This window comes from Carassius carassius, chromosome 9, assembly GCF_963082965.1.
Source record: "Carassius carassius chromosome 9, fCarCar2.1, whole genome shotgun sequence".
NCBI lineage: Eukaryota > Metazoa > Chordata > Actinopteri > Cypriniformes > Cyprinidae > Carassius > Carassius carassius.
The window spans coordinates 19,173,371-19,455,966 of record NC_081763.1 but is presented as its reverse complement, the minus strand read 5'-3'; the positions used below and the strand labels follow the sequence as shown (position 1 = coordinate 19,455,966).

Below are 282,596 nucleotides of genomic sequence, written 5' to 3'. Positions count from 1 at the left end.
CTGTAGTGTGGGTACTGCGACCTCCCGCCATCTTTCACCGGAGCCCACTGCCAAGTTCCCCCACATAAACTTCAACTGAGGACGAGATTTGACACAATCAGGTTCCAATTTTCTCTTGTGTGTATACAGATTTGTGTGTGTCTGTTTGAGAGTCAAAGTGTACCTTGGTCTCAGAGTCCCAGCACACTCTGCCACTGTTCTTCATTTTCCAGTATTTGATGAACTTGGTCCCAGGAGGCAGTCGTGATCCATCAGGCAGGTTTTCATCCAAGAGTAGAGCTGTCATAGCTGGCACAGCAAGTGGGCATGGACGTTTAGGACGACTGCAACCAAGATAGTGTAAATTAAATGGCATCTTATCATCACTAATTACATTTTAAACTCTTGTGATCAGTTCAGCAAAATAATACTTTGGGGAGTTTTTCTTTCCTTTGTGGGGCTGACATAATATTTCTTGTAACATTGTAAATTTCTTTTTGGTCTCTTGTGATTTTTGATCTAATGTGTCGTTATTAATTTCTTTAAAAAAATAAAAATTATAATAATTTTAACAGACGTTTTGTATTAATAATATAACATTTTATTTTAATTATTATACTATATATTAATAAATGATGAAATATAATTAAATATCAGTACAAATAAAAAATACAAAGTTTTTCTGGTGTCAGCCAGGTAATTGACTACATTAACACATGGGGCCCTACATTACACTTTAACATGGCTCAGCCAGTCATGATGGGGTAATAAGAATTAGAATAGATAGCTTTATTCTCAAATGCCAGAAAAACACCTTATGCAGCAGGGGTGTTTGATTCTCGATAATGATAAGTAGACTTGATTTTTCTGGGCATGTTATTGTGCTGGTATTTTGAAAGGTTTAAGACTGGTGTGGATAGCTGAGTCCCAAGGCTTTTGATATTCTTCATGTTCTGTGTGTTGATTAGTTTGCAAGAGTAACAGAAATGCAATTTTCTAATTAGTCTAAATTTATTTGTACCTTTAATGGGCATTTTCACCTTTCTAAGTACTTTTTTTCTAACCTAAATAAATGTATGTATCAACTTCTGTAAAATTGTTTAATTCTTAAAAATTTTAATATAAAGAAATTATTGGGCCATTATTGGGAAATTATTTTGCAATGCAGTGCTGGCACAGAATCTAAAATTGGCATTTAGATGCATTTACACAGACTGTTTACCAATGTAGTACATGAATGCAGTAACCCTCCAGTTATAAATGCATAAATAATGTTTTGATATTTTAAAATCAAAACGTATAATAGTGATATCTGAAATTATTTTTGGGGAGAAAGGGAAAATATACTTTAAATATAAACCTAAAATTGGCAGTAGGTGGCAAATCACTTCATGAGTGGGTCATTGAGTCTTCATTCAACCGATTAGTTCAAACAGCTGATTGATTCATTGTTGTTGTCATTTACCGGCTCAACATGCTTCCTCCTGAGAATAATGTGACCTGTGCTGACAAGAGGAGTCACAATGAGCAAAAAAAAAAAAACTTTCTCCATTAAAAAAGACCTTCAAAATGATTTATGATTTGTTGGAATCTCACAAAAAAATGACTGCGCCACACCCGTTTGAAGTGAAGTCCTCTGTCTTTTCTTATTATTAATTACTATATTAATAATCACACAATACAGCTATTTTTTATTTTATCTTCGCTATTATAAATGAGAACAGATGCAAAAAAAAAACAAATTGCATAAAAAAACAAACATACAAATAATGCATTACCTTTATCAATTTATATCTAAACTTAAGCATTCATGTATGAAAAACAAACAATCAAATGTAAAAATAACTTAAGTGTGTTCATTACAAATTAATTGATTATTAATACTACAAAAGCAGTTCAATGAAGTGCAGCGAGCGAGTTCCTCTTTTCTTTTATTGTTAGATTAACATTATGATACATGATACAGATGTCCTATACTGTAATGCACGGATGTACTATAATGTTACACATCAGATGTTTTCCCCCCAACAGTTCCCAAAGTGTTCACTTAAGACAGAATAGATTATGTTTGTGTGAAAACTGAAATACTGTAATTCTGTAAATGTGTATTTATCGGGAATGTTATATGCATGCACTTCGGATGACAGTCAGCGGTAGAAGCAAGCGGAGAAAAGGTAATCCTCTCAGAAACGTTTTTTTTTTTTTTTTGTCTGTAGATCAAAATAGCCCATACAAATTTACATTAATTAATTTTGCCAGCATGGGTCACAAACCGCGGAGAAGTACCAAATTGTCACAGTTTTGATGATGTACAGAACATAATGCCTCAGTAAATCTGATCTGCCTGTTTACATGGCAGTTGCATTGGCACATATCTGATTTATATCCTATTTATTTCCACTGATTTCGAAATATCTGAAAGCATGCATTTCTAATACGTTTACACTGTCATAGAACAGATCCGATCTGTGTCACATATGAGCAAAAAATCGGAATTGGGTCACATTTAACTGGCAGTGTAAATGAGGCCTAAGTGTATTTTTAATGGACTACATCACACAGTGAATGCGTTAACTCAAAAATGTGCTTACACATTATTCTAACCTACATCTCAGTGTATGCTTGCACTCTTTGGGTGTGTTTTTGCGTAGACTCAACAATGTCAAATCGCATATTGTTTAAACAACAATTACGATATTATTGTAGTCTACGTTTATATATATTGCACACCCCTATTAAGCAGTTGAAATTTTAATATAGGACTAATATGATGGAAGGGGGGAAAGCTGCCAAAAAGGCATCAGGTATTTATTCATGGCATTAATGATTCTTAAAAAAATTACATCATACAAGTTTGGAACAACATGTCGTTGAGTAAATGTCAGAAGTTTCAATTTTGGGGGAACTATCACTTTAATATGCTCTTCCTCAGGTGGTAAAGGGGTGTAAGCTCTTACTCTGGGCTATTTGCCTGTGTGGCACGTGGCTGCAGCAGGACGGGTGAAGAGCTCCCTTCTCCAGCAGTGCTCCACTGCAGCCCCCTCCTCTCCATTCTCAGTTGCTTCCTGATCTCCTTCACCTCCGCCTTGAGCTGGCGCTTCTCAGCTTTAAGACGCTGCTTTTCAGCCTTACGAAAGCTCCGGTCACCCCTTCTGTAGAACCTTCAGTCGTAGAGTAAAATATGTTTAACTATTCTGAACTTTAAAACCAAGACAACCTAAAGCAGAGGACAAATGCCCACCTGCTGTGATCTGGTGCTGGGGAACCGTGCTCAGGAATAGACAGGGGAGTTCTGGCTCTCACAAGGTTGTGGCTTGGATCATGTGAGAAGCTACATGGCTCACACAGAGTGCAGGAGGTACACACACTGTGCAGAAAGAAACAATGAAACATAAAAAAGGAAACAGAAATGAAAGGCACACATTAGACCAGGCATCCAGTTATAAATTATATGTCTCATGCAATCATATGTCTCTCTTTGAAGCAATTATATTAGCATAAGATTCAGATACAGACATCCACATCACAGAGAGCTCTCTAACCTGCATTGGTATCCACCGCCGGTGGTCTGGCCCCGACAGCTACTGCAGGCTGGAGCTGGACTTGGGGCCCCAGGCAGAGTGGATGAGGTGACCTCAGGAACCTGGGGATCTGCTCCCACTGGCTTATGGATGCAGCATTGTCCAGAGAACTCCCTACAAATCTTCTCTACAGCTTCCCTAACCACTTGATCCTTAAACTGTGGAAGTTATCATATTTTGAAGAGAAAAAATTGAGACACAAACATTTCCAATATTAGGATTTGTCTCCACTGCTAAAACTATCAGAATGACACTTGGGATAGTTCACCCTAAAATCAAAATTCTGTCATTGACAGATTTTCTGGTTCCCAATGTCTTCCACAGTATTTTATTTTTCATACTATGGAAGTCAATGGGGACCAGAAACTGTTTGGTTATCCACATTCTTCAAAATATCTTCTTTGATGTTCAAAAGAAAATACATGTACATGTTCCATACATGTTTGGAACAACTTGAGTATGAGCAAATAATGACTGAATTTTAATTTTTGGGTGAACTACCCTAAGTTTAATTTTTTCAGGTGAAGTATCCATTCAAAAACTATGAGACAGTACAACATTTGCCAACTCTTAAAATTGCAGTATAATGGAAGTAGTAACAGATCTTTTCTTTCATATTGAGCTGTACATCCGAGTGAAACGATTATAAACAAATGTGGGGCGGGGATGTGGTTCTATGCATTGGCTGTTTATTGGATGGAGGCAGCTCTGAATACGAGCTTGCAGTCAACTGTAAGTTTAATGCAGACAAAATGATTGAAGACATCCAGATTATAACACCAGACAGAAGTCTACCGTTGCTCTAGAAGATCAAGCTATGACTTATATGTTAATAAAAATTGTGAGGTCGAAGCAAATATTTAAAAATAAAATATCTGCACAATCCTTCAGAAATTTTTCTAGTATGCTGATTTAGTGCTCAAATCTTAATAATGGTTTGTCCACAATAAGATCAATAACATGCTTTAAGAAAACAGATAGGGAGGATTTTAATTTCAAGTTGATTTTCAAGTTTTGTTTCTCCAACCTTTTCCATGTATGAAGTGAACCAGGCTGGAGGGGTCTTATCCTCTGCCTTCCCTCCTTTGACTTCATTAACAATTACCTTTAAAACAAAAGCAGGACATTCAAATAGAATATGTGACACACCAGTAATTAATTTACAATGGTGTAAATTATAATAATCAACAGTCTGGAAACCTTTATCAAATGAATATCAAATTTCATGCAAATAACATTAAAATTGTAATCAGAATTCAATTCCATTATTTGGTTTTACCATCAGAACATTAATGTTTTATCATTAAGATTAATTATAATAGTATAATGCACCATTCCAAATAAATAGCAGCCTATAATTTAATACAACGTTACTGAACAACCGTGGCTACTTCTGTGATTGTGCAAAACCATTGGGTTATAAAATCTTACCAATCCTTCCTCTGGAACTGCAGCCTGAACTTTGCGACTCACCACTTGTGCCAAAGTAGAGCAGTGCTGAGGAGGCCTGAATCCCTTCTTGGGTTCTCCAACAGTACTAGGTTTCACCTGTCCCAAGCCCACCCCTGACCCTGGTGGTGGGCCCGGTCCTGGCACTGTGGCTCTACTGCCCCTTGTCTCATACACATTCATTTGTAGTCTGTTCCCTTGTTGTGCAGCACTCTACAATTACAAACAAAACCACAGTGTATCAATGTAGTGCATTTGCTTTTGAACATTTGTCCATTGCAAAACAAAGGGTTTAATACACGGTAGCCACTCTATCAACTCTAAATGAGTGGTACTCAACCTTTTTAGTCCAATAACCTCCTTAGTCTAATGGAATATTTGAATGGCCTCCTATCTAAGCAGACATGCACCTCTGGTACTTATTTTATAGTCACAAAAAAGAAACGCAAAAATATGATGTCGGTTTAATGTTGTACATCTTTATTTTTAGTGTCTTTCAATGTTTTAATTACATTTGTTTTAATATATTTGAATTTAAATGATTTGAATTCTTATTGGGCTGCTCTCAAAGGTTCTGATGCCCCCTGGTTAAGGACCGCTGCTTTAACTGAGTGATATGCAGTAAACAGTGAGATAGCAACAATTCTTTACCTTCAGGGCTTCTTCATATTCCACTGAAAAAAAGATAGACTCCAATTAATGTTATGACACTCTCTATATGAGTTTAAATATATTTATTTATATATATATATATATATATATATATATATATATATATATATATATATATAGATTGAGACATTTTACTTACATTGGCTGTTGATTGATACCTGAAACAAACAGTTACATACACAATTAGCATGGAATTATTAACTAATAATATAAACAATTTTGTAATTATGTACGTCTCATGCTTTTGTTGGGGGGAAAAAGCAGTTATTAAGAATGCCATGCAACGAACATCACAAATATTTACTTCTTCACCCTCACCTCTTCATTCTCCTCATCGAAATATGTCAGTTGAAAATTACACAGGCCAAAAGACCTTTTCACCTGAAGAAAGGAAGATAAGAAAACTTAACTCAGTAACAACTTTGTGGGAGATGGTCCTCACTCCAGAACACAAGATCCAGGGGTGTGGTTAGATCCAGATCTAACTTCTCCCACCTTACATATCCCTAAACATACCTGTCTCCACCCCCTGATCCCTAAACCCACCCATCTCCACCCCTAAAACCCCCTAGATGTGGATCCAGCCACGCCCCTGGACCTTGTGTTCTGCAGTGAGGGGCTACTGACTTTTGATGAGATTTATACTTGATTCTGATTGGACAATGTCGACAAATATTTTGAAAAATGACAAGGCTAACCGACGACCACTCATCCGGGCAACCTGTGCTGTTTCTCCGCGGTCTCCACAAGTAAGCAAATTAGGTAAATATAAACTTAAATTATTATTTTATAATATTATTGTACGTATTTGATAAGTAGCCTTGTAATAACTGAGATAGTGTACAGTGGTATTCCAAATTAACCCATTCAGGGTTATTTAGACCCTGACTGTCCAGTCGCCAGTCGCCACGTCGAACTGGCTGGCTGTTCATTATTACAAACTGAAACGATGCTTGCAAGTAGACCACAAAATGACACTCGCTTGAAACAGATTTGCAGTCAGTGTTTCAAAACCTATTGAGCTACACATTTGGGTAGCGTTAGCTATACTGTGTAGTAAGGGAGCTTAGTGTGTTTCGAGACAGTCAATAAGTCAACATTAACTAAGAGCTTAGTGCTGAGATCTAACTTACAGACGTGAGGTTTCCTCTGCTCACAGGATGTCAAACCCCTGTGTAACTGTGGTCTAATCGATGAAGGGTCTGCTCACGTCAGATATAATGTATTTTGTTAGATATAAATATGGCTGCTATGTACTGTAATTCGTGCGCTTTGGGATCAAAATGGTCGCTTAACCCAATCTTTCCAAATAATGAAGCTTTTACGCCATTCTGCTCGTAGAAACAGCACACCGAGTAGTGATTGTCACAAGAGATGTCTAGTAATACTACTCTAATCGCATGAAGCAGACATCGGATGACTTCGGGGTGAAAGTGTTTGCGGCATCAAGGTGAGTAATCAGACTGACATCACCTCATCATCTTCTGCTTACCATGGCCTCCATAGACTCCCAGCTCTTCGTCTCCGAGCCAGACAGCAAGAAACTCTTCGCATTCCCTCGGAAATTCACCTTTAGATTGATATAGAAGTCCATGGCGCGAGTACTATTTAAGGCGTTGCATAGGTGAAACCAGAAAAGCTTTGATGAGTTACTGTGCCCTGGCTTCTAGATTTCTCTGATCAAAATGGTCCTTTCTGTTTACATCAGCGACGCAGACACGCCCACCGCGTCAGCTGACAGGAAAATGTCTGACGTCACTCAAAACAAAACAATCTAATGTGCAGTACTGTTTAATTTTAATCGGTAACATCGTGAATGTTAACGTAAAATATTTACTTAGCACAATATTTACAAAACACTGTTATCGTCAATAATTTGATCCATAAATAATAGAGAAATAAAGTTGGTTAGTGTGTGGTACATTTATAAATAACCTAAGTCTATTCACCCAGCAAGTGAACTGAACATATTTACTTTCTAAGGGAAAGTTTTTGAATTTTTTGATTTTTTTTTAAAGTTCCGGTCCTGGCTTCTGATTGGTCATCACAGATTTCCAGGCGTCTACAAGCATAGACATAAAGGGTAAATGTGATCTTACCTGTTTCTCCATACCTCTTTCTTAAAACATCTGTTCACTGTATCAATATCACTTTGTTGATCACTCATCAGTTGAGTGAATTATTCATCTATCTGAACATTTATGTCAATTTAGTATACTATGTGTGTCTATATGTTTATTTTTCTTTTGTTTCTATTTTAAACTTTCCTGAGGTGGGAAAAAAAAAATTCCAAGTAAATTCCACGGCAGTAAATTCTATCACCAGCAGGGGTCACCAATTCCATTGCCTTTCCTGGCCTAATTTTTCTGGTGGCACAAAATTGTGTTTTTGATTAACACATTTATGATGTGAATTTAATATTTGTGCTTTGCATTGGTATTTTTTATTGTGCTTTATTCTGGAACATTATAAAAATCAGAACTGCATTCATAACAACAAATCAAAGCAGAGAACATGACAATATTGCAATAAAAAGAAATATTCTTTGTAGCATTGGCTGCCAAGACCAACTGGGAGGATAGCATTAAGACACAGGGGTCGAGTCTGAACTTTAGGGGAACAGACCAGGTGGGTGTGGTTATTACATTTACTACCAGCATATTGAATTAGGGTTATCTGAGATCCATTCTGCACTCTCACGCTCCGAGAGCGAGCTTTGCCCTAAAACACAAGAGAGGCGTAGTCGCTACAATAATGAATTCTCTGTTGAAATACTTATTGATACTCCTGGGACTTGTCTCAGTAATCATCAACATCGTGTTGATATGCTTAAATTCAAATAGGCTTCCAAAATGTATGTCCCAGCCGCAAGAGTAGCTATCTACAATTCAGGCACTCAGATAAAAGTCTATTTTTTGCGGACCTCACAGCAGAGGAGTACAAGTCTGTTCGCGACTACATGTGGGTCCAAGAAGTCTTAAATATCTCACATTCGTTCATAGCAAAGCCCTCGGAGAATTTCATCTTTTTAATTGATCTCTCGCTGCCGAGAAAGGCAGATGTGCTGCGCTACTTGGACTCCAGCGGACTGAAGCCCCCCCCCGCGAAGCGAGCGTCCTCGTGTTCTGTGGAGAGCGCGATTACCTGAAGGAGTACGTGGTGGGACCGTTATCTGGTCGACAGCAGCATCGTGATGTTACTCAGGAGAAGTACAATACTTCGGAGTTACCCTTCACAGCCCGCACGGTTACAATCCGAGAGTATGTGCAGCTCTTCACGCTCCTTAATCACGTTTTCCAAAAACTTGAAAAAACCTCTGACGGAAAGTTTTGGTTATATCCCAAAAGAAAGGGAGCTGCTGACGTTTGAAAATATGCCGAGAGGCACCAGAAGTGGAGACCGTAATACATGGATCTCTTTTTTCCGCGATTTCAGTGGCATGTACATCCATCCCGTGGGCTTCGAGATGCTGGTCAATCACGAAAGCAGCAACTCGTCGAACTGGACGGTTGACAAGTTGTTGTACAACGGCCAATACTTTGACACCATTAATGAATTTGTGGCGATTTACAAAGCGGGTCGTTTAAAAAAGATACAAAGAAATCCCAAATTACGCTTCGCTGAAGCCAAGGGAAAACCCTTCTGGTTTAGGACCACAGCAGTATTATCTTCAAGGGAGACTTTACAGCGTTAAAAACAACCAGGTGATTTATCTGGACTGGAGCTTCGCGTTTGGCTTGAGCTCTCTGACTGGGATGCGAGTGTTTGATGTTCGGTTTAAAGGAGAAAGGATTGCGTACGAACTCAGTGTGCAGGAGGCGATGTCTGTTATGCCTGGCATGATCCTCACACGAAGTTCCTAGACTCAAGTATAGGAATCGGTCGCTTCGCTCACGAGCTCGTGCGTGGGATCGACTGTCCGCACGCTGCCACCTTTGTAGACACGTACCGCTATATTGACACCAACGTTACGCAGCGTTTCAGAAACTCCATCTGTGTTTTTGAACATGACATTGGGCGACCTTTGCGACGGCATTTCTCCGATTTCTTTCATAATGGGTATGGTGGGATGGCAAACAGCGCCCTGGTGTTCCGTATCACTGCTATAGGGAACTATGATTAGCCTACATATGGGACTTTATTTTCTTTCAAAGCGGATCCGTGGATGCGAGAGTTCACGCCACTGGATACATATCTTCCTCCTTGGTTGATGGAAATTTGCAGTATGGCCACCAGGTTGCAGAGAATGTCCTTGGAAATATCCATACTCATTTTATCAACTTTAAAGTCGACCTGTATATTTTAGGTGAGACCTAAAACAAGCAAGCTCATTTAGCCTACTAAAGTTACAGTAACATATAATCACTTTTATTTACAGTCACAATAATTACATTTTACTCAGTGGAGATATCAGCTCCAACCATTTCCAATAAACAAGTAAAAACTTTTAAATGTTGACATTTTGTGACGACACATGCCATGGGTAACATTGGGAAAACAGCATAATAGACCTTTCATTTGTCAGTATGTTGCTGGACTTGAATTTGACTTTGAGAAATGTCATCCTCACCCTTCATTTGGCTAGCAGTTATTTCAAGATATAAAGATGACTGACTTAAGGATATTAATGTCACTCACCAATATTTGTGAACCTATTGTCAAAGGGATAGGCTAGTTTGCCCAAAATATACATTTAAAGATATAAAGTAATTTTTATGTGCAAATAACAGACATTTTTTAAGAACATCATACAGATGAGGAGTAAATGATGGCAGACTGTTTAATTTTGGGGTGCTCCGATCGCGATCGGCCGATTGTTAATGCGCATCTCGGCAGTAAAGCCGGTTCTCTAATCAGCAGTAAGTTCCCTCAGGTGCGTGATTTCACATAGAGCAGCTGTTACTACACAGAGCCGTTGTTAACTGAGAAGATGCGCAAATAAACGCTGGAAATGAACGTGGATTTGCGCATCTTCTCAGTTAACAACGGCTCTTATGTCGGCTCTTATGATGTCACTTATTTGGCGGGGGGGGGGGGGGGGGGGGGGGCACACAAAATGACTTATTTTCAATATAAAAAGTGATTGTGGACTGGATATTTTTTTTTACCTTTTATCACAGTCTTGGACATATCAAAGATTAGTAACATTGACATTGATGCATTGTTAGTTTTAGTGCAGCATTAGATTTCGATTTATTTCTCCCTCATTTATTGTTCGTGGCTGTTTTTGCCCCATTGACTTCCATTATGATGACATTTTTTGATAGGCAAAGCCATGACACCATATAATCATGCATTCTTGATTGCTGGTGGTTTTCCCTGTTGGGAAGAGGTAAAATGTATTATTTTTTACAGTTGATCACTAGGTGGGACCATTAACCCTTTAGATAGGCCTGTGCAAAAAAAAAGCTTAGTTTCTGGCTTGTATATGGAGTATAATAGCAAATTATAGTGTGTGTGTGTATGTGAGAGAGAGAGAGAGAGAGAGAGAGAGAGAGAGATAGTGTGAGAGAGACCTTTGCGGACTTATCTTGATGTGTCTGAAAAAATCTAAATACACCTCAGCTCTCAGGACTACATGGAGTAAACAAAATCTAAGTAAGTGTATTTATGCACCTGCTGCCTTTTGATGGTGAGAAGTATGGATGGCCTATGTGTGAAATGCTTGTCTTTTCTTGATGAAAAACAGCCACAAACAATAAATGAGGGAGAAAACTTTTAAATCTAATGCTCCACAAAAACTAACAATGCATCAATCCCAATGTTTTAACTAATTTTTGACATGCCCAAGACTGTGATAAAAGGTAAAAAAAAAATATCCAGCCACAATTACTTTTTATATTAAAAATAAGTAATTCTGTTTTTTTTTTGGTAATTAAAGAGTTAATATTTTGGATTTTTTTTAAACATTTGGTAGTTTTGATCAGGACTGATGTTGATTCATAGAAAATTGAAAAAAAAAATATTTATCTGATACATTTTTACAGCAGTTTAATTTAGTGGATATTTTCATCCCGAACATAATGAAAGGGTAGTGAATTTGAACAACTTACAAGGGTTAAAACATTTTCTTTCTTTTTTGAAGGTGTGAAGAATGTATTTCAGACTAAAGACATGGTGTATAAGGAAGTGCCATTGCCATGGATGCCTTCAGAGAAAGCAAAGATAGCACAACTGGTGGAGCAGCAAATTAAGACAGAAAAAGAAGCAGCGATGCTTCATAGCACCAAAACACCCCGTTACCTTCATATAGCCAGTAATCAGACTAATCAGTGGGGCCACCATTGCTCTCACAGGCTTCAGGTGGTGAGATTTGCTGGAGATCACCTCCCTGAAAGTGAGTCCGTAGAGAAGTCAATAATGAGTTACATTATTTTTTAGATGTGTTGTTTATCTCCCAATCACTTTCTTTTTTCTTCTAGGTATAAAGTTGCTATAACCAAGCATAAAGATGAAGAGCAGACGAGTAGCAGTCTGTACAATCAGAATTACATGTGGTCTCCATTTGTTGACTTCAGCAAATATATTGACGATAATGATATGATCGTCAACGAGGTATTAATGGACCACTTCATTAGAATGTTTTTATTCAGCAGATATTTTTATTTAATGCAAATTCTGACTTAAACTACATTATGTCTTCTAAAGGACTTGGTTGCCTGGGTGACCACCGCTTTCCTACACATTCCTCATGCAGAAGACATCCCCAACACAGTTACTGTAGGCAATGGTGGCGGTGTCATCCTTAGGCCACACAAATATTTTAACAAAGATCCGTCCATCAATTCACCTTATGGGGTGTATTTTGGTCCAGGCTCTGAGAGTGACTGTGAGTACAACAAAATGGCGCATCTGGAAAAGGATCACTGCACTTCCACACTGGAGCCATTCACTTACCATGGCTTTGAAGATGTTATGAAGTTTGAGTAAGGATCCTTGTTCAGGTTGTTTCTTAGTATATCCTCCATCCTCACTCTACACTAGTTAGTTATTTTAACAAGCACTTTCCTGCTTTTCTAGCTTTTTATGTAAATATTATAAATATTCTCTAAGTTTGTAGAAAATTATCGTGTGATGTGTTTTAGACTATTAAATTAGCATATTATTTAGGTTATATTCTTCCCTTTTTTTTTTGTGAAGGGTCATTTTAAATTTAAATAGATTGATAGAACACCTCACCAAATGGACTATTATTTTTATGAAAATGTTCATCCATGAAATAAAATGTGAAAAGGTGACTACATATTGTTTGTTTGTTTTTTGTTTGTGTTTTTGTTTTTGGGGACGGGGGGGGTAATATATATCTCTAAATACTTGTATTTTTCTAAGCATTGTATAACATGCTGTTTATTATAAGCATGTTGTCTTCTTATTTAAATGCTCAAGCTCTTTAAAGACAGATGGATTCTGTTTGGCTGACATTGTTTTTATCATTAATCAGCAAGAAAAAATTATTCTAGAATTGATTCCAATTATATTGTTTCTCTGTCGTTATAATTATAGTTGTGGCAACACAACTAAACTGAAGAAATCCATCCCTTGCTCCGCGACACAACAAATGTTACATATGTTTGAAACAAAACGTTTGTTTAAAAAAAACATCAACACAACTGTTCACACTAGAGTAACTTGCATAAACCATTTTCTCACTTATATTCTATATCTGTATTCTGTTATTTTTTTCTGTGGAATACAAAGGAGAATTTTAAAGAATTTTCATGCAGGTGTTTTCCATTCAACAGTTCCAAAAAAGCAATATTAAAACATATGACTAGTCCACATGCACTATATTCCAAGTCTTCTGAATATAATAGCTTTAAAGAACAGACTGAATTTTTTTATTTACTGAAAATATTCACCTCTTGCTGCTTAAGAGCAACTTTCAAATCATGACAAGATAACATCGTCATGCTCTACCAGTTCATCTGCAATCAATTAATAGCGTTTTCTGTCTCCTTGGAGTAATTGTTTGGCCTGTTACACATGTCCTCCATCCTTGTAGGAGACAGTTCAGCTCTACTGAATCAAAACCTCAGATTACTTTTTAGCCATCAGTAGATGCATGCAAAACAAAGCCTGGTTTTACAGCTGAACAGATAAGGAATCCAAACCTATTAAGAGCATGACTTGTCGGAGGGCTATAGATTGTGGAAACTGACATTGGACACTAAACTTCTTCAAGGATTGATGATTGTTTATCTCACAGCTGCCCCTTATTTCAAAGTATATTCATGCAAGTAAAGACTGATATACATATTAAACAAATTTAAACTCATAGATGTACAGCTATTCTGTCAAGATGTCAATGAATTCCAGATGGTATATTTGGAGAGCAGCAGCTGTGTCAGTTAGGGTCGTGTTATCTTAGTTTGTACATACTTTACCCTCCCCTCATTAATGTATGTGAGATGTAATTTTGTGTGATATGTATTGAATGTTAGATACCGTATGGTGAGAGTCCAATTCTTTTTAATCGTCATACTTTTTACTCTTTATTTACTTATTTAACAGTCTGGATCACAAAAATGTATTGACATTTACATTACATTTATTCACTTAGCTGACGCTTTTATCCAAAGCGACTTACAATTGCTATATATGTCAGAGGTCGCACACCTCTGGAGCAACTAGGGGTTAAGTGTCTTGCTCAGGGACACATTGGTGTCTCACAGTGGATTCGAACCCGGGTCTCTCACACCAAAGACATGTGTCTTATCCACTGCGCTAGCACCACCCCTAGCACTTTTAAACCATTATCTTTATGCAACAGCAAAACAACAGCAAAAAATATAGAAAGCAACATATAAAGATATCAAACTATTGATTTGGCTAAGAAATACTCTATTTAATAAATTTCACACATTTAAAACCACATAAAAACTACCTAGACAACTTGCCCCGATCTGTCCAACACAATTTGTGAAATTGGACATTGCGCTCACTGCCTTATATTTTATTTCTCGGAAATGTACACGCAGCTTATTAATATTATTGTAATACTGTGTTAAAATGTGTTTCAACAGAGCACAGAATCAACTTATCAAGCCTTCTTTCTCAGGCTGTAGTTTGACAGGAGGGATGATAAGTGTATCATGTATTGCTGGAATTCCAAGAAATCTCTGAAAGATTACTATCTTCTGGCTTGTGCTTAAAATTCCATTTTTTTTTTAAGTTGCTACAGCTGCTCCTTTAACTTTCTCAGCATTCCCACTGGGAAGTGGGAATACAGATCACGATTTCCAAATGTGGGCTACACGAACTCTCCAACATGATTTGTGCCACTGGACATTTCGCTCGTTACCTTATAATTAGTAAGACAGACATACAGCTCTTGTAACAACCACCCTGCATTACAAATAACCTCATCTCCCCTATAAGGTTAAAGAATTTATCACTGTGCACAGCCCTATATGTGCTGCTATCTCTCAGATTTAAACAATTTGTCTTGCGTGTCATTTCAAACCGTTACAAACAAAACAGCTCTACAGCTGCTTCCTATAATTTCTCAGCATTCCCTGGGAATACAGATCATGATTTCCAGATGTAGACCACACATTCAAACAGTGCAGTTCAGCGGTGAACCAAAGTCAAAGGCTGCGTGTATAAAGAAGACCACAAAATGATGTGAAAATTTACTTAAAACAAACCCAAGTTATCATTATTATAAAACAATATTTTGGATTCATGATTGACGATGATATGCATAAACAAACACACAAGTACACAAACAAAACAGAGTTTAAGTGTATGCATAACTGACAAAATCAAATACAACATTACTGCTTCACTACCTTAACATATCTGCTTACAACATGCTCTAAGACAGAAGATGTTAAATGATTACCTCCTTTCTCACTAGAATATCTTCTTTATTAGCCCAGCATATACATAATGTGCACATACTCAAAATCATACAGTATTTCTTTTCAAAGCTGTAAGCCCGCAGGAACTGACCACTGTTTTTTTTATTTCAGGGGGGAAAGACTTCAGAGATTGGACATGACCAGAGGGCGTGAGATTGCACTGCCCTTAAAGAACTGTGCACTTCCTGCATGTCTTCTTGTGTATGTGAGCTACATTTGGTTCAACAGGACTGTGGAACTACTGTAGACTTAAATGCAAGATTGCATGTTTAACAGCAGAACTCAAAATGCCAAACATGCTAAATTGCATGAAGACAACACAAATGAGCCATCTGACCATGGTAGTAGAATGTCCATCAGTACATACTGTATATATTGCACATGACTAGGCTGATAGGTCTCTGTGGATATGACATCTGTAAACATTGTGGAGCTCTTAACATCCTGCAGGCAGTGTTCTTGTTTACAGTCTGCACTGGGCATGTTCCATCTTTGTTTTTCCACATGGCTGACTCGTTCTAGCGACAGCTCTCAGAAGTTCTGGAAGCCAATGGAAAATGTGCCATCTCACAGTCGTGAGGCTTCGCACGAACAGGCCTCCAAAGGCTGCTGGAAATGAACCGTCATGCGAATTCAAGGTAAACAGTGTCATATGAAGGTCTCGGTCAAACTTTAATAATATCTTGCTAATTCTTCATTTGATGGACACACAGTTGAACTAGGACTGAGCTACGATACACTAATGATGAGAATAACGTTTTATGTAATTATTTTTACTTCAATATTTGTGTCAGTTTCTATGAAAGCACATAATTTCCCTCTAAATTTCAATACACGTTACATGTTACATTTATATACACTACCGCTCAAATGTTTGGGGTCAGTATGTTTTTTTTTTGAGAGAAAAATAATACTTATATTAAGCAAGAATGCATTAAATTGATCAATAGTGACAGTAAAGATATTTATAATGTTTCAAAAGAGTCCTATTTCAAATAAATGCTGTGCTTTTAAACAACTATTTTTGATCAAACATGATAAATGCAGTAAAAGGGACTTATGCTTATGATATATATAGAGAGAGAGAGAGAGAGAGAGAGAGAGAACAGTCAAGAGTCCTATGTGGCCATGCACATGACCTCATTCAACTATTGAGTGTCTTTCTCATAATGGAGAGCTACATTTAGCACCCAAAACCAGCCACTTCACACACATGCACAGCACAGGCCCTCTTTAATGACCAGACTAATGTTTGGAGAGCATTTTCCCTCTATTTACTCCTGAGTCCAAAGCTCAGGTGGTGCCCAGTGACCAGGCAACTGAGTGGATGGATAAAAGGAGCAGCCTGAACTCATGCAAGTCGTCACTGGGATAACAGTCTGGATTCAAGACACTAAAAACAAAATGAAGAGATTAATTTTACAAATAGTGACTTGTGCCTGATAAGACTCACAACGTTACCCAAAGACCGAGAACATGAGTGAGGATCTGTAATATTGTATTGTTTTACAACAGACCGACAGTATTAATGGAAGTCTTGTATGGTTATGGGATCAGCTGTACGGTCTACCTGCAGACACATTATGGACATGCCCAAAGCTGGTTTATCTTTGTGTCTACAGTGGCAGACCTGCGTACAACATTTTTATTCTTTTTTCCCATCTGGTTCCACCTACAATCAGCAATTGGAGTGAAGCTGGTCTGGGTTGCTGTTGTGGGAGACTGGCTCAACTTAGTCCTCAAGTGGTAAGCATTGTTGTTGTTTCTGTAAATATTTGGAACCAGATTGTATTCTGTATTTGGAACCAGATTGAATGGTTAAATAACAGAATAGTCACAAATAAAGCAATCTCTCAATATTGAATGCCTATATTTAATGAATTTATCTTCACTTGTCCTAATCAGGTTTATTTATTAAATCACTAAACAGGCTTATGTTTGGTGAGCGTCCTTATTGGTGGGTTAAAGAAACTGTTTATTATGGCAACTTGACTGTACCACAAATCAATCAGTTCCCCATGACCTGCGAGACTGGTCCTGGTGAGCGTCTCCTTATGTTTCTCATTGTATTTATATAGACCGACCAACACACTAAATCAGAAGCAGATTTCACAGCAGTTTCTGTTCGATCTTCTAGGAAGTCCCTCTGGTCATGCGATGGGAGCTGCAGGGGTTTACTATGCCATGGTCACGTCACTGCTGACGATTTTACAGGGATGTGACCCTCTGAAAAGATGGTGAGTGAATATGTCCTGTTTATATTTTTATATAGTACTCAGATATCATCTTAATTTAGAAGATGATACCAGACTGTTTTATCACCATAACAAGTTGTATATTTTTAAAAATGCTGTTTATTTTTGGGTAGATGATGGGCCAATTACTCAAGTAGATATTAAATGTCATTTAAAAAAATAACTAGGCTGTTCATGTCAATGTTTTGCTGTTTAATATTATTAATAAACATTTTCCTTCTTTTGCATTTGCGCCATATAATAGGTGTTTGCAGGGTCTTCTTTGGGCCCTTTTCTGGGGTGTGCAAGTTTGTGTCAGTCTTTCTCGAGTCTTCATTGCAGCTCATTTCCCACATCAGGTCATTGCGGGAGTTGTCTCGGGTGAGTTGCATTGTATATTTTTCATTATAGTCTGCCATTCAAAATTACATACAATATGAATAAGATCTCTTACAACTTTTACTAAGTAATTGTTCACTTTCATTATACAGGAATCGCTGTAGCCACTTTTTTTAATAGAGTGTCCTGGATCTATTCAGCAAGCTTGAAGAGTTATGTGCACACCATCCTCTGTCTTGTGTTCATAGCGCTGGGACTTTATGCACTGTTGGATGCTTCTTCAATAGACCCCTACTGGAGTTTAGTGAAGGCACAGAAGTGGTGCAATCAGCCTGAATGGGTCCATCTGGGCACCACGCCCTTCGCTGGCCTCGTCCGCAACACCGGGGCCCTGTTCGGCCTAGGGCTGAGTCTCCATTTGCCTATTCAAGGTGATCTGGAAAAAAACAAGAGCTGTGGAAACAGTGCCATTTACAGACTGACCTGTACAGCAGCAACACTGCCACTCCTGAGCCTCTTAGACTCCTCCAGACCTCCCACAAGCACTCATGCGCTCTTCTACGCACTCTCTTTCTGTAAGAGCGCCACTGTGCCTCTAACCACAATAAGTTTTGTACCTTACTGCATAAGCACATTAGCAAATGTATACCACAGAATAAAAGCATATTAAACTCAGAAAACACATTATGGGACTGTATTTTTGGCAATTAAATCTGTATTTACTATTTTCCTCTCATTGTCTGTTTGGAAATATTTCACAATATTATTTATTATTTTGGAAAGCCAAAGATTACTTTATATGTTTTGATTTTTAATTTATGCAAACTGAGACATTCAGAGATATTGTCATGGTAATCCTAAGCATTATATGTATGTATATATATATATATATATATATATATATATATATATATATATATATATATATCGCTGTTATATATTAAACTATTATTTGATATATTAAATAGTTTAACTGTCACAGTGGAAAGAGATCGTTTAGAAAAAATAGTTTGTCAACAATGCAAGTGGACAATAACACAGAGTCATTTTTAAATCAGCTAAAGTCAGTTCATTGATGTTTCAGTGATGACGCTATTGTTTGATATTTTTGTGTTACCTTTCATATTTATGCTGTGATAAATGGTTTGTGTTTTATAATTTTATCACTTTAAATTTAGCTCAAAATCTTATAATAGACTGTTCAATGGCAGGTTTAGCTGTTATAACTTACTCCATATAATGTGACAACATGCCCCTCTATAATTGGCAAATGTTGTTCAATGTGCCTACAGACATGGATTTTCAAAAATAAACCTATGCTGAAAAACATTAATCAAAGGGCTTGTTTATTTATTTATTATTATTTGATTGAGCTTGTACTATTTACATAATAACGGGGAGTATTACACAACTTCAAGTTTTGCAACTAATTATGACAATGTCTAAAACATTGCTGTCTCTCTAGAGTCTAAAAACGATTGTATTGTATAATCTATTGTAATTCATCTAAGGGTTAATCTTTTGTAATTATTTTATGAAATACACAATGTATTTTTTTTTTTTAAATGGATGTCTGAGTCCAGAAACCTTCCGAAAACTCAATGATGAAATGCTTCAAATAGGCCTTGTTAAATGTCAGACAGAGAGACATCTAGCGACAGAACTATTACCACAGGAACTGCACAACACTTGCTCTTATTTGTGTTTTACTACAAAACCATTTGTCATCGGCTAGAAATATGGTAATCATAAATAAATCATCCATGTCTTTTAAAAAGAGTGGTAACTTCCAAGTGTTTATCATTTTCCGTAAGACCTTTACAGTAGAATTTTGTACCGGAAGTAGAGAGTGTAAACAGACGCGCGCCGTCGTTACCCGCGACTGTCAGTGATGAAACAGTGTTTCCTTGTACCAAACTAATGTTTCCCTCACTTCCACAGGGATGCATCACTTAAACGGCCTTCGCTAGGTTTAGTCGATCAGACCGCAGTAATAAATCCAGCAGAAACTGAACCCAGAGACCCGGCTGCAGGAGGGAGAGTCGCGGGGAAGAAGCGCGATGCCGCGGCGGAAGGTATGATCGCATCCTACAGGCCAGTTGCGTACATGACTATATAGCGCTCGCGCTCAGGATCTCGCACCTGCGTGTTCATGTGTAACCAGCCTTCACCTGCTCGTTTCACACAAACTCGAGATCCAGAAGTTGCAGTCATCATAACCAAATAACTAGTTAAAATTGTTAATGTGTGTAATGTGCAGACGCTAGCCAAAACTATAAAGTTAAGGATCGGTGTAATAATGCGTGGTTTCAAGTAAGTAGTAAGCGCATACAAAATTAGTTCATATTTATTTTGCTTTCAATTCGGATATTTGTTTTTGTGATACATATCAATTGTAATGATCTAATATCAAGTCATGTTTTCATATATGCTGATGAAGCAATATTTACTGTCAGGAGATAAAAGGGAGTGAGGGATGATGTCCTGAAATTATCTACAAGGGTGTTAAAAGCATCATTGCCCATGACGTTTTTATTCTAATTCGGTTCATTGTACACCCATATTTATATTAACCTTGGTAAAAATGTTTTGATTCGGTCAAACCGGTGACCACAGTGTAAAAAAAGATTTCTCAGCAACACTTTATTAGTAGTTCCACATTATTGAATAAAAATTATGACATTAAATAATCCAGATCGTAATGCAAATAATGAACCCCTTGCAGCACCTTCTGGGACCCCTGGTTCTGTGTAATTAAAATGTGACCCTGGACCACAAAACCAGTCTTAAGGGTCAATTTTTAGGACATATTTTAAGGACAATATTTGGCAGAGATTGAACTATTTAAGTGAAGTGAAGTGACGTGACATTCAGCCAAGTATGGTGACCCATACTCAGAATTCTTGCTCTGCATTTAACCCATCCGAAGTGCACACACACAGAGCAGTGAACACACACACACACTGTGAACACACACCTGGAGCAGTGGGCAGCCATTTTTGCTGCGGCTCCCGGGGAGCAGCTGGGTGTTCGATGCCTTGCTCAAGGGCACCTAAGTCGTGGTATTGAGGGTGGAGAGAGCACTGTACATGCACTCCCCCCACCCACAATTCCTGCCGTCCCGGGACTCGAACTCACAACCTTTCGATTGCAAACGACTCTCTAACCATTAGGCCACGACTTCCCCTCATTTTTGAAAATCTGGAAAATGAGGGTGCAAAAAAATCTAAATATTGAGAAAAGCGCCTTGGAAGTTTTCCAAATGAAGTTCTCAGCAATGCATATTACTAATCAAAAATTAAGTTTTAAAGGTCCCATGACATGGATTATTTCCTTTTCTTTAAATGCTTTTTAATGTTTCCTTAGGTGTACCTATATTGTTAGTATGATTTTTACATTTAAAATTTAGAAATAAAAAGCATTTTTATATCCTGATATTAGCCCTCTGGCTTGAATGCTCTGTTTGAAGGGGCGTGTCTGCTGTGAGACTCCGAGTAAACGACAACTGTTGTGATTGGCTGACATCTTTGCATTTTAAATGCGTATTACATGTGGAACCCCTCTCAAATATATATATTTATATTTACTATTACAGCTGTCGAGATTAACGAATCGTGGATTTGTTGATTATATAATAATTTTTTTCGATCTTTTCCCATCACATGAAAGGCTGCAGTAATGAGCATTGAGTAGACAGAGTCTGTTTATCGCGTGAATGCAGTCATCTCGTCATTATTGCAACACGTTTTCTCTCACAAAATGCTTTCACCACAACTAACAGCAAACACATGAATACAGTAAGGGCTTTGTTCAGCGTCATTCATTGTAACGGCAGTTTGGGCAAGTGTGCAGATATACTTGCGATGTGTGACAGCTCCGAAAAAAAGGGAGCGTTCTTTGATCGCTCTCTGTAGTTAAATCACAATTTAAATAACAGATTTGTTTCATGCTACTAAGAGAAACAACGTGAAGTTGATCGTTTAGTCATTGGCTTGATTCACTGATGCATAAACAGTATTAAACGATTTAGAAAGAAAGTCTGTGTGAACTTGAATAATTAGCTAACGTTACACATCAGGAATCACTGATCACAGATCAGGCATTAATGAACAGGGTTACTCACTGTTTGTGCCGGTGCTGTCGAATCCATATCATAAAAGTCTGTTTGTAATGCCTGTGCTGACATTGCGACTGAATTATATGTAAATATTTGGGCGGGCAAAGCAGAGAAAGGGGAGGTAACATTTCTCTTTACAACGTCACAAAGAGGAGATTCCAGATCAGCCCGTTTGAGCTTCCATTTTCTCAAAGGCAGAGAAAGATAGTAAAATCTCGATTTACACCGGTTTAAATTTCTAGAAACTTGGGGACCATATACAGGCTAGGGGAACTCATATTAATGTTAAAAAAAACCTCAGAAAGTGACATTTTCATGTCATAGGACCTTTAATATATTTACAGTAGGAAATTTGCAAAATGTCTTCATGGAACATGATCTTTGCTTAATATCCTAATAATTTTTGGCATACAAGAAAAATCAATCATTTTGACCCATACAATGTATTTTTGGCTATTGCTATACCCCAGCGACTTAAGACTGGTTTTGTGCTCCAGGGTCACATATGAGAAACATAAAGAAGGAGTCACCAGGTTCATTTTCACAGGTCAGGCACTATCTGTTCTCTGGAGTGATTTTTCATAAAAACCATCCTTTTAAAAGTACATTTTTCTAATTTGTTTCACTATGTGTATATCAATAAAAAAGATGACGGTAAGAATATACAATAAGGTTCCATTGTTTAACCTTAGATTATACTAGCCAAGATGAACTAAAAGATAGACTAAAAATACTTCTGAAGCATTTATTAAACTTAGTTCCATGTTAATTTCAACATTTACTAATACTTTATTAAAATCAAAAGTTGAATCTGTTCAAATTCAGTCTGAGATAAGATGAACTAACACTGAACAGTTGCATTTGTATTAACAAACATTAACAACGATCAATAGATACTACATGTTATCCGTATTGTTAGTGAATGTTAATAGTTCATGCTTACTAATGGGACCTCATTGTAAAGTGTGAACAAGATAACATTTGTATTTAGAGACCAAACCGGGTTTTGATGTTTTTGACACTTAAGAGAAATGTGGGCAGTAGCTCTGAAGGTACAGAGGATTCAGACTTCTCCGCGGAGCACACAGACAGCTCAGAGAGTGACGCCCACGCAGTGAGAAACACCCGCCTCACTCGCTCCTCACTGCGTCTCAGCCGCAACTCACAAGGTAAGACATGGTACTTTCAATAAAAGTATGATTTACTAATAATGAGAAAGACAATAGCTTTGGAAATTTGGGTTGTAGGAGTAATGAAATTATCATGTGATTTTTGACCCAAAATAAACAATAATTTAAACCTGAGGTGATGGGTTGATAGGTAAGAAGCATGATGGATGAAGAACAATAAACAAAAGAGTGAAAGAACAAACCTGAAAGCTTTGTTTCTAGATTCCAGTCCTGTGGGGAACCCGTCTGCCCCAGTTTCAGAGGAGGTGGTGAACTATTCCACCCGTCGCGTGACTCGCAGTCAACAGCAGGGGGTGTCAGTCTTGCCCAAGAAATACCCCTTGCGACAGAGTCGCTCTTCTGGCTCAGACACGGAGCAGCATGGGGAAATCTCAGAGAGGGGTAGGAGGAGAAAACCGCATGGTTCTTCACTCATGCCTTCCCTCATTTGAGTATCTCCATGCTTTGCTCTGCTCGCATGTGCTTCTCTTCATTAGTCTTGTCTTTATGACAAGTCACAGATTTTCCTCAGTTCATATAGCATGTTAACCATTCCAAAGGTCAGTAAGTATTTTTTACTGTTCTTTCGAAGCAGCGTAACTGTTTTCATCATTGATAATAATAAGAAATGTTTCTTGAACACCAAGCAGAATGATTTCTGAAGGTTCATGTGACACTGAAGACTGAAGTAATGACTGCTGAAAATTCAACTTTGACATCACAGGAATAAAATGCATTTTAAAATATTCAAATAGAAAACAGTTATTTAAAATAATTATAATATTTCACAATATTACTGCTTTTACTGTATTTTTGATCAAATAAATGCAGCCTTGGTGAGCAAGTCTTCTTTCAAAAGCATGTTAAAAAATCTTACTGACCTTTTAAACGGTAGTGTACATCATTTTCATTTTTCTTTGTTGTAAAATTTAATTATTTGAAGTAATGTATTAGACTTTCATAATACTTCATTTCATATTCTGTGGCTTTCGCCTACTTTTGCTGTTGTAGTTTGCTATCATTTGAATGTATAGGTACCACTATCTATTTGTGTGTACATATACACCCTAAAATAGTCAAATCTGTTCAATCCGTTTTTGACAATGTGTTGGCTCAAGCATCAATAAAACAAACTTACGTTCCAGTTCAGAAGCATACAGCTTTTTGTCACGAATTACAGCAACAGTCAACATTTTATAATTATTAAGTGCATCTTTTAACATGAATGATCATCACTGATACCGAAACGTTTTATACTAGCGATTACTGATTGACACTGACATGTGATTGACACTTTAATCTCAACCTTTGAGAGATCTGGTTAGTACAGTATGTGGTTAGCTACACCTTCACTTTAACCTCCACTTGTGTTTATTGTATTTTCTTCCTTTCCTCTGTAGTTACACTATTGCTATTTTCATTTTATTGATGTAATGATATATTCCTTATTCCATTCTTAGATTTTATACAGTCCTGTTTTCTGTTTTGTTGGTCATCCAGACATTAAGGAAAGTGCAGACCATGATGAGTCCCCACCCAGGACGCCCACAGGCAACGCTCCTTCCTCTGAGTCTGACATTGACATGTCCAGCCCAAATGTGTCTCATGATGAGAGTCTGGCAAAGGAGCTGTCTCTGAAAGAATCCAGCCTTGCTCACCGGCCCAAACGCCGACGCTTTCATGAGAGCTACAACTTTAACATGAAATGCCCAACACCTGGTTGTAATTCACTTGGTAATTAGATTCCAGGTCCTTTATTTGATTTTTTAAGAATATCTAAGCTACCGTTCAAAGGTTTGGAGTTGGCCAAGTATGGTGACCCATACTCAGAATTGTTGGCCGATTTTTTTTTATGTTTCTGAAGAAAAAGTTTGTTATGTTCACCAAGGCTGCATTTATTTGATCAAAAACACAGTAAAAAAATTTAAAATGGTGAAATATTACTATGATTTAAAGTAACTGTTTTCTATTTTCACTTATTGCAATTTATTCCTGTGATGCAAAGCTGAATTTTCAGCATGATTACTCCAGTCTTCGGTGTCACATGATCTTTCAGAAATCATTCTGACATGCTGATTTGGTGTATTAGTGTATTAATAGTGGCTTTACTTGTCTTCTGGCAAGACTGTTTTGTGTTCAGGTTTATTGAAATGCTCAAATTTTCTAAACCTTCATTCCTCCTTCAGGACATTTAACCGGGAAACATGAAAGGCACTTTTCAGTATCTGGATGTCCACTGTACCATAACCTTTCAGCAGATGAGTGTAAGGTAATACTTATGTGTGTCATTTGGACTAAACCTTTAGCCAAATTGTATTTTGCTTAAACAACAAGGTTTACCTTCAAATCAAACCTTTTACTCAGGTGAAGGGAAGCTCTCGAGACAAACACGTGGAGGAGCGGACGCTGTCACAGCGGCAGGATGAGAATCGCCATTCAGCTCGGCAACAGGTAAAACAGCACACCAGGTATTTAACATCCTCCCTCTTGGGCCCTAGTAATGACCGCCGATGAATGACATTCTCCAAGAGCTGCTTTCAGATTTTATGTGCAGTAACAATACGTTAATTAAATAGCCTCAACTCCCACTCACATTCTCTGAGCTACCTCACATCTAGGCCCAAGTGGAGCAACAGCTGCGGTATAAAGAAAAGGTGACAGAGATGAGGAGGAAGAGAAACTCTGGTCCACTTAAAGAGCAAAAAGACAAGTATACAGTGAGTCTCCATATGTGCAGAAAGAATGACAGCAACCCTTAGCAAATGAAACTGTTTCTGAGCTCTCATTGTTTGACTCTCTCCAGGAGCACAGACAGACCCATGGCAGCAGTCGTGAGCCTCTGCTGGAGAACATCACAAGTGACTATGACCTAGAGCTATTCAGAAAAGCCCAGGCACGTGCCTTGGATGATCTTGTAAGAGAGGAGACCCATCTCATTTTTTCCCCTCCTTTTCTCCTTTTTTCTCTCTTTCATGATCTGTAAAGATTGTGGTGGGCTGAGCCTTCTCACCACTGCATTCTGGGTTGTGCGATGGGCCTACACCGGACTCTCTTCCACTGTAGCCTCCACACTGCTGCCACTCTCTCATCAGTTGCATATGGGTGTTACTCAGAGTTTTAAGCAACATACTTTAACTGCCCTACCTTAAAGGAACAGCTCCAAAAATCTAAATTCTGACATTTACTAACCCTGATGTTCCAGACCTGGATAGTGTCATCTTTTAGAGCTTGACTGAAAATCAATCGAATGAATAATAACAGAATTGTTATTTTTGGTTGAACTGTTCCAATAATAGAAATAAATAATCATGAGTAGACATTAATTTACCTTCTTATTTTCTCCAGCTCATTTCGATCTTTACTGTTAGTTTAACTTTTAAACTTCTACATTGTCTTCTGTTTATTTATTAGTACAGTCTCTGAAAATGTACACCTCCATTCAAAAGTTTGAGGATCAGTATTATTTTTTTGAAAGTTTTTTAAAGAAGTCACGTATGTTCACCAAGGCTGCATTTAGAACTTACTTTCTTTATTTAAAAAAAAAAAAAAAAAAATCATACTGTCCCCAAACTTGTCAGCAGTAGTGTATCTCTCGATCTCGTCCTCAACCTCCTCATTCATGAATGAATCTTCTGCGGTAGGCTTCAGGATTTTTTTCTTCTAAACTCTGTTGTCGTTCCCTCCAGTCAGACCTGTGTTTCTCCCACCCTTCATTGGTCATTGCAGGAAAAACTCCGGCTGCAGGGTCAGGTAACGGAGGGCGGCAACATGATAAAGACCATTGTGTTCGGCCGCTACGAGTTGGACACCTGGTACCACTCGCCGTACCCTGAAGAGTACGCCCGCCTCGGCCGTCTCTACATGTGCGAGTTCTGCCTCAAATACATGAAGAGTCAGACCATTCTGCGACGTCACATGGTAATTTTTTCAACATGTTCAGTTATTATTACTATTATCACAATTTACATTGAATGATGTTTATACCATTGTTTGATGCAACTGCAGACCATATTTTTGTATGAAAATAAACAAGTTAAAAACACTCTAACTGAAAAACTTTTAGTGCTTTTCTATAGTATTAAGCTTCAAATCTCAACTATACATCAGATTGATTTCTTCTATAAATTATAAAAAAAAAATAAAAAAAAAATATATATATAAATATATATATATATATATATATATATATATATACATATAGTACAGACCAAAAGTCACCTTTATTTATATAGCGCTTTAAACAAAATACATTGCGTCAAAGCAACTGAACAACATTCATTAGGAAAACAGTGTCAATAATGCAAAAATGATAGTTAAAGGCAGTTCATCATTGGATTCAGTTATGTCATCTCTGTTCAGTTAAATAGTGTCTGTGCATTTATTTGCAATCAAGTCAACGATATCGCTGTAGATGAAGTGTCCCCAACTAAGCAAGCCAGAGGCGACAGCAGGCAAGGAACCAAACCTCCATTGGTGACAGAATGGAGAAAAAAACCTTGGGAGAAACCAGGCTCAGTTGGGGGGCCAGTTCTCCTCTGACCAGACGAAACCAGTAGTTCAGTTCCAGGCTGCAGCAAAGTCAGATTGTGCAGAAGAATCATCTGTTTCCTGTGGTCTTGTCCTGGTGCTCCTCTGAGACAAGGTCTTTTCAGGGGATCTGTATCTGAGGCTCTAGTTGTCCTGGTCTTCGCTGTCTTTCAGGGATGTAGAGGTCCTTTCTAGGTGCTGATCCACCATCTGGTCTGGATACGTTCTGGATCCGGGTGACTGCAGTGACCCTCTGATCTGGATACAGACTGGATCTGGTGGCTACGGTGACCTCAGAATAAGAGAGAAACAGACTAATATTAGCGTAGATGCCATTCTTCTAATGATGTAGCAAGTACATAGGGTGTTATGTGAAGTGTTCCCGGTTCCGGTTTACCTAATTAATGCAGCCTAAAAATCCTTTAAAGGATTTGGATAATAAAAGCATATTAGTATGTTATGTGTAAGCCAGGTTAAAGAGATGGGTCTTTAATCTAGATTTAAACTGCAAGAGTGTGTCTGCCTCCCGAACAATGTTAGGTAGGTTATTCCAGAGTTTGGGCGCCAAATAGGAAAAGGATCTGCCGCCTGCAGTTGATTTTGATATTCTAGGTATTATCAAATTGCCTGAGTTTTGAGGACGTAGAGGATTATAAGGTTAAAGGAGCTCATTCAAATAAAATAAAAACAGCTACACGGAGCTACAATTTGCTACAGAAGGCCAACAGGAAGTAGAGAAAACACTGTCCAACAGCGACACCCGCAGGCAAAAGTCTGGAAACATTACTTTTTTTAATGTTTTTGAAAGAAGTTTCTTCTGCTCATCAAGCCTGCATTTATTTGATCAAAAATACAGAAAAAAAAATGTAATATTGTGATATATTATTACAATTTAAATAATTGTTTTTAAATGTATTATACTTTAAATTATCATTTATTTCTGTGATGCAAAGCTGAATTTTAGGATCATTATCACATGATCCTTTAGAAATCATTCTAATATGATGATTCATTATCAAAGTTGGAAACAGTTCTGCTGCTTAATATTTTTTCAGAACTTGTGATACTTTTTTAGGATACTTTGATGAATAAAAAGTAAAAAAAAAAAAAGAATCTATGTTTTTAAAATATAAATATTTTTTTATATTTTTTTATATTTTTAATAACAATGTACACTACTGGTCAGTAATTTGGGGTCAGTAATTTTTTTTCTTCTTTTTAAATAAAATCAATACTTTTATTCAGCAAGGATGTGTTAAATTGATAAAAATTGATAGTAAAGAAAATATATTATTAGAATATATATTATTAGAATTTTTTTTTATTTTGAATAAATGCAGTTCTTTTTAACCTTTTATTCATCAAATATCTTAGACAGCAGAACTGTTTCAAACACTCATAATAAATCAGAATATTAGAATGATTTCTAAATGATCATGTGATAGACTGAATGTTACATGTGACACTGAAGGCTGGAGTAATGATGCTGAAAATTCAGCTTTGCATCAAAGGAATAAATTATTTTTTTTAAAGTATATTCAAATAGAAAAATATTATTTTAAGTTGTAATAATATTTCACTATATTACTGTTTTTTCTGTATTTTTGATCAAATAAATGCAGGCTTGATGAGCAGAAGAAACTTCTTTCAAAAACGTTAAAAATAGTAATGTTTCCAAACTTTTGGTCTGTACTGTATATATAAATATATGAATGGTATTATAATGTTATACTAAAACAGCATAATTGTAATTACGATTAGAAATTCAATTAGGTAATTGTGCAGCCCTACCTCGAATCATAATTTTGATAGGTGAATGTTTTTGCATTCACATGTACATCTCTTTCTTATTTCACTTTCAATCAGGCCAAATGTGTGTGGAAACATCCACCAGGTGATGAGATTTACAGAAAAGGGGCTATATCTGTTTTTGAAGTGGATGGCAAGAAGAACAAGGCAAGAGCAAAGACAATCCAAAAGGGACTCTTGATTTTCTGTGACAACTTTTAATTGGCTTTGATTTAAAAATCTGGAGGTCAGTAATTTGCAATCAGTATCTGATTCTGCTTTGACACTGTCATTCATTGGCCTTTTGTAGATTTATTGTCAAAACCTGTGCCTCCTTGCCAAACTCTTCCTGGACCACAAAACTTTGTACTACGATGTGGAGCCGTTCCTCTTTTATGTGATGACCGAAGCTGACAATACCGGCTGCCATCTTGTCGGATACTTCTCCAAGGTACTCTTGTTAGTCACTCCAGTGCACCTTAAGCTTCAGTTACCTTGCAAGTGATTATTTTGTAGTAATCAAAATACATATCTGGGTTTAGGAAAAGAATTCATTCCTGAACTACAATGTCTCCTGCATCCTGACCATGCCACAGTATATGAGGCAGGGTTATGGCAAGATGCTGATTGATTTCAGTGAGTTCAGTAGATTTAGATCATTTGTCTACTTTTTATAGCTGTTATTTGTCATTACTGTTAAGCTTAAATAAGATTGCAAAAGGTGATGTTAAAGTTACAGTTCTAACTGTAGAATATGTAAATTATGCCATGCCATTTTATATAAAAAAACCTTTAAGAACATGTTAGAATAGCTCTTTTTAAACTGTGGTCATGTGCACTTTTTGATGCGGAAATTAATGGAAGACATGAACATGTTAATGTGTAAATGGCTTGTGTCTGCGCAGGTTATTTGCTGTCCAAAGTAGAGGAGAAGGTTGGCTCCCCTGAACGGCCTCTCTCTGACCTGGGACTCATCAGTTACAGGAGTTACTGGAAAGAAGTGCTCCTGCGCTACTTGCACAAATTTCAGGGCAAAGAGATCTCCATTAAAGGTACTCCGTGTTATGTTCACTTCTTTTAAATGTTACTTCTTTTTTTAAGGTTAGTAAGATTTTTTTATTACGGTAATTATTTAAAATAATTATTATTTTATCCAGCAAAGATGCATTAAATTGATCAAAGGTGCTGTAAAGACATTTATAATTTTACAAAAAATGTATTTTGTATTATTTTCATTCATCAAAGAAAGAAATGTTTCTTGAGCAGCAAATCAACATATTAGAATGATTTCTGACACTGAAGACTGGAATAAATAAATTAGATTTACAATATATTCAAATAGAAAACAGTTTTCAGTTTTTTTAATATTTCACAATATTTACAGTATTTGTGAACAAATAAATATGCATCCTTGGTGAGCATAAGAGACAAAAACATTAAAAACATCTTACAGACCATAAACTTTTGAACAGTGGTTAATGTTCTTTTGTCTTCCTTTTCCCATTTATGATTGTAACATTTAATATTATGAATAACTGTTTTCATTCTTTGTCATATATTGACACTTGGGAGCAGAAATCAGCCAAGAAACAGCGGTCAACCCTGTAGACATTGTCAGCACTTTACAGTCACTCCAGATGCTGAAGTACTGGAAAGGAAAGCATCTGATTCTAAAAAGACAGGTAACTGCTATTGTAATGTAATGTATGTAGTCATTTTAGCAGCATACTAAACATTAACAGTAATTACAGGTTTGTTATTTTGATTTAATTTTGTGTTTTTAATGCATTTAAACGGTTTAATGATTTTTAGGATCTGATTGATGATTGGAAAACCAAAGAGGAAAAACGTGGAAGCAGCAAGACTATTGACCCTACGTCCTTGAAGTGGAGCCCACCCAAAGGAACCTAAGAGATTAATCTGCATGCTCTTCACTGTTTGCTGTAGCTTAGCTGGTCTTGGTCACTACTAGAATAGTTCAACACATAGGAAGGTGTTCTCTTTCATAGGTTCACACAACAATGCATAGCTATGACGCTTTGGGAATGCCCCTTGGGTGTGCAGATTGTCTGAAGCCTGAATGGAATCATGCCAATTCATTTAGCTCTTCAGAAGTGATTTATCTGGCTCATGTTTCGGCTTATATCTTTGAGCTTATATCTCTTTTGCACTTCATTCAGTGAAACCTTGTTTCTCCTCTCAGTGAAGTGTTATGGAGTTTTGTCACTGCCAGTGACCGTGCTCTTGTCTTATCGCGAGCAACAAAATTGCACAGTAAGTTTGATAAATGTATGGGTATGTCTCACGTGTAAGGTGCTTTTACAGCACTTCCAACTGTAATTTTTGTGTGAATCTCAGTCTCAAAACTCTTTGCTAGTTTACATTTTGTACACTGTTGCGTCCGCCTAGGAGGATTTCAGGCCCACTTTAGTTGACGCTCTCCTGCCAAGCGTCTAGGAGGTGCTGCCTTCTGCAGGCCTATACTGAACTAGTGGACGTGTTAGCGCACGCTCCTGAAATGCTTAATATTGAGTGGCTGGACGAACCGCATGAGTCTCAGTCCTCTAAGCTCGACGATCGCTTCATAACTGGACCCAATTCTCATCCCACACAAAGAAAGTTGCAATTTTTCAGTGATCTGCATCACAAAATCTCTAGATCCTGGAATCAAATATTCTCTGCTTGCTTTACTAACATAACTAATGCTGACATCACCAACTTAGTGGGTTCTGTAGATCATGGTTATGCCGCTATTCTCTTGATCAAGGACATGCTGGTCTCTTACCTCTTGCTGTCTTCAGCCCTCTCATTGAAGTCCCACCCTCTCCTCCCAACTTAGCCATGTAGGACCATTTCTACCCTCATCAGAAAGTCCTAAATGGCAGTTGGTCAGACGGGCATGGTGCATCACTCCTTATCTTTCAGCCTTATAAAGGAAGGATATGGATGAGGTAGGGGGGGCCTGACTCCAGAAGCGGTCAAAGATCTCTATAGAGTTACAGACCTGGCACTGCGTGCAACTAAGCCACCCCTGACTAAATCTTGTGGAGAAGGTGAAGGTTTTTCTCCACAACAAAGGTTTTTTTCCCATCTTGCAGTCGGTATTGTTTGGAGAGACAGTTAGCTCGGTGATGGATAAATTCTGCCCTTTAGCTGTTTATGCCCAGGAGGGCACACAACTCTTCCAACCCTGCCTCTGTGCTCAGAGACCACTCCACGCTCAGGAAGAAGCCCGTTAGCAGGAGTGACAATATCCCCCACCTCTTCTGGTTTGGTGAGCTTGGGGCCATCCTTCGACCTGTTAGCACCTGCATAAGTGGATTGAGCTGAAGCTCTCAGATGAACCCATGGCTTCAGCTTCTTCGGGTCGTTCCTGACCTCTGTGTCAGGAAAAGGAGAGCTTCCCTCATTTCATAAATGTAAGGGACAGACCGCCCACTCCTTCTGTCTTCCTCCTTTTGCTTCTGTTGAGGACTAGAGTCTTTGGTTACTCTGCCATGTTCAAGCTTTGAGGCTCTATGTGGACCACTCTAAACAATGGCACAAGTCCTCCCAATTCTTGGTGTGTTTTGGTGCTGCTTCCAGAGGGCTTGCTGCATCAAAACATAGGATATCTCATTGGGTAAGGCATGCTATCTCCCTTCCGTATGAGGTGCGAGGTCTCCTATTACCGCTAAGTATTTGAGCTCATTCTACCAGGAGTGTTGTTTCCTCTCAAGCTCTTTTCAGAGGAGTTCCCCTGGAGGATATCTGTGTGGCAGCAGGATTGTCTTTTTATCAGGTAGATAAATATAGCTCGGATTTAGAAACAGCTCTTGGTTCCCAGATTCTTTATGCTTGAACCAGCCATATGAGGTTATATGGGCAGGTGTATTAAACATAGACATAAATGTAGATTTCTGAAGAGTGTTTTTGAAGCTCAAAGAGGCGGGAGCTGGATGTTGAAACCATGCCCAGCTAGCTCGACGGTGGTGTCAGCAGTGGCAATCCACCTGTCACTCAAGCGAGTGCAGAACTTTAAGGCTTTAATTATGCAGAAATTTAAGGCTTAATATAATTTAAACTAATAAATTATAAAATAAATTCACCCACCTAAGAGTTGTCATGAAGGGCAAAATTAGCAATATAGACCAAAACCACTTTTTGTACCTGGATGTAAACGTTTTTTTTCTGCTGTTATGTTGGGCATTTTAACATGGGAAGTCTAGCGGCCAGTCGAACATTTTGAGTTACCCATGTTCTCTGAATAGGGAACACTATGTTTGCTGCCAAACTCCTCGCACTGCTGACAGGACTTCTTCGGCAGGAAACCTGAGGATTAGATGCTGCGGTCACTAGTATTAGAGTCGATGACATAGTGACATTGAGGTGGCCATTATCCAGTGAATTGGTGTGATCCTATATGGGCTTCAGACAGTCCGCACACCCAAGGGGCGTTCCCATAGCTTCGCAGCATCTCGTTCACTATTCAGAGAACATGGGTAATGCAAGTAACCAGAGACGTTTTCTTTGTTACAGAAAGTTAGAAGTAGGGCTGCAATCCTAACTGTGTCCTGTGTCACATGGCTCAGTTAGAACATTTCGAGTTACCTTAAGCCTGGAATACACTACACAATTTTTGCCCCGATTTTCCACCAATTTAAAGTCTGGAGGAGTTGATGCTGGTTGCTGTAAGTCAGAGCCAGTCTGCAGATTTGAGTGGACAGATTTCATAGAGAATCATGATGTATGATGCTCACAGACACAGTTTTCCTTTGTGACTGTTTACAAAGTCCGTAAGTGTATGATGCCTAGTGTTTGTAAGACCTGGGCCCATATTCATAAAGAATCATAATGCAAAAAGTAGCTCCTAATGACAAAATTCTAAGAAAATTCTTAGAAATGTGGGCGTTTACTCTTAAAATTAAAGAAAAAATCCTAGTAAAGAAAAAAGTAATTCAGAAAGCATCTTAACCCTTAAAAGAGGTCTTAAGGTCAAACTTGTTAGGAGCACAGACGAGGACTTTTAAGAGGCTTAAGAGTTTCTTTAGCAGAGGAGAAAATGGCAGAAAGACGAAGAGGCAGAAGAAATTTGTTGCAGACAATGGATGACAGTGAGTTAATAAGACGCTATAGATTACATCGTGCAGGGATCATGTTTGTGACTGATCTTATTAGAGACGTGCTAACATCTCTGACACAGGGAAATGCCATAGCGCCAGAAATTAAACTTATCACTACATTACAATATTTGGCAACTGGGAAAATGCAACAATGCAGTAGTGATGATTTGGGATTGTCACAACCTTCTGTAAGCAGAGTGATCACACAAACAATTACAGCACTTTCAGAACATCTTATTGTGTCGCAGTTCATTTTGTTTCCACTGGACATTCCCACCTTGCAGGCTCAAAAAACTGCATATATGAATATAGCAGGCTTATAGGTGCACACAAGCAGGGGGAATGAACCGTTATTAGTTTGTGCTATACGCTCCCATGTCTGCTTCTTGTCCCTTGCTGTGACACCCGGCCCGAATTTTCCTTTAAGAATGGCCTTGTGTTCATCCACTAACTGGGCTAACGTAAACACTGTTCCTCTGTCCAGTTTGGCTTTCTCACCCTTCTTGGTTTTGATTCCATGTTTGATAAAACCAACATTCAAACTGCCACTTAAATAGGACAGCAATCACTGTAATTGGAAAGAGTGGAACAATTTTTATCATTCTAAGCCAATCAAATACCTTATAGGAAATTAAAAGCATGGTAAATAAAAAAGGATTTATATACACACATATAGTGTGTGTGTGTGTGTGTGTGAGAGAGAGTGAGAGAGAGAGAGAGAACGGTCAAATAGGAAAAATTACGCATGTAAATTCAAAGTGAGAATTAGAATAGACCCTATACTTAAAAATCACTCTCTTTTTTTTCCTTCTTGGAAAACCAACCAATCACAGTCTTCAATAGATTGTGTCATACATACAGTAGCAACGGGGTCAACCCCGCCTCCTCACTAAGATGAAAGTTTTTGTTTTTTCCTTACTCAGAGTTGCTCTCAGATCGGTCCCGAATCGCTCTTAATCTAAGACTCCTACGTAAAAGTTTTTAAGCTAAATTAAGAGTTTTCTGAGAGGATTCTTAGAATCTTTATGAATACGGGCGATGTTCTTTTAAAAAAAATTTAAAGTTGTGTAGTGTATTTCCAGACTTTAGCTGTCCTGTTAGACTAGAGAACCAGTGTCTGATACTCAAATGGCAATTGTTTTTACTGCTGTTGTTTTTTTGCATCTGCATCTCTTTGTTTTAGAGCAATCACTATTTGACTGTTAAATATTTATGTGGGGGGGGGGGGTATTATAACTAATGGTTTTGTGAACTAAAGAGATTCTTTTTTCCCCCTCTGATCCATATATGTATTCCCAGCCCTATTTGACATTAGCCAAAGTCATTGCACTAAGTGAAAGAGTATTTTATTTGCACAAGTGAGACTAACCCATTGCAGTAAATGTGATCAACCCTTCATCTTCATGCAATGTTTTTTCAAACGCCTATAATCGAAAACTATTAAGTGTAAGCTTCACTTAGTTTATAGCATTTGTGAGCTGCCAGAATATCTTAACCCAGCTCTTAGAATTACCATGATGACCTTGTAAACTCCAAGTAGTGGATTTAACAGACTGTACTATGATCTGTCAGTAGCATGTGTTGCACTAGATACCCTGCACTCTGAAATAAATTCGGTCAGTTTCAAACGATGACGTTCAGTGAGTTAATGGGGTAGAAATAATATACAATGGACTCCAGACTTCCTTAAAGTAAGTTAATCTAAATATGGGAATTATCCCATCATTAAACACCCACACAAAACACAAAAGCAGATACTGTGAATGTTGGTAAAGTTTTTGCATCTGCACGAACTGCTTCCTGTGTATGTAGCAAAATATTCATAGCGGGTTAACGTTACCTGCTTACTCTGTTTCTTTGACTACAACCAATTAACTATAACATATCAGGTTAAGGTTAATCACTTGAAACATATTGTTTCAGTAAAATAAAACTTGGAAGAGGAACGGCCTCAGCCTCATGTCGTTCCAGACCTGCATGTCTTTGTTTCTTATTTAACATTTTTTACTACTAATAATAAATAATTAAAATCTGTTCGAAATGGTTTGAAACGAACATGAGGCTGAGGCTAGTCCACTTCAAGTTGTATAATTGTATTATAAAAATAATATTGTATAAAAAAAAATGTATACGCTTCAAGTGATTAACCATACACAGATTTACTGGTTGTAATAGACATCTATGGTTGTAACCATAGACTATAAAAACAGGGTTGTAAACAGTTCATGCGCAAATGAATATTTGGCAGCGTACACAGGAAGCAGGTCACGCGTAGCAAAGGAAGTAGTACGTCACCAACATGCGTTTCCACAACACGCCCACTAGAAACGTCATGATGACAAGTCAGCCTTGACATTTCCTGAAAGAAAACATTTCCGACTACTTACGGTCCAGCATGAAGATACAAGTATCATGAGAAACCTCTTGTTTTCGGACGTTAGTTCACAGTGTGCTTTGTTGAGATTATAGTTTTATTATATTTTGTCTTTGCGGTTGAGAACAGAGAGGTAGGTGTTATTTTGACATTTTAATTGTGATATAATTATAATGCAATCCCAAATATAAATTTTTATTACAAATAATAATAATAAAAAAAAAACGTAGTGTTGAGTTACCAGCACGCAAAGAGGGGTTTGTTAAAATACACGTCACATTAAGACACGGTTAACCTAAGTTTTTTAGAAATGAAATGTAATAAATGTAGTCACTGTATTATTATATTCATTGTTATGATTAGTGGCAGTCCTGTGCACAACCTCGCATTTCATTAAAGAGAGAGTTCACCCAAAAATGAACATTCTCTCATTATTTACTCACCGACATGTCTTTCCAAACCTCCCTTTCTTCTGTGGAACACATATGCTTCGTTGGTGTTTTGGTGACCTTTGATTTTCAGTGTACGGACAATGGACAAAACAATGACAGATTTCTCAGATTTTTTCTTTTATGAAGAAAGAAAATTAATCAGGTTTGGAACAAAATCAGGTTAACTAAATGGTAACAGAAGCTTGTTTTCTTTTTGAGCAGGTCCCATCAAAATGTCCCAGATGGAGTTCCTCGTCACGAATGTAGCTGAGCTCCTCACTGCTGCTGTACAGGAAGCGTTGCAGCTCATGGGTCAGGCTGTGTTCGAGTATCAGAAAGAGTCTGCCAGAGCGCGCCTGGAGAATCAGAACCTCCAGCAGAAGCTCAAAGAACTCCAGGAGAGGACGACTGGGGATTCCAGTGAGATTATCAAGAACTTATAGTTGTAGAATAAGATGTCTGCTTCCTTATATGTAAACTTTTTCCATCATCTTTTTTTATATTTTTAGATGAAGTTCTGAAAGTCCCTTTTCCCATTGACGAGCCGCATTCAGGGGAGGATCATGCGCAGGAAGATCTCATTTATCATGGAGATTCAACTGTGAGCAAGCAGCCAGAGCAGCCACAATGTCTGAGTGACAGTCCTGTTCATATAAAGCTGGTTTTAGATGAGATTAATGCAGACAACAGACATCATTCTCTGCAAGGACCCTGTGACTATTCTTTAAAGAAGCAAAGACCCCTCTCCAGGGTAAAGAGTAGCCCTCCAAGAAGAATCCCAAAGCCTTTACCTGGAAGCAGAGAGAGTCCAGCAACCAGCAGCGCTCAGTCACCACTGAACTCAAACAGAATCAAAGAGGAATCTAAAACAGAGCCTCTGGCACGTTCTGGTACAGAAGAGACAGACAATGTGACAACACAAGCTCCTGTGTTTCCTGTGCAAGATGTTCCTCAAGCAAATGAACACAACCAGCTGCCTGTTTCATCTTTTTTCAACAACATTGTCCATTATAACCAACCTAGTAATTTACTCAATTCTGCTTCCAAACACATTCTTAGGTCACGGGTAGAGAATATGGTCCAATCGGGGGGCATTCACAACACTCCCAGTGTCAGTGAGAGCAGGGAGATCCTGCACAGCTGCCACATGTGCGGTAAGACGTTTGCAACGCCCTCCAGCCTCGGAGCACACTTTGTGTGTCATTCAAACGAGAGACCTTTTGTGTGCAAGTGCTGCAAGTTCAGGTTCAGTCGTTTAGCAGATCTGAAAAAGCACGAGCGCATTCATACAGGAGAAAGGCCATATAACTGTTCGCTCTGTGGACGGAGATTCAACCGAACAGAGAATCTCAGAAGACACTTGAGGAAGGTTCATTATGGAGCAGTGCTGTGAGCTGATTCACAGCATTTATCTTAGCATGTTGAATTTGGATCCTCCAACAAAATCATTGCTTATTCATATCTCAAAATTAAATAGTTACTTAGTTTATTTAGACTGTTGTCTCCCACTTTTAATGTGTTGCCAGCTGTTTCCAATATCCGTGATGTATTTGAAATCTGAGAAATGCATACTGTTTTATCATAAATATTTCAAATGAAAGTACATGATTTGTGGTTAAATTCTAATTGATCAAAGTGCAGTGTTCTTCTGGATTCTTGTTTTGAATATTGTATTTAAAGCAATGTTTTTTTTTTATTTGTGTGTGTGTGTGTGTGTGTGTAAAAAGTGTATAAATCTGCACACTTTCAGCTGTGCAGCTGAGCTCTTGCAAATCATTTAAAACTGACAGATTTTTCAAAGTGAATACCAGTGGAAACCAAAACATCCATAATCCATTTCTTTCGTAATTCGCTTCAGCTTCTCTTTTTGTTCCATTCCACACACCATTCATTCCAGTCCAACAGTGTCCAGTCTGTTTGCCACTTTGCTTGATCCAGTTCTGACAAACAAAAGAAACGGTTACAAAAAAATGATTTTTTTGTCTTTCAATTAAAAATGTAATTGTATAATATACCTATAACTTTAAGGAATGTCTGGAAAATGTGATCAATCATCTTATGACTCTGTGAAACTAACTCCCATGGGTCTGGAAAATAAAAAAGTGTCAGAGACCCAAGGGTGGTGCCATATTTCATTTTTGACAGAAATGAAAACAAGGCTGTGAGGGACAGAAGTACAGTGCATTTGATGGTTTGTGCTGTTGTTTAAAAACATACTGACAGTTCAGCTGACGAAACTGCTACCCATAAAATCAGTAGACAAAAACTTAATAACAGTTGTGAAAATACAGCCTTGCTTTCATCTTTGTTAATATTAATATGGTCTCTAACCTGACTTAAGGTCTAAAGAAAAGAGGCTACCATCCCCTGATCAGCAAGCGTTACCAGTACAACACATCTAAAGATAAATATGAAATCAAGGTGTTTCTTTTACCATAATTGAACAAGTGCTTACCCTTAGTGCTTGAGAGCTGCTTGAGTGCTTCACTCAGAGAGGACACATCGTGCAGCACAGCACGAAGACACAAGGCCTGACATGCTGCCATGATTTCATCATACACTGAAGCATCGCTTCCCAGAATAACACAGACTGTACCTGGTAAACAATACAGCTCATAAATGTGTCATTGCTGTTCTGAGTAATAGCTAGGCATAAATTCCCCAATATCATTTCAGATCATGTAATTATGTCTAACGTCTGTTTATATAGCAGGATTGGGGAGGTTTTCGAACCATTTTTGATTCCAATGAGATACGGTTTGTTGTTGTTCTTCAACGCCAGCTGCAGATCTCCTGGCCTTTAAGTCAAAAATAAATCATTTTAATAGTCAATACGTTTTGATTTAGTGAATGAACATAAAAGCAGATAATCAGACTCTTGAACAATGTCTCCAAGCTTCACACCCAAATTTATGGGAACTGTCCTTCTTTCTAAGTGCTGCAAAGAGGAATAGAATTTTGCTAATTAGATGAACCAGACAAGCATTTAAAAGTGATCCGGTTTTAAGGTCATACACAAGAACATGGGCTCCTGATTGGCCTGCACTGGACTGAGCAGTTGACCATCAAGTAGGTACTGATGGAGGACTATGGACAAGCGAGCCTCGTTAAGCATTTCCATAACAACAGAACGAACCGCTTTGTAATTGGCAAACAGGTGGAGAACAGTGAACAGGAAGAACGTCAACCTGAATGAAGAACACAAATCAGTACAGTATCTTCTACACATTCGTTTAGAGCGTGGCTTACACGAGGGTGTGACTCACAATGGGTTATCTGTTACAAGCGGGATAAGTGCAAGGCTGACCAGCAGTCCTGCCAGGTTCACCAGGGTTTCCTTGTCAGGACAAAAAAGAAGAGAAATGATACACTGATACATGAAACCACTGACACGCATTTTGACATCAACTTCCCACACTAAGGGAATTTAGCTGGGAAATTCAAGAAAAAACTATTATGAAGCATATGAGAGTAAGTGTAAAAACCTGGCTCCCATCTTTGGCGGAGATATCGGCCATGTTGTTTCTGCGAGCTTGATGGACAGTTAAGGCAGCTCTTGTTGCTCCACCAGCAACTCCTACAATGGACTGGGATGACAGAAATAGAGGAATATGCATAGAGATTTACTGTCAAGCTGATTTCAGATTTAGAGGAAGATGCTGGTGAGACTTTAGCCTAAATATTCCAGCAATGCAGACAATTAAGAGTGGGAAAAAAGGAGGGAAATGAGGGGCTGCAATCTCCATGAACATGGCCACGTCATTAAGAATGTCAGCCAAGAGCCTGAAAAGACAGATAAGACATTATTATGTAAAATATTCATGAAAAGTATTACATTAAAATGTTTAATCAAACTAAAACAAAGTCTATGATCTAAGTCCAGGGCCGGATTAACCATACGGGCAACTGGGCAATTGCCCAGGGGCCCAAGACCTCTAAAGGGCCCAGGGCAGCAAGGGCACGAGCAAAATACTGTATCTGGTAATCTCCCGCTTTACATTAAACAAACTGTCAACACGGGCTTTTGCGCTGCACAGAGAGACGCTGCGCTGCCTATGACTTTGAACGTGAGTTGAGAGCGGTTGAGAGTCAGTCTCATGCGAAATGACCAATGAAGACAGTGCCTCAAGTTAAGACCCTCTCCTCATTGGTCAGTCCGCATGAGGTTGGTCAAATGTTACGCCGAGCGGGTTACGTCAGGCGTTGCTACAACAGAAAAAAATCTGACATGGAGAAGCTAAATGGGAGCGCGAAGCGGAAATTAAAAAAGGAAAAGGACATCAGAAACGCAGAAAATGTAAAGTATATACCTAAAATAGGTAATTTCTTCACTCTTGTTAATGTTGCTGACAGTTCTGTTAAGTCAGCTTCCGTCAACGACGAGGACAACTCAGCTAGCCAGGACTTTTCTACAAGATGCCAAATGAAAGCAAACATGCACTCCCTAATTATTTAGGATTAAAATTGTGTGTTTTGCCAGGTTTTGTAGTATTTATTTTTATCTTGTCTTCTAGAGAGAAATTGTGTCACAGACACGGCTCTGCACTTTCTATTTTAGCTATTGGACATGAACTTGTTAGTGACCTTGATTTTGAAGATGTTATACTGTACACCAGTTTGCACAGTCAAAGTCCAGAAAAAAAGCCATTGTAAGATGTGTTTGCCAAATGAAGCCATTTCAAATTCAAACATGCACTTCCTCATTATTTAGGACTAAAATTGTGTGTTTTGCCAGATTATGTAGCATTTATTTCTGTCTTGTCTTCTTCAGAGAAATTGACAGATTTCTAAATGTTTATGTAGCACTACAATGTTTAACTGGTTAATTGTGCTGTGTTATGTTGTTGTTCTATTTTAAAACAAGTTAAAATGAGTTTAGGATAAAAATGTTTATGAGCAGATAACAGTGATACTGCATTTTATTTATTTATTTTTTCCTTGAGGTGCCAGCTTTATTAAAATGCTGTATATTGTTGTGGAGGGAAAACTGGCAGATTTCAAATTGTTTGTGTTGGACTAATAACTTGATTGCCTTGTTGAATTCTGAGGAAACAGGGTCACCCTGTCAGGGTGATTTCTGCTTAAAATGAGCTGAGGACCAAAATGTTTCTTGATGTGTTGTCTGTGGTCTTCTGTTATAGCTATATCAATTCAATACATTTCTATTGGGAATAAATGTTGTTGAATAAACAATGGTTTGAAAGTGGTTGCTTATTTATTCATTTTTGTGAAAATGGAGGATATTTCCCTCCCTCTCAATGTAGTGGGGTCAATTTTACCAGATTATACAGATGCTGATGTGTTTTGTTTCCATAGCATCATATGTGAGTGAATGTCTTTGATAGGGGACATAGTAGTGCATTTGTAGTTCTATGAGCATTTAAATATTTGTAAATCAAAATACACCTGATGACAGTTAGAATTTGAAGTATTGAGTATATTTACTGTATATTACAGTAATATATTCTGTATATGACCATATTATGGTGATCCTGGGGTCGTGATGATGGGGCCCTTGAATATTGTTGCCCAGGGTACAACAAAGTGTTAATCTGGCCCTGTCTAAGTCTAGTATACAGTCCTTGGATCCTGTTGACACTGCTGTCGGTCGAGTTTGTTTTTCTTCTTCCTCTGTTAAACACAATAATCGACAGGTTCGAGCCCTTTTTCAAAGGGATGTTGTCTCTAGACCTCCTGTTGTAATTTTTTTGGAATAGATGTGTTGATGGTTTGATATGGCATAAAATCTGAAAATTACCTCATAAATATTTCATCACAAATAAAGTAAAAGACATTTCATTCAAGCTAATTTATATATATTACCCCATTAACCTTTTCCTTGTAAACAGATTTAACTGTGATATTGATACACTATGTACATTTTGTGGTTTACATACAGAAAACCTTTTTCATTTATTTTGGAGTTACTCTACTCAACCTTACTCAACCAATTTTTGGTCAGATTTCTGCTCATTTGTAAGGAAATATATTATGCCCAGCTTTCAACTTTGTTTTGAAAATGCTTTATTTGTTTGTTTTATTCACTTACGCCATGTCATACTATTTGATTAATTTATTACTGTTGCTGGCAAAGTTTAGTATTCGTAAATGCAAGTACGGAAATTATAAACCATTGTTTCTTATTTTGAAATCAGAAATTAAGCAATACCTAAAATCAATTTACAATATGATAAACAAGAAAGCTGTTAAATGTATTATGTATGTACAGTCGTGGCCAAAAGTTTTGAGAATTACATAAATATTGGAAATTGGAAAAGTTGCTGCTTAAGTTTTTATAATAGCAATTTGCATATACTCCAGAATGTTATGAAGAGTGATCAGATGAATTGCATAATCTTTCTTTGCCATGAAAATTAACTTAATCCCAAAAAAACCTTTCCAATGCATTTCATTGCTGCCATTAAAGGACCTGCTGAGATCATTTCAGTAATCGTCTTGTTAACTCAGGTGAGAATGTTGACGAGCACAAGGCTGGAGATCATTATGTCAGGCTGATTGGGTTAGAATGGCAGACTTGACATGTTAAAAGGAGGGTGATGCTTGAAATCATTGTTCTTCCATTGTTAACCATGGTGACCTGCAAAAAAAACGTGTGCAGCCATCATTGCGTTGCATAAAAATGGCTTCACAGGCAAGGATATTGTGGCTACTAAGATTGCACCTTAATCAACAATTTATAGGATCATCAAGAACTTCAAGGAAAGAGGTTCAATTCTTCAAAAAAAAACATCAGGGACAGATTGATCTTCTGCAGAAAGTATAGTGAATGGACTGCTGAGGACTGGGGCAAAGTCATATTCTCCGATGAAGCCCCTTTCAGATTGTTTGGGGCATCTGGAAAAAGGCTTGTCCGGAGAAGAAAAGGTGAGCGCTACCATCAGTCCTGTGTCATGCCAACAGTAAAGCATCCTGACACCATTCATGTGTGAGGTTGCTTCTCATCCAAGGGAGTGGGCTCACTCACAATTCTGCCCAAAAACACAGCCATGAATAAAGAATGGTACCAAAACACCCTGCAACAGCAACTTCTTCCAACAATCCAACAACAGTTTGGTGAAGAACAATGCATTTTCCAGAACGATGGAGCACCGTGCCATAAGGCATAAGTGATAACTAAGTGGCTCGGGTACCAGAATGTTGAAATTTTGGGTCCATGGTCTGGAAACTCCCCAGATCTTAATCCCATTGAGAACTTGTGGTCAATCCTCAAGAGGCGGGTGGACAAACAAAAACCCACTATTTCTGACAAACTCCAAGAAGTGATTATGAAAGAATGGGTTGCTATCAGTCAGGATTTGGCCCAGAAGTTGATTGAGAGCATGCCCAGTCGAATTGCAGAGGTCCTAAAAAAAGAAGGGCCAACACTGCAAATACTGACTCTTTGCATAAATGTCATGTAATTGTCGATAAAAGCCTTTGAAACGTATGAAGTGCTTGTAATTATATTTCAGTACATCACAGAAACAACTGAAACAAAGATTTAAAAGCAGTTTAGCAGCAAACCTTTTGAAAACTAATATTTATGTAATTCTCAACTTTTGGCCACGACTGTAAACATTTCCAAAATTTTATGTATTTTTTTTTCCCATTGTGATTTTGTATTTCTTTGTGTTCACCCCCTGGCTACTGTAAAATGTTTAATTTGAGTGATTCAATAAAAAGAAAAGCAAACAGGATATATAGAATTGGTCAATCCTTTTCTTATGGAAATTACTTGTAAGTTATCCCTGTAGTTTTTCTCCTTTTTTGATGCTATAATGAATGTAATTTAGAATAGTTAAAAACACTGTGATCCTCTCTATATAGCCTATGTGTTATATTACTGTTTTTGTTAGTTGTTATTCAATTAAAAAAAGGGGGAAGATTCTCTGCGTATTACTGTCTATAAAGCCTGTGGTAAATCTTAATTTCCTCATTTGCCTGGTTATGTCATACACAACGATTTATTTAAATATTTTTGTAAATATTACATTTTGATTAATTTTGTTTGTAAATGAATATGTTGTTCTTTATAAATGCATGCAGCTGTAATTTTTCTTCTTTCTTTATTTTAATTAAATTAACAAGGAAAACAATTGGGAGAGAATTGATCAGTGTTTGTTTTTTAAGATGTCTGGCCTCTCCTGACCTCAGAGTCTGTCTGGCAGTTAATATCCCAGAATAGGGATTCTTGGGATAAGTGGCAATCATTCTAGCAGAAGGTGAAGTGCTATGAGGCATGTCAAAAGATTGCCACAGCACAAACTCAATTGTACTATGTATTACAGCTGCTTTTATTAGTTCAAAACAATCATATAAAGCAATAGTTCTCAACCAGGGGATATGTTTGCTAGCTTGATCCAGAGGGCCCCAGTAAACTTCTCAAGATGAATTAAAATAATTTTAAATAAAGAATTAAAATAAGCTAAAACAACAAAAATATTATTTTATTACATAATGTAGATATGAAATGGTCTAATTATAAAAAAGCTCTTTTTCTAGACTTGAACAAGTCATGTAAAATGAATAAAATCTTAAAATTCCATGGACATTTAATATATATATATAGTATTTATGCCCAGCTCTTAAAAAAATTATCATGTTCCCCTAGCATGTTTTTTTTTATTCTCATCAAGTAAATCACAAACTGGGCCACTGAATATTGCTGGGGACAATGGGGAAACTTGGAATCAGTAAGGATGAAAACCACTGATGTAAATAAATCTTTTTAATTCTAGAGAGAGAATAAAAAGCATATTCTCCATATTTAGACACACGGGATGAGTTGATGTATCAAGTGATACCTGCACATGGCCTTGAACATGGCAGCTGAATCTAACTCTCTGAAATCTAACTCTCAGATCCTGTCTACTTTTCTTTTCTCAATTTAAAATAATCACCAGGTTTAATGTTTTTTCAAAAGAAAGAAAAATCAGAAACAGTCCTTAATCTGTCAAATGATGTTCATGAAACACGGCAGTCTGTAAATCATGCAGCTGTCCAACACTTATATACAACTAAGACATCTAACAGATGCAATCTCTGTTTCAGAGGTGGGTAGAGTACCCAAAAACTGTACTCAAGTAAAAGTAAAAGTACTTCTAGAAATATTTACTCAAGTAAAAGTAAAAGTACTAGTCTTGAATAGTTACTTGAGTAAGAGTAAAAGAGTATCGGATAAAAAATCTACTCAAGTAGTTAGTTACTAGTTACTTTGGGTCATATATACTGAGCCTATTTTTATTTAGATATATAGATAAAATGTTTGTAATGTATGTGTGTGTGTATAAATGTATATATTTCATCAGCCTTTACTCCAATTTATGTAATTTATTATAAAACCCTGTCTGTTTACTTAAGTAACAGACATAGGTGTCATGCCATAACATATTTTTAATACGACTGACTTTATATTAAATGTGAATTTAACATTGAAAGTTAATGTGATATAAATATTACTACTAATCTTTCATTGTTCAGAAAGAGAGCAAATAACATTTACATTATTAAAGATCATTTTCACTGACAGTCTAGATTTCAATCACTCTCAGAAACTCCCATTAAAATCACTGAAACTGTTAACACTGTGAAATAGATATCTTAATTAAAGATTCGTACACACATCTGCACTTTGTTGTTTCTGACGAGAGAATTCGCCAGAAAGAGGTATTCAGTCAGCGAGCGAGTGAAGGAAGCACCGGCATTTTATCGATGACTCATCTGAACGCCTCTGATTGGCCAATGCTTTAATAAGCTCAAAAGAATCGTGTGTGATTGGTTATAATGCGCAGCGCTGTAAAAATGCATCTATCTCTGGCTAAGCGCCAGCAAACGATCACAGATCTGAATTTAGCCGCTGATGATATGACTTGCTAAACGTACTCGCACCGGTGTGATTGTATAAAATTAATAAAATCTTAATCGGCTATGTTTTGTCTTTTGGAAGCTGCATTCAACTTGACTCCCCTCTGTTATAAGCCACACACGTACAACAAACTAATGTCACAGTGGTATCGTGTACTGTAATCGAATGTAGCCCAAGTTATTACCTGTTAAACAGTAGACAGCACACGCGGTGTTCATCTAATAAGGATCTCCATCGCTAGCAAATAATAACCTTTGCAGATTTCAATTCAGTGCAGTTCCAGCCACGTTTTCAATGCTCTTTCTGTTCTTAAACGTTACAACTCCGAGTGAACCACTTCAGACGCTCAGCGCGTGCGGCAGGGAACTGAACGACTCATTCAAACTGATTCATGAACCAATTCACTCGTTTGCCAATTGGTTTGATCAAGCCTTTGAACAGAATTGACTCAAAAGAATGAATCATTCGCGAATGGGCATCGCTCATTGCCCAGAGAAAAGTAGACGGCGCGTTTGGAATAAACTGAAGCATTATAACATTTATTGCATTAAAATAAAGTAACGAGAGGAGCGTCGCCCACAGTAACGAAGTAAAAGTACAGATTTTTCCCCAAAAATTTACTCAAGTAAGAGTATAAAGTACCCATCTTTAAATATACTCCGAAAAGTATTCGTTACCCCAAAAAATTACTCAAGTAAATGTAACGAAGTAAATGTAACTCGTTACTACCCACCTCTGCTCTGTTTACAGACACAAGCCCTGCAGGGAGCTCGGCTTACTTCTCACGAACTAGGTTTTATTGAGATTGTGATTGCATAAATAAAGAAAGACAGAAACTGTGACGGAGAAAATGAGTAATAGTAACAGTGTCATGAAGTCAAAGCTTCTGTGTTACAAAGTCTGCAAAAGCTATTCATGATTCACAGGGGCACAAGGTGTGGTAAATAGACAGATAAACGTAAGACCTAAAGAATGTGAGTGGATAAGAAAAAAGTGGGAGGCAACATAAAAGAAAGAGTGGAGGCGTGGGGTTTCATTCTGTCAGTGTTGTAAAGCATTTCTTTCTCACTCTGTCTGCCTCCTCAAAGGTCGAAACTGGAGCTGATGAAACTGTACTACATATTTAACAGATAACTGACAGTGAGAGGAAGTTTGGATAGGAAGTTTTCACAAGTCAAGTAGTGACAACGACATGTGACATCTTTGTGAAAGGACACTAGAACTTCTGTCACTACATATCTGAAAGAGTTATTAGCAGAGTACAGTACACTAGACATTTTTTTATTTTTCCCCAAGACAAAACATCAGACGTATTTAGGATTTCTGGTGAACCTGAGGAATTTTGGACCCTTCTTCCCTCAAGATCAAGTCTGGGCAGGTCTGTAAGTACTGAGATCTTTAGTTTCAACTGGCATGTTTTTGATTCGCTGCTTCCTTTAGAAAGATTGTCTTGTTTCTGGAGGCAGTCTTTACGTTGCGGAGATTTCGATTTATAATGATAGTTTAACCAGAACTATCAAGTGAGATCTGTAATCACTGATGCCAGTTACTGTCAGTATAACTCTGTCTCTGTCCATACCTGTTTTTCAAGCCCCGGCACAATAAGAGATAATAGAAACTAACTTCACCTTAAAGGCTTTAAGAGGAGGTTGGAAAACCCCTTTTATATTGTTCTAATATACATTTATTCTTGCACTTTTGGTATATATATATATCTTATTACATTTATTACGATTTATTATTAAAAAAAATCACTGTAAGGAACCAGTTAAACCATCTTGTTTTAAACCACTGCATGGCTCATGAATTCACTGGTAGATGCTTAAAACTTGATTCAGACAGACTTGAACTACACTGTATCCATTGTAGTATAAAGTACACTGCAAATTCATCAAAATACAGTGATGTGCCATTACTTCCATGCTGACTCCCCTATATTTACACTGTTATCTGTTACTTTGAACAGAAATGTGTGAGAACGAACTACAAGAAGTGAGAGTTGAGGATGCTTTACTTGAACAGCCTGAGCCGAGGGCTAATGGGTGCAGTGTCCTCTGTCGGGACTTCTGTACGGACAAAGACCATCGCAAATTAGCCATTTGCAGCATCATATGTGGCCTCTCCTGTCTAGGAATTATGTCCTTTATGTACTCAGTCAAGGTAACTATGATTAATATTACAGTATTATTGAAATGTCAGTGCAGTACAACTGTATTACAGCACTACTATTGTAATAAGTACTTCGCTCTATGTAAAATGAAACTAATTTTTAAACTCAAATAGGAATTATTTTCATTTAGTAACCCACCCATGCAATCAAAGTTCTGAGTGCAGACAAACTCAAGGTGTGAAATGAAAATAAACACTTCCTGAGAACCTTACCTAATTATTAACAGTTTTTGTTTGTTCTTATCTTATATACTTATCCTACATAACTTCAAAAGACTCTCAGCTAAGATCTGTTGCCAGTAAAATAGATACTGTTGGCAAAGACGAGACGCAATGAAACAAAAGCGTACCATGAAACTTAAGAACTGAAGCATGCACTAACATAATCTAAGAATCTAAAAAATTTAAATCTGACACCTTTCCTCATTTGTTTTCCCAGGCCCGAGAGACAAGAAAACGACTTCAAAATGAAGATAGTCCAGAAACACGAGAGATGGTTAAGAAATACTCAAAAAAGGCGTGTAAATGGGGTATTGGGTCCATTGTAGCCTGGGTAATTTTAATTCTCATCTTTCCATTGCTGCTGGGATTTCTGTCCTATGTTTTAACCTTCATAGATTGACACTGAAGAAGCTTTTCTACAGTTAAGTGAGTAATGAACTCTAAGAGAGCGAAACAGACTCTTTCATCGCTCACATTGGAAATCTAGACCATCCAAAAATGTAAACTGATGGCAATAAGTTGTTCAATAATGGTCATTATTTACATTCACTGTGTTTTGAAAGGTGCTGGATCAAAGGTTCACAGCTTCCTACCTAGAATATAATTGGATTAAGCCAATTAAGCCAATGCAGGTAGTTATAAATGGTACAGCAACTTTCAGGAATTTGTTACATGCATGAGATGGAGCCATGCATAAAACCATCAGCACTGTCCAGACAGAAGCTACTTCTACACTTCAGCAAGCTGATTTTATTTATGCTCTTACTGCCAATTGGAAATGAAACACTGAGACACTCAGAGAGCATAACATTCAAATGCTGAGATATGGATGTGGTTACATTATTAACATTCTGTTTTTGTGAATAAGTCATACTGTTTCAATACTATGTGCTTTTGATGTTTTGTACATGCATGTATTTCAGGCTTTGTAATAAAATGTGTAGCAGTCAAAACGCAGCTGCTCATTGTAAACCTCTAACAACTCGACAAAACACTAAAATACAAAATAGTTCAATCCTATTCTATTATGAATACAGAATGCAGACATCTATCAAAGTATACACACTCATCATTCAACATGTTCAAACATCCCAAACAGTATTATAAATCACTACATCAAAGATGAACAAAAGCCTAAATTAAGTGAATGGACTAGATTTAGAGTGCCTGAGTAAAAGCACAGAATGCATTAATCTTCTAGATGAGAACTATAAAGCATAATTTCAAACTGAACAATGCAAACTTTCATCTCTCTGGTAACTCCTGTATTCAGTGCTGTCACTTCAACGCCTTTGTGCAGTCTCCCTTATAATGAAACACACAGGCCATCCTGAGAGTGCATTAATAAGGCATTCATTTAAACCAAAGAAGTGTTTTAAAAGAGGAATATACTGAGAGAGGAATGTTTTAATAGTGACCTGGTGACTCTTACTTTGTGAGGAATTAGAGATATCTTAAACATATGCCACAGATTATTGTAAACAAGTGCTTTCTTTAAATGCTTATAAAAATACAAAACAGAGTTGTTTCTGGTCACATCAGATAAACATAACATAAGTAATCAAAAACATGTTACAACTCTACAAGTCTATTTATTGCGGCTTTGACAAATTTACAGTAAATTTTAACATAATACCTACAAATCCCATTGTTCGGGACAGAACAATTAAGAGCTCTGCCTCATCCCACAACCTGCTGCAGTGCCATCCAGGTGTCCAACTCCTCAAGCTTGGAGCAAAGGAGGGACTCCAGCTGCTGCAGGATGAGGCCATCCCCTGCTCTGGAAGAGACCCCGACCCCTCGTCTGGTTCTACTGAACCCAGCGTTCCTCTGGGCTCCGCCCCCCGCCATTACGCCAACCAGAGGTTTCTTGGGCTTCCTGGCAACACCCAATTCAGGGAATTCGACAAAGCGCTTCACCTTTTTTTGGCCCAGGACAGCCTGAGAGCCATCACGCCGGTTAAGAGGCACCTCAAATATGGTTTCCAAACGTCTGAAAAGAATTTGTAAAAGCCGCTTCATTGATCAGAGTTCAAAAGAGCAAGAATAAAACACCCCACTGAAATCTCCAAACCTAACTGCATGCGATAGTTCACATAAATATTAAAATTCTGTCATCATTTACTCACCTTCCAAACCCATAAGACTTGAAACACAGATGAAGATATTTTTAATGAGACCTGAGAGATTTCTGTCCCTCAATTGAAAGTCCAGGTAACAAAAACAAAATAGATCATAAAGGTGTCAAAATGAATCCATATGAATTGTGCCGTTTAATCCAAGTCTTGTAAAGAGATGCGAACACTATTTGATGAACAGGTTTATTTTAGGATTTATTCACAACACACATACATGGAGCACATCACACATCATATGGTAAACACAGAAACACAATTTGTGAGTGTTACATGCAAGAACGAATGTCATTGGTTCTCGTGTGTCTTTGTGCGTCACGTTTGAGCTTCCTTGTTTACCATATGTAATATGGTCCATATATGTGCATTGATCACTGTTTAGATTGAAAGCCTAAAATCTGTTCACCATATAGAGCCATCAAATCTCTTCACAAGACTTAAGAGTAAATCGTTTGATTCATATGTTTTTTTTTTCAATTGAATGGAGGGACAGAAACTTCTCAAGTTCAAAAATATATATAAAGTCACTGGTGATATGCATATCAAACTGTGATATATAGCATGAAATAAAACTTAAATAATTAGCATAGTTAAACAGAAGAAGATAAAGCCAGAGACAATTTATAAGAGACATGCCACTTCCTCAATGCTCAATACAACTATATAAGGAAAACCTGTAACGGCAAAGATGGAGGTTGGATGCACATGTCCCGCCCCTCCCGCTGGAAAGCCAATCATCTGCATTTAACAGTCAAGCCGGGAAACATTTAAGCCTATCGTCTGGTTCCACTGACGTATGCGCACAGTTGAGGAACCCCTTGCGCATGCGTAGTAAAAGTATAACTATAATTTTGGTGCAAAGTCATCAAACATTTTCAGCGATTTTTATCATATTTTACTGCTGTTTCTATACATGCTGTTTTTATGTCCCGGTGACCAGTGAAAGTGCAGTTCTGACTCTCTACCCATTCATTTAGACAGGAGCCTGGTCTTGTTAGTCTGAAATAGCTGTCCGGAGGCGTTGCCAAGATGGCGGCCGAGTGACACGATTTGCCTAAAAGGACTTTGATAAAGCTTATGCAATACACCACATTTTTACTTAGGCAGCATAAGAACACACTGCTAGCTTTAAAGCTGCATTAAAACTGGGCTATTGGGATATTCTGTCTGCCCCCAATGTCTGTGAGCACTAGAAATCCTGAAGGTTAGGTAAAATAAAGAAAATGATGATAAAATTAATAAATGAAACCAGTCTGAAAGGAGTGCCAAGAACTTCATTTTTATCCTCCATCGTCTGTCAGTTTGATTAATAAATATATTGAGAAACAATAATACTGCTATATGTTGAACGTCACCTGATCAAAGCATGTCTCATCGCTTCCGCTTGTGGGAAAACGTGCTAATACTGTATTAAATTATAGCAATATCTATGGACTTTTAAGATAATCTGTTTAACTAGCTACCTATTTTTATTATTGAGGTTTTATTACATTTTTACATCCAAATATTAGTGAAAAGAATACAATGGAAAAATGTTTAGATATCAGTCCGCATGTGATGGACATTAGATATGATCATCAATGGTATCTACTTTGAAGGCATCTTGACTAAAACTGCTTCAAATTTAACACAGCATATGCAAAATGCTCGAACCGGAAGTGATGAGACCCGGTTAACATAATACAGAAGTGTGGTGCGCATAACCCCTATTAAGATGATAAATGGGTGAGTAACTCAATTCTCCAGAAAATAAATCATTTGGAAAATGTCTCACCCATCAGGAGGCTTGCTGAAGTTTTTATTTGTGTAGATCTCTTCCAAGCTGAAATCCTTCTTCTTTATTCTGTGAAACACAAAACAAGAAATGTATCTTTGCTGTGATGAAGTACAGACACAGAAAGATATGAGCGAGCCTATAACCTTCTCTATGCATACACACCTGATGACCTTAGGAAGGCCCATAGGGGTGAGATTATTCTGAGGCTTTGGAATCTTTTTACGGATACGAATTGAGGACACCTTTCCACTCTGGCCATCCTTGATCTCGGTCTGTTTACAAAGAGGGAAGATGCAATTAGGATTAAGAAAAATTATACATACACAAATCATGATACACAAATCAAATCTAAGAGAAAACTCGCACCTTGATTTCAGAGTCTGATAATGCTGAGAAGGCCGCAGAGAGTTTAAGGTCAAAGTGTGATCTCTCTTCATCTATTGATTCCTCACACTCCATTTGATGCAATCGACTGTCTCCTTCCAAAGAACTTTGTGAAAACACACTTGAAGGAAGAAAAAGTAGGATATTAACTGATGACTTGCATCTTTATAACATCTTCTTATGGGAAAATATCTGCAATCATCCACATGCTAGATTATACAACAACAGGTAATAAAAAGCCAGTATACTCCGATTCGGAGGCTGGGAATTTGATAAATTACCTGCAGATTGATGACACAGAGGTGGAAGGTGTCACAGGGCTGGGAGTGACAGAGGAGGGGCCGTTTAAAGCATGACAGGACGGGAGGGTGGAAGAAAAGGGGGGACTGAAAGAGGACGGTGCTGATGATGATTTGTTAAAACTGGAGGCAGCTGAAACACAGCCAGAGCTGGTGGCACTACTATAACTATGCCCTTGGCTTGAGCTTTTAGACAAGAACGCTAAAGGACTGGACAAAAAACACGAGGCAAGGGCTGTGAGGGAGGTGGAGGGAGAATAAGGGGAAGAGGGGTACACCTCCTTACGGAGACACAAAGGGGCAATTTCACGCTCAATCTCCACACTGCAGACGGTGTGCCGGCGAGTGCGCTTGGACGGAGAGTGAAGGTGGATGGGCAGTGGTGTGGGTGAGCTCTTTCTGCTGGGTGAGGTAGTGCTTATGGCATGCATGTGGGACTGGGGGAAATGACAGTCACTGAATCCTAGGGATGAGATTTCAGGACAGGAGTAGCTGCGCAGGAGGCGCTTGGGACCGCTACCTGACGATGATAGTACTGGAACAGCTTCCATTGTCTTTTCTTGGCTCTCTGCTTCATTGTTACCCCCAACAGCACCTATCCTTTTTGCAATGGAAACTTCTTTTCTTCTTGGTCGGATTAAATTCTTTGTGGGTCTGCTTAGTTTTCGTTCTGAATCCACCTGAGCTGTTGAAACAAGTGGCAAAATCTCCTGTATGTCTTCTTCTGCTTTCAGCTCAGAAATACATGCCTCCTGCTTCTCAGCTGCAACAACAGACCGTTCACTCTGCAGTAGTGTTCTTTTTGAAGGTTTATTTGGCCCTGCTGGATCAACCACTGAAGTCACGCAGTCCTCAAACTTGTGCTTGGGCAAATTAATGTTTCTCCTCTGCAACAAAACACCAGTACTTTTAAGATGCCGTCTTGTTTTTCGAGTTTCAGTGCTCACCTCAGGCTCTAGTGACTGCATATGTTGAGGTTCTGATGGACCATTCATTGTCTTGTCAATCAGGACATTATGTATGCCATTTTGAGAGGATGTAGTTTCAGTGGCATCATCTTCATTGCTAGAGGTCAGCAACGTCCTACATTTTACATTTTTTCTCAAACGACTTATCTTATCCTGTCCCATTTGATCTGAGGTTTTGACAGAATTTCTCATCTCACCATCTGCAGCATTATTAGTACCAACAGACACATTTGAGTCTTGGAGAGGTTGCATTGCAGAAAACCCTCTCCTCTTTTTCCTAACCTGAACAAATATTTCTTCCTCCTGGTTTACTTCCAGAGTGATGCCATTGTTTTTTACCCTTTTATTCCTCACAGGTCTTCTCTCTTTAGCATTCTGTATATCACATTTCCCCCTGGCCTCTAAGTCTTTGTTTGTCTGAAGAGCTTTTCTGCATCTCTTTGGCTTCACTTCCCTGACAGAAGTGGTCTCTGGAGGGTCTGATATTTCAGCCAAGTGCTGTGTCCACTCCGTACTGTTTTCCAATTGTGATTCCTTCATCTCCACTTCCAAAGTCTTTGATCCTTTTGTTTTCACAAAAGAAGCCAGTTCAGTGGAAGAGGGTCCAGCCGACCCTGACAGATGTTTCTTTCTAGGGCTTTTCCTTGTGGCCATACGTGAAAAAGGCCATACGTCTTTATCTATCAAATCAAAATCACAGGATGCTCTAAAAGAGACTCCAGCATCAGGCGTGTTTGCACAAGTTTTGTTTGTGCTACTTTCAGACTCAGGTTTCAAGAGGTTTGATTCCTCTTCTGAAAAGTAGGACTCAAGACTATGTCCACCGGCTGTTTCACTGCTTCGGGTCTGTCTCTCACCTGACAGATGATGCAGAACAATCAGCGGATCCGTTTGAACATTGGCTTGCTTGGACACACAAATGGCACTTACAGAATTCAAAAGTTTCTCTGTGGACAGATTTGGTCTAGTCCTGAGGTAAGGACTCTGTGCTTTACAAGGACTGGCATCACGTGTCCCATCCTGAAGGATGGCTTTTGACTGGGTTGAAGGACGGTCTATCTGAGTTTCTTCATTTGGCGAAATCTCGCCGTGCATTTGAATATGATCCAATACTGGTTCAAGGTTGTCACTTGTTGAAATTGTACAAAAATTCCATCTCTGTGCAACTCTGCTGCGTTTTGGAGCAGTGTTGCATTGCACCTTTTCTGAAGAAGGCCTTTTTGGAAACAATCCATTTCTACATTTATCAGTCTTGCCCTTTTCAACATTTGACTCTATCAACTGTTCATGGCGATCAGGAAGTGTGATCAAGGATAGAGAGTCATTGGGCTTAAAAAGCCGAACAGGGGTCATGACAAGCTCAGTAAAGCTAGCCATCTTGGATTTGAATGACTGTAGAAGTGGGCCAAACTCCCATCTTTTTATTGCTGAAGAGCTCTCTGGGGACTCCCTCTCCATTGGCTTCTGGTCATGGCTTTGCTCCTTTGCGGGGCTGCCATCTCCTAACTGTGAGCTTATACAGGGTGATACCGGCTTGTGGTTTTCACCTCTAAAATAAAGATACAAAAGACATTTAAAGCATTTTTGCTGGCTAAGGTTACAGATCTTAATTTTCTGTCTGACCCAGCATCTCTCACTCTGAATATTGCTCCTCCATCTTAGCCTAGACTCCAGAGCTGGTCTGAAAACAAGAAAAAAAGAGAAGTGGATTAAGACAAAAAGGTTTTGCAAGAATTTTTTTTATTAATAATAAAAAGTAAAATATCAAAGAAAATATTAATTATAGAAAAACTTGAAAACTAATTTTGCAGCAAAAGAGAATAAAAAAAACTGAAAACAATATGAAAGTAAAAAGGTGTATCTAAACGGAGAAACTACTCATCCTGCAAGTATTCTGAACAAAATTACATTTAAAAATGACAGAATAATATAAAACTACAAAAATCTTACAGTTACTGAGAGGTCATAACCCATGCAAAGCTTCACTGGTGTGCAGTTATTGCTGAACAATTCAGGATTATGGCTAGGGTAGTTTTTCACCAGGAATTTAACTATTAAACCTTTTTTAAATAAATTCACAATTAAAAAAATAATAATAATAAGCATACACCTAAAGGTTCATAGCTGATCAATATTAAAAGGCTTATACATTATTGCACAAAGTATTTTTCACATGGAGAAAAAGAATGGTTGTGTTTTTTTTTAACAACAAACTCAAAAGTCAGTAACATCTGATATTAAAGTAAGTGAATTTAATTAACTTTATAGAAAGACTTCTCCCCCATTTCTACTTTTTGCTTTTGTGTGCTTCCAAATAAATTAAGTTGATATTAAACAACATAAATTACTTACAATGTAATAATTACTAGGAAAGTTTGGAGAATGAGAAATGTTCATCCTCCTGTCACCATGTAGAGATCAAGCGTTACTGGAGTCATGTGATCACAGATCCAGAGTGTGTTGATTAGAGAGTGGCAGAACTAAATGATTAGGTGAAACACCCCTTTTGGCTTCACAGCCCACTGTCTACAATCTTCTCCCTTTTTGCATTTTTCTTATTTCTCTGAATGTCTTACAAAGGTGTGCCACAGTTAATCTGTCTTCCCTCCCTGACACCTTCATATTACTCTTATAATAGTAACACCTTAAGTTGTGTTGCAGTTAACAAGGAGAACAGTGAAGGGAGTGCTGAGGGATGACAAAAACAACATGAAATTACCATACTGTTTTCATCTTGTATGAGGAGCTCAAGTGCTGAGGTTGTGGTGACTGAGCCTCATCGCTGAGCCTCTTTTCTAGTTCTGTGATGCAATCCGCTCTTTCTGTTTGACACCTTTATTCCCAAAACATCACAACTGTGGAACAAGCATTAGCATTAGTTAACCACTTCACTTCTTCAATAAACACAAGTTCCAGTCACTAGAATTCACAAAAGGATAGAAAAAATAGGATCAACTAAATTATAGCTTGTAATTTAAATATTGTTGTGCTTTCTCGTGTTGGTTTCCCAGTGTCCGTGGAGGCGTGAAGAGAAGCACACAACAAAGAGAGTACGTTCAGGAACTTTACTTCACTTATTAAGTCACAACTTAAAGGCAACGGGGGTTTTGTGCTCTTGCCCAGCGCTGATGGGTTTATCTACAACCATCCGCACCGGAGCCTACGAGCATCTGATGCTAAACGTAAACAAGCAGTGAACTAACCCCTACATAATGACGTTACCAAATCTGATTGGCTAATAAGAACACATTTTGCATACTAGTAAAATAACTGTAACAAACAATATATTTACTGAACTAACACTGTAACAATATATAAGTTAATTGATATCTACTTTTTATGCAGTAATTGTCACATTAACTGCATATCCCTAGCAGGAACCAGTACAAACACTTGATTATTCAAGACTATTGACTATTGCATACAAAAATACTTCCCATAACACCCCATGTACTTGCTACATCATTAGAAGAATGGCATCTACGCTAATATTTGTCTGTTACTCTCTTATTCCGAGGTCACCGTAGCCACCAGATCCAGTCTGTATCCAGATCAGAGGGTCACTGCAGTCACCCGGATCCAGTACGTATCCAGACCAGATGGTGGATCAGCGCCTAGAAAGGACCTCTACATCCCTGAAAGACAGCGAAGACCAGGACAACTAGAGCCCCAGATACAGATCCCCTGTAAAGACCTTGTCTCAGAGGAGCACCAGGACAAGACCACAGGAAACAGATGATTCTTCTGCACAATCTGACTTTGCTGCAGCCTGGAACTGAACTACTGGTTTCGTCTGGTCAGAGGAGAACTGGCCCCCCAACTGAGCCTGGTTTCTCCCAAGGTTTTTTTCTCCCTTCTGTCACCGATGGAGTTTCGGTTCCTTGCCGCTGTCGCCTCTGGCTTGCTTAGTTGGGGTCACTTCATTCACTACAGCGATATCGTTGACTTGATTGCAAATAAATGCACAGACACTATTTAACTGAACAGAGATGACATCACTGAATTCAATGATGAACTGCAAATTAATTCAATATCATTTTGCATTATTGACAAACTGTTTTCCTAATGAATGTTGTTCAGTTGCTTTGACGCAATGTATTTTGTTTAAAGCGCTATATAAATAAAGGTGACTTGACTTGACAATAATAAATACTGATGGTTGAAACTGAAGTTTGAGGGTAAACAGTGTGCATAGTAAAGACAAGGTATGCATAAGCAAAGCATGTCAAATTATATGATTACTAATCCACATATTAACTTAAAAAGGAAACTTTTATAAATGTCTGTTTGACAATTTATCATCTGCTCTTCAATATTACCTAGTCTACCAAAAACACAAATCTTGATTAATTAGAGGGATAGTGATTAATGAATGAATTATTAAAAGGTACTAAAAAATTTAATGTTGTCATCATTTTACTCTCACTCATATCATTCCAAACCTGTATGACCCCATCTTTCTTCAGTGGAACAACCGAATAACAACGTTAGCCCATCGACTTTCATTGTGTATAAAAAAACACCTTTGTCAAAAGATCTATTTATGAAATAAAAGCTAGGTTTGAAATGCCATGAAGGTAATTATTATTAGACCTATTTTTAAACTACAATCATCCAACCTAAATGTACTGGGTGTATGGCACCCAGTATATTTGTGTTTGATCATTTCTAATGTTGATATTTATATTAATAATGTTCCTGTTTATATTGTGAGGAAGATACTTAAAAATAAAGATACTTTAAAAAATAAAATAAAAATAATTTCAAACTCTGAATTGATTTTTATCTATCAATAGGTATCTATCTATCTATCTATCTCTATCTATATATATATATATATATATATATATATATATATATATAATATCTTATAAAATGTAGTCGTTCACGATCACAGAATGATGTAGTAACAGGTGTAATGCTGTGAATACACCAGAACTGAACAGCGTGTAAGCTTTAATTTCAACTGCTGACTTCTCAATCTCTCACTGAGCAATATGACAGACAAATCAACACAACCGTCTCGTAAAAAAAATACTATAAACAGAATTAGAACCGTTATTCGCATTCAGTAGTAACAACAACAACCAAACCGAAATCGAAACCCTTTCAGTTGTCACACAGTGATGTCGTGTACGGTGAGAATATAATATTGCAGTTCTGTTGTTAGGGCCACACATTTACTGATAGTAACTCGCGAAAATAAATATGAACTTGCAAACTAACGTTTAATCATCACATCGCTGAGCTCACTAACAGTCTAACGTATAACTGTTAGTCTTTCCGAACAGTCAGCACTGCGCTGAAAATCGTTGGAATTTGTTTTCTAGTATTTTGCCTGAAGACCAAACCTAGTGTAGAACACAAGTATTACACGTTTCCTCGTCGTTTTAATGTGTTATAGCTAGCCGTGCATTCAGCTCTGCTGTACCGAGAAGAGATCAAACAGCAGCCTCATATCTCACACACTTCAGCGGAAAAACAAACTATAACCGCAGTCAAACAGATGCCCAGCTAAATTCTCAAAACTCAAAAGACGAAACCATGTTAAATATTGGGGAGTTACAGTTATTAATTATGTTGCTCAGCAGCCGCTTTATTAGAAATATAAGTTTCCAGACACTGGTGTAGTTTTGTGTAACGTTACGTCGTCGACGTAAACAGCGGCTAACTGAGCTACGCTGCTATCTGCGCAAAAACCCGTCAAATACATCGAATTAAAAGGGAATTTTACTATCTTGTACTTCAGACAGATGTAAATGACAAAAACTGCACACTAACCTAAAACCGTTTCAGGGGAAACGTGCGGTGAGGCTGTGAAAGCATCTCCTTTAGCCGTTGTTTCTAAAACAGCGATGTTTGTGTGACATTTCCATGCCTGACGGTGACGGTTCAGACCGATCAATCGGTACAAGCGTGTTCCCGGTCAGTCGAAGAACCAATCAGAACATCGCAAAGTATGAGAATGTCCCGCCCCTCGGGTAGGGTCTAACATTTCAGCCAATTGTAAACGTGCAGCGTCAACGTACTGGCCAATTAGGTTCCAGGAGGGAGAATAGTCGTCTTTGTCCCCCATGTGAACTTCTAAGTTTTCTTGGCATATGTAGCGCCCCGCGGTTTGCGTTTTGAATATGATCTGTAGCAAACTAGAGGCTCTCTTTAAAATCCGTTCACAATAGCTGTAACATTTAGCCAAAACACCAGGTTGGGTCCAGCCATAAAGTCTTTTATTTTAAAACACATCTTGTATCAAACACAGGAACACATTCTAGTGTATGAGTGTACATAAGACAAAGACGATTATTGAGGAGTAAACAATTATTCAGAGAAGCCCTCTAAGATGGGCAGAAGAAATCAAAATCTGGAGCACAATTCATCAACAGATCATGTATAGAGTTCAAAGTCTATTCTCTTTGAGTTGTAGAAGGGGGCGTGTTCTTGGCCAATCTTCCTACAGTAGACTCCATCCTTAAAGTAGCCCTCGTCAACCCAGTCCTGGAATAAAAGATACAGCCATTTTAGTCAATGCCTATGTCAGACCACTCCAAACAAAAGAGCATTACTGAATCTGTCAGTGATTACATTTTTAAAACCATTTGAATATAAAAATTTAAAAAATGTGTGTGTGTGTGTGTATATATATATATATATATATATATATATATATATATATATATATATATATATGACACACACACACACAGAAACACCTTTGAGTAATAAAAAAAAACAATCATTAATTTACTTGTGCAAATTGAAGTTTGGTATTAAAACACCGATAATGTCTTACCTGCATCTGTTGGCTGCTGAAGGGCCCATAGAGCTCAGAGTTTTCCTCATTGTCCCATTTGTATTCCCACATGACCTCATCAATCACTAGAAAGAAACAGAAAATATATGACTTATTTCTAAGGGGTCAGCCATGAATCAAATAATCAGGAAAGTAAAATTTTCCAGACTAATTATTTATGACAGTGACAAAAGATGGCTACACAACTACAAATAAGAGTTCATATTTAAATTGCACCTAATCGTGCTACCTTTAAAAAAAACATCGTTGTCCTATCACTTACCCCTGGTGTTGTCTTTATCCTCATCTTTGTCTGCACCATGCTGCTCATCAAAGTCCTCGCCGAACATGTCTAGCTCATCTTTTTCCTCCTCTAGTGTTTTGGCTGCCTTTCCTCGAGTCAACCCCTTCAGCTTGTAGGCCAGTTTTTCATAAGTCTGCTGATAAATTTCAAATTCTCCAATCCCCACTAGTCTATCTGCTAATGCGGTCAGTTTGTCTAGTTTATCAGAATCTCTATTTATAGTCTCTTTTTTCTCCTCTTCTCCTTCTCTCAGTCTCCCTTTCTTCTTGCGTCCTCCAAGACCGCCAAGTCTTCTCAGAGCAGCAGCCACTGTTTCTCCCGGCAGCATCAGCTCAATGACGGCTTCTGTGAGTTGATGATGGCTGTATGCAGCCAGAGGGTCTTCTGCAGGTCCTTTCTCCTCTTCCTCCTCATCTTCTTCACTGTCTTTCCGCTGCTCCTCCCGCTTTATCTCCTCTTCTGCTTCGTCTTCATCACCAATTCTTCTCTTCCGCTTAGCGGCAAGGCCTTTCTTCTTTTTCACAGGCTGCTCTTTTATCTTCACCTGTGTGAAGAGATAGTATTATTGAGGAAAACATTTCTCAAATATGTAAACTTATCAACTATTTCTCAAAATTTGTGCAATAAATTGTACCCAGTCGATATTGTCCAGCCAGTTGTCTCTGATATCTTTCTCTTTGTTGACAAAATAGTTTCCCTCTGAATCAAAGTGTCCCTCCTGCATTTCCTCGGTGAGATTAAATGGGGTGATGCGTACACCCTCATCATAGTCAATGGTTGCCATTTCCTGGCCTGTAATCACAAAGAATGTGTAAGACAAATATTATTTTATCTACTGTAAAACATACATATAATACAAGCAATCTAGCTTTTCAGAATCCAGTGGCATTTCTCAGCCTTTTAAACAATCTAACAGAGAGACACTTAAGAGGTCAAGAGGAAGAGTGCATATAACATTTATTCAATAATCTGCCTGAGGCCAAATTATTATTCACACACCATCCACATCGTCACTGGCAAGGATGTCATATTTGCTGCTATTTTCTCCAACATCTCCTTCATCTTCCTCATCACTGTCCAAAGAGTGTTTCTCCTTAAATCTGGATCCTGGGCCACTCACACCATCGACAATCTGTAAAAAGACATCGGGATAAAGCAGAACAGAGCATGAGGGAATTCACAGTACTGCAAAATCTGTTTCATCAGAATAACAATATGCATGATAATAACAGGACACTTTGACAAAATCTATTAAAATATAAATGGTTATAAGAAGCCGACCTTCTTCTTTGGAGCATCTTCCAAAGTGATCTCCCCATCTCCATCCTCAAACGTCACTTTCCTTTTCGACATGCTAAAAGAGGCATAAGATGTGTGCACGGTGTACTGTCGAATGTTAATGCTCTTAACATAATGATGATACTCCATAACACATTAAATTTTTGAAACCTGTACATATGGAGTCGTTCTGACAGTTAGAGAGACTTCACAGGAGACTACAGTGTACATAACCGTGTGCCCACATAGTAAACTCCATCTAAAATTTTATATTAAAGCATTAGGCCTATACTTAACGCACATTTTACAAAACCTCAACCATATATAATAACTGAATACAAACTAAATTTGGTATCACATTCAAAAGTATTTACACCACTGCTGCGCAATTCGCCAAGCTAATTGCTGCGCGCGTCCGTGCGGTGCGTGTGCCAGCTAACGTTAGCTAACGCATGAGTCATCTAAAATAAACTTCAGCTCGACCGAGACAGACGCTTAACAGACAGGTCAACTATAAACCAACAGCAATAAGGTAGAAACACGTGGTAAAATATTTAGTTACCTGGATGTTATTCTCCCCGCTGCGCCATTCAAGCAAACTACAAAAAAAAAAAACGGAACAGCGTCATTGGTAAGCTTCTGTCCGAGTCTCTATCGCCCCCCGGAGCCGAGGCGGTTCAATGACGCCCACTTCAGCGACCTCACGTCCATCACTTGACCTGCTTGGACATTTTACAAAAACCTCCTGTTTTAAGCTTCCAAATTATTGTTCTGTTATTATTATTTATGTTACAGTTAACACCGGCGTGTATGCTTCCCGGGAACATCTCACTCATTGGCTAGAGAAAAAACTCTTTATTGTAAGCATAATGCGTCTCTATGAAAGCTCAATACAAAAAGGTGCACTTGAGAAGCAGAACAGTAGGAACTGTGAAAAAAATCAACTAAGCAAACGCACTGTCCTGATATAGTTTCTATATTCGAATGACAGCCTGAATTAAAACATGACTCGGTAATATGCAGAGTATCTGTTTTTACTTGTAAGTGTATACTTTCCTATTTTTTGTCCATGCATAAATTCATTAATCGGGGCTGTGTGAACGCGCATGTTGCTGCTATTTCATCATGAAGTCTAAAGAGAATAGGGCATCGGCTTTTGTTACCAGGAAGTGGCTCGCGTAATTTATATTTAAACACTTGCGAGTCCGGAGTGAGGGTGCGCGCTGGTAATACGAAACTTCTGATATCATTCTGTTCTTTATGCGATTTGCCGGGATTGGGGAGCGTGCCCTGAAGTGATGTTTTGCCACTAAGGTTGTATGCGATCAACGATAAATCAACGGAAAGACATTGGCAAAAGTAAGTTGTTGCACCTGTCTGTCGGTACGTCACTGTTCCCGTCACAAACGTTTGTTTATCCTTTTACAAAGCGCAAATTGCTGCTTCAAGAATGACACCGTGTTTACGTGGCAATATATTTGTGGCTGACTAGCAACAATACTAACAGATACTGCGAGAACCGGATAGACAAGTTATTCACGTATGATTTCATACTTCCTGAGAAATACATGTAAGCTTTTAAAAACAATTCTACAAATAATAAATCAAAATTGAATAAAAAAGAATTACAATGGCAAATATTATTTATCCATGGGTTTTAATTATTTCTGTTGCTGTAAAGCTCGCTCGCTCTGTGCTCGCGCCAGGACACGGCTGCACGCCAGGTGGCGTTGTGATGAAGATCCATGAAAAGATTCTAACCCACTACCTGTCCTGCCCTTCACCTGTAGATAAAGAGGGATACCTCTACAAAAAGGTAGGTAGCTGGATTTGTCAATTTACCCGCATAATATTAAATTAATCTAGAATGCTTGTTTGGAAAAGCTGAAGCATTCTAAGCAGTTTCGAGAGTGTTGTGAGTGTCCGATTTGTTTACGATGTCTGTCCGATTTGTTTACGGTGCAAGTGCTTAGGAAAGTGAAGTACATTATACCTGAGACATCTTATCTTCTTCATGATGCATTACAGACTTCACCTTAAGGATCCTTGTATAGATCCCTTCACGTAAAAACAAATAGATTAATATTTTCTCTTTTGTTTCGATTTACCTGTTCAATTCAAATAGGAAAATGTACATTTTTAGGTTACTGTACAATTTCAAATATAATGCTAAAAGTAAAGATAATAGTGGCTAGCAGGACTATATGATATGTTAATAAAATGGTTATTTTAATGATCTCTAATAATAATCTGTTCAATTACCAATATTACAGAATAAACAAAAAATATATCACCCTCATATCTGTAAATTTGACCACAATTCTGAAACATGGGCGTTACACTTATTTGATAGACACTTATTAAAATAATTTCTTCATTAGTGACATTAATTCAGGTTCAGAATATCTCAGTCTGCTGTGCATTACAAAAGATGTTTTCACCATTCATCATCTCCAGTGTTTCTCTGTCCTGCACATTCTAGATAATGTTCTCCATCTTTAAACAAGTCGTAATTGCAATGACTTCCTTATTCTGCAGAGAGAGAGGAACACCACATACCTGCGCCGCTGGTTTGTGTTGAAGGGGAATCTGCTGTTTTATCAGGAGCGTCCAGGCGATCGTAACCTGTTGGGAGTGATTGTTCTGGAGGGTTGCCTGGTGCAGGCGTGTGAGACAGATGGTCAGTTCTGTTTCTCTTTGGTGTTCAATGGACCAGGCCTCCGCACGTATAGACTAGCCGCTGATGACCATCTCAGCCAGGAGAGCTGGATCGGTGCACTGTTCTGCGCCAGTCACATCTACCTTTCCATGATCGTCAGAGACCTGGAGAGACGCTACGAAGGTGCGTTTATGTAAATGTGCTTTCTGTGTCTACTAGCTTGAACACAATTAACATGTCTGATTGTATTTTTTCATGCTCTTAACAAAACAGAAGCTAGAAGAGACAAACGTCTTTGTGATTCCATCCAGACCTCTGAAGTGACTTCTACACCCAATAATATAATGGCTGCCTGGAACCCAGGACAACCCTATTTCATACATGGGACTTCCATAGTGCCCAGAGATGGGCGGAGCTACAGCACCAGTTCTGTACCACCTCCGTCTATGCCAAACATTCCCACCAGCTCTAGTCTTCATGCCCCTCCTATTCAATTCAAGACTACCAGTAAGCGATCTCCAAAGCTCTGGCCCAAGAGAAATGCTCATGTCACACCCTTAAATGGTCCGGCACCATCTTATGGGGAGTGGCCTGTTGTGGGCTTTGATCCTTTGGAGGAGTTTAGTAAACTGCATGAGCACTATGGAAATGAGATTAAGCAACTAAGAGCTGATTGGCTGAAGAAGAAGCGTGAGGAAGTGGGATACGTTGAGGAAGACCTCATTGACCTTGGCTAGAGTAGTATCTTTACCTATCGCATATATGCATTAGTTCATATTGTCGTCTTAATAGTAAATCTTGTCCTAAAACAGCAGACTGGTGAATGTATTAAGGATGCAGTAAATGTAATACTGCAGTAGTAGAATCCTGCTGTCTTTTTATTTTATGAAGGTATGCAGATTAGCACTGTCTGACACTGATCTTGTGCATTTCTCATTTCCTCTCTGTGGTCTCTCAGCCTAGTTCCTTCTAGCTTGAACTGTTATAAAAGAGACCCAAACCACCAGTAGCTTCACCTCCATCTTTTAATCTATGTGCAGACATTTACAATAGCAAAATGTCTTATTGGATCCAAAGTATTTCATATACCTTCAAATTAAATTTGATTATAGAGATTACATATTAGTTGTAGAGCTGTGAATGCTCAATAATAATTCATTTTTAATTTATTGTTAGGTACTGAGGGAGCCTAATCACTAATGTGATTTTGTGAAAAGGGCAACACAAGTGGCTGTTTAGATCTGCCTTACAGAACTTAATTCACACAGTTCCGGAGACGACTTCTTTCTACTCTTCCTCTTTCTCAACGTCTCAATTCTTTGGGGATGTAGATGTGCCTTTTTTCTTTTAGTTTCTAGTTCACTCAACATATTTGGAACATTTAACACGTCATTTAAAAAGCAACCATTTTATATTGCAGTCATATCAGTAAACATAAAAATAAACTATAAAGTTTGTATGCAGTAAGCATTTCAGAAATGCAGCTCTATACTGTAGTTGTATGATGATTCATAAAGCCACGTTATGAAGTTTAATGTGGATTCTGTGACATACATCAAAGCTTTGACAACAAAAAAACTACAGACACCTTAAGTGTAGGATGCAACATGAAGCTCCTCATTTCAACCATAACCTCTGCACACTGCAGACTTCCGGTATGTCAAACCCCTACAGCGACGATGTGGCCTTTTTCACCTCATCCGGATTCCAGTCATCTCTGCCATGATAAACAGCTTTGAAGATACATGTCAGAGAAGATCACGTTACATGTAACATGTCCTGTACGTATAGACATGTTCACTTTGACAGTCCATAAACAAAACAAAGATGACTGACACAGTGACCTACACTATGAAGATGCTAAATCACAGATGTATACACAACCTGATCGGTCAGCAGTCAGACATACTTGAAAAGTGTCTACAATTAACTTAAGAAAATCATTCTGACATGAAATATCTCATATCAAGGCCTACACTTCCTCTGACCCAGGCTTTCCTTCCCTGCCTGTTGATCTCTCATACACTCTTTGAATGCTGTTCCACCATATATAGTTAGAGGAGGGGTGTATCAATAGGCTATACCATATCTAATTTGAGAACCAGTCTAATCGTTCAGCTGCTTTTCCAATGACTGGAAGAATTATCAGTGTATGGAAATACAAGAAAATTAAATTATTTATATGTATGCATTTCCTTTTCAAGTTTATTATTACCTTAAGCTTATCAATTACTACAGATTGCTTAAATTGAACAATGAAAGATCCAGGCAAGATCTAGAAAGGGGAACAAAACATGTAAAGGACAGACTCAAAAGGTGTCAAATGAGCCTAAATGAGGAAAAGAATGCAAAACAAACTCTTGGAGTGCTAAAAGTGTACAAGGAAGTGACTGATGGATTAAACAGAGAAGAAAAGGAGAGCGCAAGGAGCAGACAAGTTTGTTTTGCTATTTTGGTCACTTCCAGCTGTCCATTGCCCCTGCCTTTCCAAAAGAGCCTGTATTAAGCCTCAGATTTCCCCTCATGCGTGTCCCATACCAAACCCTCTGTGGGCTGCACTGTGCTGCTGATCATCTCAAACTGAAAGAAAAGACAATAATTAAGTGCCCATACACAGAGCAGCCTCCTTTGTCACAAACTGCGTCTTACAGTGACTACAGAGTGACCGAGCGAGGTCAAAGAGCTCCAAGAAGAGAGTGCTGAATTTGGGCATGGCCATGTGGCGGGTGACGTGGGTGAGGGGACTTGGACACAAATCTTATGGTATCACTATATTAGGAAAGGCATTAAAACCTATTTTTGATTAGCACTGATTTGGAAAGAGGTGACAAGACAGCAAGGGTTAAGACACCACAACAATCTCTTATATATCAGATGGGGGCATGTACACATAAACGAACAAGATAATTAATGGCTCAAAAAATCTCAGGATTTACATCAATCAGTATCTATTAATGCAACCTCCCCCCATCCCAACCCCAGGATTCAGGTGTAAAACTGAAAACCAAATATTGATCCTCCACTAATCTAAATGGGGTGGGAGTCCAGTTCAGATTGCTTGAGTTATGTGATTGTGCGAAGTTCAAACAGTCCCTTACGTCTCCATGTCCTTATTAGTCTACGTGAGATACGCAGACCGCTGCCATCAGTATCAGATTCATCCAGTTCCAAGACTCCAATAGCTATTTCTGAGCACTGTAAGACGATAGTGCATCCCACCCTGTGTTCCTTCATCACTTTACCCCTACCTCATCTCTCTCCCCTTGCATAGTTTTCCCTGTCCCTATTTCTTCCTTCTGTCTTTTTCCCAAGCCACACTTAAGGATGGATCTATATTTAGCAAGGGGCCTTCGGCAGTATATAAGCCGCACAGGAACAAGTCAATACGCGGCTTCAGTCTTCACTTCTTGAGCTTCTTAGACTTCACACATACCGTCTCAGCATGGTGAGTAGCCTGAAGCTTAGATGTTACCTGGCCACACCATCTAGGTGGACACATATGAGCCAAGGACATAATGCCTCACTCTAAGCAGGGTTGAATGGAAGTGAGCTTGCATTTTGAATCAGCGCCTGATTCTTGGATAATTGAACTGTGGACTTCAACAGGATTTGATAAGCTGGGCATTTTTTCTGAAGCCATTCTTTCTGAACCTGTGCTGTTGGAACCAGGACCAGCAGTTATAAACCATTAATCTGAGTGGTTTTGTTTTCTCTTGCCATGAAATATGGAATTAATTTATTTTTCCAGTAATTTTATGTGAGATGTAAAATTAAGAAAATATAGAATATTGCAAGTTTCACCAGAAAGCATAATATGATAAAGCTAATGAATATGATTTTGTTAATCAGTGAGGAATGACCTTTGCACAGGTCATTATTTGGATGTATATCACATGTAAAAAATGTGTGTTTTATTACAATGTGGCTTAACAGGGTTTTAATAACAATAAATATGTAAAAATGTCTTATGAATAAGAGTCGTGTGTCTATAAGCTATATGTGGCACTGCAATGTGAGTGTCTGATCTTCAGTTTTTCAAATTATGCACATAATACACACTTTTCTACTGTACTTAATGTTAAAAATGATTTCTCTTTCTTTCTAGGCACCCAAGAAGGCCAAGAGGAGGGCAGGAGGAGGAGAGGGTTCCTCCAACGTCTTCTCCATGTTTGAGCAGAGCCAGATTCAGGAGTACAAAGAGGTAAAAAAAAAACAGATCAGATCTTATCATGTTCACCTGTACTTACACTTTCATTACAGGATTGGTTTAATCTTTAACATAATACAACAAGCATACCAATTTACCTGTGTCAGATACATTGGTACTGAATAGACATATTTTTAAGTAATTTATATTATATAAAATAAAAAAAATAAAAAAAAAATTATATATATATATATAGATTATGTTTAAAGGTAGTTGCAGGAAAAGAACATTAAATGTGTATTAGATTTCTGAGTGGACCTTGAAATGACAAATAATGCACAAAAGACCAGAAAAAATGTACAAGTTGACCATACTTTCGGTTTTTGCACATTGTGATTACTCTAAATTAATATCATTATCTCAGACACTAAGTAAAAAAGTATGTACGCACATGCTAAATGGGTGAGGTGACTGGAATTAGCGTCAGGCTAGTGTGTGACTGAGCTATGTAAGGATGTGAAGTGGTTTGAATGGTTTATTAATAAATGATGCAGCCTTCTCAAGTGACTCTTCAGGAATGTCTGACATTACAGTTGGGATCGACTTGACACGTCTCCCAGATGGAAAGAAGGATCAGCAAGGGTCTCTGTGGGGGCCAGGTGGGAGTTAGCAGCTGCTGCTCTTCAAGCCCCTTCTTGAGTTTCATGTTACTGATAAGAGATTTTACCAGTACTGTCAGGGAAGAGAAAAAAGCTACAAGCGGAAGATTTCTTGTTAAATAGACTCTTTAGTCATTTGTTTACAACTAAGAGCAGGCTCGTTTTCCTTCACCACAAACTCTTGTAAAAATGTGCATGTCTTTTTTTTTTCTGTCCTGCACGCTTAGGCTTTCACAATCATTGACCAGAACAGAGACGGTATCATCAGCAAAGACGACCTTAGGGACGTGTTGGCCTCAATGGGTGAGTTTATGTCTTGTGTAATCTTGTGTCCTTTGTAAATATATCCATGCATGTGTGCTGACCATCCTTGTCTCTCTGCAGGCCAGCTGAACGTGAAGAATGAGGAGCTGGAGGCCATGATCAAGGAAGCCAGCGGCCCAATCAACTTCACCGTTTTCCTCACCATGTTCGGAGAGAAGCTGAAGGGTATGCAAAAGTCCCTTTCTCTGGCTGTTTTCCCTTCAGTTTACCAATCATTGTTGTATTCAGTCAGTGTAACTTGCTTCCATTGTCTCTAAAAAGGTGCTGACCCCGAAGACGTCATTGTGACTGCCTTCAAGGTGCTGGACCCAGAGGGCACCGGCTTCATCAAGAAGCAATTGTAAGCATATATTAACTCACTTTTTATTTCTATGTGCAAAATGTTTCCATGTCTGACTGCTATTCGTTATCTCTCTTTCCAGCCTTGAGGAGCTTCTGACCACTCAGTGCGATAGGTTCTCTGCAGAGGAGGTGAGATCACATGATGCTTTTCATAGTTTTAAATCAGCATGAAATGGCGATTCATCTATTTTCTAAATGCATGTTATTAATCCTTCCAATAAGTTCAATAAATTCAAGTCCCTGCCTACAATTATTTCTTCTTCAATTAATCTTTTCCCGTGGATGTATGTCACAATGCATAAAAGACCTGTCACTATTTCTGTTTCACTGCAACTTTAATACATTTTTCTGGATTAGATTAAGTCTCTAAAATGAGAACTGGTTAATATTTATATAATCTAAATTCTTTTAGATGAAGAATCTGTGGGCCGCCTTCCCCCCAGATGTTGCTGGCAATGTTGACTACAAGAACATCTGCTACGTCATCACACACGGAGAGGAGAAGGAGGAGTAAACGCTCGTGGAGACAAGACAGAAAATTAAGAGATGAACGTGCATCCCTCACTGTTTCACTCTCCCAGTCTGTTCTCTGTCCTCCTTCTCTTACTTTGTGTTTCTTCCTCCCTTTCTTCCTTTCCATCATCTTTGTTACTCTCAAGCACTTACTCTCTCCATCTCTCCAAAGACTTGTCTCACTGAGGCTGAATTGGGAGGGCGGAGAGGCTCATGACCACAGTGTCTGTCAAGTGGGGATATGGGATTGTTTTCAATAAAATGAACATCAATACTGTATCTCTCACATGCTCTCTCTTTCTCTCTTTTTCTCACACATTACCCACGACCACCTCTCATGCATGAAAGTTGCAGCACCTTCTGCTGTTTGAGGGTTGAAGACTTCTATAGCTTGTGGCTGAAATCTCTCTCTAGATAAATGTGGAAGAGAGCTCATTCTGAGGGAATAGAGGCAAGATTGAGTGATCTCACTCTACAATAGAGGAACCAGTCATCGTTTTTGTTTCTTTCGCTTGACAGTTGACTAAAAAGAAAGACAAAATGAGGGTTTTGTACCAAGAGAGAGCTTTGGCTCCTAAAAGTGAGGCCAAGCTCATCACAGAGAGAGTGAGAGAGACAGACCGTCAAAAGAGAGGAGAATGGGGACTGCAGAGGAAAGAAAACATATCCTCTTCACTCCCTCTCTCCCCTCCTCTTCGCTATTTCTCTGTCCTTGTTTTTTTTTTTTATCTACCCTTTTGCTTTCTGCATCTGGGCCTGCTTTGCTCTGTCAGAAACTCTTCTGTAACCAATAAAAAGACACAAACTGTGAATAAAACATCTTTTTGTAATGCTGTGTCTGCTGGCTATGTGTGATAGGTGGGATAAAACAGAGAATAGAGATGGTAATATAAGTTATGGAAGATTACATAAGACTGCAGGTCTATGATGCAGTAAATCACAAGGGTGACCAGCAGTAGTAGAACATACTGAGAGCATGATAAAGCTATCTGCTGGACAATGACAGTACTACAACGGCAATAATAGCACAGCTACGCTGCTCCGTCACATCCTACCAAGAGGTTTTTAATATTTTCAGCATTAACTGCTCGTTTTCTAATTATTGATAGAGAAAAATGTTCCAATTTGACCAGGAAAAGCATTTGTTTAAAACTGTTAAATTCTGATTGAACATTTAAACCATTACAATTAGTTTTATACCTTTATTAATTAAAAACTAAGAGGCCAAACTACAAGTTGATGTAGATATTAAAGGTCTTAAATCAAAAACTGATTTGTTTTATTACATTATCAAGCATATTTATTTATTGGTTAAGGCTTGATATGCACAATCAATCAGACAATGCAGCAAAAAAACAAAAAAAACAATGTTATACAAGACCACCTTGTCAGGGTTATCGCTTAACGTTACTTTCACTTGGAGTAAGTGTCCTACGAGCAATTTCTGCATTAGGCACATTTCCACATAAGCTTAACACTCATAAGGGGAAAAACCCTTTAGATATATATCCAAGCACATGACGCATGAATCATGTAACCCGGACGTGACACAAAACCTCAGTTTCGTCGTGAGGTGATGAATTCACTGTATCAAAATAGTTCCATGTCACTTAAAATAACTCATTACATTAACAGAAAGAAACACACTCTTGAGGGAGATTTTAATACATTACGATTTATTGTTCTTCATAACTGTAATTATTAAATACACTGTGAACTTCCTCTGCAGTTTTAGAACAACTGTCTTCATCTATGAATTCATTTCATTCTCAACTGTAAATGGTTTCATGTAAACATAAAAACAAGCATGAGACATACAAAGGACAGGATGAGAGTACTAACCTAAATACATTAAAATGAAAATGATTTCAAATGAATTTTACAACAATCCTACGACATACATTGGGTCATATTCACCAATGCATAAATCCATAAGACAAGGCAAACTACTTTACACCCAGACCCAGCTGTCTCAAGAGTGTTAGTAAAGCAACACTGGATGGCCTTGCATTAATTATTGGTGAGCACAGCGTCCAAACCATTTCAAGTCCACCTGTTGCACTCTTGGTTGGCAATAGAGACCAGATGGTGTTAGTGAAGGTGGCCTGACAGGCACAAAAACTAGGTTTATGCTAGTGCTTGGAACTTAAAACAAGACATCCCACTTCACTTTTCCTTTAACATATCCAGTGCTGCTGTCAACAGTGAAGGTAGCCTGAGCCACCTGCTGGCCACAACATAAATGTCAACACCTACACTGTGCCATAGTTAGGAACATAACATTTGCATAGACATCATTTGCTTGTTTTCCATTTGAATAGTGGTGCCTTTAGAGGAAGCAAAGACCACTGAGGTCAGGAAGGGTATCCCTGAAACCCTGTGTGGCCGTGGTTTGACCCCCTGCAATCGAGACTGAACAAGTTCAGTAAACACAGGAGACACCATTAAAACATTGACATGAGTATTTGGCTACCATATGCAACCTAGAAACCACTTCAGGTCTCTTCTGTCTTGACAGAAAATACTTTATATCAAGTAGGAGTTTAGTAAGTATGGTCCAGTCACCTGGTGAATGTATCACAATAATTAAAAATACTGAGGGGTCAGTGGATTACGTTGGAGTTTAATTCACCAGTGTTCACTTCACATCAACAGTAACACTGTTCGGGTGAAACTTTTGTTAAGGGTTGTATTTTACATGTTTAATTAACACAACAATGCCTAGAATACATTTTTTGATGCATTCCTTTTCTCTCCCAACTCTTTGGGATCACTTCCCCCTTCAATGGGGCATAATAATAATAATAAAAGATCAGAATGAAATAATAATCAGTATGAAGTCGCCATCTCCCATAACACAAATACTGCAGTAATATTAGGCAAGCTAGTGATTATAACATGTCTAAAATAAATAACTGCTTGTTTTTGTTGTCCAAGATGTTGGCAGAAAAATGTGCAAAAATAATTTTCAGCGCTTAACAATAAAATACAAATAAATCCTGTGATTAAATGCATCGCTCTCCTAAAACCAAGCTCACTGCCGTTCCAGTCTACCAGGCCTCTGCATACTTGCATAGAAAAATAAAAAATCTAATTCAAACCAAGACTAATAGAAGCTATAATATAGTATATGATTTCATTCAATTCAATTAATAGTTTAAACATCACAATATTACAGCCTGAAGCCAAGAGCTTCAAAGGTCAAAGGTTAATGCTACGGTGCTGCACCAAACCGTTCCCATCCAACAAGGCGCAGACTTCAAGAGTTGTGTGAGCTGGATTAGCGACTGCCCTACATTAATGAACCGATCAAGGTTGGTGGTGAAAATCAACAGGTCTCAGTGCATAAATTTATTAAAATCCTAGTCTAAACTCTACATCCATATCAACATCAAGATAATTAACATAAAAAAACACAGATATCTGGAGTGACTGACACGCTTTGCAGAATTTAACGTTTACTACAGTTTATGTGATGCAATTTATTTGAAAAAGAAGATAGAAAAACAACAAATAAGCTCGACGTCAAAAGGAATTTTTTGGGTGAGGCCGTGTCTTTGAGCGGAGATAGACAGGTTCACTAATCATGAACAGTTTGAATTTCTTTTTAATAATTATGTTAACTTAAATATTCAAATTTCTTTCTTTAAATGGAGAGTTAAAAGTGGCTCTTTTCACTGTTTTAAAGGAAAACGTACCTCCCCGTCAGTTCAACTTATCTCCTCCACTCCCCAATATTTATTAATTCCTCTTACAAGTGTGCGACTTTAAGGATGAGCTCCCTTGAGAGACTGAAAAGAGAAAAGAAAGACGAGACCTTCATTACACTGCCAAGGCACAGACATACAAGAACAAACAAACACACACTAACAATCAACAGTACAATGAATAAATAGGTCCTCCAGAACACTCAGAGATAAGTTATTACCAGTGACCGCCATGCTTTTCTCGCCAGAGAACAGTTTTATTCAGGTATTCTGGTTGAGAAAGCTCTCAGGTGATGTACAGAGGGGGATTGTGGGGCTGGACTGGCACAGATGGTGCTAGGGGTCTATGTACACCATGGCACACAGTACAACAGAATTGACTACTAATTATATAGCTGATCTAATCAATCAGATATCCACCTCCCAAAAAAAAAAAAAAAAAAAGGCTAAGTAATAAATGCTTCCTGTTTCATCATTGGGTGAAAGCACAGTGCAGACGAGATGATGAGAGACGTGGGGCAGATGCCGTGATCCGGTTATCCTTGTGAAATCAGTACTAGAGATGAAATGGACATTCCAGGCGATTCGCTCTCACTCTCTCACTCTCTGTACCAGTCTGCAGCCGTTTTGATTCCTTGTCCTCTTTTTTTTTTTTTCTCACTCTCATGCTTTTCCTCTTGCCGAGTGCCGAGGAATTAGGCCAAATCTTTTGCTGCTGCGGCTCCGTTCTTTTCCTCAGGCTCTGCTCCTCCCCCTTTGTCTTTTTTCTTACCCCCCTTCTCCTTCTTCTTCTCTTTCTCTGGTTTCTCCTTCTTCATCTTTTCTTTCTCTGTTTTCTCCTTCTCTTTCTTCTCCCGTAATTTTTGCCTCTCTTCCTCTTTCTCTCGCTTCTTGTCCTCCTTGGTTTTCTTTTTCTTTTTCCCATCTTCCTCCACTGCTGCTTTTGTGGTTTCTGGGCAAGGTGGTAATGGGGCGTTGTTTGCGGTGGGTGATGGGATTGTGGGCGTGATGTGTTCAGAGACCACTTTAGGTGACGGCTGGAGCATCTGCGTGCTGGACGCGTGTGCGGTTGGAGCCAGTGGCGTGGTAGTAGATGATGCTGTAGCTAGTGGACTGGGCCCATGTGGCACTGGTGGCCGCCCACTGGCTCCAGCGTTAGAGGCAGGTGGCACAGGAGGTTTTGAGGCCACTGCATTGGTGTCGTCCCCGAGAGGCTGCAGTGGGACGAAATCCTGGCCAAATCTGCCAGAAGTAGAGCCCTTTTTGTTTTGTGAGTGGAATGGCATCTTAGACTTTCTAAGACCAGCAAGCGACAGGAGGCTTGATGATGCACGTAAGGGTCCAGGGGGAGGGATGTGACTCGCCAGGAAGGACAGGCTGCCGCCAGAGCTGATCGCAGCAGCTCGCTGTTTCTGCTCGAAGATGGCCCGTGTTCCGTGCAAACGGCGGCCCGGTTGGTGAGTCAACTCTCCACGAGATACCCGCCACTTGCGCACCTGAACACGGCACTCACTCTCAATGAGGGCCTCCGTCACAGACAGAGAGATCACCTGAAAACAGAGTAGAGAGAGAGTATGAGGAAGGATTCGGCATGTTCTACTGCTACTTCTCTATAGCGTGTTCTCTCGTAAGAGCGCGCACCTCTTGCACCAGAACTTCCTCTCTGATAGATTCAGGAGGGATGTTCCTCAGTCGCTCCATGGTCTCGTACATGCCCTGCAGCTCACGGAGCTTATCCACAGACCCCAACATCTGCTTGAGTAGCACCAGACCCACCCTGAACACAATCTTCACTCCTGACAAACAACACACACACGTTTCTTTACATGCAAGTATGTATCAGAGTTTAAAAGTTCATTTATTATGTCACAGAAGATTTCTATCTCAAATAAATGCTGTTCTGAACTTGATTTCAATTTCTATTTCTTTTCATAGAATCCTGAAAGAAAAATGCATCACGGTTTGCATAAAAATATTTATAATAAGAAGTTTTTCTTAAGCATCAAATCAACATATTAGAGTGAATGAAAGATCATGGGACACCGAAGACAGGAGTAATTGCTGCCGAAAATTCAGCTGTCATCACAGGGATAAACAAGACAAAAATAAATGGTTGTTTTAAATTGTAATAATATTTCACAATATTTAAGCTCAAATAAATGCAGCCTTAGTAGGCATAAAAGATCTCTTTCAAAACCTTTAAAAAAAACATTACCATTATATTATATTATTTCAAATTTGAAATCATATTCAATATAAACATAGATAAGTAATTTGCACAAACATAACGATTTTTAACTCCATACTTATCGCAGATGCTTTAATCCTCTAATGTGTCTGACTGACCTTCACAGAAGAACATGTCCCAGACATGTAGGACACAAGACCAAGGCAGCGTTCGGGAGAAAATGCACATAAACCACTCTGTCATGTACAAGATGGGGTCGATCTTAAATTTCTTCAGATGCCGGTAAGCCATGGGACAAACTCTCCTCAAAAGAGAGAAAAAAATCTCTCCGTCCAGCTGAATAGCTTCCTGAGGGACAGGAGAAGAGAAGAAAGAGGAGTTAAAAAAAAATACACTCTTCTCTGATCCAGAAAAGAGTCGCTCTGAGTACTCACCAACCCAGCACTGTAGTAGCCAGGCAAGTATTTCTCACAGATTTGCACCAGACACCAGAAGGCTTGCTAGAAGAAAATGACAGTGAAGATGGTGACAGTTTTATATCCTGTGATATTCCAGTAAGTCATAATTTCTTTGCCTGCTGTTGTTTTTAAAGAAAAACAGCCTAGCAGAGCGAAATAGACAGCTTTGTTAAAGCCTGTCTTACCTCAGCAGGCATGTGCATGAGCAGCACGGCTGCCACTGGTGCCTGGGCCTGACAGTAACCCTCATCTGGTCGATAGACTGTGTAGGCCTTCAGTATACGGTACAGGTCCTGCTGCCTGAGAACACAGACACACACACACACACACACAGACAGACAGACAGACAGACACACACACACACACACACACACAGACAGACAGACAGACAGACAGACACACACACACACACACACAGACACACACACACACACACAGACAGACAGACAGACAGACAGACACACACACACACACAGAGACAGACAGACAGACAGACACACACACACACACACACACACACACACAGACACACAGACAGACAGACAGACACACACACACACACACACACACACACACACACACACACACACACAGACACACACACACACACACACACACACACACACACACACACACACAGACACAGACAGACACACACAGACACACACAGACAGACACACAGACACAGACAGACATACAGACAGACACACACAGACAGACACAGACACACACAGACAGACACACAGACAGACAGACAGACAGACACACACACAGACAGACAGACAGACAGACAGACAGACAGACACACAGACAGACACACAGACAGACACACAGACAGACACACAGACAGACACACAGACAGACACACAGACACAGACACAGACAGACACACACAGACATTAGGTAAAATGAACTGATTAATGGAAGTCTGGACAATAAAAACTGCCGATATTTATTTCTGTGGTATACATGTAAAAAAAATAATACTATTATTATTACTATTAATTAGTATACTGTTTGAATTGGGCAACACATAATTTGCTTAGATATTAGGCATAGATATATCCCCAAATATATGAAAGAAAAAATGAGAAGCAGAGGTGAAGTAAAAGTGTGGTGAAGTATGAAACAAAGGCTATCTGGTATCAATATGCACACTATGCAGTGAATGCAGACTAATAGACTAAAAAACAAAGAGGGAAAAAATCCCTTCCTTCAGTTTCAGATTGTGCAATGTTCTAAATAAAAGCCTTAGATCGCCCTTTCCCTTGATAAAACCCTCATCTGTATTTACCCATGTCCTCCCCGAGCAGCAAACATCTCGTGGAATGGGAACTGCCTATGCAAGTCCTTCTCTATGATGTCCAACCACTTCGGATCTCCCTGCTCTTGCTCCAACTCCTGAGAGACAAAAAAAGTGAAACAAATATAAGAAAGTGTATAAAAATAAAAAAAAAAGGAAAAGAAGAATGTGCTGAGCAGATAAACTGAGATTTACATGACATGCTAAGTACGTACAAGAAGATTTAAAAGGTGAGACAGAGTTCCAGATTTAGGGATGGGACGATAACCGGTTTTATTGATAACCGTGATAAAATGTGCTGAAGGTTAGTAATATCGTTTAAAAATGAATTATCATTAAAACCGTGTTTGATTATCGCGGTTTTAATAACTCACTATTAAATCATGTCCAGCCAGCAACAGTCTGACGCAAGCGCAGCGCACAATGTTTTTTTTCGAGAAGGAATGGCGAAAGTCAGTGACTTTTCTATGCTTTTCTATGCTTCTACACTTTTCATTGTAAGGAAGGAAATGCCACAGAATTTAATCTTTCTTTAAATTAAGTGCATAGAGTTGCTTGTTTTATTAGTTGTTTGTTGATTATTAAATATAAAACTTGCTGAAATGTTTTCAGTGTGAGCATCAACTATTTTTGAACACTTTCATCTCGTTTCAACAAAACCGTGATAATATTGATAATCGTGATAATTTTAGTCACTATAATCGTGATATTAAATTTTCATACCGTCCCATCCCTATCCAGATTGTTTGACTATTCTTCTTGACAGTGTAACAAAGTGCAGCAGCATATGAACTTGGGAGAAGTTGATTTAGCACCACGACTGTTTTCACAGAAGATGTATCAAACCTGAGCGTACATCAAACTTTCCAAGATTGGAATCGAGGAGCTCCTGGCTGTTGGAAAGCAGCTGCCAGGCTTTAGATCGGAGTGAAGAGGGGATTCCTTTCCTGCAGCGCATTTTCACCTGCAGCAGAAAGAAAACATAACTCAACATGTATAAACCTTCATAGGCACAGCATTTCCTATTCCTAGTCAGTAATGCCTTCCGTGACACTTTGAGTGAGAAACAGACCTTTTGAAAACGTCGTGATACCCATTTGTCCCAGTTTCTGAACATGTCCAACCATTTCATCTCTCTCTGCCTCGCCACGGCCACAGCGATCTCCGCCTCACTACAACACAGAGAGAGATTCACAAACACATACACATACTATTGAATCTAAGAGAACAGACAGCTGTAAAACTAATCAGAAACCCCTGAAATCGTCTGTTATTGGTGAATTAATAATGCCAAAGAGGTTTGTAGCTTTGTTGAGAATTTATGTCTTCCAAATTAATAAATATAACACTGCACCGTAGTAACACCAGAGATAGAAACTCCAATCTGAGGCTTGGATTTGAGTGCTACTCAAAGGCACTATAAATATAATATATATAGCAAATATGTAGCAAATGTGAGACTTTTAGTAAACAGTCTTTGAGATTTGTTTAGCTATGTCTGATTGATACAATGGCTTACAAAATAATACTAATAATAATATATAGCAGAAAACGAATTCTGATAAACAGTGCACAGACCAAATGAGAAAGTCTAATTTAAGGCTAACCCTCACCGACCAATTTTAAATAGCTGGAAAAACATGTGGTGGTTAATAAGTTAATGCTGAACAAGAATAAAAAAAGGAAATGTTCAAATGTAAACGACAGTGTTCATGCCCATTTTAGCAGAATTAGTCAGTACTAGAGATAAAGCGGAGACTGTCAGGGGAAGAGGGAGACAAAAAGTGAGACAGTCAGTGCACTCTGACTCAGATGAGCCCTCTTAGCACGATCTGAGTCACTCACAACAAACACATGAAGGACACGGAGAGCGAGCAAGAGAGGAGGGTACAGGAAGAATGCACCAAATGCTCATCCTGCTCTCGGTTGTAGACATTAATTATTAATATCCCAGCAGCATTCACATCAGGTGCTGCCAATTACCCTCTCATTCACATCTATTATACATGCTTACTCTGATTCATCAAACCAAGTAATGAACTAGAGCCATGCACAAGAATGTGAATAATGAAAATTACAAAATATGTCACTTTCAATTTTATGCACACATATAAATGACAGTATAAAATAAATATCAAAATTTACCTACTTTATTTTACTAATGCATTAAATCAATAATATTTTTAACATCTTAAAAAAAACTGGAAACTAGATTTCTTGGAATACTTGCAGTGATGATGAAAAGAGTCATAGTTTTAATTTGATTCTTTGCAACATCTAAAAATGAGTCAAATTTACAAACACTTAAGGCCAGTTCAAAAACAAGGAAGAACTGTAACTATAATGTTAAATAATCTAATAATAGCTTAATTTCATGAGAAGGGAAGTCAACCTCACCAACTCAATGATAACGGCACACTGGTTAGAGCACTTTCAGAACTACATTTTCCAGCTGATGAGCAATAAAAAAAACATTGACCAATCAGATTCAAGCTGATGTTAAAGAGCATGGGCATTTATAATGGCAGAGAACATAACCGCAGCATACACTTATAATAAACATAAAGTTGTTGTGCATTATTGCGGATGCTAATATAGTTATTTTTATAGTTGTTACTAAAGTTACTGTTCTTGGTGCAAACAGGCGTTAAAACTATTCTTGCTACTGAAGTTTAAACTAGAAATACAAGTTGTAAGACAGGGTTAGATCACAAAACTAGTCTGGTTTTTAGGAAGCTTAATGGTCAAATACAGTAAAACAGCATTGCTATAATCAGATGAGTATCCTGAATCACTTGAAAACACATCAGATTATGAAAGAAAAATGGTTTATGAAGTGTTTCATGTCAATTTGAGTGACATTAACTTTATTCATTTTAAATAACATTATTTATTATATAAAAAATATTATTATATTAATCTCAGAATTATTTAAGTTGACTATTCTGTATAGTCGAAACTCCAATGCTGAAAATATCGATATGTTTACAGGAAAGGTATACATTTTTACAGTGGAAAATACACAAATATTCACATGCTGAAACATGTAAAATGCTCTTATAAACTGAAGCGGTATCTCTTTGCTCGAAGTGCTAATAAGGAAACCATAAAAATAGCATGTGAGAATGTGGTTTTGAGTCATTCAGTTCACACACACACCCACCTGCTCTCACTATACTGTGTTCCTCCCAGGAAGCCATATTTATCAGTACGCTTCACTGGACCGTTGACCTCTGAGTCTGATCCAAAAGAGCTGCCATCATCGCCGAGCCCCGACAGAGACTCCAGCGTGCCGGACATTAGGCTGGCTGACTCCAGGTAGCTGAGCGTGTCCGGGGCTGGTCGCGAGTAAGAGGAGGGCAGAACCCAGGACCCACTAGACTCCTGCACCAGTACAGCTGGGGGCTCAGCCTTGGAGGGTGTGCAAGGGGGCTCAGGGGTCATCCTGGCAGTGCTGGGAGAGTTAGGTTCGGGGTTCTGGGCGGACTCGGGCTGGGGGACTGTTTGTGCTTCTGTTTGTCTGGAGTCTTGTGAAGAGGGGGCCGGATTGGAGATGGGAACAGGAGGTGTAAACTGTGGAGGAATGTCCACAGGGGGAACAGGACTGGAAGTCTGGCTGATTTGAACGTTGGGATAGAGATTAGGACTGGGATTAAGTTCAGGCGATGATGGCATCTGTTGCTCCTGTGCTTCACTGTGTCGCTCCGTTTGGTCGATTAAATCATTTTTCCCGTTTCTCTCTCCATCTGGAGCAGCTAGTACCTCTGCAGGAGGCCCAGCAGCACTCACTGATGCTGCTGAATCGAGAGCGCCACTGTTTTTGACTGGTGTGCTCTCCCTATAAGAAGAGATTTTTCCGCTTGCCTGTAATGTTGGGTTTCCCATCACGGCTCGGTCCCCATAGAGAGATGATTTTGGGATGGGAGTTTCAGAGGGAAGAGGCTGTGGGCTGGAGGGAGCAGGGACTGGAGGGTCACCCATACTGGGAGGAGAGGGAGTGAGGGCGGTGATTTCAGCCATAGCTGCTCCTCACCGATACAACTGATCAAAAGAGAAACAAGAATGATTTAGTCAGTAATTATTCCTTAGAAGAGAAGAATAAGAACAAACACTGTGATATCATTAAAAAGCATGAACCCATCTCGTAAATGGTTTGCAATGACGCAGGTGTTTAGATGTGACAGTTTGCAGGAAATTCCACTAATGTGCAATTTTTTCTAAAATAAATCCTCTGTGAAATTCCACAAGCATGTCTCACATCATAGCTCTCCAAAGAAACAATTTTCTCAATTGTTTTACGCCAAAATAATAACATAACACGCCTAAAAGGCATTCAACTAAAGAGGTGCTGCCTAAAACGATCTGTGAGCACTCTGATTCAGGGGCGTAGCCAGCAGACCGGCCTGACGGCATAGGCCCGCCCACTAAGATGAACAGGCTCATGATTAGAGATCAGAATGATATCATAGTATATTTGCATCTACTATGATTATGCAAATATAATATTTGTTAAATATTTGTTTAATCTATTTTAACACATTAAAATTATTATAACATCTTAAATATTAAAATAAATAAAATGTGGTTATGCATAATTCTTAATGAGTTCGATTGACAGCTGTGTTAGGCAATTTGGTGTTATCCAGGCTGTGTTAGGCATGTGAATTTGTGTGTTCACCCATACAGTTAGCCTATAATTTGCAGTTGTATGTATATATATATATATATATATATATAAGTAAAAAATTACTTTTAAATATCATAAGCCTGCAAGAAACTGTAAGTCTTTTCAGCTCAAAGCACTGACTCAGTTCACTCTGTAAAGCTGGGAACACACCCCTGTCAGGCCGATTATGAATTTAATTTGGTCTCAGTCTGTGTTTTCAGTCATTGTTTGAAGTCGTTCAGTGTGTGGTGTCTAAAGAATTTAAGACAAGCTGCTATCCTCACAAAGACTATTTTATCATATTTGCAACTGACACAGGTGACTATCTGCATGTTTTCAAATACATAGGCCTATTAATGTAAATAATGAATTAACAAATTAAAAAAATCTGAAACATGTAATTTCTGAATAAAATAATTTATACAGTTTTAATATATCTAATATTTCTGAGGAAATATGATGAGGAAATACAGTGCCTTGAATAAGCTATCTTTGTACATTTTCTGTAGACTGATGAAATAAAAATTTAAATATACAGATAACCGACTTCTGTTTTGGAATAAATAATTTTCGTTCTAACTGCTACTCAGGTTTTATGTGGACAGCTTGCAGCTACAGTTTGTCGATGTTCTGTGACTTAAAGGCCATCTTTCAATATAATTTTATAACTTAATTTATACAGAATATTGTATGAAAATGTAAATTTAAAAAGACGTACATAAGAATACATATGTTTTACAACACCCACGGGCAGAAATTAAGGGAAAAAAGTGCCTATTCTAAGCTACGCGCCAAAAAACCGGCTTTTCCCAGAGAACGCGTCATATGACGTAACGACAGGCAAACATAGGCGCTGCAGCCCTGGTTCTCAGTGTGGGTTTACGTAGTCTGAGAGGTGGAAACAGAAAATAGAGATTGTCGTTATCGTTATTATAGTTATAGTAGGTTTGAGTTGTCACAATGGTGAATTCTTGTGTTTGTTTTGGATGCAACAACTCCAACTTGTCTGGCCATCGGGTCCACCGATTTCCAAACAAGAAACACAAAGATTTCCGTGCTTGGATACGTTTCGTCCAGGCAAAGAGAAGCAATTTCGCTGCCTCCTCGTTGACTAGACACACGGTGGTATGTGAAAAACACTTCACACCGGACAGCTACAACCAAGGAGATCTTATGGAATTTCGCATGGGATTTCGACGAAAATAGTGGGTTAGGCTGGCAAATGGAGCTGTGCCATCGGTGCATGCAAGTCCACCTGCAAAATCTGGCGGGAGTGAAGAGTCTAACGTTAATGTTAGCACTAGCAGAGAATCTGCGCGTCGAAAACGGGAGCTTTGCACAGTAAGTCTTATAATACCATATACAAATTGTTGCATCGAAATGTAGCTCTGCATGTAATCTCTGCAAATTTATTTTTCTTGACGTTATAATGGATTAGTCTTGGCATGGCACGAAAGCCCGCCTAGCTGCCGTCAGCTTGCTCTTGTTACACCCCGTGAGGCTGCACATGAGCCTCCTGCCACTTATTTTATTGAGCTATTAAGACAGGGTTCCAGAAAATTTAATTTTTTTTAATTACAATTTTATGTGGTCGCATTCGCATATTACTACTCGGTTAAATTCACGCATGAATTTTCCTGCATTTAACTTGTTTTAGCGCCCGCCAAATTGATTTTTTTGTCCCGCCAAAGTCTTATTTGATCGGTAAGTAATGTAGATGAAACGCTGCCCTTGTGACAGGGCGCATGTTTGACTGAAAGAAAGAGCGCGCACTTTTCACCGTCTCCAAAACGCATCCAAGTAATTCTTTACAATATTAGTTTTCTTAGTTAAATCGGATTTGCCTTGGTTTTCTTTGACTAATCGAAGCTGGTATCAGCAAGGCACATGCAAGGGAATGCAGCTCGGGACTAACGTACTTTAAAAAGATTTTGAAAAGATTAACAGTCTTTTAAATAATGCATGAATGGGGGATTTTCATGAAAGGACTACATTTTTTAGAGTTCAAAGTTGTGATCTCGGTCTGTTTTCAGATTATGGGAGAGAGTGCTGCCAGCAAAGACGGGGCGGGTGCAACTGCCACTTCAGATCCTGATGGAGATGGAGACATCTCTACAATGGACCCTGAGCCAGAACTGGTCCATCGTGGATCACAGTGCAACATAAGATGTTTACATCGTTCATTAGGTAGTTAGCTTATATATCTAGCATTCAACATACATGCCATAAACAATCACAAATAAGGATTACGTCAAAAAATTTCATGATCTCCATGGTTACTATTTTGTCATTTCCACTTTTCAGACAGTAAACATTAAAAATTAAGAACTTCATAATGTTAGAAAAATACATTTTTACTGGGTTGCATTAGATAGTGCATGTGTTGTTACCAATGAATGTACAATTGGTGAACAATTATTAAGATGAATTTCTTTCATCTAAGGTGTTCAGGTAAAGCCTCAGATGGTGGATGTGGGGACTCAAACCGAAAGGTTTGAGCATCGCAGATCAACTCCACTGGCCAGTCCTGAACAAAGTGATGATGAATGGTCATTTTCTGATATTGTCAACCATTCTGGTGATATGTCATGGAGTCCAGGGGAGGAGATGTTGAGAGAGTCCTCTGAGGAGGAACCAGAAGAGCTGGAATCTCTCAGTGACCCAAAGTAAAAACCTTTTTATTAATGGAAACTGTTTCTGATGTCATAGTCAGAATTAATGAGTGTTTTCCTTTTCTTGTTTTCAGTGCTGTTGACAAGTTCATTGTTTGCCAGAGGCAGTTGCTGTCCTTGTTCACAGTTTGCCCTGCATGCTGTGGGGAAACCCAGGGATGCATAATGCACCCGGAAGGAACTTTCATAAAAGTCAAGCAGGTAATGTCTTAATTGTCAACTGTCTATGAGGAGCTGAATTATAGTCTGTGAATGTACAGTATGTATATTCATTATTTGTGTCTTAACTATACAGGTTTTTTACTGGCTCATCTTAAAGCTGCTTGAGTATTGAATCTTCTATCATCTTTCAGGCCTGCGGAACTTGTGGCTATGAGCGTTACTGGCAAAACCAAGAGAAGGTGCATCGAAACATGCCTGCCTGCAACCTTTTACTCAGCGGTGCCATCCACTTCTCAGGTTGCATGGCTACTCAGACAATCAGGATGCTGAAGCTGTTTGGACTGCAGTGCATAAGTCCCGGCACTTTTTTCCGCCATCAGCGCTATTACACTATCCCTACCATCGTGCAGGCCTGGAGGAATGAGCAGAGTGGGATCATCAGGGAGTTGAAGGAGACTGGGGGTGGATTGATCCTGTCTGGTGACTGCAGGTAGAATGGTCCAGCTCACGTCACTGATGTAGAACAGGTCAATGTGTTTTTGCATTAACCTATAAATGTAACTGTTTTTGACGTTCTTAGATCAGATTCTCCTGGACACTGTGCCAAGTATGGTAGCTACTCCTTGATTGAGGATCGAATTAACAAAGTTTTGGATGTTCAGCTTGTCCAAGTAAGTTGATGTCACACAGAAATCTTGTGTCTGATTTAGTTACTGATATTACAGTTACTGTTCAGTAATAATCAGTTGGTTTTACAGAGCTCAGAAGTCCCAAGCAGCTCTTGGTGTGAGCTAGAGGGTCTAAAGCGGAGTATGCAGTTCCTGATGGACCAAGACATGCAAGTGTCTGCTCTGATAACAGACAGAAATCGGCAGGTAATGATGCTAGGAGAGATCTAAAGCTGAACAGCATTGACAGGCACAGTATCACTCAAAATAAATTCTATAAAATCAATTTGTGTTTTAGGTGGCCAAGTGGGTACGTGAGAAAATGTTATCAGAAGGAACAAAGCATTTCTTTGACGTCTGGCATATTGGGAAAAGTATGTATTGTGATGCTGGTAGTTCTATATAACAGACTTGTTTTTGTAGTTAAATTCACTTTCCTAATAATTAATTTGCTCTGCTCTGTTTGTCTGCTCTGGAACAGGTGTACAGAAAGCACTGGATGCTGCTGCAAAAGAGAGGGACTGTGAGGATCTGAAGCTGTGGAGGCCTGCCATTATCAACCATCTCTATTGGACCGCAGCTTCCACCCCTACAGGAGATCCAGATGAGATGCAGGCAAAATGGCAGAGTATGATAAATCATGTACAGGACATACATGAACACAGCTCTCCAGCATTTACCAGCTGTGCACATCCACCGTTGGAAGGAGAGGCAAGAAACAAGGAGTGGCTGGAACCAGGTACAACATAATAGCCTATGTTAAAAGATGTCAAATGTTTTGAGGCTAAACTTTTTTCAGTGCTTGTAAATTTTAGTTTGGTTTTATCAATACGTAACCCCATGTGTACTAATAATTACTTGTGTTATGAAATGCGAGAGATTATATGACAGAATACGTTTTATTCAGGATCACCAGCAGCCACTAAACTGGAGAGTGTAGCTGCCAGGAAAGCACTGGTAAAGGATATTCGACAATTGTCACCTCAGCATCAGACATTCTCCCTGGAGGCCTACCATTCCCTTATTCTGCACTTTGCTCCCAAACACACTGGCTTTTCTTTTCTTGGGATGTACAGCAGGTAGTGTTATCACTTAAAAGTATCGATACTAATAAAATTAGTTTTTTTTTTTTTTTTTCAATTTCAGGAAATTATGACAGAATGAATATGGCTAAAAACTAATGCAGTCTTGTATAGCAGACCAAAATGTTATAGATTGATAACAGCATTACATATTGTTTGCAAAAAAATAATTGCAAAGATGAGTCATTGTCTTATACCCATTTGAACTGAAAACATTAATGTCATATTTCTGTTGCATTTCACTGCATTGGGTTAGCTTTGGAGACCTAATGTTTTATCTACTTATCTCGTACAGACTTCTCTTGGCAGCCCTACATTTCAATAGTAATGGCAACAGAGATGTAGCGCGTACTAGTGAGGGTGAGGTACGCTACGCTGTTCGCTACCCGCGGTTTCGGAAAGGTGGCTGGGTAGTCCACCCCATCAAGGAGAAACCATCTTACGGTTAGTAGTTTCACTTAGTTTATCAATATCTTTTTTGTGTGAATCTATCTTTATGCAAGTCATCCATGTTACTAAATGTTTTCTAAACATTTCTCTCCTCAAGGATACGCAACAAATCTTATGGTCTCTCTGGTAGAGGAATACTGCAAGTCACCACAGGCCCTACAAGAAAGCAGTGCCGTCTTGTCCTCTGCTGCACCGCCCCCCCCTCACCTCTTCCGTCCAGAAGGTTGCCAAAGATGAGGCAGTCAGCCTCCATCTCGCACGACACTCACGTTTTAACATGTAATAAAAGATCAATTGTACCAGTACAGTTTGTTTCACTATGTATTTATTAATCGTCTTCCAAGCGGGGCCACTGGAAAGCTTTGTATGTTTGTCCCTCCTCTGCAAACTGCCTCCTTATTGCTGACACAACACATGAAGGTATGGCTTTCCTAATGTTCCTGCCTATTATTCCGTACGCCCAGCGGACAACCTGCCTGTATGCTGTGTAACGGAACTGCCTGTGGTGTAGATTGGGACATAATTACATTTTGATCATACCATGTTTTCATAGTAAACCATTCCAATGGTAAATATTGCATGTCCTGTTGGCTGATATTCTACTGTACTACACAACACCAAAGTTGTTTTTATAGGAAGTATATGGAAACCACTGAGTTTAAAAACCTGCTTAACAGGATTTACTATTTTGGTGTAGAAAAGCTGTTTCTTTGAATTGCAGTGTGAAATAATTTTTGCTCAAAACCTACTCTGGTCTGCTGGCTTGAAGAGGGCCATGCTCCTGTCTGAAGTTCATGTATGCTATCTGCAGCACAAAAGGATTCAGACAGGATGCTTCAAACCCTGGATGGAGTGTGAGGCAGGTAATGTCTTCTGGGGGATCTAGGTTTTGGACAAGGGACCAATAGGCGTCGACCTCCCTACAGCACACACTCTCCACTGCTGATGGCATAGCCTCACATCTACCACACAAGCACCTGTTAAACAAATGTGCTAAGATAAACTCACTCTCCTTCCCTCCTTGTAGCTCTAATGGTTGGTGTAAGACCTTGTAAGAAACGACATGTAGACTACTTACTTCCTAAAACTTGGGTAAATATGCACTGTAAAAAGACACACCCCCTGTACAGTATAGGCTGTCAATTAGATGCATTTATCTGCATGCCTTACAACCAGTATCCCTTCACATGACAATAAAAGATCCTTGTTACAATGACTGTATTTACATGAACAGCATATTCCCGTCCTAGCCGGAAGACTAACCGCTTTCATACACGTACTCCACAGTACATGTGAGCTCATTTACATAATGTCCGTCGGAAATACTAAGGTGAGTAGTATAACAGCCGACTAAGTTCGGAATTCCAGCTGTCCGGTTATGTTGTTTAGATATACGGCCCAAACGCCTGACATCTGCAGAAGCAGAACATGCGGACACCTAGGTCTAAAAGCAGTTACTGATTAAAAATCAGTTAGCAATTTCTACAAAATTTCACATTAAACTGTGTTGAATAGAAATGCACAGAATTTCTATCCCTATCCAGACTAGCTGACCGTCACATATGTAAGCTATAGCCTACATCCTACAACATTCATTTAAAATCTGGGATCTAAATTAATTATTTTAAGACACATGTTGCTGGCATAAATGGTGACAATCTACATGGATGCTTGAAAAACAACAAAGTCGACAGCAATATTGCTAAATATGATTTATTAAAAATACTGCAATGTGTTAAACATGGAGACGTTAGCCACAATTGGCTTTAGCCTGTGGTCACTCACCAAGACACCTGCCCAATTCTCAACCGATTCTCCTCACACCACAACTCTATCTCTCTCCTCTGTCCATTTACCCTTCCCCTTAACTCTGCCTGACCCCTCTCTCGCCTAGGCGGCTCGTAATTATACGGCAATGGCCCATCGTAAGAGTTGACATTTATCCCTACTGCAACCTCTTCACTGTCTGACTCCATTACGAAGAGACGATGTTTACCGGCCGTTGCGTCACTTCCGATCAGAGCGTTTTCACAACGGAAGTAATTTTACTCACAATTTCTTTTAAAAAACTGTTTTAATGCACATTTATGATTAATTTCTTCACGCAAGTCGAATTCCTACACTATTTATCTACACGTTCATTCACAGGGATCTTCAACTTGAAAGATAGGCTTTAAGCGACAGCTGATACAAGTTCACGTCTGTGTTTTATATTCGTATTAGTTGAGCAGACGTGCATTAGCGATTCTTTCTACATAGCTTCTAACTTTATAGTTCGAGCAGCGGGTTGTAATCTGCAACAGTATTTCGGGTCTGGGGCTATTGTGAATGACATTCGTGACGGTGATGGAGACCTGGTAGTTTCACTATGCATGTCTTCTACTGTGTTCTACAGTTTATTTTTCAATAGGATGAAAAAAAGAAGATTGAGATGGCCTGGATATTAAGACAGACTCCTAGGGATGGGTACCAAACCCGGCATTAAACTGGCCTCGGGGCTAAATTATGAAAGACCGTAGTGTCAGTAAGGTCTGACGCTATCGGTTCTGCTTTCGGTAGCTACTGGAGGGAAAAAAATATGTACTATGTATTTTTGTTTAATAATGTTATCGTGCACATTTTATCTTACCAAACATTTCGAATTTGCGATATTATTAAGACGTTTGTCTGTGAGATCTCTCACGCGCACCGCGGAGGCTGTCTGTCAGTCACACACACACAACACGAACGAGCGCGGCGCACGCACACGCATAACAGTACGAAAACTCCCGCTTAATTCAAAGAGTGACGATGGCGGAGAGAGCAAAACGTGAGCAAAACGTTCCAAATTGTGGTTATACTTAACTAGAGTTGATGCAGACAACGCTCGTTGTCATAAGTGCAACAAAATTTTTGCATGTAAGGGCGGAAACACAAGCAATCTGTCAAAGCATCTTTTAAAAGTGCATTATGTGCAGACAAATGCAATGTTTTCGACTGCCTAGCTAGCTCGTCTCTGGTTGTCGCCCCATCTACGTCAGGTATGTATGCTGAAATCATGTTGAATCAACGTTGTTCACGTCATTTAAAATAAATGTAAAATCTCCCTGGTTTGCTAACCTTACGTAGAAATTCTGTTGATTTCTTTTGGGAGAAATGAGAGAATGAAATCAACATATTTTCTACTTGTTTTTAGAATTCCAAATAAAGAAAAATCAGTATGTATCTTTCATCAAAAGAATGGCTAGAGTCCTTTTGCAGCCTACCTACATGCCCCACCCGTGTTGCTTTGTACCACTGTATGTTCTTTAGCAGAAAAATATAGTTTATTTCATTTGTTTTACATTCATTAGTTTTTTGTATAATAGCTATTTGTTCAAACATGGCTGTTTCTTGCACTACAAATAATAGTTTTATTAATTTTACATTAAAAAATAAATGTTAATTCTGTTCTCAACTTGTTCTTTAAAAAAAAACACATACACAACACAAAATACCGACAAGAATACCGTTAAAGTACCGGACCGTTAAGCAGTATCTGTAAGAGTAGTAATACCGTTAAAACCTAAACGATACCCATCCCTACTGAGACTCCATCCATTAGTGCCTGCTCACTTTTGCCCAGGCCTGACCAAAACTTCTGCCTCCGCCACATCTCTTTTTCACAATAACCATAAGTCCGCCTTTATACTCTCCAGAAGTATGGCAATCCTGTGTGAGAAGAGCTGCATGTGGTGGGAGACTGTACATTTATCTAATCTCAAGTAAAACCACAAAAGAAATGCAGTTTGGAGAGCAGCTCTCATCCAAATCAAAGACTAAATTCATTTGTGATTTGCAAGGTACAGTGAAGATTGCGTGGAACACAGTAGATTCTATATTTGTTTTACCATTTATTATGTATATTAAAGGTAAGATGAAAAAAAAATTTTTTAGAAATATATTTCAAATTGTAAAGAAATGCACTTACAGTGGACTTTTGTAACATTATTATTATTAAGCAACTTTTTCATTTCCAATGCTCCTTGCTGAGTAAGTATTAAATTAGTCTTAACCAGTTTAACTGAATTAATAAATATAAAATAAATATTACATTAAAATAAAAATCTGACTGACCCCAAACTAATGATTAGTAGTCTACCTTTAAACAGTCACTTTGACAACCACATTAAAAGTTATGTTTTTATAGATTCTCCGTTCAATTAAATAAAATGTTCAATATGTAATAAAAATTACAATACAGCAGATGATGAATAGGAAACAACCTGCCATTTATGCAAAAGTTATACCACATAAACAATCTGTCTATACTTAAATTAAGAATTCAAATAAATGAAAGGTAACAACATGTGACATGACGCATTGTATTTAACCATATCCTCAAGAGTAAGAAACATTCAGAGGACCTTTGTATTGTTCAGTAAAGACAATGGTGAACTGTTTCACAAAGAGTCTCATTTACAGTTTCAAGGTTACTTTATTTGTATAGAACATCTAAAACAACCACAAGACTGACCGAAGTGCTTCACAAAAGAAGCAGCATCATAAAATTATTAAGAACACACAAAACAGACTAAAGCAAAGAAACAGAACCAAATAAAACACAAATAGAAAATATAAGAGGCAGGAATATAAAACCTAATAGGCCAATGAAAACAGACGGGTAATTAAAAGAAAGTTCTGGTCACCAGATCTTAGGCTTCTCGAGGGGATGTACTGATGCAGCCATTCAGATAGTTTTAGTGAATTATGAAGACGCAGACAAACTACAGTGATTTGATTACAGTGTAAGGCTGCACTAGTAAAACAGGTCCAGTTCAGATGTATAGGAACAGGGTACCACTATTTCCTCTTACACTAAGATCTGCCTCTTAGACTTCCGCATGATCTATATATAAATGTGTCTGAGTACAGCTGCTGACAGGAGATGAAAAGGAAGTGGTTCCTTGACAGAAACACAGTGGCTGAACATTCAAACACGCCTGTGAAGCCCAAACGCCTTCTAGGCAGACAGCTCAGTTGGTCTGGATTCACAGCCCATGTGTGAAGGTAAAAAAAAAAAAGCTGATAGAAAATTCACATTCACAGAAAGTAGTGTGTTATAAAGCATTATCTCATAACCAGCTATTAATAAACCTCAATGCAAAACTCATCAGGAGTTGTTGTTTTTTCTTTATTTTTGTGGTAGAGATATAAAACCTTACTAATTCTCACAAATATTTATTTATTTTATTTAATTTTTAAACGGGTGCAAAAACATATCATTTGACACAGTGTAATGAATCATGCTCCTATAGAGTCAGCTCAAAAAGACCAAGTTAATTTGGTAACTAAATATAAATTATAATTTTCCTGGGCCAATACTTATTTACATTCTGGCTGAAAAACGTTTTGTTTGTAATGTGATGATAAACCTGTCATACATTTGTAACACTTAAGCTGCTGTTTGATTCTTAATGTATTTTTTTCTTCCCTTAACAGTCAAATCCTCCAAACACTCTTGAAGTCAGTCTGTCCAGTCAGTAAGCTGTTGACTCGCGAACAGCTCGGACCGATTAAAAAGCCCAAATCGAGAATGACTCATTCGTATCGGTTCAATCGATTCACTAAAAAGATTATATTCAAAAGAAGGAATCGTTCATGAATTGGACAATGCTTACTTTGTGGGACTCCACCCATACACGGCAACTGTGTTCGTTCCGGGTCTCCAAGCCTAATAATATCTAAAGTGTGAGGACGAATGAGTTGTAAACAAACCACACGTGTGCTTTCAGTGCCAGGTTTTAAAAAGGCAATGATGTAAAAGTATGAACTGACCGCTGTGATGTATTTAACCACATGTGAGGTGAATGGACAATAATTCGCTACCGGACACCGTGAAACCTCCATTTAAAAAGGCCAACATATACACAAAATGCATAATGAGTTTAAACGCAAGACCACAGTCATAAAACACACAAGGTCATGAAGTGAGCATATAGCACCTGACACTGGATATGTGACTGCCAAGTTTATCCTAAAGCTGCTGTCCGATCTGTCACGCAACATCCTCTCAACGCAACATCCTCTCAACACACGTGCCCTTATTGTGCTGAGAATCTCGATTCACTCTATGGCCCATAACATGTTTATACAATTTAAAAGTTGTATTATTTATTGTAACTTAATGTAATATATTTAGCTGTTGAATGTGGCCTGCTAACTTGCTAGCTCGAGTCTACAGTAGCCTATCAGCTCAACTTCCCGGTTTACGGCGGAGGGAAACAGTGCTGGCTATTAACGGTGTTTATCTGTTTTGTCACATCTGTTCCCTATGAGAAGAGATAAAAGAGACAAGTGTGCTCATTATCATCCTCATCCTCATTATTAAGACTCACCCGCTGCTGTGGGATCTGTCCGTCCGTCCCGGGGGGGCTCCTGTCTGCTCCGGTTACCGTGACCGCCCCCCCCACCCCGCCGCTGAACGGATGTAAGGGCGCGAGCGAGGTAAGCCGCTGGGCCGGCAGAAAAGTTCTAATGATAAAGCCTAAAGTACGGTTGGGGGTCTGAGTTTGGAGGGCGGTGTGCTGCTGGGCTAACGGTGCTAGCTAAACACTGCCGCTCCGTTCGTGCTTCCCACTCATCCGCGCGCAAACAAATCCGTATTACTGTTGGCATTGAGTTCACTTGTGCGTTGCGTTTTTTTAAAAAAAGTCAGGAAACCATCTGAAATGTCAAACGGGTATCATCCTTGGCTGGAAGAGATAAACACGGCCCTGCTGACATCTCGCCGTGTCCGCATTTCCTACAACCAACCAACTCTGAGTGACAGCGACGTGCGCGCACCCGGGACGCAAGGCGTGAACGCGGTGTTATGGAATGACGCAACGACGCCCAGCCAGGTCAATACAAAGCACTCGCGTTGAAATTGAATGAAATGCTTTAACAAGTTAAATTATTTATTTATTTTTTATTCTTATTTTTTATTTTACGACTTGTAATTCTCAAAACGCGTGAGTATTTTTAATTTACATCACTGTATTTAATTCCTATTGTGTCTATTCTCTCTGTTTTATTTTACTTCTCATTGTTATTGTCTGTATAATGTTTTGAGCATTAATTAAAAAAAAAAAAAAAAAAAAACACTAATAATGGATCTTCTTCATCCCTGAAAGCAATTTTATCTTTTAATAAGCTATATAGCCTAGGAAAATTAAGATAAGGGAAACATTATTCACAATAACAAATAAATATAACAACTGTAGAGTGTATAAACTAATTTAATAATAATTGTTCTTTTGGTTACAATTTATTTTAAGGTGGCCTTGTTACAGAGTAATAACACAAATAAGTACTAGGTAATATTAATAATAGGCTTCTTGGGGTTAGGATTTACAGGTATTGGTAAGTAGGCTACATGCAGAGGTGGGTAGAGTACCCAAAAACTGTACTCAAGTAAAAGTAAAAGTACTTCTAGAAATATTTACTCAAGTAAAAGTAAAAGTACTAGTCTTGAATAGTTACTTGAGTAAGAGTAAAAGAGTATCGGATAAAAAATCTACTCAAGTAGTTAGTTACTTTGGGTCATATATACTGAGCCTATTTTTATTTAGATATATAGATAAAATGTATGTAATGTATGTGTGCGTGTATAAATGTATATATTTCATCAGCCTTTACTCCAATTTATGTAATTTATTATAAAACCCTGTCTGTTTACTTAAGTAACAGATATAGGTGTCATGCCATAACATATTTTTAATACGACTGACTTTATATTAAATGTGAATTTAACATTGAAAGTTAATGTGATATAAATATTGCTACTAATCTTTCATTGTTCAGAAAGAGAGCAAATAACATTTACATTATCAAATATCATTTTCACTGACAGTCTAGATTTCAATCACTCTCAGAAACTCCCATTAAAATCACTGAAACTGTTAACACTGTGAAATCAATATCTTAATTAAAGATTCGTACACACATCTGCACTTTGTTGTTTCTGATGAGAGAATTCGCCAGAAAGAGGTCTCCAGTCAGCGAGCGAGTGAAGGAAGCACCGGCATTTTAGCGATGACTCATCTTGATTGATTGGCCAATGCTTTAATAAGCTCAAAAGAATCATGTGTGATTGGTTATAATGCGCAGTGCTGTAAAAACACATCTATCTCTGGCTCAGCGCCAGCAAGCAGTCACAGATCAGAATTTAGCAGCTGATGACATGACTTGCTGAACATACTCGCACCGGTGTGATTGTATTAAAATTAAAAAATCTTAATCGGCTTTTTTTTTGTCTTTTGGAAGCTGCATTCAACTTGACTCCCCTCTGTTATAAGCCACACACGTACAACAAACTAATGTCACAGTGGTATCGTGTACTGTAATCGAATGTAGCCCAAGTTATTACCTGTTAAACAGTAGACAGCACACGCGGTGTTCATCTAATAAGGATCTCCATCGCTAGCAAATAATAGCCTTTGCAGATTTGCTTTCAATTCAGTGCAGTTCCAGCCACGTTTTCAACGCTGCTGATTTTAAACGTTACAACTCTGAGTGAACCACTTCAGACGCTCAGCGCGTGCAGCAGGGAACTGGACGACGACAAGGGGAAGTCGTGGCCTAATGGTTAGAGAGTCGGACTCCCAATCGAAAGGTTGTGAGTTCGAGTCCCGGGTCGGCAGGAATTGTGGGTGGGGGCAGTGCATGTACAGTTCTCTCTCCACCTTCAATACCACGACTTAGGTGCCCTTGAGCAAGGCATCGAACCCCCAACTGCTCCCCGGGCGCCGCAGCATAAATGGCTGCCCACTGCTCCGGGTGTGTGCTCACAGTGTGTGTGTGTGTTCACTGCTCTGTGTGTGTGCACTTTGGATGGGTTAAATGCAGAGCACAAATTCTGAGTATGGGTCACACATACTTGGCTGAATGTCACTTCACTCATTCAAACTGATTCATGAACCAATTCACTCGTTTGCCAATTGGTTTGATCAAGCCTTTGAACAGAATTGACTCAAAAGAATGAATCATTCGCGAATGGGCATCGCTCATTGTCCAGAGAAAAGTAGACGGCGCGTTTGGAATAAACTGAAGCATTTATAACATTTATTGCATTAAGATAAAGTAACGAGAGGAGCGTCGCCCACAGTAACGAAGTAAAAGTACAGATTTTCCCCCAAAAATTTACTCAAGTAAGAGAATAAAGTACCCAACTTTAAATATACTCCGAAAAGTATTAGTTACCCCAAAAAATTACTCAAGTAAATGTAACGAAGTAAATGTAACTCGTTACTACCCACCTCTGGCTACATGTTACGTGTAACAAAGGCACACAAAAAAAAGTCTTGGGCTTTTTTTTTTTTTGATTAAAGCCATAATAATAATAATAAATTCATACATACAGATGCTGGTCATATAATTATAATATCATCAAAAAGTTGATTTCACTAATCCCATTCAAAAAGTGAAACTTGTATACTATATTCATTCTTTACACACATTTGATATTTTTCAAATGTTTATTTTAATTTTGATGAGGAACTAAGGAAAATCCTAACTTCAGTATCTCAAAAGATTAGAATATTACTTAAGACCAACACAAAGAAAGGATTTTTAGAAATCATGGCCAACTGAAAAGTATGAACAAAAGTATGATTCGGTCCTTAGTTGGGGCTCCTTTTGCCTGAATTACTGCATCAATGCGGCGTGGCATGGAGTCGATCAGTCTGTGGCACTGCTCAGGTGTTATGACAGCCCAGGTTGCTCTGATAGTGGCCTTCAGCTCTTCTTGATTGTTGGGTCTGGCATATCGCATCTTCCTTTTCACAATACCCCATAGATTTTCATGGTCTAACGAAGGTCAGGCGAGTTTGCAGGCCAATTAAGAACAGGGATACCGTGGTCCTTAAACCAGGTACTGCTAGCTTTGGCACTGTGTGCTGGGGCCAAGTCCTGTTGGAAAATTAAATCTGCATCTGCATAAAGTTGGTCAGCAGCAGGAAGCATGAAGTGCTCTAAAATGTCCTGGTACACGGCTGTGTTGACCTTGGACCTCCAAAAACACAGTGGACCAACACCAGCAGATTACATGGCACCCCAAACCATCCCTGACTGTGGAAACTTTACACTGGACCTCAAGCAGCGAGGATTGTGTGCCTCTCCTCTCTTCCTCCAGACTCTGGGACCCTGATTTCCAAAAAGAAATGCAAAATTTACTTTGATCAGAGAACATAACTTTGGACCCCTCAGCAGCATTCCAGTCCTTTTTGTCTTTAGACATTTCTGACGCTGTCTGTTGTTCAAGAGTGGCTTGACACAAAGAATGTGACAGCTGAAACCCATGTGTTGCATACGTCTGTGCGTTGCAGGTGTTTTTAGATAATTAGCTGATTGGTGTCTTCAATATTGAACCTTTTCACAATATTATATCTTCTGAGATACTGAATTTGGGATTTTCCTTAGTTGTCAGTTATAATCATCAAAATTAAAAGAAATAAACATTTGGAATATATCAGTCTGTGCTTTTACTGAGCAAAACTATGTTTACAGATCAGGTGTAAGGAAAAGGAAACAAGTTGGAATCAGATATAAAGGTAATTTAGAGTCATTGTATTAGCGAAAGAGAGAGAGAGACGTCTGGTCTTCACATTCTGATTGAATGTTTTAAATCTTGTGGGTGTGGGGAAACTGAGCGAAATGTTGCCTCGTTTATGAAATTCATAAAACAGTGCGAATAACTCGGATAGTTAGTTTGTCAAAGTAACCACTAGATGTCGCAGTGGACATACATTCATTTACTACCCCTCATGTCATTCCAAACCTGTATGAGTTGCTTTCTTATGTTGAACATGAAAGAAGATATTTGGAGATTGCTGGTAATCAAACAGTTGGTTCCCACTGACTTCCATAGTATTTTATTTTCCTACTGTGGAAGTCAATGGCAACCACCAACTGTTTGATTATATCGTTATATGATATCTTCGTTTATGTTCAACATAAGAAAGTAAATTAATTTTCAAATATAACGAGTAAAGTATTTCACTCGAGGTTAAACTTAGTTTTAGTTAAAGTTAGTGTTGTTGTGTTAAACTGAAATTCTTCTTATCCATTACATAAGAATAAATACTGTCACTATGGAGGCTCTGTTATGAGGAACTCCCATAGTCATACTAAAGCTCATTTGAAGGGAATTCCCCTGAACTGAAGCCAGCTGGGAACACCCTTGTTTTTTCTGATCTTTCAAGGTTTCTACTTTTCTCTGCCCCTGTAAAGTTTCTATATACACTCAAAGAAGTAGTCCACACAAAAATGAAAATACAGTCATCTTTTATTTCTCCCTCATGTCACAGAAAACCTGGATGAGCTTCTTTCGTCTGTGGAACACACACAGAAAAAACAATATTTTCCAACTTAAGCATAAGATGCATTTTCTTGTGTATTATGAATTTCACACTTTAATCTTTAGAGTGTAAACCGATAGAATCTTTCATATGCAAAAGGATTGCTATGATACCTCTTGTTTATAACAATAGAAGCTAATGTGGAAAATCTGGCATCGCGGTGAGCTCTTGTCCGGGCAGAGATGGAAGATCTGAGTTTTCAGTAGAATGAGAGTGGTTTTTGTTAGTCACTGTAATAAATTCTTAATAATGTGGTTTGGAGCTCAAAGGGGGGGGGGGGGGTTACTGCAATTACGTTGTTTCCAAATGTGCTAGGATACAAAACAGGTCTAATATTAGTATAAAATGTAAATAAATGGAAAATTAACAAATAAATTAAATGAATGAAATTAGCCTCAAGTTTTCCTTCTGCTTAAAAACTAGTTAGAAATCATGAGATTAATCACAATTATTTTATTCTATTGACAGCCATAGTTTTTATTCTTCTCAATCATTGAAGTTATCAAACTGAAAGATCCAATGTATTGAAATCTAAATATTTTCCCTGGACTCTGTGCGCATTAAAAAAAAAAGTTTAGAAAGCTTAGAACTTGTATAGAATATTTTCATTTATTTTGAACTCTATTAACAGAAAAAATATGTTTCTTACAAACAATTAAATATTTTTAAGACAAAATAATTACTTTAAAAGCATGTGCTCATTAGCACAGAATTGTCTGAAGAAGTTAAACACAAAATGTTTCTGTGAAATCATTTGAAAAAGAAATGAATAAATATACACATATGTGGTGGATTATATAACACTTAACTGATCAAGTACATTCAGCTCAAACACTTGTGCTTCGACTACTAGATCAAGAGAATACAATATGGTTTGCATCGCTAGATTACTATCAAAATAGCCTCACTTGTGCATTTTGCATGAAAGTGCTTGTATTTAATGTAATGATTATGTTCCCAGCTGTTAATATAACATCAATGATTAAAATATTATTTATTCATGTAATAGATAGCTCAGATATGACAGATGACAACTGTGATTATATGATTAAGTCTACTTATGTAAAAACACACTGAATACTGCAATACAGCGTTCAAATATTCATCATCAGTTGAAAAGTCATGACACAGAGTCATAAAACCTCCCATCTTTCATATTTGGCCACAGATGTGTTTATAAACAGTGTCCTCATGACACTGAAGCAGCTGTTAGGTGTCCTTCGTGCTGGTTTCTAAAGGGAACGTGTTGACCCAGCCCTGTGTGCGGTCCAGGCACTCCTCCCAGCTGTACAGCGGCTGGTACTGAAAGTGACGAAACGCCTTGTCTGTGCTGACAGTGAAGGATGTGCGGGCCACAGCGAGTGTGTATCCATTGAGAAGTGGTGTGTAGTTGTAGAACGGCTTCAGGAGCCAGCGTATCAGGTCGTTCATCCATGCTATGAACCACAGCAAACACACTGGAAGACGCAATGAGCGAAAGTTGAAGGCCGACAAGAACTGCATGTTGAAGTCATCGTAGCTCTTATATGGCGAGTCGTCATAGCAGAAATAATATTCCCCACCCAGTCTATTGGGATGTTCTTGTAGAGCACGTGCTGCTAGCAAATGCATCCATGCCACATTCCCTGCATGCACAAAAACACATTCAAGTTATTCAAGAGACAGGGCAGAGACTCAGACAACTTATCGTAATTATAGCAATTAAAGCCATTACATAAATATATAAACAGCACAGATAAATTCACGTTTTAGGTACTGCTATTTTTCTTTTAATAAATCCAAGAGTACTAGAGGGACTAAAGAAAGAATTAAGCCAAAAAAATATATATTTAAATTAATAATAATAGGATTATTATTATTATATCAAAAATAAAAAATGCAAAATTCTCTCTCAAGACCAGACAAAAAAAAAGATTAAATCACAATTAACTGATTCTATTCTATATCATGCTTTGTTTTATTTATGTTTTAAAAGTAATCTTATGGTTATAAAAAGATACACAGAAATTTTCCAGACAATGTTTTACACTTGTTTATAATTTACTTTTTTTTTCACAAAAATATGTGCTTTCCTTTTTATGAAGGCCCTTGCATGGAGATTATTATAACTGGGGCTCTGTGGCAATAAAATGAAATATTTAAAAACCTCTGTCTTCGACTAAGACCTGTCCTGTGACACAGTTTTTTTCAGATTCAGAGATAATAATAATAATAATAATAATAATAATAATAATAATAATAATGCACCATGTGTCCACTACACCTATGCATACTTGGTTTGCAGTTCCATTGGTTACTATATGTTAAAATAAATCATATGTAGAAATTTATGTCTGATCGAGCTTTCTCTGCATGAATGTATTGTTCTCTTCTGGTGATGTGCTGTAGCTCAACCTTGGAGGGAAGAGATATTGCCTGTTTTATCTAATTGTGATTGCAGGGGTTGAGTTATTGAGAGGCATATCCTCCAGCAGACTTTTACAGCAGCCCAGATGAGACCCACCTACTGTATGACCCTTACCAAAGTTGAATATTCATAATTTACTTATAAAGATAATGTACTTAAACTTGTGTCAGGGACAGAGCACCATGTTAGTTAGTTAATAACTTGATCCATCCACTTGGGGAAATTTTGTTTCAGTGACTTCAATATGCGGTTCTCACAAAGACAATACAACATCAATGTTTACAGTAGAACAATACAATTTCACAGCAATTGATCAAGAAATACTAATACTGAAGGAGACCTGCTCACAAAAATCATCTTCTTCCTATCTTTCATTTAAGAACTTCACTTCCTATTATATAAAAGATCTTCTACCTGAAGGCAAAATCTCAAATCATACAGCGGGTGCCTATTATCAGATATTATTTTCATAGCTTTACCAAGACATCTAGTTTGATAAATTTGTTGTAAACCCATCAAAGGAATACCATGTAATTTACTTGCAGTATAAATCTTCTTGAACAAACACACACTTTGGTTTCACCGAAACACTCCTGAACCAACAAATAATACAAAAGGTCAGTACAGTTTCGATAAGTGTTATAAAACTTAGAGGGCTTACACTAAATGACACCATCTTTGCTGGCCACCTCAATTTGTGATCTAAAACAACTCCAAGGTATTTATACTCTTCTACCCTCTGAATCTGCAATTGCTGAGGACTGTTTTCTAAGTATCAGTATTGAAACAAATCAACTAAAACATTTAACTTGACATTTGATACAAAACTACCAAGAAACAAATTCATTTAAAAAGGGTTCATGACTGTCCTCATCCCCTTCAAAGAGAGTAACTAGTGCACTATCATCTGCAAATTTGATTAAATATCTCACTGGACAAGTACTCCTACAATTGTTTGTGTACATAATAGATTCAAGATTCAATTCAAGATTTTATTTGTCACGTACAAGTTATATGACATGCAACGAGCAGTGACAGTGAGGTCTGGCATACTTTTTTTTAGTCTGTGCAAAAAAAAATAAATACAAATAATGAATTATACAGAAAAATAATTATAAAAAAATAATTCAAACAAATAATGAAATGTACACAATATATTACAATACACAGATGATATGTAGAGATGCTCCAAAGAAACTGCTACACAGATGTGCAGAGATGTAAACAATGTGCAGTGAGGATGAGTTGCATAGTTGTTATCTTAAAAAAGTGCAGTGTGCAGAGTTATTAGGGAACCCTACACTACCAGAGTCTCTAAAGTGCAGTGTGTTTAATGTGCAGAGAGGGGAGAGATGTTCTGGAGATGCGCTCAGCTGAGGTCACTACTCTTTGCAGGGCTTTACGATCCTGCGCTGAGCTTTTTCCATATTTCTGCGCTGAGCTTTTTCCATATTTTTCCATTTTTCCACAATGAGTCAAAATTTTCTATAGCCCAGATATAGAAAGTTTTCAGGATTCCAGGGGAAACCTTTACATTTCTCAAGAGTCTCAGATGGTACAGTCGTTGTCTGGCTTTTTTAACTTGAGCTTGAATGTGGTTAGTCCAGGTCAAGTCCTCAGAAATGTGTACACCAAGGTATTTGAAGCTGCTCACTCTCTCCACTGGGGTTCCGTTAATGATGAGTGGGGTGTAGATCCGCTGCGGCCTCCTCCTCCTCCTTTTGCTGACATTCAGAAAGAGACAGTTTGTTTGGCACCATGATGTCAGACTTTCTACCTCATCAAGGTAGGGAGCCTCATTGTTGTTGGAGATGAGGCCCATCACCACTGTATCATCCGCAAACCTGATGACAGACGTGGAGGTGTGAGTGGACACAGTCATTTCTGTAGAGCGAGTAGAGCAGCGGGCTCAAAACACATCCTTGTGGGGCTCCTGTACTCAGGGTGATGATGTTGGAGGTGGTCTGACCCACCCTCACTACCTGAGATCTGCACGATAGAAAATCAAGAACCCAGTTACAGAGGGGGGCATTCAGTCCGAGTTTTCTGAGCTTGAAAACCAGATTTTGGGGGACTATAGTGTTGAAGGCTGAGCTATAATCTATAAACAGCAGCCTCATATAATTCCCTTTATTGCTGTCAGTGTGGGTGAGAGTGGCGTGTAGGAGATGGGAGACAGCATCCTCAGTTAACCTATTAGGGCGATAGGCGAACTGGAGTGGGTCAATGTTGTTAGGGATAGAGGAGCAGATAGTGTTCTTGATAAGCCTCTCAAAAACCTTCATAATTAGTGATGTGAATGCCACTGGTCGGCAGTCATTTAGGCAAGATGGATTGTTGTTTTTCAGTAAGAGTGACAGGACAAAACCTTGTGGGGAACCAATATCTGTGATTTGTTTTTCAGTCAGTGAGGTACCCACACACACTCATGGAACTCTATTACTTAAAAAAAAAAAAAAAAAAAAAAACACAAAATCACTCCTCCATCTACCAAATATCTTTCGACCAGAACAGATGGAACAATATTATTAAAGGCAGAAGAGTAATTAGCAATAATAATTTTCAGATGATTTTCAGGATTCTCAAGATGCGAGTAAACAATATGTAACAATGTTAAATTAACATAATCTACTCCATTGTTTGACTGACAATCAAATTCTGTAAAAAAAAAAAAAAAATCTGTAAATTTTCCACTATGTACATTTTAACAAGCCTTTCACAACATTTAAACACAAGAGAGGTTAATCCAATTTGTTGAGACCAAGCTCTAATGGTTTGTTAATTTTAGGAACAGGTACTATAGTTAAAGTCTTCCATATAATTGGCACTGCATGCTGGTCAAGTGACTTTTGAAACAACAAAGTGAAAACCGTAGATAATTGCTCAGCACGTGATTTTAACACCTGATCACTTATATTCTCTTATATTATCATATATCATCAGTAATGGTCATCATAGAAGACAATTTGTTCATTCAAAAGTGTTTTTAAGAGTGACTGGTAAAGAAAAAGGAAATGTCTGTGTGGTGAATTGATTACGTCATGATTATGTCTCAGGAAGTGTATCAGATGTGCAGTGTAGTCAACACTGAACGGCAGAAAAGTGAAACAAAGCGCTCGTTCTAAAAGATTAAGAGCACGATTAGTCTCCGGTGGCACAATGTCTGCTCTGCAGAAAGGATTGCATGACTAAAGAGTCGCGAGTAGATGAGGATGCTAACCAGATGCACATCAGTGATTAGTGAACTTGGGACACTGTTGGTAGGATAAAACTATTTAAACAAGTTTAATACTGAATTATATTTATATTATATTCTATAATCTTGTGTGTTATTTGAATCATTAAAGACATTTTGCCAACTTATATTGTGTATGATAATGTTGCATTGGTTCATAGGTAGGACTACTATTAAGTGTACTTGAAAGTGTGCATATTGTGCATACATGTTAATGCATAGGAGGTCAAATGTTTGATTATATTTAGGTATTTATTTTGGTTTTATTTATTTATTTATTTTACTATTGAAAACATCTGAAACGTCTGAACATCTGAACTGATGCTATCTTACTCAGTCACTGACTGTAATGCATGACTGTAGCTTTTGGTCAGGAGATGATGTCATCAGGTGGCGTCCAACTTTCACAGGGTGTTTCGACCCTGAACCACAACACCCTCCAGTTGGCGGCTCGGCAGTGGTGGCCAGTCACTGCCCTTCTCCTCCTGGCCCCCAGCTCAACTCCTCCCTCCTACTCCAGACCGAAAAAAACGCTCTTTCTGCTGCCTCACCCAACCTACGGACAGCTGCCTTCCTTTCCCTACCTGTTATACCCAAAGCAGTGAGTGTCTTCCACACAGACTTTGCCGGGAAACCCCTACACTCGACCTCAACCGGGAATAGCCAGGTCTGCCACCCTTTGGCCCTGCACTGCTCAACGAGGTCCTGATACTTTGTGGCTTTCCGCTCATGGGCTTCCTCGCACCCGTCTTCCCACGGGACCATCAGTTCAATCAAGATTATCTTCCTTGCCTCTTCGGACCATAAGACCATGTCCGGCCTCAGCAGTGTTTGCACAACCTGGGGTAAGACTAGTTTCTTTCCCAGGTCCACCCCCATCTCCCAGGATTGTGCTGCTTGCAAGAGGCTCTTTTTGATCTTCTTGGGGGCTGCTGGTTTCTCCCCTTCTCTGATGAACTGAATGCATGTCCTCGGCCTTCTACTGGTCTGGTGCTTTTTCTGCCTCTCCCGCTCCAAGATGTCAGCCAGTGCACAGAGAACCTTGTCATGGCGCCACCTGTATCTTCCTTGGCTAAGGGCTGTTTTGCATCCTGCCAGTATGTGCGCCATTGTTCCCCTCCCTCCACATAGCCTACACGATGGGTCCTCCCTCATACCCCATCTGTGGAGGTTTGTTGGTGATGGAAGGGTGTCATACACTGAACGGAGCAGGAAGTAGATCCGAAAGGGCTCCAGTCTCCAGTTCTCAGGCCACGTGATCTTCCTCTTTGGCAGGTCCCACTTCGTCCAGGCACCTTGTACTCCAAGTTCGACGGCCCTAGACCTGCGCCTTTTCTTCCTCCAGGTGTCGGACCTCGGCTTGAATCATGTCCCTCCTCTGCCTTGGGTCTGCTTTTCCCCACTGCTGGAAGTGGGTGGATCCGAATCCTTGCCTCCCTACACATGGGTTCCCGATGATGTCTTTCAGCTTCAATGCACTTTCGGCATGCACTACTGATGTGTAAGCCACCCACTTGCGTCCTGATCTCGTAGTGACACCTGCTCTTCTGACTTTTTCATCAGTGGAGTCTTGGTACATCATCATAATCACATCACAATCTCCACCACTGATGATAGGGGCAGCTGTACCTGACCAGACCTGCTGCATAGCCCTACTGAATTGAAGCTTGGTGGGATTCCGAGCCACTTGCGAAGGTATTTGCTATGAAGGCTGTCATAGGTACTTCGTAGATTGTCAATAGCTACATAAGCCATGGTAGCAGGCCGTGCTGGAAGAGCCAGGCCTTGAACTTTCCTGGTAATCCTGACCCCTCAATCTTACTCAGCCATGCATCTGCCTGTTTCTCTGTCTTGGAAAAAACATTGCATCTGTCGGTCAGGGATGCATCGTACCATTTCCCTAGGCACTTAATTTGATGGTATAGTCTCCCCCTGTACTTGCAGCTGGAACTTGCTGGTCACTTTTACCATTTCTAATCACCATACTTCTTGATTTCTTTGGTTTGAATTTCATACAAGCCCAAGTTGCTCCATCTTCAAGAGCCTTCAAGATCCATCTTGCTTGCACATAGGTTGAAGTTGTTATAGTATGGTCATCCATAAAACTTCTTATTGGAGGTTGGCTGGATGTTCCAAGCACCCAGAGAAAACTGGAATGCCACCCTTCTGGACTGATGTATCAACATATTTATTGTTCACCATGTAGGTAGTCATCCTTTTTGCCAGGACAGAAAAGAATACCTTGCATTCGACACTTAGGAGAGAGATGGTTTGGAACTGACTGATGTCGGAAGAGTCCATTTCCTTGGGTACAATACCCCTCTGCTCTTTTCCATGATGCTGGAATGATACCTTTCGTCTATATCCTTCGCAACAGTTTCCATAACCTGTGGAGGAGCATCAGGCATCTCTTGTATACTTTATAATGTATACTGCTTGGTCCTGGGGCAGATGCTGAATGGGCTTTCTGCACAATGTCCTGGACTTCTCTCCATGTTGGTTCACTGGTATCAAGCTCTTCCTCAGGAGTTTCAGCAGTTCTGCTGATCTTTGGGTGTGCACCACAGGCCTGGTTCCTGAGGGCGTCACTGTGGCTCTTCTTCAGGAACTCCTCTACAACTTCCTTAGGGCTGGTCAATCTTCCAGATCTTGCTTCCCCCAGCAGGGTTTTGGTAAACCTGTATGGGTCTTTAATGAACTAAGCCCACTTTACCTCCTTCTCTTTCCTCAGTTTCAGAGACCTTTCTGCCCTTCTCAGTCTGCAGAGTTGCCCTCGAAGTCCACTAGTTAGCTCTTGTATGCCCTTCCTTTCTTCATCACCTGCTATTCTGAACTGCTTATTGAGGGTCTTGATCTCTCTCCTCAATTGCCAGATCTCTCGTCCACCTGTTTGGCCAGTTTACCTGAGTTTCGCTGCTACCCATTCTCTCTTCTGTGCCAAAGCATTCTCTGGCCATGTTGAAGATGATTGTTGTCATACTGTCGATTTTCTTCTCGGCTGTTCCTGCTAAAGTGGCCTCAAGTACTCTGTCTAGGTCCACATCTAGTTGGTTCCATGCAGTGTTGTTGTTTGCTTGGGGCCATCTCACTTTCTCTTTCATAGGTTGGGTGTCTGAGGTAGTGTTAGGAGAGTCCCTCCTGTGACTTTGGGATGGAGCAGGTGCTGAGAGGTCTCCTGTGCTGTGGGGTGCTTCCTGACTGGAGTCCTCCTGCGTCTCACTTAGTGTCTCCACTATGCGTTGCATCTGCTTCTTCCCTTCTCCACATTGGGTTTCTCTCAACCACCGCCCCCCCCCCCTCTCAGGAGACCCTGGGGGTATTGCTCATTTCTTTTAAATGCTAACAACCTAATCTGAATCTATTTGAAATGGCAAACTATTGTTTCAGGTTCACCATCTAACTTCAATCAAACAATCATCTGTTGGAAAACTGCTTTAATCAGTTATAAAATTTAATGTAAATCAACATACTGAAAACCAACCATGATTGTAGATAGTTTATTGTAAATGAAAAGAAAAAGCAATTTTTTTTTTCTTGATCCTTGTGTCCGTGGTTGGCTGACCTCTTTTTCAAGTTAAAGGCAGTATTGATGTGTGGACCTCCAAAATAAATTGACAGTTTATAACCACAACAGCCACAGTTTGTAAACTACTTGATGATCAGCGTAACAGAACATCTGTGGTCTTCACACTTATGGGAGCACAGACGATGTTTCATTGAAGCAGGAAGGTGAAAGCTTTAGGAAAGTTGGCGTTGCTGGTGGAGAGTCAAGTGGATGAGTTAAAAATGGCTGAAGAAGCAGTGGGGAAAATTAATTGAGCAGCTTAAAAAAAGAATGGACTACTTTCACTAGAAAAGTTAACTTCTTCAGTAGAGAAGCTCAGACTATTGGAAGAAGAGCTCAAGTTCAAGTTCAAGTCTGCTTTATTGTCAATTCTTCCACATGTACAGTACATACATACAGAGAATCGAAATTGCGTTACTCTCAGACCCCCGGTGCACACAGATAACATTAACATTAAAGCCTAAAAATCTAGATAAAAATATAAAATGTAATAATAATAATAATAATTCATTACATTTATATAGCGCTTTTCTAGGTAATCAAAGCGCTTTTACATAGACAGGGGGTATCTCCTCATCCACCACTAGTGTGCAGCATCCACCTGGATGATGCGACGGCAGCCATATTGCGCCAGAATGCCCACCACACACCAGCTTACTGGTGGAGAGGAGATAGAGTGATGAAGCCAATCAGCAGATATGGGGATTGTTAGGAGGCCATGATGGTCGGAGGCCAATGGGCGAATTTAGCCAGGATGCCGAGGTCACCCCTCTACTCTTTTCGAAAGACATCCTAGGATTTTAATGACCACAGAGAGTCAGGACCTCGGTTTAACGCCTCATCCGAAGGACGGTGCTTGTTGACAGTATAGTGTCCCCATCACTACACTGGGGCGCTAGGACCCACACAGACCACAGGGTGAGCACCCACTGCTGGCCTCACTAGCACCTCTTCCAGCAGCAACCTAGTTTTCTCAGGAGGTCTCCCATCCAGGTACTGACCAGGCTCAGCCCTGCTTAGCTTCAGTGGGCAACCGGTCTTGGGCTCCAGGGTGATATGGCTGCCGGCCATAGATACAAGGAGGAGTTCAAGAAAATATCACTCACTGCAAGGAGGGTTTTTGAGACTAATGATGATTATAAAATTGGACTTCTCTCCAACATGGAGCTTGATTAGAGTAAAGATGAGGAAGCAGTGCTTTCAGTGCAGCAGGATGCCGATATTGGAAAGACTGCAAGTGAGTGTCACATTAAGTTTGATGAAGTTACAAGAATTGCGCCAATTAAATTCAGTTCTGCAGCCAAGAAGACCTGTAATCAAGTAGTAAGCATGGCTGATGAGAGCAGTGACGGAGTATGAAAATTATAAAGTGCAAATTGACTTTTTCACAAAAAGTGTTAAGGAGGCAATAAGAGCTTCAAACTGGGAGAAATTGACCCCTGATTGTGAAAGGAAGGTCTTGAAAGGACGTGTGAAGAGGGTAAAGGAAAACATTTACATTTATTCATTTAGCTGACGCTTTTATCCAAAGCGACTTACAATTGCAACATATGTCAGAGGTCGTACGCCTTTGGATCAACTAGGGGTTAGGTGTCTTGCTCAGGGACACATTGGTGTCTCACAGTGGATTCGAACCCAGGTCTCTCACACCAAAGGCATGTGTCTTATCCACTGCGCCAACACCACCCATAAACAGCAATGACCTTGAACCGCTGAAGATGCATTAACCACAAACCCCATTATAAGAACCATGCCAAATGCAACACTATTTATAGCTCAAGCCACACCAATTGTGAGATTCAGACCAGCAAGTCTGCCTGTGTTTGATGGAAATAAGAGAGACTTCTATCATTGGAGGAAGGATTGTGGAAGTCTTCAGCAACAATGTTCTGGATCTGTGGAAGTCAAAAAGATTAAACTGTTGGACAGCATAGATGGTAGGACTGTGAAAGATCTCAGAATGTCCTCCTATAATTCCAATGAAGATATTTTCAGAGTTTTTACAAATTGATATGGAAACAGATATGCGATCACATTGGGGATTGTGGAAGAGCTTGAGAGAATTCCTGTGATGAGAGGAAACTAGCCACAAAAAATGACTGAACTTGTCCAAACAGTGGAGAAGGCTTTAGTGGATCTTACCTGTGACCTTGGAGACACAGAATCCTCTTGTGGTAAAATCCATAGAAAGCCAGCTTCCTGAGTTCATGAAGGGGGACTGGCTTGCTTTGATGAAGGTTCCTAGAAAGTGGAAAGGCAAGAAAGAAAGTCTGCAGTCATGCATTCACTAGATCAATAAAGACAGCACTGTCTGAAAGTTGTGTGCATTTTGTGTGGATCTGAGAAGCACAAAGGTAAAATATTACTTTGCAAGAAATTCAAGGAACTGAAGTTAGCAGAAAAGAAGGCAATCCTGAGAAAACTTGGGTTGTGTAAAAAGTGTTTGGGACTTTGTGAAGATGACAGCAAGTGCAGGGATTTATATCTGTGTAGGAGTAAAGAATGTAAGGTATAAACCTCTGCAGATCATCACTACCTCATCTGTCCCAAGATCAAATCAGAGTCAACGTAAGAGAATGAAAAAAGGGGAAACAGATTAACGATGGAACAAGAAGAATTCCTATCTGAAAACTCTCCTGAAATGGAGGAAAAGTGTGTGAAAGCATTTACCATCAAAGCTATGATGGAAAGATCCAAAAAAGGGAAACTAAGACTATGTGACAACCAATTCAGGACAAAAAGTCAGAACTCTAATTGACCTTGCATATGATAAAAAGTAACTCATGAAGCTGCAGGCAGGCTCAGATTGAGAGGTGAGGAAATCCACCTGGTTGTTCATGGTGGACTCTATAACCCACTTGGTCTTGTCATATCCAGCTAAACAGAAAGGCATGATTCTCAATAGAAAAGCATACCAGGAAGCTGGAAGCTTGGTACCCAAGTCATCTTGTCACACTACATCCACATTCAGTGACCACATCTGTTCCATCTTGTGTGGAATAGCAGCCAAAAATTTAAGAGACTGAGCATGAACATCCTCCTGCTGAAAGGTCATGATGTGCTTAATTCTATTCGAGCTGTCCTTCTCAAGTTCAGGGAGGGAGTGTTTGGAGACATTTGAAAGATGTACAAATCAGTATAGCTAGAATAATTAGAAATGCATCTTCACAGATTTCTTTGGAGGGATACACCAGAGGAAGAAATAGAGTTAACATTGGAGATCGCCCGGCTGGATGTATTGCGCAGCTGGCAATGCGGGAAACAACTGGTCTAGAAGCTTTTGTTAATCTGAAAGATGAGTAGAAAGTCCTAAAAGAAGACAGCTACGTGGATGATATCCTCACTTCTCATAATGATCGGAAAAAGGCTTGTCGAGATAGTGATGTGCCTTGCTAAAATTCGGGAAGCTGGTAGATTCTCACTGAAAGCGTTTGTTTGGTCTGGTCAAAGTAGGAGGACTAGATCTGAAAAGACAAACAAAGAGACTTCAAGCTTGATTCCTGAGAAAATGTTAGGAAGCTGTGCTTCCTAACCAGCTGGGTGAAGAGGAAGATAAAGCCCTCAGAATTGGATACCTAGCAGAGAAGGACAGGTTTCCAAAAGGAAAAGGAAGTTGAGGACTGAGTGGGGTCTCTTTGAAGAAAAGGTGAGGTTGAAGACACCAAAACCCATTGACCAGAAGACACCTATTGAGTCCGGTTGCAGGACTCTATGACCCACTTGGTCTTGTCATACCAGCTAAACAGTAAGGTACAATTCTCGTTATAAAAGCATTCCAGGAAGCTGGAAGACTTATGTGCACAGCACTTTCGTAAGGAATCTGGGGAGAAGCTATTGATTTGTTGGAGGAGTATGTGCAACTTCAGAAAGTTCAGTTCCACAGAAGTCTTACGCTTACAAGTTGAAAATGAAAGCCTTGGCAAATCACTTTTTTGGATGGGAGCAACAAAACCCGTCAAGGCAGAAGTCTGTGGTGCAGTCCTTGCCACACTAGTAGAGCAGGAAGAATAGGTTACCATGCAACCGCTTGACAGTTTTTTGTAACCTGTTTTTGGGACCCTAATGGAGTCTAGTTAAGAATGTTTGATGCTGCTGAGGTCAACTAATGTCCCATGGGGTTCACTTGGTGGCCATCTTGAAATGATGTCATCACAAATGGTAAAACTCACAGACTCATAACTCCTGAACCATACAACATACAAAAACAAATGTACCCACTTTATCATATAATTATGACACCATGAATCAAATAGAAAGGACATGATACTGTTATACCAAATAAAACACTTTTGAATCAATTAACTTTCTCCATTTATTGCTCTTCCACACACTCCGTTACAATGCACGTCCAACAACAACCCCCCACTCCCAGGAACCTAGGAGTCCCTTTTTAGTTCCGATAAACGGGCATGTGAAATACTAAACAATGTTCAGCATAGAGGTATAATGTGCATTAACACATTTTATAATGTCTTAAACTTAACAGACACAACACTCTTTACTGGTGAAAAACAGGCAAATAACACATTTTAGGCTTATGTAACTTTTGTTATTTTGTTCCACAATAGTTTTCTGCAGTAGCCAAATGACACTAGCTTTTCTCTTATACCAATTGCAGGGTTGTTAAATGGATGGCAATCACTCCAAGGGACATAGGCGACAATCTGATAATACTAGCTAATTGAAAACAAAAGTCATCAAAACCATGTTTCACTGATCATCATCAGTGCTACTCTATCATCATCTACTCTACACTGCTTAAAACTCGTATTTGTATCATCAATGGCAAATTCTTTAAATATGTACAGTAAACGTACTTACAGGCTATGAGTCAGAAGCGCCAGACTGTCCTTTCAAAGTTGGAACTGCCCAACATTATAGAAACAGACACCGGCATTATAGGCTACTCTCACAGGAAACAGTCCTACTTAAAATGTGCAGCACACATCTGAATGTTTAGTTTGAACTGTTCTGGAACAGTGTTTTATACACAACTTAACCACTGATTTCTAGTTGTGTCCTCTTTTGGAAGGCCTCCAGGACATGGTTGCGGCAGCCACATTTTGAACATTTGGGCAGTGTTATGCAAATCTTCCCACAATGTGATGTAGACATGTGGGGCATGTTAGAATGAGCCGTTTTAGGTATGATTGACTCTTAACTTTTATAAATAATATCTGTATGTGAGATACCCTCATCTTGCCTGCATGGGAAATTCAGTTTAAATTTGTATACTGTTTACATGTGACTCCAGCACAAAGGCATAAGATAAACCCTAAATTATCTAATCTACAGTATGTACTGTAATAAATGCAAAGGATCGGAGGGAACCCTTAAGGGGGTCGCACAAAGGACGAGAAGCGCAGCGTCACGGCACATCTTTAAAATTCTTTACAATTCGTAGCCCATCTACGATGCTGTTCAAATTCTTGCCGCGCCACAGAGCGCCATCTGCATAGTTTTATATAAAAAAAACATATTTGTTTCAAATCTATGTTCATACCAAGATTCCACTGCTGCAAAATACTACATACATTAGTTGTACAGCGTAAATAAAATGTAAACATATATAATTAAATGTATAATAAACGTAGTCCTTTTAATCTTTTATTTTTCTCTTGAGACATTACATAAGCAAAATATTACAGTATTTGCCTGTCGTGATTACATTCAATGTCAATGGCAGCCACCTATTGGATTTACCAGGTCACAACACACTTCAGGTAATTTAAAATAGCGGAGTAGTGGACCGCAAAACATGAAAAAACTAATCAACGATGAAGGGAAATATCCAGAATTATATGCAACCAACCATAGATTCTTAAAAGACAACATGAGGAAGTCATAAACGTAGAGGAAGATCGAGTTTGTCATCGGTTCTTCGGGTAAGTTTGTTTACAATTGTTGTAAATTGTTCAATGACAGTCGTTGAAAACATTAAGAAATAAACATACCTATATAAAATATGTGGCTTCTGTGTTTTTATTGAGCAAACAAATCAGTATTAGTAGCTACAGCATTATAAATGTTGAAATTGCTTATGATAATACAAAACAATTGATGAATGGCAATCTAGAATGCTAATGATAATCTAGACTAAATTATAACACAGATTCTTTTAATTAACGTTCAAAACTCAGCTATTATCAATTAAAATAGTATATTTAAAATAATAATAATAATAAATGAAGTTAAATCTCATTCATCTCGCTGCTCAGAACTTGATTCGATATTGAGCTCCAGCTTATAGATTGTGCACGTCTGGTTTGCGATACCTCGAGTTATCCTATATGTGGCGCTATGCAGCGCTTCTCGTCTGGTGTGCGACCACCTTTATTCATTGTTTTTGGAAGAAGATTTGTATGAAGATTCAACAATTCTGAATGGGTGTCCTAAAGGAACTCGAGGATATATTCTGCAGTCTATTACAACTAGGCCCAAAAAACATGTTTAATAGGCAGAAGCCAGCAATTTCCCTTCAAATTCCAAGGGATTCATGTTCTCCAAATTCTTTTATACTGTCCTCGCAAATGTATACATGTTTGTTGAATAAAAGATCAAATACCGTAAATTACTCAGTGGATAAACACAGCTAAAAGTATTTTTCCCTACGAAGCCTTTTCTACCGCATTAAAGGACAAACTTTTCAATTTCAATAAGATATGGGACCCTTTTCTCACCTATCTTGGTATGGAAAAAACACATTTACTAAAGTTGGGAATTCAAAATTTAGCATGGAAAGGTTGAAAGACTACCCTTTTGTGTTGTATTAATATGTTTATACTTTTTTGTTTGTTTTTTTCTATTTTGATTCTTATTGTTCCTTTAAATGTCCCATAAAGGAGCACTTCAACCTTTGGTTTATCTGAAACTTTAAGTCACCAAATGTGGACATACATGGTTTTCACTGGACATGTGGGATATGAAAAATTGTAATCTAAAACTGTAGTGAAATAAAAAAGTAACATATTTGCCTCTGAAATGTAGTGCAATAAAAGTATGAAGTTGCATTATATGGACATTCTCAAGTACTTAATTTGTACTTAAGTAGAGAACTTGAGTAAATGTACTTAGTAACATTTCACCCTGGTTAGTAAGTAGGCTACAATAAATTACAGTTCTATGAAACTAATTTCATTTATTTATCTTTCCTCTGTAATGGTCAAATATATCAAAACAACAAACCATGAGGAAAAGGGGAAATAGAAAAGTGATCAGACAGACATGTGAGAACCCCTTCTCAAGACCCCTTTTCCTACTTGTGTATTAAACACCCTAAAGGCATACGATGACAGCTTTACTTGCTTCAGTTCTATAAACTGTAATTCAAAAGTATGATTGACTCATTTACTTTATATACGCCGGCTGATTCGCCGTCTGTTTGTGATTGGCTGCCAGAAACACTAGATGGTGTCAAATTCAATTAAAAAAAACATTTTTCTGTTCCACTGTTGCCATGGTTACTGGTTTTTGCTGGTTACCTGCATAGACCCGTCCATGCTCTGTGTTCCGTGGAACTCCCTTGATCATCCAACCACCTGTACGAACCCCATTCAGATAGAAGTCCTTCATGAGCTGATGCTGTTCCCCATAGATACCTGTTGGCCGTAGAGAGCATGTGTAGAGAGTGTTCCCTCCCTTTACCTAATCATGTAGAGTGGGACAAAAAAGAGAGAAAGAAATCAATAATTGATAACAGTAGAAAAGCAAAGAGTTTGTCTTTTTATTACATTACATGTCACTCAGATGCAGAGATACATCAACAGCATTCTGAATAATTATAGTGTTTGGAAACGTCAAGGAATGCATGGCATGCTGAAACACCAAGAGCAAAGGAGTAACTAAATCCATCCAGCCATAATTTAAGGCTTCCAACTTGAATGCTATGTGATGTTCATTTCCCATGGGTTTGGGTTGGTGAAGTATTGTGCAAAGTTGGAAAAGAGCAAATAGGCCATTGTAAATGAGAAACATGAGTTACAATTTCATCGAAATGTCAGTTTTATCAAACTTAAAATGTAGCTTATGTATGAAAATGTTAAAAAGAATAAAATAATTTGTCATTTAAAAATACATTTATTTGCAGACAATGTGAAGTAGCTTGCTAGATTGGCAAAAATGCAAAAGTGTAGTGTGCATTTCCTGAATGTATTAAAAAAAAAAGATTTAAAAAAAAAGAGCAATTTAGTCATCTGACGTCCTACATGTGAATAAAGATAGAAAACAGTTTTATTAAAGGCTAAAAAAAAGGAAAGCTTCGTCCATTCATTAATCAAACTCTGTTGTACAATTCTATGTGACTAAACATCGTAAAATGGAAAAGTCAGGGTCCTTTCTTAATCAATGTGTTATTGTTGCAGTCCACAAGACTGTGTTGTACCTCTGTGCCATTGGCTTCCAGCACCATTTTCTCAGCTGCAGCTTTGGTCTTAGGGTAGGGCATCTCATGGAATATATTATATTGAGTATCCTCATTTCCTCTGTGTCAAGGAAGAACAACACCAACAGTTAAAATTTGGGCAAATGAAAGGTAGTTTAGTAATAGGTAGCAGAGCTACTAATACACAGGAAGTATTACGTGGAAGACTAAACCATATCCTTATATGAAATCAAGTGCTTGACCCAACCAGTGCTGTGAAATTTATATCCAAACTCATACCCACAATGATCACTCTCTTTGTATATCCTCTATCTCTAAATGAGTAGACATGGAGGCATTCTTACAGCTTGCACAGAAGAAATGTGAAATGCATGCACAAATTACATTACATACTGACGATGGCGGAAACATAACAGATTTAAACAAAGTTGACCCCTATCCCTGTCTCTCCTTGCAGAGTGAGTGTAAAACTAAAATGTTTAGTAAAATATTGGATTTGAGTATGTTTGTATTAGTAGTAGTTATTTTAAGGTATAATTTGGGGTTTGAGTTGGGTTGGAGTTTATAATTAATGACAATTATTTATAGAAATATTTTGTTTCATTTTACTGTAGCATTAAGCAATGTAAAAGAAGAACAGATATTGCAACACATTTTTTAGAGGCTTTCATCAGCATGCAATTTTTTTTCTTTTAAATAGTTGGCTATGACAGCAGATACTTTACAGCAAAAACACTTTTTATTTTCATGACCGTAGAAAGATATTACCCATGGCCAGTGTTGGGAAGGTTACTTTGGAAATGTAATAGGTTACAGATTACAAGTTACCCTATTTAAAATGTAATAGTAGTGTAACTTTTTTAATTACTTTAATAAAGTAATGTAACTAATTACTTTTGAGTACATTTTGATTACTTTTATAAATTTCTAATGAATGTTAATTTGCAACTGTTAATCATCTTCAACCATTTTACACCATGCAGGTTTAACCTTAACAGTAGTGCTCAATGCTGTCAGACTTTCACCATCCTTCATCACCTGAATTAAGATGATCAAATTTGAACACATCCACCACACAATCAAACTTTAGTACTGCCTTTTACTTAGAGATTGATCTGCAGTTCAAAGCAGATTTAAAATCAAAAGAAATAGTTTATAGATACTGTTTTTGAAACCAAATCTTTGCATAACTACAGGCATCTAACTGCATCTAACAATGGTTTGGGGAAAAATAGTTAATAAAAAAATAAAAGCATATACATCAACTCAAATACGGTTATCTAATAAGCATGTGTCCTATTTTGTGTACTAAACTCCTGAAACATTGGTGTCTTTTTGAAACACTGCTGTCTCTTTGTATATGATATGATGATAGTTTCTCAAAATAAGTAAAAATGAAGTGACTGTTCTAGAGATTAATTTCCATGAGGGGCGGACTGGGAAAAAAATAGGCTGGGAAATCTCACACTCATACACCCACAACCCATTCTGAAACATGGACAACCCTATTTTTTTTTTTGGACCTGACATGAAAAAGATTTGAATCCTTAGGTTGGGGACTTGCAACGTAATCAAGAGTTCTTTCCTGAACTGCACCTTCACTTCCATTATCCATCCATCTCTCTCATATGACTTTAATACTGAAGATTTTTATTTGACTTTTACCATGTTTTGTAAGTGCAATTTTGTTTTTTTGGCAAATTAATTACCACTTGTATTTATTTTTACTACAAATTCCATAATTAAACCATGGTTAGTGCCATACCATAGGCTATATTAATTTTCCTAAGGGTTGTGTATTTGTATCCACTAGCTCCCCCTAAACCTATGATAAAATATGATGATTTGTCTGCTAACTTACTACTGTAACATTACAAAAGATAATAATGACGTCGTTTATACAGTATTTTGAGTGATTGCGAGCAATGTGCTGCTGCTGCTTGACTAAGTAAACAAAGACAAAACTACATTAGCATATTTACAGATGAAACTGACCTGCACCTGAAACCCTGAACAGAAGAGTCGCTTCTCTGCTCCAGCTGTGCGCTTACACAGTTCACTCCGGTCTCTCTCTCTCGCATTGATTACTCGGAGTCTGATCCAAATCGTTCGGCGGAGGCGCGAGAGCGCGCGAGCCCAACCATTGCCAGTCACGACTAACCGATTCATGATTTATTAGAAATTTAATTATCGAATGGCGGATTCGGAAATAATCGCTTTAGTATATTCGCCCTGCAATTACACAATAACAATATTAAAGTAGAAGGCCAAATCGTCTGCCAGGCCACCGGGAATAGTCCCGGTTCTCCCGATGTCCAGTCAGCGCCTGATTTCCACAGACACGCAGAATGTGCAGGATTCATATTCAGTCTTTTTGCGGCTTAATATTCACAGACATCAGTCCATATCGGGTTTTGATTCAAGTGTACTGACCTGCTTTTGATTTATTCGTCCAAAATGTGGCATACTGCGTCCGCGTTATAGGCTGAATTCCATTTTTTATTACTCGATTCTACGAATGTGTTTTCCGCGTCTCGGAGATTATGGGCCATATGTCTTAGTGCAATTTGGGAAAGTATAAGCTGTATGTGGATGTGTGTAAATATTCAAATGTAATCCTCTTTGTAATCGTTACAATTTTCATAAGTAACTGTAATTTAATTACTCATTTTTTCTTAGTAACTGTAACTGATTACTGTTACATTTATTTTGTAATTAAATTACGTAACGCCGTTACATGTAACTAGTTACTCCCCAACACTGCCCATGGCAAACAACTGATGTTTAGCAACGATATTAAATATCAAAGCTCCACTGCACTCAACAGGGACTATGGAGAAAAGGAGATAGAAAGGGGGATAGAGAGGAGGGCTGAAATATAATCTTGATTATTTTTAAATAATTACTTTTCAATGTGCATGTGTGCGTGTTTGTTATTATGTTTCCAAAAAGATAGGAAAATAATTCCATTTGAGGGGAAAAAAATCTCAAAAACTTTATGCGTGTTAGTCACTCTCTAAGGAAAACGTTAATGTTGCTAGCACGTGGCAGTAATGGAAATGTTTCAACCTTTGCTCTGTGTGCTTTTTTGATTAAAGTTAGGCAAGACCGCAAAATCAGATGTGAAACTACACTGATATGACTGAGGGACACATTTTTCTTTGGTTGATTACTAGGCCAAACCACAACAGAACATTCACAAAGTCATACACCCTCTCTGCCCCTTGCATGTTTGTTTATTACATATTTTGGCTAAATGTATTGTGCTAATAACAGCATAGTACTTTTAAAACCATATCTTAACATCATAACATGCAAAATTCATGAGATCCCTTTAAAATCAGCACAAAAAAATATGGGAGGTAAAAAAATCACCAGGTTCCATCTGGGCTGACTATTTACAAAGCTGCCAACTGATAATTCAGAGATTGGAACATCAGATGACATATGTTCACAAGATGTGCTTTGAGACACACAATTGTTACTTGTCAATCATGTTACTAACAGGTAGAAACAGAAACCCTCTCTATATATAGACACTTTTTGATAGTTGAGATGGAGGAATAACATTCCTAGAATGTGGCCTGGTATCTTTCAGCTTGAAAGATACTTCACGATGGAACGTTTTGTACGTAGTGGAATTCTGCTGTCATGTCAGAATGCATTCCACATGTGCAAACCCTTCCTTTCAGTTCTATCACACATTCTCTCCATGACAACTACATACTTTAAACACTTAATCATTTATTTTTAGAGAATATATTTAATTTAAGGTGTAATCCCCTTATCAGGGAAGCTTATACAGTATATAGTATATTTACAGCAAAGTTGATGAGTTGCCTCGGGCGTGCATCAGGGGGTTGAGTGAGTGTGTTTGTGTGTATGACTGGGCCCACTTTGTTTATATTCTATTGAAATTGTTTTAAGGTTTTACTGTTATAATTCATAAGACAGTGAAAATTTACTTTATACCATCTTTTTGGGAAATATTCACTATGAAACTTTATAACCTGGTTATAAAGGCGGGGGCGGTGGACGATGAGATACCCCCTCACAAAGTAGACTACATTGAGTGCTCAGGAAAGAAGAAAAGGGCTATATAAAAGGTAATGAATTAAAGTATTATTATATCAGTGCACTGGGTATTAGGTGAGTTAGGTGAATTTAAGATTTCACTGTGAATTTTGTGAGTTAGGGAGTGTGTACAAAGTGCATCCTAAGTGAGAACTGTAAAGTTCTTTGAAACACATCAATTTATATTAATATGTATTCATATCGTACGGAGTACTAATATATGTCCTTATTCATAAAAATGTAACTTATTGGTTATTACTAGAATATGTCTACTCATGCATATCTGATGTCTATAATCCTACTAATAAATAACTATTCTTTAATTGTCTTTATTTAACACTTTTTCAACTTTAGTCAGTCTATATTGTTGCTGTTTGAGCATAAAAAATATCTGCAAAGCTACAAAGCTCAAACTCCACTTCAAAAGGAGATATTTCATTTAACAGAAATCACTTTTCGAAAACTACGATGATGCGTTAGGACTACAACGCATATTTTCCGGGATTTGTGATATCACAAAGATCGACCAATGGGAGGAGACCTGGTTGAGATGCGCTAGTGTTCCCGAGACAGATGAGCTTTGAGTGGTTACAATCATCCAGGTTTAAATCACGCTCAAATTGATTTGATCTTGACACAATATTTAAACTGAAGCTCACAGCAGACAGCTTTGGTAAGAGGCAGGACATTTCCCGACCAGGTGCTGAGTGCTGCCAATCACAACACACACTGGCCCAGCAAACCAATCACAGCACATCTCGTCCAGAAGGCGGGCCTTCATTTGATACAGGGACTTTTCTAGCCGCTACAAAAACATATCACTTAATAAATACTTCTTTCATATATTAAAAAGCTTTAAATGAAGACACTTACCTGATAAATGTATCTCCTTTTACATTTGGACCAACCACCTCCATGGAGCTTGTATAGATCAGATACTGAATACCGATTTCCACACATGCATTTATTACATTCTCTGTCCCTGAAGGAGAACATCCAAAAAGAAAAAAGACAAACAACTAAAAGGTGAGGAAAACAGGAACTCTACCAAAACAAATGAAAGACCTAAAATGAAGCAGTTTGTGTTGCTTTAACTGATATTAATGAAAATCATTTAGTTTGTAACTGTTAGTTTGTAACTAACAGTAACGCCTAAATTCCAAGTAATGTTGTGATACAGCAGGAAGAACCAGATAGATTGAATGAGAAACCCATCAGCTATTCAAAAGCTTTCTGAAGTTAAAAAACAAAGGTAACCAAATTATTATCCAGACCCATTCAGTGGTATTCAAAGAGGAGATTTCTAGAGAAGTAATGTGGAATGTAAATGGGAGAGCAATGGAAAGAATGATGTGATAGGGCAGAATCCACACTAAAGGAACATTCCAGTATGAAAAATACATAATCTCCTGCTCTTGTTTTCAACTGTATCCTGTGGGTTAGGAATCCTTAACCAGTAAAGTCTACTACCACAAAAAACTGAAATCATGCTGATAAGTGTAAAACCAATAAAGAAATAAGACTGATCTGAACACATAAATAAATAATCATATCTGTGATAGTCCAGACGTTTTCACTCATGCTGGTGGTGATGCTGAATGCATTCATAATGTCAGACATTTTTCAAATCTAGAGATGACCTTTTTGATTACCTTAATGAGGTAAACTGCAAATGCTCTATTTCTCATAAAGCCACATGATCTGTACAGACTAGCAGGAGGTTTTCTTGTACATTAGTTAAAAAGCGCATATTTTGATCTTATTATGCTCACTTCATTCCATGCACTAACAAAAATACATGAATTCCCGCCTTGTTTGAGTAAATGATGCATTTCTGGAAGGTTAATGAAAATATCACCAAAGAAAAACAGGGCAGTAACCAAAACAACCCACTGACATTTACTCTAACAGTCAAAAAAAAAAAACCCTACTGTTTTTAAAAGAAATTCATCCTTTTTTTTCAAGCAAGGATGCTCTAAAATTTTCTAAAATCTTTTTATGCAAATCTTTGACCTTTCTTTTCGTCAAATAATTCTGTCAAAAATAATAAATAAAAATATTTCACTTCTTCAAAGTCATTGTTATCTATCTCCTTTTGTTCACTTACCTTGTACATTGACAGCATAGATAGCATTCTCAGGGACCTTATACCAAACATCAACCAAACTAGCTGCATGGAAAACCAGGTCTGCTCCCTGAAAGGCATGATGTACGCTCCTATAATCTGTTATATCACCCTGTATGCCCACCACTTTCACATGCTCTGCGAATAAAAGAGAAAGAGCCTTGTTAAAAGTATATGAGTTGTTAAATTTTTGTTATGAAGGAATATCTTTATAAGCGTTTTTTTATGTCAAATAAGGTAGCTGTCATCAAAAAAGATAGGCAGCTAAGAACTGATGTGACTACCAGTGCAAATAATAAAAAAAGATTTCAATCTGTTTCCTCTGTAGCACAACAATGTGTGTATGTGTGCTTCATGTATTCCAGTGAATGAGCGAGTGTGAGTGTAACCAAGGTCACTTTGGACAGCATCCCGTTATCTCTATGATTTACCTTGGGCAGCTTCCAGATATAAATTCTAGGATCAAGTGATATTTTGATTACAATGACACAACTATCTAAAACAATAAACTAACTACTTGGTGGAAGCAACACCCTGGTCCTTGTAAACAAAAAATGCATTGTTCTCATTCTCACTTATTCAATTATTTTATTTTTCAAACAATGAACACGGTCATACATAACTGCTCTGCAAAGATTTGCCATCTTGTATTTCGGATCTCTTAAGTTTCCTTAAATATGCATTTAACAACTCCACAGAATGATGGAATGTTTTTGAACCACTACACAAGACAAACAACAATTACTGTGACGGGGTATCAGCTGCTGTGCACCGCAGATGTTCAAATACGTCTCCAGGATCCCTCTCATCTGTGTGATGGTTAATTAACTGAGCCATAAAATAACATATGAAGGTCTGCCTATGAACACAAGCTTTCCAGGAAGTCACACAAAATCAGTCATATACAAAAAACAAACCTCTTACTAGAGCAATGTGCAAGTAGGTCAATGTTCGCTTCTGATAAGTTTCTAACCTCTTTCTGATGACATTTGGACTTTGACCACATTTCAAGCTGTAGTCAATTTCAAGCATAATTCCCCCATTAGCCCACTGGATAACTAGAAAGTATGTGAGGACTAGAATACATTTGGCCAGGACTATGGATACTCGTTGTATGAGATCCATTAGATAAAAATAGCCAACAAAGCTCTGGCTAATAAAAAACATTTGACACACAAATTAGATCCAGCTATAAAGTCTAACCTCCCTCATGCATCTATTCCTGTGGCTGACGTCGCATAATTATATTGTGCAGGAAATTGTGCTTCAGCTAGAGCTACATGACTGCTGAAAATGAGAGATTGATTCATCCACAATAGCATAATCAGTGAGGGCTGGTGAATACAGTGAATAAGATCCCAAAATCCCATTGTAAAGAGCATCCTGGTGAGTGGAAACGAAGAAGAGACTGGATGGAAAGGACTGGTGTTGCCTGACCTTACCAACTGAACCAAGCCCAAACATACGTCAATAAAGTCAAGGCTATGTAATGACATGAATGAGCCTTTCCATTTCCTTTGTCATAAAATGATCTTTCCCGTTATTGAAGTCATAGATACATCAGCAGATGTTTCCCTTGGCCACTTACAGGAACTACTACATCCTATACTTTGAAACATCACGAATAAAGGCGTATTTTCAGGAACTGTTTAAAATATAGGGCGTTTCTTTAATGTTGGGAACTTTAAAATATTAAATTTTTAAGAGTATGATAACCTAAAGAAAGAATATGCAAACAATTTCCATCTATATGATGTTAAAATGAGAGATTACTCAGTGTCTCTACAGTTTTTCTCAGTCATCTCAGTTTCGTGGCGTCATTTACAACGCAAGCACTTGGTTACAGAACTGTCAGTCTGAGAAATGAAAGAGCATCTTGACATGAAATATGATGCATGATGGAGAAAACAGAACGATCAAGGTATATGTACCTTCCAGGCAGTATTCTTTGTACTTGGTCAACATATTCAACAATACATTTTAGATATAAAATGATGCAGCAGGATAAACGAGTGGGTGATTTTATTCCAAAAATGTTTTAAATTTCTTTTACATCACAGAATGTTATCACAAACACAATAAATAATTTGATATGTAATTGAAATGTTAATTATATAATAAAAAAAACATTACATAATAACGTCCTCTGTGATTTATATGTACTGTTGAACTTTACCTAAATAAATTAGAACAAGTGAGAAACGTAATGAAGGAACATCTAGTTATGATGACGCAGGGCGTTCTTCAAAAAACAGGCACGTACGCAATGAACGGGTAACGTTAAGTCAGCGGGTGAGCGTTAGAATTGCTAAGTCCATTTTAAATGACTGTGTGAACTAACAAACTCTTAATCATATAATGAACAGTTTGTTTCAAGTGTTTCTTACCAGTACTGTGACTTTGTAGACTCTGGGAAATGTTTTTATCGAAAAGCCTTATCTCCTTGATATTTTCTTCCTTCTCCAGCAAAACCCTCAACAGGTGCTGCCCGAGAAAACCGCATCCTCCGGTTATCACGTAAGTTAACTTCGACTTCTCATCAGACATAGTATTATTTCGTTGAATCGTCTCCTGGTATTGACTGAAGTGTTTATCCGTCAGTGTCTGCTGGTCCTCTCTGCGAACGAAACAGAAAAGACAGACAAGTCCAGCCTTAAAAACAATCTGTATAACGTTAGTTAAACCGCACAAGCTGAGAATCACCACATCTCCTCAATTACAAGACACTGTACTGTGGAGACATAGACTCATGTATGACAGTCTGACTGCGGGTAAGTTAACTTATATGAACACTCCTTCTAGCAGGGACGTCATTAGCTAACACAAACCCCCTGAAAAACATTGCACCCCTAAATTATTATTACTCAGCTGTTAGGGATATAACGATGCATCCCGAAAGAGCACAGGGAAAATCTTTCTGTTATGAGAGAATATTTATTTTATTTGTATAAAAAATAAATACTGACGAAAACCTGGAGCTTATCCATCCCACTGGTGCTAATTATTTGTGTGTGTTTTTTGTGCATGATCACTCATCCACCATCACATTTAGTCTACTATGCAGAAAAAGCTCTAAACAAATCTCAGATAACATATTACAAGCCCATAATATGACTCAAAACTTAAAACTCAAAATTAGAGTGATTTGTTCTGATACTGTAATGGTGTTGTTACATGTCTGGAAAAATCAAAAGTGAGTCAGTTTTGTTTCAGTATGACAGAAATGTTAGACACATCTATAAACTGTTTTGACACAGATAGGACAAAACATTCTGCACTGTAATTTGCTAAATCACGAAGTGTGTGTGACTATGTGATAATGATCATAACTTTAAATCACAGAAACAATCTCCAGTCAAGGACAGGACCATTTAACCCATATCAAATGCAATTTAAGCTGTTAAAACAGAACATGTGACAACTTGAGGAGTGAGAAGTCACGCATAATGAAATTAAATAAGTTTCACTAGATAAAGAAATAACCCTACCAGCACTTTTAAAACTGCTGCTTCTTGCATAATCTTTAAAACGGCGTGAGAGGAAACTGTAGATTAAAGGGCATTTAAGCAATAGGATTTGCAAACTTGACTTGAGCTGAAAAAATTACAAACAAAAGAATCTTAAGAACCTAATGGGCTATTAGAGATATTTTTTTCTATAAAAGAGACAAAATCAAAGTAAAAAATAAATAAAATAAAATTAACATAAAAAAAAACCCTTGGAAAGACAAGAAGGTTGAGAAGATTTCAATAGGAGCCGAGAAGTTTGGATATGTTAAGCAAAGCATGATTTGAAAATTTAAAAATAATAAAACTAATCATGTCATTCTGTGTATAATGTACAAGCTAGATGAATTAACCTCTGCTAATATTATGTCTTGTTTGAGCTTCTCGTATTTATCAAACAAAGGCATACCTCATCATAATTAAGTGTATACCACTTAATTGACCCTTTACCACAAAAGTTTTTCATATTTGTATTTTTTTTTTTATGTATCTACATTTATAACACTATTTTTTGTATTATATTACTGTAATGCATTCAATCTTCATAATCTTTGGCAAGGAGGAGGCCGGATCCGGCGGACAAGCAAATTAAACTTTAATAATCAAAATAAAGACAAAACAGCGCATCAGCCCCTCACGGACGACTGACGCGCACAAATAAAAATCAAAACACAAACTAAGACCCAGGCCTGGTCCTCTTTCGTCCTCGGTCGAACAGGTGTCGTTCATCTCCAATCTCTCCACCGGCCTCGCTCTGTTCCCACGTCCCTCGGCCCCGCCCCATTCGTCACAATTACCTTTGCATCAAATTACAAAAAACAGTTAACACTATTGCTAGGGTGTTTCTAATGCAGCGTCTAGGGAGGGACGGTAAATTTGACATCGTTCTCTCTTCTGACAGCCGTTATCACTATCTCTCAGTTTTTTTCCTTTTATTGTAAGTCATGAAAACACTACCGTGGAGTTTTTCTTTTGCTATATAAGCAAATTGGAATGCAAAAAATATATATATTTGTGGTACTCTCCAATTCACTGCTCTTCAAGTTAACCCAACTATGACGACTTCCGCTGCTGAGAAACACAGAAATGTGTAAAAGGTCAATTTAAGGCATTACTGGATTTTTTTTTTAGGGTTTTAATTTACTAAGCAACAGCTTTGCAAATTAAAGTAACCACTTAAGTATTCTTTAATGTATATTATATATATATTATATATATCTACATTAAAGTATATATATATATATATATATATATATAAACATACATACATACATATGGAGAGAGAGAGTTTCACTATTTATAAAATGTATTTTAAGTGAAATATATTATAATAGTCAGAACTAAATAACATGAATTTTGTATGATCTATCTTATTTTGGTCAAATAAATAACATTTTGCAGATACTGCAAACTAACTGTAAGTAAACTTTTGACTACAACTGTATTTGTAGAGGTTGAATTGTAAAAAAAAAAAAAAAAAAAAAAAAAAAAAATTCAATTTAATTCAGTTTGTAATTTATATTTAATAAAATGTTAACTTTATTATTTATATTGAAATGAACTATGATTTATAAATATGACAATTAAACCAGCAGTAGATGGCAGCAATTCCCTGATTTAATAAAGATTCACTGAATCATTCAACTCAAGCGATGTTCAAAACGGCAAAAAAAATCTTTATGAATGGATAGTTGAATCATTGGCTCACTAGATTCGTTCAAAGACTGATTTTCAAAACATGGATTATAGGGGCATTCTTCTACATGGATTCCATTCCAATAAGTTTATTTTTATTTCACAAAGTCACAGATATACAGGATAATGTCAGCTCTCAGTATCGTCCCTCAGTCACACACAGTTCAGTTTTTTCAGGGGAATGCCTTTGCACTTAAATCAAGGAAATAGCATACCTTCGTTGACTTCTTTTAAACGAACGTCAAAATTTGCGCTTGAACCATTTTGCTAGAAAAGTCATGAAAACTTGCTCGAGCTTGTGCGCATCTCGTACTGACAGATCGACGTTATTTACATCAAATGATCATACCCAGAGAAAAATATTTAATTTGCACGACAAGTTATATTACAATATACAACATTATTATTAGAGGGTATGCGCGAGCCCGCCCCTTTAATCTGCGACGCTTAAGTACGACACTGACCTGAAATGACGTCACACACACGAAGAGACGAATGATTTGAATTAATGAATGAATACACTATTTGTGTCGACGTGTCCTGTTGTTCAACGCCAAAACAACACTCAACGCCGCATCATTACCCGCTCTCAGATTTCCTCTCCAGAATGAGTGCCATGTTTCAGCTCAGCCAGCGGTATAGTGTTTCAGTTTCCGTGAAAGCTAAACCAGTCCCCTCGCGTCCGTTGCTCACAGAAAAATAGGTTGTCGCATCAGTCACAGACTAACGGGGTCAAGTTGGTTTTGTTTTCGATATTCGTGACACATTCAGCGGTAAACGCCAATAACTCCAAAACGAATTGCCCTAAAAAAATCTGAGCAGTGTGACCGCCAAAAGGGCAAAGTTGATCATGTTTCACACCCTTCTTTTACTATATTTTCCCTCGATATAATAAGCACGGCCCCGTGCAAGCCGTCGCAATGTGCAGAAAGCCGGGAGAGAACGCTCTCAGCAGAGCCTTCAGTTAGGGACCGTGGGGAAAGTGCAAACTTTCTTCGTTTTTTGCTATAGCTCAGTATGTGTTTTTGTAATAGCTTTTTAGTTAAAGGGCATTTAGACATGAAACCAGTGTCAATCAATAGTGGGGGACAGTGGACATTTTTAACAACCTTCCTTTTTACCACTACTGGTAGAAAAGGGAATTGCATGTCCAAAATTAACCTTCTTTTTGTAATAACTTTCTACAGCAGGAAGATAGAGACATGAAACCAGTGTCAATCAATAGAGGGAGAGAGTGCATATTTTTCACATACTTTCATTTTACCCCAAGTGGCTGATTAGGGAATTGCATGTCCAAAATTAACCTTCTCTTTGTAATAACTTTCTACAGCAGGGACACAGAAACATGAAACCAGTGACAATCAATAGAGGGAGAGAGTGGACATTTTTCACAATTTTCTTTCTTTACCCAAAGTGGCTGAATAGGGAATTGCATGTCCAAAAATAACATTATTTTTGTAGTAACTTTCTTCGGCAGGAAGATATAGAGATGAAACCAGTATCACTCAATAGAGGGAGAGAGTGGACATTTTTCACATCCTTTCATTTTACCCCAAGTGGCTGATTAGTGAATTGCATGTCCAAAATTAACCTTCTTTTTGTAATAACATTCTTAAGCAGGGAGACAGAGACATGAAACCAGTGTCAATCTATAGAGGGGGACAGTGGACATTTTTCACAACCTTTCTTTTTACCCCTACTGGTATAAAAGGGAATTGTATGTCCAAAATTAACCTTCTCTTTGTAATAACTTTCTACAGCAGGGACACAGAGACATGAAACCACTGTCAATCTATAGAGAGAGAGAGTGGATATTTTTCACATCCTTTTATTTTACCCCAAGTGGCTGATTAGGGAATTGCATGTCCAAAATTAACCTTCATTTTGTAATAACTCTCTACAGCAAAGAGACAGATACATGAAACCAGTGTCAATCAATAGTGGGGGGCAGTGGACATTTTTCACAACCTTTATTTTTACCCCTACTGGTAGAAAAGGGAATTGCATGTCCAAAATTAACCTCCTTTTTGTAATAACTTTCTACAGCAGGGAGACAGAGACAATAAAACAGTGTCAATCAATAGAGGGGGACAGTGGACATTTTTCAAAACCTTTCTTTTTACCCCTACTGGTAGAAAAACCTTCTTTTTGTAGTAACTTTCTTCAGCAGGAAGATAGAGACATGAGACCCGTGGCAATCAATAAAGGGGACAGTGGACGTTTTTCACAACCTTTATTTTTACCCCTACTGGTAGAAAAGGGAATTGCATGTCCTAAATTAACCTTCTTTTTGTAATAACTTTCTACAGCAGGGACACAGAGACATGAAACCAGTGTCAATCAATAGAGGGAAAGAGTGGACATTTTTCACAACCTTTCATTTTACCCCTAGTAGCTGATTAGGGAATTGCATGTTAAAAATATCCTTTTTGTAATAACTTTCTACAGCAGTGAGACAGAGACCTGAAACCAGTGTCAATCAATAGAGTGGGACAGTGAACGTTTTTCACAACCTTTATTTTTACCCCTACTGGTAGAAATGGGAATTGCATGTCCTAAATTAACCTTCTATTTGTAATAACTTTCTACAGCAGGGAGACAGAGACATGAAACCAGTTTCAATCAATAGAGGGAAAGAGTGGACATTTTTCACAACCTTTCATTTTACCCATAGTAGCTGATTAGGGAATTGCATGTTAAAAATATCCTTTTTGTAATAACTTTCGTACAGCAGGGAGACAGAGACATGAAACAAGTGTCAATCAGTAGAGGGGGAGAGTTGACATTTTTCACAACCTTTCATTTTACCCCAAGTGGCTGATAAGGGAATTGCATGTCCAAAATTATCCTCCTTTTTGTAATAACTTTCTACAGCAGGGAGACAGAGACATGAAACCAGTGTCAATCTATAGAGGGGGACAGTGGACATTTTTCACAACCTTTCTTTTTATCCCTACTGCTAGGAAAGGGAATTGCATGTCCAAAATTAACCCCCTTTTTGCAATAACTTTCTACAGCAGGAAGATAGACACATTAAACCAGTGTCAATCAATAGAAGGAGAGAGTGGATATTTTTCACATCCTTTCATTTTACCCCAAGTGGCTGATTAGGGAATTGCATGTCCAAAATTAACCTTTTTGTAATAACTTTCTGCAGCAGTGAGACAGAGACATGAAACCAGTTTCAATCAATAGAGGGAGAGAGTGGACATTTTTCACATCTTTCTTTTTACCCCTACTGCTAGGAAAAGGAATTGCATGTCCAAAATTAAACTTCTTTTTGTAATAACTTTCTACAGCAGGAAGACAGACACATGAAACCAGTGTCAATCAATAGAAGGAGAGAGTTGATATTTTTCACATCCTTTGATTTTACCCCAAGTGGCTGATAAGGGAATTGCATGTCCAAAATTAACCTTCGTTTTGTAATAACTTTCTACAGCAAAGAGACAGATACATGAAACCAGTGTCAATCAATAGTGGGGGACAGTGGACATTTTTCACAACCTTTCTTTTTACCCCTGCTGGTAGAAAAGGGAACTGCATGTCCAAAATTAACTTTCTTTTTGTAATAACTTTCTACAGCAGGGAGACAGAGACATGAAACCACTGTCAATCAATAGAACGAGAGAGTGGACATTTTTCACAACCTTTCTTTTTACCCCTACTGGTAGAAAAGGGAATTGGATGTCCAAAATTAACATTATTTTTGTAATAACTTTCTACAGCAGGGAGACAGAGACATGAAACCAGTGTCAATCAATAGAAGGGGACAGTGGACATTTTTCACAACCTTTCTTTTTACCCCTACTGGTAGAAAAGGGAATTGCGTGTTTAAAATTAACCTTCTTTTTGTAATAACTTTCTACATCAGTGAGACAGAGACATGAAACCAGTTTCAATCAATAGAGGGGGACAGTGGACATTTTTCATAACCTTTCTTTTTACCCCCACTGGTAGAAAAGGGAATTGCATGTACAAAAATTAACCTTCTTTTTGTAATAACTTTTTTTAAGCAGGGAGACAGAGACATGAAACCAGTGTCAATCTATAGAGGGGGACAGTGGACATTTTTCACAACCTTTCATTTTAACCTTTCAGTGGCTGATTAGAGAATTGCATGTTCAAAATAAAAATAAAAATGATTTGCTTGTGTTCATGTGAAGAAAGAAAGTCATACAAATCTGGGATGACAGAGGTCAGTAAATGGTGATAGAATTTTCATTTATGGGTGAACTATCCCTTTGAAGATGGCAGGGCGTGGTAGAAACGGAGCAGTGGAATGAAAAGGGTCTGGGTCCAAGTGCAGGGAAGAAATTACTTTTTAATAAATGAGAACTAAAAGGCCAACAAGGCAAAACAAAACAGAAACAAATCACGGAGACAAGAGCAGACGCAGCCAAGATGCAAAAACACGAGTATCCAGGAACACTTTCAAATCACAATTTACATTACACAATTAATACAGCCTGACAGAGTGGTGTGAGAGTGGAGAATATATACTCATTGACAATGGGCACCAGGTGTGTGTGTAAGTGTGTGAGTGGATGAAACAGCTGTGCAGAGTGAAGGTAATGAGTTCGGGAGCAATTGAGAAACACAGGTGGAGCAACTAAACAATAATGAGGTAACAAGATGGGTGGGGTCAAAAAAAGACAGGAGAGAGCACATGGCACCAAACAAACACAACACTCACAGAAGACAGTGACAGAAAGACACAAGACTGTGACAGAAGAGCAAGATGTGATAGAGAGGCTAGAAATATATTCCAAACAGAAAACAAGAATGTGTTCAATTAATGAGGAGAGTCATAGAATTAATACATACAAAATTTTTAAAGTCCACTTTATTTGTGTTGTCTATTCAGCGTCACTGTCTAAAAGGACAATTAATCTTTACAATTTTTATTTTGGGCATTTATACAGTAGTTTTTCCTAGCAAATATTAATAAATTGTTATTTGTGACTAATTAGATTAATGAGAAAAAAATCCCACAAAAACATTAATAGTATTTAAATTCTCATCACAGATTTTATTTGCACTATTTTGTGCATTCAGTTTATCATAGCTAATGGCTCTATCAAAACAGAACAAAATAAGGAATAATTTTTTTTTTGTGGGGGAAACGCAACTTTGCTACCTCAATATGCTCCCTCAGATTTGATGGTGAACTTTTGAAGCCAGACATTTACCTGACAAAAGTAATAATTAAAGTAGAAATGTGTGTGTTTGATGCATGAAAACAATGATTATTAGTTCCCACGTCAGGCACACACGTTTGACTTTCTGTTTACCATATTTAATGTGCATAAGATAAAATAAAAATACAATGTACTTTTCAAGATTAAATAAAATTGTAAGGAGTAAAAAGCACTGTTTTTTTTCACAGAAATGTAAACAAGTTAAAGTACATAAATTGTATTTGAGTAAAGTACAAATCCCCCAAAATAATCCTTAAGTACAGTAATCAAGTAAAATGACTCAAGTATTTTACACCGCTGTTAATATGTGCTTACTACTAATAAATAGCTAATATTCTATAAATATGCATACTTATAAGCAACTGGTTAATAGACCCTGAAATATAGTGTTACTAATTATTTTAATTAATTACATGTATTTAATTTGCATGAGTGAATAGTTATTTTATTTTATTGTGGTTTGGTTACTACATATTACTAATAAAGTGTTTTCACTTGAAACATGGTGATGGTAGTTCTTAAGATCTTAAACTTTTAAAGAACCTTATATTTTGTAGTTTCACACTGAAGCTAGGTTGTAGAAAAAGGCGCACATAGGAGAAGATTCAGAAGGTATTTATTCCACATGACATAGGAAAAGGGTATCCACAGATAGCAGTCATGAGGTCGAAAACATTACCCGACAAAGTCAAACTAAAAGGACAAGAACGTAACAAGACAGAACAAACGAAATAATTAGCAACACCACAGGTGAACTTATGTAATCAAAATGTGAGACAAAATATAGGTCAAATGACAAAGTATGAAAGACAGACTAAGTCCAAACTAACAAATTGTGATAAGTAGAGTTAAGAGTTCTTTATGCTTACAAAAACATAAAGGATAGACATAAACCATACACTGTTGACACAATGACAGGAGTTTTGTGTAAATATACAAATTATATGCCAGGTGCATGTGGATGGGATAAACTCCACAAATTCCAAGCATTTGTTATTATTATACTTCACCATCATGTTGCTTTACTTCACTTCACTACATATAGCACAATCCTTGTCAACAATGTATGGTTTTATGTCTATGCAATTACAAATAAAGGTACCTGAAAAAAAATGTTATGAGACAACATTAAAATACATCTTTCTGATTTAGTGGATAGAACATGCTATCCACTTATAAAGAACACTGTTATATGTACCTATTTTATATTTATGATGGTATTTAGATTTATTTAGATGGTAGAGTCAGAATTTGGCATAAACAGAATGAGAACATGGATCCATCATGCCTTGTTACCACTGTGCAGGCTGATGGTGTTGGTGTAATGGTGTGGGGGATGTTTTCTTGGCACACTTTAGGCCCCTTAGTGCCAATTGGGCATCGTTTAAATGCCACGACCTACCTGAGCATTGTTTCTGACCATGTCCATCCCTTTATGACCACCATGTACCCATCCTCTGCTGGTTACTTCCAGCAGGATAATGCACCATGTCTCAAAGCTCAAATCATTTCAAATTGGTTTCTTGAACATGACAATGAGTTCACTGTACTAAAATGGCCCCAAAGTCACCAGATCTCAACCCAATAGAGCATCTTTGAGATGTGGTGGAACGGGAGCTTCGTGCCCTGTATGTGCATCCCACAAATCTCTAAGATGCTATCCTATCAATATGGGCCAACATTTCTAAAGAATGCTTTCAGCACCTTATTGAATCAATGCAACATAGAATTAAGGCAGTTCTGAAGGCGAAATGGGGTCAAACACAGTATTAGTATGGTGTTCCTAATAATCCTTCAGGTTAGTGTATGTCTGTCTGTCTATCTGTTTGTCGATACACTGATCGGTCTGTCTGTCTGTCTGTCTGACCAAATGGTTAAAATAAAGCTTTGATTTGTGATATTGTATTTTCAGTATTTAACCCCAAACAGCATTGCTCCCTGTGTGGAAAAGAGTGTCCAGTTGGAAGCATGGCTCCTTCATTGAGAAATTAGTAATTAGTGAAGTGACATGACATTCAGCCAAGTATGGTGACCCATACTCAGAATTTGTGCTCTGCATTTAACCCATCCAAAGTGCACACACACACACCATGAACACACACCGGAGCAGTGGGCAGCCATTTATGCTGCAGCGCCCGGGGAGCAGTTGGGACTAGGCCACAACTTCCCCATGAAGATGAGGTATTATACAATCTGTAGAGCTGAAATGTTAAATTATTTCAACTAAATAGATAATTATTATGCTGATAATTAGTATGCAGTTAATACAGAAATGACTTTACATCAAATATTAAGTAGTATTTTGTATTAGGTCAATACAGATCAAAAGGTTTTATTATTTTTACTTTTTGTTCAATTGTCTATATTTCAATTTGATGATTTTAAGCTGAAATTACAATTAATATCTTAATAATGGAGTAATAAAAGAATGAATTACAGTTTATTTTTAACTTAATATGTTGTCACGCTGTCTGGTCTCTGTTTCCCTGAGTCTCCACTAGTGGTCTCACTTCCCCATAGGCACCTCACCGCAGGCACTACAATTCCCACAAAGCCTTGTCCCTTCATCACAGTAATTGCACTCCTGTTAATTGCACTCAGGTGTCTTCACTTGATAGTCATTACCCAGCCTATATTAACCGGTCTGTTTCTGTTTGTTTTCATGGAGTCCTTTCTTTCCATCACCCAGTTTCCTCGCCTTCCGAGTTTCAAGTTCTATTCCTGTTCCTGTTCCTGTTCCTATTCCTGTTTGTTTGTTTGGATGGATTTTTGGTTTTGACCCCTGCTTTTTGGATTCTGAATTTGGATTACCCATTAAACTCACAGTGCGTTTGGATCTCTCATCTCCTGTGTTTCCCTGGGTTCCCGAACGTAACATATGTTCAATATAATTAAAAATTAAGTTTACTTGTGACAATTTTTATTTCCACTAGATTCAGTGCAGCAACTGTAAAAAATGGTACCACTCTGTCTGTCTCGGAATGAATTAAAAAGAGGTACAAAAATGGAAGATGAGAAAGTGATTGTGTGTTTTCTATAAGTAAAAAGTACTTTACAAGTGTAAAATATATTGTTTACTCTTGAATGTTTTTTTGTTGTTGTTTTTGTTTTGATCAGCACCTTATAAATGTTAAAATCGGTAAATTTTAAAATCAGTATAAATTTTTGATCAGTGTATAAATACCAGTTCAGTCAAAAAGGCTATTGTACTGTTGGCTGTTGTCGTTTCAAATTAGTTTACAGTATTAACAGGATCATTCTGCATTACATAAATTTTGTAATTGTCAGGATGTAAATAAGGAACAATTTGTAAATGCAACTACCTTGTGCAACAGTAAGGATTAAATGTGAGGTTGTGTAAGTTGATCACTGTCCGCCTCTATTAACTGACACTGCTTTTACATCTCCCTGGTGGAAAATGCATTACTAAATTAAAGTACAAAATGCTTCAAGCTGCAATGACGAGCCCAAGTCACTAGTGCAACCACCATCCTCTAGTGTCATTGGGAAAGAGGTGTGCATGCATTGATATTAACCGTTTGGCAGTCTGGTTTACAGCAGGTTACAGGGTTACAGCAATGAAATGGTTAAACACCATGCACACAGACAACAAAATATAAACCTTTAATAATGGTTTACAATAAGGTTTAAAGGAACACTCCCCTTTTTTTGGAAATATGCTCATTCTCCAACTCCCCCAGAGTTAATAAGTTGTGTTTTACTGCAGTGATATCACTGCGACTGCTGCGCTCATGTTATGGCTGCACCGTTCCTTGATTATTACACCGGAATGAGTATAGTTTTTAATCATATCGGCCTAGAAAATCACAACCTGACATTTTCCACCAGACAGTCTTAGTACACAATATAACTACAAAAGAGGAAAGTTTTAAAAAGGAAAAATATCCATACTCTTTGGTCATTTCTGAATGCCATGCTGCTGGTCTCAAAACCTGAGATCGGCCTGAATGGATTCAAAAATGGTATAAACTGGGAGTTTGAGAATGAGCCCATTTCCAAAAAAGTGGAATGTTCCTTTAATATGTTAACAGTATTTAACTGTACATGTTAACTTGAACAATATGTTTTATAGTATTAATTCTATAATTACATACTAAAAATACATTATTAACTTTCAGTTGTGTATCTGTTAACATCAGTTAATGTACCGTGGATCAACATGAAGAAAAATAAATCAAGTAACATTAAAACATTAAAAGATTGATAAATGCTCCAAAAATATATATTGTTCATATTCAACAAATTAGACCTATTTGTTAAAATACTACCAAAACTTGTAATTATGTAAAAACATTATTTAAATTATTTTAATGATCTAGTAGTGCAGTAATAAAACTATACTTACAGTACATACTAACATAATTTATGTATTTGTTGGTCATTGTATCTTCTAGAATCCATCTAGTGAACAACTACAGTATCACAGCCTTCATCTGTCAACTAAAATGTCTGATATGAATATGAGCAGCACAGAATTGGTGTCAAGTAATGTCCCACAACCAAAAAACAATTGAAAAATGCATTTAAGTATTCAAACATTAGATATTTACCAAGATCCTTGTGTTATTTATTTAAACCCCCCATAAAATGTAAAATATCAGTAAACTTAAAACTGTATCATAATTATAATTTTTTGGGTACTTTCCAATGGCTGGTGGCTGCCCCGAACCGTAACCTCTAAATTTCATGTTATAAAATAATTTTTAAATGTTAAATAATTTTTTATTTTAAAAACAAATTTTGGATTTTTTTTTTAAATAGTGATGTTCGAATATATATATATATATATATATATATATATATATATATGTGTGTGTGTGTGTGTGTGTGTGTGTGTGTGTGTGTGTGTTTATCTTTTATATTTTATTTGTAAATTTGCAAATGTTTTGCTGTATTGGCCGAGATTGATTTTAACTACACCCCTACATTTATGAACAGGAAATATTAATGTGTCCCTCTCTCTTACATAGCTACATTTTGATTAGATATGTCCCATAAGTTTGAGACAGATGATTTCAAAATCTTAAAATCTGTGTGTAACTTTAATGTTACTGCCAAACACCTGTTTTTCTCCAATTAAGCTCTTTTTTGGTTTTTATTCAATAGCTTTTAGCTTTTATATGTGTTAGACTTTAAATATTGTAAAATGTTAATAGTTATTGATTTACTTCTAAAAACCTTTTAATAAAATAGAAAAAAGAGTAATGTATATATATATATATATATATATATATATATATATATGTCCACTGTCCCCCTCTATTGATTGACACTGGTTCCATGTCTCTGTCTCCCTGCTGTAGAAAGTTATTACAGAAAGAAGGTTAATATTGGACATGCAGTTCCCTAATCAGCCACTTGGGGTAAAATGAAAGGTTGTGAAAAATGTCCACTCTCTCCCTCTATTGATTGACAGTAGTTTAATGTCTCTGTCTCCCTGCTGTAGAAAGTTATTACAAAAAGAAGGTTCAATTTGGACATGCAATTCCCGTTTCTAGCAGTAGGGGTAAAAAGAAAGGTTGTGAAAAATGTCCACTGTCCCCCTCTATTGATTGACACTGGTTTCATGTCTCTGTCTCCCTGCTGTAGAAAGTTATTACAAAAAGAAGGATACATTTGGACATGCAATTCCCTTTTCTACCAGTAGGGGTTCTACCAGTAGGGGTAAAAAGAAAGGTTGTGAAAAATGTCCACTTTTCCCCTCTATTGATTGACACTGGTTTCATGTCTCTGTCTCACTGCTGTAGAAAGTTATTACAAAAAGAAGGTTAATTTTGGACATGCAGTTCCCTAATCAGCCACTTGGGTAAAATTAAAGGTTGTGAAAAATGTCCACTCTCTCCCTCTATTGATTGACAGTGGTTTCATGTCTCTGTCTCCCTGCTGTAGAAAGTTATTACAAAAAGAATGTTAAATTTGGACATGCAATTCCTTTTTCTACCAGTAGGGGTAAAAAGAAAGGTTGTGAAAAATGTCCACTGTCCCCCTCTATTGATTGACACTGGTTTCATGTCTCTGACTCACTGCTCTAGAAAGTTATTACAAAAAGGAGGTTAATTTTGGACATGCAGTTTCCTAATCAGCCACTAGGGGTAAAAGAAAGGTTGTGAAAAATGTCCACTCTCTCCCTCTATTGATTGAAACTGGTTTCATGTCTCTGTCTCACTGCTACAGAAAGTTATTACAAAAAGAAGGTTAATTTTGGACATGCAATTCCCTAATCAGCCACTTGGGGTAAAATGAAAGGATGTGAAAAATATCCACTCTCTCCTTCTATTGATTGACACTGGTTTAATGTGTCTATCTTCCTGCTGTAGAAAGTTATTGCAAAAAGGGGGTTAATTTTGGACATGCAATTCCCTTTTCTACCAGTAGGGGTGAAAAGAAAGGTTATGAAAAATGTCCACTGTCCCCCTCTATTGATTGATACTGGTTTCATGTCTCTGTCTCACTGCTGTAGAAAGTTATTACAAAAAGAAGGTAATTTTGGACATGCAATTCCCTAGTCAGCTACTTGGGGTACAGTGAAAGGATCTGAAAAATATCCGCTCTCTCCTTCTATTGATTGACACTGGTTTAATGTGTCTATCTTCCTGCTGTAGAAAGTTATTACAAAAAGGAGGTTAATTTTGGACATGCAATTCCCTTTTCCTAGCAGTAGGGGTAAAAAGAAAGATTGTGAAAAATGTCCACTGTCCCCCTCTATTGATTGACACTGGTTTCATGTCTCTGTCTCCCTGCTGTAGAAAGTTATTACAAAAAGGAGGTTAATTTTGGACATGCAATTCCCTTTTCTACCAGTAGGGGTAAAAAGAAAGGTTGTGAAAAATGTCCACTGTCCCCCACTATTGATTGACACTGGTTTCATGTATCTGTCTCTTTGCTAAAAAGGAGGTTAATTTTGGACATGCAATTCCCTTTTCTACCAGTAGGGGTAAAAAGAAAGGTTGTGAAAAATGTCCACTGTCCCCCACTATTGATTGACACTGGTTTCATGTATCTGTCTCTTTGCTGTAGAAAGTTATTACAAAATGAAGGTTAATTTTGGACATGCAATTCCCTAATCAGCCACTTGGGGTAAAATGAAAGGATGTGAAAAATATCCACTCTCTCCTTCTATTGATTGACACTGGTTTAATGTGTCTATCTTCCTGCTGTAGAAAGTTATTGCAAAAAGGGGGTTAATTTTGGACATGCAATTCCCTTTTCTACCAGTAGGGGTGAAAAGAAAGGTTATGAAAAATGTCCACTGTCCCCCTCTATTGATTGATACTGGTTTCATGTCTCTGTCTCACTGCTGTAGAAAGTTATTACAAAAAGAAGGTAATTTTGGACATGCAATTCCCTAGTCAGCTACTTGGGGTACAGTGAAAGGATCTGAAAAATATCCGCTCTCTCCTTCTATTGATTGACACTGGTTTAATGTGTCTATCTTCCTGCTGTAGAAAGTTATTACAAAAAGGAGGTTAATTTTGGACATGCAATTCCCTTTTCCTAGCAGTAGGGGTAAAAAGAAAGATTGTGAAAAATGTCCACTGTCCCCCTCTATTGATTGACACTGGTTTCATGTCTCTGTCTCCCTGCTGTAGAAAGTTATTACAAAAAGGAGGTTAATTTTGGACATGCAATTCCCTTTTCTACCAGTAGGGGTAAAAAGAAAGGTTGTGAAAAATGTCCACTGTCCCCCACTATTGATTGACACTGGTTTCATGTATCTGTCTCTTTGCTAAAAAGGAGGTTAATTTTGGACATGCAATTCCCTTTTCTACCAGTAGGGGTAAAAAGAAAGGTTGTGAAAAATGTCCACTGTCCCCCACTATTGATTGACACTGGTTTCATGTATCTGTCTCTTTGCTGTAGAAAGTTATTACAAAATGAAGGTTAATTTTGGACATGCAATTCCCTTATCAGCCACTTGGGGTAAAATGAAAGGATGTGAAAAATATCCACTCTCTCCTTCTATTGATTGACACTGGTTTCATGTGTCTGTATTCCTGCTGTAGAAAGTTATTACATAAAGAAGGTTAAATTTGGACATGCAATTCCTTTTCCTAGCAGTAGGCATAAAAAGAAAGGTTGTGAAAAATGTCCACTCTCTCCCTCTATTGATTGAAACTGGTTTCATGTCTCTGTCTCACTGCTGCAGAAAGTTATTACAAAAAGAAGGTTAATTTTGGACATGCAATTCCCTAATCAGCCACTTGGGGTAAAATGAAAGGATGTGAAAATTATCCACTCTCTCCTTCTATTGATTGACACTGGTTTAATGTGTCTATCTTCCTGCTGTAGAAAGTTATTACAAAAAGAATGTTAATTTTGGACATGCAATTCCCTTTTCTACCAGTAGGTGTAAAAAGAAAGGTTGTGAAAAATGTCCACTGTCCCCTTTATTGATTGCCACTGGTCTCATGTCTCTATCTTCCTGCTGAAGAAAGTTACTACAAAAAGAAGGTTTTTCTACCAGTAGGGGTAAATAGAAAGGTTTTGAAAAATGTCCACTCTCTCCCTCTATTGATTTGAACTGGTTTCATGTCTTTGTGTCACTGCTGTAGAAAGTAATTACAAAAAGAAGCTTCATTTTGGACATGCAATTCCCTAATCAGCCACTTGAGGTAAAATAAAAGGATGTGAAAAATATCCACTCTCTCTCTCTACAGATTGACAGTGGTTTCATGTCTCTGTGTCCCTGCTGTAGAAAGTTATTACAAAGAGAAGGTTAATTTTGGACATACAATTCCCTTTTATACCAGTAGGGGTAAAAAGAAAGGTTGTGAAAAATGTCCACTGTCCCCCTCTATAGATTGACACTGGTTTCATGTCTCTGTCTCCCTGCTTAAGAATGTTATTACAAAAAGAAGGTTAATTTTGGACATGCAATTCACTAATCAGCCACTTGGGGTAGAATGAAAGGATGTGAAAAATGTCCACTCTCTTCCTCTATTGAGTGATACTGGTTTCATCTCTATATCTTCCTGCCGAAGAAAGTTATTACAAAAATAATGTTAATTTTGGACATGCAATTCCCTATTCAGCCACTTGGGGTAAAGAAAGAAAATTGTGAAAAATGTCCACTCTCTCCCTCTATTGATTGACACTGGTTTCATGTTTCTGTGTCCCTGCTGTAGAAAGTTATTACAAAGAGAAGGTTAATTTTGGACATGCAATTCCCTAATCAGCCACTTGGGGTAAAATGAAAGTTTGTGAAAAATATCCACTCTCTCCCTCTATTGATTGACACTGGTTTCATGTCTCTATCTTCCTGCTGTAGAAAGTTATTACAAAAAGAAGGTTAATTTTGGACATGCAATTCCCTTTTCTACCAGTAGTGGTAAAAAGAAAGGTTGTTAAAAATGTCCACTGTCCCCCACTATTGATTGACACTGGTTTCATGTCTAAATGCCCTTTAACTAAAAAGCTATTACAAAAACACATACTGAGCTATAGCAAAAAACGAAGAAAGTTTGCACTTTCCCCACGGTCCCTAACTGAAGGCTCTGCTGAGAGCGTTCTCTCCCGGCTTTCTGCACATTGCGACGGCTTGTACGGGGCCGTGCTTATTATATCGAGGGACAATATAGTAAAAGAAGGATGTGAAACATGATCAACTTTTCCCTTTTGGCGGTCACGCTGCTCAGATTTTTTTAGGGCAATTCGTTTTGGAGTTATTGGCGTTTACCGCTGAATGTGTCACGAATATCGAAAACAAAACCAACTTAACCCCGCTCACAGACTGATGACTCATGCGGAGACTGCGGCTAATGTTCCGCAGCATCTTTCACATCAGTAGAATCTACTCGAAGCAGCAGCAGCCACACGTTTCTCACAGTGGGTCTGACAACTTCTGCACACTAAAAATAACTACTTGTAATCCAAAATAAATACATCCTTAATATTTTAACCGAATTTTATCCTCACTCTCTCTGTTCCTATATCTTTGCTTAAATGTCTTAAAAATAAGTTCATCTTCAGCAATGGAAGATTTTGTCATAGGCAGGTGGTCTATACCAATCACATCCATTCCTAGGCTGCTATGAAATAACCCCTTACCTCAGTAAACATCCTCATTTCTTCAATGAATCAAGTGAGCTCAGCCTTGTTTTTTTAATTTCCTGTCATTATTGAGAGGAGGTGCGTGTCTTCCTCTCTGCAAGCTGCATGCTTCCGCCTCACATTTGACAGCTCGAATACAGGAACACGTTTAAGGAGAGGAAGAAATAGAGAGAGGTTATTAATACTGCCTTTACAGGATCAAAATAAAATAAGTTTGCATCCATAAAACTACAAACATATACATCCTAAACATCTACAGTATATTTAGAGTCTATTATTTCTAATAGCCCAAATCTATAAAAATCTGAAGGCATTTTATAAAGTTTAGAAATGCTACTCACTCCTACTCAGTCCTTTATCTTCTATTGCCCGTCAACAGAAAAAGAGATAATGCTCATCCAACTAAATCCCACTGGAATGCTGGCCAGGAGCCATGATGCAGACTGAAAGCTTAAACTTCAGTTTAATGCACAATGCATTCTATGCAGGAAAAAAAAGTGTTGGGGAAAATACTGACCTGGTTAACTGATGTCACTGACTCTTAACGGTTAACAAAGTGGAGCATGCCATGAGATTGCATTACAATGCTGTTGCATTGACTTTCATTGAGGTGATGTAAGTGGATTGTGAAACAAATAATAGTCAGCTTCAGTGTTAGGTTATGTTGCAGTGACAAATATCTGTTATTAATATAAACAAAAATTTCAGCAATTATTTGTTTTTTTTACCTTATACCGGCCTTTTTTTTCTTGATTCATTTTCAATCAGCAGATGCCACAGCAGTGCTCATGCCTGAACGTATTAAAGCTGGATAGGTTGTATTTCGTGTAACTACAGTATAAATATACAGCCAGGGGCGCTGCACAAGATCCCAGGCCCTATGCATAGGTCACATCACATCTAAAATAACTTGAAATTTCAAGGGGTGCTGTGATGGCCTGTCATTTGCCAACCCATGCACCCACACAAACACGTTAGATTTCAACCTGTCTGAAAGGTGGAGGAAGAAAACACGGAACATCAATTATTTTGTAAAAAATATTTTAATGCACCATTAATAAAGGGTCCAACGCATTAATACAAGAGAAATATTGCAAATAATATTAAAACTTTGAAATCAAATGAAAACAAATAAGATAACTGAATGATAGGTATGTACAATTATTTTCTTGCAATGGAAAGTAGGAAAAGGATGAACATATTTACAGACTAGAACCAGTGTGTTTCTACGAGAAACAAACACCTCTACATTATTTACATGTAATTCTTTATCTTTTTTGTCCTTTTCGTTTTGTTTTTATGGTTACACTTCTGTGGATCAGTTTTTACTGAACGACTGCGGTAGATCTACATATTTTACAGGTCTTCCTCTGAAAGGAACACAATGCTGGCAATGTCCTCTGACAAGGTGAGGAAAAAAGGGAGCAAAGATTAAATGTCATGTCCACTATATGGCAGAGCAGAGAGAGAGAGATTACAAACTAATATGAAAAGGACAGAACAGAAGGAACAGAGGCAATCGCCCGTTCTAGAGAATTGGGACATCCTTTTTGTGGTGAAGTATTCACATCAATTTTTGGATTCTGGATCTTTCGATAAATGCGCTATGAGGAAATATACATTTTATGATCATATTCTCCTAAGCAGAGTAGTTACTAGCCCCACAATAGCGTGCTTTGTCTCAAAACATGTGCCCCATTCCTCCACAATTCTTCAGTGGTCTACAATAATATCAATGCCAAAAGAAAACCCAATCAATATTTCCATTATTTTGCTAAAATATCAATGCTCATATTTCAGCACACCAAAAAGACAACCTTCTCTGTCCTGTCCTCCTCGTATTGCTAAAAACTATGAATATGTGTGTGTGCAGTTGCTGAACAACTTCAAAGCATAGACCTTGGCAAAACAACACCATCCAACACAGCTGCACCAGGAGGAACAAAATCAGATAAGTCAGGGCAGGAGAAAAGAAAAAAAAACTTAACAGGTGGAACTGGAAGTGTTGCGGCAGTGCTGAGATCCCAATCACCCTAGGCCAAACATCTGATTAAACATCTCGACACATCTGTGCCTGTATAGAAGCTTTTCAAAGAGTCTGATGTTCTCCCATCATACACTACCTACACTGTTGTGCGCCGAGAAGAGTAGCTTGTGGGCCAGGGAAGTTGATTGGCAAGTCATATACCAAGGGAAGGTCTAGGAAACTTTTAGTTGAGGGTTCCTCTGCAGTTCTCCGTGCCACACAGACATGGGATTTTGTTCTCTTCAATGGGGAACTTGTAATCATATGTGATCTCCTCATTCACACCAATGGGCTGCTTGGAGTATATGACGATCTTCTTCTGGGACTCAATGGTGATCACTTTGGCATAGCAGTTGGGCTGTGAGAGAGTACATGAAATCATCAATGAGATGCAGAACAAATATGGGTTTCCTGAATTACATTCTCTCCCATAGGAGAGTTGGGAAATTTAAATGATGCAGTTCTGTTCTGCTCTATGGCAGGAGTCTCCAACTGGCAGACTCCGGTGTGAATCCGGACTGCAAGATGCGTCCATCCGGACCGCGAAGCCTTTTGACATAATGAAATAAATAAATGCTAAACACTATTTTCTAATAAAAGAGCAGCATGCACACAGATGAAACTTTCAATGAGTGAAAAACATGGCGTTTTCAAAAATAAGGAAAGTTGACAGGTCTTTAAAAGGTCTTACAATTATTTGTATCAAATTTAAGGTCATAAAAAGTCTTAAATGGTAAAAGGAGGTCTTAATTATGATTTCAGGAGGACTTATTTTGATACGGCTTAGTGTGAGGATTAAACTTCAAAAGGCTATGATTTCATTGGCTAAATATGAGCGCTGCACTTTTCAAAATCAGCTTCTGATGTGCTGCTTTGTGTTCTGTGGTTCCCAGGGAAACAACTGTATTTCTATTATTCCAAAAGCGCCTCCTGCTGGCAAAGAATGAATTTGTCATTTCAACCAGCCCATCTGCAGTTTTCGTTCAGACCGATGTGAAAATCAACGCATGCTTTAACGTTACAAACACACTGTAAATGTGAACTCGTGGATTGACAATATGACAATCCATTATAAAAATGTTAACAATTAAAACAGTAACATATTTGTATGTTATTTAATTAATATAATAATTTATTGATAATTTAAATGAAAATAATAATTGATACTTTTGACTCCATTTTCTTAAAAAAATGCCTTAAAAGACTGAAATGTGCAATTTATCATTTTATAAAACCTTTGGTTTATGTGAAAACATGTTTCTGAACTGGAAATCATGCTTTTTACAGTCATTTTAAATTTTATTAGTGCAGGTCTTAAAAAGTCTTAATTTTGAGTTTAAATATCCTGCAGATATACTGGTCTGGCAAAAGGATCAATTCATGTTTTTAGGTCTAGAATTGTCCAGACCTCGGCTGGTGAGGAGTGTGTTTATTACTGGACTACAAGCAATTTTAGTTGAAGAACCCTGCTCTATGTGTGAGCTCATTTTCTGTTGCTGAAGGGGATGGTCACCATTATGGTGCAAACACAAATTCCATTCACATTTTTACAAACTATGTAAAGACCAGAACAGACTTTACACAAGTCTTATCAGAAATAAATGAGCACATCCAGCAGCTGCAGGGAAGCACATTAAATGGAGGACAAAAATCGGCAGATCTGTGAACAATCTGTGAACTAGGGCTGAAACGATTCCTCGAGTAACTCGATTACAAAAAATAATCTGCCTCTCCTCTGCCTCGAAGCCTCTTTTAATTTATTTTAAATCTCACGTCAGGTTCTTTCTCAATTATTTTTTAATGTGACACAATGCGTTTACGTCACTCACAAAGCGGAAGGAGACACAAGCGGTGCTTCCGAAATCACATACTGCAAGGAGTCAGCAGTGTTTTGATTTGAGGGCACGGGCAAACGTAAAGAGAACGTAGTGGCATGTGTCCAATGCAAGACAGAGCTGGCACAGTGGCGCCCCCAGAAAATGTTAACAGGGGTGGCCAAGTGAGGCCACAGTAAATTTTGGGGGTGGCACATTAAAATAAAGAAAAAAAATTAAGGGTTTGCAATATAGACAAAAAGTTATATCTCTGTGAGTTCTAGGATTTTATCGATAACGATAATTACACTATTTTGCTGAGTGTTATTGTGCTGATATCTTATTTTTAATTGTGCTGACACCTGATTTTTTTTTTTTTTTTACACCATTGTTTCTAAAAGTGTGCACCATATTTTAGGTCAAATATTTGCATTTGGGCTGTTACCAAGCAAATGCAATCAGTATCAACAAAATTGATCTTTGCAATGCAGATAAAACAGAAGCTGCATCTGAAGTGCCATTTAGATGTTTTTACACACTGTTTAATGCAGCTCCGTGGAACATGGAATACTTTAACCTGCAGTTACAAATGAATAAATAATGTTTTGATATTTTAAAGATAAAACATTGAAAACTGATGTTTGAAATTATTTAAAAAATGAAAAGGTTCCATTAAATGTGAAATTAAAACCGCCAATAGGTGGCAGCGAGTCACTGTTAATAAGTGAGTCATTGCGATTGAACCGAATCATTTAAACGGTTGATTCATTCAGGAATGAAACACTTTAATGTTGCTCAGAGACGCAAAACTGTGGCTGCAGCAGGTGCTGCACTTTTTTATTCACTTCTTAAATTATTGTGAATTTACATTCTGCATTTAAATTAATAGGACCCACTGCAAATAATCCTAGGGGCGGCCGCAGGGGTGGCCAGAGTTTATACGGCCACCCCTTGGGGGCGCCCCTGAGCTGGCATACCACAACTAGGGCCCTATGATTTCCGCGATGCAGAAAACGTGGAGGGAATCACGGAATCCAGTCATAAAAACGGAATTTACAGTTTCACGCGGAATGGCACGGAATTTGCCAAATTTTGAATTAATTAATCAAAAATAGGTCATTGCACTTACATCAAATCACGATATGGACTAATATCTGTAAATATTAAGCCGGAACAGACTATTTAAATATGAATCCTGCATGTTCTGCGTGTCTGTGTTAATGAATGGAGCAGAAGTGCGACTTCCTTTATCAACACACACTGAAGCGCGGACGCTCGCGGTGATTTCAGCGTCTGCTGTCTCACTAGGACGTCAACACATGACCAACATCTCCAGAACTGCTCTGAGAGTCACTTCATGAGCATCTGAACGTTTGATTTGAGTAAAACTAGCGTCACATCACATACACAGAACTGTAAAAGTACGTCAGTCAACCCGTCAAAATAAAAGTCCGGTTAAAGACTATTGTTCAGCAGAATGTACAAACTTTTTTTTTTTTTAAAGGTTTAATCACACAACATTTCTTCCATGTTTTATTTTTAATAGTAAATCCCCTTTGTTTACCAAAAAGTTAAGTTAATTTTCAATAATTAAAAGATAAATTAAATTAATGTTTTATGCGTTTAATGTTTAATGTGCATCTCAGAAAATGCTTTATTTAAAACCCCAACTGAATGGCACTTAAATGCACTTAATTCATGTCAACTTTCTTGTCATTGTTCACAGTACAAGTACAGACAGAGAAACAATGGGTAATAATTTAATGTTTATTTTTGATGTATGCATTTCATTCTATGCATTTAAAAAATAAAAATATTTTTTTTCTAAAAAAGGAAACTTAGTTGTTCATTTTAAGAGGCCTGTGACGGTCACGGCAGGACCGCACGTTCAACATGGACGTTAATACGCACAAACCCACACCGAGACTGTTTGGTGATACAAGAGTTTATTGTAATTATTGATCAGAGAGTGAATAAAATACCTGCAACCATCAGGCCACACTCTCCACTGCAGAAACAAACACAGACTACCTTCCATTACAAAGACATTCACATTTATACTGGTGGCCACACCATTACCACATGTGGAGGGACAAACTCACAGAAAACACTTTACACATGTTCCCTTAAATATACAGAGTCTTAAAGAAACATATTGGCATGATGTTCTACTTAATAAATCTACTTTGATGTTATTAAATCGTTCACATTAAACAGGAAATAACAGCAACAACTCGGCCAGTTGCCCCTGAAACCCCCACACTCAATTAATACATGGTAGATTCCCACCCTAAGCGGAACCAATAATTCCTGCCATTGTTTCTTACCAGGAATCTAAAAATCACAGGACAAATGCTACACAGGAACAATACACATAGTTTACAGGTATTTCATTCACTCTCTGATCAATAATTACAATAAACTCTTGTATCACGAAACAGTCTCGGTGTGTGTTTGTGCGTATGTGTGCGTAGTAACGTCCATGTTGAACGTGCGGTCACTCCGTGACCGTCACAAGACCCAGGAGTCTTATTTTCTCTTGCATAATTAATATTGCACTTTAATTAAGCAAAAACACATTTTATCCGATTACTCAATTAATCGATGGAATTTTTGGTAGAATACTGGGTTACTAAAATATTCAATAGCTACAGCCCTACTGTGAACATTCACATTTATAACAGGACTTGACAATAAGGACTATCTCATGGACCGGGGTCAGTGTGAAAGACGTTCGGGACAGCTAAGGGAATGGTCACTGGCCCAGATAAAGGGAAGTTATGGCTTAGTTGGAGATTTGGAATCGTAATCCAAAGGTTGCAAGTTTAAGTCTGTGGCTGGGAGGAATTGTAGGTGGGTGGACTGAATGTACAGCACTCTCTCCACCCTCAATACGACAACTGCTCCCCGGGCGCCACAGCGTAAATGGTTGGCCACTGCTCTGGGTGTGTTCACTGCTGTGTGTGTGTGCACTTTGGATGGGTTAAATGCAGAGCAAGAATTCAGAGTATGGGTCACCATAGTTGGCTGTATGTCACGTCACTCTCACTTTCAATAAGGTAGAAATTGAGCGTGTTCCTCATTCCACATAAAGCTTATGTTTGTAAAATGGCACAGCTTTTTAAATATTTAAAAGTAAACTCTTAACATCAGTCAGTCAAGCATCGAACTTCAGTAATTAGAATTAAAATTTGGTAACCATGTATGAATGCATATTTGTCATTTTTACTGAACTTAGGACTGTTGGTAGTGCTTAAGATATTGTTGGTCATTTAATGTTTCTGTAAAAAACCTACCAATAACACTGAGAAGTTGATAATAATACTACAAACTACGAAGCGCTCATTCAGAGTGTTTGGGGAGTGAAAATATATCTTTGCTAAACTTATACTTGGCCTCCAACATTAGTCAGTGGCTAATGTTAGACATCATTCAGTTGCTCAGAGTGAAGATTTAGTCACATATGTAAGCAATTTACTCAGAGTAGAGGGTTGAAAACAAAAGTTGTTGTTTTTTTCCCTAAAGAAAAAGAAAAATGTAACTAAAAAAAAAAAATCCTTGGCTTCAAGCCCTGCTTAACCTAGATCACCTTCAGTTTAATCATGTGGTATTTGAGATACATGTATAGGTATGCATCACTAACAGGGTACTTACCGTGCAGCAGTGGTTAATAAACCGAGCCAAGTTGCCACACTTGGTGGCGTCAATAATAGTGTCATGATCGACACGGAATAGGTAGCTGCTCCCGATGCCTTCTTGGGCATATCGCTTCTCCCGATTATCAGCAACCATCTACAAATGGTACAACAATCACACAATTACCACCAACAAATAAACAAGTATGTTTTCCTCAAGAGGAACCAAACTCACTTCCTAGTATAGACCATTTAATAGATGTTACTTATACTTCAGCTTGAAGGCTTACCTGTCTGATACTCTGTCCCACATATTCAATGACCATCTCATCTGCAGCGATAGGTTCCATGGCAAACAGGCCCCATTCATGGATACGGCTGCGGCCAAACCTCAGTTGCTTCTTACGGAACTGGAAGCAGATGAATTACAAGCATGAAGACATGAAAACACCAATAGGACTGACTATTTAAAAGCACAAGAATACCATATGAACATTAACCCCAAATTTGGCCATTTTCAGAATGAATAACCATGGTTAACATAATATTTTGGCTATTAACATTCTAAATAAGACCGATGCATGCATTTAAATTTGGATTATGCACACACATTTTCTCATTATCCTTTATAATGCTGTTTACAAGTTTTGGGTCAGTAAGATTTTTGAATTTTTTTTTTTTTTAAAAAGCAGCCTTTGCTCTCCAAGGTACAGCAGTATTTAAATATTGTAATTTTTTTAATTTATATATTTTAAAATGTAATGTTTTCCTGCCAGGACAGATTTTCAGCAGCATTGACTTCAGTCTTCAGTGTCACATGATCCTTCATAAATCATTCTTAATATGCTGATTTGCTGCTCAAGAAAAAAATATTATCAATGTAGAAAACAGTTGCTGCATGATATTTTTGTTGAAACTGACCTTTTTTTCTGGATTCTTTAATGAACAAAGTTTTATATATAAATATTTTATAACATTATGAATCTCTTTACTGTCACTTTTGATCAATTTAATGCTTCCTTGACCAAATATGATACAATACACACACATACACAAAAAATCTTACTGACTGATCTTACTGGAATGACATGAGGGTGGTTTAATCATGACAGAAAACACTGATTAACACAAGATGTCCCTGGGCTGGAACATTCCTATTAGTCTAAACACTCTTGTATAAACATACTTCTTTTTTCCAGCCCATATGGAAGCCTTTGTGTGAAGTACCTCCACACCTGCTGTATAATAAACCAACGAGACACATGTCTGCCCTTTTCTAACATATGAAGTGTATTCATTCATTCTTTCATCAAACAACAATGAGATCCAAAGATAATAACTGCTTTTAAAGGAACACCTTTTATCTTCATGCATGAACTCAATCTCAAAGATCTTGTCAATCATAGCAACAGCTAGAACCACAGATAAGGCTAAGCCAGTCAGGGTCACTGACACAGGAGTCAATAGACTTTACAGAGCTGATTGGGGGGTATGAATTATACTACAAAGATACCTGTCAGGTCAATGTGCCCACAGATGCCATCCACTACACGGGCATTGCACTTACTTTAAACACTGAACAGAACGCTATCAATTACTACAACTGAAAACAAGCTGAAGGGAGTTCATGGAACTAAAGGAGTGGTGAGGTCAATGTAATAAAAGTGTTGATAGTATGATCAAGGTCATGGTTGTGTCAATGAACTAAAAAACTTTACCTTCAGCTGGTTCAGTTTCAACAGGTCTGAGTCCATCACTGCTGGAGTGCCAATAGCACTGAGGAGACGCCGCTGCTCGGAGCGCCTTTCTGAGAGCAGACGATTCGAGCCCTATGACAGACAGAGAGCTGCTCAGATGGATACAAACTACTGACCCAAACTTTCTCCCATATTCATGCTGAACAAAGTAATTTAATGAGTCAAACATATTTTCAGTAACAACTACAGTATGTTCATTTAAATCTCACATCTTCACAATAATCACTTCAGTTAAAAGTGCCACACACATTTGAGTTAAAACATAAGGTGAACCTACTGCAGTATCATAATCTCCAGCTTCCTGCACAGTCACTGGCTGGTCTAGCTCAAGGTAGACGTCTTTCTCCTTGCGGCTGATGGCATAGTAGCCTTCACTACGAGCACAGCCCGTGACATGCTCTCTTAGCTGCCTATCTGCAGTCTTCTTCTTCCGCCGGGGGTCAGGGATGTTGGTGAGTAGAGGCAAGAGGTTAAGGGAGCAAACCTTGGGAAAAATGCACTTGGAAAGCAGCATCAATGTGTAAAGTTGTATGGTTTTACACTTCTCTTTAAATTTGGTATTGCGGTACTGATAATACTGTTGGCTCCTGCATCAATAATAAAAGCACCGGTTTGCTGGTATAAACCATGCATTTTAATTCTGAGGTAGCTGTAAGGATATTGGTATGAGGGACCCAGTGTGTGTCGTTGAGCCAGTCGGTGCCGTGATCATCTTGCAACAGTTTCTCATAGGTGCTCTTCAGGAGCCTCAAATCTTCCTGGTCCAGGCCTGTGTTCCAGATGTCATACAGGATGGTCATCTGCTCAAACTCACTACGGTTTTTGTAAGAGAGGCATGGTGCGGGAGCTGGTGCGGGCATGTGTTTGGGCCGTCGCTGAGTCGAGGGGGTCAGGCCAGCTTCCTGCAGGAAAAGTCGTTCGCTCTTTCTAACCTCTTCCTTTTCAAACTCCAGCGATCTCTCCAGACCGAAGTCAGAGTCTCCTGAGTCTGAGCTGGAACTGGAAAGCTCACCAGACTCCAACTGTTCCACATCCACATCTTCTTCATATTCCTGACAATAGAGTATGTTAGGAAAATGTTAGCAAACAGACAAAATGCACACAAAATGCAGACCAAATGGGGGATATTCCGCCACTATTTGACAAACTTAACAGTATTACCCAACAATGCAGAACTGTTGGAAGCAGTTCAAGCTCTGTGGGTTTGTAGGACAAACTGTCGTATTGCAACAGCCTGAAACATTCCAGTTTGGTCTGCAACAGTGCTACACTAACAATGCAAAGTGGCATTCAACTAGGATACAGACCTTTGAGAAAATATATATACAAACAATCTAAGATGTTGCAAGGACCAGTGAAACAAGCTTTTCAGGCTTTAAGTTATTTAAACCTAAAATTACAGTCAAGCAACCCTTTAAAAAACAGTTACAAAAAAAGCTACTAACAAAACACACATTTGAGAGGCATTACAGTCCTGTTCAAATGTTTGGGATCAGTACGTTTTTGAAAATCAATTAATGCTACTATTTAGCAAGGATGCATTCAATTGTTTGACAGACGAGACATTTAGAATGTTACATTTTTGAACTTTCTTTTGAATCAAAGAATCCTGAAAAAAATTGTATCAAAGTTTCCACATAAATATTAAGCAGCACAACTGTTTTAAACATTGATAAAAATATTAAGTGTTTCTATAATACTAAAGTATTTAAGAATGATTTCTAAAGGATCATATGACACTGGCTATGGTCATGGGCACTTTGTTTTATTTCTAATTGAGGAACCTGAACGGAGTGTATACACATCGGGTTGATGTGCAGGCTTATCTGTCACAAACTATAATATCAGCTTTGATCTTTTGACATGTGCACACTGCACGAATATTAGGGGTGTAAGAAAATATCGATACACGTGAGTATTGTGATATTTTGATTGGCTATACTTTCTCGATTTTCAAAAATGCAATATTGATATTAAAAAATGGCAGTTGGTTTGTTTATTTCCTGACCATTCATCTTATCTTAAACTTCTTACCTCTGAACTTAAACAGTGACAGCGAATTTTCACGTATCGGAGCCGCTATCAGTGGGGAGTATTTGAATCTCTTTTGAATGAGCGCTCGCGCTGTTCACTTTCACGATCACACGCACTCTATGATTTTTGCCGATACACAGCCTTAATGAATATACAGTTTCCTGCTGTTTGCACATACTACTCTTACCATTTAACATTTATTTATTTCGGGGTCTAATTTAATTAAATTAGGACATGACGAGCACATGAAGCTTTCTGCTGTGCTGCTTATATTTATCAAGCAGTAAAACTGTGGCCAAAACAAGCCATTTGTGGACGAGAGCCATCAAGTTATCGTTCTCATTCGACGTGACTGCCCATGCACAGTACATTCAACTTTCGGTTTTAAATGCGTTTACATGTCCTTTTGAGCGGGTCAGAAAACTTCTACAGCACCCCTTCCAATCCAATCTAATTTTTATGCAGATCGTACTCAGTCAGATCGATTGAAGTGTTTAAATAAAGGATTTTCAGTCCGACGGTGCCATCAATCGAATTCCTAACGAACTGTTTGGTGCATGTAAATGTAGTCACTGAAGACTTGAGTAATGCCTGCTGAAAATGTAGCTCTGCAATCACAGATATAAAATACATTTTAAAATATATTAAAGTAGAAAACAGTTATTTTAATTTGTAATATTATTTCACAATATTAGTAATTTTGATGATATAAATGGAGACTTGGTGAGCATAAGAGACTTTTTTTCCTAAAACAAAATCTTACTGACCATACACATTTGAACAGTATTGTTTATCTTATATCAGTGCTTCTCAAACACAGTCCTTGGGGACCACTGCCAAAATGTTTTAGATGTCTCCCTATTCAACAAACTAAGAAGCTGATGAATCAGGTGTTTTAATAAGTGCGATATCTTAAACATTCTGGTAGGTCGGATCCCCTCATCTTACAATCTATAATAAATTATAACATATACACATCAGATTATAATTGTTTTACAATCCAAGTTGTATTTATCATTCAAAAACTACTGGCAATAAATGCAATACAATGACAAACTAACAATGTCACTTCTGTCATGTTATATTACTATGTGTTGAGAAGTAGTGGCTTGTTAGTGGAAAATTTCTAACATGTTCTTTTACAAATTTGACAATTACTGTGATGCTTAAGGGTGAATTCTAATTTTTTAATGAGAACCAGACAGAAGCACAAACCTCTAACTTCCTTTTCCTCTGTTTCTTGATCTGTTTCTCCTTCTGCTTCTTAGAGATTTGCAGTTCCTCATTTTCTTTGTCCTTCCTACTTCTCTTCTTGCTCTTCCCTTTCCCCTTCTCTTCCACCTCCATCTCTTTGCTAATCGATCCTCTCCTCTTGTGTGGTGGACCGAGTGTCTTGGTCTGCGTCTCAGCCGTGTCCCTGGAGTCACAAAGCAGGCCCATCCCAGAAAGGTCCTCGTACAGCTCTGGGGCCTCTCCTCTTGCGGCCAGTGCTTCCCCGATGACCTCTTCAGGGGCTTCCTGAACACCGTGCTGGTTGAGGTCGGCAGGGAGCAGGACTGTGGGGTCATGTTTCGTCCTCTTTTGCGGAGATGTGAGGTGCAGAGGAGCAGGAGTTTTAGAATAGTTGTGCTCCTGCAGAATGAACAGACCCTCTGGATCCAGGAGTGGTTGGCGTGGGTGTGGGGCGAAGAAGTCTCCTTCTTCCTCCTCCAGCTTGTGCTCCTCTGCCTCATCAGAGGTCTCAGTTTCTTCAGAGTCAATATCTGCCTCCGGGTCCATTTTCAGTGCCACATCAGCCAGCACCGACAGGTCAGGTTTGGGGGCAGAGGCCAGCTGCAGCAGGCTGGACACTCCCAGCTGCTCCCTGAGTTTCAGCCGCTGCTCCAGCTCCTCTTCATCCTCCTCTTCCTCCAGAGCGGGATGCAGGTGAGGGGCGGAAGCCGACTGGCTGAGTGTCCGAGGGCGACCACGTGCACGACCCTTCTGTGTGGTTGAAATATGGACGGGGTCCTCGTAGGCCACTTTGACCAATGAGGCATGGTCCAGCGGAAGGTTCTGGACAGTGAGGCAGACGGGTGCTGGGGGTGTTCTGGGAGAGTCTTTGCCACGTTTGGAGGAGTTTTTGGCAGTGACAGTTTGTGGGGATAAAGGGAGACCTGGACCTTTTTTGGGTTCATCAGGCCGCAGGGAACGCACCGGTGGAGGGACGGTAAGAACCGAAGAAGGGGAAGCAGGGGAGGAAAGGGTGTTACTCTCGCTGGGACGAGAAGCAAATGGCAGGAGCATTGGGACGGGCTTGGAGGAGCCGGCTGGAGCAGTTGCTGTGGGTGTGCTTCCGGGAGAAGTGAAAGTAGGAACATCTGAGGCTTGTGAGACAGGAGTGGGAGATGGAGAGGGAGAAGATGATGACAGAATGGAGGGTTTGACCTCGCGCTCTTCCATCAAGAAAGAAACAGTTTTGCGCCGTTTCTTGAGTGGGGGAAGGAGGAGAATGGGTGAAGGAGGACGGGGATACGGAGAAGATTGAGGCACAGCTGTGACCATTTTCTCTTCTTCTGGAAGTGAAAAAGAATCAAGTGAACAAAACATCACACTTTTTTTAAAAACAAAAATAAGGAATTTTAAACTTCCACTCAATTAGGTTATTACTTACTCAACCTATCGTCATTTCAAACCTGTTTGACTTAGTTCTGTGGAACACAAAAGAAGATTTTTTGGTTTCCATTGACTTCCATTATATGGCCGAAAAATACAATTGAAGTCAATGGGAAACGAAACTGTTTGGTTATCGTTATTCTTCAAAATATATTTTGTGTTCAGCAGAATAAAGGAAGTCAAACAGGTTTGGAATGACATGAGGGTAAGGCGGTGAGTAAGGCCCAACCCCATTTTTACCCATCAACCATACACTTCCCCTACGGTGTTCACTTGAAGAGGTAGGGCGGTCTTGATTCTCTTTTGTTTGAAAATGTAGGGGGAAGGGCCAGATAGCCCCCCAAATGAAAATTTTTCAGATAAAGGGGTATGAGCATTATCTCAGCATACAGCACAATATGGCTGCCGAACAAACAAGACTACCCACAAATGTATATATTTTGGGAATTAATAAGGATATTATTGAAAAATAATTCAGTTGTTTTAAGTCACATTCAATCTTGTTATTTAAAAAAAATGTTATTCAAAGAAATGTTTGCAAAAAATAAATAAATAAGTACCCCTAATACTTAGAAATCACCAAACTTTTTTCTCAAATATGTTGAGAGAGAAATTAAAGCTGCGTGTGAATTAGAATTGGGCCTAAGTGATAACAGTTTTCATTTTTGGTTCCCTAAAATGTTTTTTTTTGGAGAAAAAACGATCTTTAATTGACCTTGTTTGATCTCTGCAGCAATCACCGATGATTGGTCAATGCTTGCTTTGTGCCTGTAAGACACAGACATAATGCATGTCAACATATCTGTGAAGACACAACTTTCTTCACACTATCAGTTCTCGAAGAGGGATGTACCTTCCATCCTTTTCTGAATCTATAGCCGCCACGCTGTCCATCGTAGATTCATCCATTGTGTCCAATGACTCACTCACAGCGGCCTGTTCACCGTCTTCTTCATCTTCCTCATCGGAGGAAGAGGATGATGCTGAGGATGATGGTGATGAGCTCTCAGAAGAGGAGGAGGAGATGCTTTCATCATCACTGTCTGCGCTAAGGGCTTCATCTAAAAACATGAGAAACAGAGAAAATAATTACATAGCAAAACTAGATAAAATAGTAAAATAAAGAGTAGAATAAAGAGCACATAGCAACAAGGATTCAAATTAATAAGCACAGTACAAAAGACAAACAAAACGGCTTCATACCTTCTGACTCATCCACTTTGTCACTGTCTTCATCCTCCTCCTAAACATAAAACAATGAGGAAACACTATTCATAATAACATATTTGCACTCATCTGTTGGGAGTTATGAGAATTGCTACACAGAATTTTGAAAACAAATGCTGCCATCTAGCCATTATTCCATGAAATAACAAGTATTACATATTCTGCAAAAAATATTTCATATTTTCACCTTGAAAGAATTATTGCTTTTATAGGTATCACACATTGCATTGTGACGAGAAAAAAAAAAAAATAATTCACATCAAATATTGATGACATTGTACCATATTTTGTAAATATTTAAATTAACACTGATCTGTCATTCATGAACAGTGATATATTTAAATTTGTAGATATGGAAACAATTCCAGAGATGTTATGCACGTTATGTTATTCTTTGTAAAATTATATATATATATATATATATATATATATATATATAAAGAATCTAAATATTACCATTATTCAATTTATATTAGGGATGGGACGATAACCGGTTTTATCGATAACCGTGATAAAATGTGCTGAAGGTTAGTAATATCGTTTAAAAATTAATTATCATTAAAACCGTGTTTGATTATCGCAGTTTTAATAACTCGCTATTAAATCATGTCCAGCCAGCAACAGTCTGACGCAAGCGCAGCGCACAATGTTTTTTTGTTTTTTTTCGAGAAGGAATGGCGAAAGTCAGTGACTTTTCTATGCTTCTACACTTTTCATTGTAAGGAAGGAAATGTCACAGAATTGAATCTTTCTTTAAATTAAGTGCATAGAGTTGCTTGTTTTATTAGTTGTTTGTTGATTATTAAATATAAAACTTGCTGAAATTTTTTCAGTGTGAGCATCAACTATTTTTGAACACTTTCATCTCGTTTCAACAAAACCGTGATAATATTGATAATCGTGATAATTTTAGTCACTATAATCGTGATATAAAATTTTCATACCATCCCATCCCTAATTTATATATATATATATATATATATATATATATATATATATATATATATATATATATATATATATTTTTTTTTTTTTTTTTTTTTTTTTTTTTTTTTTTCATTCAGAACAAATAAATTGTTCAATTTCTGAGGTTATTCAGTTTCACCCAAAACTGAAAATGATGTCATTAATGACATAAATACATTTTGGTCCAAAAATAACGAATTTACTGACTTTATTTTTTGGACCAAAATGTATTTTCGATGCTTCAACAAATTTTTACCGACCCTCTGATGTCACATGGACTACTTTGATGATGTTTTTCTTACCTTTCTGGACATGGACAGTAGACCGTACACACAGCTTCAATGGAGGGACTGAGAGCTCTCGGACTAAATCTAAAAGATCTTAAACTGTGTTCCGAAGATGAACGGAGGTCTTACCGGTTTGAAACAACATGAGGGTGAGTTATTAATTACATAATTTTCATTTTTCGATTAACTAACCCTTTAACTTAACATTCAAGGACTTTCCAGGTCCATTACCCTCAAATCCAAAGACTTAATGTGGAGACACATTTCAAGTGAGAGCAAGGTCGTGTTTTCATGTGTCAAACACAACTATGCAAAAAAGCTTTTTTTGCATTCACTTTTGGCCATATGACCGAGATCTGATATTCTATTTGTTCTATTTCTGTTTTGCACAAAACTGAAGAATAATCGGTACATCCTATTCATAAAAGTTGTAAGATATATGAATATGCTTTTAAGTTTTTCTTGCTTTATGGGTTGACATTATCTTAACAAGCAAAGCAATATAACATTGATTTCCGTGTGTCTGTGAAACATAGAGGTACCATCCAAGTAGTTTTGTGTACACATGAACGCCATGTAGGGTGACCATATTTTAGTTTTCCAAAAAGAGGACAGTGGCGGAGGAGAGGGCTGGGGTGTGGTTGGTTAGTGGTTAAAGTAGTGCTCAAAGTAGTAAAATGATCATATCTCAAATATCAAATCTGAAAATGTCATTTCCATACCTAAAATACATATTTTAGTCACTGTTACGCATATTGATCATAAACACAGCTAAAAAGCTTCCTACCAGTGGCCCTCCTTCACAAAACTTAACATCAATCACAGTTTTATCAAAGGCAGAATGCAAAATGTTTCAATACAAGCATTTTAATCAAATTTAATTAAGCAACAATTCAAACCTTTAACCCACGGGAAAAAAATCAACCCATTAACAGTTGAAAAGTAGTCATAGATAAAAATAAAAAAGTGGACTTGGCAACCCTGCAGTCAACACAAGCTGCAGGAGTCAGATTCAACTGTTCATGGGTAGAGGAGAGAGATGGCTGATTCAAAAGGGATTTAAATACTCTGTGTATTGCGGCTCCCTGACGTGCAAAAATTATGCAATACGAGAATGTTTGCAGGGAGCGGGCGGGATTGGACACAAAAATCACGGGAGTGGGCAATAATGGTCAGAAATTCAGTGGGAGCGCGATTAAGAAATCAGTCCCTCGCAGCGCTCTGATACAAAAAAAACACACTGGCGACTGTAGAAAGCAAAAGCCGAATTCCTGACATTTTGGGCGATTCAGAAATCCCGGCCAGACTCTTTTTTTTTGTTTTAAGTCCAAAAAGGAAATGTTTGGGAAAAAAAAGGATATATGGTCACTCTAATGTCATGGCAATGTACAACACAAAGTACCTCACTTGCGAAACACTTAACGTAAAGCGTAAATGCGTGTAACTAATGTAAATCAAGAATGCTTCTATGCATAGGCCACGAACTGTTGGCTAGATAACAAATTAGTGGACCAGAGGGAATAATATAGATTTTTTTCCCAAAAACTTCTTGCACAAAATAAATTCAAGCACTTTCAAGGACCTGTATCAATGTATCTTTATTTTCAAAACCTTTCCCGGGCCTTGGATTTTTTTTTTTAAATTTACAAACTTTCAAGGATTTCAAGGAGCCATGTGGACCACAAAATAAATTTAACAAATTTAAGTGTAAGTTCTAGTACTAATAAAATTAAAAAAAATAAAAACCATCAGCCTCTGCAATCCTCTCGTGCAGGGCAAATGAAGCTTGAGTTATAAAGGAGTAATAGAATGCTCCAAACCAGACTGTGCCCACTACTACACAGACTCAGTCAAAAGACAGACAGAATGGTAAAGAAACCAACCTTCTCAGAGGAGGAACCATCTGATGTTTCTTCTCCCTCGCTGTCCAGATCGTATGGTTTGCGCGCCTTGGCTCTGCTCCTTCTCCTGGCTGCTCCTCTGTCTGCCACACGCCTCTCCTCTGTTCTTCCTGCAGCAGTGTCAGCAGATTTCCCCTGATACGAGTCTGAGAGAGAGACAGACAGAGAGAGAGAGAGAGAGAGAGAGAGAGAGAGAGAGAGAAAGAATAGTTAGCAAAGGAAGAATATATACAGAGGTTATAGAAGTACAATTATGTAAACGTCAGAAACATAACATTTGAGAGAATTACAGTAATGTTATTAATCCAGCTCTAAAACAGCATTAGAGTCATACCCTCATCTTCCTCATCGGGTGGAGTGGAAGGCCTAGCTCTCTTCAGCTCACCACCCTCGACAAGTTCCTGAGGCTCCTTCCTCTTCACCTGAACAACACATTCCTCATTAGTAACACCATTTTCATATGAGATTATTTGAAATCACGGTAATGAAGTGCACCAGTCTTAATGCAATTAAATGAAAATATTTCGATTTCTGTTATAATTTCTTCAAGGTAAACAAAACTTTTATTTTGATGGTTTGTGTGTATTTGATGCACATTTTTTCTCAAATGAAACTGAAATTTCTCTAAATGAATCTCAGAACAGCTGTGGAAATTAAGTTCATGTGTCCATGTCCTCAAATATTGAGACACAGATGCTTAAAACACTGTTAGCATCATATGTGTGTTTGAGTATCAGATAAAACTGACTTCCATATTTCAGCTCTGGGACAGGCTGTTAGATCCATATAGAGTAAAAATGTCCAGAGCTTATCAACATAAATTTTCATGGCAAATGCAATGTGATATTGTTTATCACACAGCCCTAAATGAAGGATAAAGATCAATTTTGCTTTAGGACTAATATGAAAGTTCCCTTGTGATGGCTTCTAGGGGGTGAAATTATTCGCAAATGTTGCAAACAGTTTTGAGATGTTATATAGGTGGGAAATAAGGTCAAGCACCTTAAAAGAAGGCAAACACAAGGCCCCTCGCAGGGAGAAACCTTCCATGCCCCCACTCTTGGCCCAGTCCACCAGAGACATGAGCGGCTCCCGGGGTCGGTTGCTCGTCTTCTCATCCTTCTTGTCCTCCTCACGCACCACTGCAACTCCCCGCATGGCTGTCTGGAATGGCTGAGCAAACGAGAGCAAGAGGTGGTACAGCTCATGAACACTGAAGGTCATTCACAAAAAACACACAGAAAGCTCTATGACGTTACCTTAGCTTTCTGTTCCTTGCGGTCCCACCACTCGTCGAAGGTGCCAAAGGCGACATTCTCCACCATCTTGCGGTTCAGGTCCCTCTGCATGATGTTCTTCATCTCCTCGATCAAAGCTGCCAGTACCTGCTGAACTACTGACTCGTAGGGGTTGTGGCCTACTACGGCCATCTGGTCACCTGCCACTCCGTACAGCTCTCCATCTACGCCAGACACTGTGCCGAAACCAGGTGGAGGATAGTGGGAAGGAAACTGCTGGGGCAGTAGGTGAGGAGGCCAGGGGCTGTGAGGAGGTGGGATGGCGTGATGGTGCGGAAGCTGTGCGGCGTGAGGGTCTGGGTAGGCGTATGGTAAGTGAGAGGGGATGTAGCGGTGGTCTTGGTCATAGTGGGTGGCAACATTCCCGTCTTGGTCCATGTATGGGTGGTGTGGGTGGTGCGGAGGTGCATGCGGAAGCGGTATTGAATGTAGGTGAAATGACGGGGGATATTCAGAGGCGGACGGGACTTCTCCAGTGGGTGCCGTAGAGTTGTTGGAGGAGGCCATTCGCATCTGGAGGAGACGACTGAGCATGTGTGTCTGCATCTGGAATGACATGGGTGCTCCTCCGCAGTACTGGCTCATGAGCTCCATGGAGCTGGCGTAGTCGTACATGTGATGCGGTAGAGGAGGAGGGTACTCTGGGTGCAGCTCCAAGTGAGGAAGCGGAGGTGGTATGCCAGGGGGTGGCGGAGGCTGCAGGGAGAAGCCGGGAAGAGGTGGAGGAGGGAGGTGGGGAGGGTATGATGGGATGGGCAGAGGTGGCATGGTGGCACTAAAGTGCTGGCTGGTGTCCGGGGCAGGACTCGCAGAGGGATCTGGGGTTTGGGAGGGGAGGGCAGATTGTGAGGAGGTGGCCGGTGAAGAGGACGAAGAGGCAGCGGGATGGGGGGTTGCTGTGGTGATGGCATTGTCATCTTCATCGGATATTTCCATATCTTCCCCGGAGGAGTGAGGAGAAGGCTGGAGAGAAGAGAGAGTGAAGATTACACGTTAAACCCACTGGGTTTGCAGTGGGTCCCCAGGACTGGAATTGAGAAGCACTGGGCTACAGAAAGGAACATGCCAAAGTCTACCAGAGCATGAAAAAGAGCAAAAGCATGTTGAACTTCTGTTAACTTACTGGATCATTTACGTCATGTCAGAATTACTAACGTTTATAAAAATAAAATGCGACTTCAACTGTGATAGTTCACCAAAAATTCTAATTCTAGCATCATTTACTCACCCTCATGCATTCCAAAACCATAAGAATATTGTTTGTCTTTGTAACACAAATGAAGATATTTTTAAATATCAACCATACTCAAGCAACTGGATAGGATTTCATTCAAAGTATCTTAATTTGTTTTATCTTGATGGTTTGTCATGAATATAATTCAGTTTCAGTGTATTTGATTGTAGTATCTCTCAAATGAAACACATTGAGACACTACGTTTACATGGACACTTTTTGCTTCCACTGGAATAAATTCATTCTGACTGACAAATCTGAATGCAGTTTTTACATGAATGCTAAATAAAGTGGTCAGGTTGATGTTTATGTCACATGCTTCTGCTCGGATTTAACCTTTTGACATGCGCACACTGCATGAATGTCGCATACCGTTTTAAAAAGCACACTTGACATTTATCTTTTTCTGGTCCTAATTAGGCAATGACCAGCATGAGTCCTAAACAATGACTGGTGGTTGTTGTCCTGCTCCACTTAACAGACGCTAAGTGAAAACAGAATTTTAGAATGATGGGACACTCATTTATGACACTTTATTTAACAGGAAGAACAGCTCTTTCCGAGCGTCATTATACTATTTTTACATCATTGCATTTGCGCAGTACTTCCCAGATTCAAGTTTTCATTCCAATCAAGTGTTTACATGTCATCCTTACCACTCCTTACACTTAGATCAAAATCTAATCGGATCTGGCCAATTCAATCCAATTGACGTGGTTACATGTGACTTTTTATTCTGATTGTGCTTCTGGTCCTATTACAGGATTATTAGGGTCCATGTAAACACAGCTATGGATGTTAAAAACACTGTTAGCATCATGTGTTTGAATTAGTGTATAAGACAAATCGCAACATTCATATTTCTGCTGCGGGACAGGCTGTAAAATCAATCCATACAGAGTAAAAATGTCCAGAGCTCATCATCATCAACATAAATTTTACATTTTCATTAAAAATATCTTCATTTGTCTTAAAGATAAATTGAAGTCTTCTGGTTTTGGAACCAAACTAAAGTGATTAAATTATATACAATGATATATTAAATGATATACACCATATTCTGGGTGAACTAACCCTTTTAAAGGAAGTCATGAAGATATTAATGCACATAATACTGCTTTATATCAACAATGAACATCTATATTAATGATAATGGATAACAGGTCTGTTCTGATAGGGTCGTGAACAGCAGAAAAACAAACCTAATGCAAATACAACTAACCTTTTAATAATAGTGCATAGTTATAATAGTGAAATAAATAGACATATCAGCTTTAAAAAAAGAGGGGATGGAATGCTTCCCTTATCTTTTGTTGCTGAGCACTGCCACAGAAATTAATCATGAATCTTAGGGTGTGAACATCTCAGAGCATTTTGTAATTTAGCACTAATATATCTACCATAATGTTCAACGCAAATGTAAGCTTCTTGTGTCTTGTGGATGTGTGGGACTTTTGATTAATTTGCTGCTATTTACTGGTGGAGGCTTGATGTTTGTGGCTTTGTTACTCTTTCCAAGCCTCTACTCCATTTTAAGTGAGAATACTCTCAACAGTCATTTATGAGCACTCTTCATCTATAACAAACACTTAAGCTCAATTTATTTTTATTTTTTACTTCTGGTGTACACTACAGTCTCCAGGTTAACGATATCCCAGACATCAACATTTTAACAATGAATAAACAAGAAATCTTCTCTTTTTTGATAGTACCACAAAAAAATATGATTAAACATATGCACCGTTTGTGGAGTTCTTTTGGGATCTTTTGGGACCTGGAAAAGGTGGCCCATAACAAGCAGATTTGAATTACAAATGATAGCACCTACCGTTGTTTTACATGTAACATGTAACCAGTAGGGCTCACCTGTGCTTCTCCATTGTAGGTGGGTGGTGTGTGTGGTGCCCTGTGTGAGTCAGAGGTTATGTGCTCCTCCTGCGGTGGCATTTGGCCCTGTAGAGACTCTGGCACTAAACTGTGCGTAGTGGGAGTAGAAGAGGCCACCTCTGGAGGCGTTTTCCTGCCTACACCCACCACACCACCTTGCCTTTTGCCCCTGTTGCGGCGTCCATCTTTCTCTCCTCTCCTCCTCTGTTGGCCTCCTTCCTTCTCTCCCTGTCTCTTATGACTAGGCCTTTCACCGTTCTCCTCTCTGAGTCTGTTTCCCCCATTGTCTGTTTTTCCTTTCTCTCTGTCCTCCTCCTTTTCATCATCCTCATCATCTGAGGCAAGGAAGGAAAACTTGGCTTTTTGTTCCTTCAGCAACATCTCAATACGTGAGTCCAAGCTGCTACTATGATGCATGAATGGCAGGCTCTCATTGGTGGAGTCAGGCTCCGGGGAGGAGTCACGGTGTGGAGGAGGCGGAGAGAGCGATGCTGTTGAAGAGGGGAGGTGGTGAGCCAGGGAGGTGGAGGATGGGGAGGTGGAGGATGACGGGATTGAGGCATGAGGTGGCGAGGATGTTGGAGGTGTCCGAGGATGATGGGGTGGGGTGCTGGGGTAGCGTTTGGGTTTGGTCCACTGTTCTTCTCGGACGGGACTGTCCTGACCAAAGTCAAGAGAGCTGAGCGTTTCCGCCACAGCGGCTGCGATGACGGAGGCCGGCGGGAGGGGAGGAGGTGGTGGCGGTGGTGCCAGGGGCATGTGGTGAGAATTAGCACGGAAGTCATTGTCCATGCCTCCTCCCATCCCAAAACTACTCTCGCCTGCACTCTGCTGTGGACGGAAAGCTGGCGAGGGCTCAAGCCGGGAGGAAGAAGGTGTGTCGTAGGGGGACAGGTCTTTAGACGATGAGTATCCTCCATAAGAGTTGGCAGAGGGAGGGGAGAGGCTGTTGGATGAGTGGTGGCTGGAGTTTGAGTGGCCTCCGTAACGTGGATCAGAGCTGTTATATTCTCCTTCTCTGTCTCGCTCCCATTCGTGGTCTCTGCTGCTGCTCCTCCGCCGACTCGATCCGCCTCCACTGCTGCTGTGGTGGTTGTGGGAGTGATGGTGGTTCCGATGCCTTCCGTGATCTCCCGAGCGGGAGCCTGAGCTGTCGCGCCGGTAGCCCCTGCCATCCCTATCCTCCCGCCGATCAGCATGATGCAAGTGATGTGAATGGAAGGATTTGGAGGTGGACGAGGAGTTTGTATCCTGTTGAAAATGGTAAGAAGAACGTCGGGAGCTTATCCCACCTCCATAACGCCCGCCTGAGTCTCTCTCCCGATCCCTGTCCCTGTGTCCCCTTTCTCTATCTCGGTCTCTCTCTCTGTCGGACAGCGGAGGTGGCTCAAACTGAGGCCCTGGAGGTGGCATGGGTGGATGCAGCGGCATGGGCATCCCTGAACCTCCAACACTGGGATACGGATAGGGAGGTTCGTTAGGTCTAAAGGGGGCTGATGGAGGATATCCCGGCCGACCCCTGTGGAACACAGAGGGTTCTTGCAGAGGGGGAACATTTGAGTCATCATGAAAGCGAGGGGGCTTGAAACCTGATGATGAGGAGACTGCAGAAGAGGAGCAGGAGGAAGATGGAAGCATATCCTGCTGGGGATAACTCTGAGTGCTGCTATAGCCACCGTGCCTGAAACAAAAGGATATTTTCCCAAATCGTTAAAGAAACTTAACAGAGCAACTTCTAATCAAGGTTTTATGTAAATCCGGAAACCAACCTGCCCACAGAGTATCCCGAGTCCTGGGAGAAAGGGGTTGCAGAGCGAGGGGTGTAAGGGGTGCCACCGCCCTGTGAAGAAGCAGAGGAACCCGGCGTATAGGCTCCTCCCAATGAGGATGGAGGGGTGTCTAGGCGCTGGTCTCCTAATCCAGTGTCCACAGAACATGGGGGTGTGCTGCCAGAGTTTAGAGGTGCAGCAGGAGCTGACATCTGGTCTGTGGAGAGCCTCCGCCGGATATCAGACGACTAACAAAAGAAGAAATAGAATTAATCATTCAGAGAGGGTAAAAATAAAAATTTGTGATACACATTATCAGTTATTTTTTTCAATTATCGGTATTGGTTAATAGTGTATGTGTGTAGTTTTCACAATCGATCTTTGCCATTATTTAACAATCACAAAAATCATAATTGTCGATTATTCCCTTGAAATTGTAATTGCGATTATTAATTACGAATATGACAATTTACACTGAATGATGTTTATACGTTTTTACGTTTGATGCAACAGCATGCCGTATTTTAATATGAAAATAAACAAGCTGAAAAACTTTTAGTGCTTTACTTTAGTATTAAGCCTCAAAATGTCAACTATACATCGGATTGGTTTCTTCTTTAAATTATAAAAAAAAAAAAAAAAATTCTATATATATATATATATATATATGGTATTATAGTGTAATGCTAAAACTAAAATTAGAAAAATTTCAAAAACCCTTAAGATGACGTAGAAAAAAAGAAAAGCATTTTAGGCACACAGAATCAAGGATTGAAAATGAAAAGAAAATTCAATTGGTTCACTCCGAGCAGAATCGATATTTTCACGTTTCTGTTCCTGCGTTCCTCGGAATTATTACCGTTCCGAAACCGGTTCGGGTGGAAAAAATAACAGTTAATAACGTTATTTTTAAAAAAACAATATTATGTGTCTATAATTTGCCTAATAATAATGTAACGCGCTTCGTTTCTATATGCAGGCTTTACAGTTCTTACCGTGCGCTAGCTCGTTGGCTTTGTTGGAAGGAGGACCGGTGTCCTCCAGGACAGGGAGCTCGGCAGATCATAACACTTGATTTATTAAACATGAAGAGGTGAACATTAGGAATTAGCCACATCTGATTACACAGTGTTAGTCATCTCTCTCTCTCTCTCTCTCTCTCTACCTCTCATAACTGCGCGCAGACTATTCTCTCCTGATATTACCTTTATATCTTAAAGTTATAGAACATTCATTTTAGCCTTAAATTTCACTCCCTACAATAATAGTAATGTAATAATAATAAAGTACAGCGTTTTATATACTCAAAAGGAAAAAATAGAGATCTAACGTTAGTCAATAACCCGCTGTGGTTAGTCATCTTTTCGAGATTTTGGCCAGATGTAGGCTACAAAAAAAAAATCTATCAACACTTTAAAGACATCAAAGTTTTTTTTTTTAAGATATTTAAAAATATTTGCTGCATTGTAAAAAAAAAAAAAAAAAAAAAAAAAAAAAAAAAAAGGCAGAAAGTGAAAAAAAGTGTTTTGAAAGTGAAAAAAAAATTAACTAAAGTTGCGGCATTGCATTTTATTAGCCCTATTACTTTACGAAATAATGAAGGCTAAAATGCCTGTAGTCTAAAGCAAAATGTTTACAAACATTATAAAAACAGCTATTAGTTTCTCTTGAAAACAAAACAAGTTTAGGCTATAAAACCGTCATCCGGCACGAATCCAGATGTTTCCATGTTCCCGACGCATTTGGATGCTAAAATATTATTTATTATATAGTGTTTGTACTTTTATCTACATAAAAAATCATCCTTCAAATCGGCTGTATCAGCACAGTGAGGCGCAGTCACTCTGAACGCACAACGGAGCAGTCTAACTTTTTATTTATTTCTTTAACTATTTTATTTTGTTAATGTACAGGCTTTAATAAAGCAAAATGATGTTGCATCAGCGCGATGGTCATACCAAAGCTGGTTGGTTATAGAGGCAAGACATTATTCAAAGCTGTCAGCTTTTGCAAAATAAAGAAAACAACTTCTCTCTTTCGTTTTCCTTTCTGAAAACTTTGGAACGTGTCACAATAAACCGTAATTTAGCTCACTTTTTCTTTCGTTTCGTTAATCTGTCAATATGATTTAAGTAAAATATATTTAGTGTATATGCCTATATTCCTTTTTATGTAAGCTTATAATGGCTCGTTTTTCAGTTTTCTCCATTCACAGAAGTGCTGCAGGTGTGTGATCTGTTGAATTCATCTCACACTATCCTCAGATAAACTAAGTGCGGTGCGTTGGCATTGCGACTTGCCTATGATGAGTTCACAGCTGAGCGGACATATCACTTGCTGGCTTCAGCGTCACATTTGCATAGGACGTACTTCTGGAATTCATGATTCATTGACAGCAAATTTCAAATATTAAATGGAACGACAAAATAACGTTATTAACCGGTTAATGGCCATTTCAAATTTTCGATTTTGTTCGGAACTATAAAATTTGATTTCGTTTGTTTCTGTTCCTGTCAAAATTTCGTTTGTTTTCGTTTTCGTTCCTTGAACCGGTTCAGAGCCCTGCACAGAATAACATAAATGGACTTTGAATGATTACGTAATTGTGGAATCCATAACTGTAATCGCGATTAGAAATTTTATTAATTGTTCAGCCCTACTTTCAATACTACTGCATTTCAAATAAAAATACAGTAAATCGTGTGCTAAACAGGGCCCACAGTTATATAAAATAAAAGGCCCTGAACTGTGACTGGCCCAATTAATATTTAGGAAAATAGCAATAGAAATAATTTTTTTAAATTAAGACAAAATTTTTTTTATAAAATCCCCTATTACTAATATTTTTTTTATTACAAGGGTGTGGCTACATAATTGTCCCCTTGAGGGAAACGTAAGCAATGATCGCAACTAGGGCTGGGATAAACGATTATTTTTTAAACGATTATTCTAGCGATTATTTTTTCGATGCATCGATTAATCTAACTATTAATTTTTTCAGACTGATTCGATTTCGATTATCTCCCCATTAATTGACTACTAACAATTTATACATGTTGATTTACATATCTGAATGAAAAAAACATGAATTCCTTAACATTGCAATATATGTTTATTGCTCTTAAAATTACAAAATAAAAGACTGACTAAGAATGCATTACTTTGCATAGTAATAGAGATAGCATTCAATAAAACCTTGAAGCCTTGAAAACACATAGCTTACTGAAACAAGCTTACTGAACACATAGGGCCTAGCTTACTGAAAAAAAGTTCTTCTTTAAGATGAAAATAACAACAACTTGATGTCTAGCATTCAATAAAAAAGTTCACCCAAAATACTTGTTTAGAGCAATTGAAAGAATACAGTAACCAATGTAAACTTGAGGGCTTTAAGCTAATACAGAGAGTGCTTTTCCAAAAAATAAAAATTAACAGTGGGAGCCAGCAGCCTGTCATGGAGAAAAAAAAATCTCCGAATGCTCCACGTGAAACTTTGGCGTTCCGCCCTTTTTCTATCGTGTCTAATGATTTTGGTTAATATTCACGAGGGAGAGAGAGAGAGAGAGAGCGCTCGTGTAGTTTGAAGACTGTGAGTGAAACTGCGCGTGAAACTTTGGCTTTCTGCCCTTTTTCTATCGTGTCTAATGATTTTGGTTAATATGCACAAGGGAGGGAGAGAGCAAGAAGCGCTCGTGTTGTTTGAAGACTGTGAGTGCGCGCGCAGCCGGGGCTCTCTCCCGTACGCGCCCTGTCACTGCCACTCACCGATCAAATAAGGCTTTGACAGCCGCCAAAAAAAAAGATCAATGCAGAAAAACCCCTGGATTGGTTATATAACGTTGGACAGAATGTTGATCCGGCCATCGCGTATATTTAGCGCACATAAGGTAAATGTTTTGCAAACGTTTTTTAGAGAAATAAAAACAGGTCGACGAATCGATGCGCATATTTTGCGCATCGAAAATCGATGACGTCGACGCAAAAAATACGTCGACGTCATCGATGACCTCGACGCGTTGTCCCAGCCCTAATCGCAAGCAATCCAAAATTCCTACAGATAAGTGAGGGGAAACAACATTGGTCACTGAACATCATAATGCTTGTACACAGGGGAAAAACATGTCACAAACATGACATCTGAAAAAAATGGCCCACTGATATTGAGTTAAGAGCCCCAACGCCAGTAGAGTCTCAATGCCAGCAGCCACCGTCTACAGACACAAACATTTTTCATCTGCATTTGGAAAATCTCAATGCTTTGTGCGAGGCTCTTTTACTTTTAGGCATTTTGTGGTCCACTAGTGGGTACAAGACAACTCAATCCAAGGAAGGCCATTTGCTCTTCAAGGACACCAAGAAACTTTGTCTGGTAACCACACACTTATAGGTAATCAAAGCATTATTTCCAGTGTGGCTGATCTAAGGTTTGTTTGGTACTCACTGTATCTGGCTGAGTCGGGGCAGGGGGCTGAAGTTTTTCAGTGAGAGCTTTGCCTCCAGTTGGCACTGTCTGAGGGGTGTATGAGCCACTCACAATCAAGTCATAGTACTTCATCCTCTGTTGGCCTAGAAAAAACACAATAGAAATCCAACTAGAGTGGCACTTTTAATTGCAATAATGGAAATTTCCGACTCATCCATTACGGTTTTATTATCATTATGTTTCATACATGCAAGAAATAAAGAGATGGAAGGATATAAACAAGCATTATTCTAAAATGAATTGACATTTCTTTGCAAGCAGGAATGCAAACAAATACAATTTTACTATGTTTTTTCCCGATAAATGTATAGTAAATAATTTAAAACTAAAATCATACATTTTAAATGCTACAAATGAATTTAGGCATCACATAATATAAGGATTACATTTAATAATGTTATTAAAATATTAGTGGTTTTGAAGATTAATTTTTAATATGTCAGATGAAGGCAAAAGACATTTAAAATTGAAAAAGGGGGAAGATGAGCATGCGGGATTAAATATCCTGTTTTTAAAATAAATCTCTTATGCTAACCAAGATTGCATTTATTTGATTAGTAATATGGATAAAACAGTAATACTTTGAAATATTATTACAATTTGAAAATAATTTTCTATTACAATGTATTTTAAAATGTACTTCATTTATTTTATTGCAAAGCCAAATGTTCAGCAGCCATTACTCCAGTCTTCAGTGTTACACGATCTATCATTGTAATATGCTGCTTTGGTGCTCAAGAAACTTTTTTATTATCATTCATGTTGAAAACAGTTGTGATGCATTATATTTTTGTGGAAACTGTGATAGATTTTCAGGATTATTTGATCAATTTAAAGTTTAAAAGAACAATTTATTTGAAATAAAAATCTTTAACTGTGACTTTTGATCACTTTAATTCAACCTTGCAGAATTAAAACATTTCTTTTTTTTTTACAAAAAAAAAAACCTTTGTAAAATCTTGAACTTTTGAACAGTAGTGTATACAGAAAGTACATACCTCAAAATATGAATGATCAAAAACATGAAAAGACAGAAACACACCTTTGATATCTAGCTGGACATGGACAATGTTTCCCATGACAGAAGTATTGTGCAGGTGTTTGACAGTGTCTTTGGCCCCTCTAGTGCTGGTGAAGAGGACGCGGGCCAAGCCCAAGTGCTTTCGTGTCTTGGGATGAAACAGAATCTCCATTTCCTCAACTTCACCGAACTTAGCGCACATCTCTGCCAGGAACGGCTCTTTGATGTTATCATTCAACCTCGCAAACGTCACTTCCTTAAGTGGTATAGGACCTACGTAATACTCGTCCAACTATGAAGAGCGAAAAGAAAATGAAGAAATGGTTTAGCATGTACAACAGAAAAATAGACTAATACAAAGAGCTCACCAGAAAAGCAGCATAATAAGTTGAAATTATAAAAAAAGAGAGGCATACCTTGAATTTGGGAACTGGCAGTGACAGCTCTGTGTGTCTAGACCAGATTCTGCGGGGTCTTGGATCACGCAAGTCTCCCACAGGCGGGAATCCTGAATCCTAAAAACAAGCAGAATACACAGACTTTACATTAAGTATGCACACACAAAAGTGTAAGTATGGTCTGTTTGACAGTTAGGTGTATATGTACATCCATACCGGTACACTAAAGTGAATCCCATCATATCTGTAAATTTTCTGAGCAACCCGTCGGATAGCAGGGTCTTGTACGAGCTTATAGCTCTTCCACTGCAGACTAAGAGTTTGCTGAGAGTCCGCCCCACAATCCGGATCCATGCTATCACTGCAGAGAAACAGACCAGAGCAAGATGTTGTGCAGATGCTTTTAATGCTCAATGACTCATGCTGAAGGTATAGTAAGAAAAGCTTTACACTTAAGGCTCATTCATTTCAACAAGCAACCAATATGGCTGTCCATCTCTAAAACCTTACATTGTAATCATCAAAACAATAAAAGCAAACAGCGTGACAGATACAGTTCCACAAGGAAAGTTTTCATTTTGTTTATAAAAATAAAAACACACGCACACAAAGAGGTTTCTATTTAGTGGGCTGTAATTTGTTGTCACCTCTTTAAGAAGATGCTGACTTATATTTTGTCATCAATCTGACAAGCTGATTTTTGCGTCACTTATATCGGAGTTAGAAAAATATGCTATATTCAACTTAAAATGTCACATTTATCACACACAAAGCGTGGAAAATAAAAGCACGGCTCTCCGCTGTTTTTTACGGAGTAATAAACAAAAAGCACTGCAGATATTGTGTATTTTGTACTATCTGACATATCGACTAGCAACAACAACAACAAGCTAACATCATAAACACTGAAGCTGCTAGCTGCTCACAGCGCGAGTTCAACTTCAAAACGATGTGACAGTAGAATACATGGCAAATACTAATGACTTCTAGCAAACGAATTTAGACCCATTCCCAATACTAAACAGAAATATTCCCACACGGTGTGCATGGAGACTCACGCAACGGCGCGCGCGTCTCGAGGAGGATTGCCCGCTAGCTCGCTACAGCTAGGCCTGTATCGGACGGGGAAATAGACAATCCTTAGTTAAAATCTAGCTCCGTTTTAAAGTATGGGCCCTAAATCCGGTCTAAAACGGCGTCGCTTGTATTCCGGTGCAATATCGATGCGGCAAACGTCTTCAGATTTCGCCAGAAAATTAAATGTACTAAAAAGAATAACATAATACAGTAAGCGGCCATCGCGTAACTAACCTGAGAGCCTCGCCTGCTCGCCATCAGTCACTAGAAATACTAACCGTTGCATTGGCACTCGCACTTTCCACATGATTCCCGGCTATTTTCCTTTACTATGCAATATTTAACACATAATGTTAAAAATAGATTGTGGTTATTAGTTTCATAAAATTCACATTAAACTATTTTCCTGACTTTACTTTTTTAGAACAGCTCAACATATTTATGAGCGATGTAAGAGTGAGTGACTTATTTTTGGCGAATGTGCATTTTCGATTAATTTTACGTCATCGAAGTACGAACTTGATATTTCTGCGTGTACTTAGGTTCACACAGGCTATACAGAGAATTGTGAAAAATTGGTATGGAAGAAATATCTCTGAAAAGTATTTTAGAAGTAGGGGTAAGCAAGAAAGGAAAACTCTGTCTTTTTAAATTTTTAATAGACTCTGGACTGAATAAAAGGATATAGTGAAATGATATAATAGATCCATAGATGGCAGCAATGCAACTTATTGGATGCCGGCTGCCGTAAAATCCCATAGAAGAAGAAGAAGATTCACACAGGTGCATCTCAATAAATTAGAATGTCGTGGAAAAGTTCATTTATTTCAGTAATTCAATTCAAATTGTTAAACTCGTGTATTAAATAAATTCAATACACACAGACTGAAGTGGTTTTAGTCTTTGGTTCTTTTAATTGTGATGATTTTGGCTCACATTTAACAAAAACCCACAAATTCACTATCTCAACAAAATTAGAATATGGTAACATGCCAATCAGCTTATCAACTCAAAACACCTGCAAAGGTTTCCTGAGCCTTCAAATGGTCTCTCAGTTTGGTTCACTAGGCTACACAATCATGGGGAAAACTGCTGATCTGACAGTTGTCCAGAAGACAATCATTGACACCCTTCAAAAGGAGGGTAAGCCACAAACATTCATTGTTAAAGAATCTGACAGAGTGCTGTATCGAAGCATGTTAACAAAAAGTTGAGTGGAAGGGAAAAGTGTGGAAGAAAAAGATGCACAACTAATCGAGAGAACGACAGCCTTATGAGGATTGTCAAGCAAAATTGATTCAAGAATTTGAGGGAACTTCACAAGGAATGGATTGAGGCAGTGGTCAAGGCAAGAGCCACCTCACAGAGGTGTCAAGGAATTTGCTGAACCACAGACAACGTCAGAGGCGTCTTACCTGGTCTAAGGAGAAGAAGAACTGGACTGTTTCCCAGTGGTCCAAGGTCCTCTTTTCAGGTGAGAGCAAGTTTTGTATTTCACTTGAAACCCATGGTCCTAGAGCTCATAGCCCAAGTTGCTTGAAGTCCAGTGTTAGGTTTCCACAGTGTGTGATGATTTGGGATGCAATGTCATCTGCTGGTGTTGGTCCATTGTGTTTTTTCAAAACCAAAGAAAGATATTTGTTGAAACATTGAAGTTACATAAAATAATTTACATAAAAATTAAATAATTGAATATCTTCCGAGATCCACAGAAGAAAATGTAATTTAAACATGAGGGTAAGTGAATTACAGAATTCTAATTTTTAAGTTAAATATCTCTTTAAGATTTTTTTTTCACTATGATAGTTTTCAGTTAAGTTTATATTTCTTCCTTAACCTTCTATAATAAGCATGCTGTTGCCAAATGTATTAAAGTGTAGTTGTTGACCACACACACCAAGTGGTTACCACATTCTTTTCAGTGTATTCTTTTAAAAAATATAGGGCAAGTTTTTCTTTGACACGACCAGACGCCCACTCCTTTTTGATCAGGCTCTCTTTAAACCCCTGAAGTTCCTTGTTTAAAGAGTTTGTCACTTACCACCAAACTTATTCTATCCTCCGCGATCGCCCATTCTGATGGAGAAGGAGAGAAGCAAGACGAATTGAAGGTTGATGAGAGTAGTGCCCCAATTCACTCTTGAGGCTGGAAAGGCCCCACCCATCTCCATCATATTTTCGACAAGATCCCCTTTGCCCCCTTTTCCTGCTGTCCCCTCTCATTAGGTTCACCTTTCCTTATAACCCATAAGGGCTACTTGAAACCCTTTTGATATATCCTTCCAAAAGTCATGCAGGACCCCATTTCAAACCATTTTGCTCCAAAAAATTTACCATAACCATATACTAATTTACCGTGCAGATTTGCAGTGCTTCTGTGAACTCAATCATTTTCTTTCCCCAAATCAGTTATTTTATTTTATCAGATCGAAGGCACATCTTTAGCCCAGGACCTTCACCCAAACAGTGTCCATGTTCTGTTACTTTGGACAGAAACTGTATTCATTTTTGCATTTAAATTAATAGAGACATAACTAATGTGACCACTCATCCCCTATTGGATCAACGGTCCTAAAACCATACTATTTTGGGATCCCTATAAGATTGTAAAGGATCCTTAAACATTCCCTAATGTAAAACCTTTTTTCTTTTTTTCTGCCCTTAAGATTTTGTTATTTTATAGTCACACATGCCTAATTTATTCTTGACTAATCTTTCCCAGTTCCCAGTTTTCTATAGTGCTGTGTTTCTTTTTTATCTTCTTCAAAAGGAAAAGCCTAAATCGCTGAACCTTGTAGAAAACAGCCTAGGAGGAGATTAAAAGATTCATTAAAGCATTGCAACACACAATAATCCTGTAGGAGAGGATGGAGAAGATTTAGAGAACAGGTGTTTTTACTAGACAGCACCTTAAGATGTGTTCTAAAGGATCACAGCCAGATGGGATTTATCATCTGCTTGCTTTAAATAATTATGTTAATGTAACATTCAGAGGTGGGTAGTAACGAGTTACATTTACTTCGTTACATTTACTTGAGTAATTTTTGGGGTAACTAATACTTTTCGGAGTATATTTACAGATGGGTACTTTATACTCTTACTTGAGTAAATTTTTTGGGGAAAATCTGTACTTTTACTTCGTTACTGTGGGCGTCGCTCCTCTCGTTACTTTATCTTAATACAATAAATGTTATAAATGCTTCAGTTTATTCCAAACGCGCCGTCTACTTTTCTCTGGGCAATGAGCGATGCCCATTCGCGAATGATTCATTCTTTTGAGTCAACTCTGTTCAAAGGCTTGATCAAACCAATTGGCAAACGAGTGAATTGGTTCATGAATCAGTTTGAATGAGTCGTTCAGTTCCCTGCCGCACGCGCTGAGCGTCTGAAGTGGTTCACTCAGAGTTGTAACGTTTAAGAACAGAAAGAGCGTTGAAAACGTGGCTGGAACTGCACTGAATTGAAAGCAAATCTGCAAAGGTTATTATTTGCTAGCGATGGAGATCCTTATTAGATGAACACCGCGTGTGCTGTCTACTGTTTAACAGGTAATAACTTGGGCTACATTCGATTACAGTACACGATACCACTGTGACATTAGTTTGTTGTACGTGTGTGGCTTATAACAGAGGGGAGTCAAGTTGAATGCAGCTTCCAAAAGACAAAAAATAGCCGATTAAGATTTTATTAATTTTAATACAATCACACCGGCGTGAGAGCGATCAGCGAGTCATATCATCAGCTGCTAAATTCAGATCTGTGATTGCTTGCTGGCGCTGAGCCAGAGATAGATGTGTTTTTACAGAACTGCGCATTATAACAAATCACACATGATTCTTTTGAGCTTATTAAAGCATTGGCCAATCAGAGGCGTTCAGATGAGTCATCGCTAAAATGCCGGTGCTTCCTTCACTCGCTCACCGACTGAATACCTCTTTCTGGCGAATTCTCTCGTCAGAAACAACAAAGTGCAGATGTGTGTACGAATCTTTAATTAAGATATTGATTTCAGTGTTAACAGGTTCAGTGATTTTAATGGGACTTTCTGAGAGTGATTGAAATATAGACTGTCAGTGAAAATGATCTTTAATAATGTAAATGTTATTTGCTCTCTTTCTGAACAATGAAAGATTAGTAGCAATATTTATATCACATTAACTTTCAATGTTAAATTCACATTTAATATAAAGTCAGTCGTATTAAAAATATGTTATGGCATGACACCTATATCTGTTACTTAAGTAAACAGACAGGGTTTTATAATAAATTACATAAATTGGAGTAAAGGCTGATTAAATATATACATTTATACACGCACACATACATTACATACATTTTATCTATATATCTAAATAAAAATAGGCTCAGTATATATGACCCAAAGTAACTAGTAACTAACTACTTGAGTAGATTTTTTATCCGATATTCTTTTACTCTTACTCAAGTAACTATTCAAGACTAGTACTTTTACTTTTACTTGAGTAAATATTTCTAGAAGTACTTTTACTTGAGTACAGTTTTTGGGTACTCTACCCACCTCTGGATTTTAACCTTAATCTGCCCATTAAAGGAGTGGTTGATTGTGTTTTCACTTTTTTAACATTAGTTAGTGTGTAACGTTGCTGTTTGAGCATAAACAATATCTGCAAAGTTATGGCCACTGAAAGTTCAAACGGAGATATTGTCTTTTAAATTTCTGGCAGTTTAATGCCTACAAAAATGGTTTGATATTCTAAGTTGATAACCTGCTGTTTCAAACATTAAGTAAAAAAATAATAATAATCCAGATAGTCCTGTTGATGACTCACTGCTAATACATTTGTGATTGAATCTCCATTAGGCTACGGTGTTTTTTTGTGTTTTTTTTTTATGCGTGGGGGGGGGGGTGCGAGCACGTACATTGCATGATATTCGATATCCATTCGAATTAGATTTTTCTCAAAAGTGACAGCCCTAACGCGTTTATAGGAGAAGGGACAGAGCGTTGTGGAATAAAGGTAAATTATGTGAAAAATAATGTTTTTTTTTTTTGTTTTTTGTTTTTTAACAAAAGCATTACCATGTTAGACTACACCCCATAAACACAATCAAGCTTAGAGAAAAGAGGGGGGAAAAAAGAAAAAAAAATTGCAGCAGATCTGTATCAGAACATATTAACATAGCATCAAACCTTAATGTCATTATCGGTGCAACCCTACATATAACTTGCTTAAAAATAAAACATAATAAAACATTACTGATAAAATGAGAAAAAATGAAAACAATGTAGTATACTGACACTACATGTAAACCAAATAAAACCTAAAAATATAATGAAGTATAACATTAGTAAACTCCTGGGGCCCGTTCTTCGTACGTCGCTAACTCAGTTAGCTGGATTTGATTGTTGACGATTTGGCGTGATCTTGGATCATTTGGTTCTTCGAAGCTCATCCCGGAGCTTCTGTCATAGCAACAGGTGCGTAAGCTTAAACCTGCTCGGGAGCAGGCTTATTTCATGTAAACAGGATTAGATCGCTTCTTTTCAACCAGAACTGATACTCAAAATATGTCTGCGACCACCGCTACTTTATTACAAGAGTATCGTACTGATCCAGGGACAATAATTTAAAATAATAATCATTAAAAAAATTATTTAAAAATAATATAAAAATGCTGTGTAGTCCATAACAGCCTACTATAGACACAGCCAGTTTTACATCCTCCACCTTTCACCTCTCTCTCATTGTTTATCTCCTCTTCCTCTACCCACTCCACCTCTGCTTGTCTTCTTCATCTCCCTCTTCATGCTCTTTCTCCAGGGTCCTCATTACTTGTTTGCTTTGAGTTTTCATAGGTGTTTTGAGAATCTTGGCCGAAGCTTAGGAATTAAATAAATTTAAGATTTCTCATTTTCTCACAGATAATAGATGACTGCTATTATAAGAGTGGCTTGATGGAGCGCAGGAGTTGCAGATAAAATGATATTGACCCTTAAGAAACTTTCATTAATGCTTTCACGTAACAAATCTGTCCAAATATAAAATGAAATGAATAGATAATTTCTACATTGAAATAAAAATGTAAAGACTGTACAACTATTATAAATTGCGAATATAAATAATTGGGAATCATGAAAAAAATTCAAATAAAATAAAAACATGCATCTATTATCTGTTTCATGTATCTATTATAACAGTTATGTAGTTTTGTTTGCTTGGCTGTTTCCTTATAAAAGTCCAGAAATTTGTCAAGTTTTTCGTCGGGTGTCATTTTAAATTATATGACGTCATTACATTGCCGTCTTGCCACCAGCCAATCGGTGCACTGCTGATCATGGTTTCGAGTATCGATACATATCCCCTTTTAAACCAACACATGAACGCGCAATTATCTCAGATAACTCAATCCAGCGATACTAATCATACACAACAGGTGTGTTCGAAGAACCCAATTAGCCGGATCATGATTAGCACGATGATAGCATCTTGGATGTGTCATTTGATCTCGGATGTAATAAGCGACGTACGAAGAACGGGCCCCTGATGAGGATGTTTCTCCCTCCCCGGGCCCAACATCAACAGACAGTGTTGCCAGATTGGAAATGTCCAAGTATCGTACCAGAAGGTCAAAATTATCGTATTTGGAAGAAAATTATTACATTTAACAATTAACTACATTTTGACACGACCTGCAAATTACCACTAGGAGTATGGTTGGACGGAAGCAGTGCGACAAAAATACTATCCCATAATTTTGCACAGTAATCTGACAATAAATGTGGCACACCCAGATTTTCATATGCACACACAGAGTCTCTTTTCTGGCTACGCTACTGACTCGAACAATAAAAAATGTAATTCAACTCAAAAAAATTATTTTTAACGCACAAGGAAACGGTTTAACCTCGAACATCCGAGGACTGTGGTCGCGCCAAGTTACAGATTTGTGATGCCTCGTTCTGAAAACGTAACATACTCGCTGCCCTTTCCGACATTCATTTACATGAGCGCTGGGAGATGAAGACAAAATGCTGATGTGACCAAGAAAAGATCAGCGAGAGAAAACGCAGGAATCTTCTTTTGCCAGAGAATATATGAAAGTACCTGTGCGTTTCTACCTGCTGCCAGCATCCAATCACAACGCGCCCTCTCAGCCTCCTCCCAAATAATGAGCCCGTTGTTCTCGGATTCACAGACCTTCACCGAGCGGAGAGGAATTCCTGCCGTACGTGTCGCCCCGTTAGATTGAGATTATTTTTGGTAAAAACCTCAACTGAACTGAATTATGAGTAATCTTTTTGTAAGCCACACAATAATATTTCGCGGAACACATTATATGAATAGATGTCTGAATTTTTTTTTAAATAGGTAATAATAATAATAATAAATATATATATATATATATATATATGCAACGTTTGCACTGTTACTTAAATCATTATGAAAATTAACCATGGTTTTACTACAGGAACCACGGTTAAATTATGGTACTTTTAGTAAAACAACAGTAACAATGAATTCACCATTGTTTCTTTATATAGCGACCATATTTTAATCATTATATTCACATTAAAACCATGGTTATGAATTGGACTATATAAAGGAATTACCATAATTATTATTAATTTTTTTTCTTCAGATTGTAAAATTATTGATGTCTGTTGCTCCCCTTCTCTGTTTGAATGGATGTTGTTTTGTTGAATTAAAGACATTTAAAAAAAAGCTGATCAGAAAAAAAAACAAAAAACATTAAAATGTTATAAAAATGACTGATTATAAGAAGACTACCAAAAACAGCATGGTTACCTTGAAGCATCTGGGACCCTTAATTTACCATTTTAGGCAAGATAATAATGATGATATGTAAAATAATTATAATAATACTTCATTAAATAATTTAGCATTAATAAGAATGAAATGAAACAGTTTATAGTTTAGTATCAATGATATCAACAATATCAATGAAGAATTACCATGACTGAGGTGTCCTTGAGCAAGGCACCAAATCCCCAACTGCTCCCCGGCAGCCGCAGCATAAATGGCTGCCCACTGCTCCAGGTGTGTGTTCATAGCGCGTGTGTGTGTGTGTGTGTGCACTTTGGATGAGTTAAATGCAGAGCACCAATTCTGAGTATGGGTCACCATACTTGGCTGTATCTCACGTCACTTCATAATGTAGCTTGACTTTACAAGTTTTTTTCTTCCAAAAGCCATGTGATCATGGAAGAAATAAACTACCTCACCGAACACAGAACTGAAGTACCATACTGATGTTTAATTTAAATAAAGGGGATTCGCAAACAGAGACATGAATATTACTATTCATTTATTTAAAAAAATAACAGACTCATTACAATGCGAATGATCAATCTTAGACGTTTCTCTCTTGGAGAAAGTATTTCTAAATGACATTTAGGTTAGCGGTGAAAAACATCCGGGGTGAAGGGTCGGTTTCACTCTCTTTGTTCATGATTGGCCTCATTTTTTAGAAAACTTGGCCTGCTTGTGTTTGGGAGGTGCCCATTTCAAACAATGCGTGTCCACTGTAGAAACACAAAAAGTAAAGGTTTAAACTCTTAAAAGTGTGATAACACATAGATAATCTAACAATAGAACAAAGCTGCATTATATCCATTTTACAGATCAGTTACCTGTTATTGGTGGTTTCTTGTACTGGGCACTTTTGAGATGTTCCTCTACAAGTTTTGGTGTGACACAGATGACATGTTGACCTTTCCAGTACTTGACCATGTTCAGAGACTGTAGTGTGCTGATGATGTCACTCTGAGTAATGCTGGTCATCTGGCTGTGGGTGTAGACATTATGCATTAGTTAGATCTCATCATCAAATACTTGGCAGTAAAATTACAACACTGCATGTGACCTCATGTGTTAGTTTGCATGCTGGTTGGTTCTTGTATTTGGGACTGGATGTGTACCTGAGGTCTTTAATGGACAGTGTCCCTCTGAAGTCTCGCAGAATTTCTAGTAGTACCCAAGACCAGTAACTCCTGTAACTCAACTTTCCCAAGTCTGACAGAGGCTTCTCTGGAGACCCCACCATACTCTCCAGCTTAGACAACTCGTAACCTAAGAAGGATAAGGCACAAAGAACAATTATCAGTGTGTTAAAGTGCTTTTATCAGAAGAGAGCAACTGCAGAGAGGTGAAACTCACTGAATGCAATTAGAAATTTTCCATATCCTCTTCGCTGGTATGGAGGAAGAGTGAGAATACAAGCCACATTGTTCCCATCTGGAGACTCCTTCTCCTGCTCATGAAGAATACATAAGATAAATCATTGTTAATTAAGATACAAATGAACAGATTCACTTCAAAAACGAACAGAAAATACGCTTTACCTTAGAGAAGTAGCCCACAATATGTGCTCCCTGTTTGTTGACTTCAGTGAGGATGTAGAAGATGAATGGCTCTACATCAAAGTAAAGTGTTTTATGATCCAGAAAAAGCTTTGCCAGGAGACACAGATTCTGACAATAGATCTACGGTGAGAAGGACAGTGAGAACAACAAACTGTAGGAAAAATTTACACCTGCATAGGAGTCTGAATCTGTCATAAAATAATTTGTTTCTATGTTTCATTTTAATGGCAGGTATGACCTGGCTCACCTTATGGTCCTTCCCATCAACTTCGTACACTGAGATATTGTTTCTGCGATAAATCTCTTTGCCTGGAGGCTGACGCCACTGACACTGCGACTGAAACAGGAGCCATTAAGGAACAAAGAAAGGGAAATCAAAAGACGGTATAAATTCCATGAAAACATTAACCTTATTCTAGGAGGCCAGAAATGTTACAAAATGTTATAAAACACACACAAACAAAATCAGATGATTGACACAGAACAACACAGATCTATGAACAAATGCTTGTAAAATAAAGTGCTACAGGAAAGAGCCCTTAAACCCAAACAAGGCAGAATTGTTGCACTTCTGGTTCCTGAAGTCAGTGGGTTCTTTGAATGGGGTCTTTGTTAAATGGTCTAAAACAAGCTCAAGATGTCTTGACAATGTATTCAACAAAATAAAATACATTTAAGATTTTCTTAAGCTTGCTAACAAGTTCCTAAATGGGACTACAGATGTTGTCGGGGACATTACTCATGCAATATAGGAAAACTCACATACTCACTAATGAGCTTTTTGTCTTGTGTTCAGAATTACACTTTTGCAAAACATCTTAACTAAAACTTTTCAACTTTGTTAGATTTTAAATAAAGATTCACGGGTGAGAATGTGTTGGTTTGTGTTTTTAAATGTATGAACTCAATATTACAAGTTTTGAAACACTGGTAACTCTTAATGTTGTGTCAGCTAACACGCTGATCTTGTTGTATGGTGTTATTTAGGTCTACACAACAACACGTTGAGCTCTCTTGGGGCCACCGTACTCGCTGTTAGTGGCCCATAGAAACTAGAAAGCATCTACATATAGAGTTAAGATGCAAAAGCCTCTAAGTGACATTTGAAATTTTCTTTTAAAATTAATTTTTTTATCAGGCTCCTATGTGCAGGTTCAATCACTTGGATAGATAGCAATGGATAGGTTATTTTCATTGTCATTAAAGTGAAATAAACTAACATAAACATAGGAGCCTAATTAATTTTAGAAGAAAAAATAAGATGGCACTTTTCAAATTCTTCATATACATATCTATGGTGGTGACGTAGAGGTCATCCATCTGTTTTATTTTTATTTTTGGTGATTGTATTTACACGTAATTCATAAAAGTTGTGTTCATCTGTGAAGATTATCTTGGTGAATGTGTAAGAATCATTAACTTTTGTTGGTCACAGAGCTTATTTTCATAAAAAAGGCCAGGGGAAAAATAATACTGACTTTTTGTTGAGGGAACCAGGGTGATGCTAATTCTATGTTGGCCTACAAAAACACCTCATCACTGCAGCACTTTATTCCAACCATTTAAATTCATTAGTGAAGATGTTTAGCACCCCCTTATGGTTTAATAACAGATTTACTGTATGTGTGGACTGACCAGGTGGTATCTGAAAGTCTTCTCATACTTCATATACTTCAGGCAGTATTCACAGATCCAAAGCTTGGGTTGTTTTCCATAGTCCTCAGGGAATGGAGAGAAGTACCATGCGTCAATCTCAAAGTTCCCAATCTGGATCTTGTCCACGTATTTTACTTTTGTGATCTGAAAATAAAAGCAACATTTGGATTAAAAGATAAAACAGATGGATGTAGTTTGTTATTGATACTGATGGAAACACTATAAGCCAGAGATTTCCAAACTCGGTCCTGCAGAGCTCCAACCCCAATTAATTAAACCTGGACCAGCAAATAATGGTCTTACCAGGCATACTAGAAACTTCCAGCAGGTGTGCTAAGGCTTGTTGGAGGTTAACTCTGCAGGACACTGGCCCTCCAGGACCGAGTTTGGACACCCATGCCATAAGCACTGTGATATACTGCAAAGCAGATTTTTTTTCCCACTATGCGTGTTATGCAAATGTTGCCCCCTCTTACCGCCTCATGCTCTTTCTCCAGGGCTGCTGTAGTGGGGTCCATCTCTGCATAAGTCTGAAAGAAGAAAAGAAGCAGTCAAATAATTACACTGATATGGCCTTCTTCAGATAAAGCGCTGATCAAATTGAGTACTGCTTCATTTAGATGTGCAGAAATGTGATGACAGGTACCTTCTGCACATGGTTGATCTCGTCATGTTTACGCTTCTGGTTTCGGGTGATCTTCCTCTCAGGCTGGTCCACAAGTTCACCTCCACCACCCTCCTCCACACTCTTTCTCACTGCATCTTTCACAGTCTTTGTCAGGGCTAAACGTGCCTTTCCAACCCACTCATCTAAACGTCTGTTAACTGCAAATGACAAAAGAGAGCTTGTGCTCAGTGAATCTGTAATACACAGATGTGTAAAGTATTTGTGTATGATCAGAAATGAATGAAAGGTAACTCCACTCACATCCAACATAGTGGACGTAAAACTCTTCTCTGCCTTCCTGCTCATTCAGCCTAGACTGAATAACTTCTGCTGAATCTGGAAGAAATTAATAAATAATAAATAAATAAATAAATAAATAAATAAATAAACACAATATCCATGCACATTTTAGGTTTGCATGGGCTGTCGCTTATGTATTTGTTCTCATAACTATATTATAAATGATAATACATAAGGATTTCAGAATTTAACTAAAAATGGCAAATTAAGTGTATATGAAATAATATCCAAATTAGCATTTTCCATTATGAGCTTACGCCATGTTTTGTCCGCACGCTGACACAAGTAAGTCTCCCCGATTTCTACTGACACCTCCTGGTCTCTGCCGCCGACGTGCGACATTCCATCCCCGGAGTGCGGAGTACTCGAGCCCCCGGCTTCTCGTTCTCGATCAGCGGCCTCCGCCTCGTCCTCTTCCCCGCCACTGCCGTTTGATGAACATGTTGCTCGTGTTGTCTCCAAACTCCCTCGGTGGGTTCCAGTGTCTATATCAACGTCCATTCGCTCTTCGGATCCGCAGTTATCATATGAATTGTTCATGTTTTGGTGACGATTGTGGGACATCGACATCGCCACGCCAGACATCATTGTTCATTTGAAAACATTGCGCACACCGCGTAGAGTCGCGCATGCGCAGTACGACTTGTCTGCTTTGTGTAGTATCAGCGTTTTGTTTCACTTATATATATATATATATATATATATATGTATATATATATATATATACACCCACACACACTTATTAAATGTGTAATATATACATATTCATTAAATTAAACATTTATCCTATTTATTTAACTGTTTTATCTTATTTAACCTGAAACAGAAAGAACAAACTTTATTTCAGAGTTCTGATTTATGGATTGGTGACATTAACACAAACTAAACTCAACTTCCACAGTGGTTAGACTCCTTCCTAATTGCAATGTTTACTCCTTCATTTTCACTAAGAACAATGGTTTACCCAAAAGAGGAAGGAAAAACATGAGTCAATTTACTGCTTGTGGAGTATTTTATTATAGACACTGACATAATGATGGTACAGCTGGTGAAACTGGGAGGTACACATCTTCCTCTGTCTGTACCTCCCCTCTCCCATTGTCAGAGCACTCCCTCTTTCCTAAACTCTTTTTCCACTCTCTGATGCAAACCCCTGCCACCACCTCTATAAGCCCCGCCCCTTCTGTGATGATGCCCAGCCCCTCCCTCTCTGGCACTATATCCTCCTCCACGGTGGCCAGCATTTCCAGAATTTTCCCAGTGACTGGGTCCCTTGAAATTCCTCTCCTGCCAATGTCCATGATGTCGTCCAGAGCCATGACCACCACGCTTCCATCCTCGACCCACATGTTCCCTTTCTGGGTGTCCTTGGTGTAATATTGTCTGAGTCCCATCTTTTGAAATACACACTTTTTGTTGGGTCACATCTTGTTTACAGTTAGATTCTGAAGTAACCTTTTCTTGAGAAACAGTTTTTTCTTCTTCATTGAGTTCACATCCCTGTCCTTGTGATGTAGTTTCTCCCTGTGGCGTGGTGTTTGGTGGGCCTGAGTTGACATAATAAATCTTATCAGAAGAATGCACAGGCCTGCCCAGTCGTTCTACCCCAGGTGTAGGCATCGTGTGACACGCTGATCCACCTCTTCTGCCTCCTCTTCCTCTACGACCTCTCTTGAAGTCACCTTGCTGCCTGCTCTCATGAGAGCACTGGTGCTGTGATTGGGCTGTAGTGTGATGACTTTGAGAGGCTTGGGTTGCACCGGTGGAATCTTGGGACGAGGAAAGGAGTGACTGACAAGATTCGGCACCAGAAACATAAGCTGGAGCCTGAGGAAAAACACACATCCCACATTAATTTATGTATGTATTTAAAGGCCATGTACATACTACAGATAAATATGATTGCCACTCATGTTCTGATTGAATATTTATTAATTACTAAATTATCATAAAAAGAATTATATATATATATGTGTGTGTGTGTGCGCATATATTATATTATTATGTACATATATATGCATATACCAAAAATTGTGTGTATATATATATATATATATATATGTATATATAGTAAAAAAAAAGTACACACTTTTTAAATATCCATCTAGGATTTACCTCATTAATGTGAATTAGGAATCTATTAGACTCTGTTTCTGGGTCAATAACTCCACCCTTTTCCTTCTGCCGTTTCAGAATCTTCTGAAGTGCTGCCCATTTCTTTTTAAATTCCCCACCGATGACTGCATCCTCCTGCTGTGTGTGAAGGAATAATAAGCACAATGTTCGTGTGTATCCACAGCATGTGACCAGTGAACATAGATGAGGGTGTTGAGCTTTCCAACTAGGCATCCTGGCATAGTCAGCTAACAAGAGAGACTGCACACAGGACAATGACACACTGTTTAAAAAAAAAAACCACTGCTTGGCACTGAACACAAGGGTGACATTGTCCATTGGAAACTTCAAACAATGATAAACGTCAGGCCAGTATAGTTTGACCCAACTGCTAACACTGTCCACGAAGAATGATACAGTGTGTCCGAATGTCTTACCTGTGTGAAAACTGGAGCAGGAGAGGTAAGGAGGACATCCAAATCATAGGTGAGAGGCTCTCGACACACTGGGCAAACAACAGCCAAGTCCTGTTAATGAAACAAAAAACATCAAAAACCACTTCCTTTTATTCATGCATTATGCATTCACCACAACACTGAAGTAAATGATCTAATAATAACAATGTATTACACAAAATTGTTGACTGGAATTTATTTAATACAAAAATGAGGAACATTTTGCCTTGACCTAAGGAAAACACGTGAAAGTATAAAAAAAAGAAGCCCCACCTCTTCTTCGGTCCTGTCTCTGGTTTTATCCTCCTCCAGCTCCCTCTCACGGTCCTTCAGCTCCATCTCAGAGTGGGTGATGTAGCGGCCAAGACAGTGAGAATGGAAATAGTGATAGCAGCTGGTCTTAGTAAACACTTCCCCCTCCTATGGTTAGAACAAAACAGAGGAAGAGGAACAAGCACAATAATATTTACAATTTTTACAAACAGGCCATAGACCAGACGAGGTTCATATTACAGTTAAAATACCAAACCTTAAAGCCATACAAACAGATGACACAGTTTCCATGGGGAATATTGCTCTCGGTCAGGATCTCTTTGGCTCTCTGTGAGGATGATATAGAGAAATGGTTTGGGACAAACACATGGTAGTAGGCACATACACTACCGTTCAATAGTTTGTGGTTGGTAAGATTTCGCTTTAAGATGTTTTTGAATATGGTGTTTAATGCTCACCTAGGCTGCATTCATCATAAATTGCAGTAAATCAGTAATATTGTCAAATATTCTTAATTTAAAATAAGTTTTCTAATGTAATATAATTTTAAATTTAATTTATTCCTGTGATGGCAACGTTGAATTTTAAATGGCCATTACTTTTAACATGCTTATTTGCTGCTCAAGAAACATTTCTTACTATTATCAATGTTGAAAACAGTTGTGCTGCTTAAGGTTTTTTTGGAAAGCATGATATCTTTTTTCAAGATTCTTTGATGAATAGAAAGCTAAAAAAAAAACAGCATTTATTTGAAATAGAAATTTTGTAAAATTATACATTCAGTAGCAAACTTCCTGAGTAAAATTACTTCTTAAAAATTAAAAAAAAAAAATATTGTTGGCAAACCTCTGAGCGAAGTGTATTTTTGGACTAAATAAGGACTCCAAACCTCTATGAGCTGGTACAGTACAGGTGTCCCGAAACATGACTCTGCCTCTATCTGCAAACTCCTCTGTAAACTGAGAGGAGAGATTTTTTTTAAGTTGAAAGTTAAACAGAACATTCTAAAGTTTTAAAATAATTTCAAATAATAATCAAACACCTGAGCAGTTTATCATCTGAGAGTCCACGTGGATTGTGAATAGAGATGTAAGGAGATGAATATGGGTACTGGAAGTGAATATAAAACATTCTCAGAAAACCAGCAGTGAAACAAAAAGTTGTATGTACCTTTACCATTACCAAAGTTAAATATTATAGCAATTTGATCAACAAACCTGAAAGTCCAGATCCATTGTCAATGTAAGACGGACAAACTGAGAGAGACAGTCCTCCGCAGTGGAGGGATAGAGCACCAGACTGACTGTCCATCCTCTAATCGAGACAGATTTGACAGATTTATTTTTGCACATGTTAATTATTCTGAATTATCATCTCAAGCAATTTATGAAAAACTAAAAGGGCTACAAATGCGCAAAATATTTACCCTTCATCTCTCTGATCAACACTGAGCTCATCTAAGTAGATGGACTGCAGCACTTCAATCTCAGACAGGACACTGTGGTGTCAAAAAAGATGTGAGCTGAATTTCGTGTAGAATAAACGTTAGTATAATGTAACACTAACATAATTATAACACATGAAACGAACAGACACACGTTTAATAAAACAACTGCAGTAACATCCCTGGCCTTTTGTTTACTTGGATACTAAGATCTAACGCCTATGACTACCGGTTAGGTCAGAGCAACTTAACTTAACTTAACTATGGATTTCTTTAGGTTAGCCTCGGACCAAATTATTTTTCCAGCTGTGTTATAAGTAACTTATGTATTATTTCTTCTATTTATAGTCACCCATGACAGCTCTCCCATTTCATAACCAATTTTGCTCTATAGTTCAAATAATTTACGTTAAGTATTACAAATGAAATATTTTCAGTTCATATATCAAATAACTACTGATTTATATAGGAATAATTACACGTTTCTGACAATATTTGCTCGATACTCACTCGCTCTCGGCAGCCATCTTCCCTGTGACGTCACCGTTCACGGCATCGGTCAGCTGACACAGACAGAGATGACTGACAGACATTAATCTCAGGGATTCAAAATTTGAGTCTTATTTAAACAAACATGACTCGGCGGTCAAATGAAATAATTTAAAGAAACTGTTATTTCACTTTTTATTTAGTAGGTTAAACCCAGGAACAATTCTGGTTGAAAAACACGTGTATTTTAGTAGTTGTATTGCAAGAGCACAGCGAACATAAACAAAATACAAGTCTAAATGGATAATATAGCCTAGAAAGCACATAAATAGCACTCTCTTTATAATAAATAAAAAACTGTTCCTTGTTTTAGTTAATCGCGATCTCAGAAAGTTTTGTTGTAATAAGAGGATTATTGGAAAACCCAGGACTGGACCTTTTTATACGGTCTATGCACTGGACTCCGTGTTTTGAGCAGTAAGTGGCTTCTAACTTAAAGGGGTTATATGATGCTATTTCAATTTTTCCTTTCTCTTTGGAGTGTTACAAGCTCTTTGTGCATAAAGAAAATCTGTAAAGTTGCGAAGACTAAAGTCAAATCCAAAGAGATATTCTTTATAAAAGTTAAGACTCACCCACACCCCCCTAAAACGGCTAGTTCTAACACCCCCCCCCCCCCCCCCCCCACATCTATACGTCACTATGTGGGAAGATTTGCATACCGCCCAAATGTTCACGCAAAGAAAGATGGCATAACTTTTATTTTCGTTGTAGTATTGTTGTTAACGCTGCCACAATGTCATATAGATGCTGTGTGTTTGGCTGTGAAAGCGAAACTACTTTGTTTGGTCTTCGAAAAGAGGATGATATCTGCTTCATCATGCCTGGAGCTGATCCATGCTGGTCGCTGAGGAAATACATCAACTTTGCACTGTGGATCACCGGATCGGTTTTCACCATGGATGAAGCGGAGTCCAGCCCGGGGTCATCACATTTGGTTGCCACAAGCCCCCGACTGCTACTTCGTAGAAGATGCTGGCCACGCCATTCTCAAGACGCCCTCTGCAAACTCAAAGCCACAGTGAATGACGCTGTTTTGTTGAGAAAATGAAACTACTTTGTTTGGCCTTCCAAAAAGAAGACTAGAAATCATGTTTATATCACATTTATAATGGGGTTTATGTCTTGTTGCTCCACCTGGACTGGGCATCACAATATGTAAAGGGGCGTAACATTTCTGTCACACGCTTGAGGTATTCGGCCAATCACATTGGACTGGATAGCTGGCCAATCAGAGCACACCTCGCTTTTCAGACTGATGAACCTTGTTAAAATCTATGCGTTTTACAAGGTGGGGCATAGAGGAGAAACAATAATGTACAGTGTGTGGAAAATAATGTGTTTTTTTTACCTTAAACCACATAAACACATTACCAAATAATGTTCTTTTTACCAGCATCATATGACCCCTTTAAACACCTCTGATTGGCAAATTGAGTTCAAGAAATCGACAGATATGGCTGATTGGCTATATTGTTCAACACTGCAGAAAACAAGGCATAAATAAACCTCTTGGCTCGCCAGAGCGCAAACACAGATATTAAGTGGATAGTTTGCCAGATCAGTTTCGCCAATATGATAGTGAATACAAAATATCTGGAGAATATCTCAGTGCCCATGACAGCGAGCATTCATTCAAGTAAATCCAGCAGTAGTTCCTCACAGACATGCCTCTTTCACAACTGCAAGATGTTAGAAATTAACACTGTTGCAGCATTTGCTATCTTTAAAATCATATTTTATTGCTAATTTATTATTTGCATAGATTAATTACATATCACATCAATTTTAATCTGACAAGAAACAATCTCTCACTTATCACAGTGCAGTGTTGGGAAGGTTACTTTGGAAATGTAATAGGTTACAGATTACAAGTTACCTTGTTTAAAATGTAATAGTAGTGTAACTTTTTCAATTACTTTATTAAAGTAATGTAACTAATTACTTTTGAGTACTTTTTGATTACTTTTATAAATTTGTGAAAATTCATGAATAATAAATAAAAGCATATACATCAACTTAAATACAGTTATCTAATAAGCATGTGACGTATTCTGTGTAATAAACTCCTGAAATATTGGTGTTTTTTTTAAACTGCTGTCTCTGTATATGATGATAGTTTTCTCAAAATAAGTAAAATGCACATGAAGTGACACAGAACAGTTCTAGAAATTATGTTTATGTGCTCGTGTACTCCTATATTGAGGCGGCAGAGGTTGAAAACAATGTGAGCTTCAGTAGGCCTATGTGTAGTAAATGAAACCATGTCTTTGCCATTAATTTACAGGAGGGGCGGACTGGGAAAAAAATTCAGACTGGAAAATTCAACCTCATACAAACAACTTCATGGACAAAACTATTTTTTGTATGGACCTGACATAAAAAAAAAAGGTTTAAATCTTTAATTTGGGGACATGCAAAATAATTAAAAGTTGTCTCCTGAACTGCACCTTCACTTCCATTTTTCTCTTCAGTCTCTTTATTTTGCCCTGTTATCCATCTCTCTCATGACTAATACTCAAGATTGAACAAAACTATACTTTACAATACAATACTCTACAATACTACAATATCTTTATAGAAAAATCCTAATACTGTACACGATTCATGTTTTTCCCTTACAAAAGTTAAACATGCTTTTATTAGCCTATATAAAAGTAAAATAACCTTGTTTTTTTTGCAAATGGATTTTTAAATAAATACATTTGTAAAATAATTTTACATTTTTGGTTACCACAGTTAACCAATAGTAACCATTTTCTCTGGATTTATAGTTAAATATTAAAATGTTAAAATGCTGTTGTCTGTCGTAGCTCCCCCTAAACCTATTTAAAAAATCTGATTTTTTTTTTCAGCTAAATTACTACTGTAACATTACAACAGATAATAATGATGTCCTTTATATAGTATTTTGAGTGATGACGGATGAGCAACGTGCTGCTGCTTGATTAAATAAATAAAAAAACAAAGACAAAAAAGCATCTTTACAGATGAAACTGACCTGAAACCCTGAACAGGAGTTCTGCTTCTCTGCTCCAGCAGTCCACTCTCTCTCTCTCTCTCTCTCTCTCTCTCTCAGTCTTTCTCTCACTCTCTCTCTCTCTCTCTCTCTCTCGCATTGATTACTCTGAGTCTGATCCAAACTGTTTGGCGGAGGCGCGGAGAGCGCGCGAGTCATGACTAACACTTCATGATTTATTAGAGATTTAATTATCAAATGGCGGATTCGCAAATGATCGCTTTAGTACATTCGGCAGGCAATTATACAATAATGATATTAAATACTGGGGCAAAATCGGTCCCGGTTCTCCCGGTGTCCAGTCCGCGCCTGATTTCCACAGACACGCAGAATGTGCAAGTCATATATTGCATTTTTGGGGCTTAATATTCACAGACACTAGTCGATGTCATGTTTTGATTCAAGTGTACTGACCTACTTTTGATTTAGTCATCCAAAATGTGGCATATTCGTCCGCGTTAGGCATTTCGTTTTTATGACTGGATTCTACGAACCAGACTGTATTTCCGCATCCCGGAAATGATTAGGGCGGTATGTCTCAGAATAGTCAGTGCAATTGGGAAAGAAATGAGTTAAATCTGTATGTGGATGTGTGTAAATATTCAAATGTAATCCCCTTTGTAATCGTTAAAAAATTCATAAGTAACTGTAATTTAATTACTCATTTTTTCTTAGTAACTGTAACTAATTACAGTTACAATAATTTTGTAATTAAATTACGTAACGCCGTTACATGTAACTAGTTACTCCCCAACACTGTCACAGTGGAACACATAAGACAGCTTGTGTATAGTGTCCTTCCTGGACCAGGCTTTTGATGCAAGTGTAAATCCTGTCAATAACCCCTTTGTTTATAAAAAAAAAAAAAAAAAAAAAAAAACTACATTGATGAATGCTGATGTTCGTCACGTAATAGCAAGTTATTTTTAATTCTTTTGGTTTCATCTAAGCGCAGTGTTATCATGAAAAAGTCACATTTCCGGGTTGAAAACTTGAACCAAAGGAACAAAGTTGCAAAGGTGCTTGATTTGTCCATCTTTCTATATGTCCTAACAGCATTTCTTCCCCTTCTTCCTCCTTTCTCTGTCCCTGTGGGAATTTATATGGACAGTGTCCTTTTCTCTCTCCCTCTCTCTTTCTGCTCGACTCTGGCTCTGTTTCTTCGCCCGAAGGACCATGTGGGTGAAAGCCATGAACATCTGCAAACAGAACAGAACACAAGACATAAAATTTTACATTAAATTATAAAATGTTACTTGTAACGCATGGACGGACAGACAAAATAAAAAATTCTGAATTAATTGAAAGATACATAGTCTATTGCTCCATTCAAGCCAACATCAAAATAAAATATTTCAGATTTTTAATGACTTTGAGTTGAAATGAAAAAAAAAAAAACTTTTTCGAAGTTGTTTTGTCTCCAAATCTTGATTTCCTAGATATATACTGTAGATGGCATCTCAGTCACAACTCCATTTTGCCTGCTTAACTGATGCATGTGTTAAATTACAATTTCTCTAAATACATATCACAGCAAAAAAAAAAAAAAACACCTCACCTCCTCTACATTGATATTCTCTTTAGCACTCGTCTCAAACAACCTCACACCAACTGACTCTACAAAGCGCTGAGCTTCTTGAGTGTCCACAAGCTTTTTAGAAGGATCATCATTCTTGTTTCCGACTGTTAAGGATCAAAGTGGAAAGGAATATTAAATGTTCACCTTTGACACTACAACAAACTTGGGATAAACAATCAAAACATCTATTTTCATATCACAATGCAACTTAAGTAAATACAATGTAAAAATAAAGAAATAAATAACTAACCTAAAATTTTGCAGACGTTGTCACAGTTCTGCGATATCTCATTTAACCATCTTTTCACATTGACAAACGATTCAGCGTTTGTGACATCGTAAACAATGATGACACCATGAGTGTTTCTGTAATACCTAGAGGATTACAGCAATTGTGTGAGAGGAAGACTGATAGAGATCACAAGATTGGTCAGACAGAGTCTTTAATAAACGGTTCGACTGGAGCTTACGTCGAGGTGATGGTTCTGAACCTCTCCTGCCCTGCAGTGTCCCAGATCTGGAGTTTAACTCTTTCTCCATCAATCTCCACCGTGCGGATCTTGAAGTCAACTCCAATAGTAGTTATGTAACTTCCTGTGAAGAGTGCAGAAGCATGTTTTTAATATTAGTTGTAACAAGTTAACTTCTTTAACAATTCTAAGCAAACATACACTCTCACTTTGTCTTGCTTTGCTCGGTCTTGGACTTGAGAACACAGTGAATTAGATCATATATTTACAGACCCTTTGACTAATTCTCTCACACACAAACACACACTTTGTGCCAAACAGACTCACCAGAGAATGAGTTGTCTGCAAATCGTAGGAGTAAGCTGCTTTTCCCAACATCTGCAACAGAGTCAGAGCAGCATTTGTTAAATATTCAGTACAAATATGTTTTTAATTAAACATGATAGTATTTATTTTTTTAACAATATCATAATAATAATTAGATATTGTTTATATTAATTTAACCATGAATACATAGAAATAGAATGTGGACTATAAATAAAATTTCAAAACATCCCTACAATGTATGTAATATACTAGCTATAGGAAATATCTCAGAGTCAATCTATTCCATGCAACTTAAAGTGATAGTTCACCCAAAATTAAAAATTTGATGCGCTTACCCCCAGGTCTTCCAAGATGTAGGTGACTTTGTTTCTTCAGTAGAACACAAACTGAGATTTTTAACACAAACTGTTGCAGTCTGTCAGTCAATGTCAGTGAATGGGAATCACAGCTAAAACATACAATAAAACAAAACATAAAATACAAAAAAAAATACACAAACAAAACCAAATTACACCCTGTGGCTCTTGACGATACATTGATGTGTAAAGACACAAAACGATCGGTCTGTGCAAGAAACTGAACAGTATTTATATTGATTCACTTTGATTCACCTTTGATTCACATGTCTGAACTGTTCGAACTCTCTGAAGCGTTTAATTTGGTTTTGCTTGTGTATGTTTTTTTTTTTTTGTATGTTTTAGCCGTGATTCCCATCCACTTACATTATAAGACTGATAGACTGCAACGGTTTGAGTTAAAAATCTCTGTTTGTCTTATACTGAAGAAACAAAATCACCTACATCTTGGATGCCCTGGGGGTAAGCAGATACACATCAAATTTTCATTTTTGGGTAAAATATAACTTTAATCTTAACATGTTCTTTTATCACAAAGGCCACAATATTCAGAGGTCTAAAACAACGAATCCTACCCAAAGCCACAGTCTTTACAGAGACAAATGCTCCCAGCTGAACAGTTACAGAGTGTAAGTGGCCACAATGGACTAAATGAGGCAGCTGTGGTTAATACCACAGTTAAATTACAAACCTGATGAACTATGAGATAGAATCACTGATATTTGCTCACAAACAAAGGGTTCTATAAAATGAAATTGGGATGTATAAATTAGATTGTTAAAGAAAGGCATGAAACTGGAAATTCACCTTATTTGTTTTAAAAATGCATGTTATTGATCTTTCTTTGAGCAATTCATCCATTTATACATTTATTTTTTTCCAGTTTTTGACTTTAAGGTTTAATCAAAATGTCTTAACTGGATCTTCCAGTGAAATTACAAAATTCCCCAATCAATCTAGGAAAAGCTAGTTTCCCAGACAAAAACATTGACCCAGCATTCATCATGGTATACATCCCACCCAAGTTAATACTGGTGAACTGGTCAAGTGACTCATTGAAGGGATATGGATTGACATCACACACTTACACAAAGTAGTTTCATTTCAGCTTTCCAAATTGCAGTTAAATTGTGAAACTGCACAACAATGTTTCAGTAAATGCACCAACATCTTGAGTCTAAGGCTACGTTCACACTGCAAGGCTTAATGCTCAATTCTGATTTTTTTTGAAAAAATTCGATTTTTTTTGCAAGGTCGTTCACATTTCCAATTAAATGCGACCTTTTATGATCTCCTGTGTGAACGTGAAATGACCCAGAAGTGACCCGCATGCGCAGAAGAGTACTCAACGCTCAACGACGTCACTCGTTGTTTGCGGAAGTAGCTAACGTTAAACATGGATGTCAACAACAGTGTAGTCAACAGCGGAGCTTTTTTTGCAATATTAAAGTTATTTTCCCAACAGAGCCAGCACAATTACAATCTTCTCGTTTTAAGAAGAAAATTAAAAAGGAGGAGGAGAGCAAGGTTTTTGGCCATGGTGTTTTGTGGAGCAGTGTTAGCAACGTCGGTACAGAGAAACGTGTGGGTGCGGAGTCGCAGCCAGGAGTGGTGGGATACTGATGTGAGTGGCTTCACTAATACAGAATTAATCAGTTTATCTTCTCGTTCCCGCCTACTTCAACGCAGAATTATGACGTTTGTAGCGTATCAATGACGTACGGGTCGGATAAATGTGGCCTGGCCGTTCAGACGGAGGTCGCATTTCAAAAGATCGGATACGTATCGGATTCAGGACCACATATCCAAGTGGCCTGGGTCGCATTTGAAAAGATCGGATCTGTGTCGTTCAGACTGTCATGAAAAGATCAGATACAGGTCGCATAGGGGCAAAAAAAACGGAATTGGGTCGTTTCAGCCTGCAGTGTGAACGTAGCCTAGTGGACAGGGTGCTAGAGAAATAATTAGACTTGATCACTTATTTTATGCCATATATTAATGATTTTCTTATGGGAACTTATTAAGCTTTAACAAAAAAAAAGTCTGTACGAAGGCATAATTTGTTACCATATGTAGGAAAAACAGAAAAATACTGACTGGAGTCACCAATGATGAGCAACTTGAAGAGATGATGGTAGTCTTTTCCCGCCATTCTTCTGTACAAAATGTGTCCTCATGAAACAAGTTTAACAGCTTTCAAGTTCTCTGTCAATTTTCCTGTGTCTTAAAGTAACAGGTTGTTTAGTGTGGAGAGGTTTGGGTGAAATACTGTGAGCATCATGTGATCGTCTTTCCAGTTTTCCTCAAAATTCAATTCAGAAATCAGTGATTTTGCATTGTCTGTAACACGTTTGCACTCACAGTACAATATTCTTAGCTTATCTTAAACACTTTAAATTCCCAGTGATATTTCCATTGCTTTTGTCAACATTAGGGATCTACAGTTAAAATCTATGTGAAATTTACTCTTTGCCGCCTCGCCCTCAGGTGCAAACACATGACCACATTGTTGTGGTTAAGTATCAAATGACTCCGATTAAAACGTGAACGGTTATTTAATTGCTGACGATGCATGTAATGCAGAGTAGAGGAACCAAGTCATCCGGAAAACAGAGCAGTTTGTTTGAGATCCAAGTTGTTTCGTCTCCAAATCTTGATTTCCCAGATATATAGATTGCATCTTAGTCACAACAACTCCATTTTGCCTGTTTAACCGATGCATGCAGGGACTGGTAGCTTCCCACACTTTGAAAGATCACTGCTACTCCAAAACACTGTAGGAATGCAGCTTCAAGCCGGAAGTGAGAAAACTCCCTGTCGGTCCCCTAATACTGGGAAGAAGAAAAAAAAGAGAGACCGGTATTATGCATCTTGTTCAAAATTAACCCCCCCTCTTTACCCAGAACAGCAGCTGTGGCACTAAATTTAGCTTCTCCCTCTCTTGACAGACAAATGACACCCTTTCTGACACAGGTCGAAACCACATGCACCAGCTTTAGGTGCAGAGATCAGAATAAATGGCCACACACATATTGCTGATTACAACTGAAACCAAAACAGTGGACAGATTCATTAAAAGCACACGTTCTAGCAGCTGAATCGAGACAAAGCTGGAGATCCAGTAAACTCCAAAGAATGTTCCATGAAAACAGGAAGGGACGTGTTTTTCCTGAGCCGCCGTTACTAGGAGGGCAGAAGTTTCTCATTAAAACAACAGTACGTCCTCCAGACGCGTGATCATTTTAACAGTAAAATGTGTAAAAGTTAAACTGACACACCTAGAATGAGGTCCGCTTATCAGGCAAGAGAAAATCACAACGAAATTCCCAAATACAAACATGCCCAAGGTAAAAGCGAAACTATCTGGCGCTCTAACTGTGTTACAACTCGATTTAACAATCAATTGAAGGGAACATATTAATAAAGGAGAATCATTCGTAAAGCCACAACAACTTTACGGTATAAGATTATAATGAACAGACGGTCCTTCTGGGATAAGCGACCTTGCGTCTTTATAATATGAAAATCAAACAGTCATGCGCACGATCCACAGAAACGCTTGACATGTGGGGCGATTTAACGGACACACCTGTAAAAAACATTCAATCCTACCAAACCTCAAGCCTTGATCTGCTTCTTAAGTTCCGTCTCTCCGAGCCGCTTGATCAAACTTGTGTCCATTACTCGACAACTCCTCCGTTGTAATTTATTCAGTTGTTTTGAAACGCAGCTAGGCTAGCTACTTTACTAGCCGCAGATGCTCTAAGATAATACGATCAAACTCGGATCTACAGAAGAGTTCGCCGAAACACTTTAAACAACATATTCCGAGCACGCTGGGGAAAATTACGTAAGACTTGGTTTAAGTTTCTGCTAGGGTGGTCGGTCAGTGTCGGGTTAGTCCTGAGGCAGTACCGGGAGTCCAGTGTTAGGGAAAGCTCGGACAGTGTCCCAAGCAGCGACCGAGGAGATCAGGTCCGCCCATCTGAGGCCGACACACCTGAATGTTGAGTCACTCTCTCATCCTCATCATGTGCCTGAGTTCCTTTGTCTCCTCCTCCTCATGCCTCCTGCTGCTGCTGAGATTGCATCGCTATTCTGTTTCAACAGACCTATTGATGACGTTCCAGCCACACAGAAACAGCATGTTTGGCCATAACACGGTTATTTGCGTTATAAAGAAATGTTGTTTATTTAGGCATGCCCAAAATGTTCCAAGATTTAAGGCCCGTTCACACCAAGCACGATAACTATAAAGATAGCGATAAAGATATAGTTCTAAAAATCGTTCTCAATATTAAAGAATAGCGGAGTCAACACCACAACTATAACGATAAAGGCACAGAGAAACAAAATCGTTGGAATCACTTTCAGAACGATTTTTTTCTGATGAACGATAAAAACATTGACAACCAATCAGAATCCATCCTGCTGTAATGGGCTCGAGAATTTAAAGCAGCAGACGCGCGACCGCTTAGAATACACAGACAATATCGTTCGCTGGTGTGGACGCTATATCGTTATCTTTATAGTTATCGTTCTTGGTGTGAACGGGCCTTTAGTCTTATTTTCAGTATAAAATAGCTAAACTTATCCTCAAATGTTTAAAAATGAACTAATTGTACATGTAAAAAAAAGTTTTAGACGTAAAGAAATTAAGTGTTTTTGTTAAATATGTTTAAAATAATTAGCACATACATTAAATTAAGATTCCAGCTGTAAATCAGCTTAAATAAAACATTTTTTCCATGTGGCGGGTCGCCTCCTGCCGGCTGCCATTTTGACCACGTGACCAAATGAATACCGCATTTCTGTAACCGATGTTTTGAACATGTTCGCAGACTGAGATAATACAGTTTAGACACTTTAATTCACGTTGTAAACATACTTTTGGGATATTTTCATTAGGAAAAAAAGTGTAATACTATATTTTCTGTATTTTACTATAGCGTTACGCAAAAAACGACCAAGTATACTTTCGAAGGCCTTTTTAGGTTACAATGCATGATTCAAATGTAAAGCTAAGAACACACATTTGAAAAAGCACCGAACAATAACCAAGAAAAAAAAGTTTATTATAAAAATACATTGTTAAATTGCATTCTAGCAAGTCATGATTCGAGAATTTGCCACAGATTTCAATTTAAATTCAAACAAATGTTGGCGTGTGCTCAAAATGACAGAGAAAAGGCTCTGTAGCTGAAGTTGGTGAACACATCAATTTGGTGACTGCTCCCCCCTACTGTCATGACCTGAAAGATGAATATTGGGTAAAAACAATTATTCCATTCACAAGTCTTCACTTTCCACACACATAGCCAATGAATATACACTTTACAGATATTACCGCAATTTGTATTGGTTAAAACAAAAAAAAATCTGGCAAGGTGTATAACAGGTGCACCTACCCGATGTTCAGTGTTTTTGAGATTCAGAGCCAGAGTGTTGAGTGAGGAAGGGGTGCAGGGAATCTGAGCTTTCACTGTCCCGCCATGTAAACAGTGGGACACATGAGGACCCTCACCTACTGACATGATCTAAGCACAAACACAACATAATGTATTATAAAACATATATTATATATATGGTGCCTTTTTGTTTTTCTGTCACATTAAATTGACAACTAGTCCTTCTCACCAGGTCCTGGTAAAAAACCGCTTCCCTTTGACAGCCAGGCAAAGGGAAGACAGAAGTGGGGGACATGGAGCGGAGGTGCCATAATGAAAGCGATGGGCCTCCACCACAGAGCTAGAGAGGAAATAGATAACATTTTATAACAATAGGGGCATTTTGCCATTCCATCTTAACATACACAGAGGGGCATTCCAGACGAGCAGTAGTCCATTACAACCATGCAGATATTAACTGAGGAATTTAAAAACAAGCATGTCAATACTTATGCAGAAAACATGCGATAAACAAGAACAAAGACAATAGCTTCAGTGTCCCTGCCAACTGCAAGTCTATCTTACCATCCAGTCAGAGTCCGTAGCAAGACAGCTAATCCACTTCCCAAACTGGGGGCGTGCACATTCCTGACTCGCCATTCCAGAGCAAGTTTGCAAGTGAGAGTTGAATTTCAGTGCTGTATTTTATTTTTTCTTTGAATGCATTGTTTTAGCTTATTTGTTTATTCTTTATCATAAGTACCTCTAACTTACCTCGTATTTGAAAACTTCAATACAGTGAACTGGGCGATTCGTCCGTGAGTCTGGTGGAGGAATGAAATACTTATTACATAATGTTTCTCTATTTCTGGGTTCCTTTTCCTCAGAGATTAAGGGAAAGAGAAACAGTGCAGTGTCATTCACTGACCCCATATCCTCACGGCACCATCCTCCCCACCAGAGAGGATCTCCTCTTCCCTTTCTTTAAAGCACAGGCAGTGGATGTAGTCCGTGTGGCCCTTCAGTACAGACTACAGAGCAAACAACAGAAAGGGAAGAAATATTAAGGCGATCCTACCGTGATGCAATTTATTTATTTACAGTTTATTTACGTCTTATTTATTTTTCAGTGCAACATTCAGTCTTTGCACAAAGACAAAAGCAACTGTTAGTGCACCTAAAATATGTGTTTTGGCAAACTGTTTTTTGTGTGTTGTTGTTGCTTTTTTTATAAACAAAAATGTTTAATTCTTTACAAATGTCTGCTTGTGAATTCAGTATAGGGTGTTACAAAAAAGTCTGCAGTAACTATCTCTATATTTGGAAAATGTCTAATCATTTAAAAAGTTTTGTTAGATATTTATTTTATTTCCTTAGGAACACATTTTTTTGCGCCATTATTTAAACAGACTGCAAGAGGGAAAATCATAGCCTGTGTTGGGGGGCCTTCAAAATATTGTCCCTGGAGATACAAAGATGTAGTCTAACTGACCTTAAAGATGCCAGTCTCCATGTCCATGATGTGAATATTATTGTCACCTCCTCCAACTATCAAGCTGTTTTCCTGAAAAAATTATAATTATAAAATTATAATATTAAAAATTAATAATCTAATTGAAATAGAACCATTTATTACAGGTAACTATAAAATATGGTTCCGTAAGGAAAAGCATGAAATAGAAATAACCAACACAAATAGGTTAAATACAAACCTTTGGGTTAATGATCATTGCATTGATCTCTGGTATTTCAAGACTAGTCCTGTATGAAATGAGAGATTGCTCAAACATTTGACATCACATTCAGGTAGTTCCCACAATACTAAGTCATAAAACCAAATGAACTATCACTATCTTGAGTCTCTCACTCATAACTGGGTTTCTTTGTCCATGCAGCTTTGGTGCTCTGTGGAGACAAAAATATATGATTTGTTTTTTCTCTGTTTTTAACCATATCCATATGTACAAAGCCCAACTATGAAAATGTACATACATTACTCAAAAAATACTCAAACAATCAACAACTGACTTTTTTGATGAGCTCTGCCCAACTCCAGGCGCTGATCTCTCCGTTCCCCGCACTCAGGAGATGAGTGTCCGTTGAGAGAAGAGAGAACACAGGACCATCATGAGCTGAAACAATGAAAAGGCCCTTTCACTTGTCATTGTTGCAATACTGGATACTGTAATATTTGTAAGTTTGATAGTCTAGACTAGGACACACGTTGTAAAAGTAAAAGTATCTGTGAAAAATTCAATCTCAGTCTCACCAGTGAAGTTAAGGATGGGCTTCTGGCTCGCCTCTGATGCATCTGGACTCAGTGCAGCTGAAAGACTGTAAGAACAAGAACACTTCTACATCAACACACAATATATATATATATATATATATATATATATTGAGAGAGAGAGAGAGAGAGAGAGAGAGAGAGAGATAGATAGAGAGAGAGGATGCTTACACATGTGCATCAAAAAACAATAGGAGAGCAGCTGGCTTCTAACGCCGCCTAAACTGCATGATTAAACCGATCTCTGACCTGAACACCGCGATCTCTCCATAGTTGTTACCCGCTGCAAGGAAACGACCGCAGGGAGAGAAACTCTGAGAGAATACGGACATGTGCAGGAGCTGGAGAGAGATAAACATGCGTCATGAACACGACTGACAATCATTTATACGTGCATACATATAATTGTTGGCATATAAAAATGTATACGAGTCATTTGTTAAAACGGCTAAGTCTGCAAGCTGAACCATGTTTCCCATGGTTCTCAATGATTCAAAATGTTGAGCTTGCTTAGAACTTGAATAAGATCCTGATCGTATTATTTACCTCAACTGGACCCATGTTCCTGGAGTTTATTAAGGTGTTAATTTAACTTGATGAATCCTCGGTTGAATTCCATACAAAGCGCTGCTCCTTCAACAGTGTCGCGTAATTATGACGTGTTATTCAAACTGCCTCCACACTGTTCCTCCACAGAGCAGCCCGCCGCCACAAGTAATCAGAGGGGTTACGACTGTAAAACTACAAGAATATGGCTAAAATATTATACGAATCTTTCGAAATAAATTTTATTATAATAATAATAAAAAAACTTTCGAATAATATTTATTTTTGATGAAAGTAGAATTTTAATATATATAGCTTTAATTTCAGCTAAATTGTTTTAATGTTAAAATATTTCTTCGACCGGTTTAATATAACATCTGATCTACAGCCCACAAGGAACTCGAAAGCTACTGGTGAGATATACAAAACCACCCGATTATCTAACCAATGAGAAAAAGTATTGTCCGCCCATTTAAAAATGCCTTAAGTTTTAAAAATAGTAACTTCTGTGTGAATATACTGTTTCCAATGTGCTGTGTATTTAGCATCAGCTTCTCCTTCAGCAACACAAAGCAAATATTCAGACAAGATTCTACAGCCATTTTATTCATAGTTATCCCCCCCCCCCACAAACAAAGAGGAACAGAGTCTGTTTACATATGCAGGAAAATAATATAGTCCATTCTGATCACCAAATTACAGACATTCATCTACATTCAGGACAATGCAGCAGACAGAAAACCACTGGACGTGTTATATTTTTTGTTTGTGTGTGTGAATGTGTGTATACAAAGTGTCCAACATCTGTTGGCACAGAGCAATACTTGTCGAGCTTCAGTCTCTCAGATGGCCTTGCCTTAAACATTAATTACATAATAATAAAAGTAATAATAAATCTTCCGTTTTGGGATGAGTTACAAAGAACCATGTATTTCCTAGACCTTGCTTTACTAATGGTGGAAATATCACCATTACAACTAGTCACATTTTTTGTCTCATCCATAGTGTGATATGGAGATGACTCAATCCAGTGAGGGTCAGGTAAGAGAGTCCAGAAAACAAAAAAGGTTTCACTTATTTCCTCCGTCGACTGTCTGGAGATCTCCTTCTCGACTTCCTGCTAGCACTGCTGATGGAAAACAGAGATTGAGATCAATATTAGCAAGAACATGGAGTTGAAAACTAAAGTAAAAACTTGTGGATCTGTACAGAACTGACCGTTGAGAGGGTAGAGAATGTGCAGGTCTTCGTTGTCTTGCTGGAGGGGAGTAACTGAGTGACCGAGAGTCTCTCAGTGAGTCTGCTGGCACTCTCTTGGGGCGCGGTGGACTGCAGAGTTCAAAGAAAATTATTGTGACAGTGTTTTAGTGTACAGCAGCAAAATGGGATACAAATTTTACTAAATAAACAAAATAGGAAATATTACTGTTGTAATGTCCATGTAAAATTCAAATAGTATAAGAAAAATAATAATAATAATTGTATTAATGGGTGTCTTGATTTCTCAACTTTTAAAATGTTAAACTGTTGAGATTTTATTTTGGCAGAAAACCACAGAGAGCACTTCAAAAGGTTGTCTTTTGTTGACAACAGACAGGTCAGGTCATAAGCGCTCCTCACTGTGAGTTTGAAAAGACGGTCCATGATGTGCTCCCAAACACACGTTATAAGTGAACCAGAATCAGAGAAGATGCAGAATTTGTTTGTAGCAGAATTCACTGTAAAGTTCAGTGTAACCCAAGTCGCTCCGAGATGCTGAAATCACTGAATTATGAGCTGCTTGTGTGTAAAAGAACAGTGCTTCAATTTGAAACACAGTGCATATGGATTTCTTTAATTAAAATCACAATCTATGTCATATGGCATTTTCAGTTATTTCAATAATTCAGCAACCTTAAATTAAAATCGAAAGATTGTTGGTTCATGCATGTAAATCTTTATCTCAAAAATGTAATGAAATGCATCATAAAATCTTGCAGCGTTTTTTTTTTTTTTTTTTTTAAGTATATTCTATTTTTAAGAATAATTCAAGAAAAAACCTTTTAGTCTCATCTTCTTGTTCACTTTCTGATGAGGAAGATGACGACGAAGAAGCTCTGTTTTTCGCCATCTTGCCAGCATCTCTACTTGTATTTGCTTTAACAGCGCTGGAAAAACAAACATTGAAATGAAGGGTACCATCGATTGAACTGAACTGAATAAATGCACAATTATTTGGCACATACCCTTTTGCTTTCTCTGCCTCAGAGTCTGAGCTGTCTGAAGATGAGGATGAAGACGAGGAAGAGGATGATGATGAGGAAGAGGAAGAGCTCGAGCTGCTTCTCTTCTGCTTCTGCAGTTGGCCAGAGCTCTCCTTCTCGGGTTTCCCATTTATGGACGTCTTTCCTATCGTTGACGGTTCATGGACAGATGATGGGGGCTGGCCTCTTAATCGGTCACTAGGTGGATCCCTTTGTGACTGGTTGGTCTCTGGTGATCCTAAACAGGCAGGACGTTCACGGGAGCGAGAGCGATTATGCGGTTGGTTGGAAGGGAGACGCGTCTCTTTAGGAGGGGAGGGAGATAGATGTTTGGAGTTCCTTTCTGGTTGCTTATTTTTTGTCTGTTCATCAGTTTCCCTTGATCGGTCTTTATCTGCATCAGTAGACTTTACACCCTTCATCTGTCTTTGGGGAGAGGGAGAGGTTGAAGAGGACGAACTGGAGGAAGAGGATGATGATGATGAAGAGCGGCGTGGAGGAGTGGGATCTTTGGGTGGCGCCCTCGTTCTCCGTTCTCGCTCTCTCTCTTTCTCCTGTTCACGCTGTCTCTCTCGCTCTCGATTCCTCCTCCTCTCCTGCTCTCTCTCCCTTTCTCTTTCTCTTGAAAGTGACCGACTTCTGCGCCGACGTACAGGAGAGGGTGAATAACGATATCTAGGTGTAAAGAGAAAGTCTTTGTAATAATTTATTATAAACTTCATTAATATTATGATATTAATTATAATTACAGTGTACAGTTCTCTAATTAATTCTACAACTCAGTAACCCACTAGTGACACAATTTATCCAATAGTGTAGCCCAAATAACCCAAAACATTTTATATATGGTCAGTAAGGTTTTTTTTTTTAAAGAAATTAATATTTTGTCCAGCAGAAGTGGCAGTTAAAGACATTTATAATGTTCCAAAAGATTTCTATTAAGTAAATGCTGTTCATTGGAAATATCTATTTATCAAAGAAAAACAAAATGTATCATGGTTTCCACAAAAATATTAATGTATATTTCAACATAGACAATCATAAGAAATATTTCTTAAATCACCAAATCAGCATATTAGAATGATTTCTGAGAGATCATGTGATCCCTGAAATGGGTCTTTATCAAATAAATGCAGTCTTTGTAGTCACGGAATTAATATAGGAGGTCATAAAAATTGCAAAAGAGATTTGAAAAAGTTTGAAGTGTTAGGCTAGCTCGCCCAAAAATGAAATTGTCATTAATTCCTCACCCTCATGTCATTCCAAACCCATAAGGCCTTCGTTCGTCTTCAGAACACAAATTAAGATATTTGTGATGAAATACGTTCAAGGCCCAGAAGAGTAGTTAGGCCACGTTAAAATAGTCCATGTGACATCAGTGGTACAACTGTAATTTTCTGAAGCTTCGAGAATACGTTCTTCTCTTCCAGTTAGTCTCCGACACCATTCATGGGAGTAGCACGCATGCATGCAGTTCTGCTGATGCAGGAGCCGGCATTTCTATCGTAGATAGCACCACACCTTGTTTCCAAGCAGAGGAATACACACGCATGCACCGTGGTACTCTCTTGAACGTGTGTTTTGAGGATGATGGTGATGGGCGCTGCCATGCGCCAACCGATCTGGCTCTGCTGCATGAAAGCGGATTTAAATTCAGCAGATGACGTGACGCAGTGAAAGTTCTGATCACACCGGTGTGATCGTACGTGTCAAAGGGTTAAGCATGTCACTGGCAAGTAGGGTTTACATTTTATTTATACCGATACTGCTTATCAATACTATTTGGTGCAAAAAGATATTTAAAAACTGCTGAATTTCAGCAACTTTTCAGCAAAGTTCTTCAGTCAAGAGAAAGGCAAGAGAACTCTTCAGGCAAGAGTTATTTTTCTCTTTGTGTTTTATTTTAAAAACATTACATGAATAATTCTCCCCAAAAAATTTGTCATCGTCTACTCCCTCTCAAATTGTTTTAAACCTGAATTCTTTCTTCTGTTGAACATGAGTTATTTTAAAGATTGTGGGAAACTGCTGCTGGTCCCTAACTTCCATTTTTTTCCTACTATCAAAGTCAGTGAGGACCAGCAACTGTTTGGTTAGCCATATTCTTCAATTGACAGTGAGTAAATAATGACAGAATTTAAATTTTTGGGTGAACAATCCCATTAATGATTCGTACGGTCCCTTTAAGAGCTGCATGCATCCATTTCTCTCTCAACTGTTTACTTTCACTTTAGACATAACTTATTGTTTTAATATGTAAACTTTGTTTGTTTTCGACAGTATTAGCACAATCAGACAATAATTAAGATAACCAAGTAATCAGGTGCTGTTTGACCGGCCTTTTAGTGTATGCACGCTTCGGGTGTACACGTTCTGAATGAGCACGTCAGAACAGCACGCACATGAAATGTTTAATCTAATGTTTAATTCTAATTCACCATTAACATTGAAGTGTATGGAGATAAAACAACGCAAGTATCGATAACAGTATCATTTGTCTTGAAGCCTATCGGTAGTCCAGTACTGACCCAATTACGCACTTGTCCAAAAAAATAAATAAATACCGGTTCTTGGTACCCATCCCTACTGGCAAAATACACAAAACCATTTCCACAGACTGTCTACTGCAAAGTTTAGCTTTCCAAAAACTGTGGTCATCTGACTAACCTGTAAGGAGGACTTCTTCTTCGGGGACTCCTAGATCTGCTGCTCCTTGTTCTCCTCTCCCTGGAATGCTCTCGATCTCTGTCCGCTGGCCTTGCCCTAAATCGGTCCCTCTCTCGCTCTCTGAAGCGTTCCCGGCTGCGGTCCCGTCGGGAAGGGGATGAGTTTCGTGAAGGCGATGGTCTCCTCACTCTTCGTCTCGGACTGGGAGAGCGTGAAGATTGTGGGTCCTGGTACTGTCTTGGTGGAGTGCGTTTCGGTGAAGGCCGAGAAGCAATCTTTTTGACTTGTGGCACGTCGTTCCTTCCTTTTTCCCTCGGAGACAAAGGTGATGTGTCTGTCTTTCGGTCACTTTGTCGATCTCTTCCTCTGCCAAGTGAGGGATGTGAAGACTCTCGTTCCAGCTCTGATGGGGTATATCGCTCGCCTCCTCTATCTCTGCTCTGAGATTTGGTTTCCTCTGAGGGTGTGTTCATGTCCCCACTCGGGGCTCCTCTGTACTGGCCTCTCTGAGGGGGCGAAGGAGGAGGGCTTGAACTCTCAGTGGGAGTGTATCTCTCTTTTCCACATTCCCAGTCTTTAGCTCTGATGGAAGGAGATGAGGAGTGGCCAGGCCTCTGCTCTTTGTCCATGACTTGCTGTCTCTTATCAACATCGTCCCTTTTTCTTTGAGACTCAGGAGGTGAGCTTTGTCTTTGTGTGGGAGGGTACATCTTTCTGCCTTCATCACTCTCTCTATCCCTTCCTCGGTTCTCCTTCTCTCGGCATGCAATAGCCAGATCTATGACAGAATTAGGAACTGATCTACCAACAGCACTGCTGTCTTTTGAACTTTTCTTCTTCATTTCATCTTTTGATGATGAAGATGAAGAAGATGAGGAGGATGAAGATGAGGAGCTGTCACTGTCACTCTCGCTGCTGCTGCTACTGCTGCTACTACTACTGCTGCTGCTGCTGCTGCTGCTCACAGCTATCACTTTGTCTTTCTTCCCAGGCTTTTCCTTTTGCATCTGTTTCTCCTCCTTCTGGTCTTGAGGACTCTTCTCTGGTCTCTTGTCCTCCTCCAATCTCCTGTCTTTCTTGGCCACCTCTTGCTCCATCTCACTTCCTCTGGCACCTCGCCTGTCCTCAGGCTGACAGCTAGAGGCGGCCTTCCTTTCTGATCGAGACACTTCTGGTCTTCTGGTGTGGTTTCGCTCCTTTTCTCTGTCACTCTCTCTGGCTTTTCTCAGAGCCTCTTCTTTCATCTCCTCCTCCTTCCTTCTGTCCTTCTCTCGCTGTTCTTCTTGTTCCTTCTCCGGTTCACAATCTTGTTCTTTTTGCCTTCCGTTTGCATAAGGTGAACGCTTAGCAGGAGACATGGAGTCATTAGACCGGTTTCGTACTCTCTCCTTTCCTTTATCACTCTCCCGTCCTCTGTCATCTTTTCGACTAGATAGGATTGCATTTCTATCACTATTCCTCTGTCTGTCTCTTGCTCTGTCTCCATGTCTCTCCTTTTCCCTGTCCCTGGGGGAAACGGCTCTCTCTTTCTCTCCACTGTGTCCTCTTTTTGTTCTGTCTTTATGTGGTGAAGGAGATGGGGACGAGGATGAGTCATGTCTTCTTTGACCTTTTTTCTTTCTCTCATCGTCCCCTCGGTTCTTGTCTCTCTGCTGCTTAGGAGATGGAGAGCGAGACAAAGAGTTGTGTCTTTTCCACTGAGAGGGTTTCTCTTTCTCTATGCTCCGCTGTCGCCGGTCTCGCTGCTGATTGCGTGCTGGAGATGGTGAAGAGTCATGTCTTCTTGTCTGAGGGGGTTTCTCTATCTCTTCACTCCGTGGTCGTCTGTCCCGCTGCTGCTTTGGTGGTGGAGATGGTGATGAGGAGTTCTGTCGTCTTCTCTGAGGTTTTTCTTGCACTTCTCTTTCACGTACTCGGCCTTTGTCTCTTCTGCTGTGCTCAGGCGTACTTGAGCCTCTTGGTGACCTCTAAGAGTGGGGAAAAGAGGTGCAAAACCACATTTTCAAAATCAACTAGTCAGACGCTTGTCTGAACAACTGCTTGACTAATCTGGCTCAGGGTAGACCTGTATAACTAGGCCAGGCATCAGTATTTTACATGACAAGTTTTTGCATTCAATGCAGGGGCCTCGAGGTGCAATATTTTTCTTGACATACCATATTAAAACTCAATGTTTGTTGTGGCAAGGTGCTCAAAAACAATGCAAACACAGAAGATGCAATTAAGTCCAAAGACACCATCTGAATGTGTTCGGCTGTGATTTACTGTGGACGATGTTTAGAATAGAATACATACAAATAATATATTTACTTGAAAAATATAATGAACATAAGAATAGAAGTAAACAAGCTCACTAATCAGAAGTAAACAAGCTCACTAATCAAATACAAAGAATAAATTAGATTAAATTACAGTGTGCACATGTCTCTATGACTTCCAAAACAACACATTACCTCTCTGACTTCTATCCTTTTTGGACTTTCCTCACTACGGCCACAAAGCCTTCTGTCAGGGGATCTCCCTTTTCTCCCCTCATCTGGACGAGAAGCTGATTTATTCTGCCGTTTCCCTCTTTGAGGGGACGGGCTAAAAAAAGAAAAACATGCATATATATTTATATTTATGAACTTTCACCATTTTTTTTTTTTTAATTACAACATTTCAAACACGGAGCAAGCACTCATATTTGATGTATTTTAGAACAATTTAAAATAAACTGATTTTATACGAGAAATTTAGTTTATAGGGTGGAAAAAGTTCTTGCAATTGCTATTTGAAAATGCTCAAGTCAACTCAATGTAATGAGTAAAATCTGAGAGCACACTACAATATGACAAAACGTCATGTAGCGTGCACATGCAATGATACCTGCGAGCTGGGCTGGAGGATGCACTCTGGCGTTTTCGGCTCTTACTGGGAGGAGGAGTTTCACTGTCACTCCCTTTTCTCTTTCTTTTGGTTGTTTCTCTGTCATCTGATGAACTGTTGAAAGAAATGATAATATTTAAATATATAGTACACACAGTTATCAAAGGTAACTTACAGTGATGAGGAGAAAACCCACCTTTCTGTGTCACTCTTCACTGATTCCTCCCTGAAAGAAAAAGTTATTTAAGATTTTTTTTTTTAATTCTTGAGGATTCTTAATGCTAAAACATTTTTTGGGACACATAAAAGCAATTTTCTAAATAAATTTAAAGGAAATTTATCCTGGTCTAAAAATATATATAAAATCTCAGTGAATTAGCAATGAATAAAATCACTGAAAATGTGTCAAATATGCTCACAATTATTAATTGAAGGATTTTGTCAAGATGACAGCTGTAGTGTGTGGAGTGTGTTAGCCTCTTGGACAACTTGTCCCAAAGCATCTCAGATAATAGTGATAATATTACCACATGCAAATAATCTGACTATTAAATCTTTTCCTGGATGGTTTATGAAAATGCAAATAAAGTCAAGCAATTTAAGATTGTAAAACCATTTACAATTGTAAAATATTCCCTTTTACATTCATTTTATTTATTTTTAATGGTTCACATACTCCCAAGTTCCTCAACTAATAAATAAATTGAATAAAATATATTTAGATGCATTCATTTTACCCAATTATCACATCTTAACCCAGTCTCCTTTATGAATTAACATATTAATATTATAATTTAAGGGTATTAAATGAAACCTTTTCTTTTTCTTCTTCTTGTCCTTTTTCTTTTCTCGTCGAGGAGAGGGTGAGGGGCTCTCAGAGCTGTTACAAGAGAGAAAATTGATTCATTAATGCATTACTCTTTTAAAACTCAAGTGTTCTAAATTACTTCTCCACTCTCCAGTTTACCTTTCTCTGCTTTTGTTTTTATTTTTATTCTTCTTCTTCTGGTTCTTTTTTCGCTCAGGAGATGAATCTGAGTTTTCGGACTCAATAATCCTGAAATGAAATGATGAGAGAAAGACAGAACAGAAAGTACTCAGATAAGATACAACACATGAAAGTTTGGACTTCTGAAAGTTACAGTATGTTTTCGCAATACATCAAGCTCTTATATCTCAAAAGATAAAGGAAAAAGTGATTCCTCACGATATGACCCCTTTAATCTCCCCTCCGTCTACTCACTGGTACTTCTGATGCTGCTGCTTCTCTCTTTCCAGCCTCTCCTGCTCCCTCTTCTCCTTCTCTCGCTCCTTCCGGTCAGGATGAAAGGATGAGCCGTCAACGTAGTCAGAGCTGATACCGAAAGCTTCTCTCAGACGGTCATTTTTTTGCTGGTTAGCAGCTGCCAGTGCATGAGTCTCAGTCACACTGTAAGAAAGAGCAAAACATGGACTGGGAAAAAAAATTAACAATGCAAAGAAAAGGCCATTAAAAAGCCTTCATTTCTGAATGACCGATCTGAAGTAATACTCACGCTGGCCTCTCTGTTGGAGGAGGGACAGGTTCTTCTCTTTCTTGCAGCATCAAGCGGAAGGTGTTGACCTTCTCTTCAATCTCCTCTGCTGAGTACCTGTCACACAGCATGACTTGGTCAGAGGCTGCTCTTAATATATACTTTTTGTGACCGCAAAGCTGACTGTTCAGCAACCATTACGTCCGTCTTTAGTAGGGGTCGACCGATACTGATTTTTTGACAGTCGATGCCGATATCTTGGAAAGCAGGGGGGCCGATAGCCAATGTCTTTATTTTTTTTTCATATTTAAAAAAATGTAATCATTTGACAATGGATTAAAAAATAAATGTGTAAAATGTGTAAAATAAACATACTTATACTTTATAATACTATGCTATACTAAAGTATTTTTAAATAAATATTTTATAAAGATATTATAAAAAGGAAGTAAACACTAATCAATACAAGTACTCCTCGCTGCAGACTGTAGCGCGGCGACATCACGTATGTACGTTACGTATGTATGTGACGTGTGTTTACCGCGCATGCGCAGTAACATATATATATTTACCGTAAATACGATTGTGCGCACGCAGCACTGACTGTCATTAATGCGCATATCCAGGTTCATTCACTTCCGGATGTTCGTAAGGTATGGTGGATATGAGATATTACTTTTGTTTTCTTAAAGATTTGCGTTTAAAATTGCTTTTAATTGTAAGAATGCTTTGGTCATAATCATAGAGAGTGTGTCATTGCAAATGTGTGCAATTTCAAACACTTATGACATGTTTTATGATATATATAGTATAGTATTCGAATGCTGGTCTTTCAAAGTCTTATTTCGCATAAAATTAACCATTAAAGATGTATTAAAATAGAGCAGAAATACTTTGATGGTTGCATGCATTGCAAAAAAAATATCATTTGTAATCTTTTTCTTTAACATTATCAAAGATTAATAGATACTGTAACACATGTATTGGTCATTGTTAGTTCATGTTAATACATTAACTAGTGTTTACCAATGACACCTTATTGTAAAGTGTTACCTCTTAAATTGACCTTCATATATCTTAATATGACTTTTTGGGGACATTGTCAGTGAGAAGAAATTCAGAGAAGAGACCCCACTTCATGTGGCTAGAGTACTGTAATTATCTGTTTCTGTTTCTCTGACAGACTGTATAGCCCTCAACTGTAAAATTTTCAAATTGACAAAATATTCAAACTTTCAGGCCATGCTTTCTCAAGCCAAGCCAACCTAAATTTTGACTTGACAAACTTTATTAATTTAGTTGATGTTAATGCTGGTTATAAATTAAATCTCTTAGGTAGTTTACAGACAAAGCAAATAACACTTTTTCTAACACCATGCTACAATATATTTAAAAATACACTTAAAATATTTTCCTTGTATGGCTCTTCTGCCTTTCTTCAAAATGATTTAATATTGCTTTAGTATTGTTTGTTCTTTTATGTAAATTAGGTGTAGTGAACTGGAGTGCATTGTCTGAACAATACAACCTGAGTGTCCGGGAGTCATGTTCTCTGACCCAGTGCCTCCAGTGCAGTGAGATATTTAAAGACTGTCCACCTGTGTGTGAGGAATCGCAGGAGGAGAGTCCTGTGTGGGTTTGATTCATTCAAAGAAGTTGAGGGCTACTGAGGGCTGCTGCTTGGTTTATTGTCTTATCAGTGATGGAGGTGAATTTCAGATTTTTTTTTCTTGTGTCATGTCTATAGTCTTAGGCCTAGTCCACACGGACACGGGTATTTTTATAACCGGAGTTTTTCCTCCTGCGTTTAAAAAAAAAATCCCGTCCACATGAAAACGCCAAAACATGCTATCAAGCGCTGTCAAGAGCATGCCACACCAGCAGGCGGCGATATAACCCAAATTGTAAAGTCACCTTGGCCAATCAGAAGCAGTCAGCAGCGCACAATCTGACGTCAAACACAGCGGATAACGGCGCACACTCTGACGTCGCAAGGCAAAAACCCCGGTTATACTGTCCACACGACAAATGTAGGTTTTTTAAATCCCCTCCTTTGTTTATTATATTTAGAAACGAATTAAAGTACTTCTCAGATACCCTTTCAAAAATGAAAAATCGAAGTGCAATAAAAATGCATAATCTGTTAGAATTGTATAACCTGTTTTAAATTTTTTTTTTTCTATATTTTATTGTGTTGAGCCTTCCACGCCTGTATTTTCGTTGTATAAAAATAGTTTTGTGCCATTTTGTTGTATGCAGATTTTGTATTCAATAAAAAAAAAAAAAAACTGTCCACACGACAACACTGCAACCGGCGTTTCTGAAAATGCTCACCCTGGCCGTAGTTTTAAAAAATGTTCGGTTTCGGTGCCCTGAAACTGCGTTTTCTTGTGGACGAAAGGCCGAACCGCGTAAAAAAAAGTTACGGTTATAAAAATACCCGTGTCTGTGTGGACAGGGCCTTAATCTATATTTGTATATACAATTATATTTTCTGTTTTGTTCTTTGAAATAAATAAAAAAAGATCTCTGTCATCAGTTTTTTTTTTTTGGAGGCACCTTGCATAAAATGGGATGCAGACACTGAAAATATGCTGTATGTAGTCAACTGAACTCAAAACTACTTTACTAGCTTAAATGTTTCACATGCAGTATTGCCAAAGCAAAATGAAAAATGTCCAAATTTCTAGTTAAAAAATAGATAAACAAGAAACATAGTAAAGGAAAGATTAAAATAAGAAAGGCAGTGGCTATTTACACCCAGTGCAAATGGCTATAGATTCTATACTATGTTAAAATAGCAGGATTTTCTGCTATTTATATTACTTATTGCAAATAGTGGCAATTATTTGCACCTCAGTATTGTAGTACATTATAAAACAGTATGCAATAATGACTGAGTGTAAATTATAATTTTAATTCAAATTATTAAATGGATGCCAGCATATTAGGACAATAAAGCCCTCCCTCAAAACTGTTTGATTATTTCCTTTGTTTTTATTTAAAATAAATGCTTTTCTGATGTGATTTGAAATTTGAAAAGGTAGGGAAAAAAAGGCAGATTCGGACCGGATCGATTGCATCATATTGTGAACAACACACGTTTTACCATCTGCACTATTAGAGCCGAAGACTGTACTTTATCTGTTGTCATTTTGACTAGCTCAATAAGAAATATAAGGTGCCATTGAAGTGTAATATTACTCTATACACAGTGAAGTAAAGTGCAACAGAAAGTTAATAAATTGTAAGTAAGATACTACACAGTTGTTGTTGTTGTGTTGTTGTTGTGCATTGTGCATAAGGATATGTGGATGAAATGAATTATGTTTTCCATGTCATTTGTTAAAATAAATGCTTACAGAATAAGAATAATTACAGAATAAACTTTAATTCCGTATAATTTTACCTCAGATTAAACATGGTTAAACACGGTTGTTTTCCCCGTCTTTTTTACACCTTAATATTCTTTAATACTTTAACATTTTATTAGAGTTTTCTTTTAAGTATGCGCATCGTTTTAATGCACGCACAACGCGAAAGCAACTAACGTCATCAAGCAATGCAAATTACAAGCGCATGCGCGGTAAACACATACGTGACGTACATACATGACGTACGTACGTGACGTCACCGCGCTACAGTCTGCAGCGAAGGGTGTCTCAATCAACAGGCCACTCAGTATTCTGGGAAATTTGTGTGCATTGGGAATCTTTTTTCAAATAAAGCAAAGGTAACAGTCATTTTACACACAGAGAAAATTACATGAATATGACGGTGGAAAATGCATAAAGTGCAGCGTCATTTGAATTTCACACGGACTGACCATCACGCAGAGATTACGTGATCATGCAGATCACATGCACACTTCACACCATCTCACAACTGGATTCAACTAAGTGTGCAAGGTTTTTGAAATTAAATCTTCATTAGTCATTCAAAGATTTGTTTAAAATTATATTAATGCTTATTTGCTTAATGCTGATGGCAAACGAGAAAGTATTATAGTGTTTGCCTTTTTTATTACTAATATATATATAAAATAAATTGTTATAATATTTTTTGTATATATTTAAATTCCTTCGTTCTATCTGATTATTAGACAGATTCTATCCGTATTAGACAGAACTGTTAACGACGACAGTGAACAAGAGACAGTGTGAGCACTGTGAGCTCAGGCGCTGCCATTTTTAGCGCCGATGCCTTGGCGATATATCGGTCGACCACTAGTCTTTAATGTCAGAAATCATACTTTATTATGCATATTTGATGCTCAAGAAACATTTCTTATTACTATTCTTTATATTTTTATCCCATCTTACCCCTGCTCCTCCATCATGTCCTGCAGTTCGGCACATTTCACCTCCAGCTGTCTCTTCCTCTGGTGCTCGAGGATATCAGCGTTAGGTTGTCTGTTCAGCTGGCTCTCCAGTCTCTCTCGGTCTTTCTCATCCCGCTCTCCTCCACGCTCGTCCCTGGTCCTCTTCACGCGTACGCTGGACAGGTTCCGCTGAACGTAACCATTCGTGCCACTGCCTCGTGGCGTGGTCAAACCGATACCGTTATACATCTCTGCTCTGAGAGGCCAGACACAACATGAGAACTCATGAGTAAGCACTGCACTGAACAACTTTGCATAAACATTCCTACTTTTTAAGTGGCAAGGGATAAAAACAATTGCTACATAAATAATGTGAATAAATGAGTGCTAGATATATTGTTCACACAAAATGGAAACTATTCAAAGAATAGTTAAAAAATGATTAACATTTTTATGTTTTTTTTTTTTGAGCTGTTCTGTCATTATTTCTTCATTGATATTACTATATATACACGACAATAAAATGATAAATAAAACATTTAAAATGAAAAATATTTCAAATATGCTTGATACAAATATTTGTTATAATATTTAAATCATCAAATAGTGAACTTTCTTTTCATTACAGTATTGTGGTTGTACAGTGGTGATACTTGGTGTGTATCAAATATAGCGCTGGATTTACGCAACCCTAAAATGCCCAGAATTGCAAATTTGCAACATTTCCCCTAATTACACCCATACAGTGTTGGGAAGGTTACTTTGGAAATGTAATAGGTTACAGATTACAAGTTACCCTGTTTAAAATGTAATAGTAGTGTAACTTTTTTAATTACTTTAATAAAGTAATGTAACTAATTACTTTTGAGTACATTTTGATTACTTTTATAAATTTCTAATGAATGTTAATTTGCAACTGTTAATCATCTTCAACCATTTTACACCATGCAGGTTTAACCTTAACAGTAGTGCTCAATACTGTCAGACTTTCACCATCCTTCATCACCTGAATTAAGATGATCACATTTGAACACATCCACCACACAATCAGACTTTAGTACTGCCTTTTACTTAGAGATTGATCTGAAGTTCAAAGCAGATTTAAAATCAAAAGAAATAGTTTATAGATACTGTTTTTGAAACCAAATCTTTGCATAACTACAGGCATCTAACTGCATCCAACAATGGTTTGGGGAAAAATAGTTAATAAAAAAATAAAAGCATATACATCAACTCAAATACGGTTATCTAATAAGCATAACCTATTATAACCTATTTTGTGTACTAGACTCCTGAAACATTGGTGTCTTTTTGAAACACTGCTGTGTCTTTGTATATGATATGATGATAGTTTCTCAAAATATGTAAAAGATGCTCATGAAGTGACTCAGAGCAGTTCTAGAGATTAATTTCCATGAGGGGCGGACTGGGAAAAAAAAATAGGCTGGGAAATCTCACACTCATACACCCACAACCCATTCTGAAACATGGACAACCCTATTTTTTGACATGAAAAAGATTTGAATCCTTAGGTTGGGGGACTTACAACGTAATTAAGAGTTCTCTCCTGAACTGCACCTTCACTTCCATTATCCATCCATCTCTCTCATGACTTTAATACTGAAGATTTTTATTTGACTTTTACCATGTTTTGTAAGTGCAATTTTGTTTTTTTGGCAAATGAATTACAACTTGTATTTATTTTTACTACAAATTCCATAATTAAACCACGGTTAGTGCCATACCATAGGCTACATTAATTTACGTAAGGGTTGTGTTTTTGTATCCACTAGCTCCCCCTAAACCTATGATAAAATATGATGATTTGTCTGCTAACTTACTACTGTAACATTACAAAAGATAATAATGACGTCGTTTATACAGTATTTTGAGTGATTGCGAGCAATGTGCTGCTGCTGCTTGACTAAGTAAACAAAGACAAAACTACATTAGCATATTTACAGATGAAACTGACTTGCACCTAAAACCCTGAACAGAAGTGTCGCTTCTCTGCTCCAGCTGTGCGCTTACACAGTTCACTCCGGTCTCTCTCTCTCGCATTGATTACTCGGAGTCTGATCCAAACCGTTCGGCGGAGGCGCGGAGAGCGCGCGAGCCCAACCATTGCCAATCACGACTAACCGATTCATGATTTATTAGAAATTTAATTATCGAATGGCGGATTCAGAAATAATCGCTTTAGTATATTCGGCCTGCAATTATACAATAACAATATTAAAGTAGAAGGCCAAATCGTCTGCCAGGCCACCGAGAATAGTCCCGGTTCTCCCGATGTCCAGTCAGCGCCTGATTTCCACAGACACGCAGAACGGGCAGGATTCATATTCAGTCTTTTTGCGGCTTAATATTCACAGACATCAGTCCATATCGGGTTTTGATTCAAGTGTACTGACCTACTTTTGATTTATTCGTCCAAAATGTGGCATATTGCGTCCGCGTTATAGGCTGAATTCCATTTTTATGACTGGATTCTACGAATGTGTTTTCCGCGTCTCGGAGATTATGGGCCATATGTCTTAGTGCAATCTGGGAAAGAAATAAGCTGTATGTGGATGTGTGTAAATATTCAAATGTAATCCTCTTTGTAATCGTTACAATTTTCATAAGTAACTGTAATTTAATTACTCATTTTTTCTTAGTAACTGTAACTAATTACTGTTACATTTATTTTGTAATTAAATTACGTAACGCCGTTACATGTAACTAGTTACTCCCCAACACTGCACCCATATACTAATTTTGCCAAAACAAAATTACTTTTAAAACCACCGCCTGTTTAAAGACAAGACATGTATGTTAATGATGTATTTCGGGGAAGTCGTGGCCTAATGGTTAGAGAGTCTGACTCGCAATCAAAGGGTTGTGAGTTCGAGTCTGGGGCCGGCAGTGGAACCCCCAACTGCTCCCCGGGCGCCGCAGCATAAATGGCTGCCCACTGCTCAGGGTGTGTGCGTACTTCGGATGTGTGCGTACTTCGGATGGGTTAAATGCAGAGCACAAATTCTGAGTATGGGTATGTCACGTCACTTTCACTTTTTTTTAATCACGAACAACATTTGTCCAGAGGTAGAGAGATTCAGCACTTTGACATGACCGAGAAAAAACACGAATTACTACCCAGGTCAAAAAAAAAATTAAACAACACACGAATATGTTTTAAAGCAAGACAGCGTCGTATTATTATTAGCTGCAAGTCTAGTCAATAATTACATAGGTAATTTACAGAGGCTGTGTTGTACAATGCTGAAACGTGCTCAAGTTATGAAAATGTATCCCAGAAAGTTACTGGGGACCTCACAATATATTAAGCAACCTACCTAGACACCATTAAAGTCGCTCCAAACATCCCATTTTACGCCTAACATGCTGTGTATGTAGTCTTTTCGCTGTATTTTCACACACAGATCGTATATCGCGTCCACAAGATGAAGAACAGTCTTAAACCAACACCAGGCCGAGGCCCTCTGTGCAGCTAATGCTTCTTCCAACTACAACCCGCTGATTCTTCTTCATTTATAGTGTTTGTGTAATAATGTAATACGCATTAAATACCCACAGTGTTTACTTGTATAACAGAATTTGAGTTGTTTTAGCGCACTAACGTTGTCCTGTATGCTAACAGGTTCAGTCCAGTCCACAGTACAGCATGCTAACAGCTCACTGAGCTTCTGTAACGTGTGTGCTACGTACCTCTGGGATCCCGCGCAGGGAGAGAACACAAGTAGAACCGTTTCAGGCCGAAGACCGAATAACTGTGACACAACAAGCGGAAACCCAGCGATTCTATATCAAATAAATCCTTGTAAAATAAAAACGATGTACGCAACGATGGCTAGTATGAACAGGTTACGCTCATTTGAACGTCATCGTGACGAGTCTCGCGATAATGTTCGGGGAATGAGTGGGGACTACATTTCCCACAATCCCATTCACTCGCTTTACTCATGCAAGTGCGTTTTTGGTGCTTCAAAGAATGATTTTTAAAGGAGTCTCTTATGCTGCAAGGGTGTATTTATTTGATGAAAAATACAGTAAAACAGTGCATACTGTGAAAGCGGTACAGCTTACATCTGACTGAATTCACTTTGGATGTAAAATTGACAATAAATAAATAAAGAGAGAATAAGCTTCACACATTTATTTTACATAATAAATTCTAGTACAGTACTACAAGAGTAATTATATGACGTTTTTGTTTGGATTTCTTTATTTCTTTATTTTAATCGGTTCAAATAATGATTAAAGTATTTGTCTTGTGGCTTTTAGTTAACTGTGTATTAGCTTGGAGAGTATCTACTAGTGGACTTCTAAACACTATCCATTTATGTAGTATGTACTATGTTGTATACTTTATAGTTTGTAGAAAGCAGAATGTCACCAGTGAGAGATCTGAATACACAGTATTCAAAAAACAGGCAAACAATCCCAAGTTTACACATCCGAAAGCATGCAACCAGAGGACACTTTCCTATCCCAAAGATGGCTTTGTTACTAGGTTAAAAATCAAGTAGCCTACAATTTCACTAATTTCACAGTCAAAATCACAACATTAAAAACTCACCATAAATACTACAAAATAATATAAATCGAATCAGTAAAATACAATAACCAATATCCAACCTGTGATAACTGGATATATAAAATATGACAAAACACATATCATAGCTGCTGTGCTCTGGACACAAGTGCAGTCTTTGTCTGTTCCGGCAATCTCAGGTGTGTGTGTTGAAATGTGACCTTCACAATTCATCCAGTCAATAGCAATGGACTTAGGGGAAGCAGATTCCTGGTCCAGACCACCTCTTCTTAAAATCCAGTAGTTTGATTCTTTAAAGAAATAAGTGTCTCCTACATACAAACAAAATGGTTTGAGGTCCGTTTGAGAAAAATGAAAACATTCAATAATAATCATTAAAAAAAAAACTTTTATGATAAAATAAATCTTACCATCTACAAATCCAATGATATCATCAGGGTGAGAGGGCATCCCCCAGATGGATGCTGGTTTGGGGTACCCTTCTTCCAGCTTCCTCTCTGCTCCCAACTCATCAAACCTCCAGTACTCTCCATCACTGAACAGGTACGTTTTCCCATTGTGTGGCCACACAAATACTGCCTCCACCCTCTCTGGAAGCCCTCCTGCAGAAGTGCGTAAACCCCATTCTGAAAGTGGTCGTGGGTACCCAGGGAGGGACACTGTGTCTCTAAATACCCAGTATTGATTACCTGAGAAAGGTATGAAAAAGTGTAAACATGAAGAATGAACATGCATTTATGTGTGTGTGTGTGTGTGTGTGTGTGTGTGTGTATAAATACCAATAAAGAAGAGAATATGTCCATCTCTTCTCTCATATACTGCATCAACTTTGGCTGTTTCTGGAGGCAAACCCATCCAGAAGCTGTGAATCGGAGCTGGAGTCAAGGATATTAATGAGCCTGAATGATGTACTCTCCAAAAGTTTGGACCTGATAAAAAGCGAGGATGGGGAAAAGGGAGAGGATGATAAACAATATTTTCTTTCACTTTTATAATTTTATAATAACTTTTTATCAGTATTTGTCTGGATATGTTGTGTTAGGATACCTTGAGAATCTTGTATCCTCTGATACTTTTACAGCCCACAAATGATAAAATTTAATAATATATTAACATTCACATTTTTCAGGTCAGTAATTAAAACAAACAAACAAAAAAAACTATACTTTTATTCAGCAAAGATGTAATTGATCAAAAGTGACAGTAAAGGCATTTATAACATTACAAAAGATTACTATTTCTAACAAATTGTGTTATTTTAAAGTTTCTATTCATCAAATAATCCTGAAAAAAGGTCTTACAGTTTCCACAAAATATTAAGCAGCACAACTGTTTCCAACACTGATAATAAAGAGAAATGTTTCTTGAGCAGCAAATCAGCATATTAGAATGATTTCTGAAGGGCGATGTGACTCTGAAGACTGGAGTAATGATGCTGAAAATTCAGCTTTGCCATCAATGGAATAAATTTTTTAAATAAACTAAAATATAAAACAATTATTTTACATTTAAATTTTTTTACTAGATTACAGTTTTGACTGTATTCACCACATCAGTTAAATGGGGCCTCGATGAGCATAAGAGACGTCATTCAAAAACATTCAAAAATCTTACTGATGGCAAACTTTTGAACACCAGTGTAAATCATACTTCATACCTCTAAAGAATAAAACCTCTCCTCTGATATTAGCGACTGCATCATAACCTCCCTGACAGCGATCAGCAGAGGCTGGTGGCCTAAAGAAAGAGAAACGCAGTTAAAAAATATAACAATCATTGTCAAACCTGTTGTGATCACAGTGTTACTCACTGATAGGGATGATTTGGAGGAGCTGGGGTCGAGGAGTGGGACAGATGAGTTGTGGGTGCAACAACAGATGGAGAAGGTTTAAAATCTTGTCTTTCTCCTGTATGGTAAACAGTCATGAGAAACAGTCCATCTATCTAGCTTATTTATTTATTTATCTATCCATTCATTCATTTATTTGCATATTAGGATTTACCATAAAGTGCCTGTATTCTCAGTCTGTCATCAAGGGATAAGGAGTAACTGCGCATGTCTCCCACAGGACCATGATAATAAGGATACATGATGGAGTCATTGGAGGATGAGTGAAACAGGCCTAAAGCATGACCAAACTCATGAACTGCGACTGTGAATAAATCTGTGGCACTGCTCCAATCTGTGGAATTGTAGATACATAAAACATTTAAAGCAATTTTTACCAATCTCCTGTTCTTTTATTTTTTCTATTAATATCTGTAGATAATGATGTCAGATCCACAAAGATCCACAAAACTATACAGCATTTAATTTACCTCCATAGCTCCAGCTCTCTCCATCATCAAAGTGTGTGTCACCAGCAAGATCTCCCTTTCCTGGGAAGAATGCATGTGCCAGATTGCCCCCCTTGCCATCAAAAGGATATCCATCCTCATGGTAGCTGCTGGCAAAGGTGATTTTGATGTCTATCTGTGGTGATGGGCCATATGGAGAAGGGTGGAAACGCAGAGGTGTGACATCACTCCATACTCGGAAGGCAGAGGTCAAAATGAGCCTCACCAGCCCTGGATGTAAAGTGGGAGACATGGAAGGAGAGGGAAACTCTTGCATGCTGAGGAAAAGAATAGAAAGATGTGGGATTATTGGACATAAATATTCTGGTTGAAGTCAATAAATAAAGGCTTCACTGTTAAATAAAAAAAAATTACGTTCATTAAGTAATATTTTGTTATTTGTTACTTTAACTATCAAAATCTACTTTTGGTCAACCAGCATAAAATCTTAGATGATACAATAAAAAAGCTACATGATGACTCTATGATGATGAGTTTATTGTCCTGTAAGTGTTCTGTCCATAAAACACTTGTGTATACTGATGGTGGACAGGTCACACACAATTTACACTAAAATAATACAATATGAAATATATAACATAAAATTGGACACAAAACCGCATAATGTACATTTCTGATCACAAAAATGAGGAGCAAAATTTTTTTTTATCAATTACAGTTTTCACTCAATATAAAATAACAGTTAACAATTATACCAGGTTTTTAATTGTAGTATTTTTTCTATAGTTACAAACGGTTTTATTTATTTATTTTTTACAATTTATGGAATATATTGCTGGAGACTTAAAGATCCTACCCCCAGGTGATGTCAGTCTTGTCCCAGCTCAGTCTTGACAGAGTGTTTCTTCTCTTCAGCTTCCATTTACCTCTTCTCTTTCCTTTCAACAGATCCTCAGAGCTGATGGTGTCCGGCAGAGAGCAGCGAGGTCTGGCCATCAGTTCTAAAGTGGCATGATCTAAAGTTTGACAAAAGGACAAGAGGAATCATCAGAGCTAGTGTCAGAAAGATCATGGTACATAAGCACTCTTAAGGGCATGCATCCATCTAGTTTAACCTGAAGTATTACAATACAAACAAGTGAGAAAAAACCAGTCACCTAGTTTGCCAGACTCTTCAATACCAGCAAAACACTGCATTTTACGGACAGCTTCTTCAATACCCTCCCTGGTCTGAAGTCGACCAGTTAGAGAGTCTGGAGATGATAAATAACCATATCGAATCAACCAGTCCTATGTAGACACACAAACAAAAATTCTCCAGTTATTAACGTAACCTTGGCTCCCTGACATAAGGGAAGAAGTGTTTCATATACACACTTATGGGGAAACTCCTGTTTACTCTGAAACTGAAGCCTGATTTGTACACGTTTGTGTAACTGCATGAACAAAAGGTGCTTTAATCCGACCAAAATGACTGATTTATTCACGTTTGTGTACCTGCATGAACAAATGGTGCTTCAACTTGATAAAAGGGGAGGAGTTGACTACTATATAAGTAGGACTGGAGAGAGTAAACTTGTTCTATGATTTTTAGAACCAAGCTGGACACATCCGGGATTGTTTTCCAAGCCTGAAACCAGATGGCCAGCAGTTCTAGTTTTTCAACTGGTAGGTTGCTGCATGAGGGTGGGGAACTGACTGTCATGGTTGTGATATGAGGAGAAATGCTCTTTTGAGTATGTGGGTCTGCTATCACATCTGTAATTTTGATGGGTGTACAAAGCTTCCATCGGACACAAGGCGGGGGAATGGAGAGCAGATGCAAGCTTTCTTTGAGGGAAGTCCGTCCTCAGCAAGACTTAAGGCCCTCCTTTTTCCTTTCTGAATACTGATCAGGACAGCTTCTGAGGCTCAGGATCCAGCGTCACATAGGCGGGTTTCCTGGCTATTGGGAAACGGGTACCGTTTCACCACCTGACAGCACTGTATTGTGGGGGGTGCTGGTGAGAGGAGCATTGATGGTGAACCACTCGTCTAAAAGATCGAGATTCCAGATCCCACCAAGCAAGGTATCTTTGCATCCTCCACAGCTTTGGTGAGGACTGTCTACACTGGGCCATGCAGGTTGAATTGAAGTGAAAGGGCCTGGGACATCACCGGGACATGCCCACTACTCTGTATCAGAAGCCATTAAAAACATGGAATCATCAGCGGCAACATCCTCCTTAGATCCACCGAAGGAAACCAAGCCGCTTACATCCAACAAGGGATGCTGATCCTCACATGTGAAGAACACAGGTGTATCGACGGCTGTGGGGAGAGTGAAGTATGCACGCCTTGTGCTGGCGTAAGATCACTTGAGCCCGATGGAACTCTGCTGCTCCGCTGTTTCTTCATCCGAGCCATCTTATAGAATAGCCGGCTCCTCCCCTTTTTGTGTACCTGCACAAAACAATTGTTTTGTGCAGGTACACAAACGTGAACAAATCAGACTTCAGTATCAGAGTAAACAGGAGTTTCCCCCCAAAAAACGTGTATACGCAACAGGAAGTACTGTTCGAAAGGAAACATACATTGTTTGATGCATAAAAATTAAAAAAATCTTATTCTAAAAGCACTGGAACACACAAACATGAAATTTAATGAAATTTCAAAGACTGTATATAGAGAGCTGTATAATCTATTTTTTTAATATATATATTTTAAAATCTACACAATTTGTTTAAGATTTGTTATGACAGCTTGTGTATTATTTACAGTTGTATTTGATGTTTATGACTGATTTAATTATACATCCAAAATCGATCAGAAAAGTTATTTTTATTTTATTTGTAATTTCATTGTTTTGTTTTAAACTATTTTAATGTTGAAATTTTATGAGCATGACCCTCAAATATTCCCCTGAAAATCAATTCCAGGCGACAAACATTGCCCCTTAAAAACATTTCTGATATTTATCTGCATGATCAACATTGCATACGACACACATGCAAATAATTTATACTTTAAAATACTTCAAAATGATTATTTTCATAGAGAGGATAGAGAGAATATTCTTACCACTCCTCGCGCGTACTGATCTGGCATCAGCGCAGGTCGCGCGCTCATAACACTGAGAAGCGCGGCGCCGATTATTGTGAGAACTGCGATCATGGTCATTCAATGTGATATTCACGGATTGTTCACGCTCTCAAAACTACCATATTAAGCGTAAACACGCAAAACTATTAACAGCGAATCACAAACATTTCCTTGAGCACAATTAAAAAAGCTGAAATCTGTTAAAATTAGGCATCTAGAACAACAACAACAAAAAGATTCTAAAGTCACCGAGTATTCTTCATCCACACAGTCACGCTTTGACCGCCGCTTCAGATTACTTCCCAAGAGGATGGGGGTTGTTTTGATCAATGCTGTCATGCACCTCTCTCTCTCTCTCTCTCTTTCTCTCTTTTCCCCTCAGTGGGAGCATCCGTCCAAATGTGTGACCTAATGAATGCACGTGCGACCCCTGATCATGGGTTGCTGTGTATGAATTACCATATGCCACATATATGGCCATTAAGTAAAACCAAAACAATATATTGCAGTCCAATTGTTCTGGTTAGAATTACTTTTAAAGAATGTAATAATTTTTTTCAAAAATGACAGTCAAGGCATAATGTTACAAAAGATGAAAATATAATAATATAATGAAAATGAATGTTTTTACACAAAAAATAAACAACTCAACTGGTTTTGAAAATTAATAACAATTATACATGCTTCTTGAGCAGCAAATCAGAATATTGGAATGATAATGTATCTCTGAAGATCTGTGCAATGACTGCTGAAAATTTCAGCTTTGCCACTTTGCCATCACAGAAATGAATTACATTTTGAAACACACACACACACACACACACACACACACACACACACACACACACACACACACACACACACACACACACACACACACACACACACACACACACACAGAGACACACGAAGTGGTATAAAAACATTTTTTCCCCATTTTCTATAATTATGTTGGAGGCATAAGACCCCCTGATAAGAGGAAAGGGTACTGTGCATTGTGTTCTGATAAAAATAGACAGGATGTTATGAGATTCAGTGTGGGTGAATGAATACAGGGAAACAATAATTGCATTAAATAAATAAACCATGCATGTTATGGATCCTCAAGATGTTTGTTCTCTTAATCATCATCAGGGCGTCCCTTTACTCAATCTTATCTTGCTGAGCTGACAAAACATGAAATCACTAGCATGTTTTCTCTTTATGTTTTTTTTTATTACCGTGCAAGCAGCACAACATCTCCCCAGCACAAACATCAGTAAGGTAACAAAGAAATGCCTATTCCTAGTTTATGTATATAGTTTATGAAACCAAATATACAGCACTACTCTGAATATTATATTACCACTCTTCTACTGCCATGTGATGGATGTTACCATGCTTTGTGTGAAGTGTTTAGGTTTGGTTCTCATTGAGCTCCTGCCCCTGGCTGAAGGAGTACTCTGCCTTCTGATGCATGATCAGTATGTTATTGGCGAAGTAGAAGCAGTCTGACCGCGTCTCAAAAGAGTGGCTGATCATGTCCTCAACTGAAATAATAGAACATAATCAACATTTTACACTTACACAAGCACCATTATGTTCATATGAATAGTTTTGTAGTAACACTTTCTATGAAGCCCGTATTTATAATATAAGGGTATTCTTAGAACATTATAATGAATGCATAATGCATTATAAAAATAAAAATAAAACTTATAATATGTATCTGATGAATATTCATAAGAACAGTTTTAATATATTTTCATATTTACTTATTTGTGGTTATAGCTTGTAAGAGTATGATGAATTATAATGCAATGAACATGTTGCATCCACTTTTTTAATTGATTATATTTATCTAGTTATAATGTATTATAAGTCTCATATCTTGCGATTTTTCTTATGCTACTTTACTTAAAGTGGTCAAAGACTACAAAGTAGTAGTAGTAGTAATAATAATAATAATAACAAAAACATGTTTCTCTCAAACAGCCATAAGATCAGATATCAGATCAGATGAATGTGTAATAGGACACATTTGCTTTGAACTATTTTTATTGTAATATCAGTTTTATTATTTTGATGGTACCCTTTAGACAGCGGTTGATTATTAACTCTGCAACTATATCAACTAGCAGTCATTGGAGTATTAGTATGTCTGCTACAGTAAATATATGCAAACACTTTATTTTGATTGTCAACCTACAAATAAAATGACAAAGTGTCTTTGCAAGTATGTCAGCTTATTCTACTAAACTAGATTCGACCATTCTTGAGCATACTAATACTCTAATGAGAGTTAGATGGCATGTAGTGGCCAAGTCGCTTATAGTTGATAGATTAAGGGGACCATGAAAATAAAATGTAACCATACAAAACATTGCATTTTTTTTCAGTTGGAGTATTAAGCTCACATCAATTAATTAACATTAGCTCCAAAGGAAACACTTAAATAACACTCAGCATCTAACCACTCACAAGCTGTAGTAAGATACTGTGCAGATCTTAAATAACCAATGTCAAGATATGTTACAGTCCATTATATTGTAAAATGAAGTAGATTTAATATGGTGTTCATTGTGTGTTATAAATAATCATACTCTTAAACTTATAACCACAAATACGTATGTATTACGATGTATTATAATTGTTGTTATGATTATTCATGAGTTGATATAACATATTATATGGTTTTTATAATGCATTATGCATTCATTATAATACCTTAAGAATACCCTTATAATGTATTATATATACGGGCTTCATAGAAAGTGTTAATTCAGTTTCGGGAAAATGCATTAATGTGAAATGCATTGTAAGTTTGTGTGTGTTACTCACTAGTGTGTGAATCCAGATCTGGTAAGCAGTAAATGTGTTCACAGGTATTTCTGCTGTATGGGATACAGAAACCGATCTCAAAGTCAAATGTCTTCAGCTGCAGATCCCTGAAGTAATGCCTCTCCATCAGCCAGAACTTGACTGCCTTACCACCCACTGTAAACTCAAGCCCGTTCAGAAGAGAGATTGCACATTATGCAAAGATGTTAATTAAGATTATAGTTACTGAATTGGATTAAAATTATCGATCTATTCTAAAGGCTCTAAAAGCATACATATATATATATGCTAATTCAGAATATTGATACATACTATAAGAGAGATTAAGGCTGAAGTACAAGACATTTTTGAAATGCTACTGCACATGATGTCCACTAGAGGTCAAATAACATGTTTGCTTTCTTTTACTGTCTATGTTTGCTCCTCAATATCATAAACACAGATCTCATTCACAATCTGAGACATCTTAACCAAGTTATGTTGGGTGACCATATATCCTCTTTTTCCCAGACATGTCCTCTTTTTGGACCTTGAAAAATGCAACCAGCCGCGATTTAAATCGCCCAAAATGTCTAGGATTTCTTGCTTTGGCTTTCTACAGTTGCCATTCATAATGTGCGTTTTTGTTTTAGAGATTAGTGATTTTGTATTAGAATTTGAAGAATGTGTCCAGTCCCGCCTGCTCCAGCAAACATTATAATATTGCATATAATTTTTGTGTATCAGGAGGCCGCTATCAATATGTAGAGAATATAATCTCTTTTGAATGAGCCCTCACTGTTTTTGCGATCATTCGCTCTGTTTAAAGGAAGATCAGATTTTATTAAATGAGCTCAGGATCTGTTAAGCAGCACATCCTCCAGCATGATCTGTCAGCCATCTCTCCTCTCAACCTGTGATCAATCAAATCTGAATCCTGCAGCTTGTGTTGGATGCAGGGTTGTCAAGTCCTCTGTTTTTTTTTTTTTGATGTAATTGGGCTACTTTTAAACTGTTGCCATGGTTTTATTTTCCCCCGTGGTTTAAAGGTTAAAGGTTTGAAATGTTGCATACATTACATTTGACTGAAATGCTTGTATTTAAACAATTTACATTCTATCTATGATAAAATTGTTTTAGATGTTACATTTTGGGAAGGACGCCCACCGGTAGAAAGCTTTTTAGCTGTGTTTATGATAAATATGATTAACAGTGACTGTAAAATATGAATATTAGGTATGGAAATTACATATTTTAAATTTTGAGAATGGCTTCCAGTCCAGCAGCGCCTCCTCTTCAGCTGCAAGTCCTCCTCCTGATATAAACCCATTCCAGACCTCCATGTCCCTCAGATCCACTCGGTCCTGGATTTCTGCCATTTCCTCCTCAACCTCATCAGCTTCATCTTCCTCCTCTGGTAATTTCCTGCTCCATTTCTTCCTCACTCTGTTGTTCTTTTACACCTTCACTGTCCATCTAAAATCTTTGCCTATAGAGTACTGTTTTTCCTGAAAGGTTTCTCTCAGGTTAACTAACACAGGCCCATCTGTTGGCTGGCACTCTCTGTGATAACCCTCAGCTCTTCTCTCATCAACTGTGTCTCAGTGACTCAAACAGATTAAGGCTTTCTCAAACAGCTAATCCAAGACAATCCTCAATTAAACACAGACACAGCAACTATGGCATCAATGAAAGGACAAAGGGACATTTTTGATAAACAGATAGTATAGAACAGTGATATAGTAGAATTAGGTTATGGAGAATAGTTAGTGATAAAGGAGAAAGAGATTTGCAGGACTGAAATTAATAAATAGATACGACAGAAAGTGTGGTGACAAAAGTGAGAATGAAGTCACAGTCTATCTCAACTGATTGGTTTTGACCTAAAAAATGCAAGTTACCATATACACTGATGTTCAAATGTTCAGTAAATTTTTGAAAGAAAGTAGTACTTTTATGACAAATGTTTTCAATTTCAAGTAAACAGGTTATAATGTATTCATAACATATATATTAAACATATATAATGTATGTTTTTGAGGTTTCAATTCATCAAAGAATCCAGAAAATATAAAGCAGCAGAGTTGTTTTCAGAACGGTTAATAATAATACATGTTTCTTGAGCACCAAATCATCATGTTTTCTGACGGATCGTGTGACACCGAAGACTGAAGTAATGGTTGCTGAAAAGTCAGGAATAAATTACATTTTGAAATATACTGAAATATTTTGAAATATAAAATATTTTTTACATTTAAAATTATATTATATAAAAAGGTTATTATAAATTCAAATAATATTTGACGATTTTACTGTTTTACTGTATTATTGTTTAAATAAATGCAGCCTTGCTAAAAAAAAGAGAGAAGAAAATCTGTATGTATGTGTCTGTATGTCAAAAGCTGTATATCCAATTCAAATCTATAGTATTTTGGAATAAATTCATCTATCACATCAGATCCACTATAGTACTTAAAGCAGCTGGTGGGCACACAAGAAACTTTTACTGACTTCTTCCTTTGTTCAGGGACTAATTATTACATTTCTGTTTGTGAAATGCCTTGTTCAATTTGAGTCTCGGTTGTTTCACTTTTATGTTAAAATAAATATTTTAAGAGGTCAAGAATCATTTATTGAAAATTTGCATAGTTAACAATGGGGAAAACTGGGCATGTCTCAGTGACAATTACAGGACATAAATAATCAAATGTTAAACATGAACTTACACAAAAAAGACATAAGTTGAGGGCACTAAGATATTAAAGTGTCAAACGCTTTTCCACAGGCAGAACAATAAACACAGAGCAATATAAGCAATAACAGAAACATATAAGGGTAGACAGTGTTAAGAGTATTTACACATGTTAAGAAAGTTGCTGGAAATGTGTCTGTGTATACATGTTTTTTCTGTCCTGGTGGGGACTAAAACCTGAATACACACAGTCACCGACTCATGGTGTCTCAGAGAATGTAAAAATGCCAAAAGTTTCCTGTGAGTGTTGGGTTTAGGTGTAGGTTTGGGGTAGGGCGATAGAAACACAGTATGTACAGGAGAAAAACCATTACACCTATGGGATGTCCCCATAAAACATGGAAACACAACATACGTAACATCTTTGTCACCTTGTCAAAGCATTACTCTGGTAAGTACATTTGGTGTCCTCGTTAGTGTGATGTGCATTTGGATAAATCTGAATGTTATATGAGTCAACAGGATGTGTTTTTTTTTCCACAGCAGCACTGATGGAGGGAAGAGGAGGAGCCACTGAACCACATCCTGCTTTACCCCAACCTCTCACCTCATCCCACTGTTGATATGGTGATCAAACTGTCATTTCCTCGAGTCACTTGAAAGCTTCAGCTATAGGGGTGATAAGTATCCCAGAAGGCATCACTGCACAAGCGAAGAAATCAGAGTGCACCAGGAAGAGACAACGTGATGAGCTCTGAACAGGTAGAGTTTATTTGTTTCTGTTCGTTGTGTTAACGAAATGAGAAGTTATACAGACGGAGCTTAGGTTCTCAAGGGTTCTCATTTATCCTTAGCATGTTCAGTACAGTGTGAATTTAATACCATTTTGTGACGTGTTGTGTCGCGTTCATGGTAGGCCTGGACTGTTTACTGTCAGATCAGTCAGATTAAATAATAATAAAAAAAACTGTTATTTAGCAGAAACTGGAAGTATTAGACATTCACAGGGTAAATTGCAACATTTGAAATGTTATTATGTTTTTGTTATAGAGAAGTATTTTCAAATGAATATATATATATATAAAACCTGCTACTGTTCAGCATCATTAAGATTTTTAAATAAAGTATTAATCAAGGTTTTGTGTGTGTGTGTGTTTGTATATATATATATATATATATATATATATATATATATATATATATATATATATATGTGTGTGTGTGTGTGTGTGTGTGTGTGTGTGTGTATAAAATATATAATTTTCATTAACATTAATACAATACACAATACAATACAATATTTATTTGTAGAGCACATTTAAAAACAACCAAAGTCGACCAAAGTGCTGCACAGAATAGAATAAAAAACAAAAAAATAAGATGGATAAAAAAAGACTAGTAAATTTTTTGAGTCTACATCTTGGCACGATGAGCAGACAGAGATCACAAGATCTCAATGTTCTTGAGGGGGTGTATGGACCGTAATGAAGTAAATTACAATAATCTAAGCGAGTTGGACAAAAGCATGGATCACAGTTTGGAAATGACTCTGTGATAATAAGGATTGTACTTTAGAAAGTTAACAGAGATGATAAAAACATGATTTTACATCAGCACTGATCTGTTTGTCAGATTTTAAGTTGATGATGATGATCAAACAGAACGCACAGATTTCTAGCACACTGAGTTTCATATGGGGCCAGAGAGCCACAGTCAACATCTAACACAATTTTCGTTAAAATTTAGAAAATTACTTGAGAGCCAAAGCTTAAATTCTTCTAGACAGGCCAACAGCGGTTGTAAGCTATTTTTATCATTGTGCTTTAAAAGAAAATACATCTGAGTATCATATATTAATCTCTACATAATATACCAATATTTCAAGTTGTATATAGATTTTATAATGAACAAATATGAATTAAAATGAATGTTAACTCCAAACAATTCAAAATGTTCATAGGTAAGTTCTTGGGTACAGGTACTTTTGCATTAATGAAATGAACATTATTATTATTATTGTGTGTCTGTGTGTTTTCATTTATGTTTTCCTGTAATGTTGTCATGTTGTCTGTACTCATGTCATCTCTTTTACAGAAGTCACAATGGAGATGACTCTGCTGTCCATCACAGTGTGGTTCACTCAGTTCCTCATTGCCTCAGCTCTTTATTTCAACACGCTGCCAGCAAACACCCAAAGCGACTACGCTGAAATCACACAAATAACTCCAGCAACAACAAAAACGAACCCAGAACCTGAGATCTTTATAAATGCAACATCTTCGTCACCTCTGACTGCAACAACACAGGACAGCATAACAAATTTACCCAGTGAAGTGCACACACTACCAAATATAACCCCAAATGTGACTCTCACACAGGAAACAGCATCCCTGCATCAAGACAACAGCACTAGTCCATCTCAAAATGACATGATGGATGATGGCGTGAGTATTGCTATGAGCCATGCGATTACAAATCATGCAACACTTTCCACTACTAGCTTTGCAAGACTGACGCCACAAAAGGACGACAGCAATGAAACAGGAACAATGTCAAGTATGAGTTACAGTTATGATGGGCACACTGATCAGACTGCAGACACCTTATCAGACTCAGTCAACAGTGTCTCGACAGCTCCCTGGAGACATTCGACAGAGAAAGAGGATGAGAGAACGAAGGCCGATGAAGGAAGTTATGAAACGAACTCCACCCAGGCCACATTTGCCAATACGAACGAGGAGTTGAGAGAAACACGAGGCACTGAGGGAACTTACAGTTTCTCAAGTGAACACAGAGAAGAACAACATTACGACACAGCAGTGAACACAACTGATGTAAGTGCTACAACAGCAACACGGAGTAACGAATGGTCACTTTCACAAAACACAGATGTTCCCACGACCACACCGACTTACACAACAGCACAAGACCAGACGGTTACAGATGTGCCTGAATATCACACCTCAACAGGTGGAGTAAAACACTCTACGACACCACAGAGTATACACAGGTTCACAAACTCTACAGAACCCACAGGAAGAGAAAACAGGACAGGAACAGACACACCCGGTGGTACCACCATCACCACCAAAAACAACATCTCTGTTATAACGGATGTCCTAACTGAAATCAGCCTAAATGCCACCACCAACAGAACAAACAAAACTGACACAGAAAACAAAGCGTGGCCTGCATGTTTGAACCCAAAACCAGAATCTCATTCTCGGCAATCCAGGCTGGTCTGCTTCATCACATTGTGGACTTTAGCAATGATTGCCACCATATTTCTGGGAATAACCATTTTCCTTTTGGTTCGTCTGTCTGTCTTCAAAAAAAAGATGAAGCGGAGAGTGAAAGGAGGTCAGAAGTGTGAGAAGGAGAGCCTCTGGGCCGACCCAAAAGCTTCAGTGCAGGAGAGAGTGGAGTTCTGGTACATCAATGGATCCACGCTGGAGGCCGATAGGAAAGAGAAGGACAGAAGGAAACAGAAGAGGATGAAGGGAAGAGGACAGGATCAGGATAACGAGGAGAACGGGCTGTGGATTCAGCCTAGAGTGACTGTCGATGATATAACAGAGTTCTGGTACGCAAACAGACGCATGAAGGAAGAGAGGATGCAGGACTTATAGTCATAAACTTTGAAAGACACCAAAGGAAACGATTTGACAGACTTTCAGGCTTGTGCTGAAAACACAAGGGGATTTTTATGGGATCTTTAATGGTCCTTCCTACATTAACCTTAAATTGTCCAAGGCTAAGCACTGTAAAAATAAATAAATAAATAAAAACAACAACAAAAAAGACAACCTCTAGGTTGATTGGACTATTGAATATACATAGACAAATCTGACGTTAAAAAGTGAATGAAACAGCGAGCTTATGCTGCAATCACATGCTATCGGAATTATTATAAATATGAGTTCCCTAGACATAAACAGCCTAAACAGAGTTGGGTGAGAGAACCAATGATATAGCGACTGTTAAGTTTTTTTTATTTTCACCAAAATATTTATATTTCTTTATCTAGCCGTTACACTAAAATTTATATTTATGTACATAAATATGGATACTTTTTATATTTTACACAGTGACAATAACCTTTTTTGTTTTAATCTAAATTCGAATTCAACAAGATGACGATCTAGATCACGCAGTGAATATACAACAGTGCAGATAATATTTATATGGTTGCCAACAAACGGGATGCTATATTTAATAAAAAATCCATTAGATATTGACTAACTATTTTCTATAAATTTTGCCTTTAGAAAAATTTCCCCGAAAAACAGGTGAGAATGAACCTACTATTTTCCACAATCTCTATTCTTTTCAACAACAAAGCACTTTTCGTGATAACTTCAGAAGAGGGAAGTAGGAAGTTTACGAGAGCAAATGAAGGCAGCATTACCAAGTCAAGTTTGGTGAAGAGGGTCCACCCAACAGGCAGATGAGCTCCGCTTAATTACTGATGATGCAATCGTTTGTATTTTTAGTCAAAGCATGTGGACTTATGATGACATAATATTTTTTTCACAATGAGAAATTTTAGCTCTATTTAGTGTTTTTTATTTTATTTTGTTGTTAAAGTTGTATTACATCTCAACTATTATAGTGTTCTCTGTGAAGTTCCTTCCATTTCACTGAGTATACAAACACACAACCTGTTTTGGTATGTAGATATAACTCTATATAACCTTTCAGTTTACTCAACAAATGTATACGCAAGTTAGACAAACTTATGCTGGGTACACACCAAAAGAGTTTTTACATCTTATAAGATTTTCCAAATGTGATAGACCACAAACATGAAGATAAAAAATCCTAGATTTAACTGTTTTGCTCCTATAGTGTGTGGTGTGCCATGATGGGACAAAGACAGCACACCACACACAAACAGATTTTCAACCAGAGTCTCAACTGTGACCACAGTAAATCTCGCAAAATCTCGCGAGACTTTAGAATAAGCATTGCAGACGATATGCAGGAAGAAATTGCAATGATGGTGTTTGGAATGATTTTGACAGAATATTCTCAGGGGAAATAAAAAAAAGGCTTTGGGTAAAGTCATGGAGAGGGCGGGGACATGGTCTGTACAAGTTACAGAGTGAGCTAGAGGTGAGCAATGGTCACAAAATCATATATATATATAATAGTTGTTCTCAGTTCTCTCTTGGTAAAGAGATCTTATTCTCTTTGAAATTGCCTCATTAAATAAACGTTAAATAATTGTTATCAGATCATACATCACTCTTTAAGAACGATCATCTTGCTTTCTGATTGGATATTGTTTCGTTTCATGTGATAATCTCCAGAGCGTGCGCACGTTTGTCCTCGGGATTCCCCCCACACTTCAGGATTTCTGCTCGTAAAAATTAAACATGTTGAATATTTACGATTCGTGATCAGGGCTGATCCGACGTTCTTCCGATCTGGTTCGGGCACTCTTAACACTTCTCACACCAAGAGAAAATCTGATAAGATCATTTGTAGAACCATGAAGATAATCGGGACAGCTAGGATTGTCGGCCCAAAATCAGCCCGATTATCTTTTGGTGTGTACCCAGTATAAGAATGCTCTACATCACTATTTCGTATTGATAATGGTAATCTTAAAGGGGTCATGTGATGCTTTTTTTATCATTATTTTGTGTATTTGGTGTAGCAGAATATGTTAACATGATTTAATGTTAAAAAAACACATTATTTTTCAAATACTGTACATTATTATAGGTCCGATCTATGCCTCTCTCAATCATGTTGTTTTCTACTAAGTCCCTAGTTCTGACAAGCACAGTCTGCTCTGATTGGCCAACTGACCAGTGCATTGTCATTGGCCGAACACTGCAAGCACTCATCGGAAATGTAATACCCTTTTCCATAATCGTGAGCTTCATCTTTCAAAATAAATGTAAAAACCGTTTATAATGTCCTTAGATTTACCATCAGTTCAAGCTCGAAAGAGGAACAGAGTGGTGTGACACATTGATGAAGCTCGTATGTGTTTTTGGTACACAAGCCACGGACGGTTAAGAAAGCTGACTCCACTGTGTGACCCCGTCTCTCTCTCTCTCTCTCTCTCTCACACACACACACACACACACGGCACGCAAAACTCCCAGTTTGAACATTCAATAGCAAATACTTAAACTAATAACAAAACATACTTACAGTAGCTGATTCAGAAGCGCCAGATTGTTGTAGCAAAGTCAGAATGACCTTCTCTCCTAGGTTCACAAAACGGTCATCCATAAAATGTGTTGCTGTTCTGTTTTAAGTAATCTTAAAGATTCCTAAATGCATCTACTCTCAGAAGGCCAAATAAAGTGCTTTCATCTAGAAACACACAGCATCTCCCTGACACGGCTGCTTCAACACTAACTGTGTTACTGGAACCAAGCCTTCTTTCTTAGCGTGAACATTTGGGCGGCATTATGCAAATCTTCCCACATAGTGACGTAGACATGTGGGCGTGTGTAAATGAGCTATTTAAGAGTCTTAAAGGAACACTCCGACTTTTTGGGACTTTAGCTTATTCACAGTATCCCCCAGAGTTAGATAAGTCCATACATACCTTTTTTATTTCTGTGCGTTCTGTAAGTGTTATTTGACGCACCCACCGCTAGCCTAGCTTAGCACAAAGACTGGATGTAAATGGATACTGGTAGCATAGTAATCCCAATAAGTGACAAAATAATGCAAACATTTTCCTATTTACATGTTGTGATCTGTATAGTCACAGCGTGTACAAATAACAAGGCTATATGAGACAGAGAGTATTTTAATCGTATAAATACTGGGAACTATATTCTCACTAGGCGTAGGAGCACAGCTAACGTTACTTGGGCTGAGTGATTAGCGCAGCACACGAGACCGTAAACAAAACAAACGTGACTAACTAGCTAGACGTGACTCGTGATCATGGCTTACTTTGAGGAATTGTCAGACTCAGAGGAATTTTACTGTGTATCAAACCAAGATCCAGAACCATGTAGTTTTGAGCCAGAATACACAGACGAGGAGTTACAAACTTTGGAAGCTGTATGACGAAGGGAGAATCAGAACGAACACGGACTGGTGGTGTAAATGTGGAACATGCCAACCTATGCCGACAGAAACCTAGTGCCTTTGTTGTAATGAATGGGACCGGGTATAGCCATCAATGTCAAGGCTTGATAACAATCAAAATATTTGCGTCACTACCACGGAAGATTTCTCTGCCCTAATACACCCGGCAGTTGTCTTTTTTCCCCATTGTGACAAGATCAACTGGAAGAAACGCCCCATGCCGAGTGAACCTAATGGTCAGCTATCCACCAAGTAAGTGATTTTGTTATAATGATCATTCATAGTTCAATGAAATTGTAGTATAGCCATTGCATACAGTGTGTCACAATAATAACAATAAAGGGGATACACGGACCCCCTATTCACGTAATAGTGTCACTACTAAGGTTATATTACATTAGCATGGCACTGTTACAGTATGGCTAATGTTAGTCATCTCAAAACATAACGGAACACTTACCGCAGCAACAGGTGATCCAGTTTGTCCTGTCTTTATTATCGATGGGATGGCTGTATCCTTTAGCACACGTTTCATGGTCCGTGTGGCAACTTGCATTTTTTCAAAATAGTCGTCTACAGTAAAATGTTCAGAGCAAACGAAATACTTCGTGATGGTGTTTACAGGTTTGTTTGGATCTATTTCCAGAGCAAGTAGCCATCGATTTATCAGGTCAGCGTTTTTGGTTGGAATTCTATGAAACATCATAGTAATACCTGGTCTCCTCTGTTTATTGTCGCAGTTCTTTACAATACAGCGATCATCCATGATTGTACACTATAAATCTACTATCTAGTAATTGCTGACTCTATTACTCCAACTCTGAGCGAACTCTCTTCTCCTCACCATGGCGCGTCTCGTGTGCTGCGCTAATCACTCCGCCCAAGTAACGTTAGCTGTGCTCCTACGCTAGTGAGAATATAGTTCCCAGTATTTATACGATTAAAAATGCTCTCTGTCTCATATAGCCTTGTTATTTGTACACGCTGTGACTATACAGATCACAACATGTAAATAGGAAAATGTTTGCATTATTTTGTCACTTATTGGGATTACTATGCTACCAGTATCCATTTACATCCAGTCTTTGTGCTAAGCTAGGCTAGCGGTGGGTGCGTCAAATAACACTTACAGAACGCACATAAATAAAAAAGGTATGTATGGACTTATCTAACTCTGGGGGATACTGTGAATAAGCTAAAGTCCCAAAAAGTCGGAGTGTTCCTTTAACTTTGATAAAGTATATCTCTTTGTATTTGAGACTTTAGTCTTTGCAACCTCAGGGATCTTATTTATGCACAATCAGCTTGTAACACTCCAAAGAGAAATGAAAACTTGAAGTCGCATCATATGGCCCCTTTAATTTAAAATATAGAGTATATAGGACTTATTGTTATAGGCCAATTTAATAAAAGCACAGTCTAATTAGTTTAGGTTAATACATAATTTTTCATAATACAAAGTATATTTTAAAAAGTCCTGAATCTGGTTGCCTCAAGTTTTCCACTTTTGCATTAAATGGATCAATCAGTGTCAATCAGTAAAATAACTCTTCCCAGACATCAGACAAGAAGACTGACGTGACTCCAGAATGATAAACTTCTCTTACTTGGAAAAGTGAAGGCCAGTCCACACCAACCACATACATTTTTTCTAAGCTGTTGAAATATTCAGAACTTTCTAGGTTATTTTTCAAAAATTTCCAATCACTGAACAAAATAAATAAAAATGCACAAATTTTTGAGAGTTACCATGAAATTAATTATAATATGCAGTTTTTAATATGCAGTTTCTTTTGATATGCTTTGAGCAAAGAGTACTGAATGAAGGACCATAATTTAAATGGCTATTCTGAATTTTTCAGTCCATGTATAGGCACACAATAACAGCTTGTGTTTCCACCATCACTTGGTCAGGACTTGCGGTAACTTGCCCAAGAAAAAATCTAGGAGCAGGAATCTTTGATAACACATTGTCTTAGGAAATCTTACAGTGCTGTCTTGCACTTGTAAAGATTATCATGTGAAATAAACTGAAGCAAAATAAATATTGATTCTGAGATGGTGTGAATCAATCATTTTGAAGATTTACTACAGATGATGCTGGTTTCTGTTGTGTTTTAGTGGTGCAAAAAAAGAAAAAGAGTGAGAGATAACGTCATGAAAAGGTGCCAATGTTCAGAAAGAGGAAATGATAGTAATAAGTGTTGTTTTCTGCTGAACTTAAACATCAACAGAAAGAAAAAAACCCTGCTTTTTTAATGTCTAGATATCATGCTCATGTTAAAATCCCCAAATGAACGTTTTTGAACCTACCTGATAGATGCAATAGGTAAAGTTACCAAATCCTATTTTCATTTTAGATACGTTATCATTTAGATTGTGAAACATGAAAGGACATGACAAACATCTCAGAACTGTTCAAGCAAACTTTAATTTAGACACACATTTTCACACCTCTGTTGTATTACCCTCCACCCAACAAAAACATACTCATACATGTACACATTCAAACACACACATGCAAGTACACAGGGCTTTAATAGCAAAGCTGTCCAGACAAAGCCACAAAAGTGTCAACACACCCTGCACAGAGCTTCCCCGAACCTGCCTTCTCTTTTTCTGCCTCAGATAATAATTCATACTACAACCAAGCACTTTCTGGGAGTTTTTTTTTTTTAATCTTTCGGCTGCAGCCTCACTCGGCCAGATGCAAGTAGTGATATGACATCTTCAGAGGGAGGAGAAATGAAAGAGGGCATGTAGGAGTTAGAGAGGAAGAGAAATTAACAGGATATAGGTGTGCTCTGCATGTGTGAGTGTGTAGATTTTCACATGTGCAGTTTGGTCTTGCTGGTCGGAGTACGCTGTGACTTTTCTCAGAGGCATGAAGGTAAGTGGCAATTGTACTTATTTATAAAGGGATCAGATGGTTTGTGGCTGCGACGTTGTATGATGCTTGAGGACAGGTAGACAAAAAGAAAGAAAAAAAAAACGTCACATGCAGCTTAGAGAAATATAAGCATCATGCTGGCACTCAAATTGCATTCTAGTACCTGTGGTAGATGTGCAATTAAATAACCTGAGGATGTACCTCTGTTCTGCCCGTCAAATAAAGTGTAGCTCTTCTGGTAGGTAAAGCAAAGCGCAAACAACCCCAATTTCACGAGGTTCCCAAGATCCCCAAGAAAGTTAATTTAGATCAAATTATTAGAATTAAATTCCACCTTGTTGCAAAAATAAATAAATATTATTAAGAATGGTAAATTATGTTTATATTCTCATTCAGAATAATTCGGAATATTTTCCGCAAAAAAAAATGGCTGCTGATTCAGCTTTGCCACCAAAGGAATAACATATTTTAAGATATAATAAAATAGAAAATGTTTTTCTACGACGTTACTGTTTTTACTCTATTTTTAATCAAATGAATGATCCCTAAAGAGACTTCTTTAAAAACACTACAAAAAATAACCAAAAACGAAATACAATTAATACGAAATGTATATCCTTGAGACAAATAGTCAAGAGTGATAACTGTTTTTGTCTAACTGTCTTTTTCTTCCGGTGTCTTTTTTACTGTCACAAGATTATTTCAAAGCTGAAATTGCCCATGCTACACTGAGAGAGACAGAGAAGGCGAAAGAGGAAGGAACAGGCCTGTGTAAAACTTTCCGGCCCAGATTCACGCAAGATAACCTCCGTAGAACACAACCACACAAAGAACACGTAAAAAAGATGAATTTCTTCTGTCAGTTGCTCAGAGTTTAAAGGTTTCTTTCATTTTTGATCACGTTCTCGAGGATCGATAGTGAATCTCCAAAGACAATATCAGCTCACCTGAGAAATTGTGTTGCACAGACACTGAAATTGTTATAGGAAACTTCTAGATCGAGTGACTTTTTCAGCCAGTATGCTCACCATGAGGCTTACTTTTAGCTATTTGCTTCTGTTCCTTGTTCTCGGACCCTGTTTCAAGTCCACTGATTCACAAGAGACAACGACAAATACAGATGCAATCCTCCCCACATCACAGAACAATTTCACTGTGGAGACAACTTTAAGTCCTGAAATCACCACACCTGAAAATACAATTACTCTAGCACAGACAGAAACGGATCTGGATACATCAGAAACCACACTTGTTAATCAAGTAAGCACCATGCAGGAACCAACATCTGAGAGTACTCAACCACTCAGTGCTGAGATCGAACAAACATCACAAATATCTGTTCCTGAAACTACAACTGTACAAACAGAGCAGACCACAGTGACCACCCCTACTGTGTATGTTAATGTGGAAACAACAGCGACTGAACAAATAACTTCAGATGCCCCAAGCACAAGTCATTATGAAACAACTGTTGCCTTCACTGAGTTAACCATTCCAGCAGAACGTCCTACAGATGAAATCACCACAGCAACTGTGGCCATGACCACTGAGTCAACAGTAGCCCTCAATCCCACATCCATCCTCGCCGAATCAACTGCAGACTGGACTGATCCTCCGTCCATCATCTCCAGCCCTGCGGACACCAGCACTACCAGTCTAACACCAACTTCTCAGCTCCCTCAAAATACTGCTGCACCCATGCACCCGCTCACGACTCTTGATGAAGAATCAGTCTCCACCTATTTCACCTCCATCATCCCCGCAATAAACGACAGCAGAGCCACTCCCATAGAAACCAACTGGATATTAATAATCATAGTGTGTGTGGCCGTTATTTTTCTGCTGTGTGTGGGCATGATTCTGTTCGTCCATTGGCGAAAGAAAAATGCCTCAAGGAATTTTCGGCCCCAAAGTAAATGGTCCAAGAAGAAAAAAGGGGGGGAGAATGACGCATGGGCGGGGCCTGTAAATCTGGAGGCGGGAGCTGAAAATGATGCTGAGGTACAGGAGGGTCTTCTTCCTAATAATGGGAAATCGGATGGAGATGATATGGTGCTCAGCACATTCACCACCCCAGATGGAGGAGACATGGCTAATGGTGGAGTGGGTGGGGACGGGACCAAAGAGGCTAAGAAATGGGAAGAGCAGGAGCCTTTTAAATTCATAGATGAGGATGTGAATGAAGACAAGACAACACTGGCAGAGAATGAGAAACAGAAAGGAGATGAAAAAAGTGAAGAGAAGGGGATGAATGGAGGAGAAACATTCTGTCTCACCACTGCTGTTTAAAAGTCTTCTGTTGACTAAATGAACATCAAGGGTTTAAGGGATTTAGTTTTTATATATTATCTGATGATCGCAATTCATTATCAGCAAAGGTGCAATGTATTATGATGCTCTAAAAAACCTACTTATTTTCCACAGTTGTTTTATACTTAAAAGTGCGGTAATATTAGTCAAATTTCCGCAAAATTTGGCCAGCAAAATATCTGTTGCCTAGTGTCAATACTGTACTGTAGTTGTGTGAAGCACAACTTCTATACACAGTTTGAACAGCAAGATTGTGTTCAGTTTTATCTCTTTCTTCCATTTTGTATCTTTGGGTTCGCATAAGAGCCACTTCATCCGGGACTTTGTCTCTTTCATTCCAACATAAGAAAACATTTCTGCATCTGAAATGGCATTTAGATTCATTTACACAGGCAGTTTAACGCAGCTTAGAGGGGACGCATTTAATAGCAGTTACAAGTGCATAAATAATGTTTTGTTTTAAATGTAAAACGTTGAATATTGATATTTGAAAAGATTTAAACCATGAAAATATAGCCTACTTGAAATGTGGAATTAAAAACCGCAAGTCACTGTTAATGAGCGAGTCATAGACATTAAATTTAAAAGGCCATTTAAAAGGTTGATTCTTTCAATAAGCCTGCACATTTCAATTAGGAGCTATAGCTAGTGGAGTACAAGTGAAAGTTGACAGAAATATTCAAACCCAGATTCTATTAAATATTAAAGTACAGGTTCTCATAAAAAATACTTAAGTACTCTAATATTATTTCGTTACATTACACCTCTGTGACTAATTGAACACATTGCAAAATTGCTGTGGGTAACTCTTTCACCCACGCAAATTTGCAGATTACATGGAATGCTATTGAAAATACTGGATTTCATCAGCAAAAACTTACTTTACCATACTTTAAGTAATGGTTGAATTAATTAAACTTAATCATTTATCCATTTCAAATGTTTGCTAGTGATGTAGATTTAAAAAGAAACAGTCTGGATCTTTAGATATATGTGTTTTTGTTTGTTTTGAGGTTGGATAGTGCACTAAAATTCACTGATTATGGCATACAATGTTGATGTTTAAAAAACCAGTTAACCTTTAGAACTTACATTCTGAGAATGAAGCTTTTTTTCTCTCCCTGTAAGTATAGAGATTTATGGCATAGCATATTAATCAATGATGGCAAAATATGCAATAAAATATTTATATTTTTAAATACAAACCGTTTCCATAGTCTTTTAAAAATATCATCTTTGCTGATTGTGCAGGAAAAACTGTGAAAGTCTGTTGTAAATGTCTCAGATTTCTACACTGTTAGTAGTATAACATTACAAAATATATCATATAACATTATCAAATTAACAAATAAAAAAACAAAACAAATAAGCATACATGCAAGAGGCAGGGGATGTGTAGAACTTTGAATGAAAAGCGTTAGTTTTCTGTGTAATTCTGCAGAACTTTCTGTCACATAAAAGGAAATAATTAAGGCACAAATCAGCACCAGAAAGCTGTGGCACTTTTAAAAGGCATGTACTTTGACCCTAACACATCAAGAGATTCAAGGATGATTGCAAACAAAATATTGCACTGGACTTAGCCAGCAATAGATCCACACCTACTCATCTAACTGAATTACAGAAAAATCAGCAGAAAGCAGCCCTAATCTTGGAAAGGAAGGGTGTACCAAACTGAAAGTAGAGATGTGTAAATGTCACTGATGGCTACAGGAAGGGTGCAAAGGTGGGGTAATTTTATCAGAAGAAAAATAATTTAAAAGCTATCAGACTCAATGGATTTTCTTAAACATTCAACAGAATTAATTATTTCTGACATAGTGGCACATAGTGTGAGATTCCAAACATGGAGACATTGTTAGCTATTGTTTAAAAACTCATGAACAGCAAAAACATCCATTCCCTCACGCAACAGGTTACATTTCACCTTCTTGAAATGATCTAAAAAGGTATATTCCACTGAATAAAATATTACAAATGACCACCAGATGGCGCTCATAACAAGATTCATTAAAAATTCTTACTGCAAATTTCACTGAACTTTAATCTCATTGCTGCCTGAGAGAAACGATTGCGGGGGGTGTAACATGACTGTGATTGATATTGATTGATATTTACACGAAATTAAAAAAAAATTAATGAAAGAATTCAGCAAGTTCATATATATAATATATATAGTTAAGTATGTAAGTGTGCATATGTGAGTATAAGTCCCCTACTCCCCTTGTATCACATTAATAAATTCACCAACAGATGTTAAAAAGTGTTTCTGTAGGTTTCTACAAAAGGTTAGTAATGTGTCTAATAGATTAAACATCTACAATGTAAACAGAAAGACACTCAGTGAACTGTAAAGCCTCAAATGTGTGTCTGCTGGCCACATCCATCAGGATTGTTTGGACAAAACCAAGAGAAAGAGGGAGGGAGAAAGATTCAGGAGAGGAGGGTCTTGGAAAAGAATGGATTCTCTTGAGACCAGTAGGAGGAGAGAGGGAAAGAGGGAGAGGGGAGGGCTGATAACTACATCTGGAAGTTATTTGGAACAAGAGAGGGAGGAAAATAGCTGATTGAAAGGATAGAAAGTCAAGGAGAACCTGGAATTAGTCTTTAGGGTAGAGGGAACTCAATAACAAGCAAACAAATACTTTAACGTTATTTGGTTATTAGAAGAATACGTGAGAGAAATGATAGGAGTCTGAAGGATTTAAACAACAAAGAAAGGAAAGCTTCTGAAGAATTCTGTATCCGACAAAACAAGACCAATATTTCAAGCTTATCACTTCCCAGAAGACTTTATGTTTTTTTTGCACCTTGAGAAGAGTCATTAACAACTAGAAGAACTGGAGGAATCACATCTGTGATGTAGATAATATTGATCTATGAATAATTAAAGCAAGATCTCATGACCTTCATCACTACGAAGCAAAAAGACAATACAGGAAGCTTTGGAGTCAGGACAAAGTGAAATCTCAACTCTGTTCCTGGAAACTTTTTCATTGCCAGTCAGTCACTTTTTCTGTCTCCATCTAAATCAAGGTAAAGCGACTATTTGCTTCATGTTTAATTTTAATTTAACAATATGAAATATAGAGATTTGTGTACTGTTTATGAATCACTTGATCAGTGCTGAATCAGACTGGAGAAATCGATGACAGATTTTATTCAATATTATGTGTTTATGCAAACCAGATATTATTAGAAAAAATTGACTTAAAAAAAGAAAGAGAGCTTCAAGCTAATGTCCCTTTTTTCTGAGCATTTACAATCACAAGAAAACTAAATGTAGGATTAGGTTTCTATTTTCCCATATTTAAAAAAAATAATAATTTTAATTCACATATGGTACCAATTTCCAGAACCATTACTGACATAGCACTGCAATCAGATCATAAATCCATGCCTAACTCTGAGGGGGCTTATATGTTTACATTCTGGCCATGCATAATATACTCTTGTGGTTTCATGTGGACTGCATTTTGTGTAGCAAAAAGGGCAAAATAACCACCAACTTGATTGTGTTCCCTTTTGCTCATGGAAAATTAAGTGAAACACAGAATTAGTTGAGTTTATGGTATGAGAGAGGCCCTGCATGAGTACATGTTTCAGACGAGGATCATAATAGCTTTATAGTTATCAGCAGTACAGCACAAGGGTGGTTTCTTCCTGTCTGGGAACAGCACTTCCTCTGCATGTTACAGTTCAGGAGAGTGTGAAAGTTTGCACATGTTGAAAGAACACAGAATTCGTTTATCATCATTTGGTGACTCTATCCTGTCTTTCTTCTTTCATGCAGAATGTCTGTGTCACGATGTTGTCTCTGCTGTGTCAAGTACCTCATGTTTATCTTCAACCTCATCTTCTGGGTTAGTTCTGCTTTACTCTTCTGTCGAATAAGAGTTTGGCAGACTGGAACCATATTCAGTAGTACATGACCATATTGATTAAAAATGCATGAGTTTCTTTAACTCAAACCGTTGTTTTTAATGATATGAGGCTATTCTAATACATACGATTCACAAGTGTATTCTGGTTTTTATAAAACAGGGGCTAGATTATGGAAATATCTTAACTCGAATTCCTAATTTGTTTGGTAATTATGGTAATTTGACTTAGGAAACTTTTTCTAAATCAAGAATTAAGATGGGAAGTTTCAGTAATACAGCCCCAGTTCAGTAAACAATAAGTTATTACTGAGTAATGTACACAAATACTTTGTTGCCCTAACATCTACAATTCCCAACAAAGTCCAAACAAATTCAACTGTTAATTATTATTGTTATTGAATCATTCACTAGGCGAATCAGTTCATTGACTCACTCAAAATCAAACAAATAAACAAAAATTAAAAACCATGTCACTTTTCTCCACCTACGTATGCACAGACCACTGCTCAGCATAACATAATCAAGGATTAAAGGTTGGAACTATAAACAACAACTGTAAGACTTCACCCATGATTTACATTTTTGCCAAAAGTCATAAGCAGACTGTAGATGTTGGACAGCTGCAGTTGAAAGTGTTCACAGAAATCACGTAGTGTCTATTAAGACTATCCAGGTTGATATTTTGAGCCAATATTGTTCAATTTGTCATGTGTCTTGAATGTCTATGTGTTAGAAATTTCTAACGAGGCACATGTTTCTGCTAAAGTTTATTGTGTTCAGATTCAATGACTTGAAAGTCTGTTGAGGTGTGATGCTCCCTCTTTTATATGCATAGTGTTTGCAAAATCTGTTCAGAATTTTAAAGCCGTGTAGTGTACTCCAGCCTTAACTGTTTAACATGTAGAAAACATGTAGAAGGACATGCAATGAAGTAACCTAATATTCTATTAAAGGTTATGAAGGCCATGGAGGCCTATAACACCTGTCCCTCGGAATGACCTAAATCGCTTTACACTGATGGGAAGTGACTTCTCTGAACATGATGTACTGTTATTTTCTTTACCTGTGCTTGTTTTTGCAGTTGGGAGGATGTGGTTTATTTGGTGTTGGGGTGTGGCTTGCCTTCACACAGTCAGAGTTTTCATCTCTGCCACTGTCCTTCCCTTCACTCTCCGCCGCCAACCTGCTGCTTGTTGCTGGGGGCATCACCATGGTGACAGGGTTCCTGGGATGCCTTGGTGCTCTGAAAGAGCAGAAGTGTCTGTTGATGACGGTAAGATACCTGGTTCCTAGGGGGCAGTCAAGGCCTAATGGTTACAGAGTCAAACTTGTAACCCAAAGTTCGTGGGTTTGAGTCTCAGAAGCAGCAGGGATTGTAGGTTGGGGGAGTGTGTGTGTGTGTGTGTGTGCACTTGGATGGTGCATCGGGTATCGGACACCATACTTGTCTACATCTCATGCCACTTTTTGTCACTTTCCTTACTGACATCAGAAAAACGTATGCACACTGCCCAGAGGACAATGTTCATTCAAGTATCATCTTCATCTCAGATGTTTCTGATTTCTGAAGTATCATGTGACACTGAAGACTGGAGAAAAAAGATATATATATACATATGTAAATAAATAAAAAGATACTGTATTTTAATTGTGATCAAATTGATTAATCTGATTGTTTTTAAGGTATGTTTGATCAACTAATGCAGCCTTCCTGGGCATAAAAGACTTATTTTAAAAATCTCACCAACCACAAACCTTTGAACTGTAGTATATTTGTGATATATAATGTAATTTAAATGACATAATTTAAGCTTCATGTGCATTCATTTAATTATTTTGAGTATAAAAGATGTTCATTCAAGTATCAGCTGTATCTCTGATGTTAGGGGACAGTTATTTAATTTGTCTTAGAAGCAGAAGAAGAGAAAGTCTCCAGTTGCGCTCCTTTTAATCTCATTGCTGCGCAAAAGAAACAATGATGATATTAAAAAGATTTTGTTTGTTATTTTTCTTTCCTGAATGGGTATACTGTCAGAATACACCATGTCGTCTATATTGTTGTCATTCATGTGGTCTAATAGTTTTTTCTGGTTCTTTCAGTTTTTTGTGATCCTCTTGTTTCTAGTCCTGATAGAAGTGGCACTGATTGTGGTTTTGAGTGTGTATCATGAAGAGGTGAGAGACTAATGTCTGAGCCTTGCAAATATTTCAGCCTTTCCTTTCAGGAAAACACGTTGCCCTCAACTTCCTGTTTATCTGCTTCTCTCTCTGTTTTGTCCATTTAGTTGGACAAGAAAGCCAAGGATGACCTAAAAAAGGGAATGAAAAAATATCTCACAAATGAAGGGCTAAAAACATCCTGGGACAACATGCAGAGAATTGTGAGTTGAATTTATAACAATCACAAATATGAAGAAGGCTGAGATTCTTCAGAGTGAATTATGGATTCTGCTTCCTTCAGTTCAAGTGCTGTGGCGTGAGCAACCACACCGACTGGCACAACAAAACGTCCAGTGGACAACTTCCCGAATCCTGCTGCAGGGATAATAATGATCGCTGCCAGCACTGGGAAGAGGTCAGATCATATCTGGGGTCGTGGGGTTTGCTAAGTACCACACATTCCTTAATCCCACCAACTATTGGTAATTGCAACCATATGCTTAGTGTAAAATGAAAGCCAGAACAAACCCTACATACATATTTTAATGCTCTTTGTTTTATGTCTCTTTTGTGGTTTTTCATGTTAGAGTCATTAAAAAATGACAAAACTATTAAGCAGCATAACTGTTAATAATGAGAAATGTTTCTTGAACAGCAGATCAGCATATTAGAATGAGTTCTGGATGATCATGTGATGCTTAAGACTAAAGTAACGGCTGCTGAAAAAATCAGCTTTGCCATACAGGAATAAATAAATATTTAAATTTGATGTCTTTTTATTTATTTGGTAGTCATATTATAAGCGAAGATAATGTACTTTCATCAAATCATTATTGCAAAATAAACTCTTTTAGGCCATTTCAGGGTTTATTTTGTGATAATTAGCAGCTGAACGAACCTTTTTATTCTTTGTTTATTTTTGAATGTGTCTTAGCCGTGCTATGAGAAGGCCAAAGACTGGCTCCTGGCTAACATGACCTCAGTGCTTGGGTTTGGAGTTTGCATTGGAATCGTTCAGGTACATTGAAAAGCATGTTTCTCATACAGTCTGATTATTATACAATCGCTGCATGCACTCAAATATAATTTGACTGCATTTTCTTCCTCCAGATTCTTGCTTTGGTGTTCTCCTTGCTGATGTACTGTCAAATCCTACGAGCAGAAAAATACATGGACTGACCCTACCTTTGCCCCATTGTGCCAGGGGCTCTTTAAAACATAATTCTGAATATGTAATAAATGTTTAAACAGACTTGCCTATTAGAGATACTGGATGAGATATGCATGTGCACCTAAATTATGCCGTTGCACTTAGGAAGAAGATGAATTTCAGCTAAATTAATTCACCAGGTAAATGCCTAAATAATTAAAATGTACTTAAGAAAAGATTATTAAATGAATATAAAGTGAATGTATACAGTAGGTGGAAAAGTAAATCCTAATATTATTGCACTCTTTGTTAAATACCATACTCTTATAACTGCTTGCGATGAACTTTTGATCAAAGTTAATTTCAATTAAATTTAAATCAAATGTTATATGATTATTGTTATAATAAACCAATTATCTGTACTATATTAATGTCTGTATTCATGTCTATTAATATATTAATGTCAATACAACTAAATAATGATGCAATACAACAGTAGATGATTGAAATCATGTATTTTTGCTATAAAAGTCACATTAAAAAATGTAGAAACATCCAAATACAAAAGAATAAATACATCAGCAGAGAAACCATATAATCAAGTAGTGTCAGTATCCCAGCTGGCTGGTTCTTGTTCTTGCTTTCCTCACAGAGGTCAGGCTACATGATCCAGAGTTCATAATGAACAGATTTACTGTAAGGTCAATGACTGAGGTCAATCACACTCCAGAACCTCATCCAGTTGTGCAATGTTCCCCTGTGAATGAAAACACCAAAAACAGTTTACTTGACAACTTGGCCTGGAATCTGGAAAATGCTAAAAGTAGACAGTAAAAACTGCTCACCCATCCTCCATGGCTCACCACCCATGGTGCGAAGCTCTCCATGTAGCGTTCAGCAAACCCCGTCAGACGCTGAACTCCAGTGGCCGTGACCACTCGTCGAGACACATCCATGGTGATGGCGAGACGCCGCAGCGTAGGGCTGACTGGAGCCGGAGCGGGGGGCTCTTCACTCTGACTGGCGTACATGTCAAGGAGTTTGGCAAAGGATGGGTAGGAGAGGCGTGTGAGGGTGGACCGCAGGAAGGGACTGGCGTTTATCTACAACAATAAACACCAATTAACAATGATAAACACAAAGTAATTAACTAAAAATAACCATAAACAGTCAAAACACTGCTTATTTCAGAAAATCTCTATGACAAGAAGACAAGAGCCATTTTAAGAGCAAAGATAACTCTATATCCCAGCAAGACAAGTCAAAAAACATTTTCAAGCATGACAAAATAAGGGATCGTTACCTTTCCGTTCATGGCATCCCCCTCTGAAGTCAGAATCTGAACTAGCTGTTGAACCACAGCCTCTTTGTCATTGCCTGCGATGAAAAGAAGAAGTGTAACAATCTCGAAACAATACAAGTAAAGATCCATTTCTGTTCAACAGGTCTGTTTAGTATTCATCTGCTCTTGTTTTGATATTCCACTGTAAATTGAATATCACACAAATTATGATAAAATTCAAATGCTTCACACATTAATAAATGGTTTTACATGTACCTTTAAGTGCAGTTGGCGCAGGCTCTGGTTTAACAGGCGATTTCTTTTTCACACTGTGTTTCTGTGCAATTCTGTCCAGAGTTTCTGCTACACCGTCATAAAACTCAGGTGGATGGGCTGAGATAAAACATATCACAACATATCACATCCACGCATACTATCGTTCCAAAGTTTGGGGTCAGTAAGAGTTTTTACAGGTAGGTTGGGGGCTATATTTTACATTTAGACTTATTTACACTATTAAAAGTGTTGGATCTTAAACATGGCCCAAGTTATAAAAAACTATTTAGATTTATGACAGAGTATTTATGTGCCAAATACAATCCTTCCATGTTCGTATAACATCCAAGGAGTGTGTTTTTGGTTGTGAGGGAAAGATAACCTTTTTCAGCGTTACGTGAACAGTGGACGCAGTTTGTTTTTCTGGGACAGCAAATGACAATTGTGTGTGCTATGTCCCCTTTAAGGTATTTTAGTCTGTTAGAATGCAATGAACTGATCAAAAGCAACAGTCAAGCCATTTGAAATTTCACAGAATATTTATATTTCCAATAAATTCTGTTCTTTTGAGATTTCTATTTAGCCAAGTATCGTGAAAAAAAAAAATATAAGCAGCACAACAGTTTTTATTGATATTAAAGGGGTCATATGATGCGACTTCAAGTTTTCATTTCTCTTTGGAGTGTTACAAGCTGTTTGTGCATAAATAAGATCCCTGAGGTTGCAAAGACTAAAGTCTCAAATCCAAAGAGATATACTTTATCAAAGTTAAGACTCTAAAACAGCTCATTTACACACACCCACATGTCTACGTCACTATGTGGGAAGATTTGCATAATGCCGCCCAAATGTTCACGCTAAGAAAGAAGGCTTGGTTCCAGCAACACAGTTAGTGTTGAAGCAGCCGTGTCAGGGAGATGCTGTGTGTTTCTAGGTGAAAGCACTTCATTTGGCCTTCTGAAAGATTACTTACAACAGAACAGCAAAGTATTTTATGGACAACCATTTTGGGAACCTAGGAGAGGAGGTAATTCTGACTTTTCTACGACAATCTGGCGCTTCTGAATCAGCTACTGTAAGTATGTTTTATTATTAGTATTTGATATTGACTGTTCAAATGCAGAGTTTTGAGCGTCACGTGTGTGTGCACACGCACATGTATGTGTGTGTGTTTGTGTGTGTGTCTGTGAGACAGACAGGGTCACACAGTGGAGTCAGCTTTCTTAACCGTCCGTGGCTTGTGTACCAAAAACACATACGAGCTTCATCACTGTGTCACACCACTCTGTTCGTTTTTCAAGCTTGAACTGATGGGAAATCTAAGGACATTATTAACGGTTTTTACATTTATTTTGAAAGATGAAGCTCGTGATTATGGAAAGGGGCGTTACATTTCCGATGAGTGCTTGCAGTGTTCGGCCAATGACAATGCACTGGTCAGTTGGCCAATCAGAGCAGACTGTGCTTGTCAGAACGAGGGACTTAGTAGAAAACAACATGATTGAGAGAGGCATAGAGGACCTATAATAATGTACAGTATTTGAAAAATAATGTGTTTTTTTTTTTACATCAAAGCATGTCAACATATTCTGTTACACCCAACACAAAATAATAATCTTTAAAAAAAAACATCATGACCCCTTTAAGAAATGTGTCTTGAGCTGCAAATCAGCATATTAAAATTATTTCTGAGGATATTGTGACACTGGAAACTGTCTGTTGATTGCATTGCAATCACAGGAATAAACAACATTTTAAAATATATTAAACTAGTAAACCTTTACTTTATACTCTAATAACATTTCATAATATTGTTGTTTTTAGAGTATTTTGGAGAGACTTCTTTAAAAAAATAAAAAAATAAAAAAAATCTTACCAATCTTTTTGAACAGGCATAACAAGACAATCTAGAAAACATTCTTAACAGACTCCTATGTCTCAACTTCTATATCAATAAAACAAGTTAAAGAAATTATTTTACATCTGAAACTTACATGGTGAAACAGAAAGATCCTCAGGTTGTGGAACATCTTTTAAAGGCAGAGATGCTGGGCGCGGAGGACGAGGCTCTTCTTTTTTTAATGACACTTTTTTGAGTATATCAGATATCTTCAGTATTTTCTTCTTTTTCTTCTTTTTGTCTCCCGATTTTCTGTCACCTTCCTCTTCAGATGCAGAAGACAGTGGTAATATCTCTTCCTAAAAGAAGATTTCTCATTAACAAGTAGTTCTAAAAGGCAATGTTAAAATATACTGTTAAGAAAGAAATTAAATTAATTCATTTTGGAAATTTTTAATACTGAACCCATAAAAGCTTTTAATTAGCTTTGCAGTTCATGCACCAGATAAAACAAGAGCAGGTTTCGGTCTCTACAGATATGGTCAACAGTGTGTGCCTGTTGCACATCACATGTGTAGGCAATGCATATTTATTTTGGCGCATGTTACTTGCTATGTTTATTGTTCATATTCTTACCTGTTTGGTAACATTTGCAACCATTTTTCTTTTTTGAGTTATTTTTTTTTTTTTTTTTAATTTTTTTTAAATAAAGGACTACTCTTTAAAAAATTCTAACATTTTTATTTTAATTTGTGATTAAATCTATGCCTATGCATATTTCAATTTGTGCAATTTCAGTCTATGCAGCCAGTTATTAGGCCTTCTACAGCCATCTAGTGGCCATTCATATTTCATGTAATTGCTGCAAATTTTGCAGTTTTGACTTACCGGAATTAATATATTTTTACTGAAGTAAAAAATAATAATAATAAATAAGCATATTTTACATTAAGGTCAATAAAGTAATTTTAGAGGTAAAGAAGTAAAAAAAAAAATCACAAAACGAAATGCATACATTGTTTTTACTTAAGTGAAAATAGTCTTACGACATTTATTTAAAATAACAATTTAAGGATCACACCTGAGACATTTGTACCCAATTTTGTCCACGAAGGACTCATTAAGGGCTGCTCTATGAAGGATGCTTGAGGGTTAAAGGTGTTGATTATCAAAATAATTTGCAGGTTTTTCTGAAGCCACATAAAATGAGCAAACAGAGCAAATTATACATATGATTTTTTTGACAAAAACAAAAAAGCACTGTTGCTTTGCATCATAAAAAAAATTAGTGATTTTTACCTCTGTTTTTCTGGGTAAACTGTGTGATCCATTTGTTGATGGCTTGTCAGACTGGCCCGGCTGACTCCTCTTCTCCAGGGTGTTGTTTGGAGTCGGGTCAGAACTGCTGTCTTTCTTAGCACGCTGGATCACAGATGAACGGGATCTCAGTCTTCTTTTTATTAAATTTTTAATTCCATGTTTCTTTTCCTCTGCTGCACTGATCTCCTCATCCAAAGAGTCCCATCCATTTGCATCTTTCTTCAATTTATCTTTTGTTGAGGCACTAAAAGGAGAAGGGTCATTCCATTTTCATGTTAAAAACTTTTTTGAAGATTTTCCTTTAAAGATTGGTTTCGCCCAGAAACAAAAATTCTGTCATCATTTACTCACCCTCAAGTTGTCCCAAACCTGTTTGAGTTTTTAGTCCCCATTTTAGACTTTTGTCATACTATGAACTCAGAGGGGAGCAGTGAATCTTTGGTTGCCCACATTCTTCAAAATATCTTATTTTGTGTTCAGTAGATAAAAGAAACTCACACAAGTTTAGAACAACTGGAGGGTGAATAATTGATGACAGAATTAACATTTTTGGGGTGAACTACCCCAATTTGCATGTCCATATAATTAAGGATAACAAACTGGTTTGGTCCAAGATTAGACGACTTGACCACTAAAATTATTAATGATTGACAGGCGAAAAGCATGATTAATCTTTCCATTCCAGCTTCTGTTATTTTTCTAAATTAGGTTAAAATGTAATAAAATATTTTATGAATAAAAACTCCTGGACAGACTTCTCAAGTGTCAGGCAGATAAAACGATATAAACTGAATTAAAGCGTCCAAAAAAATATGCTTCAGAGACAGGTCAGAGAGATTAGCTATAATAATCTCCGATGTTTGCTTATAACAAATATATAATTGTTTATGTTTGTGATAATAAGTAATACAAAATTAGTCATTTTATTTTGCATCATTACAGTGTTTCACTGTGAGTGTGTTTGAATTAGATGTGTCACCTGTATTTGTTTGGGTCGTTGTACTCTCCTCCAATTCTTCCAGGCCTCTGTCCCGGAGGCATCGACAGAGAGTTACGCAGAAAAGACTTGAGCACCAACCGTGTCTCCGCTTCGATCTCCAGGAGAGAGGAGGAGGATGAGGGGGAAGCAGGCCTGACCACATCTGCCATCGCTGAGAGAGAGAGAAAACTAAAACTCTTTCAAATGTGAGGGCACTTTCATATTATGCAACAATAAAATACACCACTCCAGAATTCCAATGTTCCTCTGACCAAATTTCCACAAGAAAACTAAACCAGAGCATCAACTCAAGTCAAGACAAACTTTTAATTTGAGGTCAATGTACACTTTGTATGTTTAAAGTTCAGTGAAGAATTCTGCATTGAAATAAAACCAATAATCCATCCTATCTTTAAAGAGAAGTGAGTTACTTTTACAGAACTTCGATTCAAAGTGGCTACTTGAAGGAAGTGAAAGTACAATTACAGAAACATACTTATGAGCTATTTCTCACTCAAGCATACAAAGACATGGAATGAGAGCTGGAAGTTCCAGTCCGTTTACCTCAGTTTACCTCATTTGATCTACGTCATTAATAGCTTTTCACAAACATGATAAACTCAGCACTTCAACATAAACAAAAAACGTATTGATTTTATAACATTATTATTAAATCATTGGGGTTTTTTGTACCAACAGAGTATCAACTCTGTGTGAGTGTGTGTGTGTGTGTGTGTGTGTGTGTGTGTGTGTGTGACAGATGCACCCATTTAGCAGAAAAAAAAGCAACTTAAATAAAAGGGAAAAGTTTTAGCCCACTGATAGATATTTGTTCTTTATTTTGTTTAATTAAAAAAAAAAAAAAAGACTTATTGTCTTCATGGTTATATATATATATATATATATGTGTGTGTGTGTGTGTGTGTGTGTGTATCTCAAACAATTGTCATCAGAACATCAGTGACGGTCCTTTGAAAGCATAATATCATTCCAATGATTCCTCTCATTCACTATGATAATAACTCGCTCCTCTGCTCTACAGGTTATTACGACTCATAAGAACTTGGAAGTTCCACTGTACGTATGCAATTGTGTTCCTCTCATGCATGCCAGTGCAGTTTTTTACAACTCAGAACACTTGACATGTTTTCAATTGTTTGTTACGTGGTCTGAAGTTACCCCATTTGTTACTTCCCTCCTTACCCCATTTGTACGAGACCCTGTCAATTTATGTGACATAATTATTTTTATTATAAAATGAGCTTTATGTTAAACTTATAATAATGAAATTGGAATAATTATGAAATACTGTATTCTGTGATTAATGGAATTATTAAATATACCTATAAAAAGTACTAAATGTAAACCTGAGGCAGTCTAAACGTTTACCCAATACCATAAAACCCTAAAAAATTTTTAAAAACAAACAAAATTCTAACCAGCTTCCATCTAAGGCATGCAAGTGTGGATTTCACAGCAGAAGCGGAAAAAAAAACCCATAAATCGATTTCTGCTGTAGTGACATGTTTATCACTCACCACACATTCATACATACTACAGTGTATTTCAAAAGAGGAATTTTCCTCATTGCAAAACAGACTGTCAGACTGACACATTCTTGACCAAGCTTGAATGGCGCTTTATACATTATTGACAAATGATGCGCCAAAAACAATGTCCTTTATTCTATGACTGTGAAGTATAACAAACAATTTCAAAGTTTCTCAGTGTCATCAGGTGACTGTGGCTCCCTGCTTCTGTTTTTCACACACTGAGCACATGTAGGGACACAATCCTTTACTCTAGGGTCGTAAAATCCTCTTAGTAACCTTGTCAGACCTTAACTTAAATCCCAGATCAGAACTTAGTACTAACCCAACTTTGTAGATGTCTAGTTTGTCTGTACATAACCTGACTAAGGGTGATTATTACTACTAAACTAACTTAGTAGCCTACGGTAAAGTTACTTCAGACAAACTAAACATCCTAGAAATGTATTTATATATGCGGTTAGAGTGGTGGGCTTTTTGTGTGTCAGTGAAATGTCAAGTTAGTAGGCCTAGCACTAATGTGTAAATGTATAATTGACTGAAATGAATTACTAAGATACATAAAAGGAATCCAGGTGCAGCCTATGGATGTTTAAACTAATTCTGCCACACCATATTCAATGTATCTTGACATATATGAACAACTTGTGATACTCTTTTTATGACACACTGTAATAAAACAGTTGTGCTACAGTAACTTACACCTGAATTTCAGTAACAGTCTGAAGAGGATGCAACTAAAACAACAGACCGTCTTGGATGAAATCAAACATCATCAGAAAATAGCTGTCTTAAAAAAGTAAGTTAGGATACTCGCTCATACCTGGTAAATAATGTCACCTCGACGTCCGAAGGAATCAGTTGAGTGGCGACGTGTTAAAGTTGAACGCAACCAAATGCATTGACAAATTCAGTAGTATTTAAAACAAGGACACTAAAAACAAAACAGCTCCGCGCGACACAGACTCAAACTGTGTCAAAATTCAGACGAGTTTAGTCGCTTGTGTCTGATGTTATTGGAGAGTTCAGATGTAGGTCAGATCTCACGGCGAATCAAATCAGATCTGAAGCGGTGATTCATATCGGCGTTATAGATACGATACCGACAGAGCTTCAGCTTCTCCACCGGTTTCACTGATACCGCGTCATTAATTTGTCCGTCCTACGGAGTGAGAATGACCGACTTTATCTGCGCGCACTGCGCATGTCTCTGAGGAGGACCAGGGCGAAGCCATTTCCCAGTGGAGAGGCTTCAGTCTTGCAGTGTGTTGAAATGGTACAGTTACAAGTCAAGACATAAAATAAAATAAATCATTTGTTCCATTGGCTATAATTGTCCTATAGCTATTTTACTCTTAGTTTTGATGTTACTTTGCTATTTTAAAGTTATTATTATTTTTTAAAGTGTAGGCTACATTTGTTCATAACGTTAACTTCCATATACATGTCTAATGTTTATTTACTGTTCACTTCTGTCAGTCTTGTATGCTGGTGTTGAAGACAGATTTCTGTTTTGACGAATTGAATGTACACTAAAGTAAAACAAATGCAAAAAAATAAAATAAAAAATATAATAAAAAAAGAAAAATACACTGAAACAACTGAAAAAACAATTAAAGCACTCGGGTATGTTTCACCAAATAGGGTTTATTTTCAGACAAAACAACAACAACATATTTCTCAGCCACTGAGAATAGAGAGTTATTTGGTGACTGGTTCTAATAGCTACTATACTGTCGATAGGCTCTTGGTGATAAGAAAGTTGGGGAGCGTTTGTCCACTCTCAGCCCCCCCCAAACCGCGTCCAGCGTCATCTGTAAACCAGACACTGGTACAAGGATTGGGAGAGACAGAGATGGACGGTCAGACTGAGAAAAGCAAACATAGTAACATGTTATGAAATCAATTGTTGAGAAAGTATGGATGAGCATTGATAGAAAAAGGTCAGTCATTATCAAAAAAAAAAAAAGCATGCTGAGAGCAATTCAGGCTGACAAGACTGAAAGGGAGCAAGAAGAAATTCAGATTTATGTGAAACTAATGAGAGATATATAAGTTTGCAAACATTCTGGGTTAAGTACCATTGAAAGTCCACACAAATTCGAAAGGTCACAATGTTGTTCATCAGTAAGAAATTGCAGGTACAGAAAATATCAGTAAAGACATTAAACTAAAATCTGTAGTTACCACAAAAAAGCCTCTCAGCACCAACATCCTTCATCATTTAAAGTTAACCAATTCTCAGGCTTTTTTTTATATTTGTACATTCATATCTGTCCTCTTCTGTGAAGTTTCATCTGCTCTCTGATGTCTTACCTCAGTTATTTCCTCTTTAGCAGAGATGATATGCTCTCGCGTCTGCACCCTCCTTCACTGGCTCTCTTCATCTTGTCTGTCTTTATTTAGCTGTGCACTCTCTTCTTTCTGCCTACCCTCTGACCTGTCCTGACTGCTTGTCCCTCTCTTTGCTCCGCACTCCCTCTATCCCTTGCTCGGCCACCCTATCAGCTCGAAATCACTGTTCTCCTGACCGTGAGCCAATAGGGAGCAACACAGCTGGGTGAGGCACTTCCTCTGTGACAGGAAACCAGCAAAGAACTCTCAGAGAGACACACACACATAGAGATTGGTGGACTCAGAGCTCAAAATGGCTACCCCTCTCTGAAAAAAAACAAAAAAAGATTTTGTGGGCATTAAGCAAAATTAAATGGATCTGAATTGTACTAATTGTGCATTTTCAATGCTATAATGTCCTTTAAGCACAGTCTAAAGACTCCCAGTGACCTAACCTGTGTGCTAGAATAATACTTTTGTTTATTAGGCCAACCTGCCATATGCACAATGTTTTAGTCATTTTGAATTAGAAAAGGATCTGTCAGATGAGGATCGTTGCTGAAGGAATATTCAGAAGTTACGCTAGATAAGCAGCATTCATGCACAAGTCTTCTGAGCTTAACTTGTTATGAACCTGAAATATAATTTTAACATCTAAACAAAAGTAAACTGCATCAGATTTTGCATCTTTCACATTCAGCTGTTCCAGGGAAGTTTGCATGAGAAACAGAGGATGTGTTTATCCAGTTGAGAACCACAGGCCAAGACTGTGTGCAGAGGGCAAGAGATGAACAGATAGAGGGAGGGGTAGAGATGGAGTGATGAGTTTGAGGGAGGTTCACATGTTCACACAGACTAGATAACACATGCTCTGATCGGGACTCGTGGGAATAGAAGAGACGTGACTATTATAGTGACCTCTGCTCATATGAAAACATTTGCGTGCTTTGCCTTCCCGGTCTCCACAGCTCATTAACATCGGCCTTAATTAAACTCATCAAGTGTAGTGCACCGGAAACCTGGAGGATAAATCTCAGATATGGGCAGAGTCTGACCTCTAAGCGTATCCGGAATGGCATTGTGAGTGGCATGCCATGAGAAATTCCAAGGACAAACGGCAAATTTGGTTAAACCAAGTTTCATTTGAATCTCTCCTTGTTTATTGTATACACGTTTATAAACATATACTATATATTGTCTATATATGTGGTATGAGAAAATATCTTATGACATCAAAGTTATTCATAACTCCTGTACTGTCTGAGTCCATGTGAGAATAACTTTGTCAGAACATTATTTTCAATGGGTGTGGTGATGTAAGTAACAAAAACAGGAAATCCACCAGCACACAGGCAGGAAATGCTACTGTTCAGTGACAGTACTAAGTAAACAATCCAAACGGCCACTAGTAAACCAATTTACAGTTACTCTAGAGACAAAAAGATAAAGATGAGAGGAAATTAAAAAAAAAAAAACATAGAAGAATGTTCTGGATATTCACCAAGAATGAATACAAATATCTGCATGATAAAGAGGGAAAAGACAAACAAACACAAATGCATGTTGTTCTTTTTCACTGTAATATTTTTATTTCAATGTTTAGTTATTCCACAAAATGGTTTACACTAAAATGTTCACAGTTCTAACAATAAATACAGTAACATGGTCACTCTCTCTATCGCGGCCTCTCTTTTATTTTCACACACATTCAGACATACAAATCTACAGTGAGTTCATGGGATCTGGCAGGAGAGACAAAAAAACTTATGAATGTTACAGAGTGGTAAAATAAAACAATAATCAAATCACAGTAATGTCCATTTAACAATGTACAGTAATAAATCATTAGCTTAAATTTCCATATATTACACATGGTCGGTTGTATGTTTGATTGTCTTTGCAGCCATTGGCAATAACGTATTTTGATTGTCATTGGCTACAGCCATTTATTTTATTTATTTATATTGTTTTTATTATTTTGGGCTTCTTTGTGCACTTGAATGATTGTCATTTCTTAGCTTGGGTGTAAGCTTGATTGTCATTGGTTTCTCCCTGTGGTGACTGATAGGCTCATAACAGACTTTCTCATAACAGTCATTTTCAATGCCATAAATCTACACTACTGTTTAAAATCTGGGGTTAGTAAGTTTTTTTTCTTTTATTCAGCAAGGATACATTAAACTGATCATAACTGACAGTATAGACATTTATAAAATTACAAAATATTTTTATTTCAAGTAAATGCTGTTCTTTTGAGCTTTCTATTTATAAGAGAATCCTGGGGTAAAAGGTACCACAGTTTCCACAAAAATATTAGGCAGCACATATTTTTTTAAATATTGATACTAAGAAATGTTCCTTTTGATGCAAATCAAAATTTATTTTAAATTGTCAAATATATTTCATAATATTTCAGTTTTAACTGTATTTTTAATCAAATAAATGCGCCCTTAGCATAAGAAACATTAAAACTTTCTAACAATCTTGCCAAACCCAAACTTTTGAACCACAGCTGCAGCAGCTTTAACCATCCTCATTTTTGGTCACATGCAGTTTATCACATTGATTTTAAGTGGCACATCAATTAAACAACAATTGTTTTTGCATAAACATGAGGCAAGGTTTTGGCCTCAGCTATTTTGTACTGTTCTCCAATAGCTGAGAACGTTAGCTGGACTAGTTTGTGTTATTGTCTGGCCTGGTGCTGACTAGGCCTATAACTGTGAAGATCAAAAATGCTGGAGTCCATTTTCTTATCTGTCTGTGCAGATTTGTGAGTTTTTTTTTTAATATATATATTATTATTATGGCTTACATAGACTGCTTCCCTGATGTGTACATAATCTAAAGGGTTTCCTGACACTTTTTTTTGTTAAATAATTTGCTCAAAGTTGCTGATTGAAGCTCTGCTGGTTATGTCTGATAATGATAAGGTCTGTTTTTACTGCAGTCTCGTCCAGTACTGACTCAGACCTTGTCCCAGCTCCTGTTCGACGCCTTGAACTGAAGTCTGCCCTGCTGCAGAAACACCAGGAAAGAATCCTGAAAGAGACCCACCTCTGATGACTAATTTGTGACACAAAAGAAAACCACAAAGCAGCTAAACCACATTCACACACTCATTCCTCATGCAGTGTTTTGGCCTGTGGATTAGAGCATTAATATGCAGTGTGAGGGTGGAGTACGTTACAAAACGGTACGCACCTGTGTTAGCGCTGGCCGTGGGTGGGGGAGGGAGGTGGGGAGAGGTGTAAGATGAGGAGTCAAATTTACGGGAAAGAGGGGGGAGGGCAGAAGGAGAAGGAGGCAACATGCAGGAGTAAGTTGGAGTGGACTGGGAGGGCAAAGACTAAAGGAGAGAAGAGAAGAGAAAACAAAGATAAAAGATTAATCTCATTTCAATTAGAGTATCAACAGTTTCAGTAGTAAAATCAGTGGAATGCTTATTATGCCAAAAAAAACACCCCATATAAGTTTATTCCAGGGTTTTTATTATGTTGTTTTACATCAATGTGCCACAGTCCTATCAGGAAATTGATGGTGTGATGCTATGATGTAAATGAAAAGAGTGCATGAGGTCATTAAATATGATGAAGTTATATTTGTTAGAGAGGGGATTTATGGACTAAATCTGACCTGCTGAACTGTAAAGCTGCTGTAAACGTGCAAGTTTTTTTTTTTTTTTAAACTACAGCAGGGTGTGTATATTCCATCAGAAACACTAGAGGGCGCTTTTAAGCTATTTTAAATTATTTTAAATGTCAGGAGGACTCATGGTTTTACCTTTCAGTTGTGTAATATGTGCGTGTACTAGAATCTTTTTGTCTGCATTATTTAATATTGTAGAAAGCACTTTGTATTGCATGCTTTAAAGAAACAAAAGGCTGGTGCTGTTATGTTTGAGAGAGCATCATTTTTTTAATGACATTAAAAACAAATGTCTAGATAGAATAAATAGTTTATGTTTTACATACAGGTGACTGTGACGTTACTTTAAAACCGCAAAACACCGTTTTGAGTAACCGCTAAGTGCATACGTCAAACAAGCACCCAGAAATCGTTCACCCCTAAATTAAAAATCATTATATTTCCCCCTCGCGGCGTTCAAAAACTGCATGGCTTTCTTTCTCGAGTGGAACACAGTTTAAGTTATTTTGAAGAATATTGGTAACCAAACAGTTTTGTTTACAAATAATTTCCCATTGGATTACATTTTGTTAGACATTTAAAATATATTATTTTATGTTCCGCTGAAGAAAGAAAGTCATACAGCTTTTAAACCACGTGAGAGTGAATAAATAAGAGATTTTTTACATTTGGGGTGAACTATCCTTTCAATACACTGGCGTTTGCAACATAAAACGTTTGCTTTTGGGCGCCACTATCAGTATTCTGACTGATTGATATTAAAAAAATGACCAAGTACATTATTTAATGATGTAGAATTACATATCCATTTGTTAAGGTAACTTGCCTATTAAGATACTATGGTAGACTGCAAGAGAAGGTCATCGTGATTTACCTGCATACTGGAGAAGACAGACAGAGAGCTATAGCCTGAAAGAGACGAATCACTCCGACTGTGCATTGAGCCTTATATGAGAGAACACAAGAGGATAGGAACAATTCATTATTATTATTATTACTATTATTATGCATTATCACTGCTTTGGTATTTAATTAACTTTGGTAATACTGTATATGTAACAATCATGGAAATATAGAACTTTGACTTTTATATATGAATTGTGGACTTTGAAGAAAGAATAGTAACAAACAGTCCAAAGTGAACAAAAACCATTTTATTATGCATGAAAATAGGAGAGAAAGTAGTGGACAAATTCAGTTGTCAAATGTTTAGCAATATTGTGAAGTAAGTCATTAAAGAAGATGTACCTGAGCTGTTGATATGATGGGAGTGATATACTGGGGAGGTGAAGGACGTGCTCAGGGGAGTATGTGTCTGAGGACAGGTACTGGTGCCCCCTGATCTCCTCTGGTTTCTCAGCTTTTCCTCCCTTCTCCACTTAGCTCTCCGATTAGAGAACCATACCTGTCAATCACCCAATATGGGTCAGACTCAGTGCATAATGGACAGTGTCTTTATGTATTGTTTAAAGGCACTTCAGCAGTACTACCATAAAATCTCAAAGAAGATCATTGAAATATTTCACATTTAACAAGGCAGTACCTGAATTCTGGCCTCTGGAAGATCAATCTTTGCAGCCAGTCTCTCTCTAGCAAAGACATCTGGGTAATGAGTCCTTTCAAACTCTGTAAAACAGACTAACATTTAATACAAGCAGAAATGCACATTTTAAATTGTAACAGGATAGTTTACCTAAGAATGAAAATGTTGTCATGTAGTTCCAAACCCGTGTGACATTCTTCTGTAGAACCCTTTGGACCCCATTGACTTTCATTGTGTGGGCAAAAAAACACAGGCATTTTTCAAAATATCTTCTTTTGTGTTCCACAGAAGAAAAACATTATACAGGTTTGAAACAACTTGAGGGTGAGTAAAAAAAATTAAACACAACATTCATTCTTGGGTCAACTATGCTTTCAACTGTTTAGAAAAAAGGGAAAGACACAACATGAAAGTATAAGAAAGAAATGTGGAAGCGTAAAAGATCCATTATTTACAAATGCAAAAAGCAAAAACAATCCCACACAAATACATCCTCTCTAGGACTGAGATTATTTAGCATGGAAAGCTCCGTGCGAGCCAGCGCTTTGAGGCACACCTTTCTCCAAGGCATCGATCTGCTCCTGGGTGAAGCTGGTGCGGTTCCTCTGCAGCTTCCTCTTTAGCTGTAGGTGTAGCTGCGACTCATCCACCTCATCCCTCTCTCCCTGCACCACTCCTTCCCCTGCTCCGGCCATCTGCACATTCAGATCTTCCACACAACCATCTGAGAGAAAAAAAAAGCATTCAACTTTAGAGAGTCTTTTAAGAGTGCTGCATTTCATTGTGCAAATGTGTGTGTTATTAAACAGACAGAACTGTCTCTTTGAGGACTGTGTAATTGTAGTGCACCGCATCATCTTGTGTTTGACAATTTGACCTTATTTGTGTACGTGTGAATAAGCAGCAACTGTATTATGGGCATCTAATTCTGTGTCTGCTTGCTTTACTTCCTCCTTCCTGTAATGAAAGCGAGGATGTCAAGGCCAGAGACTGCCATGTTTGTATGTGGGTGCACATGTGTGCTGATGGTGTAGCTGTTGGCTCCCTCTGTTTGTGCTCAGTCAAGTATAAGAATTGCTGGTTCACTGCAAAGCTGACTTCACAAACGCAAGCACACATACAGCGTAGATTCACACACAGAGGTGCTCCACTAATATATAAAGATATCATTCAGTAACGCTCACATACCTGTTCTGTGTTGGGGAGTGATGCTGTCGGCCGGGTGGTACCAGTTGTTTGGGCCGGTCCAGCTGGAGCCGTTTTGTAAGTTCAGCATGGTTAGGTTGTCATACATCAAATGTCACCTGTGAGAAAACACCGGCCCTCTCCTTCTATCATCCAGACCACTCCAAGCCTAAATGAAGGACAGCAGAGGTAAAACTGTGGAAAAAAAAGCTACTTGGAAAGATCAGATAAATGAAATTCAGAATTTCGGCTCTTTTATAGTACTTTATTCTTTGGGCCTATGTTGTGTCACCAATTTAGTATTGCATTCCCATGTCTTTAATTATTATTATTATTATTATTATTATTTTAATAATTTGAAAGCTGATTATGTTGATGTTTTCTAATTGAGAATATAATGCAATTTCATTTTTTAAATTATTAATGATTTAATTTAACAGTGGTAACTTTCAGGTAACTTTTCCTTGTTTATTTTATTCTGTTTTAATTTTCTATAATGGTAATTTTTTGGCCTTTCTTCAGTCTTTGTTCGCAATGTCTCCTTGCTACAGTTTATTAACAACTGTGTCCATTTTTATGAACAACAAATATTGACACAAAAGCTAGAATTTTAGCATTTTTTATAAAAAAATCTAGATTTTAGTATTGTGCTAACACTGTTATTATCATATTCATACATTTTTAAAATAATGGTCTATTCCATAGAATATAATAAATTTGTCATGACATTGTTGTCCTTTCAGAAGTTAACTTTCAAAATGACAAGTTAAAGTCCATTTAATGTTATCCATTTATATTATGTTTTATGTCTATCTTGGAATGTCAACCCTGTTTTGATGATTTTCTATAGTAAAAATTACACTTTAAAATATCTGAATTTAAAAGGGTTTATATCTTAAAAAACAAACAGAAAATGTCCCATTAAATTACAAAATATCCACCCTGTTACCTTTCTGAAGGCATAACTACAACCAGCATATATTCAAATGTATGAATCTTTCTTGAGATGACACAGTGCAATTTAAATTAAAATAAAATATAAAAATTTACTTAAAATCTAGATAAAACTAGCAATAACAGAATGACCCATCTGATGTCAATAAAGTATCTAATGATTGTATTTTAAACTCTCTTTAGCTATGTATCTCTCTATGTACCTGTCACAAGTACACACACATACACACACACCCAGTTCATTACACACACACACACACACACACACACAAACATACACACAGCAAGTAATTAAGAAGTACAGAACATCTAGTCTGACATCGTCGTACACACACGCATGACTGGAGAGAGTAATACTGTCAACTAATGTTAACAACAATACACACAGACACACACACACGCACACACACTACACAACACAACACAACAGAGAGACACACACACACACACCAAGAAAACAAAGAGATAATTATAGATACACTGCACAAAATCGCACACAATCCACATTTTCAACTACAAACTCATTCTACACATCAAAAAATACAAAAAAATGGTGGCATGAAGCCACCAACTGAAATGCAAGTATATTTATGTAAAAAAGAAAAAGAAAAACAGCCAGCACCTGCACTTAATTTCTAGAGCAGTGTTCAAATAAATAAATACTGGTGAAGAATTAGAAAAAAATATCACTGGTTCCATTGATAGTTCTGCATGTAAAACTACTAACATTGCTACTAAAGAGGCCATCGTCATTAAGATCTAGCCACTGAAATAACCTAGAAGCACTTGCATAATTACATTTGCATTGGTTTTGAGAGTAAAACATGGCCCTCATAGGCAAAGAATGATCTAGAACATGAGGAGAAACAAAATACAGAGAAGTGACATAGTGGAACTATGTAAACTACATGAGATAAGATATCCCAGGAAATGAACAGTTAAATATTGATACAATCCATATACAAAGGCTTCTTTATGTATAATACATGTTGTCATATCTATATAATAAAATATTCAATGAATTTATAAAGTATAATAGTAAATGAATAAATAAAAAATAAAGCAATGCTGACGAGTATATAGACATGTTAAAAGCATTTGCACTAATTTAAATTAACTAGTTCAGTTAATTAAATATGACTTTGTATGACTCTCAAGCAAAGACAAATAAAAGCACATTTAAATTATTAACATTTTGCCTTTGGTGGTGTAACACAACATATTGAAAATGTCAAAGGTCAAGTCTTCAATAACCTTTCCACAATTAACCAGTAATGTTCCCAAATCTATTTAGTTTTTCCAATTAAAAGAGTCATGAATCTGTTAATGTCTCGATCGTTGTGTCGGCAGTGAAGGCAGGAGACTCACCTGGTAGATGAATGAATTGTAAAAGTGGTCCACACTTGCTCAGTGTCTCTATCACTTTCTGTTCATCCCTCTTTCCTTCTCTCTGTTCTCTTGCTTTGTTAATGTTAGACTGTGTTCGAGAGAGAGAGAGAGAGCGAGAGAGAGAGAGAGAGAGAGAGAGAGAGACAGAGAGACAGGGTGCATGGGAGGAGAGGAAAGGGAGAGAAAGATGGAGAGAGTTAGACAGGGCGAAAGAGAGGAGGCGAGGGAGGGGTAGTGGGCTACAGAGAAATGCATCTGCAGGCACTCTGGTCCTTGAAGCAATGAGGGAGAGAGGGAAAGAGAGAGAGAGGGATGACACACAGAGTCAGTGTCAGTGTCAGGTCTGGACTTAATGCCAGGAAAAGGGGTGATGAAGTGAGAGAGAGAGAGGTGGAGGCAAAAAAAGACTGAAAAAGAGGAGACGTGAAGCTATTTCTAAAGTATCAAAAAGGCAATTAACTTTTTTAGGTAATGACTTCCAAAAATGGCTAAAGAGCTGTGAGAGAGCTTCAGATCATGCACCTGCTCTGATGGCCGGCTCTGCACTGCTGTGATCAACACCAATGTAAAAAAATTAAAAAATTAATTTCATTATTTTAATGTGTTCCTGTGCAATAATCAAAACCCTATGCTGATCTAAATAAAATGAATATATGATTTATCATAAAGTACTCAAATTCATTTCAGACATGAAAATTCAGCTTTGCCATCACAGAAATAAATTATTTTTAAAAGCACACAGAAACAGAAAACAGTTTTTTAAACAATATTGCTATATTACAAATAAATGCAGCCTTGGTGAGCCTAAGTGTTGATCTATTATTTATATACTTATTTTAGTATTTTTTTTTAAATGGTATTGGTGCCATCTTTTCCCCAAAAAGAACACGAGGGTTAAAAGAAAGCAATTGAAATAATAATAAAACACACAAGGACACATATATAAGCTGCCGTGCTGAAAATGTATTTTGATGAACAGACCTTTATATTGTTGAATTTTTAAACAAGACACAATTTCACACATCACTCTGTTCTCTGTACGATCCATGCTCGCTAGTACCATTACATGCAAACATGAGTAGACACTCTCAGACTTGCATGTGAGGGCCTCTCTACTGCTACACACACACATCAGAGTGTATATTCAATTCAATTCAATTACGAAATGCAAATCGTTGCAAAGCAGCTTTACAGAATATTAATTTTCTACAATATATTTAGTAGTAGCTTATCAGTGGTGACTGTCAGTTAATGTACATATGGCAAAAAAATATAACTGCAGTCCAAGATTATGAGATGCATTATTTAATTGCTTGGCCAAAGAGATGTCTTTAATCTAGATTTAAAGAGAGAGAGAGATTGTGTCTGAACGTGTGGCATGTTTACCCTCCACTGTTCTTTGTGACAATCCCAATGCTATATTTGCATATTTTATTGGATTAACTTAAAAAACCAAAGAGCCTGTGAGAGACACGTTAAAATATGAGAGAAAAGCTGAGGGAGTGAGAGACTTGAAGGACTCATACAGTAGACTCAGCCAACAGTACTTACAAGCATGACAATTTTGGTTCAAGTTAATATGAAAGGTTCAACTTAGGCAAATAAATATGAGGCCTCTTTATGCTCACTTGAGGTAAGGAGAAGTATCAAAGTGGTTTTGACTACTTCTTTTGGTTTTAGACCTAGAATCAGTCAATCATGAACTATTTTGTTGTGTATTGATGTTTCTTTTTTATGCATTCCCTCTAAGACAGTGGTTCTCAACCAGGGGAGCAGGAGACACAAAGTTCAAAGTTATTTATATTAACAAAATCTTAATTTTAAATACCAAGAAAACCTCACTAAAACCTGTAGAATGCTATGCTGAAATATTTTTTTGAGTTTGTTTATTTATTTTTACTACAACAGAAGTACCAAAGATACACATATCAGCTTTGACAGGAGGGCCTTCAAATATTGTCTTGGACAAAAGGGGACCTTTAAGACAAAAAGGTTGAGAACCACTGGACATTATTTTTTCTGCTGCTAAATTGGGTATAAATATTATGCAAAGACTTTAAATGAGAGGGTATTATGTCAATAAACTGAGTTTAATGATGGGGTCAGAGTAGATCTACACACATCTTAAAAGGATATTCTTCTAAAAATGCACATTTTTGTCTTCAGTTACTTACGTCATGCCTTTCCAGACCTGTATGAATTTCTTTCTTCTGTGGTATGCAAAGTTTATCAGAATATGCACACTGCTCTTTCTATAAAAATGAAAGTAAATGGTGACTGAACGAGCTGTCAAGCTCCAAAAATGACAAATATTTTATTCTGTTGGTCTGCTCAGAGCTATTATATTACGTCAGAAGACGTGGAATACAGTGCAAGAGTCACGTGGACAACTGTTAAGTTACTTTTATGGTACTTTTTGGTGAGTTCACAGCCCCATTGATTGTATGGAAAAGAGCAGCTCAAGCATTCTGAAAAACATATCTTTTTGTATTCCAGAAGAAATAACATTACAATGATGTACAGAAATAACATTACAGTAAATGATGACAGAATGTTCATTTTTGGGAGGTCTATCTCTAATATGACAAGAACCATCAGGTCAGCGGACACCATCATGGGACAAACAATGCACAAGGAGTTTTGTGAGGTACACGCTTGATAGTGAAGGAACTGAAACAGAAAGAGAGAAATAGCAAGACATAACGAGGCCATGGATGTATCCTTATAGAAAAAACCAAGGAAGGGGGACACGGAGGGCACGAGAAAGAGAGACAGAGGAGGCGGAGGAGAAGGAGGGTGCCAGCTTTATTTATTTCCGGTTGACAAAATCCTCCGCTCTCTTCCTCCTCCCATACCTATGTCTCCCTCTTTGTCACTTGTTCAGAGGATTCATGGAAAAAGACAAAGACACAGAAAATAGAAAGAGGATTTAAACAGAAATACAGTGAAGATGAAGAGCATCTTTCTCAATATGGATTACATCTTGAGGTAGTTACAAAAGTGAAGCAAATGAGAACGGATCCTAATAAAATGTTGTTAATATTTAGTGTCAGTGTGTTGCATACGTGACATTGAGTGTGTGTTTATTATGTGTGCTAGTGTGTGAGCGTATGCTCCTTTAGGGCACATTTTTTCAGTGTCTTGTTAGTTCATCCCTGTCACCCTCTCTCTCTCTGCTGGGGGGGAGGGGGAAGAGAGGTCACCATAGCAACAATGCCGGGACAAATTAACATCAAGTGCTTAAAAAATGTGTGTACATGTATGAGAGTGCATGTATATGTGGTAAGGGAGTTAGTGTTGTACTCAATACCCACCGTGTGACGCCAAAATCCAGCAGAAGCATTGATGTTAATGCATCAATTACAAATAATTCATTAGGCCCACAGTCTCTCCATCACTCTGTGTCATCCGCTTGGTTCCCGAGCACTTGTCTTCTTCCTTATTTTGTCGTCTCTGCCCTCTTATTTCCTTTTGCATCTTTCTCTCTTTCTGTCGCTCTGTGTGTTGTTGTGTGCCCCCAGGCTACAGAGTGCCACATCCTCCCTCTCCCCTCCTCTCTCTGGCCCTGTCACCTTCAATTGCTCCATGGTACTAGACACACAGCCACAGGCAAAGAGAGAGAAGAGTGGGGACACACACATACACAGAGAGAGAGAGAGAGAGAGGGGTGAGAACCAAGGGATGATGCACTGTGTATGTCTGGGGAGAGACAAAGAGGTAAAGAAAGACGGCAGGTGCGAAAAGTTGTGTGAAAAGATGTGAGGGAGAATGAGAGATTGAGAAACAACGGAATAAGGAGGCGACAAAGTTGAAGGAGCTAGTAGACACAACTAAGTGGCATGGGTCCTGTAACGGTCCGTGTATATTTTGGTCATTTGATTTCCTATTTAAAAATAAATAAAGATAAATGAGAAACGGTTTGATTTTCGTTTTTTCGTTTTGTTTAAGAAACGGAAAACGAAAATTTAGCTGCATTTTTCGTATTTTTGTTTGTGGGTAAAAAATGAGATTATGCTTTAATATTTGTTTGAATGTGTGGGCGGCGCTGAAACGCCCCTTTCATCCCTTCTGTACTGCACCGACAAGCGGCAACCGCAAACTCAGTTCATTTTCACCAGGAGAGAAGCGGCAGACAGCAGAGCATATTAATCCCGCGGATTCTATATTAGTGGTGCTTGCAAGCTTTATATATATATATATATATATATATATATATATATATATATAAAATTTTTTGACCAAACAGAAATTAATTTATTCAATGACATTTGAATTTTACTGTAGGCCTATATGATCTACAATGACATGAAATATGCGGATTTTTAGCCTACTAATTTTATTCTATACCTATTTAAGAAAAACCTCACAAGTAGCCTATGTTTTCATTTGCTATTACAAACAACAGCAACTGAAGCTTTATCTTGTAGAGTGTAGTCTGCTGCACTTCTCTGATCGGCGGATCCCGATCCACACCTTCCATCCCGAAAACAGGGGAAAGAGCTTCAGCTCCATCAGTTTGGATCGTAAAACACCCTAAATAACACGAAAACCTTACAAAACTCAACACGATGTGCTTTCTGCCATCTCGGTCTACATTAACTTCTTTCTGAAACGTCAGAAATGAACCAGGCTCATGCATCAGACTAATCATGTCTAGCTGGACATGTCTACTTTTAAAATAATCCATTTAAATAGAAAAATAATAATAATAATTTTATATTTAGGCCTATGTAATTCAAATGAAACCAACAAGAGGTGCAGTGTTTCCCGTCTGAACTCATTATCTGTAATGATGTCACACCATCACTATATTCATACTGTCATCTACAGAATTCGTGAATTCAGTTCATAATTCTAAGTAGCCTATAGCCTATAATTAAAACATTTAAAGTAGACTAATTATGGGGAAAACTTAACTTATTTTAATATAAATTTTATTATAAATGTGGGGTTGGGTTTTTCCCTTTTTTTTTTTTTTTATGAATGGCCTAGAATAAAATAAATAAAAATTAAAATAATTAAAATAATAAAGTTGTCAAGCCTGCTTTGTCAATAACATGCAGCAGCTGGAAAATTATAATATTATTTTTTATTTTATTATTAATTTAATTAATTAATTAATTATTATTATTATTATTATTATTTTATCTTGCAAGCACCACTAGCAAAGAATCCGCGGGATTAATATGCTCTGCTGTCTGCCGCTTCTCTCCTGGTGAAAATGAACTGAGTTTGCGGTTGCCGCTTGTCGGTGCAGTACAGAAGGGATGAAAGTAACCCACACATTCAAACAAATATTAAAGCATAATCTCATTTTTTACCCACAAACAAAAATACGAAAAATCCAGCTACGTTTTCGTTTTGCGTTTCTTAAACAAAACGAAAAAACGAAAATCAAACCGTTTCTCATTTATCTTTATTTATTTTTAAATAGAAAATCAAATGACCAAAAGATACACGGACCTGTAACCATAGGTGCACGTATTTTGTCTCTCAAAAGCAGGCTAACATATACTTTAGATGCAAGAATTCTGCAGAATTTTAGCCCCCTTTTTCCTATTTAATATACTTTAAAATTAAATGTATTCCTTTGATAAAATATTAATTTTCAGCTGCCATTACTCCATTACCATTACATTCAGTGTCATATGATCCATTGTGCTATTTAATAATCTTTCGTACAATTATACATTTCTTTACAAACATTTTAATAAATGTATTGCATTCTTATGGAATTTATTTATTTATTTTAAACTGATCCCAAACAGTACAATAGTTTTTGCTTTGTTTATGCTATGTGTGTTTGCTTATTAAATATTTTGGATAATCTGACTATACTCAGTTTAACACATTTTACCATGTTCATGCAGAACTGATATAGATTTCCATTAAAAACAGCATTGAAAGGATGTAAAATCTGCAGTTTGTCTATGTCTGCTCTTTAAACATGTTAGTACTTTAACCTTACTTCTTAGACCTATCTCTACTTGCAGCCTGGTGATAGCAAAACAATGGTTAGGTTTGATTTGCAGAGAATGTTTCTAAACTAATAACATAGGCTACGTTAACACTGCAGGCACATGTGGCCCAAATCTGATTTTTTTTTCTCACATGTGACTCAGATTTGTTCTTGTCATGACAGTGTGATCAGCACAAACCTCATGGAATCTGATCTTTTAAAGGGGTCATATGATGCTTTTTAAAGATCATTATAATAATAGAATATGTTGACATGCTTTAATGTTCAAAAAACACATCATTTTTCTAACACTATACATTATTGTAGGTCGTCTATGCCCCGCCTCTCTCAAAAACTTAGTTTTTTACAAAGTCCCTCCTTCTGACAAGCGCAGTCTACTCTGATTGGCCAACTGACCCAGTGCATTGTGATTGGACGAACACCACTAACACTGTTGGAAATGTATGGCCCCTTTCAAAATAAATGTAAAGACAGTTAATAATGTCCTTAGATTTATCATCAGTTCAAGCTCGAAAGAGGAAAAGAGTGGTGTGACACAGTAGGCAAGGCAAGGCAAGTTTATTTATATAGCACATTTCGTACACAATAGTAATTCAAAGTAGCCTGGCTCCGCCCTCCTACGTACTTCCGCTCAATTTCATTTCCCTTCAGTACTCTGTACAAATGAAATGTACGAGAGTCTGGTAGAACCAGGCTAAATTCAAAGTGCTTTACATAAAAGAAAGTAAAATAATAATGAAGAAAAATAATAACAAGAATAAAACAAGCAATTTTAAAACTTTTAAAATTATTAAAAAATGTACTTATTTAAAATGAATTTAAAACAGTTAGAAAATGATTTTACATAAAATAAAATAACAGTGAAAATATAGTGCAATCAGTTCGGACATTGCACAGTGCTCATTCAATAAATGCACAGCTAAACAGATGAGTTTTGAGTCTAGATTTAAATGTGACTAGTGTTTTAGCACATCTGATCTCTTCTGGAAGCTGATTCCAACTGCGGGCGGCATAGTAACTAAAGGCGGACTCCCCTTGTTTTGTGTGAACCCTTGGTATTTCTAACTGACTCGATCCTAATGATCTGAGTGGTCTGTTAGGCTTATATTCAGTGAGCATATCTGAAATATATTTCGGTCCTAGGTCATTTATTGACTTATATACGAGTAAAAGTACTTTAAAATCAATCCTAAATGTAACTGGAAGCCAATGCAAGGACCTGAGGACATGTGTGATATGCTCATATTTTCTGGTTCTAGTCAGAATCCTGGCAGCAGCGTTCTGGATGAGCTGCAGCTGTCTACTGGTCTTTTTGGGAAGGCCGGTGAAGAGCCCATTACAATAGTCCACCCTGCTGGTGATAAAGGCATGAACAAGTTTCTCCAAGTCTTGGCTGGAAACAAAACATCTAATTCTTGCAATGTTTTTTAAATTATAGTATGCTGATTTAGTTACTGCTTTGACATGACTACTGAAACTAAGGTCTGTCTCCAGAATCACACCAAGATTCCTGACTTGATTTTTAGTTGTTTGACCCCTAGAGTCTAGGTATGCATTCACCTTGAACACTTCATCTTTGTTTCCAAATGCAATGACTTCAGTTTTTTCCTTGTTTAACTGAAGAAAGTTCTGGCACATCCAACTATTAATATCATCAATGCATTGGCAGAGGGAGTCAATGGGGCTGTAGTCATTTGGAGATAAGGCTAGGTAAATCTGGGTATCATCAGCATAGCTGTGATAGGCAATTTGGTTTTTTCTCATTATTTGACTTAGTGGGAGCATATACAGGCTAAACAAGAGCGGTGCAAGAATTGACCCTTGTGGGACTCCGCATGTCATGGACGTCCACTTAGACTTATGCTCTTCTAGACTCACATAATAGCCTCTCCCTTCTAAGTATGACCTGAACCATTTGAGTACCATCCCAGAAAGGCCGACCCAGTTTTCCAGTCTCTCTAGTAGTATGTTATGATCGACAGTGTCAAACGCAGCACTGAGATCTAGCAATACCAGCACCGATATTTTGCCAGTCACAATTTAAGCGAATATCATTTATTATCTTAATGAGTGCTGTCTCTGTGCCGTGATGCAGTCGAAAACCAGATTGAAAATTGTCCA

General features: G+C 37.9%; 25 protein-coding genes, 2 long non-coding RNA genes and 1 pseudogene across 46 annotated transcripts in view; 12 read left to right on the top strand and 16 right to left on the bottom strand.

Moving 5' to 3' along the window:
• LOC132149218 (next to BRCA1 gene 1 protein-like) overlaps window positions 1–7,412 on the bottom strand; it is a 23,035-nt gene extending 15,623 nt beyond the window's left edge. Inside the window, exons 1-11 of one of the 3 annotated variants that reach the window (XM_059558240.1) lie at window positions 7,174–7,412; window positions 6,000–6,062; window positions 5,821–5,839; window positions 5,661–5,683; window positions 5,034–5,222; window positions 4,588–4,665; window positions 3,522–3,718; window positions 3,221–3,346; window positions 2,937–3,140; window positions 164–323; window positions 1–75 (exon numbers count right to left, since the gene is read on the bottom strand). The exon at window positions 1–75 is cut by the window's left edge and continues 195 nt beyond it. In XM_059558240.1, the coding sequence (XP_059414223.1) occupies window positions 1–75; window positions 164–323; window positions 2,937–3,140; window positions 3,221–3,346; window positions 3,522–3,718; window positions 4,588–4,665; window positions 5,034–5,222; window positions 5,661–5,683; window positions 5,821–5,839; window positions 6,000–6,062; window positions 7,174–7,275 (1,236 nt within the window). In that variant the 5' untranslated portion in view covers window positions 7,276–7,412. Of the gene's footprint in view, window positions 76–163; window positions 324–2,936; window positions 3,141–3,220; window positions 3,347–3,521; window positions 3,719–4,587; window positions 4,666–4,991; window positions 5,223–5,660; window positions 5,684–5,820; window positions 5,840–5,999; window positions 6,063–7,173 lie in introns of all 3 variants that reach the window. The other 2 variants (XM_059558239.1, XM_059558241.1) reach the window with 2 other exon arrangements.
• Window positions 7,413–8,396: 984 nt separating this feature from the next.
• On the top strand, window positions 8,397–12,612 carry LOC132149219 (retina-specific copper amine oxidase-like; annotated as a pseudogene).
• A 4,427-nt stretch (window positions 12,613–17,039) lies between these two features.
• LOC132148600 (glucose-6-phosphatase catalytic subunit 1-like) lies at window positions 17,040–18,787 on the top strand. Its single transcript, XM_059557302.1, has 5 exons — window positions 17,040–17,290; window positions 17,475–17,584; window positions 17,682–17,781; window positions 18,044–18,159; window positions 18,270–18,787. The coding sequence occupies exons 1-5, from the start codon at window positions 17,073–17,075 to the stop codon at window positions 18,785–18,787; spliced, it is 1,062 nt and encodes a 353-aa protein (XP_059413285.1). The 5' UTR covers window positions 17,040–17,072.
• Window positions 18,788–19,853: 1,066 nt separating this feature from the next.
• LOC132149221 (histone acetyltransferase KAT7-like) lies at window positions 19,854–31,813 on the top strand. 8 transcript variants are annotated; one of them, XM_059558244.1, is made up of 15 exons: window positions 19,870–20,192; window positions 23,226–23,403; window positions 23,626–23,805; window positions 24,904–25,137; window positions 25,590–25,672; window positions 25,768–25,854; window positions 26,022–26,120; window positions 26,207–26,317; window positions 27,130–27,321; window positions 29,797–29,886; window positions 30,029–30,169; window positions 30,261–30,354; window positions 30,624–30,770; window positions 31,294–31,400; window positions 31,531–31,813. In XM_059558244.1, exons 1-15 carry the CDS (start codon window positions 20,178–20,180, stop codon window positions 31,627–31,629), a joined length of 1,857 nt encoding a protein of 618 aa, XP_059414227.1. In that variant the 5' UTR covers window positions 19,870–20,177; the 3' UTR covers window positions 31,630–31,813. The 8 variants fall into 8 exon arrangements, with proteins under 8 accessions (XP_059414230.1, XP_059414232.1, XP_059414231.1 ...); XM_059558245.1 differs by having other exon boundaries at window positions 19,871–20,192; window positions 26,207–26,296; XM_059558246.1 differs by having other exon boundaries at window positions 19,876–20,192; window positions 23,262–23,403.
• Window positions 31,814–37,109: 5,296 nt separating this feature from the next.
• Window positions 37,110–39,245, top strand: LOC132149217 (zinc finger protein 436-like). Its single transcript, XM_059558238.1, has 3 exons — window positions 37,110–37,327; window positions 37,848–38,045; window positions 38,135–39,245. The coding sequence occupies exons 2-3, from the start codon at window positions 37,859–37,861 to the stop codon at window positions 39,016–39,018; spliced, it is 1,071 nt and encodes a 356-aa protein (XP_059414221.1). The 5' UTR covers window positions 37,110–37,327; window positions 37,848–37,858; the 3' UTR covers window positions 39,019–39,245.
• Window positions 39,246–40,006: 761 nt separating this feature from the next.
• LOC132148750 (RUS family member 1-like) lies at window positions 40,007–43,679 on the bottom strand. Its single transcript, XM_059557444.1, has 9 exons — window positions 43,675–43,679; window positions 41,302–41,408; window positions 41,111–41,214; window positions 40,892–40,962; window positions 40,643–40,813; window positions 40,502–40,552; window positions 40,359–40,423; window positions 40,081–40,221; window positions 40,007–40,023 (listed from the first exon to the last, which is right to left on the bottom strand). The coding sequence occupies exons 1-9, from the start codon at window positions 43,677–43,679 to the stop codon at window positions 40,007–40,009; spliced, it is 732 nt and encodes a 243-aa protein (XP_059413427.1).
• A 4,862-nt stretch (window positions 43,680–48,541) lies between these two features.
• LOC132149216 (uncharacterized) lies at window positions 48,542–50,331 on the top strand. The gene is made up of 3 exons (XR_009435007.1): window positions 48,542–48,872; window positions 49,457–49,650; window positions 50,099–50,331. It is a non-coding gene; the product is annotated as an uncharacterized LOC132149216 (long non-coding RNA).
• Window positions 50,332–50,605: 274 nt separating this feature from the next.
• On the bottom strand, window positions 50,606–56,103 carry LOC132149215 (uncharacterized). The gene is made up of 5 exons (XM_059558237.1): window positions 54,459–56,103; window positions 54,160–54,283; window positions 53,956–54,065; window positions 53,791–53,859; window positions 50,606–51,874 (listed from the first exon to the last, which is right to left on the bottom strand). The coding sequence occupies exons 1-5, from the start codon at window positions 56,096–56,098 to the stop codon at window positions 51,562–51,564; spliced, it is 2,256 nt and encodes a 751-aa protein (XP_059414220.1). The 5' UTR covers window positions 56,099–56,103; the 3' UTR covers window positions 50,606–51,561.
• Window positions 56,104–61,654: 5,551 nt separating this feature from the next.
• On the bottom strand, window positions 61,655–64,511 carry LOC132149213 (CD2 antigen cytoplasmic tail-binding protein 2-like). 2 transcript variants are annotated; one of them, XM_059558233.1, is made up of 7 exons: window positions 64,379–64,509; window positions 63,820–63,892; window positions 63,538–63,670; window positions 63,173–63,330; window positions 62,518–63,082; window positions 62,235–62,320; window positions 61,655–61,939 (listed from the first exon to the last, which is right to left on the bottom strand). In XM_059558233.1, exons 2-7 carry the CDS (start codon window positions 63,889–63,891, stop codon window positions 61,829–61,831), a joined length of 1,125 nt encoding a protein of 374 aa, XP_059414216.1. In that variant the 5' UTR covers window position 63,892; window positions 64,379–64,509; the 3' UTR covers window positions 61,655–61,828. The 2 variants fall into 2 exon arrangements, with proteins under 2 accessions (XP_059414216.1, XP_059414218.1); XM_059558235.1 differs by having other exon boundaries at window positions 61,857–61,986; window positions 64,379–64,511.
• Window positions 64,512–64,912: 401 nt separating this feature from the next.
• Window positions 64,913–67,481, top strand: LOC132149214 (sesquipedalian-1-like). Its single transcript, XM_059558236.1, has 4 exons — window positions 64,913–65,175; window positions 65,498–65,632; window positions 66,355–66,658; window positions 66,749–67,481. Exons 2-4 carry the CDS (start codon window positions 65,552–65,554, stop codon window positions 67,210–67,212), a joined length of 849 nt encoding a protein of 282 aa, XP_059414219.1. The 5' UTR covers window positions 64,913–65,175; window positions 65,498–65,551; the 3' UTR covers window positions 67,213–67,481.
• Window positions 67,482–69,780: 2,299 nt separating this feature from the next.
• LOC132149212 (myosin regulatory light chain 2, skeletal muscle) lies at window positions 69,781–73,290 on the top strand. The gene is made up of 7 exons (XM_059558232.1): window positions 69,781–69,920; window positions 70,581–70,676; window positions 71,509–71,584; window positions 71,666–71,770; window positions 71,867–71,945; window positions 72,028–72,076; window positions 72,360–73,290. The coding sequence occupies exons 1-7, from the start codon at window positions 69,918–69,920 to the stop codon at window positions 72,459–72,461; spliced, it is 510 nt and encodes a 169-aa protein (XP_059414215.1). The 5' UTR covers window positions 69,781–69,917; the 3' UTR covers window positions 72,462–73,290.
• A 2,873-nt stretch (window positions 73,291–76,163) lies between these two features.
• LOC132149211 (TBC1 domain family member 10A-like) lies at window positions 76,164–96,652 on the bottom strand. The gene is made up of 10 exons (XM_059558231.1): window positions 96,173–96,652; window positions 83,280–84,157; window positions 81,189–81,288; window positions 80,973–81,080; window positions 80,108–80,214; window positions 78,999–79,113; window positions 78,790–78,855; window positions 78,514–78,703; window positions 77,809–77,963; window positions 76,164–77,717 (listed from the first exon to the last, which is right to left on the bottom strand). The coding sequence occupies exons 2-10, from the start codon at window positions 84,134–84,136 to the stop codon at window positions 76,863–76,865; spliced, it is 2,553 nt and encodes an 850-aa protein (XP_059414214.1). The 5' UTR covers window positions 84,137–84,157; window positions 96,173–96,652; the 3' UTR covers window positions 76,164–76,862.
• On the top strand, window positions 85,600–88,534 carry LOC132148599 (uncharacterized). The gene is made up of 7 exons (XM_059557301.1): window positions 85,600–86,123; window positions 86,816–86,969; window positions 87,226–87,448; window positions 87,529–87,655; window positions 87,808–88,106; window positions 88,197–88,287; window positions 88,375–88,534. Exons 2-7 carry the CDS (start codon window positions 86,819–86,821, stop codon window positions 88,513–88,515), a joined length of 1,032 nt encoding a protein of 343 aa, XP_059413284.1. The 5' UTR covers window positions 85,600–86,123; window positions 86,816–86,818; the 3' UTR covers window positions 88,516–88,534.
• LOC132148749 (uncharacterized) lies at window positions 88,607–90,106 on the top strand. The gene is made up of 5 exons (XM_059557442.1): window positions 88,607–88,658; window positions 88,766–89,023; window positions 89,192–89,363; window positions 89,662–89,810; window positions 89,914–90,106. The coding sequence occupies exons 1-5, from the start codon at window positions 88,607–88,609 to the stop codon at window positions 90,051–90,053; spliced, it is 771 nt and encodes a 256-aa protein (XP_059413425.1). The 3' UTR covers window positions 90,054–90,106.
• Window positions 96,653–101,763: 5,111 nt separating the features above from the next.
• LOC132149210 (3 beta-hydroxysteroid dehydrogenase type 7-like) lies at window positions 101,764–145,711 on the bottom strand. Of its 3 annotated transcripts, none has more exons than XM_059558229.1 (7): window positions 145,430–145,711; window positions 127,347–127,576; window positions 124,942–125,097; window positions 123,708–123,816; window positions 118,761–118,860; window positions 117,862–118,024; window positions 101,764–102,798 (listed from the first exon to the last, which is right to left on the bottom strand). In XM_059558229.1, exons 2-7 carry the CDS (start codon window positions 127,504–127,506, stop codon window positions 102,383–102,385), a joined length of 1,104 nt encoding a protein of 367 aa, XP_059414212.1. In that variant the 5' UTR covers window positions 127,507–127,576; window positions 145,430–145,711; the 3' UTR covers window positions 101,764–102,382. The 3 variants fall into 3 exon arrangements, with proteins under 3 accessions (XP_059414212.1, XP_059414211.1, XP_059414213.1); XM_059558228.1 differs by lacking the exon at window positions 145,430–145,711 and adding an exon at window positions 130,744–130,793; XM_059558230.1 differs by lacking the exon at window positions 145,430–145,711 and adding an exon at window positions 128,448–128,565.
• A 1,586-nt stretch (window positions 145,712–147,297) lies between these two features.
• On the bottom strand, window positions 147,298–177,261 carry LOC132149209 (histone-lysine N-methyltransferase SETD1A-like). 3 transcript variants are annotated; one of them, XM_059558226.1, is made up of 21 exons: window positions 177,136–177,261; window positions 176,041–176,185; window positions 175,843–175,941; window positions 175,448–175,718; window positions 174,364–174,488; window positions 169,923–170,170; window positions 168,133–169,834; window positions 164,994–165,995; window positions 164,737–164,907; window positions 164,069–164,156; window positions 163,717–163,880; window positions 160,557–160,596; window positions 160,207–160,414; window positions 160,069–160,121; window positions 157,914–159,253; window positions 155,326–155,716; window positions 154,942–155,120; window positions 154,626–154,736; window positions 153,198–153,317; window positions 152,927–153,064; window positions 147,298–147,816 (listed from the first exon to the last, which is right to left on the bottom strand). In XM_059558226.1, the coding sequence occupies exons 2-21, from the start codon at window positions 176,176–176,178 to the stop codon at window positions 147,643–147,645; spliced, it is 6,762 nt and encodes a 2,253-aa protein (XP_059414209.1). In that variant the 5' UTR covers window positions 176,179–176,185; window positions 177,136–177,261; the 3' UTR covers window positions 147,298–147,642. The 3 variants fall into 3 exon arrangements, with proteins under 3 accessions (XP_059414209.1, XP_059414207.1, XP_059414210.1); XM_059558224.1 differs by lacking the exon at window positions 177,136–177,261 and adding an exon at window positions 176,883–177,103; XM_059558227.1 differs by lacking the exon at window positions 177,136–177,261 and adding an exon at window positions 176,883–177,103 and having other exon boundaries at window positions 157,914–159,250.
• Window positions 177,262–185,191: 7,930 nt separating this feature from the next.
• Window positions 185,192–189,525, bottom strand: LOC132149208 (histone acetyltransferase KAT8-like). Its single transcript, XM_059558223.1, has 11 exons — window positions 189,146–189,525; window positions 188,850–188,924; window positions 188,568–188,746; window positions 188,398–188,451; window positions 187,901–188,065; window positions 186,513–186,602; window positions 186,245–186,385; window positions 186,060–186,153; window positions 185,822–185,972; window positions 185,534–185,688; window positions 185,192–185,425 (listed from the first exon to the last, which is right to left on the bottom strand). The coding sequence occupies exons 1-11, from the start codon at window positions 189,474–189,476 to the stop codon at window positions 185,361–185,363; spliced, it is 1,500 nt and encodes a 499-aa protein (XP_059414206.1). The 5' UTR covers window positions 189,477–189,525; the 3' UTR covers window positions 185,192–185,360.
• A 356-nt stretch (window positions 189,526–189,881) lies between these two features.
• On the bottom strand, window positions 189,882–193,765 carry LOC132149207 (E3 ubiquitin-protein ligase RNF25-like). The gene is made up of 10 exons (XM_059558222.1): window positions 193,686–193,765; window positions 193,158–193,229; window positions 192,949–193,045; window positions 192,774–192,841; window positions 192,621–192,690; window positions 191,988–192,059; window positions 191,732–191,878; window positions 191,441–191,530; window positions 191,004–191,141; window positions 189,882–190,715 (listed from the first exon to the last, which is right to left on the bottom strand). The coding sequence occupies exons 1-10, from the start codon at window positions 193,700–193,702 to the stop codon at window positions 189,990–189,992; spliced, it is 1,497 nt and encodes a 498-aa protein (XP_059414205.1). The 5' UTR covers window positions 193,703–193,765; the 3' UTR covers window positions 189,882–189,989.
• Window positions 193,766–197,606: 3,841 nt separating this feature from the next.
• On the bottom strand, window positions 197,607–201,717 carry LOC132148598 (ras-related protein Rab-35-like). Its single transcript, XM_059557300.1, has 6 exons — window positions 201,573–201,717; window positions 199,120–199,170; window positions 198,793–198,916; window positions 198,573–198,697; window positions 198,302–198,426; window positions 197,607–197,942 (listed from the first exon to the last, which is right to left on the bottom strand). The coding sequence occupies exons 1-6, from the start codon at window positions 201,625–201,627 to the stop codon at window positions 197,793–197,795; spliced, it is 630 nt and encodes a 209-aa protein (XP_059413283.1). The 5' UTR covers window positions 201,628–201,717; the 3' UTR covers window positions 197,607–197,792.
• Window positions 201,718–202,011: 294 nt separating this feature from the next.
• LOC132148597 (uncharacterized) lies at window positions 202,012–203,688 on the bottom strand. Its single transcript, XR_009434941.1, has 2 exons — window positions 202,754–203,688; window positions 202,012–202,306 (listed from the first exon to the last, which is right to left on the bottom strand). It is a non-coding gene; the product is annotated as an uncharacterized LOC132148597 (long non-coding RNA).
• Window positions 203,689–204,529: 841 nt separating this feature from the next.
• thoc6 (THO complex 6) lies at window positions 204,530–207,849 on the bottom strand. Of its 2 annotated transcripts, XM_059558216.1 has the most exons (13): window positions 207,696–207,849; window positions 207,399–207,490; window positions 207,132–207,196; window positions 206,891–206,994; window positions 206,730–206,767; window positions 206,575–206,623; window positions 206,355–206,426; window positions 205,791–205,893; window positions 205,637–205,686; window positions 205,448–205,510; window positions 205,113–205,223; window positions 204,884–205,012; window positions 204,530–204,727 (listed from the first exon to the last, which is right to left on the bottom strand). In XM_059558216.1, exons 1-13 carry the CDS (start codon window positions 207,708–207,710, stop codon window positions 204,647–204,649), a joined length of 972 nt encoding a protein of 323 aa, XP_059414199.1. In that variant the 5' UTR covers window positions 207,711–207,849; the 3' UTR covers window positions 204,530–204,646. The 2 variants fall into 2 exon arrangements, with proteins under 2 accessions (XP_059414199.1, XP_059414198.1); XM_059558215.1 differs by lacking the exon at window positions 207,696–207,849 and having other exon boundaries at window positions 207,399–207,509.
• A 436-nt stretch (window positions 207,850–208,285) lies between these two features.
• Window positions 208,286–225,212, bottom strand: LOC132149199 (serine/arginine repetitive matrix protein 2-like). Of its 2 annotated transcripts, none has more exons than XM_059558209.1 (14): window positions 225,020–225,212; window positions 221,310–221,564; window positions 217,009–217,104; window positions 216,717–216,902; window positions 216,441–216,530; window positions 216,288–216,353; window positions 215,670–215,699; window positions 215,474–215,587; window positions 215,059–215,191; window positions 212,606–214,572; window positions 209,921–210,613; window positions 209,735–209,842; window positions 208,914–209,024; window positions 208,286–208,824 (listed from the first exon to the last, which is right to left on the bottom strand). In XM_059558209.1, exons 2-14 carry the CDS (start codon window positions 221,555–221,557, stop codon window positions 208,770–208,772), a joined length of 3,897 nt encoding a protein of 1,298 aa, XP_059414192.1. In that variant the 5' UTR covers window positions 221,558–221,564; window positions 225,020–225,212; the 3' UTR covers window positions 208,286–208,769. The 2 variants fall into 2 exon arrangements, with proteins under 2 accessions (XP_059414192.1, XP_059414193.1); XM_059558210.1 differs by having other exon boundaries at window positions 208,286–208,821.
• Window positions 225,213–225,393: 181 nt separating this feature from the next.
• Window positions 225,394–232,003, bottom strand: mmp25a (matrix metallopeptidase 25a). The gene is made up of 10 exons (XM_059558211.1): window positions 231,225–232,003; window positions 229,322–229,454; window positions 229,021–229,180; window positions 228,186–228,481; window positions 227,870–228,049; window positions 227,677–227,773; window positions 227,524–227,603; window positions 226,646–226,795; window positions 226,277–226,555; window positions 225,394–226,177 (listed from the first exon to the last, which is right to left on the bottom strand). The coding sequence occupies exons 1-10, from the start codon at window positions 231,321–231,323 to the stop codon at window positions 225,921–225,923; spliced, it is 1,731 nt and encodes a 576-aa protein (XP_059414194.1). The 5' UTR covers window positions 231,324–232,003; the 3' UTR covers window positions 225,394–225,920.
• A 5,339-nt stretch (window positions 232,004–237,342) lies between these two features.
• si:ch73-248e21.5 (mucin-2) lies at window positions 237,343–240,657 on the top strand. The gene is made up of 2 exons (XM_059558208.1): window positions 237,343–237,498; window positions 238,831–240,657. Exon 2 carries the CDS (start codon window positions 238,839–238,841, stop codon window positions 240,363–240,365), a length of 1,527 nt encoding a protein of 508 aa, XP_059414191.1. The 5' UTR covers window positions 237,343–237,498; window positions 238,831–238,838; the 3' UTR covers window positions 240,366–240,657.
• Window positions 240,658–246,428: 5,771 nt separating this feature from the next.
• On the top strand, window positions 246,429–250,206 carry si:ch73-248e21.7 (uncharacterized). Its single transcript, XM_059558213.1, has 2 exons — window positions 246,429–246,691; window positions 247,388–250,206. Exon 2 carries the CDS (start codon window positions 247,712–247,714, stop codon window positions 248,978–248,980), a length of 1,269 nt encoding a protein of 422 aa, XP_059414196.1. The 5' UTR covers window positions 246,429–246,691; window positions 247,388–247,711; the 3' UTR covers window positions 248,981–250,206.
• Window positions 250,207–251,533: 1,327 nt separating this feature from the next.
• On the top strand, window positions 251,534–256,622 carry LOC132149205 (tetraspanin-4-like). Its single transcript, XM_059558221.1, has 8 exons — window positions 251,534–252,037; window positions 252,795–252,864; window positions 253,967–254,158; window positions 254,986–255,060; window positions 255,171–255,266; window positions 255,347–255,460; window positions 255,980–256,063; window positions 256,156–256,622. The coding sequence occupies exons 2-8, from the start codon at window positions 252,796–252,798 to the stop codon at window positions 256,222–256,224; spliced, it is 699 nt and encodes a 232-aa protein (XP_059414204.1). The 5' UTR covers window positions 251,534–252,037; window position 252,795; the 3' UTR covers window positions 256,225–256,622.
• Window positions 256,623–256,693: 71 nt separating this feature from the next.
• On the bottom strand, window positions 256,694–262,458 carry bcl2l12 (BCL2 like 12). Its single transcript, XM_059558214.1, has 7 exons — window positions 261,893–262,458; window positions 260,893–261,157; window positions 259,748–259,952; window positions 257,754–257,870; window positions 257,499–257,572; window positions 257,041–257,298; window positions 256,694–256,952 (listed from the first exon to the last, which is right to left on the bottom strand). Exons 1-7 carry the CDS (start codon window positions 262,060–262,062, stop codon window positions 256,911–256,913), a joined length of 1,131 nt encoding a protein of 376 aa, XP_059414197.1. The 5' UTR covers window positions 262,063–262,458; the 3' UTR covers window positions 256,694–256,910.
• A 6,121-nt stretch (window positions 262,459–268,579) lies between these two features.
• On the bottom strand, window positions 268,580–274,894 carry LOC132149204 (paired box protein Pax-6-like). 4 transcript variants are annotated; one of them, XM_059558218.1, is made up of 9 exons: window positions 274,475–274,894; window positions 272,156–272,321; window positions 271,524–271,691; window positions 271,118–271,192; window positions 270,968–271,050; window positions 270,673–270,829; window positions 270,299–270,369; window positions 268,981–269,125; window positions 268,580–268,818 (listed from the first exon to the last, which is right to left on the bottom strand). In XM_059558218.1, exons 2-9 carry the CDS (start codon window positions 272,259–272,261, stop codon window positions 268,718–268,720), a joined length of 906 nt encoding a protein of 301 aa, XP_059414201.1. In that variant the 5' UTR covers window positions 272,262–272,321; window positions 274,475–274,894; the 3' UTR covers window positions 268,580–268,717. The 4 variants fall into 4 exon arrangements, with proteins under 4 accessions (XP_059414201.1, XP_059414200.1, XP_059414203.1 ...); XM_059558217.1 differs by having other exon boundaries at window positions 268,580–269,125; XM_059558220.1 differs by lacking the exon at window positions 271,118–271,192.
• Between the last annotated feature and the right edge of the window lie 7,702 nt (window positions 274,895–282,596).

What these genes read in the sequence shown, in the direction of transcription:
- LOC132148750 (XM_059557444.1), bottom strand. An exon ending in CCGCCAAAGATGGGAGCCAG is followed by an intron (nt 40,963 to 41,110) that starts GTTTTTACACTT and finishes TGTCCTGACAAG; the next exon opens with GAAACCCTGGTGAACCTGGC. An exon ending in CTTGGAGACATTGTTCAAGA is followed by an intron (nt 40,424 to 40,501) that starts GTCTGATTATCT and finishes TTTGACTTAAAG; the next exon opens with GCCAGGAGATCTGCAGCTGG.
- LOC132149207 (XM_059558222.1), bottom strand. An exon ending in TACTGTACCAGCTCATAGAG is followed by an intron (nt 192,060 to 192,620) that starts GTTTGGAGTCCT and finishes TCATCCTCACAG; the next exon opens with AGAGCCAAAGAGATCCTGAC. An exon ending in CTGCTCCAGTTTTCACACAG is followed by an intron (nt 191,142 to 191,440) that starts GTAAGACATTCG and finishes CTTCACACACAG; the next exon opens with CAGGAGGATGCAGTCATCGG.
- LOC132148600 (XM_059557302.1), top strand. Translation starts at nt 17,073, where the DNA reads ATGGAAGTCTTGTATGGTTATGGGATCAGCTGTACGGTCTACCTGCAG. An exon ending in CTCAACTTAGTCCTCAAGTG is followed by an intron (nt 17,291 to 17,474) that starts GTAAGCATTGTT and finishes ATCACTAAACAG; the next exon opens with GCTTATGTTTGGTGAGCGTC. An exon ending in CATTGCGGGAGTTGTCTCGG is followed by an intron (nt 18,160 to 18,269) that starts GTGAGTTGCATT and finishes TTCATTATACAG; the next exon opens with GAATCGCTGTAGCCACTTTT.
- si:ch73-248e21.5 (XM_059558208.1), top strand. Translation starts at nt 238,839, where the DNA reads ATGGAGATGACTCTGCTGTCCATCACAGTGTGGTTCACTCAGTTCCTC.
- LOC132149221 (XM_059558244.1), top strand. An exon ending in CAAGATGCTGATTGATTTCA is followed by an intron (nt 30,355 to 30,623) that starts GTGAGTTCAGTA and finishes GTGTCTGCGCAG; the next exon opens with GTTATTTGCTGTCCAAAGTA. An exon ending in ATCTGATTCTAAAAAGACAG is followed by an intron (nt 31,401 to 31,530) that starts GTAACTGCTATT and finishes AATGATTTTTAG; the next exon opens with GATCTGATTGATGATTGGAA.
- LOC132149217 (XM_059558238.1), top strand. Translation starts at nt 37,859, where the DNA reads ATGTCCCAGATGGAGTTCCTCGTCACGAATGTAGCTGAGCTCCTCACT. An exon ending in GAGGACGACTGGGGATTCCA is followed by an intron (nt 38,046 to 38,134) that starts GTGAGATTATCA and finishes TTATATTTTTAG; the next exon opens with ATGAAGTTCTGAAAGTCCCT.
- LOC132149199 (XM_059558209.1), bottom strand. Translation starts at nt 221,557, where the DNA reads ATGTATAACGGTATCGGTTTGACCACGCCACGAGGCAGTGGCACGAAT. An exon ending in CCTCCAACAGAGAGGCCAGC is followed by an intron (nt 216,903 to 217,008) that starts GTGAGTATTACT and finishes TCTTTCTTACAG; the next exon opens with TGTGACTGAGACTCATGCAC. An exon ending in AAAGGATAGAAGTCAGAGAG is followed by an intron (nt 214,573 to 215,058) that starts GTAATGTGTTGT and finishes CCCCACTCTTAG; the next exon opens with AGGTCACCAAGAGGCTCAAG.
- LOC132149212 (XM_059558232.1), top strand. An exon ending in AGATTCAGGAGTACAAAGAG is followed by an intron (nt 70,677 to 71,508) that starts GTAAAAAAAAAA and finishes CTGCACGCTTAG; the next exon opens with GCTTTCACAATCATTGACCA. An exon ending in GGCTTCATCAAGAAGCAATT is followed by an intron (nt 71,946 to 72,027) that starts GTAAGCATATAT and finishes CTCTCTTTCCAG; the next exon opens with CCTTGAGGAGCTTCTGACCA.
- si:ch73-248e21.7 (XM_059558213.1), top strand. Translation starts at nt 247,712, where the DNA reads ATGCTCACCATGAGGCTTACTTTTAGCTATTTGCTTCTGTTCCTTGTT.
- LOC132149209 (XM_059558226.1), bottom strand. Translation starts at nt 176,178, where the DNA reads ATGGATCCGGATTGTGGGGCGGACTCTCAGCAAACTCTTAGTCTGCAG. An exon ending in TGTGTTTGCCTTCTTTTAAG is followed by an intron (nt 164,157 to 164,736) that starts GTGCTTGACCTT and finishes TGTGTTGTTCAG; the next exon opens with GTGAAGAGGAAGGAGCCTCA. An exon ending in TGGGACAGAGTATCAGACAG is followed by an intron (nt 153,065 to 153,197) that starts GTAAGCCTTCAA and finishes TACCATTTGTAG; the next exon opens with ATGGTTGCTGATAATCGGGA.
- LOC132149208 (XM_059558223.1), bottom strand. Translation starts at nt 189,476, where the DNA reads ATGATGTCTGGCGTGGCGATGTCGATGTCCCACAATCGTCACCAAAAC. An exon ending in GCGTGCGGACAAAACATGGC is followed by an intron (nt 188,925 to 189,145) that starts GTAAGCTCATAA and finishes AATTTCTTCCAG; the next exon opens with ATTCAGCAGAAGTTATTCAG. An exon ending in CTGTCCATTAAAGACCTCAG is followed by an intron (nt 185,689 to 185,821) that starts GTACACATCCAG and finishes CTACACCCACAG; the next exon opens with CCAGATGACCAGCATTACTC.
- LOC132148749 (XM_059557442.1), top strand. Translation starts at nt 88,607, where the DNA reads ATGTTATCAGAAGGAACAAAGCATTTCTTTGACGTCTGGCATATTGGG. An exon ending in CAAGGAGTGGCTGGAACCAG is followed by an intron (nt 89,024 to 89,191) that starts GTACAACATAAT and finishes CGTTTTATTCAG; the next exon opens with GATCACCAGCAGCCACTAAA. An exon ending in CAAGGAGAAACCATCTTACG is followed by an intron (nt 89,811 to 89,913) that starts GTTAGTAGTTTC and finishes TCTCTCCTCAAG; the next exon opens with GATACGCAACAAATCTTATG.
- LOC132148598 (XM_059557300.1), bottom strand. Translation starts at nt 201,627, where the DNA reads ATGGCGGGAAAAGACTACCATCATCTCTTCAAGTTGCTCATCATTGGT. An exon ending in TTCAGAACCATCACCTCGAC is followed by an intron (nt 198,698 to 198,792) that starts GTAAGCTCCAGT and finishes GTAATCCTCTAG; the next exon opens with GTATTACAGAAACACTCATG. An exon ending in CAACGTCTGCAAAATTTTAG is followed by an intron (nt 198,427 to 198,572) that starts GTTAGTTATTTA and finishes GATCCTTAACAG; the next exon opens with TCGGAAACAAGAATGATGAT.
- LOC132149213 (XM_059558233.1), bottom strand. Translation starts at nt 63,891, where the DNA reads ATGTCGAAAAGGAAAGTGACGTTTGAGGATGGAGATGGGGAGATCACT. An exon ending in AAGATGCTCCAAAGAAGAAG is followed by an intron (nt 63,671 to 63,819) that starts GTCGGCTTCTTA and finishes GTCTTTTTACAG; the next exon opens with ATTGTCGATGGTGTGAGTGG. An exon ending in TCAGCAGCCAACAGATGCAG is followed by an intron (nt 61,940 to 62,234) that starts GTAAGACATTAT and finishes CTTTTATTCCAG; the next exon opens with GACTGGGTTGACGAGGGCTA.
- LOC132149204 (XM_059558217.1), bottom strand. Translation starts at nt 272,261, where the DNA reads ATGTATGACAACCTAACCATGCTGAACTTACAAAACGGCTCCAGCTGG. An exon ending in GACAACATTTTCATTCTTAG is followed by an intron (nt 271,051 to 271,117) that starts GTAAACTATCCT and finishes TCTGTTTTACAG; the next exon opens with AGTTTGAAAGGACTCATTAC. An exon ending in TTCCAGAGGCCAGAATTCAG is followed by an intron (nt 270,830 to 270,967) that starts GTACTGCCTTGT and finishes GGTGATTGACAG; the next exon opens with GTATGGTTCTCTAATCGGAG.
- thoc6 (XM_059558215.1), bottom strand. Translation starts at nt 207,508, where the DNA reads ATGTTTATCTCTCTCCAGCTCCTGCACATGTCCGTATTCTCTCAGAGT. An exon ending in GGAGAGATCGCGGTGTTCAG is followed by an intron (nt 207,197 to 207,398) that starts GTCAGAGATCGG and finishes TTGTTCTTACAG; the next exon opens with TCTTTCAGCTGCACTGAGTC. An exon ending in GGGCAGAGCTCATCAAAAAA is followed by an intron (nt 206,768 to 206,890) that starts GTCAGTTGTTGA and finishes TTGTCTCCACAG; the next exon opens with AGCACCAAAGCTGCATGGAC.
- LOC132149205 (XM_059558221.1), top strand. Translation starts at nt 252,796, where the DNA reads ATGTCTGTGTCACGATGTTGTCTCTGCTGTGTCAAGTACCTCATGTTT. An exon ending in TCTTCAACCTCATCTTCTGG is followed by an intron (nt 252,865 to 253,966) that starts GTTAGTTCTGCT and finishes TTGTTTTTGCAG; the next exon opens with TTGGGAGGATGTGGTTTATT. An exon ending in AGAAGTGTCTGTTGATGACG is followed by an intron (nt 254,159 to 254,985) that starts GTAAGATACCTG and finishes TGGTTCTTTCAG; the next exon opens with TTTTTTGTGATCCTCTTGTT.
- LOC132148599 (XM_059557301.1), top strand. Translation starts at nt 86,819, where the DNA reads ATGGGAGAGAGTGCTGCCAGCAAAGACGGGGCGGGTGCAACTGCCACT. An exon ending in GAATCTCTCAGTGACCCAAA is followed by an intron (nt 87,449 to 87,528) that starts GTAAAAACCTTT and finishes TCTTGTTTTCAG; the next exon opens with TGCTGTTGACAAGTTCATTG. An exon ending in ATCCTGTCTGGTGACTGCAG is followed by an intron (nt 88,107 to 88,196) that starts GTAGAATGGTCC and finishes TGACGTTCTTAG; the next exon opens with ATCAGATTCTCCTGGACACT.
- mmp25a (XM_059558211.1), bottom strand. Translation starts at nt 231,323, where the DNA reads ATGACCATGATCGCAGTTCTCACAATAATCGGCGCCGCGCTTCTCAGT. An exon ending in ATCAGTACGCGCGAGGAGTG is followed by an intron (nt 229,455 to 231,224) that starts GTAAGAATATTC and finishes GTGTCTACATAG; the next exon opens with GACTGGTTGATTCGATATGG. An exon ending in CCTCCAAATCATCCCTATCA is followed by an intron (nt 227,604 to 227,676) that starts GTGAGTAACACT and finishes CTCTTTCTTTAG; the next exon opens with GCCACCAGCCTCTGCTGATC.
- LOC132149210 (XM_059558228.1), bottom strand. Translation starts at nt 130,778, where the DNA reads ATGGCACTCATTCTGGAGAGGAAATCTGAGAGCGG. An exon ending in AAAGGAGATACATTTATCAG is followed by an intron (nt 118,861 to 123,707) that starts GTAAGTGTCTTC and finishes TCCTTGACACAG; the next exon opens with AGGAAATGAGGATACTCAAT. An exon ending in TGGAAGCCAATGGCACAGAG is followed by an intron (nt 118,025 to 118,760) that starts GTACAACACAGT and finishes CTACATGATTAG; the next exon opens with GTAAAGGGAGGGAACACTCT.
- LOC132149215 (XM_059558237.1), bottom strand. Translation starts at nt 56,098, where the DNA reads ATGGCCACAAGGAAAAGCCCTAGAAAGAAACATCTGTCAGGGTCGGCT. An exon ending in TCTGTGTCATCAATCTGCAG is followed by an intron (nt 54,284 to 54,458) that starts GTAATTTATCAA and finishes GTTTTCACAAAG; the next exon opens with TTCTTTGGAAGGAGACAGTC. An exon ending in TATCAGACTCTGAAATCAAG is followed by an intron (nt 54,066 to 54,159) that starts GTGCGAGTTTTC and finishes CTTTGTAAACAG; the next exon opens with ACCGAGATCAAGGATGGCCA.
- LOC132149211 (XM_059558231.1), bottom strand. Translation starts at nt 84,136, where the DNA reads ATGGCTGAAATCACCGCCCTCACTCCCTCTCCTCCCAGTATGGGTGAC. An exon ending in GCTGCTCGGGGAGGACATGG is followed by an intron (nt 79,114 to 80,107) that starts GTAAATACAGAT and finishes CTGTGTTCTCAG; the next exon opens with GCAGCAGGACCTGTACCGTA. An exon ending in GGACATGTTCTTCTGTGAAG is followed by an intron (nt 77,964 to 78,513) that starts GTCAGTCAGACA and finishes GTTGTTTGTCAG; the next exon opens with GAGTGAAGATTGTGTTCAGG.
- LOC132149214 (XM_059558236.1), top strand. Translation starts at nt 65,552, where the DNA reads ATGAAGATCCATGAAAAGATTCTAACCCACTACCTGTCCTGCCCTTCA. An exon ending in AGGGATACCTCTACAAAAAG is followed by an intron (nt 65,633 to 66,354) that starts GTAGGTAGCTGG and finishes CTTATTCTGCAG; the next exon opens with AGAGAGAGGAACACCACATA. An exon ending in CCTGGAGAGACGCTACGAAG is followed by an intron (nt 66,659 to 66,748) that starts GTGCGTTTATGT and finishes TTAACAAAACAG; the next exon opens with AAGCTAGAAGAGACAAACGT.
- bcl2l12 (XM_059558214.1), bottom strand. Translation starts at nt 262,062, where the DNA reads ATGGCAGATGTGGTCAGGCCTGCTTCCCCCTCATCCTCCTCCTCTCTC. An exon ending in GTTTACCCAGAAAAACAGAG is followed by an intron (nt 259,953 to 260,892) that starts GTAAAAATCACT and finishes ATCTTCTTTTAG; the next exon opens with GAAGAGATATTACCACTGTC. An exon ending in TGCGCCAACTGCACTTAAAG is followed by an intron (nt 257,573 to 257,753) that starts GTACATGTAAAA and finishes TTTTCATCGCAG; the next exon opens with GCAATGACAAAGAGGCTGTG.